General features: G+C 39.1%; 26 protein-coding genes, 2 long non-coding RNA genes and 1 pseudogene across 68 annotated transcripts; 15 read left to right on the top strand and 14 right to left on the bottom strand.

The window, feature by feature from the left end:
• Window positions 1-3,335: 3,335 nt before the first annotated feature.
• LOC108952266 (uncharacterized) lies at window positions 3,336-9,300 on the bottom strand. The gene is made up of 3 exons (XR_001976963.2): window positions 9,007-9,300; window positions 3,840-4,639; window positions 3,336-3,709 (listed from the first exon to the last, which is right to left on the bottom strand). It is a non-coding gene; the product is annotated as an uncharacterized LOC108952266 (long non-coding RNA).
• Window positions 3,971-17,961, top strand: LOC135633025 (ABC transporter G family member 41-like). Its single transcript, XM_065142054.1, has 24 exons — window positions 3,971-4,398; window positions 4,536-4,659; window positions 4,911-4,995; window positions 5,241-5,323; window positions 8,986-9,145; window positions 9,230-9,306; window positions 9,515-9,568; window positions 9,685-9,775; window positions 9,938-10,239; window positions 10,327-10,608; window positions 10,685-10,998; window positions 11,086-11,246; window positions 11,323-11,426; window positions 11,514-11,667; window positions 11,752-11,892; window positions 11,999-12,072; window positions 12,164-12,496; window positions 12,648-12,938; window positions 13,314-13,397; window positions 14,882-15,015; window positions 15,210-15,437; window positions 16,568-16,739; window positions 16,826-17,080; window positions 17,530-17,961. The coding sequence occupies exons 1-24, from the start codon at window positions 3,971-3,973 to the stop codon at window positions 17,794-17,796; spliced, it is 4,398 nt and encodes a 1,465-aa protein (XP_064998126.1). The 3' UTR covers window positions 17,797-17,961.
• Window positions 17,962-23,276: 5,315 nt separating this feature from the next.
• On the top strand, window positions 23,277-29,111 carry LOC135633011 (EH domain-containing protein 1-like). 3 transcript variants are annotated; one of them, XM_065142007.1, is made up of 16 exons: window positions 23,277-23,361; window positions 23,466-23,545; window positions 25,485-25,553; window positions 25,625-25,682; window positions 25,773-25,825; window positions 25,908-25,950; window positions 26,032-26,093; window positions 26,182-26,295; window positions 26,447-26,549; window positions 26,635-26,684; window positions 27,428-27,556; window positions 27,641-27,892; window positions 28,031-28,110; window positions 28,289-28,415; window positions 28,499-28,642; window positions 28,752-29,111. In XM_065142007.1, the coding sequence occupies exons 1-16, from the start codon at window positions 23,277-23,279 to the stop codon at window positions 28,935-28,937; spliced, it is 1,635 nt and encodes a 544-aa protein (XP_064998079.1). In that variant the 3' UTR covers window positions 28,938-29,111. The 3 variants fall into 3 exon arrangements, with proteins under 3 accessions (XP_064998079.1, XP_064998078.1, XP_064998077.1); XM_065142006.1 differs by lacking the exon at window positions 25,908-25,950 and having other exon boundaries at window positions 26,004-26,093; XM_065142005.1 differs by lacking the exon at window positions 25,908-25,950 and having other exon boundaries at window positions 25,773-25,840; window positions 26,004-26,093.
• A 423-nt stretch (window positions 29,112-29,534) lies between these two features.
• LOC135632696 (short-chain dehydrogenase/reductase SDRA-like) lies at window positions 29,535-33,838 on the top strand. Of its 2 annotated transcripts, none has more exons than XM_065141379.1 (6): window positions 29,535-29,716; window positions 29,805-29,921; window positions 31,314-31,421; window positions 31,521-31,646; window positions 32,604-32,705; window positions 33,439-33,838. In XM_065141379.1, the coding sequence occupies exons 1-6, from the start codon at window positions 29,588-29,590 to the stop codon at window positions 33,586-33,588; spliced, it is 732 nt and encodes a 243-aa protein (XP_064997451.1). In that variant the 5' UTR covers window positions 29,535-29,587; the 3' UTR covers window positions 33,589-33,838. The 2 variants fall into 2 exon arrangements, with proteins under 2 accessions (XP_064997451.1, XP_064997450.1); XM_065141378.1 differs by having other exon boundaries at window positions 29,538-29,716; window positions 31,314-31,448.
• An 800-nt stretch (window positions 33,839-34,638) lies between these two features.
• LOC135582836 (upstream activation factor subunit UAF30-like) lies at window positions 34,639-37,734 on the top strand. Its single transcript, XM_065142751.1, has 2 exons — window positions 34,639-35,010; window positions 37,456-37,734. Exons 1-2 carry the CDS (start codon window positions 34,828-34,830, stop codon window positions 37,582-37,584), a joined length of 312 nt encoding a protein of 103 aa, XP_064998823.1. The 5' UTR covers window positions 34,639-34,827; the 3' UTR covers window positions 37,585-37,734.
• Window positions 37,735-39,143: 1,409 nt separating this feature from the next.
• On the bottom strand, window positions 39,144-40,971 carry LOC103977244 (cyclin-D3-2-like). The gene is made up of 3 exons (XM_009392708.3): window positions 40,090-40,971; window positions 39,899-40,014; window positions 39,144-39,826 (listed from the first exon to the last, which is right to left on the bottom strand). Exons 1-3 carry the CDS (start codon window positions 40,685-40,687, stop codon window positions 39,584-39,586), a joined length of 957 nt encoding a protein of 318 aa, XP_009390983.2. The 5' UTR covers window positions 40,688-40,971; the 3' UTR covers window positions 39,144-39,583.
• Window positions 40,972-45,815: 4,844 nt separating this feature from the next.
• Window positions 45,816-50,307, top strand: LOC135633402 (oryzain alpha chain-like). The gene is made up of 5 exons (XM_065142817.1): window positions 45,816-46,368; window positions 47,143-47,378; window positions 47,471-47,611; window positions 48,601-49,050; window positions 49,996-50,307. Exons 1-5 carry the CDS (start codon window positions 45,885-45,887, stop codon window positions 50,098-50,100), a joined length of 1,416 nt encoding a protein of 471 aa, XP_064998889.1. The 5' UTR covers window positions 45,816-45,884; the 3' UTR covers window positions 50,101-50,307.
• A 3,812-nt stretch (window positions 50,308-54,119) lies between these two features.
• Window positions 54,120-57,946, top strand: LOC135632853 (very-long-chain aldehyde decarbonylase GL1-2-like). The gene is made up of 11 exons (XM_065141685.1): window positions 54,120-54,436; window positions 54,512-54,726; window positions 54,813-55,045; window positions 55,118-55,337; window positions 56,103-56,224; window positions 56,353-56,609; window positions 56,691-56,798; window positions 56,860-57,066; window positions 57,146-57,256; window positions 57,336-57,509; window positions 57,588-57,946. The coding sequence occupies exons 1-11, from the start codon at window positions 54,386-54,388 to the stop codon at window positions 57,741-57,743; spliced, it is 1,854 nt and encodes a 617-aa protein (XP_064997757.1). The 5' UTR covers window positions 54,120-54,385; the 3' UTR covers window positions 57,744-57,946.
• Window positions 57,947-70,964: 13,018 nt separating this feature from the next.
• Window positions 70,965-74,137, bottom strand: LOC103977249 (probable LRR receptor-like serine/threonine-protein kinase At2g24230). Its single transcript, XM_009392711.3, has one exon. It carries the CDS (start codon window positions 73,796-73,798, stop codon window positions 71,234-71,236), a length of 2,565 nt encoding a protein of 854 aa, XP_009390986.2. The 5' UTR covers window positions 73,799-74,137; the 3' UTR covers window positions 70,965-71,233.
• Window positions 74,138-76,969: 2,832 nt separating this feature from the next.
• LOC135634352 (uncharacterized) lies at window positions 76,970-84,178 on the bottom strand. Of its 26 annotated transcripts, XR_010495329.1 has the most exons (8): window positions 83,645-84,178; window positions 83,132-83,498; window positions 83,014-83,052; window positions 82,840-82,919; window positions 82,698-82,756; window positions 82,304-82,363; window positions 79,371-79,447; window positions 76,970-77,288 (listed from the first exon to the last, which is right to left on the bottom strand). XR_010495329.1 is itself a non-coding variant. In XM_065144762.1 (7 exons), the coding sequence occupies exons 3-7, from the start codon at window positions 83,018-83,020 to the stop codon at window positions 77,044-77,046; spliced, it is 411 nt and encodes a 136-aa protein (XP_065000834.1). In that variant the 5' UTR covers window positions 83,021-83,052; window positions 83,132-83,498; window positions 83,645-84,178; the 3' UTR covers window positions 76,970-77,043. The 26 variants fall into 26 exon arrangements, 1 of the variants encoding a protein (XP_065000834.1); XR_010495317.1 differs by having other exon boundaries at window positions 79,371-79,685; window positions 82,703-82,919; XR_010495318.1 differs by having other exon boundaries at window positions 82,703-82,919.
• A 700-nt stretch (window positions 84,179-84,878) lies between these two features.
• On the top strand, window positions 84,879-92,202 carry LOC135633793 (uncharacterized). Its single transcript, XR_010495153.1, has 9 exons — window positions 84,879-85,373; window positions 88,673-88,997; window positions 89,134-89,183; window positions 89,268-89,468; window positions 89,557-89,913; window positions 90,002-90,344; window positions 90,494-90,622; window positions 90,732-91,361; window positions 91,836-92,202. It is a non-coding gene; the product is annotated as an uncharacterized LOC135633793 (long non-coding RNA).
• Window positions 92,203-93,695: 1,493 nt separating this feature from the next.
• On the top strand, window positions 93,696-98,111 carry LOC135633791 (uncharacterized). 2 transcript variants are annotated; one of them, XM_065143704.1, is made up of 10 exons: window positions 93,696-94,184; window positions 94,264-94,444; window positions 94,724-94,857; window positions 94,992-95,104; window positions 96,132-96,255; window positions 96,597-96,752; window positions 96,937-97,089; window positions 97,375-97,454; window positions 97,550-97,599; window positions 97,747-98,111. In XM_065143704.1, exons 1-10 carry the CDS (start codon window positions 93,783-93,785, stop codon window positions 97,872-97,874), a joined length of 1,521 nt encoding a protein of 506 aa, XP_064999776.1. In that variant the 5' UTR covers window positions 93,696-93,782; the 3' UTR covers window positions 97,875-98,111. The 2 variants fall into 2 exon arrangements, with proteins under 2 accessions (XP_064999776.1, XP_064999777.1); XM_065143705.1 differs by having other exon boundaries at window positions 93,864-94,184; window positions 94,269-94,444.
• A 908-nt stretch (window positions 98,112-99,019) lies between these two features.
• LOC135633792 (chaperone protein dnaJ A7A, chloroplastic-like) lies at window positions 99,020-108,519 on the top strand. 2 transcript variants are annotated; one of them, XM_065143706.1, is made up of 8 exons: window positions 99,020-99,824; window positions 100,903-101,087; window positions 103,212-103,350; window positions 103,497-103,554; window positions 105,784-105,826; window positions 106,956-107,004; window positions 107,120-107,200; window positions 107,307-108,519. In XM_065143706.1, the coding sequence occupies exons 2-8, from the start codon at window positions 100,957-100,959 to the stop codon at window positions 108,165-108,167; spliced, it is 1,362 nt and encodes a 453-aa protein (XP_064999778.1). In that variant the 5' UTR covers window positions 99,020-99,824; window positions 100,903-100,956; the 3' UTR covers window positions 108,168-108,519. The 2 variants fall into 2 exon arrangements, with proteins under 2 accessions (XP_064999778.1, XP_064999779.1); XM_065143707.1 differs by having other exon boundaries at window positions 99,021-99,824; window positions 100,945-101,087.
• A 5,530-nt stretch (window positions 108,520-114,049) lies between these two features.
• On the bottom strand, window positions 114,050-120,203 carry LOC135633164 (uncharacterized; annotated as a pseudogene).
• Window positions 120,204-122,430: 2,227 nt separating this feature from the next.
• On the bottom strand, window positions 122,431-123,059 carry LOC135634197 (uncharacterized). Its single transcript, XM_065144507.1, has one exon. The coding sequence runs from the start codon at window positions 122,976-122,978 to the stop codon at window positions 122,556-122,558; it is 423 nt and encodes a 140-aa protein (XP_065000579.1). The 5' UTR covers window positions 122,979-123,059; the 3' UTR covers window positions 122,431-122,555.
• Window positions 123,060-133,581: 10,522 nt separating this feature from the next.
• Window positions 133,582-135,679, bottom strand: LOC135633204 (amino acid transporter AVT6E-like). Its single transcript, XM_065142396.1, has one exon. It carries the CDS (start codon window positions 135,511-135,513, stop codon window positions 134,104-134,106), a length of 1,410 nt encoding a protein of 469 aa, XP_064998468.1. The 5' UTR covers window positions 135,514-135,679; the 3' UTR covers window positions 133,582-134,103.
• A 955-nt stretch (window positions 135,680-136,634) lies between these two features.
• LOC135632314 (protein PHOX1-like) lies at window positions 136,635-141,283 on the bottom strand. 3 transcript variants are annotated; one of them, XR_010494673.1, is made up of 3 exons: window positions 138,857-141,283; window positions 138,030-138,272; window positions 136,635-137,006 (listed from the first exon to the last, which is right to left on the bottom strand). XR_010494673.1 is itself a non-coding variant. In XM_065140780.1 (2 exons), the coding sequence occupies exons 1-2, from the start codon at window positions 140,724-140,726 to the stop codon at window positions 138,124-138,126; spliced, it is 2,019 nt and encodes a 672-aa protein (XP_064996852.1). In that variant the 5' UTR covers window positions 140,727-141,283; the 3' UTR covers window positions 136,635-138,123. The 3 variants fall into 3 exon arrangements, 1 of the variants encoding a protein (XP_064996852.1); XR_010494672.1 differs by having other exon boundaries at window positions 136,635-136,958; XM_065140780.1 differs by having other exon boundaries at window positions 136,635-138,272.
• Window positions 141,284-142,094: 811 nt separating this feature from the next.
• Window positions 142,095-155,515, bottom strand: LOC103977400 (flowering time control protein FCA). The gene is made up of 18 exons (XM_009392893.3): window positions 154,930-155,515; window positions 153,157-153,227; window positions 149,416-149,494; window positions 148,194-148,276; window positions 148,043-148,094; window positions 147,723-147,790; window positions 147,397-147,463; window positions 147,220-147,299; window positions 147,080-147,144; window positions 146,873-146,935; window positions 145,925-146,018; window positions 145,731-145,808; window positions 145,068-145,628; window positions 144,660-144,833; window positions 144,347-144,574; window positions 143,963-144,022; window positions 143,846-143,891; window positions 142,095-142,292 (listed from the first exon to the last, which is right to left on the bottom strand). Exons 1-18 carry the CDS (start codon window positions 155,309-155,311, stop codon window positions 142,285-142,287), a joined length of 2,259 nt encoding a protein of 752 aa, XP_009391168.2. The 5' UTR covers window positions 155,312-155,515; the 3' UTR covers window positions 142,095-142,284.
• A 2,333-nt stretch (window positions 155,516-157,848) lies between these two features.
• LOC103977258 (formamidopyrimidine-DNA glycosylase) lies at window positions 157,849-164,231 on the top strand. 3 transcript variants are annotated; one of them, XR_010494767.1, is made up of 10 exons: window positions 157,849-158,136; window positions 158,220-158,271; window positions 158,357-158,414; window positions 159,342-159,410; window positions 159,500-159,625; window positions 160,468-160,518; window positions 161,147-161,224; window positions 161,312-161,427; window positions 163,614-163,648; window positions 163,720-163,733. XR_010494767.1 is itself a non-coding variant. In XM_009392720.3 (10 exons), exons 1-10 carry the CDS (start codon window positions 157,908-157,910, stop codon window positions 164,023-164,025), a joined length of 1,092 nt encoding a protein of 363 aa, XP_009390995.2. In that variant the 5' UTR covers window positions 157,849-157,907; the 3' UTR covers window positions 164,026-164,231. The 3 variants fall into 3 exon arrangements, 2 of the variants coding, with proteins under 2 accessions (XP_009390995.2, XP_009390994.2); XM_009392720.3 differs by having other exon boundaries at window positions 158,357-158,402; window positions 161,328-161,427; window positions 163,720-164,231; XM_009392719.2 differs by having other exon boundaries at window positions 161,328-161,427; window positions 163,720-164,231.
• Window positions 164,232-165,298: 1,067 nt separating this feature from the next.
• On the bottom strand, window positions 165,299-174,045 carry LOC103977259 (nonsense-mediated mRNA decay factor SMG7). Of its 4 annotated transcripts, none has more exons than XM_009392722.3 (9): window positions 173,934-174,044; window positions 173,641-173,748; window positions 173,123-173,214; window positions 171,215-171,814; window positions 170,937-171,059; window positions 170,239-170,453; window positions 168,221-170,168; window positions 167,980-168,125; window positions 165,299-165,826 (listed from the first exon to the last, which is right to left on the bottom strand). In XM_009392722.3, the coding sequence occupies exons 3-7, from the start codon at window positions 173,192-173,194 to the stop codon at window positions 168,254-168,256; spliced, it is 2,925 nt and encodes a 974-aa protein (XP_009390997.2). In that variant the 5' UTR covers window positions 173,195-173,214; window positions 173,641-173,748; window positions 173,934-174,044; the 3' UTR covers window positions 165,299-165,826; window positions 167,980-168,125; window positions 168,221-168,253. The 4 variants fall into 4 exon arrangements, with proteins under 4 accessions (XP_009390997.2, XP_018679148.2, XP_009390996.2 ...); XM_018823603.2 differs by having other exon boundaries at window positions 173,646-173,748; XM_009392721.3 differs by lacking the exon at window positions 173,641-173,748 and having other exon boundaries at window positions 173,934-174,045.
• A 984-nt stretch (window positions 174,046-175,029) lies between these two features.
• Window positions 175,030-176,087, bottom strand: LOC135632458 (36.4 kDa proline-rich protein-like). Of its 2 annotated transcripts, none has more exons than XM_065141059.1 (2): window positions 175,425-176,087; window positions 175,030-175,330 (listed from the first exon to the last, which is right to left on the bottom strand). In XM_065141059.1, the coding sequence occupies exon 1, from the start codon at window positions 176,039-176,041 to the stop codon at window positions 175,451-175,453; it is 591 nt and encodes a 196-aa protein (XP_064997131.1). In that variant the 5' UTR covers window positions 176,042-176,087; the 3' UTR covers window positions 175,030-175,330; window positions 175,425-175,450. The 2 variants fall into 2 exon arrangements, with proteins under 2 accessions (XP_064997131.1, XP_064997130.1); XM_065141058.1 differs by having other exon boundaries at window positions 175,030-175,327.
• A 6,963-nt stretch (window positions 176,088-183,050) lies between these two features.
• LOC135634311 (ESCRT-related protein CHMP1) lies at window positions 183,051-187,237 on the top strand. Its single transcript, XM_065144698.1, has 2 exons — window positions 183,051-183,783; window positions 187,040-187,237. Exon 1 carries the CDS (start codon window positions 183,159-183,161, stop codon window positions 183,768-183,770), a length of 612 nt encoding a protein of 203 aa, XP_065000770.1. The 5' UTR covers window positions 183,051-183,158; the 3' UTR covers window positions 183,771-183,783; window positions 187,040-187,237.
• A 1,255-nt stretch (window positions 187,238-188,492) lies between these two features.
• LOC103977401 ((R)-mandelonitrile lyase-like) lies at window positions 188,493-190,829 on the top strand. Its single transcript, XM_065141660.1, has 2 exons — window positions 188,493-188,806; window positions 188,903-190,829. Exons 1-2 carry the CDS (start codon window positions 188,740-188,742, stop codon window positions 190,642-190,644), a joined length of 1,809 nt encoding a protein of 602 aa, XP_064997732.1. The 5' UTR covers window positions 188,493-188,739; the 3' UTR covers window positions 190,645-190,829.
• Window positions 190,830-191,686: 857 nt separating this feature from the next.
• On the top strand, window positions 191,687-192,468 carry LOC135632842 (squamosa promoter-binding-like protein 10). Its single transcript, XM_065141661.1, has one exon. The coding sequence runs from the start codon at window positions 191,687-191,689 to the stop codon at window positions 192,230-192,232; it is 546 nt and encodes a 181-aa protein (XP_064997733.1). The 3' UTR covers window positions 192,233-192,468.
• Window positions 192,469-208,038: 15,570 nt separating this feature from the next.
• On the top strand, window positions 208,039-221,472 carry LOC135634268 (putative glucose-6-phosphate 1-epimerase). Of its 2 annotated transcripts, XM_065144623.1 has the most exons (9): window positions 208,042-208,298; window positions 211,178-211,252; window positions 212,612-212,668; window positions 212,764-212,924; window positions 213,087-213,227; window positions 218,928-219,030; window positions 219,102-219,201; window positions 220,534-220,765; window positions 221,169-221,472. In XM_065144623.1, exons 1-8 carry the CDS (start codon window positions 208,206-208,208, stop codon window positions 220,743-220,745), a joined length of 942 nt encoding a protein of 313 aa, XP_065000695.1. In that variant the 5' UTR covers window positions 208,042-208,205; the 3' UTR covers window positions 220,746-220,765; window positions 221,169-221,472. The 2 variants fall into 2 exon arrangements, with proteins under 2 accessions (XP_065000696.1, XP_065000695.1); XM_065144624.1 differs by lacking the exon at window positions 213,087-213,227 and having other exon boundaries at window positions 208,039-208,298.
• Window positions 221,473-221,976: 504 nt separating this feature from the next.
• LOC135633398 (uncharacterized) lies at window positions 221,977-223,553 on the bottom strand. Its single transcript, XM_065142807.1, has 3 exons — window positions 223,427-223,553; window positions 223,164-223,332; window positions 221,977-222,461 (listed from the first exon to the last, which is right to left on the bottom strand). Exons 1-3 carry the CDS (start codon window positions 223,472-223,474, stop codon window positions 222,217-222,219), a joined length of 462 nt encoding a protein of 153 aa, XP_064998879.1. The 5' UTR covers window positions 223,475-223,553; the 3' UTR covers window positions 221,977-222,216.
• A 1,774-nt stretch (window positions 223,554-225,327) lies between these two features.
• On the bottom strand, window positions 225,328-227,149 carry LOC103977404 (uncharacterized). The gene is made up of 2 exons (XM_009392896.3): window positions 226,836-227,149; window positions 225,328-226,646 (listed from the first exon to the last, which is right to left on the bottom strand). Exon 2 carries the CDS (start codon window positions 226,632-226,634, stop codon window positions 225,510-225,512), a length of 1,125 nt encoding a protein of 374 aa, XP_009391171.3. The 5' UTR covers window positions 226,635-226,646; window positions 226,836-227,149; the 3' UTR covers window positions 225,328-225,509.
• Window positions 227,150-227,574: 425 nt separating this feature from the next.
• Window positions 227,575-230,615, bottom strand: LOC103977264 (small ribosomal subunit protein eS4x). The gene is made up of 5 exons (XM_009392727.3): window positions 230,496-230,615; window positions 229,240-229,317; window positions 228,967-229,147; window positions 228,713-228,810; window positions 227,575-228,229 (listed from the first exon to the last, which is right to left on the bottom strand). The coding sequence occupies exons 1-5, from the start codon at window positions 230,496-230,498 to the stop codon at window positions 227,792-227,794; spliced, it is 798 nt and encodes a 265-aa protein (XP_009391002.2). The 5' UTR covers window positions 230,499-230,615; the 3' UTR covers window positions 227,575-227,791.
• A 3,783-nt stretch (window positions 230,616-234,398) lies between these two features.
• Window positions 234,399-236,122, top strand: LOC103977265 (REF/SRPP-like protein OsI_017815). 2 transcript variants are annotated; one of them, XM_009392728.2, is made up of 3 exons: window positions 234,399-234,551; window positions 234,659-234,892; window positions 235,471-236,122. In XM_009392728.2, the coding sequence occupies exons 1-3, from the start codon at window positions 234,519-234,521 to the stop codon at window positions 235,888-235,890; spliced, it is 687 nt and encodes a 228-aa protein (XP_009391003.1). In that variant the 5' UTR covers window positions 234,399-234,518; the 3' UTR covers window positions 235,891-236,122. The 2 variants fall into 2 exon arrangements, with proteins under 2 accessions (XP_009391003.1, XP_009391004.1); XM_009392729.3 differs by having other exon boundaries at window positions 234,442-234,551; window positions 234,665-234,892.
• Window positions 236,123-239,459: the final 3,337 nt, after the last annotated feature.

The raw sequence follows: 239,459 nt of genomic DNA, 5'->3' as shown, positions 1-239,459 counted from the left end.
AAGAATAATTTGTGCACAAGGATTAACACAGTTGAACTTAGAAAAGGATAAAAGCATTGACGTTGACATTGGCGGTCAATCCAAGTGTGCAAGACCAATTTAAATTCAATTAAGGTGATATTAATCTGGTCGACTTGGATTAAATATCTGAATAATTAATCCAATATGAACATCCTTGCGTCGATGTGGTATCGATTAATACTTAATACGTACCTGTATCGTCGTAAATACAAATAGCAACGGGACCCACAGAAAACCCAGTAACAGAGCTGGTATGCGAGTGGGTTCCATAGCGAGGTAGAAGTAGATCATTTACCTTCTTGTCTTTGACTGTCATATTACTATAATGTGCCAAATGGAAGTTTACATGTACTAAGAAAAAGAGTTAGGAAGATAACACTATATGACCAGGACATAGTAACCATTTAATTGAGGTAGTTTCTTAATAGTGTTTTTGGATCAAAATTTTTGAAAGGAAATTTGTGGGAGAAAGGGAGAAAAGAAAGAAAGAAAGAAAAAAAAAAAAGGTTTGGTGAGTTGTGATTGAGGCAATTAATTTTTATATATTTTCATAATTTTTAATTTTTTATTCCTAATAATCTAAATCATCTAAATACATAGGATGCTAATTAAAAAAATAATCTCTCTTCTCCAAAGGTTTAGTGGCTCATTCCATGGCTTCATCTAATTTTTAGAGATGATAATAATAATAATAATAATAATAATAATAATAATAATCCATCACATCACATAGAGGGTGAAGTCATGGACTCTTATCCATATTGTAACCTTCAGCAAATCATAAAATAAAGGACCCATTCAAATTATGTAATTTAATGACATTGCTAGTTGGGTTAAAAGGGTATGTGTGTGTGTGTGTGTGAGATTGATGGGGCTAAGTTTGGGTTGGGTTGGGTTGAGATCGGCTCAATGGACCGATTCAAGAGAAACAGGTTGGGCCGGCTCGGTCCATGCTACGTTAGGCTTGGTCTATGTGCACTGGGATCCCCTTCAAGTAGACTTGTATGGTGAGACATTTAAACCGTTAAACCGACGCCTTCTTCGTGCATCAGCCGTCCAACTAGATGATATCCTTACAATAATTGAAGAAGATCCTATCTTCTTTGTGTTCTCTGTTGTTCGCTTATGATATTAATTTGATTGATGAGAGCTGAACGAAAATACATTACAAATTAAGGACATGAGACTTCGCTAATGATGTTTGATGAGAGCATATCGGAAGAACTTAAGATAGATAGAACAATAAGACTTTAGTATTGTCACATCAGAGTTACATACGATTCTAATGAAATTTTTATACTTAGAACATTGATTAAGTGGTGGTATATTAGATTCACTAATAAATAAAAAATCCTCATGTAATTTTAAAATTTAAATGATGTCTTATAGTATCAAAATATTTTCTAGAAATTGTAATAATAAAGTTATCACTAAATGCATTGCTTGGTATTTAATAAAAATTGCTTCGACCAAACAAAATGCTAATTATATTTTTATTTTCCCACCATCAATGTATAACTCATGCATAGCATAAAAATATCATATCTAACAACAACCTCTGGGCTTAATATATTAGTCATCGGTCAAAGTTCATCCAAGTCAAAATTGTCCGTATAGCCATGTGATAGCCGACCTAAATCAAGTATTATTTTGTGAATCAAATGACATTTATATATCTTATATCTCTTTCGACAATTAAAAAAGACGACCATTGTCAATTGCACCCACATATCTAATTAGGTATATGATGTGGCAATGAGTTTGTTTCTCGATGTGAAATACTAACTATTCTTCTACTTCTTCTCCTACCAATATATATATATATATATATATATATATATATATAACCTAATACTCAACATTATCTTAAGTATTTGATTGGGTTAATCCAAATATATTTGTTTATGAATTTTAACAATCATAAATCATATTACTAAAAAACTACTTGATGGATTGATTTTGAGGTAGGTGATTTTTGTATCCGTTATGTCCAAACCGTAGGTAGGGATCATTATATATCAATAGGTCAAATCATGACATTAATTATGATAATTGATTTAGTTGTTGAGCGTAAGGTCTTTCTTTCTATAAAGTTCCAGATTTTGGGTCAATTAAGAATGATACTGAGCTAATCGATTCACATATACTAATAATAATTATTATTAAATATGCTAAGATACAAGATTAGGTGCCATTCATGTGTAATCAATCAAGTCGTCATTTGAGATAAAATTGTACCACTTGTAAGCCTTGTAATTGTATGAGACGATGATATGTATTATTTGCATTGTTACAATTTCATGGAGAGCAGACTTTCATAATAATAATAATAATAATAAAGATAACATAAAAAATTATAAAATATTTTATGTGATTCGATACTCATTATATATGTTCACAGAAAAAAAAAACTAAAATTTTTACTATGTGAAAAATCTAATACAAGGAATATCCCTCCCAAGTTAATCGAACCCTAGATATAAAATTATTAAGAATTCTTCTCTAAATTGTTGGAAACATATAAGATATATATTTTTTCACCAAAATATATCTATCTATAGGAAGAAATGGCAATCCATCGAGTAGTACTCCTCCTTGTATTTGGATCCATAATATTAATCATAATTAATCTTAATCCACCGATAAATCTGGATCTAGTTAATAACCAATATTAACATAATTATTTGGTTGATGGTTAATGGATGATGTAATTATTTTGGGTGAGATGACACCTTAAAGAAGAACACAAGGCAGGTGGATAAGAATGGGATTCGTCAGCCATGACGTCGTTATTGTTAACGAAACGAACCCGTTGACTTCCGTAATTTTCTTTGATGAAGGAACGAAACCGTTGACTTTCGTAATTTTCTTTTTTATTATTTTCTTTGACGCCTTGGGATGCGACAACCCACCGATTACTAAGTTTGTGAACAGACTTGAGTTGAAGACCAAGCTGTAAATTATTAAGAAAAACACATCATAATAACATAATTATTATATTTTCTTTTCCAAAAACAAAATTAGATTGATTACTCGATGAACCAAGCTGTACAATATATATATATATATATTCTTGCAGATGAGCCACATGATTTGTTTTCCGATAGCACTTACTCCCACCTGTTTTGTTACTAATTGGAATACCTTTCATAAGAGTTGGTCTGTGGCTTTATGAAGAGCATATCTTTCATTGTTTTGGATGCATTCCAAGTTTCCTTCTCTGTTCTCAACAACAAGATGTGCAGGTGGTGAACAAGTCAGCACGGCATCAAGTCAGAAGAATTGTCAGCATCCATAGCATATACTACGAAACAAAATCATAGTATGCAATGCGAAAGAGACATCACAAGTTAAAAGCACCACATTCAAGGTCAAGGACAAGATAAGAAAATATGTTCACTTGTTTAAAAATCCCACGCAAACAAGTGATCCACACTCAAAGAATTCAAGCAGCAGTGGTGAGAAGAATTGTCCTCTCATCAATTGGACATAGTTATTCACCACCACCACCACCAACAACATGTAATGATTCGCCAAAGGGAAAATATTTTATGGTGGGATGCATACCTTTCTCAGACAAATATAAATCACAACGAAGTACAGTTTCCCAGAAACAAAATCTCGTCACTTGTTGAAAAAACTTTGGAATCCCCATCAATGAACACAATTCCACATGCCATTGGTGGATCTGCAAGTTTGCCAGCACAGCCAGGTATCTTATTAATGACACAAGCACATTAAAATAGTGAAGAAATCTAAGTCTTCCAGTGCAACCAGTGTAAATAATTGGGGACAAATAAAAAAGATTGGTTACCGACCTCATAAAAGTTATAAGATTAGGCGGATACAAAGGAAGAGAATGTGTGGAAGCTCCACGATGCACCTCCTTCAACTGAAAATTCAACCATCACATTCAGATTAGTTGAATGACAAATACCATGCACTTTAAATGACAGTAGCCACTGTCTTGCTCCCAATGACTCGAGAAGAAGAGATGGATCAGCTGGGCAGGAACGAAAGTGAGACCCTGAGTGTTGAGTTAGCAGAGATAGAAAGAAGCATCAGGTCATCATTCAGAATTGCTGCATCAAGTTTTCGAAGAAGCTCCAGTGTTGGTTCTACGAGGGCTGATGATGACGATGAGCATGAGTTGACTTGGGCTGCAATTGAGAGATTACCCACCCTTGAACGAGTGAGAACATCTGTTTTTGATCATCGAGATGATGGAAATGTTGCTAAAGAAAAATCTGAAAAGAAGATCATTGATGTTACCAAGCTGGGAGCACTAGAAAGGCGCCTTCTCATTGAAAATCTCATCAGGCATATTGAAAATGACAACCTTCGCCTTTTACAGAAACAAAGAGAAAGGATAGACAGGTAAACTGCATCATGTTGAGAACGTTTTGTTATTTTTCTTTCTCCTCTTGGGTCCATGTAAATCACCTGAGAAATCATGGTTATAGCTGATTGGATTCCAATAATCTATGGTTAACCATGGGCAACTGTTTCCACAGGGTAAATGTGAAATTGCCCACGATAGAGGTGAGATACAAGAATCTGTCTGTGGAAGCAGAATGTCTAGTGGTTGAAGGGAAGCCCCTACCAACTTTATGGAACACTGCAAAGAGCATGATATCGGTAAGAAGATTGAGTCACTCCATATTCTTGATGATATGGTTTAGATTCAGGTGCATTGCTAACAATAAGCACATTGATGGTGTTTATGCATTATCAGACTGATGTACAAACACTTGTTTCTTAGTACCAGATCCATCAGATTATATTTGTCGAACTATGTTCAGAATATAGGAAATTTTCAACAAATGAGCACCACATCAAATCCAAGAACATGCTTTTGAGCTTACAGAGTGCAAGTTTCTTTGAAACAGGGTTTCACGAAGATGCCAGGATTGAAGACTGAAGCTAAGATTCACATTCTCAAAGGCATCAGTGGGGTCATCAAGCCTTCCAGGAAAGTATTTAGAGAACTGTCAACTTAAAGGGGGAAAGGAAAAAAGAGAGATAAGATGCTTCATTTAAGACTAGTTCAAAATACACTGCCCTCTTTCTCCTCTCTGTCTGAAAGAATCAATCCTCAGTCTCCAAGTACAGCTGATATATGCATAGACAAAATGATAACCCAATTTTCCTTCATATTATATGGGACACAGTCACAATGTGTAGAAGATTAATTATTTAAATTTATCTGATTTACAGGATGACTCTGGTGCTTGGACCTCCAGGATGTGGAAAAACAACCTACTTGCTAGCTCTCTCAGGGAAACTAGACAAATCTCTCAAGGTTTCTATCTTTTAGCCTACTCAGAAAAAGAGCAAGAATAGTACAATCAACAGTTACTCATCTGGAAAGTCCAAAAATATAAGTGACACAGTGACAGTTTAATTTCTTTTATGAACAAATTGACTTTCACACATTTAAATCTACAAAGTCACAAAAAGCATATATAGCTTTACTTTGTCATAAGAATGCTTATCCATTCCAATCATTCCTTTTGTATAATACATCTATCAGTATCATACCAGGCTTTTTACTAGTGTACTCCTTAAGATCACTGTTTTTTCTTCTCTGTTTTAATTTGTAGCTGGTAAGTTGTAGTTGTTTTGTCTTTTATTTGATTCTGCCTGACAGATATTAAGCCATCATAATTTTTATTCTGCTGTCATAAATCAGTTAGATTGGAGTTGGAGCCTATTAGTTATCTAAAATGCCTAAAAAACACATATAACTGCTTCAAAGTCCTATTCTCTACCTGAAGGATCGATTAACTTGTACTACTCCGGAGATCCAGTTATCCCACTTTGGTACAAGAAGCATACATCACCAGCCAACTAGCCCATATTGCATGAGCTTATTCTGGCAATGTATGCAGATATCAGTTGCTTGAGAAGTACAGATGAAAGTTTATCCGATAGAAACAAAGTCGTTAAGTTTATCACTTTAAGATCTAATATCTATCAAAATGATTCCTTTCATCAGATAGTTATTATAATATGTGGAGAATGGAATACATATATCATATATAATAGATCAAGAAAGGAAATAATAAATCTATGATTCATATCTACTATTCAAACCTCACAATAAGACCAAAAATATCTTCAAACGAATTTTCTGCAGATCATATCGAGTCAATTTCATTAAATGATCATCAAACAGTTCCTCCTCAGAGTCCAACTCAGTTTAGGTCGAGGCTTTGCTTTATTAAATTATTGTGGTTCTAGTATGAATTGGGGTTCATAAATTTATCTTACTATACTAGCTTACACAGAAAATTTCCTTGTATTGAATTGCTAAGCTATAAAAGCTTGACCTCATTTTGTGATAATTGTTTGTCTATCTTCAATTGAACTAGAGCAAGGATGCAGAGGCTTCTACTTAAATGTCCTTCAGAAATCAAGAACATGGAATAAAGCATGTAGACAGGCCCATTTATGCAAATATTAACTCAAGTTTCAATGCACTGATCTAGCCATATTTGAAACCTTACCCATCTTTGGCATTTTTCTGGAACAACATTTACAAATAATTGAAGCAACAATTTCCTTTTTCATTGTCTTTCACCAATTCTTCTTTAAATTTTCTCAACCTCTCCTAAACTGAAAGTACTGGGCTTACAAGGATTCCTTTATCCTAATTAGAGCTGTATCTAGTAGCTACCTACCTCGAATCCTCAGCGCTGGTGCTATTGTTTTGAACAATTGTTTCATAATTGCTCCATATTATTATCCATGAATCATTGGTAGTTTTAAGACATCTTCAAGGACTTTTCTTTAAATCCAATCAGTTAATTGCACCAATTGCACAACATGACAGATACATAGCTCAACTGAATCATCCAGCTCTCAACCTTATGACATAATAAATCCAAACTATCTAAACATCAAATATACATTTCAAATACACATTCTTAATGGAATCCTCTCATCTAGAGTTTTTCCATTTTCTAACTTAAGAATTTATTTCTTGCACTATTAACATTAACTTAGCATTACTAGCAAATGGCATATATCAGAAAATTTCATCGCCAATAGGTTTAATAAGTTCATTATCACTAGTACAAAATTGATTGAAAAATTAGAAAAAAAATTGGTTGAAGATTGCTGTGATTGAAAAAAAAATCACTAGTTGCACACTAAAATGGTTACTATAATTATTGTTCAATCATACACAATGTTGGTCCCCTTTCCAAAATCAACTGCATTATCTCCCTAGTGATTTTATCATGTAATTTATCTAGATTAATTAAAAACATGATTGAAATATACTCATCTCTTGAAATATTTTCATAATATGTACATAAAACCTGTAGCAATGTTAGTGGGAAATTAAGTTTGTTTTCAAAAGATTTGCTTCAAACCTTAATCTATTTTTAATTATTAGAATCTCCGGTCTAATAATTCCAATCGTGTTATAGATTGTATGGTTTCAGATAGTATGGTTATGTTAACAGAGATAGTAGGGTTAAGAGATTAATAAAAAATTTAACTGATTTGAAAAGAAAGTAGATAGATCAGATTGAAGATGTAACAATGAAACCAACTGATAAACATTTGACTTTTATTCATCAAACAAAACCAATTACAATTGATTTTGTGGCTCTACGTTTGATTTAAATCCTAACATAACTAGATGCTTAATCAAGTAAAGCTCTATATCCTACTGGTTTCACGACATTCAAATGTAACTGAACTAGGACACCTTAGAACCAACATATTTCTAAACAAGTCTTTGGGAACACACCAAATTTAATCATGGTTAACCAACTGAACTATTTCTCATAATCTAAATGCCAGAAGGATAACCTAACAATGTGGAACCTCATCATGGTTAAATGTTTGCTAATCAGTTATTTTTAACTCTTTTTAATTAAAATAAAACAGATATAGGTTAAAACACAAAACTACAAGTTTGACTTGCTCAAGCACAACTGAACATGGTTTATGTACTTTCCACAAAAATATGAAGGAATGACAAAAAGGTCGAAACTTCAAATTTGTTTTAGACATGTTGTAAAATCATTGTAACAATTAGCCTAACAGAAACATGAAGGAAATCTACAGTTACGCACATAATTATAAATGCATGTCATATCTTTATCAAGTTATTAAAGGTTATCAAATTGCATTAACCTGCCAGCGGATAGCATGATGGAAACCAGCACCTAATCCAAGTTTAGTCTGGGCAGACAAATCAAGGCTGCGGTACTACAACCCTTTAACTAACCTAAGGCCTATCACTGCTTCCAGTAATCTTATTTGAGGACATCAAAATGTTTCAATCACTTCTTCATCTTTTTATCCATACTTAGCTTGCAAGTACACAAGCACACTCATTCCTCATGTGGTTTTTTCTGAACATGCTGAAGCAGATAACCTTCCAGCCTTCCAAAGATAACTGTCCACTGCATTACTATCCAGTGCATGCAAATCTTTCATAAAACTTCTCTACTTAATTATCATGCAAACATCTTAAAATATGTTTTTGGAATCTCAGTAATGTGGAAAGTCAAATTGATTAGTGTTTCCAATGACTAGTTTTGAGTATTTATATTTTTGAAGTCATCACTGATTTAGCACTTTAGCCTACAGAACCAAACTTCTCAACTTAAAAGGTTGTTGCTGTACAATGCATATGTGTTTTCTATCATGTGTCATATTCCTAAGCTTCCTAGACTACCACCATCTGGTGCTCTCCACTGAGTATGTAGAACATTCTATCATGGTCAGATTTCTAAGCTTCGGAGAACACTACCATTACATGGCAATATTGTTGTGTATCTTAAACTACAGCAAACAACTAAACATTATCTAGATATGAATAACCCACAAGCTTTCTATAACCACTTCAGCAAAAAATGTTTTGATTTTCAATGAAACATAGCAAGTTGTCACAGGTAAGAGATGATGTTTTGATTTTCAATGAAACATAGCAAGTTGTTCCAGGTAAGAGGTGAAGTTACTTACAACGGCCTTGGATTGGAAGAGTTCGTGCCTGAGAAGACATCAGCTTACATAAGCCAATATGACCTACATATTCCTGAGATGACAGTAAGGGAAATACTAGATTTTTCTGCACGCTTTCAAGGTGTTGGGAGTAGAGCAGGTGAGAACCTAATGGATCTTTCAAAATATTTGATTATTATCAGTATAAGTTAACAACAAAGCTTACTGAGCATGCTTTTTAAAGAGATTATGAAGGAAGTCAGTAGAAGGGAGAAGCAGGCAGGAATTATCCCTGATCCTAACATAGATACATACATGAAGGTATATCATAAAGAACTTCATATTGATTAAATTCAATTTTTTTGACCAATGTATATGGGCTTCTCACTTTGATAACATTGCAAAAAATATCTTCATTCATGAAACAAATTTCAAAAATAAGTAAACTATCATATTGTCGAAATAGATAAAGTTGGTGCAACATAGCTACATATCCCAATATCATACATATATGACATTTTTTGTACAGGCAATATCAGTGAAGGGATTAGAAAGAAGCCTCCAAACAGACTATATCTTGAAGGTAGTTTCTTTCAGGACCACAATCAAACTACTCTACAATTGTCAGATCACTATAGTGGCATTACTCAGTCCCATACATACTGAAACTAATTAGTCAAATTTGACCTGGATTATCAGATAATGGGACTGGACATATGTGCAGACACAATGATCGGGGATGCCATGAGAAGAGGCATCTCCGGTGGTGAAAAGAAAAGACTAACCACAGGTACATCACCTTTGAGGCAATATTGCTTGCTTTCTCTTGCTAAGTTAAAAACATATACATCACCTTTGAGAACTCAAATCAAGAAACACATGGTGACATACTGCAATCTACTTAATATACACTTTTAAGTAAAGTTCTCTCGTTAATCACTTCGTCTTCCAGGAGAGATGATTGTTGGACCAACAAAAGCTCTTTTTATGGATGAAATATCAACTGGCTTGGACAGCTCTACTACCTTTCAGATAGTGACATGCCTTCAACAATTTGCACATATCACAGAATCTACTGTTGTGGTTTCACTTCTTCAGCCAGCACCCGAGACTTATGAACTATTTGATGATATTATCTTAATGGCAGAGGGAAAGATTGTTTATCATGGTCCTCGCACTCAAATTCTTGACTTCTTTGCACAATGTGGATTCAAATGCCCAGAGAGAAAAGGAGTTGCTGATTTTCTCCAGGAGGTAATTACAAACTTGAATGTTGCAACAATCTTATTTTCTTTCATGTACACCAGATGCATCACACCTATATTTTTTTGTTTTTCTCAGGTGTTGTCAAGAAAAGACCAAGAGCAGTATTGGTTCCATTCAAATGAAAATCATAGTTATGTTACTGTAGACCAATTCTCTATAGCTTTCAAGGCCTACCGTATCGGACAGAGTCTAAGTGAGGAACTATCAAAGCCTTATGATAAGTCTCAATGCCATAAAAATGCACTATCATTCAACAGTTATTCATTATCTAAGTGGGAACTGCTTAAAGCTTGCATGGCAAGGGAATTTCTTCTCATGAAAAGGAATTCATTTGTCTATACATTCAAAACAACCCAGGTAGCTACTACTTAAAAATGACTTTTCCTATCATTTATATTCAGTAGCTGAGGTAGTTAAATCATTTGCACTGCAGCTTGGAATTATCGCTATCATCACGGCGACAGTATTTTTGCGAACGCATTTAGGCGTTGACATTATTCATGCTAATTACTATATGGGTTCCCTCTTTTATGCACTTCTCTTATTGATGGTAAATGGATTCCCTGAGTTGGCTATGACAGTTTCTAGACTTCCAGTCTTCTACAAGCAACGAGACTATTACTTCTACCCCGCATGGGCATATGCAATTCCATCTGCTATCCTAAAAATTCCAATATCTCTTGTAGAGTCATTAGTGTGGACGTCAATTACTTACTATGTCATCGGGTATAGTCCTGAGGCAGCAAGGTAAGCAACATGAAGATTACAGGACTGCAAATATTCTTCTTTTTATGAACACTTCTAAATCATCATTTCCTTCAAATGCTCTCACAGGTTCTTCCGCCATTTCCTTCTACTCTTTTGTGTCCACCAAATGTCACTATCACTATTTCGATTCACTGCATCCTATTTTCAGACAGCTGTAGCTTCCACAGTTGGTGGTACCATGTGCCTACTAGTAATCCTGTTGTTTGGCGGTTTCATTCTTCCAAAACGTAAGGCAGCTTCAGCTTCAGTTGATGAAACCAACACTATAATAACAGACTTAATAAAACTACTTTGTTATTGCAGCCTCTTTACCAGATTGGTTAAAATGGGGATTCTGGATTTCTCCATTATCTTACATAGAGATTGGCTTGACTGTTAACGAATTTCATGCACCAAGATGGCAAAAGGTGAAATACTATAGTCCCATAACAATTCAAGACAACATAATATCTCATTGAATCTTTACATACTTTTGTCGTTGTCATAAATCACAGATCTTATCAACAAACATGACAATCGGGCAGCAAGTCTTGACAAGCCGTGGACTCAACTATAACAGCAACTTCTACTGGATAGCAGTAGGAGCACTGTTAGTGTCAACCTTGCTACTGAATTTTGCATTCACATTGTCCTTGACTCTAAAAAGACGTGAGTTAAACTGTCCTAACTATAAATGGTTCATAAGTTCGCTCTGATCTTCCACTTAGCAGCCTAGCAAGTTTTATATTTCAGCTGTTGGGGTTTCTCGAGCGATTATCTCTCGTGAAAAGCTTTCTCAGATACAAGGTATGGAAAATGAAGACATTCCAGGTCAAAATGAAAAAGGGTCCATTACTGGATCACCTGTACCTCTTTCAGAAACAAGGAGAACTGGTAAGACTGTTTCATTGCCTTTTAGTTTCTAATAAATGTAATATAGAGATCATTTAGAGGATATAGGATGAGTAATTTAAAAGAACTTTCATGATTAATCTTACAGGAAAGATGGTTTTGCCTTTCATTCCCCTAACCATATCATTTCAGGATGTGAATTACTATGTCGAGACTCCTCCAGTAAGCATATTAACCAGTCATATTGGTAATCATAGATTTATATAGTTGATGGATATTCAAGAAAGAAAAATCTGTTTTTCTTGTGCCATAGGAAATGAGAGAGCAAGGCCCTGCAGAAAAACGACTACAGCTGCTTCACAATATTACAGGAGCTTTCCAGCCTGGAATTCTTTCAGCACTTATGGGAGTAAGTGGAGCAGGGAAGACAACTCTTTTAGATGTCCTTTCTGGAAGAAAAACTGGTGGTTTTGTTGAAGGAGACATAAGAATTGGAGGGTATCCTAAGGTACAAGAAACGTTTGCAAGGATATCAGGTTATTGTGAACAGTTCGACATACATTCTCCACAAATTACTGTCAAAGAATCTGTCATGTATTCAGCTTGGCTGCGTCTGCCACCTCAAATTGATGCAAATACAAGATCTGTAAGCTATATCCTACACATAAATCTGTTCCTTCAAGACATTATTTTGGCTTTAAATCCATCATAAATTAAGCATTCAAATCATGGGACACTAAAACTAGAACTAGCTGTCTGGTACTTGACTTATTTGGAACTTAAATATTGGTCTTCAGAAATTTGTCGATGAAGTCATTGAAACGATCGAGCTAGATGGAATCAAGGATTCTTTAGTTGGTATACAGGGGGTCAATGGTCTCTCTACTGAGCAACGGAAACGACTAACTATTGCTGTGGAGCTTGTTTCCAATCCATCAATTATATTTATGGATGAGCCAACATCAGGTCTGGATGCTAGGGCAGCTGCTGTTGTCATGCGTGCAGTGAAAAATGTTACTGAAACAGGAAGGACAGTAGTTTGCACCATCCACCAACCAAGTATTGATATATTTGAAGCATTTGATGAGGTAAGTAGGATATTTTTCCATCTTTATTATGGAAGGTTGGAAGTAAAAAAAAAACCAAAATGCCACAAATAGTTCTTTTAAAAGCTAAACCTAATTTCAGCAAACATATAATTGATGTCTATCAGTGCAAGGTTCTAGAAAATAAAATACTACAGAAGTTTACAAGGCGATCTTAGATATGTGAACAAGATGCTAGAAACAAAAAATATAAATCTTTGTTCTCATTCTAAACTTGTACTAAACTAAGAAAGTCATCTAGTTAATACCTATTCAAGTCATTAGAAGTATTAATGTAAGTTGTTTTTATGTTTTTAACTTTTTTGTAACTTCTTTTGACACTTAACATGAAACATATCTTTGTTTAATTTTCCACAGCTGATTCTAATGAAAAGAGGAGGAGAATTGATCTACACAGGACCAATAGGAAAGCATTCTAGTAAAATTATTGAATATTTTGAGGCAAGTCATTGTTAAACTCAATCTCATTGTTGGTTCTCTTCTATGTTTAAATTATACCAATGGCTGGTAATGTTGATTCTACTAATAGAATCTGCATGTTATGAGATGTCTGTTTGTTATCTTTGATGCCCCTAGTTTCTTAAAATTCTAGCAAAGATTGTTGATACTTTTTGAAGTTCTATTCTCCAAATAAATTTACTTTATTATTATGATAGCTTGAACAGAAGCAACTATATTCAACACAGTGTCTGCCATACCGAATCGTACCGTCCGGTATGGGCGGTACGTACCGGTCTGACAGGCCAGCGGTACACAGACCGCCCCGTACCGGTCCGCACTGTAGCATTGCTACAGTACTTGGTACACCTGGGTGTACCGCTCGGTACACCGTACCGTACCGATACCGAGCCCAGGTCAAAATACTGGTACGGTACGGTATTGCGAACCTTGATTCAACAAACTAAAAAATTTTGATATAAGTAAACCATAGAAATGGACATGACAATGTTCTAAATAATGTAACTCATCAAATGCAGAGACCTAAGTGCTCACTCCCTCTACCTCTCCACCACTTCCATCCTATGTCTCTTATATTTAAATTGAAAGTCTGAACCCATTAATGTTTTCCATGCTTTCTTCTTAACAGCCAAAAGATTAATCTTGATTAGTGAATTTTAATGACATTTTTAATACTAATGTAGACAACTTAGTTCTTCAGTAAAAGTGTTGCTATTTAATCCTTCAAACAAAAGGGTAGAAGACTGATTTTCATTTGGGCACCTACACATCCACAATAAATGTTTGGTTCAAGTTTGCATCAATACCCTCAACTGTAGTTCCCCCAGATCACTCAAAAGTGATCTATGGTAATTATATGCAGAATCATATGGGAATTTTAACAGGTTTGCACTTTGAGATTTGATGCTGCCTTATAAGCCATCTCAATCATGGGCTACATCAGAAGTGAGAATAGGAGAGTATCAAACGAGACCAAATTCATTCGATGTGACTCAGTATTGATTAAACAAACAATTAAGCCATCATGAAGTTTTCAGCAGGTCCAACTTGAGCTCAATTTATGCAGTATTAAGCTCAACCTTTCTTCCCATTATGCCCACATCTAGCATTGAAGAAACGATCCTCAATATCAATGGGACCAGTTCACTGATCACAATGTAAAAGTTAAAAACAACACTCGAGCATCTACAACAAGAACAACAACAACAACAACAAAGCCATAAAGTCCCAAATATTTGGCGTCGGTTACTCGATCATCTATTATGGTTTTTATTCTGTGCTCTGTAAATAAATAAATAATGACTTTGAAAATCACCTACTATCCTTGCAAAGTTAAAAGTATCTAAAATGAACATAATATTCTCATTTGAATGACACTTTTAAAGGGATATCAATTTAAAGGGATATATAAAAATACTAAACGTTTTATATTAATGCAATTTCACCTTCTTTGTTTCGTATGACAGGGAATAGCTGGAGTACCGAGGATTAGAGATAACTATAATCCAGCAACATGGATGTTGGAGGTTACCAATACATCAATGGAGATGCAATTAGAAGTAAATTTTGCAAAGATATATAAGGAATCGTCCCTTTATAAGTAAGCATCAAAGTGTCTCAAAATTAACTAAGATAGTATACAAATTTTAACTAATGAAAATATGATAATATATCAGGAAAACACTAATGACAATTATGATCTCTTGCACATTATTAGCAATAAAAAAAATGATGACATCATCCTTACATATTATATTGCTCACCATAATCTTCTATGATCATTTTTCAATATAGGGACAGCAAAGAGCTGGTTAAGCGCTTGAGCACACCAGCACCGGATTTGAAAGATCTGAGTTTTCCAACACGCTATCCACGAAACAGTTGGGTACAATTCAAAGCTTGCCTTTGGAAACAATACTTGTCCTACTGGAGAAGTCCTTCATATAATTTGGTGCGAATATCATTTACCCTTGTCTCATCCATAATCTTTGGATTAATATTCTGGCAGCATGGAAAGACATTGTAAGTACCTGTTTTCTCACATAGATGCATAATAAACTGGTAAATAAATATGTAGATATATGACATGGACAAAGGACATATATGCTAATTTGCAGTAATATATTTCAGTCTAGAGCCAGAATTCATATTGTTGTTTAGTAGATAACACATGGCTGAGAGGATTACATGTAAAGGTTTAGACAAAATCATTAAAATTACAGAATATAATTTCCATAAAGATCAATCTACAGCAACATTCTTACAAGAATATGTCATTTTGCTAATGCTGTTGAGGCAATAAATCTATAAATGGCGACCATATTTAATCAAAAAGTGCAAAAGCCATCATCAAACAATCATATTTTTTAATTTTTTAGGCAAAGCAGCAAAAGCTGGAACTGATACATTAAGAAAGAAAATAGGTACAAAGAGATAAAAAATTGAAAAGAAAACAAGAAAGAGAAAAGCAATGAGAAACTAAGCCAAAAGAGTAAATCTAAGCCATTTAAAATGGCTTCAAATAGTTGATGTTTACTCCCAAAGAACTCCAACAACTAATTGTTGGGCCTTATAGAAGGATATCAAAGAATTAAACAGAATCAAATACCAGTTCAGGTATGTGAACTTAATCCATATGATACAGTATGTTGCACCACGTCAAAAAATATTTCAATATTATTTAGAATAACAGTATTTTTGCTATGATTGGCACAATAGTATTGGCTGTACAAACTGATATGGTCAACATGAACTTCCACTTAATTTGGTGATTAATACTTCAACTTTTTCATAAAAGACAAAGGCGTAAGTTACCAAAGAAGACAAACATCGAAGCTAAGTGCAGAGGGACTTCCTGGACTTGAAACCAAAATTGCATCACAGCAGATAGAAGCAAGACAGCAATTAAAATTCTTCCCTTATTTGGTAAATCAATAATGATACTGATAAAAAGTAGAAAGAGGTGGGAAGATTTTGAACATGCATCCTGCAGTAAAATAGGGATCACTCTTAATCTAGATTTGGCATATCATTGTAGTAATACATACACAAATATCTGATGCTTAAGTTTTTAAAGTTTGCTTTGAAACATACTTTATGTTCTTAAAATAATACATGGATCTAGATACTAATACACATATTTCTCCTTGAAGAAACAACCAACAAGATCTGTTCAATATGTTGGGGTCAATGTTTGTCGCCACAGTCTTCACTGGAATAAACAACTGCTCGTCAGTTCTACCATTTGTTTCAATTGAGCGAACTGTTCTGTACCGGGAGAAGTTTGCAGGAATGTACTCCCATTGGGCCTACTCCCTTGCACAGGTTTAGCAGCTTTTTCTAATAGTGTATTGGTAAGGAAAGGAAGATCATTTACTGAATGTTGATCAAGATACACTTTTCTGTTTCAGGTGGTCATTGAGCTTCCCTATGTACTAATAGAAGTGGTATTATTTATGGTTATAGCATATCCAGCAATTGGTTACTACTGGACGGTCTATAAGTTCTTCTGGTTCTTCTATACCATGTTCTGCACATTGCTCTACTTCATTTACCTTGGGATGTTGCTGGTTTCATTGACTCCAAATGTTCAAGTGGCTACCATATTGGCATCTGTTTGCTACACCTTGTTTAATCTCTTTTCAGGCTTCATTGTGCCAAGTCCCGTAAGTCCAGCATTTACATTTCTTTTCAGTTCATAAGCATTTAGAAATACTACATTGGTTCCATATGCAAACAACAAACATACTGCAGGATAACAACCTACAAACAAACAATTACTAGTTCATCTGCATTGCATTTTGGTATCGATATCTAAAGTAGCAGAACTAAGCTATACAGATCAAATTAACAGAGTTAAGTGCATGATAACAGTTTTTTTAGTATAGGGAAAAGAACAGGTATATTTCTCACAGCTTAATACTGTGAGATCCAGAAATGAATATGACAACACAATATGTTATACTTGGATAAATATGCTTTGGAAGCTAAAGCAAGGTGTTCATTTGTATTATCCTTAGTTGCTTGATGCAATAGTTTGAGTCATCCTATAATAATAGTTCAAGTACCTATAGCTTACTGGTAAAAAAATTAAACATTATTTGTTTCCTTGCAGCAAATTCCAAAGTGGTGGATCTGGTTATATTACCTGTGTCCCATGTCCTGGTCACTGCATGGCTTCTTCAGTTCACAGTATGGGGATGTACAGAAGGAGATAATGGTGTTTGGAGAAACCAAATCAATAGCTTCTTTCCTAGAGGACTATTTTGGTTTTCACCACAATCTTTTAGGGCTCGTTGCTGTTGCTCTTCTTGCCCTTCCATTGATCTATGCTTCCCTTTTTGCTTATTTTATTGGGAAGCTAAATTTTCAGACAAGGTAAACAGATATTTAAGAATACTTGTAAACAGAATTCTGAATTTTTGCCAGCTTGGAAATTATGGTAGTCAATAGTGTAAGAAGTGTCTTTACTAGGAACATTGGATCTTTTGGTGACCCCAATGGTGTATATTGCCCACAAATAATTTTAAGCTATGCTCGAAGGTAAGTACCAGGGTCCAGTAAATTCTTGTACACTTTTGTTGTGTAAATCAGTACAATCCACATATAGATTCAGCAAAAATTCATCAAAATGCAGGTATAAACCAATATATGCATGCCTCAACACAACTAATAGAATAACTTTTACATACATGTAAATCATGTCTCGGTGATAAGTAAATACATGGCTCAACTTTCATTCATCAACTTGAATTTTCTTACATTAAACATACAAGACACACAAGGATGCCTGAACTTCTTTCCTCTGTCATGCCACATATATTATCTTAAAGTTGATTATGTTATTTAATGTAACTGGCACTGCTCATTTTAGAGCTTATTGTCTACTAACAAGATTGACTTGGTATAGAACTTACATTGAACTCATTGATAATTTTGTTCCTTGGCAAAAAAAAAATAAAGATAACTTATATAACAAGAAAAAAGTGTCACTGTATGGTAACCTAAATCACCACATGACATGTTGGTGTCATAAGGATTTCATAATTCGAAAGGAACCATCAAGGGGAATATAAAAAGTAATTATATTATGCACTAAGTCATCGCAGTGAGATCGAAACAATCAGCATCAAATGAAAGGAAATGCAATATAACTTTATCCTATCTTCAGGCAAAGATATCAAGAATATAAGTTAATCCATACCAATCTGTAGGAGAAAAAAAAGAAAAGGGCTACCGTCATTTTCTCATCAAACACCAACTATTCACTATTGTATATGCATTATGGAAATATGACCAAAATCTTGTCTTTTGGCATGGAATTTTTTTTTGTTTTATTTATTTAATAAAACTATAAATTTTATGTGAAATGACATGTAAAAATTCTCGCAATAAATATCGGGTCTTACTGCTATTCGATTTCAATGACATAAACAGCACGTGCAAGCAATCCATATAACATATGGAAGATAGGTTATCCATTCATTAGCAAGTGACCTAGTCTCCTGATGTTGGAAAGAAACTTGATCTACTCTCATAATCTAATTCTTTTTGCAACATCCGATAATAACACGACCACCAGCATTATCAATAATCCAGTTCTCAGAAAGAAAAAAAAAAAAACTGACATGCATTACGAAATATAATCAGAATGTTGTCTTTTGGCATGGGATTTTATTTTATTTTGATTTATTTAGTGGAGAAAACTATATATTTTATCTTAAATGACATGTACAAATTCTCCCAAAAAGAATCGGTTCTTAAAGCTATTCAGTTTCAGTGACACAGACAGCGTGTGCAAGCAATCACTATAATATATGTACGATACATTATCCACTGGTTTGCAAGTGAGCTAGTTCCATATGTCGGAACGAACCTTTATCGACTCTCACGACCTGATTCTTTTTGCACCATCCGTCAATGGCAAGAACAACCCTTACATTTCAAGCAAAAACACCCGATTTCCGGGAGATTTCAAGAAAACCAAGAAATCATAAACTCCAAATCAACAGAATTATATTTAAAAGGTAAAAGAATGTCGTACCCAAAGGAAGCGGAATTGGTCGGGTCTGGAGAACGATGTTAGGGTTTAAAGGGTTCCGATGTGATGAAGGGAGTGGAAGGAAAAGATGAGGGCGATCGAGACACGGTCACGTTTTTTAATAAAGCATATATATGTAGATCCTTCATCCATACTGGAATTCATCCACAAAAACAGCACATGCTATTTATTTGAAGTTACAGTTGATATTTAGATAGTTCGAATATATATATATATATATATACACACACACACACACGAAGATATCATAATATATTTTTAAAATATTTCTGATTCCATGATAATAATAATTTAGATTATATTAATATGGATCGATGTATATTAGTATACATCTAAGTGGAGAGAATATATATTATATGCTATTGGCTTGTAGCAATTGCATTGTATGACATCGCCACTGGGGCTAATACATTTGTCAGACTTATTGGAAGCACTACTACTCATATGCTTATTAGTATTGTTGGATGTCCTTAATCAAAGGCCGTCGGATGACGTGGCAGCTGCCTGTTGACCGACCAGTGGATCCCACGTCCAGTGACATGGCAGCGGTCTGTTGCGTGAGCCAGTGGAGCCCACGCTCGGTATCTCCGTTTTGAACCATGGGGATGTTAAAGGCCGTCCAGTGACACGGCAGCTGCCTGTTGACTGAGCCAATGGGGCTCACATCAGCATCTCTGGCTTGGACCACAGATTTTAGAGGCCGTCCGAGGACATGGCAGCTGCCTGTTGACTGAGCCAATGGGGCCCACATCAGCATCTCTGGCTTGGACCACAGATTTTAGAGGCCGTCCGAGGACATGGCAGCTGCCTGTTGACTGAGCCAATGGGGCCCACATCAGCATCTGTGGCTTGTACAACAGGGATGTTAAAGGCCGTCCGATGACTTGGCAGCTCCCTGTTGACTGAGCCAATGGGGCTCACAACAGCATCTCTGGCTTGGACCACAGATGTTAGAGGCCGTCCGAGGACATGGCAGCTGCCTGTTGACTGAGCCAATGGGGCCCACATCAGCATCTGTGGCTTGTACCACAGGGGATGTTAAAGGCCGTCCGATGACTTGGCAGCTGCCTGTCGACTGAGCCAATGGGGCTCACATCAGCATCTCTGGCTTGGACCACAGGGGTGTTAAAGGCCGTCCGAGGACATGGCAGCTGCCTGTTGACTGAGCCAATGGATCTTACTTTGGGCCCGCTGACACAGTTCTCGCCACGGTCAGCTTTGCTCCAACAGGCACAACGGCAACGATTCTAATATGTCGGTCACAGACAGTCACATATCTCCCTCAGTGGAAGTGGGTCATTTCGTGCACACCTTAATCCTCTCTCTCCCTCTTTCACACATAGACAGATCCATGAGAAGACATCAAGCCGAGTACATTTTCTAAGGATAACAAGCTACACGTCACAACCTAACACGCTATGATAAACGTAACAAAACACTGAGCAAACAGCAGACTACTAAACCTAGGACAAACACCACCATAATAAGCTATCGATAAGCTTACAGCACACCGGAGAACATTAACCGAGACAACCCCAGCTCATCACATCATGGCTTTGCACCTCCACGTCCTATGAGCCCTCCGCCGGGCATCCCCGGGATACTTCCAATGGTGGGGATGGAGCCGAAGGCAGGACCTCCGAACCCAAACTGAGGACCCAAGGGAAGGCCGGGAGTGCCGAAGACGCCACCGAACCCGAAGAAGTTTTGAGGCTTGTAGGGTTTAGGTTCGCTGTGGATGTTTCTTCCCTCGAGCTGCACGACAATGGTGGCGAGGAGAAGAGCAAGGAGGAGCACAGACTTGGTCGGGCTCTCCATGGCATGGGTAGTGAATCGTGGTGAGCCAAAGCCAACCCCCTCTTATAACAGGAGGGGGAAGGGTGGTCAGTTGGTGTGTCTTTAAGGCCAATAACTGGAGTGCTGCTGTGGAGCACAGAGATGCTTGAAGAGGCCTTAAGTATAGTAGCAGGTGCATGTGATCCCCATTCAATGACCTCCCATTTATAAGCAGCTGGTCGGAGGACCTACTACTGATTCTTGTTTCCCATGACCGGGCTGCTGATTAGATGGGTGCAGAAAGACACTGCATGGGTTAAGGACTTCCATCCTTCAACAGAGGAAAACTCTCGGACAAATGACTACTAATGGTGTGAAGATCAAAGATGTATCTTATAGAAATTTCTTTCTTTAAATAGTCTGTTGACATTGAAGAGTTTATAGAGGTCGATAGGATACGATAAAATAAAATATTGGTTTGTTTGACTTGACGTTTGCATGTCAATCTAGTAGGGAAAAAAAACAAAAAGCAAAACTAGTCCATGAGATCTATGACAGCATCACAAATCAAAATAAAATTTTATCCAACCTTTTCATCTGGCATGTCAAACGATCTGGTCCTCCCCTATCGCAGGAGGGTTGACCAAGGTCCCACTATTGATCAATGTTCTTTTTCTTTTGCACTTTATTCATAGGGATATATTTTTCTTCTTATGAGGGCGGGGGGGGGGGAAGAAGATTCTGAAAGGCTGTAATAAATAGTATGACTGCATTAATAACAAGTAGAGTCTTTTGTCCCTTCGTAGAGCACCACCAGACTTTATCATTCATTGCAGTCGAGAAAGAAGGGGAAGGCAAATGAAAGAAAGAGTGCATCAAAGATGCAATCAATAGCTTGCTTGCAGATTCCTGTCGTTGTGGTCTCTGGTACACAGACCTGCACGCGAAATTAAAAGCTTCATCAGGTACGATCAATTTGAAGCTACATAACCCATTCAAAATAAAAGAACATATCTTTTTGGTGCAAGAAAAAAAAAAAAGGGTTACTTACCGAAACGATTACAGATTTGATCTGTAGCTTGTAGACCATTGTGGATAGCATTGACTTCGTAGTCTTGTGAATACTCCTCTATTTCACAAACTATCTACCTCGATGCCACTCACCGTGATGATGGAATTGATGAAGAAGCCACAATTTGCTCGAAAAATAACTAAGAAAAAACACTACGAATAAGAGATTTAGGTTCCAACTCAAGTCCGATCATCTTTTTTTTTTGTCTTCTTGCTACTTGAGCCAATAAAGTTGTATTGTGATTATAATCATCCGTATGAATTAGTTTGATGGGTGCACATTGGTGATCTATAGTCTCTTGTTTGAGCGGAAATTAAAAAGCTGAGTTATATAATGGTAAAATCGTAAAGTAAGATAAAATGAGACTCTCTACGAGAATAAATAAATAGATAGGTGAGAGCTTTACGGAAAATACTGATCTTTACGTGCTTTCTTGAGGCAATAGACAAAATCGTCAATTTCAATGGACAAATTTGGACCGAAACAAATTATTTCTTAAGAGAAATCATAAATAAATTTCAAATATAAGATGGAATATATCGATCTTTCGTGATCGGGCAATCAAGATAGATGCACATTTATTAAAGCACCCACCGCATGCTCAGATCTAGTGGATCATCAATCGTCAATCTTTCCGTGACCGTGACTTGTAAAAGCGCGATCAAGATAGATACACATTTATTAAAGCACCCACCGTCTCTCCTGATAGAACGGACGGTGATGCATGTCCTTCTTTCGCGGGTTGACGCTTACAACCGTTGGCAAGCAGCTCCCGATTCGAGGGCGGTAGCGTCCGGCCCCACCGCCTTTGTCGTTTGGTCCCACCTCAACCACACGAACGCCTCTATTTTGCTTCCCGCCGCTTGGAAAGCAGAGGCAAAGGAAGGGCTCCTCCTCCCCCGGAAGTCGCCCTCCTTTCCCTCGTCCGAGACCCATCTCTGGAAACCCCGCCATGAACCTGATGGCGTCTTCGAGGGCTTCTTGCTCGAAGGAGCAGCAGAAGATCTACCAGCAGTGGTTCGCCTACGCCGACAAGGGTCGACATCTTGATCCCTTCTTCCCTGCCATTCTGTAGTTTCTTCTTCTTCTTCTTCTTCTGTTGTTCCCTGATGTCGTTTGTTGTTCTTTCTCGGAGGTTCAGATGGGGACGGGCGCATCACGGGGAACGACGCCCTCAAGTTCTTCGCCATGTCGAAGCTGTCTCGGCCCGAGCTTAAGCAGGTTTCGACCCAGTTCGAATTCACCACCCCAGTCTCTCTTTGCTATTAAATCGTTCCATTTCCCGTTGAATGTAATTTTTTGTTGCAAATTCGATCCCTTTGCAATTCGATATATCGCCCTTCCGAGTGCGTTTTCCGCAGATTTTGAACTTGCAATGATGGTTTACGATAGGATACTATGAATGTGGTGTGTTCTATATAGTGATTCTACAACATTGTTTGTTCAAGAACTGCCAAAAGATTCCATTCTGTGGCAATTGCATGATTATTGTAGGGTTAAATTCAGTGGTGATTGTCTGCCACTAGGCAACTTCCTCGAGGAACTTTCAAAAATTTCGGACATTGAATATGGTCGTTGAGAGTACACTACTATTGGATTGATGATAAAAGGGCCATGAAAATTGCGGCTATATTCCTCTGATTATATACAAGGTGATCAATTCTGTGGCTGAGGTGTGTTTAGGCACACACAGAATGTTCAGAATCAAGGTTTGTTATACCGAATCGTACTGCTCGATACGGGCGGTACATACCGGTCCGACAGGCCAGCGGTACGCGGACCACCCAGTACCGGTCCACATTGTAGTAGTGCACTGTAGCATTGCACCCAGTACACTGTAGTAGGCCAGCGGTACCGGACCACCCAGTACACCGTACCGGTACCGGTACTGAGCCTAGGTCGAAATACAGGTACGGTACGATATTGCGAACCTTACTAGGAATTATAAATGAACGTTTAACTTTTCTAAATTTATGTTGCAACTAAATAAAAAGAAAGCTTTATGATTACCTGCTCATGATCTGTGCTGTTATGGATGGTTCACTTACCTGCTAAGCCACTTATTTATCATCATCGTGACTTTTGTTCACTTACCTGTATGCTTTTGCAGAGAATTTCTGTTGCAAGCTGAGTTACATGTATGTAGTCCATGAATGGTTTGAAGGTCTTCCATAAAGCCCAGCAGTAGATCCGAAATTCTTTGTGTCTGCAAACTAAAAAAAAAAAGAGAAAAGAAATGACTTGATGTATAGATGAAAGCAAGATTGATTATCTGGTTTTAGTTTCAGGATGGCCAAAAGTTAAAACACTTGATGATATTTACTTAAATAAGAATAATTACTAACTAACTTTTAGCAATCTAGGAATCTTGTCCATGAATATACATAGTAGTTTAACTGTAAACTTTATCGTACTTATTTGCTATTACTGGTCCAATTTTTCTTGATGGTTTCTTTTTTATTAACATTATGTCTTATCCTAATCTTTCAATAAGGCTCAACCTTACTGATGAATTATTTTTATTAAATCTTCTGACTTCTTGAGTCTTTCATATTCTTCCCTACAATTTTTGGGAACCTTGTTATGAAAGCTTGTTGATTTTTTTTTTTCTGGCTTTCTAAGGCATGACGTTTTGGCATCTTGTGATCTAAATTTTAGCACCAACATGTGTCTTCAATAAATCCTTGTTTTTTGCCTATAATCATACACCATTAACCACTTTGCCTGTGTTGTAAATGTTAGTCTAAATCTAAAAGTGGCATTTGACCACAAACAGGAAAATGCTAAATAGTATGTCAGCATCCTAGATTGCTTTGAGGGCTGCTTTCATTGTTGGCTACAAATCAATTATTAGGTTGACTAGATACTGAATGAGTTGGTTCTATGTAACAGCATATTATTTATCAACATATATACCATCTGTTGACATAAACAATTGATCTTGATATTAATGTTGGATTTCATTTTATCCTTATATTGTTTAAAATGTAAACCAAATAGTAAAGTAACTCATTAGCAATTAGCGTGTGGCACTTTTCTTTTTGTTAATCAAAGCATATTTTTCTTGTATTCACATCGTAGCGTGGTATAATCATTTTCATCTGTCCCATGTAGTTAGGTTACATGTGCTTTTCATTGACATTCTAAATTTTCTCTGCAGGTTTGGGCCATTGCTGACTCTAAGCGGCAGGGTTTTCTTGATCTCCTAGATTTCATCAGTGCCATGCAGGTTTTGCCTTGGATGTCTTTATACTAGAGAACATATTAGGCAGTTCCTAATTTTCCTTTGCAAATGGACAGCTTGTTGCACTAGCTCAGGCAGGACATGAGATTACTCCAGATGTACTGAGTCATGCAGGTTAGACTGTGGACCAAAAAGCTTTTAGCGCTGTTACATTTTGTAATAGACACTGATATTGTTGTTTGTATGCATCACTTCTCACAACAGACTTGGAGAACTTAAAACTTCCAGTGATGGAAGGTTTGGATGCTCTGCTAGCTGTACGTCAGTTATTAGCCTTCTAACTTGAAATTTTGTAATGTGAATATCAGACACTAACCGATTGCAATGACCATTTTGTAGAAATCTAAGCGCTCAGCAAAGAAAAGTGATCATCGTTTAGATGGTAGGGATCTTTATTTTAGAATTCTCAAAAATTTCTGGTACGTATTACTTTAGCTATCTGAAATTTCTGATGATGTTTCAGCATCTCCACAGCACCTATTACCAGCATCAGCTGCGTGGTTTAACTCAAAAGCATCGAAGAAGGTATCTTTTAGGGTCAAACTTGTTGTACACTAGTCTGACATCTATTTTGTTCTACTGATGACAATCGTGCAATCGTATTTGTTTCTAGGTCCCTCTAAGTTCAGTTACCTCTATTATTGATGGTTTGAAGAAATTATATATCGAGAAACTGAAGCCTTTGGAAGTTGCATATCAATTCAATGAGTTTGTTTCTCCTTTGCTGGTAAGTTTAATTCCAGAATCTCTTCTGTCACAGATTTTGGCAGATATTAAACTTCGACCACATTTAGGAGATCTTCTTCACTGAATTTAGACAAAATAGTAAAAGACTTCATGCTCTAATGTTGACCTGACAAATGATTTTTCTTCTGTAGACAAATAGTGATTTTGATGCCAAGCCCATGGTTATGCTATTGGGTCAATATTCTACCGGAAAGACAACATTCATTAAACATCTACTTCAATCTAGTTATCCAGGTGCATTGAGAGATACATTCTCATTATTAATTTTATTTTAGCAACAGTGTTACGAATTCATTTCCATTGATCTTAATTCTCACAGGTGCGCATATTGGACCAGAACCTACAACTGATAGATTCGTTGTTGTTACAGTAAGTTGGTGCTTCTTTTGCTCTTTTCCTTGTGGTTTGGGACAATCACATATATACCAAAGCCAAGTTTCAAAGATTTATATTTACTTAAAAGTTGCAAGTATCTTATATACCCTCCAAAACCATAAGGCATTTAGATTTAATTCCTAAAGGAATATATGTTGACAGGGTTATCATATATATACCCCTGCAAAGAGATATTTTCTTTCAATAGTTCCAGGGGCATATATGGCTAGATATTAAATTTGCAGTTTTTGTAAAGGGATGAATATGCAATTTCATCTTTGTTCTGCAAGTTAAATTCCATACTAGCTAGGTATGAGGCTTGCTTGTGATTGTTTTCCTCTTATTTTATGTCTTATTTTATCATTTATTTGGTTCTTTTTGGTTGTTGTTAAAGGGCATCCTGTTCTTTTCTTCTGCTGAATTGGATCTTTACACTTGTTAGCATGTACTAAGAAGTAAATGCTTCAATCCCCAGCAATACAGACATCTAATGCTGAATGGATTGGTGATCATGAGATCATGATCATTCAGCCATGATCTTAGGACAGTCTCATAAAGCATTTAGCAAGTCCTGCAGAATATAAGGTTGTGCTGATCAGATATGGATATGTCTTCTGGTTTCCTTATCGACAGCTCTCACATTCTGCTGTCCCGAAATCTTTGTATTATATGGTGACAATGGCACTTTAGATCTTTTAGAACATGGTTTTATTTGCTAGTTTTATGCTATTATGCAGTCAGGGCCAGATGAGAGGAGTATTCCTGGAAATACTATTGCTGTTCAAGCACATATGCCTTACCACGGCCTGACTGCATATGGAACCGGCTTTCTATCAAAGTTTGAGTGTTCTCAGATGCCACATCCAGTATGATTTTATCTTTAGTCTTAATATGGAAATCTGTTCCTGCCATCGTGATTCACAAACAAACTAAACTTTTTGTTTGTGAAGCTTCTGGAGCACATTAATTTCATTGATACTCCTGGGGTCTTATCTGGAGAGAAACAACGAACGCAGCGCAGTTATGACTTCACTGGGGTGACATCTTGGTTTGCAGCAAAGTGTGACCTTATCCTTCTCCTGTTCGATCCTTATAAACTTGATATCAGCGATGAGTTTAAGCGTGTTATTGGATCTCTGCATGGCCATGATGACAAAATACGTGTAGTACTGAACAAGGCAGACCAAGTTGACACTCAACAGGTGAAAATTCTAGCTATATGATATGACCTCTGCAATCTTTCATCAGCATGTAACCTCTTAATATTTTAGCCATTTCCAAATAAATTTTTATCATGCTACCAAAGTTTGATGAACATGTTTTTTTGCCTCGCACATCAGCTTATGAGAGTCTACGGGGCATTGCTATGGTCTCTTGGAAAAGTTCTTAATACCCCTGAAGTTATGCGAGTTTATATTGGGTAATCTCTCAGTACAATGTAGTTCAGGCACAACTCTTACATTTTTGAGAATTTGATAGTCCTCCATGATATGAGGGTGCATATTTTCGCTCCAAACTGCAAGATGATTACATCAAGTTTATCAGCATTCAAGATTATTGTCTTATCATGCTGAAACTTTTCTGTTTCAAATGTACAGGTCATTCAATGACAAGCCAGTAAATGAAGCAGCAAGCGGTCCAATCGGAAAGGAGTTGTTTGTGAGAGAGCAAGATGATCTGCTTTCTGATCTTAAAGACATACCAAAGAAGGCTTGTGACCGCCGTGTAAGCAAAGTCACCGAAATGTTCAGAACATCTCTGCTGTTACCTACTCTTTCTTGTTCATTATGTACTATTTCCTGTTTTAGATCAACGAATTCGTTAAGCGTGCAAGAGCAGCCAAGATTCATGCCTACATAATTAGTCATCTGAAGAAAGAGATGCCATCAATGATGGGCAAGGCCAAGGCTCAGCAGAGGCTCGTCGACAACCTCGAAGATGAGTTTGTAAAGGTGAGCTGTCCTGTGTCATTCTCTGTAAGATCGTTCTTTTACCACCTAAGACATATCTACATCGAGCTGTTGAGATTCTTGAAGTAAAAAATGCTGGTGTATTGAGCAGGTTCAGAAGGAGTTTCATTTGCCACCAGGGGACTTCCCTGACGTCGAGCACTTCAGAGAGGTGTTGAATGGATACAACATCGACAAGTTTGAAAAGCTGAAGCACAAAATGATACAGGCTGTGGATGATATGCTGGCATACGACATCCCAGAACTCTTAAATAGGTTTAGAAATCCATATGACTGATGGTACTTCTCCTTTGACATAGAAGATCGACTCTTTGGAGCCGCAAAAGTTGGTGACAAGCATGTGCTTCTCCATGAGGAACTGGTTACGTTGGAGCTCACGATTTTTATGGTTTTTCATTCTTGGTAATATTTGTCCTCCATGGGGTGTCAATTGTACCGAAAAGAATATTTATGGATCAGGTCTTGTTGTACATGTAACATAGGACTGGACACTTGATCTCATGTTTCATTTTGGCATTCCTTGATTTCACCTATTATTTGATAAGTGGACTGGAGGTAGGCACCATCAGAGCCTGAGATATATTTGTTAGAATATTGGCCTCGAATCTCTCACAAAATTGTGTTCTCCGATGACACTTTATTTACTAATATATAAAATAGAATGATATTTTTAAGCATATATAGACACTTTTTTTTTACTTAGTATATTATATATATATATATATACATATACATATATATATATATATATATACATATATATATATATATACATATATATATATATATACATATATATATATATATATACATATATATATATATATAAAGATAAATATAAAAATTACGACTTGGTAGGGACATGCGCAACCTTGGGGTGCATTTACTACCTTCGCCTGTACCGTATCGAGGCACCACTGGAGCGACATGGATGCGAAGGGGAGATTAGAGGGCAAAGTGGCGATCGTGACGGCCTCCACCCAGGGCATCGGCTTCGCCATCGCCCAGCGCTTGGGCCTCGAAGGCGCTGCCGTCGTCGTCTCCTCCCGGAAGCAGGTCCGTCCGTCTCCCTTCCTCTCTCTATCTCTTACTAAAGTTTTGGTTCTTGATGGTTATGTGAATCTTGTCTTGGTGGGGCGAGCAGAAGAACGTCGATGAGGCCGTGGAAATGCTCCGTTCGAAGGGGATCGAAGCGATGGGGGTCGTCTGCCATGTCTCCAATCCCCAGCATCGGAAGGATCTCATCGAGAAGACCGTTCAGGTGATGCTCTTCCTCTTCCTCTTGTTCCTCCTCCTCCTTGAATGATCGGAAACCCTAAATAATTTCATTATCGTTTGATTTATCGGGAAAGAGAAAACCTATTTGATTTTACTGGGTTTCTTTTGTTCTTAATCAAGAAATCTGGCTGGAGATGGAAACTATAGTATAATTTCCTTGTTTATCACAAAATAATGCTTTTAAATACCTCCCCTGTGAAGACACCTTGTTTATCACAAAATAATGCTTTTAAATTTCCTTGTTTATCACAATATAATTACCTATTACTGCGTCCTAATGAAGACACCTTGTCAAACGTATGTTAGGTTGACTTGCTGTGTAATTTATATTTAGTCCACATGCAGGAGTCCGGAAATTACAAAAACGCATCTAGAGAAGTAGTGACTTGATATCTTGGAACTTTGTGTCAAAATTAATGATATCCCAGAGGAAAATTCTCAGATCTGATCCATTATAAACTTATAGTGAAAAAAAAAGAAAAGAAGGAATACATATAATTATGCTGTCCACATAAATGTTTATTGTCCGTCATGAATGGCTGATATAGTATCATCAGTGGTTGCTTAGACAGAAGTCTATATCCTAGTTTCTTTTGGGAATCCTTGCTAGAATGGTCTCCATTTTCAGGCAGCTGATACTAGTCCTAATAAGTCAATGATGGTCAAGTTGATGCTATTAGAAAGAGTAGTAGGTCGTAGCCGAGGGCAGACCTTGGTACAACAATAAGGTTCCTCCTTTGTGTCTTGGGAGAACAGGGTTTACGTCCTGCAAATATCCTTTCTAAATATTAGAGGTAACACTACGTATATTGACCCTCGCTAGGCCACCTGCATTTGCAAGGTTTATGTTCTTTTAGTAGGAAACAACTGAGAAAAGGGTATGAATCCACTAATTGCAACAACTCATCTAGCTCGGAAGTTCTTGTGTCAAAACTGATGATATACCAGAAGAAAAATCTCAGATCTGATCGATTATAGAACTTGTAGGGGAAAAAGAAAACAAATAATACATATAATTCTGCTGTCTTCAGAAACAAAAGTTAATAAATGCAAGAAGTGTTTGTTATCTGTCATGAATGGCTGGCACAGTATCATTAAGTGGCTGTCCATTCAGAACTGTAATTTTATTTTTTCCTTTCTTTGAGGAATGAGGAATCCTTGTTAGAGTGATCTCCAAGTAAGACAGTTGAAACCAATGTTCATAATTTCGTACCGTATCGAGCTCAGCGTGGTACAGTACGGTACGAGTATACCGAGCAGTCTGCTAAAGATTTGTTTGTTTGATCTTTCATCATTGATTCTTCTGTGTGGTAATACTTGATCTGGTTTGTCATTCTTTTTAATGATGGATCTTTTGTTTCTACTTTTGTTGCAGAAATATGGCCACATAGATATAGTTGTGTCGAATGCTGCTGCTAATCCAACAGTGGAAAACATTTTAGATACCAAAGAGCCGGTTCTTGATAAACTTTGGGAGATTAATGTGAAGTCTTCAATCCTTATTCTGCAGGTTATGCATATGCTAACAAGGTTTCACTCCTTTAGTCTGATGTTAAAATATTAACTTTTGTTTCTTTTGCAGGATGCTTCATCTTACTTGCGGAAGGGCTCGTCCATCATCCTTATATCTTCAATTGCAGGTTACCTCCCACAAGCATCCATGGCCATGTATGGTGTTACTAAGACTGCTCTTTTTGGGCTTACCAAGGTACTTCTCTATTTCTCATTGTTATTTCCTCTGAGTGACATTTTTCCTACATTATATTGCTGGGGCAGGTCAATAAGATCAACATTACCATTTTTTGACTTAATATTAGTCTACTTGATGCCTGTTGTGAAGATGCGTGAGGAATGTTTTACTATCTATGTGTAGTGTGAACAAATTCTTCTACGCACTTGATGTTGAGGAAACTCAACTGTGATATTAGGAAGTTCTTTGACATCTTTTGTGAGACAGTTTGCTGGATTACATCAATTGGAAATCTAGTTGCACTTTCTAGTCTTTCAAAGATAGTACTCCTTTTTCTGGAACCATCCATAAATTGGGAAACTGTTGTCTTTTCTCTTATCTTTTTTTATATACTTGTTTCAATGTATGTGCTTCTGGTTTACTTGCAAGTGTTGGTGACAAGTTATTCATCTTTCATCATTACCTATACTGTTGCCTTTTCATCGTTACCTATACTCTGACATCTACCTTTACAAATCATGTTGGATATGTATCCATTTGTATGATACATTCTTGTTGGCTAGATAATATAAGTAGTGTGTAGTGGGCACACAGTAGAGAATGTTTATGGTTTTAGTTGTACTTAGATGGGCATCGGAAGCAAAAAATTGCCATTCTGAGTTTTTTATGGTTTTAGTTGTACTTAGCTGAGTTTCTGCATATCTGCTGAATAACTTATGCCTGCACTCAAATAAAACATCTATTGATATGTGTAGTATTTTGGAACAAATTAATCTTGTGTGAGAATAATGATTGTGGAAAAAACTTGCATTTCACCCTTGTTATAAATGTCAGGCTACCTGTCTCTTGTGGTTGTATTAAAAACATTACACTTTTTTGTGCAGGATTGCTATAGCATTGGCTAGTAATTCATGTATTACCGCTGGCTTATCCATACCGTAGTACATGCTATAACTTTTTTCGAATTTCTTGTAGGCCCTTGCTGCTGAGATGAGTCCAGATACCCGTGTCAACTGTATAGCTCCTGGATTCGTGCCAACGCATTTTGCTGATTTTCTAACAAAAAATGCTGCCATTGTATGCATTCTCTACTTCCTTATTGAGGCTTTGAGAGTGCTTCCTCTAGCCATTTAGTTCATTCACTTCCAAGCCGATTGGATAACAAATAATGTTCCGGTTTAACTTGCATGTTGGGGGAAGGCATTTGAAGCTTATCTCATACAACATGTCTAACCTTTCTGTTAACCATAGTACAACAGTTCATTGCCTTACCTTGTGGGGGCACGGGTCTTGTCTTCCAATTTCATATTCCACCTGCTTCCTAGGGTTCATGTTAGATCATCCAAATGAAAGCATTGGTTATCTAGTAGGATCTCACTGAAACATGAATTTTCTCATGAAATTAAAAGCTACTCATTTTGTGATGACGATTTAAATAATTGTTTATGTAATAGGATCACTCTGAAACATGACTCATCTTGTCCTCATCTTGCAGTAGCTTTCTCATGCAACTAGGTGCTGCCCTTTTTGTCCTATCCATCTATTTTTGGGATCTATCTAAAAAAAACGAGTCTTGGTTTTCATCATTTAGTTCATTACTTGCAAGTAATTGACATATCAACCTCACACGTCTTCTGCATGAAAGAAAAGTAGCCCATTTTCATTCAGTTTATTAGGTGCAAGTGATTGACATATCAACCTCTCGTCTTCTGAATGAAAGAAAAGCTTCCCATTTCTTGTCATCATTCAGCATGAAGTCTTGGATGCTTTGATCTCCTTTTCCTGTTATTAGAACTCTGTTTGTGTGCAGAGGAAGACCATCGAAGATCAAACTCTGCTGAAGAGGCTTGGAACGACGGAAGACATGGCGTCTGCTGCTGCCTTTCTGGCATCTGACGACTCATCCTACATCACCGGAGAAACACTAGTGGTTGCCGGAGGCATGCCTTCCAGACTATGATCCTTCTCCAAATCCCTGCCTCAAGAGAATGATGAAGATACATCTCACGCACCTTTGTTGAGTCTCAACTATGCTAGGCAGAACAGTAGTAGTCATGCTATCGTAATTTATTCTAGCATCTGGTAGTTGGTGACTTTATTTTCACAACATTCAGAAGAATAAATAAATAAAGGGTCATCTCCATGCACGGTAATATCTATTTGTGTATTATGTTGTATACATTTAAGAGAGATAGATTATCCTTTAATCATGCATATGAATCATGATAGTTGATTTTTAAATCATTTGGTTAATTGAGGATCTCGACGTGTCAAGTCAGGAATATAAGGTTATCAATCATTTATAGTCAAATTTACTTTAATTAATAATTTTTATCAATTATAAGACTAAGTATAATTTGATCGTGTATTTATTTATTTATTTATGATTGATTTATTTTTTTTTATTTTATAGGTCGAAGAAGAAGAATAATTTTTTGCAAGCAATAATTGTAAAAGAGTATATATAGCATGACCTTATGATAAATGGCATAAGAGTGAAACATGATTGTATTGTATGGGATACACTTAGAAGATTGTATAAGGACCTAATTAAGATAATCCATATACACAACTGTTTAGGAAAAAGCTAAGGAAGAATTGTTTGAACTGTGGACTTAATTGTTTGAATTCTATAAGGACCTAATCAACAAGCTCTCCTCCTCAGAGAAACACTTGAGAACAATCAGATTATCCCTCATATAAACACTGATGATGAAGATTGATTACAAATAATATTAATTAGTTGGTGTAGAATAGATATGTAATTATTAAAATATCTGAAATATTAAATTTTAAAAGGATATTAATGTGATTTCAGTATTTACTTAGTTGACACTGATATACAACTACGAAGATTAATATACCATTGAATAAAACTTGTACTTTGTAAGGATATTATATATACGCATTTTCGTGTCTTGTGACGCCGATTATTGCACGAATCTCAAAGCTTTATGCACGCGCATTGTCGGATGGATTTACTGTGATGCGTGTTCGTATCTGATTATATTGTTCCCGTGCCCGACGCGGCCGCCGCCTCCTTTGGCTGTCTTCCTCCGCCTCTCTTCGGTCGATCTCCTTCCCACGCTCGCTTGGCTCCGACGCCGCTGGCAGTTGCCTCGGATTGGTCGCTAGGTCAATTGAATTGGAGGTCGAGAGAGGCCACTACGTGGTCGAAGCATTTAGGGATTTAGAAGCGATGGTGGTGGGGCAGCAGGCGCGGAAGGCGATGCTGGGCGAGTGTCCGAAGAAGGTGGCACGGCTGATCGACCTGGTCAACCTGCCGTCCAACCTCAGGGAGTTCGCCGGTGGCCAATCCCAGATGGCTCATCTCAGCTTCTTCATCCGCGTCTGGTCACATATCAAGACCCACAACCTACAGGTATCTTCCACCACCAGCTTCCCTTCACCATTAGATAACGTGTCCTTTACTGCTTTGTTTAATCTCCAAGGTTAGTTTTGAAAGGTTATGCTGAGATTGTAATAGTCTGCATACACCTTTCTTTTTCTTTTTTTCAGTTATTTTCTAATAATTTGTTTTTTATTATAACGGACGGACTACCTAATTTAGGCTATTGGCACCCAAGAAAGAAAAAACGATTTTTTTTTTGTTTATTTTCTATGTCTTTCGGCCTCACTGTATGCAGTCTGCATGAATTAGCTACTGCTCTAATTGATTGATTCCAAATATATAAAAGATGAACGTAAATTCACATAAAAATAATAAATTCTTGCAATACCACCGGGAAAATGATGCATTTTGATCCTTAAGGAATGCATGCAGTGAATAAAATCTGTATTGATGATGATGCAAGTAAGAATTTTTTTGTGGCACTGCATAGAAGAAATGATGCGTCTTTAACATGAATGTAATGCATTTGGTGATATTAGCCTGTGTTTAACTGATTCAGTAATGAACCATTGAGCGATTCTGACTATGTGGTAGTTCAGGAAAGAAGGGTATGGAACACCAAATGCTCTCAATAAGCATGTACATGCAAAGATCTTAGTGAAACTGTCAATCTACGAACTAGAAGACTAAACAGGGTAATATAGATAATCTTATTGCATAGAAAAAAGATCACAAGCCAAAGCTCATCCTTTTTGTGCCTGAATGTAGTCTATAATAATCCAATAACAACAGATAATTGCTGAAAATAAAATGAAAAATAACTTTTAAACAGTTTGTTATTGCTGCTATTCCATACTTTCCCGAATTTGTTGCTCTTGGTGACTACTCCTTTATGGACTGTTGGCTGGTTCGAATAAGCTCGTCGCCAAATATCAAGTCCAATGCGAACTGGATCTGTTTGGCACTCCCAACGGCTAGTTGACCCAATCTTGATTGGCATAAGAGGGTGCTGCTGCCCTTGCTGGTTTCTTTTCTGTAGTTGGAATTCTTTTCCAAGATTCATCAGGCTCTAAATCTCTACCGGATAGCGATAAGACACCTATACTCTAGTTTGTAGTGCTTATAATAATTTTTGCAAATGCTGAAAATCTTCTTCAATCCCTTCCAAGCAGGACAGTGCTGTCCCATCTCTTACCAACTTGGTTGTGTGCATCTGAAGGTGCAACCTTTCATTACTGGACTGGCATAAGTTATAGCAGCACCTAGAGAACTACTGTAGTCCAAACAGGGTTGGGCAGCTCCATGTTTTAGCTGAACAGGGGCACATCTTGGTTGGCTGTTTTGGTTGAATCCCAGATATGATATGGTTTAAAGTGGCTCTGTGACAGTTATCATAAAAATTACCTTTTTTTATAACATCATTTAATTACTTTTATTTGGATCAATGAGTTCCATTATAACCTTCACAATTTTAGTCATCTAAGATCCAGCTTTAATGATGGATGCAAAGTTTTTTTTTTTAATTTAGAATGTAGTGCCACCCTTGGTAAATGCAGCTTCTTCTTTTTGAATTACATGGCATTCTCTTGTTCCAGTTTGGAACATTCAATATGCGTGCGAAAAAGTTTGAACAAAGATTTGATCCATGTGATTTTTACAGTCCGATATTTGTGTCTGACTTTTTTGCTTTTTCAATTTATTCATAATTCTTTTGTTATTTATTAAATATAAGGATAATTCAAAAACCAAAGAGAAGACATCTGGTAACATTCCTTTCTTTTTTTATCCATGTCTTATGGCATCAGTAAATGTAGATTGTTTGAATACTATTTCTGTACTTGATTTATACCAGAAATCTATGAGGAGGTGAACATTAAAATTCACATGGAGTTGAAAGAAATTTTTTATGGTATAAAAGGATGTTGTATGTTTAACTTGAGGGAATGAAATTGTAGCTATGTGATTCAGTATGAATTGTCAAGGGCTGATGATGTCATGGTTCAGCATGGATGTCTATAATATGGATTACCAAATTCTTTCCATGCTTCAGTTAGAAGAATGTGCACAAAAGAAATTTAGTGAACATCCTAAATTGATGCAGACTTTGCCAAGTTTGGATTCATGCTATTTTATTTATCATCATGATCATTGTAATGAAAATTTGTCTTAACATCATCTTGATCTCCTTTCTTTAATATAATATTTGTTATAATTTTGACAGGTTTACTCGTGTAAAATTCACTGTCAGCGTGTTAATGCACAGTTTTTTCCTTCTACTAAGAATGTAATGCTATCATTAGTTTTAGAGTTTATTATGATCATTATTACATATTATATTTTGAACACAAAATCTTTACTTTGTTGCATCAGTTTTTTCTTTGTTTATAAGAAAACTCTCTGTTGTATTTATAAGAACTCAATATGCACATGAGAAGGCTGAGCATATATTGACGGAAAATGCTTATGGTTTTGCAGGATCCAAACAATAAGAACTTAGTCAATTGCGATGACAAGTTGAAGAGCATATTGTTGGGCAAAACTCAAGTAGAGCTGTCCAAACTTCCAATGCTAATCAATCTTCATTTCCCGAAACCATCAAAATGATTGTGAGTTTCCAGATCATGTAGTTCAAATCTCTGCTTTGAGAAATATATCATGTTTTAGCCTGCCAAGCATCTCAGCTGGGTAATGAACCATCTGAAACATTTTGTTAGCATAAACACGCATTCCATTCTATTAAGATTACTTAGCAGATGTTTTTGACTAACAACCTGTCAGCCAAATGCGAATACAAACAGTGGTATGCTGCGGGAAAATAGTGGTCTGAGTTGGTACCAGTGGGGCCTTTTCTAGTGTCTTCCAACAGCCCTACCGGGAAAACTTTGAATCTCCTACTTGCTTCTCAGCTTAAGATTGAAAGCATAGTCATTGGAGAGCAATCATTATTCTCTCCATGAGTCATGCAAAGCATGCAACTGCCCCCGGACTAGGATTCGAAGACCTATATGCATACAAAGTGCTTGTGCAGAACCTCCATAGTGGTAGGGTCATCTCTGTCACCTGTCTTCCCACAATTCTTCTGCATTCATTACCCAACCCATCATGAGAGAGAGAGAGAGAGAGAGAGAGAGAGAGAGAGATAGAGAGATGGCTTAACCCTCTTAAGGCTTCATCCGGCTCTGCTGATGTTGGTTGGTACTTGCTTTTAGGAACTTGTCAAGCCATCAAAACTTAGATATGGAGTTTAGGAATGGAAGATGAGATCCTATATGTTCATATGTTTCTTTTCTTCTAATTGTATTGGTGGTGACAACTGTCATGTTCTTGTTCCTCAAGCATGGAGGACTGAGTCAAAAGATGGAGTTGGGCATCATGTTATTCGACAATAATTGTCATAGAGGTAGAGGTTGATCTTTTGATGCTGCCTCTGTGGGCAAAAAAGAACCCCACCTCGAGAAAAAGATGATTCTGAAACGTAAAGAAAAGCTGGAACAGTGCTGTGGATTCAAAGACCAGTTCACAGTTCCAAACCGCTTTGGACTTTTAGGGAACCATTTCCCTCTTTCGATTCATTTTCTTTCTCGTCTTCTTCTCAGCTTTGATCAAACTGTGTGTGCAACGACTATGTCTTCTTGTTTCCTCTGCGTACGCAGTTACTGTGTTGCAATCATGTCGTAGATCTCCACGTAAATCTCTGCGACTCTAATTTGTTTACTTGTCAGTAGTAGCACTAATAGAACCGATTGGTTTCATCAGGTCCATTTTAATCTACCTACTTTTGAGCCTCTGAGGTTGATGGTACTGTCAGGCCATGTTCATTATGATGCCTCATGACGATATCATTTAGTTCAAGTAAAGATTGCGGCCCCAAATTCACCATTTAATCTTGACAATCTAATGATGATTTGCTCCGGTTCCAAGGAGGCATTTGTGTGTTGACTGCTGCAAAGCTCCGCTCAGACCACCTGATCCAGTGTCCATTGCAGACTCTTCTTCTACTACGGAGGAAAAGATGGTTTCAGTTGGTGGGCTTTGCCCATCCCACTCCTCTTCACGGCAAGTGCCAAAGTGCCAAAGAGAAGAAAACAAACGTAAAAAGGAGCACAGTAGTCTCTCTCTCTCTCTCTCTCTCTCTCTTCGTTTGAGTCCTTTGGCCTTTTTATTATTTGCTCGAGGAATGACCTGTAATGGAATAAAGGAAGCTTTTCTGCTTAAACCAGGTCTCTTAGATTGAGAGGAAAAGTTGGAGAAAAGCACTGTCGTTAAGAGGGAGGACTAAGGTGCTTTAGTTGTATTAGGTGGTGTGGATTCAATAGTCTTTGGAGTGCTGAGACGGGCTTTGACGTTGGGTTTCTTCGTGGAGAGGGAGAGAGAGAGAGAGCAAAGCATTGATGAGAACTGGGCCAAGAGAACTAGTAGCTATCCGAACAGTAGGAAAGAGGAGCACTGCTACAGTTGGGAATTGGAAAAGAACAATGCCACCCATCTCTTCTTCTTCTTCTTCTCCATAGCTACCACCTCAAAAGCCAACTAAAATTGCTCCCAGGAACTCAGAGCAATGGCAGAGATGGAAGGCACAGATGATACTTGTACTCCAACAGAATCAACACCTTCCTCTCTCACTGCCATTGATCTGCTTCTGGAGAGGATGTGCCGCGGGTGATGGCGGCCGCATCGCCTGGGAGTCGCTTGAGCTCTCGCTGCCGAAGCAGGAGCCGACCACCCCAATGGGGCTCGGTGGCGATGAACAGTAGTGGAAAGCGGAAGACGAATGCTTGCGCTTGTGTCCAGTAATGGCGGCGCTCGCTGATTCCAGCATTAGCTGATGGCATTCTTCCACTTTTGCCTGTAGAGCAGTTGAGTCTACCCTTAAACAGAGTGCAGGCGGTAATAAGACATAGTGGCAAAAAGGACCAACCATTGGGACGTTGAGGAGGGAGATGAGGCAGTGACTTTCTTGAGCCGCCACCGCGGACGCTTGGAGTAGTGCCGCCGCTGCCCAGACCGATGAAGGAAACTGAACCCATCTCCAATCTTCGCCAAATAAACAGAGAATTCAGGAAATGGTGCGAAAGGGAATGAAAAGGACGCATTTTGAGGTTAACTCACCAGCTATTGCCGACAGGAGAGCCGCTTCACACCTCCGAGCCATGGCAATGCCGGTGGCGGCGGAGGGATCGGTGTTGGCGTTCTTTTCCTTAGAACGGAGGCGGGGGAGTAGGTGGTGGATGAATGAGAGGGGGGTGACGGGATTCATCCTCCAGCGGAGGGTGGCGAGAACCAGAAGCTCCATCCGCCTTATGGTCCTCGGCTCGAACACGTACTTCCCCTCCTCTGCTTGGAGATCGAGCAGGAGAGGGACGCGCGTCTCCTCCACCTTTGCCGCCAGGGAGAGGCAAGCGACGGCCGCAAGACGCCCCATCCATGGCTTGTCGTCTTGGAGCCGGAGCCCGCCGCCCGCGGCGCGGGAGAGGAAGCAGCGGTCGAGGTAGTTCACGGCGAGGACCGCCGTGAGGGGGGAGAAGGCGTGGCGCGCCGCAGCGCGCGACACCCACTCCACCGCATCCTTCCTCGCCGACCGGAGGTAGCAGCCGCCGCCATCGTCACTGGCGAGCTCGAGCTCGAGCGAGGACTCCCCTTCCTTGGCCGCGAGAGAACGAAGCACCTCCACCCAATCGTCCTCGGTAAGCGGCAGCAGTGCTTCCATTTGCTCCTCTTCTTCTTCTGCTAACACCAAGCTTTCTTCTGGGCTATCTTCTATAGCTAGTCGTAGGAGGAGGGGGAGACGGTGCTCCTCTTCTCCATTCCACTCAGGTTTTCTCCCTCTTCTCCTCCATGGAGAGGTTGAGGTTTCATTACACCATCCGCTGCCGTTTTATTCATTCATTCCATGTTTGCCATCGCTTGCCTGCCTTCTTTCTTTAGTCTCTTCGTTTTCTTTTATTTATAGGGGCTCGTTTTTGGCAACATGTGTTTGCTTTCAAGTGTTATTGCCAAAAACAAAACACGAACTTTTGTTTGTTCTGCTCGTAACGCTTAGAAGAAGAATCTGATTGATCTTATGGGATTAGCCAAATCTAGCTTAGTAGAACCCGATTAATCCATCAAAATCTATTGCTCCAACTGCACCTTAGATTCACTATGGCATGGAATCAGAGCTGATACAGGAGTGAAATCTAAGGGACAATCGAGCGCAAATCTTTTGATCTTTTCGTCCGAGAGCAGAGCAATTACATGGAATGGAATGGATCATCAATAGCAAATCGTCGAAGCGGAAAAACAACTTCACCGAGGTGATCGGACACAACCATGTCCCTTAATACTTCGGCAGAAGAGGTTACTGTGAGCACCTCAACCAATGGGAACTTCGGCTGTCCCAAGAAAAATATTAGAGTACTTTCAATCTCATTAACGCCATGACTGCTTAGATTTAAAGCAACAAATGGAGTTAATTAGGCAGGGTCAACTTGCCGATCTTAAGAGATGACGATATAATAACACAGTAAGAGAAGCAACTGTCGACTCACGTATTACCTTTGATAGTGTCGTTGTTAGTTGTAAGTTAATATGTGAGCTATATTAAATGTGACATATTATGTACTCTTTTTGTTTATTATTTATTTAATATTTTTTATTTTATATTATTTGTTACGTATATTGTGATGTCAATAGATTTGTCCAATGTGAATTGGATCGTGATGAGATTATGATAATGAGATTGATTTATCTTTAAACATAAATTCTAAATAATTTCGGTCATAGGTTCGAGAGGGACATCGAGATAACGGGACATACTTTTGTACTGTATACTTATCCATATGATAAAAATGACTGATCTCATAGTTGCTTATGTGAGGACATTATGTATACAGTGCAAGTGCTCATTGGAGAATAGTTCACTGACTGATTCGCTCATGGAATACTGAATGATTGAAGATACCTCATTATCAAATAGCGATTCTATCATCCTAGTGGTGTATCTGGTCTTAAACTTGAGACATCAAAGATGTTATATATGAGTACTACACTATTTGATATCCGACTTATAGGTTTGAAAGTTTCAGATCTGACACAACCGATCATCGAGAGTGACAACCAATCTTACGAGAGCAATTGAGTGTCGATAAATGATCATCTACTCTTAGTAACATGAGAGGAATATCTCATGTATTCTTGCTCAAGTAAATCCCTAGTCAGGGTCATTTGGATTGAGAGAAAGAGTTCTCCGAGAGAATCCGATTAGAACGAGACTCGAGTAGATTCTGTATGAGTCTGATAGTACCATACCCGATATATAATTTTTGGGATATTAGATGGATGAGGGACTATAGATATATAATAACTAAGGAAGACATGTCTAATGGATTGGATTCCCCTATATTGTTTGGAGACTACGACGTAGTAGCCTAGTACGTCTGTAGTCAATTAGTCGAATGAATTATTATGAAGATAATAATTCATTGAACCAGAAGGAGTTCTGATAGGTATGACTTATGACCAGCTCGATATTGAGCCTAAAAGGTCACACATATATGGTAGGTGCTACAACGAATAGAGGTTCAGATATGAGATATTCGTTGGAGCTCTTATCTTATTGAATATCTAATAAGCCATTGAATTATTGGATTCAAGATCCAATAAGAACCAATAAGAGATTATTGGGTAGAGACCTACTATTTATAAGAGGTCTCTATAAATAGGAGAGAACCAAAGGGCCATAGGCTAGATCTTTTTTGGCTACCACCTCCTATACTCATCTCTTCCTCTTCTTCTCAATCGATAGCCCTAGATTAGGACGTGTGAACAACAAAAAGGGTCAACCCCTTCTTGATCGTGTAGTGCGCATGGAAAGGTAGTTCCTGTAGCAATTTGAGAAGCGTCTTCACCGCATCTTCTGTGTGGATCACTACTAAAGAGGAGGATAATTTACCTTCTTCATCTTCTCGTATAGATTTATAGGTTTTCAGGGATATATAATCTCCCTAGGTTATATATATATATATATATATGTGTGTGTAGTTTTCGATTTTACGATTTTTCGGGCACCTATCTTCGCACGACAACAAGAAACTATTTTCTATAGGAAATTTAGGATTTTTATTTTTTGTTGTTCCACTACACATGTGATACTGCCTTAGGTTTTCTAATAAGGAGGAGAAGAACCAAGCCTCTAAGCAGGAGAGGAGGGTAATGGCCTCCTACAAGGAATCTGAGGGGTCCCAATGTAGCCTCTGGTACTCTAGCTAAGCTCCATACGAGTTCGAGTAACAAATCACTATTAATCACTTCAAGGTGAGGTATCCTTAGACCCTTATACGGAGCTTCCCTCGGATGTCGAAGTGCTTACTCCCACAAAGGTCCCATTCGATGATCACCTGGCATCTCCTCTAGCTCTGCCTTCTTCGGCTTGATGTAGTTGGGTCCTGGTGACCCTTCTATTTTGTTTTTGTTAACTCCTGTTTTATGGCATCCCCTTTGGGATGGCATTTGCTTTTGTAACTTGTTTTGTCCAATTTAATGAAAATCTCTTTGGGATGTATTATTGGCCTTTGGAATGATTCTTAAGTAGGGAATGTTCAGAGCCTTTCCATCTTGCTATTTCATAGGGTAGGAGCCCCTAAGTCTCGACTATCATCGGAGCGTCCCCTGAGAAGTTGTCAAGGGTCTAACTCTGTTACTCCCACAGGCGAGGGGGGGCTGAGCGCTAGTTTGAAAGCATCACGGGGCGGTGTTACCAAGGGTGGAGAGCCACATATGCATGCCCCCCTAGCATTGAAGCTTGAGGGGCGCTTTTGACGAGGTAAGCATGGGGCTCGCCTCCGCCCCTCGGGAAAGGGAGGAGGGGTCCTCCTTATCTAAAATGTTCACTAAGAAGAGCAATGGAAGGGTGCGCCTATGACATTCGACCCTCCTTCTAGTACCAGAATGATGGTGTTATGAGTACCTGCAATTGATAAGTCAGCCCGGTTGGTTCACTGTCAAAGGTACAAGCTCATCCAAGTGTCTCTTCTTGGCTAACATGGGAGACTCGGTAAGGTGAGACCGCATAGGTTGCTCGGTCGGAAGCCGTTCTACTGGTGAGGACCCAGTTTGGGATGATCGAGTAGGCGAACTAGGATCTTTCTGGCTATAAGGTTTTTTCCTAGGGGCTAGGTCATCTAGGTGTCTTGGACGATTGACAATCCTGCATGATAGGTTGGCGTCAAGGGTTGCTCAGTTAGCGAAGGGGAGAAGACAACATTAAAAGCTATATGACTAAGTACGTAGAGAGCCCCCTTCAAGCATATGGGTTCCTTTTTATATTTGATTCCTATGTCTTCTTACTAGTTGGTCTAAGATAAGATAAAGTAAATCACCTGATCATTCTAGTATATGATATTGATAAGAGAGGGTGATTATTGTCAGTTATTGATGCAATACATATTGAGATGTACTGTGACGCCATTTCGAGGCTGATGACTCGAAGTCCTGCTTAGATGTGAGCTTCCGTGACATATAAGCTGGCATGAGATAAAATCGTTCCTATCAACCTCGGAGAAAAAAAAAAGAAGCTATCATACCTTAGTAATCTCGATATGAATATTGAATGAATGATGAGGAAGAATCGTCGATAATATTGATCGAATCACCACTCATCCTTTGCTACACGACTACCCAGTGATTGCATTACGAAGTGTGGTGTGGAAGATTTAACATTAGAAAAATGATATTGACCTATTAGAAATCAAATCAGATAAGACCTACGAACTACTGTAATCAAAGCATATCCCATCTACCGAAAGCACTTATATAATAGTCGACGGTAAGAAAATCACAAAAGTCATGACATGATCGATTTGGAGCTTTCATTTGTTTGACATATCCATTCTATTTCCTCGACACGATCAAATTGGGTAACAAAGCATCTCATTTCTTTAATACGATCGAATCAGACCATAAAACATCTCTTATTTCTTTGAGATAATCAACATCTCTAAGTTATGAAACATTTTATTTTTTTGACGTCCACAAATCTAACGTTGAAGCATCTCGACTTTACAATATGACATAAATTATGATCATGAAATATCTCAACTCTATAACATGATCGAAATGCTATAAAGCATTTCGACTCCGTGATGCAGCTAAATGTGATTATAACTCGTCTCAAATATGTGATGCAGTCAAATCTAGCTGAAAAATATTTCATCTCTATAACACAATCACAATCATGAGATATTCATTCGATATCGTTGAATTTGTATCATAATTTTTTATGTCACATTGAAAGGTAGATGATACGGGAAAAAGGATAATTGCCAAATCAATATTAATCTAATACGAATTTGAATATTGCCAAAGGTCGTGTGCATCAATGATGCTTGATTTTTTGAATTACTCTTCATATATGATGATTTATTTGGATTTTTTTGAATTACTCTTCATTTATTTGATGGTCAAAGACAAGCATCAAAGGCGATACTAAAGCATTCATTTCATTTCATTTCGTTTCCTCTTTTGTCCTCCTCTCTTAATCAATAATAGTTTTCCTCTTCCTTTTACTATGCTCCGTATCAGTCCTTTCTTCCCCAATAAACTATCTTACTCCACAATAATAATAATTAATTAATTAATTATTATTATTATTATTAGACAACAATAAATAACGTGACGATTCAAAACAATATTACCCTTTACTCCACCTTTCTTCCCCAATAAACTATCTTACTCCACAATAATAATAATTATTTATTTATTTATTTATTATTATTATTATTAGGCAACAATAAATAACGTGACGATTCAAAACAATATTACCCTTTACCCCACCTACTTGAAACCCAATTCATCACCGTCTCTCCCCTCCTCTATAAAAGGCTTCCCGGCCATCAAAATCCCCACCTTTTCGACCCACCCACGACACGATGGCTTCGACAGCCTGCCTCGCCGCCCTCCTTCTCGTCCTCTTCGGGCTCGCGTCCGCTGCGTCGGACATGTCCATCATCTCCTACGACGAGGAGCACGGCGTCAAGGGTCTAGAGCGCAGCAAGGAGGAGATGCGGCGGATGTACGAGGGCTGGCTGATCAAGCACGGCCGGACGTACAACGCGCTTGGCGAGATGGAGAGGCGGTTCGAGATCTTCAAGGACAACCTCCGCTTCATCGACGCCCACAACGCCGAAGCCGACGCCGGCCTGCACCGGTACCGCCTCGGCCTCAACCGCTTCGCCGACCTCACCAACGAGGAGTACCGGACCGGTTTCCTCGGTACCAGACCCCGCGGCGCCGCCCGCAGAAACCGCGTGCCAAGCGACCGGTACCGTCTCGGCGACGGTGAGGAGCTGCCAGAATCCGTTGACTGGAGAGCGAAGGGCGCCGTCGCCGCCGTCAAGGACCAAGGCTACTGCGGTTAGAGCCCCCGCTTCTTTCTCCCCCGTCTTGTTCTCTTTCTCCCGCCTCCCGCCGTTGCTTTCGCCCTAAGCAAAGCGTCGCACTATTAAATTACAACCGTACCCTTGTTATATTGCACATTGACTCATGCTTGTCTGTTCACTCGCACCAGAATAACTGTTCGCACCATGTTTATGTGATACTGTTTTATCCGATAAAATATTGCCATGGCTCGTTTCTTGAAGTTGTCAGGCTTTGATTTAAATGAAATACTTATCATATGTTGGTACATTATATTTTTAACAACCTATTACTAGCTGCTGTCATGATTAGTTTTGCTGTTTTAATCTAAAAGTTTGAGGAAATGATGCATTCTAATGACTTCTTATATGTGTAAAGGAGACATGTGGGTATTGATGAGAAGGTACATTGAGGTAAAGGAAATTTATTTGAAACAATAAAAAGAAATTCAGATGTTACATGTTGTTACATAAAGATTTGGAAAAGAATTCATGCTATGACTTTAACTAATGTTCCTAATTTTGTTTGTACCAATACGAAGCTTATGGTGTTTATTGGGACACATACGATGGAGTGTCTCTTTTCATCCATTCAGATATGTACCAGTGTACCATGTGTTGATATATATTGATTCTTATCGGATTTGATATCCAAGATTTTAAATCATGATTTTAATGATTTATTATTAGTTGCTGCCATGATCGATTTTCTTACTGTAATTGGGAAGCTCAAGCGAGTGATGTTCATGATGATTATTGATGGCTGGTGAAGGGAGTTGCTGGGCGTTCTCGACAGTTGGTGCAGTGGAAGGGATCAATCAGATCGTGACAGGGGAGCTGATAACACTGTCAGAGCAGGAGCTGGTGGATTGTGACAACTCCTACAATATGGGCTGCAACGGTGGCCTCATGGACTATGCCTTTGAGTTCATCATCAACAATGGCGGCATCGACACTGAAGACGACTACCCCTACAAGGCCCGTAACGGCATGTGTGACCAAAACAAGGTACATACCCTTCGTTGATTGCACTCCCTACGTCTTTCTTCATGAGGAAGTGATCTCCTGATTGTATTTGTCTTGCTAATTTGTGACTGCAGAAGAATGCCAAGGTCGTCTCCATCGATGGGTATGAAGATGTCCCACAGAACGATGAGAAGGCCCTGCAGAAGGCTGTTGTGAACCAGCCTGTTAGTGTTGCTATTGAAGCGGGTGGCAGGGCATTCCAACTCTACCAATCGGTATGTGTTTTGTTGTTCGAACAATCATTTTCTTGTGAACTAACTAAATCTTGAATCTTGCATTTATGTTGGCAAGCATTGCTACCTTTTCTTCATCGAATCAATCTTACTTGTCATGTTTATGGTATACCTGTGAATAGTAAAGCTTATCAGATTCTACTCTAATTCTAGCATAAATAGCCATTTACTGGTATTCAAGATGAAATATGTTGGATATTGGTGATTCTTGTACTATTTAATTGACTTGGCACTGTAGAATTCATTTATTGAGGAATGAGTGTACTATTGGCTCTTGCAATTTCATTTGTTGTTATGTTAGATTGGAGAATTTATTGTAATATGACTTTAAGGTGTTAAAAGTTTTGAGTCATGTTATTGCTTTCATCCTTTATCTGATCAACCATCTGAGGTCTGATTGGTTGGAACTTGGATTTAACTTACATGATGATTTACACCATTTTTGTAGAACAATCATTATAAGATATTTGCATTTAATCAATGGATTCACATGTTCATGGTTCCTGTAACTAACAAGCTTATCATGAATGAGAATCCAATGAATTAGCATCATTGCACAAGAGAGCCCTTGTGATTATTTATTTTTCCTTTTGTTCTAGGATTCCTTGAGCTTTGCATCATTGACTTGTGGCATTTGGCTAGCGTTGCAGATCCTGTTAGCCATTTGCATATTGCAATGGGTACATTGAAGCTAACATCCAAATAACGAAATTGCTATTATCCCAATCAGTACCAGACCAGATAAGATGTCGCGTGTTATTTATATGTTGTCATTATTTTTTTATTTTTTTTTATGATATCAAACAATATGGCTCAAATATTATCATCCATTATATTAGTATCATACTGGTTTGATTGATTATCTTTATTGGTGTCGAATTGATATTTAAATGTTTCTTGACATAAACAATTCTAGCATTAGAGATTGTGTTTATCGGGTCATGCCATTTTAACTGACCCTCCTTTTGTAGGGTATATTTACTGGAAGATGCGGGACTAGGCTGGACCATGGTGTTGTAGTTGTAGGCTATGGCAGCGATAATGGCAAGGACTACTGGATTGTGAGGAACTCATGGGGAGGAGACTGGGGAGAGGCTGGCTACATCAGGATGGAGCGTAACATAAAGGCATCCACTGGCAAATGCGGTGTCGCTATGGAACCATCTTACCCGATAAAGAAGGGCAAGAACCCACCCCACCCTGGTCCATCCCCTCCCTCTCCGGTGAGCCCACCAACTGTCTGTGACGAGTACTACTCCTGCCCACCAGCCACCACCTGCTGTTGTCTCTATGAGTATGGCAGCTACTGCTTTGCGTGGGGGTGCTGCCCTCTGGAGGCGGCGATCTGCTGCGATGATCACTTCAGCTGCTGCCCTCATGACTACCCTGCTTGCAATGTTGGAGCTGGAACCTGTCAAATAGTAATTTCCTACTCTTTGAAAAGCTTGTCGTGATTAGCTATAATTATACTGATATAACCTTGGCCTTCTTTTGAGTGTCTTCTTAGACTTTCTGCAACTGGTGATTTATCTGCGGAATAGATTTCATTTGGTTTTGCTTGTTGCTTTAAGGACCATAGAGGAACAAAGCTTTTATTTAGTTGATTATTTTATCTTAAGCCAGAACCAAACTGAGCGAAGCAAAACCTATTAATTGGGATTTAAAATTTGGGATCAGTCAATGTAACTTACTGAGAGTTGTTTAATATTTTTAATAGAAATATGATATAAATGGAGTTTGGGAGGTATAGCTTCTCCTTGGAAAGGAAGAGCATTGTATTTCCTGTGAAGTATTGAATTAGGGCTAACAGCTAACATTTTCAGACTTAATCTTTCTTTTGTTCGAGAAATTAAAACATAACTAAATATGATCTTTTTTTATGTGCCAATAAATTGAGAGTTTTTTTTTCTAGTTCTTTTGATAAGATGTATAATATAAATTGAGAGGGAAGGGAGAGCATCATATTTCTTGTTAATGATATACTTAGGATTAACATATTCAGACTGATCCTTTCATCTTTTGTTTGGGAAATTAAACCCAACTAAATTATGTCCTTTCTTTATGTGCCAATAAAATGAGAGTTTTTATTTTATTTTATGTGCCAACAGTATATTCTTGTACCTTTTGTTTGAGAAATCACAAAAACCTAATTATATATGTTGTCTTTCTATGTGCTAACTAGGCTAAGTTAAGCTAGAAAGAGAAAATTAACCTTTGGATTGAACCAAATGTTGGGTTTTGCTTTTGGTTCCATACCCTCCACTTTTTTTTGTTAAAATCTATGTCTTGATTGTCTCTTCATGTTCAGCATCTTCTCGACCTAGTTTTCATAGTTATGATTCCTTATTGTCATGTCAAATATGCAGAGCAAAGACAATCCACTAGGAGTGAAGGCTCTTGTGCGCACACCTGCGAAACCCCTCTGGGCTTTCTCGGAGAAGAATAATGTTACACTAACATTACGACTTTGATTTGTTGAGCTGGAGAAGGAAGGAAGAAAGAAAGAAAAATATCTGCATTGCAAACTCATTTTTGTAAGTTCGGAACAAAAACTGGTTCTGATATATTTGACGCTTGGGCGGAGCTCATGTACGAAGTCACAGATTTCAAACATTAGACAAAACTTAAAGATAGTTGACTTGTTTTCTTCTTATATAGTGAACTTTTTATCTCTTCAATCTACTACCTGCTTGTAGTGTAAAATTGCTTGATGATTGCAGTACCTCTTTGGTGATGACATATTGCTCTTTTCTGGATTGCATAACCTACTTGTTTTTAGCATCAACGCTGCTTGAGTCATTCTTATCGTGTCATCAATTTATCGTGAATGATAAGGGTAAAAAAATAATTTCATAAGCGGTAGGCCACTAGCGATGTCAATGGCGCGCAAGATCGACGGCACACGAGGGGAAAGGGGAACTATACCTACGTAGAGCGGTCTCAAACTTGTCGATCGTGTCGTGCATGTTGGAGACGGATGTGATGGTAGGATGTGCCTCTGCATGACTCCCTCATGGAGTCTTATGTGACACATAAGGGAGTAATAGAATTCCACCACCTCGGGCACCCATCTCACGTTTGTTCAACTTGGACCCATTTGTGACACATATAATCCAACTTGGACCCATTTGTGACACATATAATCCATTAGCCTTAGACTCTAATGGCTCTCCTTCCTTTGCTTGATCTGGCCCAATTGTTGAATGAATATGGTCGGTTGATTAGTTTAGATCGTTTCAGGATGATTTTGAACCGTATGAGTAGTTCAAACTTATTTAATCTAAATTTAACTCAATCAAGTCCAAATTACATTAGTCTAGGATGATTAAAAAATGATTAAGGAGTAGAGGTTGGTTTAATTAGGTTTTAATTAAATCGAGTTTGATTCAAGTTAATTGGATTGATTATGCTTGGGTTCAAGTCAGTTAAAAACTAATTAATATTTTTTGACAGTGGTGATGTTATCCCGAGATAACATGACTTATTATAAGATGATTATATTTTTCTGTCAATGATTGGTAGGGCAATTCCCTTTCAACATAAGTGAGCTATTAGACATGACAAGTAAACGTTTTCTCTATTCGTTATTAGAAGAAATGTGATCTTATTTTAGTGAGATGACTTATTAATTTTATTTATAGATATGTATTTATTTATATATATTTCAAAGTTGAATAATAGGGATTTCTACCCTATGCAAAATTATTTTATATTATTTTTTTTAATTTTGATCATAGCCTTCTAATAGTAGTATACTAGAAACACTATTAGATAATAAAACGTATAACTACTTGTTTGACTTTTATTTTGATGGATAAATTAATTATAATAAAATTTTATAATTTATGTCTCTCAATAAAATGATATTAATATTTTGCTTTTAATGTAACATGTGAAAATATATTATAATCTTGTGTAAAAAAAAATTTAGGATATGATATATATATATTTTTTATAGCATTAGAGTTATTGAGCGAGCTTAAGGATGTGGAGTTATTATTAGACTAATTTTTTTTATGGACTATACTAAGATTTGATTTGAACTATGCTAAATGTTGATGAGGACGTCAAATTCTAATATCTAAATTAGTTTAGTTTTACATCGAAAGCGAGCTAAAACAAATATTAATTTATAAAAAAATTGATGAGTATATTATTATCGATTACAAGTTGGTAATTTTGATTGACAGTTCTCATCTTATTTCAAGTCAACCTAACTTCTCTTTCCCTATGTTCTCTTATCTAAGAAAGAGTTATATATGTCTTCTCATCGTAAAAATACGAGAGGATAGTTCTATCGGAGAAAACATGTCAGGCGTGACTTTCTTATTCCATAGCACGCCGCTTTACCATTCATTCTTAGCGGACACACACATCACTCAAGCAGGAGCTACATAGGTTTATACGTGGATACATACCCCATTAACGTGGATACATACCCCATAGGAGCTACATTGGTTTTATTATGCTAATCCTCCTGTCAGTTGTACCATTGAGCTGATCCTTCAATTTAGCCTAAGATTCAATCTCATTAACATTATTGACAAATATATTTTTCTCTTAATAATAATAAGTTTCATCTTTATCTTTCCCAATCGAAAGCAGCTAAGTTCCTTCTCTCACTTCCATAGATAATAAATAGAATGCACTTAATATTCGATAGAGAGTTCAAAAGAGGAAAAGAACAATGTCTACCTAAAACGCACCCCCAAATAGTTGGGATAAGTAGTTGATTTCATGAGTAGAATTCATCTCATTCATAAATGTACCACATGTCATTCATAAACACCACCGACCGACGGTCAACCGAAGGAACATGCAATTATCCAGATTATGGGTTAATATTGCCGGTTGAAAGATACGTGACACACGTATTTGGCACATTAATTAGTTAGTTGTACGTATCGCATCGCATCATTGGCCATAACTAAGACACGTATGATCCCACTTAAATTAGAGGATGGCCACACCTATGTACCTATGCCATGGTTTGGTTTGCTTTCTTTTTCTTTGTACATCTAATTATGACTTGTCTTATCGTAATTATTATGTATCATAATATCAATTTAGATAGTGTCTTCCGCTTTGTCCCTACCAATACAAGAGTTTTGAATTTAGTATAGGCTAACATAACATTAGTTCGATGCTAATACATTAGGGGATGACCATACCTATGTACCTATGTCATGTTTTTCTTTCGCTTTCCCTTTTCTTGTACGTCTAATTATGACTTGTCTTATCATAATTATGTATCATAATAATATCAATTTAGATAGTGTCTTTCCCTTGTCTGTCCCTACCAAGTAGAAGACAGACTTTTGAATTTCGTATAGGCTAACATGAGGATCCGATTCATCCTACCTAAACATTAGTTTGATAATAATATATTAGATCCACTCGTCAAAGGTTTATAATCTCATTTGATAATGGTAACACACAGAGCTTACTCTATAAAAAAAATTGTTAGCGGTTCAACCGATGACATAAGTGATCTAAGATTTAATTAGGTTGATGTGAAGTCGTAAGTATCATATGTAGTGTAAGGTGTTATAGACATGTGTGGAGAGTTGACCGTGTGTTCTTATTATTCGTGGAGATCAAGTACGTCCTCTTTCTTTCTTTTATACTAGTGATATAATCCTAAAATGAAAAGATTATATATATATATATATATATATATAATTGATATCTTCAAATTTTTTTTTAATGACCAGAAAAAGTTTGAACCCAAATACTTTTGGGGAAATTCCTCAAAAAAAAAAAAGAAAAAAAACTTGTTTTCATTTATTACATAACATATTCATTATTTCTTAAAAGATGAAATTGTCACTGGTCGAGGTGGGTGGCCTCTTTGGGAGAGTGATTGATGATAGGTAGCCTCCGGTTGTACCAGCCAGTCATGGTGAAATTGGCGAAGTCACAACTTGGGCTTGTACGAGCCGGTCTTGAAGTCGTTGTCGTCCCCGACCTCTACTCTTCGATGCTTCCCCCATCTTTTACTTACCTTTCTCGAGACCCAGTTGTAGGTGCTCCACCATCACTCGTCGTAATGCTATCGTCACCGACGAAATGAAATTAGAGATGTTTGTGCCTCCACACTTCTCTAGAACCCTTTATTCCTTGCAGTGAACAAGGGGTGGAGGTGGCAGGGTGCGAAGAAATCTCTCTATTTTATTAAGAATAAATTCTTTTTCTGTTGAGGAAATTTTTTTTTAATATAAATTTTTTCACTTCTTCGATAAAACTGTGTAAGCCCACTCGGTTTACTTCAACCTCAAGCCTCGCAAGGACACGTGCATCTGCTACCTGAACCCATGCTTCGTGCATTAATGGCAGCGACCGATGGGTTTGTAGGACTAGTTGGAGCCATTAAGGATCGCTACAGTTGGACGCATGGGAGAGTCCTGCTATGCGTCCGGACCACGCCGGCTGCTTCCCCTCGTGACATGTTGAGAGATCGCACGCAGTTAGGCATAGATTGGACGGCGCAATCGCCACTGGTTGTGGCCATGGCTTCGAGGTTAGACTTCACAGCAGGGCAACATTTAAAAGGCCAAGTAATGGAATGTTAGGGAGATGATAGTCTCCCACTTCATCTTCTCTGATCTTATCTCATCCTATATAAAGAGAGAGTGAGTGCAACTGCCTCATCATCACACGTCGCATGTGAGAGAGAGAAGGACGAAAATTTCAATATCTCTCCAGGGCCATCCATCCATCTCTCTCTCTCTCTCTCTCTCCTTTGCTGCAGAGGAAATGGCTGCTCCTTTGTCTTCCTGGCCCTGGGCGAGCTTGGGAATCTACAAGGCATGGAATCCTTCCATGTGCGATCCTTCTCTCCAATGAATACTGATGTCTGAGACTTGGTGTACGTTATTGCAGTATGTGTTATGTGGACCTCTTGTCGCCATGGCTGCCCGAGAATGGAGGGATGGGAGAGCAGGCGGGTGGTGGCTGCATCTTCTGCTACTCTTCGTCCTCAGAAGCCTCACGTACCAGCTATGGTACTCCTTCGCCAACATGCTCTTCCTCACCCGGACGCGTCGGGTGATCAAAGACGGCGTCGAGTTCAAGCAGATCGACAGTGAGTGGGACTGGTACGTCTCCACCCTCCATCTTCATGCTTCGTGGGAACAAGATGGATCCTTTGGTTCTTGATCCCGTCTTAGTTTTCCTTCTCCAGGGATAACTTCCTCATCCTCCAAGCTCTCCTCGGATCCGTCGTCTTGTGTCGTGCTCCATCCTTGGAAGAGCTCCCTCTTCTGCGGCTCAAGGGGTGCGTCATCGCGCTGGTCCTCCATGTGGGGGTCTCCGAGCCTTTGTTCTACATGGCGCACAGGTGCTTCCACGGAGGCTACCTCTTCACCCACTACCACTCCATCCACCACTCCTCGCCGGTGCCACAGCCCATTACAGGTACGTACACGAAACATCCGCTTCTTTCCTCCCACGTGCATCTGATGAACCGACTGTTGATCGCTGGACCAGCCGGGTTTGGCACGCTATTGGAGAACCTCGTCCTGAGTGCGGCGATGGCGGCGCCGCTGCTTGGGCCGTTCGCCACGGGGCATGGCTCCGCGAGCTTGGCGTATGGCTACGTCCTCGTCTTCGACTTCCTGCGGTGCATGGGATACAGCAACGTGGAGGTGTTGCCTTCCAGGCTCTTCGAGGCCCTACCCGCCCTCAGATACCTTCTCTACTCCCCTACGTAAGTCATGTCATCCCCCTCGTCGAACCCATTGTTTGCGTCACGTTGCATAGCATCTCTCACAATAGTTTGGTGATTCCTAGGTCACTTGACAGAGCACCCACCCACTTGTGGCCCGAGGAACAGACGTCAAAACAAAACTAGTGTGTTTTGCTTGAAGGTTATGCTCCCTCTTCTCTACATTAGGGACACATGAAACGGTGACACGCTCCATAGAGTCAACGAGGCAGACATCCTGTTAGTTGTAGTGACAATTATGCATTAAATATGTATTAGTTTCGAATTAATGGGGTTGTTTTGAATCAATAGTGAAAGCAATTATCTAACAAAGCTGGCTAGTGTCGTAGGAAAATTATATATACTATGTCATCCGATTTAGATGTTAGAATAGATGAGGTTACAATCTCACACCCAGAAGTGAGGTGTAGAACTTCTAGGATGAGATTTCAAATCATTAAAGATGAAGCAGTAATATACTTACCAGAACTTACACATTTGAAATCTCGGACCCTCAAACTTAAGGATGATTAAGTCAGATACACCATCCCCAGATAAATATTTTAGGTTTGATTATGTATATTATTTGCTAGCTTAAAACTTTTAGATGGAATGTTTGCTGGGGAAGTTTGCTGCATTAGCAAATGTGGTTCTGCTAAAATTTGAGATGAACACAGCTATGCTAGTGCATGCTAGATCAGGTTCAGAGCTGAGAATTGTTGGAGGATAACAGCAACTGATGATGCACACTTCTGAGTTTGTGAGCAGGTATCTGAGCCTCCACCACAAGGAGAAGAACTGCAACTTCTGCCTTTTCATGCCTCTGTTTGATATCCTGGGGAAGACAGCAAACAACAAGTCATGGGACTTGCAGAAGGAGATCAGCTCAGGTGTGTTTGTACACAATCTTCACAATAAGATCTGCACATAGGCATGGTCTTGACAGAATTGTCTGATATGAGATGTTGATGCTGTATGCTTGTTCATCATGATGTGTTTGCTTCATGTCTTGATGCAGGGAAGAAGATCCGAGCACCTGACTTTGTCTTCCTCGCGCACGTCATCGATGTCTTCTCTTCCATGCACGTACCCTTCGTGTTCCGATCCCTCTCCTCGATGCCCTTCATCAACTACATCTTTTTGCCGGTGTTTTGGCCAATCGCGTTCCTGTTTATGCTCTTCCTGTGGGCGTTCTCCAAGACCTTCTTGCTCTCATTCTACACCCTAAGAGGTCATCTGCACCAGACATGGATAGTCCCCAGATACGGGTTTCAGGTACTGCTCGGTTCTTCCTCGTCTCCTTCAGATTGCCACAGAAAACCTCTGTAATTGGTTGCACTCCGTGGCTTGTTGCAGTACTTCTTGCCATTCGCCAGAGAGGGCATCAATGATCAGATCGAGCTCGCAATACTGAGAGCTGACAAGCTGGGCGTAAAGGTCCTCAGTCTTGCAGCATTGAACAAGGTTGGTTGCTGCCATGATTTCATGTCCATCATCAACCACACTGACGCATTCTTGCCTGCAGAACGAATCACTTAATGGTGGTGGCACGTTGTTCATTAGCAAGCATCCTGATCTGAGAGTTCGAGTTGTCCATGGCAACACCCTGACGGCAGCCATCATCCTCAACGAGATCCCCATGGATGTGAAAGAGGTGTTCTTGACAGGGGCTACATCGAAGCTGGGAAGAGCCATTGCGCTCTATCTCTGCAGGAAGAACATCCGAGTCCTGGTAAGTTCACCATTCCCTCATGCTTGATCTAGGAGAAGATATCATTTGGGACTATTTCTGAATCGGATCACATCAACAGATGCTGACTCTATCAACCGAGAGGTTTGTCAAGATCCAGAAGGAGGTCCCAGCAGACTACCAGCACTATCTGGTTCAAGTCACCAAGTATCAAGCGGCACAAAATTGCAAGGTAGGATCTTGTACCTGTGAGTTTTTGTTGTTGATGATGATTCCTGGAAAGCAGAGGATGAGAGCATGTGTTGCTGCAGACATGGATCATTGGGAAGTGGCTGTTGCTGAGGGAGCAGCGGTGGGCACCGCCCGGCACACACTTCCACCAGTTCGTGGTGCCTCCGGTCATCGGCTTCAGGCGGGACTGCACCTATGGGAATCTGGCCGCCATGAGGCTTCCCAAGGATGTCCAGGGACTTGGATCCTGTGAGGTATGATCTGCTACTGCAAGCTCAAGTTGTAGAATGAAGCAGGAAGTGGTGCTCACCATTGTTTTCTTCTCTTCACAGTACACTATGGAGCGGGGCATCGTGCACGCCTGCCATGCCGGAGGCATCGTCCATTGCCTGGAAGGTTGGACGCATCATGAGGTCGGAGCCATTGACGTTGACCGCATCGATGTGGTGTGGAACGCCGCATTGAAGCATGGCCTGCAACCAGTTTGACACATGGAACTCATCATACATTTTACAGTATTCCTTGCTCAAGATACAACAAGTCTATATATGTATGCATATATCTATGGCTTTCACATAGAAAAATCTGAAACAACATAGTGTAATTTTTTTTCATGTTGGTGTGAGACTAATCATAATAATAGCAAGAAGACACTGCCTGGTCATTAAGTTAAAAGTGGATTATTTTAGCAGATGAACATGTTTTCTGCTTTCCTGGCTTTAGGTTTTGCTTACAGGAAGTAAAGGTTTCTTCATGGGCAGTGCATCCCAACGAAATCATCAGTTGATCGATCCAGCTGAGTGTGTTCAAGAAATAATAACAGAGAAGTGGAAGGATTCAACTTTGAGGAAAATGAATCTAAAAGAGAATTGACACAAGATAACACTGATAAGACTGAGAAAGGTTGACACTGATAACATCTAGATTGAAAGCTGTCAAATCTGAGAAGAAATCAGGGAGTTATGATTTCAATCATATCCTTCTTTAGGAAATCCAATTTCACGATTAATTAAGGCCAAAAAGTCGAATAGAACACAAGAAAAAAACCCTACAACTGATCTAAGAAAAAGAACAGGTCATTCTCATAACCCGGCTTAATGAGATAACTGGTCTATTAACTTCGTTGAGCTTGAACTACTGTCCTAAAATATTTAAGCTGAAGTTAATAATAATACACCCATCAGACATTTATAAGTCAATCTTAATCTTAGCCCACTTCTAATGTGAAACTGATGTGGTGTTACATTCATTGAGTCTAATTCTTTCATCTAGAATCAATAATGAAAATTCATGTCAATTCATAGAGATATACACCTCATAAGCTTCATTGCTCCTCACAGATGCTCCATAGAAATCATTATATTAACTTAGGCAAAGCATGGAAAGATGAGCATAAGGAAAGTTGAATAAGATGGCCAAAAAACAAGGGACTAAGTGACCTCACCTGGAAATAGATTGCCTTAGCAGCTTTCATCTCAGCATCGAATAGAAGGATTGCAACCTGGAATCAGCAATTCCTCAATCACCTTGAAATCTATGCCACCAGCAAGAACCATTACCAGCCACTTCGCTAAAATAGAAAGGTGCTTTCAGCAGATCAATACCAATGTCCTAAAAAATCACAGAATAAAGCACACAACCTATTCCCACATCTCTAGGGGTAAAAGTTTTCTTAACCAAAAAATACTTCAAAATCTTGACATCTGGCTGCTCACTTCATCCTGCCTATTTAATGGGTTCATTTCATGAGATCTTGAACTCAAAAATATTTGATTCTTTGTTGGCATGACTCTCATCTCTAATTGAAGGCTATTGTCCTGATCAGTCACGATTTCTGATTCATAATAATGAGTATATGACTCACTTGGTAACTGGAGAACATCAATGATTATTAGATACAACATGCAAAAATTTAAGAAGCTTACGAAGATAATCACATAAAACTGCACCAGTAGTTACCAACATTCTAAATTCTCTAGAGGTTACAAGCAAGAAATATCTAGATGACATGCATGTCCTCCTAAAAGGTAAAGAGAGAAGAGATGAAGATCAAAATGTCTAAAATCCAGATTTAAGAGCTCTGTTGTACTCTCTAAATGTATACATATTCCAGAATGTATGCACCGTCACACCTAAACTAATATAATGTACATTAACATCACTATGACCCCAAGATTGGTCTTCGGTGAACATCTTCAAGAGTCTCAATGACAGGGAGGGAATAAGTCGATGCAAACATATACTAAGAACATGAGTGTATTTATTCGATTAAAATAGAATTATACATAGCTTAGCTTTGTTTATTAAGTAGATACAAAGCACTGGTACTAGAAGTTGTGATATTAACTATTTTAAGCACCATAGGGAAATCCGTTAAAACAACCATATCTGTCACAAAGGTTTCACCTTGTTTGATGCAGGAGAAGTGTTTGTAGGATGAATTAAAATTGTTGATGAAAGGATTGTTTAGATAAATTAATTTCAGTATTCTTCCAAAACAGAAAAAAAATATTTGATGAATTATTTTATGCAAATTATAGACAAGGCATTATGTGTATCAATAACAAATATACAAGCATCCAAAATTGGATGAAATAAAACCACAATTATCTAAGGGATATATTTGTATTCTCTTCAATTTACCTCAAGTTAAAATTTAGATTTATCAACTAGAGAAAAGCTGATACAAGTTAACTCTTCTTCTAAAAGCTAAACCGCTATATATATAACACCAGATGCGCATTTGCGATTCTAATGTTCCTGGCAAATTGAACCCTTCAAGTAGACTAAATGCTGGAAAAAAATCTGTAGTATCTGAAAGTTCAGCAAATTCACTGCAGGCGGATAAATCAAATCATATAAACTATAAATAAATCCCATTGTTCAATCACTAAATCCACCCCAAGGAAGTAGAAAACCCTAGCTACGATACAAAATCAAAACCATGCAAAAATATGAACTTTAACCAAACAAGCAAAACCCTCGACCGACAAAGGGCTCCTCAGCAATGTTGACCGACAGGGCCACGCCGACACCGCCATCGTGCCGGAGGACGGCGAAATCGGAGGGCTCGAGGAAGGCAACTCCTAAGGCAGCGGAATCGGTGCAGGAGGCGACGAGTCTGCTGCCTCGATTATCGCGGCCAACGTCATGCTGATAACTGTCGGATCCGACTGCATACCTCGACGGATCGCTCTAAGCGGGCGGGTAGTCTTACGATGCTGAAGGACGCCACCAAGGCGAACAAGGAGAGAAACAGAAGCTAACCGAAGCGGCTAAAGGTGCAGGACGACCTCGTGGCGGAAAGAAGGAAGAACGAGGGGTTGAAACCCTTCAAAAGCCCGTTTTGGGTTGGTAATATCGTAACTAACTGAATGTCGAGTGGTAGAGATCAAGCAATTACGGCGATTGGACTCCGAGATTACTGAGGTTAATTAGATATTAAAGATACTAATATTTAGCATCCGATCGCTATGCTTAAAAAAAATTATATTGAAAACTATATACTTACTAACATATTTAATTTTGTTTCTCCTCGAGTTAACGGACAGAAGATATCGCATGCGCTGACAGATAAAATAAAAGACACTAATTAAGGGATAAAAAAATAATTTCATAATCACTATTCTCTCCGTCCAAAGATATTAATTTCATAGTGAAAGCTTTTCTATCCTTCTCCGGCTTTGTCCTCCTCTCTCTGGCTTTGCTATCCTTTTGAACAACCTATTACGAGAAAAAAACTTTAATTAAATCTCGAAAGCTTCTTCATGAGCAACCTCATTGAGGGTGGCAGCCATCTTGCCGATGCTGCTTGAAAGGCAACCATGGATCTTGTTGTTAGTGACGACAAAGACTTTGAACTTACCAAAGTTGTCAGATATCTGAGGGCTAAAACGGTCATCGTTCGAGAATATGGTGTCAAGCTCCTTATCGAAGAGTATCAGCGACTGCACTCCCTCGAAGTCATTAAACCAAAGGATGAGGTACTTAACCGATAGAAGGTGAAGGACAATGTTTGGGAATGGGCCGACGAAGCGATTGTTGTTAGCGTCGAGCTCGTGGAGGAGTTTGAGACGAGATATTTTGGGGGATGATGTCGTAGAAGCAATTAGAGTTGATGAGGAGGATGACGACGTCAATCAAGAGGTCGAGTTCTGCGGGAAGGTACCCGACAATATTGACTTCATTAAGGTCGATGTTGGTGATGACTTTGACTAAGGGGTCGTTAGGCATCACAGTCCATAAGACACCATGATAGCCGCACACGATGGGGTCGACCTAGTTGCTAGTGAAGTTATGGGGGTTGTAGTACATTGCCTTCTTTCATACCTTTAGAGTGACATAGGCACGATGAAGGTGGGGATTGATGATGGCGACACCGATCTCAACATCAAACACGAAGTCATTAGGGAGGCTTCCCTTCTTCAAGAGGGCCATGAGTTGATGGTGCACGATAGAGGCATTCTTGACATTGGAGAGAGCCGAGGAAAGAAACGAGAGAGAAGAGAAGCAAAGTAGGATAGCAAAGCTTTCACAAAAGTTACGCTTATGTGAAATTAATTTCTTTTGATGATGAGAATAGCGAATGCCGAATTACCTTGTTATCTATTTTTTAACGTCATTTTCTATACATATACATAGTAGGGAGAAATAAGATTAAATGTTTCACTTTATAATGATTACAATATAAATTTTTAAAATATAGGGATTGAGATACTAAACATAACTAACTACGTGGGATAACCTATAATTAGCCTAGATTATTACTCGAGCTTATTAGAGTCATTGGAATAGAGATAATTATATATTTCTCTCATAGTTAACTATGATTAGTATCTCAATCATTATACTTTGAAAAATAATATTGGATTCCCATACTGTAAAATATTTAATCATAATTCTCTTTACGTCCTTCGATAAAAAAAAAACCACATGCAAAAAGATGTCAATGAAAAGTATAAAAACATAATTTTATTATCTTTTAAATTATTAATTATATAAAAACTTCACCATTCCTCTTCCCCTCCGCCCGCCGCACTTGTACGCCCGCCGCTCACCCGCCGCACCTTATTACAAAAGGATATCTCCGATACTCTCTACTCTCGGCCCTCGCTCGTTGCTGAGGTCTCGAAGACCACTGTCAATGAGCTCCGCAAGCTCAAGCTTGGTTTCTACAGCTTCTGCCCGCGTCCGGTCCTCCAAGGCAACTGCCACCACCTTCACCACTATGTTGGGCTGATGGCCCATATTCAGCCCATGTGGGCTTTATCAGCCCACAGCCCACACCCCCTCTTAACCTAACCCTAATTAAGATTAGGGGGGTGTGGTGGCTACGTTTTAGAGGCAGATTAAAGCTATAAAAAGGCAGCAACGAGGCAGATCTTAGGAGCCACGAAATTCCAAAGAGAAGAAGGAGAACAAGGCAGAAAAGGAAGAGAAAGAAAGGGAAGAAGACAAGGACAACGCAGAGAGACTGTTCACAATCATCTAGCAGTTTTCTCATCTCAGGTTAGATCAAATCTATAGTAGACTCTTGCTGTGATTACTTGGGGAGGTTTTAGATATTGTGGGCAGTGACGTGATCCTTGTATCCCAGTTATTCTCTTGTGGTTGTTGCTAGGGTTTTGGGCAAGAGATTGAGATTTGTATATTCATTATTCTCATAGTGGATTATCTCTAGTTTGCCCCGTGGTTTTTACCCTTCACATTGAAGGGGTTTTCCACGTATATCTTGGTGTTCTGTTTGATTGTGTTTCCATTTTATTCCGCTGCGTATTTTGGTCTTCTAGTATTTGTTCATATACAAAGGTTATTCCTGTTTATATCCCCATCAACTAGTATCAGAGCGGGGGTTTTGGTGATTTAATTTTTGTATTTGAACATGGAGGCCAGTAATATTTCTCGTATGATTAGTTTGAATGGAAATAATTGGATGATATGAAAACCAAGAATGGAAGATCTCTTGTATTGCAAAGATTTGTATGGACCTTTGCAAGGGGATAGTGCAAAACCTACAACTATGACAGATGATGAGTGGAAGAGGTTAGATCGAAAAACAATTGGGTTTATTAGACAGTGGCTTGATGATAGTGTCTTTCACCATGTTTCTACTGAAATTTCTACATATTCTCTTTGGAAAAAATTGGAAAGTCTCTATGAAAGAAAAACAACTGGCAACAAAGCTTTTTTGATCAGAAAACTTGTGAACATAAAATATAGAGAGGGTGCTTCTATTGTTGAGTATTTGAATGAAATGCAGAGTATTACTAACCAGTTATCCTCTATGAAAATGTCTCTTGATGATGAGTTGCAGGCATTGTTACTTCTCAGTTCATTACTAGAAAGTTGGGAGACACTGGTGGTTTCCCTTAGTAATTCTGCGCCAGATGGTATTGTCACTATGAGTCAAGTAACAAGCAGTTTGTTGAATGAGGAGTTGAGAAGAAAGAGTTTGGCAAAATCTCAGAATGATTCACAGGCACTTATCTCAGATAATAGAGAAAGGTCAAAGTCTAGAAGCAGTTCACGTATGGGTAGGAGCAAGTTGAGATCAAGAAAAGATATTGTTTGTTATAACTGTGGTGAGAAAGGACATTACAAGAACCAATGTAAGCAACCTAAGAAGAACAAGAAAAAGGGAAAAGAAGTGGAGTCTACAAAGTCAAAAGATAATACTACAGCTACAATGCAGGGTGGTGATTATTTGATTTTGTCTCCTTCTGATGATATTTTTTCTTGTGTGTGTCAAGATCTTGAGTGGGTGATTGACACAGGTGCTTCTTATCATGCTACACCTCGGAGAGAGTTTTTTGCTACATACAGGTCTGGAAACTTTGGTGTTGTCAAGATGGGCAACTATGGCACAGCAGACATCATTGGCATGAGTGATATCCATTTAAAGACCAACCTTGACTGCAAGTTGGTACTTAAGGATGTGAGGCATGTGGTTGACTTGAGGCTGAATTTAATTTCAGTTGGAAGACTAGATGATAAAGAGTATGAAAGCAGATTTCACAGAGGGCGATGAAAGCTCAGTAAGGGTTCTCTTGTTATAGCTAGTGGAAAGAAATGTCATACTTTGTACAGGTTGCAGGCTAAAGCTTATGGTGAACAGTTAAATGCTACAGAGAAAGACTTCAGTATGGAGTTGTGGCATAGGCGATTGGGACACATGAGCGAGAAGGGGCTGCAAGCTCTTTCCAAGAGAGAGGTATTACCAGATCTCAGAGGTATACATCTGAACCCTTGTATTGATTGTTTGGCTGGTAAACAACATAGAGTTTCATTTGCTAATGCTGCTTTGTCTAGAAAAATGCATGCCTTAGACCATGTTTATACAGATGTATGTGGTCCTTTGAGGAAAAAAACTCCTGGTGGATCTGTTGATGTTCTTGGTATAAGTGGTGCACTTTATTTTGTCACTTTTATAGATGATTTTTCCAGGAAAGTTTGGGCTTATGCTTTGAAGACCAAAGATCAGGTTATTAATGTCTTCAAAGAGTTTCATGCCAGGGTTGAAAGGGGGACAGAAAGGAAATTGAAATACATAAGATCAGATAATGGTGGTGAGTATACGGGATTGTTTAATGACTATTGCAGGTCACATGGGATCCAACATGAGATGACAGTTCCGGGTACACCTCAGCATAATGCAATTGCAGAGAGGATGAACCGCACCTTCATGGAAAAGATCAGATGTATGCTTTCACAGGCCAAGCTACTCAAAAGGTTTTGGGATGAGGCTTTGAGGACTGCAGTTGATGTGATCAACTTATCACCATGTACAGCCCTAGATGGTGATGTTGCAGAGCATGTATGGTCAGAGAAAGATGTTTCCTACAGGCATTTGAGAGTATTTGGTTGTCGTGCATTTGCACATGTTCTAGATAATGAGAGGTCCAAGCTGGATGGTAAGTCTAAAGAATGTATTTTTCTTGGTTACTCACATGATCAATTTGGTTACAGGCTTTGGGATCCAGAAAAGCAGAAGGTGTTCAGGAGCAGAGATGTGGTCTTCTTTAAGGATCAAACCTTTGAGGATTTGAAGAAGAAGGCACCAGCCAAGACTTCTGTAGAAGGATTAGCAGATTGTGACCCAGTTATTCCTCCAGTATATCAGGGTGATGGGGGAGATGTGCAGGAAAATAGTGTAGAGCCTGATGTTGATTTACCTGCAGGACATGTTGAGCAAGAAGAAGTAGGAGAGCAAGTTCCCGCAGAACCTTAATTGAGAAGATCTTCTAGACAACGTCAACCTTCTAGAAGATACTCTACAGATGAGTATGTGATGCTTACTGATGCAGGTGAACCAGAGAGTTACCAGGAAGCAATTGAGAGTGAGCAGAAAGAGAAATGGTTAGTTGCTATGCAGGAAGAGATGGATGCTCTTCAGAAGAACCACACTTATGATTTGGTGCTGCTACCAAATGAAATGAAGGCCTTGAAGAACAAGTGGGTTTTTAAGTTAAAGACTCAAGAATATTGTTCTCAACCAAAGTACAAAGCTAGATTGGTTGTGAAAGGCTTTGGTCAAAAGAAAGGTATTGACTTTGAAGAGATATTTTCTCCTGTTGTTAAAATGTCTTCTATTCGTGTTGCTCTTGGTATTGTTGCTAGCCAGGACTTAGAGGTTGAGCAGTTAGATGTGAAGACAGCTTTCCTTCATGGTGATTTGGAGGAGGAAATTTATATGGAGCAACCAGAAGGCTTCAAAGTCAAAGATAAAGATAATTTTGTCTGCAAGTTGAAGAAGAGCTTGTATGGGCTAAAGCAAGCTCCGAGACAGTGGTACAGAAAGTTTGATTCATTTATGACAGAAAATGGATACAAAAGAATGGCTTCAGATCATTGTGTGTACATCAAATGGTTTGGTGAGGATTTTATTATTCTCTTACTTTATGTTGATGATATGCTTATTCTTGGGAAAGATATGTCTAAAATTGATAGGTTGAAGAAGGAACTGAGTGAGTCTTTTGCAATGAAGGACATGGGGCCAACAAAGCAAATACTAGGCATGCAGATTTCTCGTGACAGGAAAAACAAGAAGATTTGGTTGTCACAGAAGAAATACATCGAGAAGGTATTGGAAAGATTCAGTATGAGCAATGCTATGCCAGTTGGTTCTCCTCTTGCATGTCACTTCAAGTTGTGCTCAGAACAGAGTCCGTCAAGTGATGAGGAGAAGGAGAAAATGCAAAAGGTTCCTTATGTTTCAGCAGTTGGAAGTTTAATGTATACAATGGTATGTACGAGGCCAGACATTACATATGCAGTGGGTGTTACTAGTAGATTTCTTGCAAATCCAGGCAAAGAGCACTGGGCAGTAGTGAAGTGGATTTTTAGATATCTCAGAGGGAGCTCTAAGGTTTGTTTAAGCTTTGGAGGTGGACCACCCGTGTTAACAGGTTACACAGATGCAGATATGGCAAGAGATATAGATACGAGGAAGTCTACTTCAGGTTATGTACTTACTTTTGCAGGGGGAGCTGTGTCATGGCAATCCAGGTTACAAAGGTGTATTGCTCTCTCCACCACAGAAGCAGAATATATTGCTGCTACAGAGGTATGCAAAGAAATGTTATGAATGAAAGAATTCTTACAAGAATTAGGGCTGAAACAGAAAAATTATGTGGTGCATTGTGACAGCCAGAGTGCCATCCATTTGTGTAAGAACCCAATGTTTCATTCTAAGTCAAAGCATATAGATGTCAGATACCACTGGATTCGAAATGTATTTGAAGAGAAGCAGTTGCAGCTTCAGAAAATTCATACAGATGACAACGGAGCAGACATGTTGACGAAGACCTTACCAAAAGAAAGACAGGAGATATGCCGACAGTTGGTCGGTATGGCTTCACATTGAGGAGTCATGGGACAGCCTCCCTTATGGGCTGAAGGGGGAGGTTGTTGGGCTGATGGCCCATATTCAGCCCATGTGGGCTTTATCAGCCCACAGCCCACACCCCCTCTTAACCTAATCCTAATTAAGATTAGGGGGGTGTGGTGGCTGCGTTTTAGAGGCAGATTAAAGCTATAAAAAGGCAGCAACGAGGCAGATCTTAGGAGCCACGAGATTCCAAAGAGAAGAAGGAGAACAAGGCAGAAAAGGAAGAGAAAGAAAGGGAAGAAGACAAGGACAACGCAGAGAGACTGTTCACAATCATCTAGCAGTGTTCTCATCTCAGGTTAGATCAAATCTACAGTAGACTCTTGCTGTGATTACTTGGGGAGGTTTTAGATATTGTGGGTAGTGACGTGATCCATGTATCCCAGTTATTCTCTTGTGGTTGTTGCTAGGGTTTTGGGCAAAAGATTGAGATTTGTATATTCATTATTCTCATAGTGGATTATCTCTAGTTTGCCCCGTGGTTTTTACCCTTCACATTGAAGGGGTTTTCCACGTATATCTTAGTGTTCTGTTTGATTGTGTTTCCATTTTATTCCGCTGCGTATTTTGGTCTTCTAGTATTTGTTCATATACAAAGGTTATTCATGTTTATATCCCCATCACACTACACCATCATTCATATGCCCCAGGGCAAGATTGGCGGCCACAAGTCGCACGCCGACCAGAGCTGGATCGACTGTGGCTGTGAAAGTTGCACTCGTTGGAGCTTCCCTTCCGGGTCGCGCGACACCCTCTTCGTCCATGCCGAAGGTCGACAAGATGGTATTACCGAATCATAGGAATCACTAAGTGCAGTTCTGTAACCATGTAAACCCTTAAACGATGATCTCATTTGGTTGATGCTGGACAGACGGGAAGATGGCGGAGGAGGATGTGCTGTTCATTCACGGATTCATATCGTGAATCCTCTTCCTTTCCTTCTCTGCTTTGTCCCTTCTCTTCCCCTCTTTTGTTTCTTCTCCTTTCTTCTTCTCTCCACTGGACAACACCGGTGGTGACGAACTAGTGATTTAATGGATCGTCCTTCCAACTTAATTTTCTTACCCACTGGTTCATGTAGGTGCCACCAGCCATATCTAAAGATTACATTGGGATAGCTTATAACTACGGTTAGTCCAACCACAGGAAAAAAGGTTGATCTAATAATAAAATCGCAGTAATTGCAGCAATAGATTTCTTTACCTGCGGTTAATAATCGCTTTATCCTACGAATAGACTATTTTATCTTGTGATCTAATATTGCATACAATATTATTATATGTTGTTGACCTACATTCAAGAACATGCACAATGTTTTAGCTTTGCAGTCAGCAACCATAGTAATGGATTGAACCGAGTAGAGATAAAGATCAATGTTCATTCATCAGATACATCAATTAAGCATGTCCAACTTCAAAAGTTTATTGTGGTGTAATATGGTCAAAAGTGACCCAAAAACAATTCTTCATTTGCTCCTCTCAATGGGTAGGTAGGGAAGCTGAATAGAGCAAATTACCATAAGTTAGATAACTTTAAAGGCTTAGTACTATAGGATGTTAGGAATGTTAATAAGAAAATACATTACTAATCACGCAAAATTTACATTTGTATAGATAATAAGAAACATCCAAATATGTATCCAAAATATTAAGAAAAAACATGTAACACGGTTTAAAGGATAAAAGAACAAGTGTATTGTCTATCTGATCCTAATTAATACCTGAGAAATAATGTCTTGGAATAAGTTTGAGGGGGATGTTTTGCTTTTAAAATCTTCATTTCTTCCTACAAAATTAAACAACAAATTAGTAATTAAGAGTTCATGCATGCACATGAACTCTTAATTACTGAATGTAAAATATTTATGAAGATTGTATTATCTAAGAAGGGGAATGACAAGTATAGGAAATATAATCAAGTAGATAAAAGCAACAACTATATAATATAAAACTCAGCACGGTAGAATTTATGATACCTCACCATGTCACTTGGCACTGTTTCACGTCTTTGTATTCTTCGCAGGTGCACAACCCAACACCAGTAGAATTTATGATGATCGCCTGATACCAACCTCTTCACTTTTGCTATTACTGCACACCTCCCCCACTAAATGCCTGACTGAACACGCTCGAGGATGCTGCTGCTGCTGCCTCTGACTGATATGTTTGGGACATCAAACCTTCCTAAGAAGAGAGAGAGGGAAAAGGATACAAAATCGAATGAGAGATTCGAAGTTATGACGAGGACAAGATGAAGAGTGCATCAGCTGTTCCCACTTCTTAAATGTAACCTCCTCCTTGAAATGCTCATGGAAGTCAAAGACATCAAACATGCACACCAACCAAGCCATTAAGTAAACAACGGTGTGTTTGGTTTGCCACCATGAGTGCTCATACCTAATGTTTTTTAATGCAGGCGACAGGGATTTTATTATACTGCACATCACACTACAAGGCATTTCTGCATTAACTCTGATGTGTGGCTACACAAGGTTTAATGAGTAAGAAGGAGTATGATTTGCAAGTCTGATATAAAAGAATAAATAAGCTGAACACAGGTCTCATCTAATGATTTGAAACTACTACTTGACACATGCTTGCATGAGAGTCCAAGAATAAGTGTTCATAGTGGACCAATGTAAGATAAGATCATTCATTGGGGGGGAAGAATTTTAGTGCCTTCCTGTGGCCAAAATTAATATTGCTGCACTTCAAACATAATAATAAAAAGAAAATCTTAAGTTTGCTTCATCAAAGCTTTCATGAGATTATTGATTGTGTTAACAGGACACTGAAACTAACACACTTAAATATAAGAGATTTTATCTTTGAACTTTAAATATTACTTACTTAAATCTTTGTCGGTTAATCTAGTTAGCACCTTTGAAAGTATATCCGATGAAACTTTAAACTTTTGACCTTTGATAAGTGAGTATGGTTTGATTGATCAAGGCTATTCGATTGTTTATCCCAGTTACCATGACACTGAAACTAACAACCTTGAATAACATAGGCTTTAAGTTCAGATTTGATTTCCTTAGTCCTATTCAGTTGATTAATTATCATATATGCTGGATACTTAATCCTCTATCTTAGAAGTCAATAATTATGAGAAATGGTAAGACATGAGAAGATGATTCAAAAAAATTTGCTCTTCTGTATGCTTGGTGGAATATGGCATACATATTATTGGGCCAGTAGGTTGATTGATTCTTTCAACTTGGGAATACTACTTATCCTGAACTCCTAGTTGTCAAACTTTGGTTAGCATTTGAAATCATTCACCAGCACAAAGAGAAAAAAAAGAACATGCAAATTCACAACCTTAAATAAAACAGGCTTTATCTTTTTATGTTTAACCACTACTGCTCTGATTTGGTGGACCTAATACTATTTCAATTGAGTAGTTATTCTATCTTAGGAATTCATACATACGAGGCAAAAAGGCATTAAGATAAGAGAAGGTGATTCAAAATAATCTGCTCAGTTGTTTGCTTTTTGGAATATGTGGCATATTAAGAGGCCAGTAGGTTGATTGATTTTTTTCAACTTGGAAATATTGCTTATCCTAGTTGTCAAACTTTTGGTTTTGCTTAGCATTTTAAATCATTAATCGATACAAAGATGGCAGATTAATTATGTCAAACATGTTCAGATTCAATTTTCGCTAATACTACATGACAAGGATTAACATCTGGTGAGCTGATAAAGGATTTTCCTCGAACAAAAACAGTTGCAATCTACCAAAATCAAACACAAAAGCCAGTAGCTGACACTCGCAAGTGGAAGAAGAAGGTTTGATGGACAAAAAGACATAATACTAGTTTGATGGCAAGTAATTTGTCATAGAAGAAAAGAATGCAAGGACAAACCAAGGAGGTTATAACAAGTTCTGTGAGAATGTAACCTGAGGGTTCCATCTTTCTATTTCATGGTGGCATACTGAGACCACAATGATAGCCCAATAAAAAAGAAGACGAAAGAAAAACTGAGCTTCAGTTTCAGAGGTAGCTCATACAGTTGATTTGGAGAGAGCTGCAGAGTAGTAGGGAAATGCAAACACCTGAATGGAAGCTCTGCAATTCAATTCAATTCAATGCCAAACAGAAACAGGCTCAATGTCCTTGAGAAGACCCACAATCTGCTGCATGGATGGCCTCTTCGACGGCAAGTCAGCCGTACACAGATAAGCAATCCTCAGCCCTTCCTCCATTTGTTTCTCTGCTCCTGTTTCCCGCATCTTTGGATCGATTAATCTTGCGAGCTCCTTTCTCCTCACCGATGCCCTTGCCCAACTGACCAAAGTAGTCTCCTTGTCTTCGGCATATTCATCTCCGATCGGTTTCTTCCCCGTGAGGAGTTCAAACAGAACTACCCCGAACCCGTAGACATCCGATTTTGTTGTTGCCAATGTGTTTTCAGACTCCGAGAACTCTGGAGGAGCATAGCCTGGTGAAAAACGAGCCATGCCGCCTTCCATGCTTGTCCCGACCAGGTTCGATAGTCCGAAATCAGCTAACCTGGGCTCCATTGCCGAATCAAGATAAATGCTACTTGCTTTCACATCTCTGTGAACCATCTGGGGGAAGCATCCGTGATGGAGAAATGCCAGCGCCCTTGCAGCACCTAATGCAATCTTCTGCCGGAATCTCCAAGTTGTCATTCCTTCGGTCGTGATGCTTTGCGTGCCAGGATTCTCTTGCTCCCATGTATCACTGGTCCAGTCTTCGGTTGATTGCACACCCAGTGGTAGATCATGGAGCAGATTCTGTAGGTTCCCGTTCTCCATGTAATCATAGATGGCGATCCTTTGATCCCCGGCCAAGCAGTAGCCGGTTAATGGCACTAAATTGGGGTGCTTGATCTGGCCAAGCCGCTCGAGCTCCTTTGCAGCTTCCTGGTCCGTCACTGTTAATCCGTGGACCAAAACCTTCACGGCCACATGAATGCCTCCTGGTAGAAATCCTCGGTACACCGGTCCAAGCCTTCCTTCTGCGAGTAAGGTTCCTCTGTCGAAATTGGAGGTCGCATTCAAGAGATCAGCGAAGGTGAAGCTCAGCAATGGCTTCTCGAAGATGACGACAGGGACTGAGGTAGGAAGCTTGACATCTGCAACCCAAGTTGAGAAATCTGCCTGGAAGTAGAAGGGGCCTGAGGCATTTAGCTCCTCCTCGAACGATGGTTGCTTCACCGCCCAGGGTCTCCTCCTCTTTCGGCAAGCAAGGGCGAGGCAGATCAGCCCTGCAAACAGGAAGAACACCGAAAAAGCTATGGCCAAGCCTAGCTTGAAATTCTCGTGTCTGCTTCCCTTGGATCCAATACCATCTGGATTTACTGCAATGGGGCAGTCACTCTGCGAGCCGATAAACGATGAACGGAGAGTTTCCGGTGAGAATTTCTCGCCGCAATAGGTGAGATTGTTGTAGGAAAGATTGAACCTTTCCATACCGGACAACTTCTGTTGTAAGGACTGTGGGATTTCACCTGTGAGATTGTTCACCGAGAGGTCTATCACTTGCAGGTTTCGGGTGATCAGCTCGGGAATGTTGCCGGTGATATGATTCTGAGAAAGATCTAACACCTTGAGGTCAAGCAATTGAGAGATGTCAGGTGGAATTCGGCCGGCGAGATCGGTTCCCGACAAGTTCAGGTATTCTAGAGCAGAAGGCAGTTGGATGTGAAGCAATTCTTGGGAGGAAAACTCGTTGAACGCAAGATTGAGATGCTTCAGTGACCTCAGATCTCCCAGACCGGGGAAGAACTCTCCGCGGAGTTGGTTCATGGACATGTCGAGATACACCAGAGAAGTCCAGTTGGAGGTGGTGCTGCGATTTACCTGAGAGATGAGGCCGTGGAACTGGTTCTTGCTCAGGTCCACGACCTGCAATGGCTCCCGGAATCCACCAAGAACCAAGTCTCGGAAACGATTGCGGGAGAGATTGAGGTAGGAGATGGAGTCCAACCCCGACAAGTCTGGCATCTTCCCGCTGATCTCATTCTGCGCGAGATCCAAAGCGCTCAGGTTCTTGAAGGCAGCACCGAACCCATCAGGAACGCTCTCATTCAACCTGTTGTGGGAAAGATCGAGCGAGACAAGGGAGACGCATCCGAGAACCGTGTCCGGGATGCTCATCTCCAGCGAGTTCCTGCTGAGGTCGAGGACCCGCAGGCTCGACAGCGAGCCTACCTCCCTGGGGATCTCGCCGGAGAAGCTGTTGCGCGAAAGGTCGAGGCTTTCCATGAGCTTGAAGTTGCCGATGATGCCGGGGATCGCTCCGGCGATGTTGTTCGAGGAGAGGTTGAGGTGCCTGAGAGAACCACTCAATTCCGCGAAATCTGAAGGGAGCGCGGTGATGTCGTTGCCGCTGAGATCCAAAGCTCGGAGCACGCCGAGCTTCCCGATGGTGGTTTCGGGGATCGGACCGGAGAAGCCGAAGCCGGGAGCCACCAAGCTGATGACTCTCTCGGTTGGGCCGTCGCAGGACACTCCTCTCCACGAACAAACCTCAGAGGAGTTGCCACTGGTGGAGGAAGGAGCCACCCCCATCCTCCGGAAGAAGTCGGAGACGAAGGCGGCGTCCGTGTTCGGCTGCTGCGAGGCCGAGCACCTCAGCAGCAGGGAAACCGAGAGGTACAAGGAGAAGAAGCCGATCCCCATCTGGTGGGAAGGATTAGGAATCCAAGAGAGGGAAGCAAACAAGAGATTGCTGTGTTTGGGTCATGGAAAGATGTGATCTTTCACCTCCTTCCTTGCTCCTCGCCTGCATCCGTCATCTCCGCAACGCTTATAATGGTCAGGAGGCACACCTCAGGGAGATGACTAGGCTGGATGGGCACCTTTAGGCGTCCAAAAGTTCCATTTTTGAATCACCTTTGGGGCGTCCTTTGCGCTTGCAAAGAAAGAAGAAGAAGAAGCAGAAGTAGAAGAGTTATTTTATTCTTTTGGGCAGAGTGATGGCTCGAGGTTGTATTGTTATGGAGGCTAAACACAGACAAGGAGGACAACACGCAAGTTAGCTACTCTCATCATAAGAGAGAGAGAGAGAGAGATGGTGACTGGCTGTAGAATGAGCAGTAATGAGAGAGAGAGAGAGAGAGGTGGTGACAGGAGGTTATAGAAAGGTAAGTAAATGGTGGTAATGGCAGAATTTAATGGAGAAAAGCTGAACCGACAAGCAATCCAACACGGAGATTGGTTGTATTCGAAGGAGGATCCAAGACAAAAACCAACTTATGATGGGTCCTATTTTTCTAGCGTGATGTAAATTTGTGGAGGCCATATTTTATTTACCGAGACGATGGATATCCCACACAGAAAAAAGCTTTGAGCCTCCTTCCAACATTCCTAATATTACATAAGACGACTTTTAGATCTCTCATATCATATATCTTTTATGTGCAAAAACCTTGTGTTGCGTTGACTGATTGATTCGATCGTTCATATTAAAATGTTAAATTGAAATATATAATTAGATAAGATACGATTTTATTTAAGATAAAAATTATTATCATTGTTCAAAGTTAAAAGTGTAAGATTGATCATAAATATCTAAGGTTTTAAATATTATAAGTTGTTATAATTGATACGAGTCTTTGATTTTAAAATAGCGCTATTATTTTCATATCCAACAAAAGACTTTTGAGAATTTGTAGTAATCTTTATAGTTCTATTGAGAAAAATATATATATATATTTCATTAATATATATTGAAGTAATGCATTAGAGGATCATTTCTTTTGGATCCGTATAATAAGAAATCATATAGCGAAAAAAGAATAATTATTCATCGAACATATTATACTTTCATCAAATAGGAGGTATCAGAAAACTATGAAAAAATGTTATCTAGCTACAAGTTAGAACATAGGTCTAAGCTACCTGAATCAAAATCAAATGGATAGTCTTGATAATATTAAATATATAAATTCTAAAGAAGAAAAATATTCATAGTTGGAATCATAGTGCTAGTTATAATATAGTTTCACTAATATTGATCGATTAGAGATACATGAGTTTGATCTCTAATCAACCACTAATGCTTATATATTAACACGTGTGATATTAAAAGAAATAAGAAATTAAAATAATATTTATTTTGTTCATCTATGTAGATTTATTAAGAATATGAATGTTGCTAAAGCAAATAATAATCTTAAAGAACTTATAAAGGTCTATCTGTCATTAATTTAAAACGATATATTTTGAAAGCTAAAAGTTTTGATAAGGAACAGTATGGCAGAGTGTGTTCTATATGGTGGAGCATTGATCCAGTGACAGTGTATCTATTTGGCATTATAGTCTTGAGGTGTGAGAGAAGACTGTCATCATGCGGGCGGGAGAAGTGAACTCCTCCTCCTACCTTTGAAGAAGCTTTCATCATGAGCTTACCTGAAAGAAAAAAAGGATAAAAAGGAGAAGAAGTTATGAATGAAGTCTACTTTCTGCAATGCCTGAAAACCCACCACCATCTGCAGTTGGAAGAAATACATGATGTATCTGCCATGATTTGGGGTGCACTTTGAGGGCTGGCTAGCATGCAAGAAGAAGAGCAAGTGGTGGTGTCATCTTCCTTCTCACAACATGTATGAAAGTTGTGGGGTTGTCTAATAGGTAATGGGCAAAGGATTATTTCTGATTGATATCTATACCGATGTGACCGACAAATGTTAACGCCAAGTACTTATTTAGTTTTATAAAAAAAATTAAGATATAGTGCAAAACCGGAAATATCGGTCTTATATCGAATGATACAATTTATTTTGATAAACTAATTTACTGTATTTCTAGTGGTTAATATATCTAATCATATTGTAAAAGAATAATCTAATAGTGAATTTTTAGATGAAGACATGTAAAAGATTATAAATATAGCTTCAGAGAGAGAGAGAGAGAGAGAGAGAGAGAGAGATGAATACATGAAAAAGATAAGACAGCTCGGTTAGATGTTGAGTTCCACTGAGTGCGTTCCTCCCAAGTAACACTGAACTGGCAAGCAGCACCGGTCGGTCCAACTTTGCTTAATGTTTAAGCTCCTCAGCCTAATCACAAGCGCAGGTGGCCCCCCGACACTTTGATGGCTCGTGGCTTTCGTAGGACAACCAACAACGAAAGCCAATGCTTTATTTACACCAAATCATGCAAAAGGTTCCCCCTCCATGACCGTCCATCACACTCCAACTTTTGATCTCAACCGTTCATTTACTATGAGTATAACAATATTTAAACAAGTTTTAATAATTTTCTCTGATGGAAAGTATTGATATCCAAAGCATGCAATCCTTTTTCTTTTTCCCGTGAATCAGATGGTTTGGATGATTCATGCGAGGGTGTTGATGATGATGATGATGGCCCACCGTTCCAATCCAATCTATTTCATAAGCAGGCCCAGAAGGCCCATAGGGCAGCCCATAAAATAGTCCCACCCAGCGTTGGCTTTGGGGCTAAAATTATTATTCCAATCAACCCCGTTAATTACAAGCCACGTGTGAAAGAAACTTTCTTTTTTTCTTTCTCTCGATCGCATACCTCTCTTAATTATAAGCAATATAGTTTTGAAATTAATATATTTACCCTAGCAAAATTCATATAGCACATACATCCCTCTAATTAACATCCATCCCTAAAATTCAGATTAATCATGACTAACTAAAATTTGACACTAGATAAGTTCAATTAGAAAGTAGAAACTATAGTTTGATATCTAAAATACTCTTAATGTTCTAACAACTAAATTTCTAATAGATGTTAATGATGTTTAATATTTCGACCAACCACAATGGACATATGAAGATTTTTAAATTTTACAAAGAGATATATGCTAAACTGAAATTAATTGTTTTGAAGCGATATGTAATTTTGCCTCACAGAATAAACGGCAGTAACAATTGATGCTAATACCAAATTTACAAGTGGAAAAAGTTTCCGCGTGGAAGGAAGGAGCAATGCGTCCTCCTTTCTCTTCTTACTCTTCCTTCCTCCTCTCCATCCCCTGAAGTAAGTAATGGCAGTCCGTTGAAGCAAAATCTTACACATCCATTTAAGGCCACATGCAGTTGACAAGCATTTTGGCTCTGTATAAACAGTATAGCTGGCTGCAGCCTTATTGTTTGTCTGTAAGATTGTGTCCATATGAGATGTAATCTAAAACCTGAAAGGAGAATGAAAGAACAACACTTTAAATTTTGCCTGAAAAAAATAGAAAAAGCAACACGACTGTCGTTTAAGAAGAATCTAAAATGCTACTAAACCATATGGAAAGATCGCATGTTTCATTGTGTGCAGATTTGCCCCAAGAATAGAAAAGCAACAGAACTGTGGTGTAAGAAGAGTCTAAAATGCTACTAAACCATACGGAAACATAGCGTGCTTCATTGTGCATATTTGCCTAAAGAATAGAAAAGCAACAGAAATGTGGCTTAAGAAGAATTTAAAATGCTACTACACCATACGGAAACGTTGCATGTTTCATTGTGCAGATTTGCCTGATGAATAGGAAAGCAATACAACTGTGGTTTAAGAAGAATCTAAAATGCCACTAAAAGATGAGGAGAAAGTATCTGAGGATCAAAGCTTCCAAAAAGCAGTACAGTGATATTTTGGCAAATAAAAAGAGAGGCATTTGATGATTAGGTCCTCACATAAGTTTTGAGAAAAACAATTATTTGAAAGAACCTAGTTCATAAATTTTCAGAATTTAGTTAAGCGGACAACACATCCCCAACAACATAATCTATAAATAAATGTTAATTCTTGACATACATACTAATTCTCGAAACTATGACAATTTCAACTTACGATTTACCACACAACCTGAGAAATTGTGAGTGCAACTGCCATTGAAGTTACCACAAATGTAGGCTACTGTTGAGTTAATCAGATCCTTTTCTTGTTCCTGCTTTAACTTTGCATATTCATTATATATGGTAGATGAGAAGTTGAGTGTTATATACCAGATATACAGAAATCACCCAGCATATACAGAAATCTCCTCTTAAATTGCTTCATTCCTAAATATGACTATAAGGAATTTCAGACTCCATAAAATAAGACGAGACAACTTAAAAAGACTCTCAAACAATAAACATGATATATCATCAAAGGGAATTCAGTGAATCGATGACAACTATAATTGCAGTAACTACGATAATCATCCGTAGTTGACCGCAAACCAATTGTCAGTTCATTGTATGAATCAGAGAAAAAATAATTAAACATTTTGCAAATCTGTAAGTCTCATGACTTAAAGGCTAACTCCAAATTAACTATTTGAGAAGATGATTAAAAAACCACTATCCTAAACAAAGGGTGGCCTAGCACATGAGGCATATCACTGAGGTTTGGAAAGGATCAACGTATACAACCTTATCCTACACACACAAAAAGATCATTATCATGATTTGAAAATAGATCATAACAGAACTATCTTATCGTAGCAGACTTGTCCACCAAAAGAAAGATTCAATATCCACAAACTCTTACACAACCTGTTGATAGAATTAGCTGGTCAGATCAATCTATTAACATATACATGTACACAACATAGCAGATTACATAATCCACAGGAATAACCCATAATGTTCGACTAGACCTTTATTACAGTTCGTGGAAAAAAAAAAAAGATGTACATCTCAGAAACTCTTAAGTTGAAATTTTTGATATTAACATTACTTTCCAATTGATCTAAAAAAGGTAGTGTCTTAATTTGGTATTTGTGAATTCTCAGACCAATAAAAAATACAATTCAGGACCAATTTTAGGTTGCGATGCTATTGACACTTTATGAAACATGCTGCTCACCATACAAAGTCTAAATTCTGCTGGTGGTTTAATCATCTAAATGCCTGAACAAGAACAAGTATTTATGCATCATGACATAGGACTGATGTACATGCAGAGAACTAGAATATGTAGTGGATATTCTATATAGTTTGTTATGTTTTCTGTTTCATGCTTTAGAGTTTAGACTTCTGCTTAGCTTCTGTTTCCACATTTCCACACATGTGCTATTTCCAATTGATTTCCTATACATGCAATTTAATTTGAGATAGATGTATATTAATTTCTTCAAGTAATACTAAAGAATGGGAGATTATAAATTTTAAACCCAAAACAATTCTAATATTTAGGGAAAGAATTTTTCAGAAGTTTTTTGCATGACTATAAAAAGTTCTGTTCCTCACTATAGAGTCAACTATGTCCTATGAAAATATTTAATAAAAAAAATACTGACAATTAAGGATTGCATGTGTCGAGTATGCCAAAGTCCATGCCAAGACAATAATGCTGGCTAGCCTAAACTGTGCTGATCTGTTCCAATCAACAATTGCATGTCAATATCAGCTTAAGTTGTATTTATCAATTCTCAAGTATTTACAACAATATTGTTTAGAAATAAGGATCTTCATTGAAATATTAGTATGCTTCCTCGTCAGATTGTTATGGTCGTACTTTTACCATCATTTAACCAAGATCAATGGGCTTTATATGTTCTGGCCGATAAAACTTGTTCTGCATAGATTCATGCCTCCAACCTGGATGGACAGCCCTGTGAAGGTCAGATATCCCAAGAAGTCAATCCCTATTTGTATATATTCATTGTGGTAATTTTATGGTGCTTTGAGTCCAGCATGAACTTGTATATGCTACGAGGTTATATTTTGGAAAAAAATTCAAGTTAGAAAAATTATTTAGTCATCTAGGTTCGAGTTTAAGAAGTTCCAAATAGGCTGCGGATAGAATTGCGCACATCGAATCTTCTATTAAGTTCGGAAAAAAGAAAACTGATGTAAATTTAGCTTATGATCAAGTGACTTGATTGTGACTTTATTCATGATCTAGTTCACATAAAAATCAGGCTACTAGTGCGGATGGAATGAATCAATTAACGCTACTAGTGCTAGTAGAGATAGAAAGGACCTAAAACACTTTGTTAAAATTAATTAAAACAACCCTGATCGCTCTTAGTTTGACTAGTGATATTTGCCTAAATTGAGCTAAATAGAGAGATAAGATCCATGTAGCTTACTCTAAATAGTTGGAACTTTATGACATATTGTTGTTGGGATGTCCTATAAAGTCTTTCTTTATCTATCTCTTTCATTGAAGTTTCCATTACATAGTGAAACAGTCCAGAGTCAATGTATTTAGGTTGTAAAATCTGACTATGCGCATAAAAGGTCAGTCTGAATTTCATGTCCCTGTAATTTGTAGATAAATATGTTCACCTTGCTATCATAATAACTCAACTCTGTAATTTTAAAGATAATCATGTTCCCCTTGATATCATAATATTTCAGCTAGGTGTTCGAATATTCAGAAAAAAAGATATATGCCTCTTACACATTTGACCCAAGCTTACGCTTGGTCCTTGTATTCCTTAAAGTATTCCAGTGCTTGCAAACTCATTTAAGCCTAGGATGCCTGGTTGTACTACTACTATTACGAATGTATAGGGAAATTTATGAAGAGTTGAAGTCGAAGGATTCAGAGCAGCAGAAGGATAAAGGCTTCGGAAGCAAGACCAGTCAAGTCTGACTCTTCTCAAGAGCCAACTTAACCATCTGCAAGACAAGGCCTTCAGCCACTGAATAAAACCGATGTAGAAAAGAAAGGATAATTAACGTTTGACTGGGGAAATGACAAAACAAGAAGCAATCAACTGAATATGACTTCGAAATTTGGAACTATCACAAGAGGATGATATCATTAGAATATAAATAAGATAAATCTTATTGATGTTTAATTAGCACTTTGCATGTAGCCTTCATTTTCCAAGTTCTATGATAATGAATTTTTATCTACTTCAAATATGTAGTACAACCACGGATAATATGCATAATGTAATACTTTATTAGCTTGATTATAAACATTGTTCAACTGTAAAATGGTTATGGCAGATAGAATGTGGTGGACTAAGTGATTCCTCATAAGTCATTCAGCTTAAAGACAACAAGAACAGCTACTTTTGATAGTACTGATGGTGTCAAAGACAAGGTAAATATTATTTGTTCCAGATCCACCACTAAGTGGGATATACAGTCCTCGTGGTAGGGTGACTAATGGATGATATGCATCATGGTTGCCAATAGCAAAATAGCAGGATCTTAAACTCAAAATAATCTAGATATCTAAAAGTTTAACAGAACTCCAGAAGTTAGAAGAGATGCATGTTTCTACCTTAATACCTAAATAATTTCAGCTAATATAAATGTCTTCTCCTATATTTATGAACATAAAGAAGGGATCATACTAGCGTATTTAATATGCATTAATAGCACTAATTACAGGATTCAAATTAGAACTCTGTTTCTCAAGTTAGAAGGAATTAATAAAAAGGAAAATTGGGAGAACTAACATTGTTCTCCTAATTCATCATGAATAACTCAAAATGCCAGGACAATTCATAGGACTACTTTATAGTTGGGCACTCCATGACCTAATCATGGACTTACTAGGTATCAGTTGGTATATCTTTTCATTGTGGCGACAATTCAGAAGATCCTTGCAACCAAAAATTTTAAAAGCTCTACTATCTAAGTTATTACTTCAATTTTCCTACCATATAGTTATCATCCAAAAGTTCCTAAATGAATTTGCTGGTAGATTGCTCAATGGTCTAAGAACAACCTCATCTTGAAAATAATTTGATGAAAGTGACATAACCCTAATTGCTTACTGTTACTAAAAGTATCTTAGCAAGAAAATCCAAGTGCATAATCTGATAAGCCAGTAAAAATCTAGTTCCTACAACTAACATGGACTTTGGGCTCCTATATGAAGCTTCTTTTTTGTGTAAATGCAGAAGGTCCAAAAATTTGAAATACAGTATGATGAATCCTTTACCAAATAATATCCTGAGCTGATGAACAATGCAGACAAACCTAAGATCCTTCAGATTCCTTGGAAGGAAGTCAATCATGCTCTTTCATATCAAAAACGAAGTCAACCTAGTCCAAAAGTTGTCCATCTTAATGAGAGGTCGATTCTGCCAGACAATCTATGGACTGTTCCACCTAAAAAATTAAAATTATTGTCTAAACTAATACAAGACACTCCTCACGTTGTCAAATCCTTATTCATTAAATTAAATCGATTAAAAAAAAGCAATGTAACAAATTTAAGGAATTATAGAAGATGAGCAATACACCAAAAGTGTCAGCCTACCTCAGTGGGTAAAGAAAATAATAAAAATGTCGTCTTCCATGGTCAGACACCGAACCATTCCTTCAACCACAAACGACAGAGAAACAAATGAGTGGCTGGACCACCTAAGGTGGACTGCAATAAAACGAAAAATATCATCTTCCAAAACAACTTGTGGGGTTTTTTTTGCAACAGTCTGTTTCTCGGTGTCATACCAGATAAAGGAAAGAGAGACAACCAGGAGGAACCAACTATAAACTAGTAAAGTTATGAGTTCCACAAAGTCAAGCAACAAGATTTTGAGCCATAAGGATAGTAAACCCAGGAGGGATCGTCATGGAATAAGCTACTGCAGCCATGGTACCACCTCCAAGTGGAGGCAAGAAACGAACACTTCGGTGAAGATTAAAAGAACCTGACATCTTGATATGGAAAGGTCATGAAAGATCGCTCCCTTTCGCTCAATTAGTTCATCTAGTCAACCAAGGCACGTGGAATGAAAAATATGAAGATAGTGAATGTGGCCGATAATTACCAAACCCTGAATGAAGAAGTACCTGAACCATTCAGGAGTTGTCATCATCATCAAAACCGAAAAGGAAGGTACTTCATTATCCAAAACAAGAAACATTTATGGCTGTAAAACGAAGCAAAAAAATAGAATCTTTGAGTGCAAAGATGGTCGAATGAAAGAAATAAGGGGCAAAAACACAAAAGCGAGTGATGCTTACGGTTCATGGAGTATCATCAAAACTAATACTTTCTCCAACCTGGCAAAGAAACATCCGAGGCAAATGAGACATGATCACAACAAAGGGGAAAACATGCTTAGAAGAAAGAGAACCTTACAATTCATAATGTGTAACCAAAACTGAACTTTTCTGCAACCTGGCGAAGCTACTGCAGAGATGAATATTCGAGAGCACCTATTCTCCATACCCATTAGCTTACCACCAAACCCCAGTCAAGACCAGCAAAAAACAAAGGAGGAACAAAGAAAAACTAAACAAAGACGATAAAATAGAAGAGGGGAACAAGAAGGAAGGTAAAACTGGCAGACAAATGGCTTCCGTAATGGCCGAACAGTCGATCTGCTGAGCGAAAGGCCTAGCGCATGTACTCTTTCTGGTTCCTTGCTCTCTCGCTCATCCACTTCAACGCGATCCGAATAGGGGCAGGCTGTACTCTCTCGCCTTCTCAAAAGTCACGCTCTTTCCTAAAATTCCCCCAAGTATTAGAAAACTGTAGCATTAGAAATCGATTACTATCACTTGCAGTTCCTTGGAGCAAACGAAAGAACACATGAAAGAAACAAAGAGGCATAGGCAGATTAAAAAAAGAACAACTTGCGTCAATCTCTACCTCGAAAACCATCAACCATCCACCAGTCTTCGTCAAACATATCCGACGAGCCAACATTAAGATCAATGGATGGAAACTCCGACAAGAGACCAGTCATGGACAAAGGGCGGAGGGGAAAGGCACGGGTCTCCAAGCCTCGCTCTCGCCGGAAGAAAAGTACAACAAACGCTGACTGACAGGAAGAGAAGTAAGCACGCAGCGGAAACAGCACCGTCTTGTGCCATTTCAACCCGATGCGTGCTCACTCTCTTCTGTCAACCGCCCTTCGCCACACATGAAATCTCAACCCTCCTCCCTTCCCGCTGCAGACAACGCAAAGAAACTAACACCAAATCCAATCCAATCCTATCCTCCAGCTCCTCTTCGAGGTTCGTCTCACCTCTTCTCTCGCTCTCCCAGTCCCTGCGATCGAGAAATCGAAGGGGATTCACTTGGAGCTGGTGTTCTCCAGATCAAGAGACTAGGGATTGAAGACGGCGACCGTACTCGCTTCCCTCGCTCTCTCTCTCGTGGCAATTATTATTAGGAACAGAACGATGCACAACAGCATGAACCACGTGATTAGGCATGTAAGAAACGGGACACCTGGATTCGCGGGACCACTTGATTGGACAATAAAGGTGGGGTCTAGGTAGTTGGGGCGGGGGACGATGGAGAATGGGGAGTTCGTCGAGTGCGGGGGACAGGTACGATTCCAGAGTCCGCATTATTTCCAGTACGCGGACGTTTGCGGATACTTGGAAGCTTCAATTACCCAAGAAAACACCAAATCCATGAGCGTACCTGAGATGTGGGGTCCAACTTCCTTGTCGGCTGTTGAATTGATTTGACTGGGGGTTGGTGTAGCATTCATATTCATATGGTGGAGAATTATTTTATTTCGTAACTCATCGTCTATTTGTTGTTTGACTTGATCAGCTAATGTCGTGCCGTGGCAATGTTATAATTGCATTCGGAATTGATATTTGAAAGCACACGACTCGTATTTAATTGGATCGGGATCCGGATACGGATCCCGTAAAATTATCGGGTTTGGATTGAGAATCGATCCAATAACATCTGCGTAAACTTATCGGGTTTGAATTTAGATTTGATCCAATAACATCTGCCTGCACTGTTATTTGAAACTCGGGACGTAAAAAAATTACCAACAAATCATTTCAAGCCACATCATCATTTATGTGCCACGTTTCGCTATGTGATTTGCCAGAATCACACGAAGGACCGCTGCAACTTTTTTACGCTTTCAGTCTGCAAAGGAGATTGCGAGTCGCCGACCTCTCTGGAGGGCCGCGTGAAGCGAGTCGCCGTCGCTCCGACGGGGCCCCTTCGGCTACAAGATTCCGTCCTCTGACTCCTCCGCCTATGGCTGCCGGCCGGCTCTTCCCTCGATCTCCAATGCTTCCCGTTTAGGCAGCAGAATTGATCCTGGACCTCCTCCTCCTGATGGTCTTCTTCTTCTTAGCCCTCACCCTCTTCCTTTACCTGGGTGTCGAGTTCCCCAGGGCTTCCCCTCTCCTGTCGCCGCCGCCCAACAGGGCGTCAATTTTCGTGGGTCTCATCCGCCATCACAGATCGCTTCATCGATTAACTTTATTTCTTTTGGCGGAATACTTATGGTAGTGCGATTAAGCTGATCCCCGGAGAGGACGAAGTTTGGGGTTGCACTCGCGGGATCTGCCGTAGAGCTCCAGGAGCGGCAGCAGTCTGTTCGATTAGCTGGCTACTGGTACTCTCTAGAATCTTCATTGCATCTTTCTTCATCTTCTTATTATTGTCATCATATACCTTTGAATCAACATCATGGATTTCTGCGAACGATATGTGATTGTTTTTAGATCTATATTAATTTCTGGTTTGAATATTGATACGATACCATTCGACATTTTAGTTGTTTATTTGAAAATTGATGATTACCTTCTTCATAGTATCTTTAAGGCAAAGGTTCATTTTGAGTATCTAACGTTAAAGAGTAATTGAGTCATTCTTTAATCACTTTGGTACATTTTTCTGAGCTGGATGATCAATATTACTAGTAAAGGTAGTTTACTAGATGATTAACATAATGGAAGATGAAACAGTGGCAACCATCTTGTCTGATTGAGAGATTAGAATGAATTAGCAAAGATTGGACAAATCAAGATGGTTGTCCTGCAAACAGGAGATGAAGATGAAAATAACATTTGCGCAGAAGTAAAGACAATAACTCGATGCCTCTTATATCGGTATCTGATTTGGAGCTGTGCAACGAATAAGGATTCTTGTAACCAACTTCCATTAATCTTTTTCTAAGGATGTCTTGTTGTTATTAGATGTCTACGAAGTTTAGTACTTTAATTGATTTTTTTTTTCATTCCACTTAATTTAATTGTAATGTTTGCTAATGTAATTAACCATGTAGTTTGTGAAGTCTCCACCTGATTCATCTACAAAACAAGATGATGTTATACTTAATGAACTCTCATAATCTACAACTTATGAAAACACAAAAATGGCCACACAACCTCCTGCATGCTTCAACCAGGAATGGGTAATTTGGCAGTTTAGTGTTCTTTATTATGTTCCTTATTAACTTATAGCATTGAACTTGCTGTCTACCTTGTCAGTTTAGGGGCTACTGGGATTCCTGCATATGGCTTGCATATCTACTTATATACATTCATTGGCCTTGATTCTTTGTATCCTGCATTTGCCCCGAACACAAGTGGTTGTTAATGACATAAGCTATTTTTTCGCCTACACCTAATTGAGCAGCTAATTTGGTTTTGGTGCAATATTCACAAATTCATTGATACAAAAGTTACATTTGGTTCACGTCTTTGTAATATGCCCATTTGATGCAGACTCTAAAAGTGAGCAACCAAATAAGGGACTTATGATTGCTGCATTTGCAAAAAAGCCAAGAACCACCAGCCTGTTTTGGGTGTTTCATAAGTAGATGCATGAATCATCATGTTGCATCATCCATGGATGTAAGAATTCAAACAATCCCTAAAATCATCGTATCTGAATTGTCTTTAGTTTGATGGAGATGGAGTATCTTCGTTAATTGTCAATTGTCTCTTTTTTTGGGTCTACCTCCCAGAATATGGTCTACTTAAGATCATAAGTAGTCCTTAGATCTTCTATAATCTTGTATAATATATATTCTGCAAATCTGGATTTATTTTACATAGCATATCTATGCTGGCTAACCTTTTCAGTGCCATGATTATGCTCACTATTCTTTTGAGATTTTCACTTATTTCTCTTCATTGCGCTGATGCCACAGCCAGGTGGATGCTTTGATTTACACTGTAGTATATGTGGTTTGGATTTGTGTACATATTAATTTGACCAAATTTTAAAGTTGTCAGTTACTCGTGTCACATATCCTCCCTCCTTTCTCAATCTTGGGACCTGCTTGAAGGATTCAGATTAAACTTGGGTTAATGGCATGAGAATTGTGTATAAGAACATGGCAGAGAAAAAGAAGAGTAAAAGGGAATTTGAGAACTAAATGGTAAAACATGATACATTATAAGAACATGGCAGAGAAAAAGAAGAGCAAAATGGAATTTGCGAACTAAATGGCAAAACATGACATGGAAGTTATTGCTACTAAGGATGCTGTGTAGCTAGAAATCAGCATATGAGAAAAAGAGTATCGCCTAATGAGGTTAATAAGATAGATGATGGTGTAACTAAGTAATATAGAATGAGAATGATTGCACATATAGTATGCAAGAATGGATATGGCCTCAGTGGTGACACTTCAGTTCTATGGCAAGGGACATTTGACCACTTCAAGCTTTTTACAAGCAGTCATGGAAGATTAAAATGGATGCAGAGGAAAATAATGAGAAATAACATTATCGTTATTGAATTATTTGAGGATGTTGCATTCAATAACCTAACCGACAACAAAATAAAGATCCATATAACTGACATAAAATAGTTGGAATGAAGATTTGTAGTTTGCCTGGGTGTCAATATACGTGAAAGCGATAGTATATAAAGTGGCAATCATTGAGACACTTTGAAGTAGGATGAGCTTAAGATGAGTAGACGAAGTTCTTTTTTTAGAATAAAGAAAGATAAAATAAGAATAAAAGACAATAATAAAAAGAGAATATGAAAAAAAAATTAAATAACTATCAGACTCATGCGCTCTGGCTGAAGGAGAGAATTCTTCGGATGAAGACGAAGCACTTATACATGCTCATGATGATGTAAATGGCCTCGTACCACACGTACATAATATAGTAATAAGCTTAAACTCATTTTACTTATTCATTGTACAATGTTCACTACATTTCATTTTCCTCTTAAGCCTCGAGTCCAAGAAAAAAATAAAAAAATTTATTTTTCTTCTTTACGAAGAGAAGTCATTTGTCCTGAGTACAAGAAAAATTTTATTTTTCTTCTTTATGAAAAAAAAGTCATTTGTCCTACAGTTCACTACATTTCATTTGCCTACAAGAAAAAAATGAAAATATAAAAATAAAAAAAATATATCAAGTCAAATAAATCATTTGTCCCTCCCTTCCACGAAGAAGATAACACTCTGGATTTGTCTTAGAAATAAATCATCATCAAATTTTTTCATCTTTTTCTTCTTTATGAAAGTTGAATTCAAAGAAGTTAACACTCCGAATTTGTCTTAGAAATAAATCATCATTAAAATTTTTCCTCTTTTTCCTTATAAAAATTGAATTTTTCCTTTTGATGACATTTTTTATTGATAAACTTCTATTTTTGTAGAGATGAATAAAATCTTTTATCAAGATTTATAATGTTCAATCAAGATAAAATTTTAATTTTTTAATCTTTTTTCTTCTCCTTGGATAATTTAACACTATAAAATTAAAAAAATTCCAGACTTTATCATGTGGCAGGTTAAGATATATGCGAAATAGCTCATAAACTAATCGGGTTTATTCAAATAAGAGATGTTCTAAATTGGTCCCACATCATATATTTTTCAAGCTTGATCCATGCAAAATCATACCTGAAAATTTGAGATCCTTACCTATTTTGTTGATAAAGGTTGGCCTTGTTGTGGTGGGTCAAATCCCAGCATTGAAGCTAGCACCAGCTTCCTGATCTTTTCAGGTTGCATGAAGTCTTGCAATTGCAATCTACTTTTCGTCATATACAGGCATGGTTTACCTTGGTGTCGAGTAACTGGAACAAAAGGAATTTTTGCTGGCTCTTGAAGTCGCGGAGAAAGGTCTTTGATTTCTAGAAGATGGATTGTGGACTGGAGCTGCTTCCAACAGATATAGGTGTTCTTATGACCAACACCAGTATAAAAGACAATCATCATCCAAGTTGCTGCAATGATTGAATGTCACTCAATGAAAAACCAATGGTAACTGCACTGCTGAAAATGGTGCTTTTGTTTTTCTTTGTGACTTATTATTATCTCTATTTTGTTTTACTGGTCAAGACCTCGATATATTTCCCAACTTTTCACTGCTCTGATTTGTCTCTTGGTGTATCCACAGGTGAGCTCCTTTGGAGGAGAGGGAGAGTTTAATACTGGAGACCTTTGGCGGTTAGAACTGCTTCAAAGCAAAAAATCTTGTCTTGATATGCATCTTACTGGTCTATATCACTTGTCATTGTCCACCCCTTTCAGGTTGGAGATCGAGAGAAGTGGGAAAACATGTAGACTAGACCAAAGGGTAAGACTGCATCACGTTGATACTGGTGGTTATCGACACAAGCATGACGAGATATACGCGAAAATGGACCACACAAATCTCGGTTTCCAAGTGTCTTACTTCAAAAAAAAAAAAGAATAAATAAAACAACATCACAAGAAAACTCCAGTGGATGAGTTAGTACACAAGATACTGGTGGTTATCTTGAGTTTGTCTAATTTGATAGCTTTTAGCTGACTTTCTGTAGTTTTGACATGCGTGCAGGTCTCTTGAATTTGTCAGAAGCAATCTATTAATGTCCGGTTAGCGGAGCTGAGACTTTATCTTTCGATCAATGCAACCAAGTGATGTGCTACCGAAATATTTTCTGCATTACTTGCTGCTGGAGTGACTTCCAAATGTAACTGACCTGAAAGCTTCAATAAGATGGCCTATTGAGCTTGTGCACATTCACCAGCATGTCGATCGTGATATTTCTCACATGCAGCAACATGACAGCAGCTATTGAAGCGATGATTCGGAGTTAGCATGAAGAAACTCTGTTATTGGCAGTTTGTTCAATCTCGAAGGATCAGCATAAATCGCATTGACTTGTGGACTGCCCTTCTCGGTAGATCTCAGGTCAGTGGTAGCTGCTTATTCTGGGCCATAGTTGTCATTTTTATATGCATACATATATATTGGGCTGGATTGGTGATTCAAATTGCAGGCCCAAACTGCCAAGTTTGAGTCTTCTGCAAGTGAACGTCGTCAATCTTTGGGCTCGACCTATCGTTGATGAAGTCCTCAGAAACGAAACCATAATTTCCCTCCTCTATGTAAGTGTCATTTTTTTTTTTTTTTTAAATACTGTTTGAAACTTTACCTCTTGTCCCATTCTCCAAAAGAATCAAAGCTTTCAGCTCACGGGCTGTTCGGCAAAGGACTGCGAGGCTGCAGGGTTGGTCGGCTTAATTTCCTGGCGCTCTCCAACCCTCTTCTCGCTGCTGTCAGAGGGTTATCAAATCATAGCTGCCCATCTCTAATGCAGCAGGAAAACGAAGACTGATAAGGTAGATGGCTCTCCTCCACCCTCCTCCTTATTCCTATCAACAGTTCACGTCGCAGTACCGGAACAGCCAGATCAGTACACCAAGGGAATCTTATCATTTTCTCTTTTACTCGGTCGCCACACACTGAGAAAGCCCAGTGCATGTGGCAGGCAGCTCGTGAGGCGATGGTGAATCCCACACACAAGCCGGGCCACCAACTTTTCGCTGATCGATGCTTTTATGACTGCTGCTGCTACTGCCACCGTTATTACTGTTACCGCTACTATTTTTATACAAAGGTAAGTGTTGAGAGTAAAATTATACTTATTTTTCACTTCATCATTCAGAAATTGATGAGCCTCTTCTGATATCACTAGAAAACCTAATTCATGTTCCTTGATTCGTCAGCGAATGTATGATAGAGGTGCTTCATGTGATGATACTAAGAGGAGAGATATCAAAATTTTCCTTGGATGGTCCTCATCTGATGAGCCAGGTTTGTTGAGAGTTTATAACTAGAGTAATAAGTGAATATTTTTGTTATGATAATTATCATAGTAATAACATTTACAATTCATGATTTCATGATTGTAGAGGGATCTTTGTTAGAATATGTGGTCCTTTTATAATTGAATAAGATATATAATAGAATAACTAATTGGGTTCCGTTCAGATATTTAGTCAAGACTAAGTCCACTACGGAACGATTCCTCGGAAATATTCTTGATGGGAGGAAATCTATCTCGTTGTAGACCCTCTGTTCTCGCCTATAAAAGCATATAAAAAGACAGGATCTCTAGGGGTTGAGGGTGTGTTAGTGTGTTAGAGCGTGATAACGTTGACACGTATAGACGTACATCTCTGTTGATGGATTCAGTTATTCTCTTCGAGTCTCTCCCTGAAAGGAAGAGAGGAGAAATGGTCTACTCTCCGTACTCCCTGCAGATTCCGCAGCGCGATCGGATTAAAGACGGAGCCTGCAGATTAAAGATGGTGCTTAGCAGATCTACAGGATCTCTGAACATATGACATCAAAAGGTATGTATCGTATAATTAGATCTATGTATTGATTTCAATCCTGACATTTAGGTCATTTTCGCATTAATGACATAGCATAATTATAAATCTTCATGCTTACAATCTTATGTTCTCTTTCATGATGACTACCATATTGTTCTTATCATATCATAGTCATGACTCTCTGGTGCTTGATAGGAAATGATACGAGATATTTGATAGGGTGTGGGTTAAAGATGACTCTCGGAATGACTCCTTAGGACCAATTAACCTTTTTATCTGTGTTTTTTTAACTCAAGGGACCAGACCGTATGGTGTGATAGATCACTTCCTTTTATCATGTCAGAATGGACCGTCCTTCTTCCTGTACTGAGATGGCGGCTGTGTAGACATATGTTTAGTACTATAAATTCTCCTTATGAATTGTTAACGATGAAAAGTTAATGCTGATATTTTCTTTCGTTTCCAAACTCATCGTCTCTTATCATTTGTCAGAAGGAAACCACAAGACCCATCCCATTTGCAATTATGTTGATATCTGAACGAAGAGGAGACTAAAGTGACTTCAACGTTTCTCCACGGAAATAAAGGCGATGGTACCGGTCCTTGACTTTCATTTCCCATGAACTGGTCCAAGGTGCGTGTACGTCTTCATCAATGGTGGAAAACTTATCGATTCCCAGTGATCTGGTTGCCCTACATGACTACGACAGGTAAGGAAACAACAGGCACTCTCGTGTGTATATATGTGTGGCGTCCTATTGATTTCCCCACTGTCGATGCTGCCAAAATCATTTTTAGATATTCAAAGGACAACAACGCATGGCATTTTCTCTCACGACAAGATTTACATTATTGCTCACCGGTTATTCATATAATTTACTGCATAATCTAACAAAATAAACAGATATGAGATAAATCAATCCCCTTGAAACAATGGGATTTGATCCTTTACTATGTATACTTGCTCGGGGAAAAGTTGATTCCCTGCATCAATCCAATTTACATGGAATTGATGGATGTTTGTTAACACCGATCAGCTTTGCTCGTGACGGATGGATGCATCTTTTTAACATATCCTGCTCACCCCAGACAAGATGGCTGATTCTTCTGTCGTTGTCTGAATCCAAATCTCTTTTTGGTGCAATCCGTTCGTCCATAACCTCTTGTTGTTCACCCATTTCATTGCTTCCTTTTGTTTTCATTTTTGGTCTCGTGTTTCATCTCCATCTCCTGATATGATCTCATCATCCTCGATCAACATTGGGATTTGGATTCGATCGCTTATATAAACATAGCTTATGAGCTTCTTACTAATGTGCACAAACAAAGTCACCATGGCTTTTGATATTTTTTTTTTTATGAAAACTTTAAAGAATAATCACAATTTCCCTTATTTCTCTATTTAATTTTCTGTTATATTTACGCATTATCATTTGCTTTTGTACGTGGATCGTATTCAATTATGCATAGATATAATATGCACAAATTTACATCAGCATTAAGCAATTATATATATAATAAAGCTAAGAATAGATTAAGATGTCCATCTTCCTTTTTTATATATGGTGAAGGACACAAGAAAGTTATACCGATGTGGATATGAAAGTTATATGATAAGATTTGTCATTTACTCTTAAAAAATAATATAAAATAAAAAATTTAACAACTCCTAAAATTTGCCCAAATGTCTTGTAAAAAAATAGATAAAAGAAAAAAAAAAGAATAAGTTGATTAGGTCAAAGAATTTATTCTTATATGATCCAACCGCATTGGATCTCTCTTCCAACAACACAAAGCTGTCTTTACATATATAGCCTTTTAGATTTCAAATTATTAAGTTTATCCTTTTTTTTTATATTACACACACACACACACACACATTTATTATCCTCACTTTACAATTCATTCAAGAAAAAAAAAAACTTAACATAAGCATGACTAACTATATAAAAAAATATTAGTTAGTTTGAGTTAAGAAAATATTTAAACTACTCCTATATTTCTTTTAAAAAATATTATCTAGAATTATTTAATTGACAGAAATTAATATATGCAAGTTCCAAAAAATTTTAGAATATTAAATATATGCTAAATTCCCTTGGATTTAGCATACCTCAATATTATTAATATTTCTTAATTTAAGAATGATTTTCCAGGTTCTTTTTCCTTAAATTTTTTTTTGAATATTTGAAGGTTTTAAATTTTATAAAATGTGTATGCTAAAGTCACATTCTAATTTTTGAGGGATAAATATATTATCATATATATAATTATAATTCAGCTAATTTTCCACGGCATATCCACTAACGTCATTTGCTCGCGACTTACATTCAAAAGTGAGAGAATAAGGCAAGTCATCAAAAAGACCTCGACTCCACTTTCTGCTGTTACTACTCCCTTCTTCCTCTCAGAGGAGCTCCTTCTCCTCGAGGAGACAACATGGCCCCGGCTTCATGTCTTCCTCCCCTCATCCTCCTCTTCCTCCTCTTCCTCTTCCTGACCTTGGGCATCTCAGGAGTCCATTCCTCGACCACCTTGTCCCCAAGCGCAGCCATGCAATCCCTGGCACAGAAAAGGAAGCCCGCCATGGACTCCGAGCTCCCATTCGCCGCCCACTTCTTCCCCCAGCAGCTGGACCACTTCACCTTCCGGCCCAAGGCTTACCATGTCTTCTACCAGAAGTACCTCATCAACTCCACCTACTGGGACCAAGGCCCCGTCCACACCGCCCCCATCTTCGTCTACACCGGCAACGAAGGCAACATCGAGTGGTTCGCCGCCAACACCGGGTTCATGCTCGACATCGCGCCCAAGTTCAAGGCCCTCCTCGTCTTCATCGAGGTACATGAATTCTTCTCTTCTTCCGTTGGTGGGAGTATACGAATCGAAGTAATTATGTAGCCTTTTGCTTCGGTTTTAGCATAGATTCTATGGCGAGTCGATGCCATTCGGGAATGATTCATACGAATCGGCTGAGGAATTGGGATATCTGACATCGACGCAAGCATTGGCAGATTACGCAATTCTCATAAGAAGCCTAAAGAAGAACTTGTCGGCAGAGGCATCTCCGGTTGTAGTCTTTGGTGGATCCTATGGGGGAAGTATGTTTCTCCCTCTTGTGTATAGATGTTATCCTCAAATTCTAACAGTAATCTTTTTGGTGGGGTTAATTAGGATCCTACAGTCAAATAACAAATCCAAATCGATCAACAATCTCCAGACGAATCCGAACAACATACGATAATTGTTAACTTGACGATGAACAAAAAGTTTTGTCTTGTGTCAATGATATGGTGCAGAGTTAATCGGCATCCATCTTTCCTTGTGTATAAGAATGAAAATATTCCAACTTTATACCTCCTAAACTTTTTGGTTCTCAGTGTTGGCAGCTTGGTTCAGACTAAAGTATCCACATATAACCATCGGGGCTCTGGCTTCATCAGCACCCATCCTGCAGTTTGATCATATTGTCCCATGGAGTAGCTTCTATGATGGTGTGTCGCAGGATTTCAAGGTGTAGACCCAAATTTATATTCCAATTTATAAATTTCGAGTTGGATTGTTGTCTGTGTTGAGCACGGATTAGAGTAAAACCATTTGATATGCAAGTTCTCATTTTTGATCTTTTGGTTGATTGGCATCTTGCAGGATGAGAGCATTAACTGCTTTGAGGTGATCAAGGACAGCTGGGATGAGTTGATGGTAGTGGGAGCTAAGAAGGGAGGGATGTTGGAACTTACCAAAACTTTTAGAGCTTGCAAGTAAGTTAATTCTTCTTGGCAAGCACAAGTATGGATTGATCACCTCAAACTACCATAATAATTATCGAAATTATTGAGCAATTTGGTTGATGAGATGGCATTAGTAATTACTTGTCTTGTTAAGGGTTCATCTAGGTGGGTGCAATGTGCCTTTCAAGACAGGCTCTTGTCGGACGTGTAGGACATTTAAATAACATTCAATATGACACTGGGAAAAAAACGACCTAGGCTGCATGCCTGACGACTTTAATTGCATGAGACCAAATCTGTTCGTGTTGATTTGGCTTATGAGTCAATTTTCTGATTGTTATCCACATATGTTACTCTACTATGGTGATGGAACAAGCACCTACTTCATTGAGAGGGACACTGGGACCTCCATTTACATCCAAGTTTGATGTAGATTAATTAATCAATAAGGAGATACTTCTTGTCTTTATTCTTGCGGAATTTGAAGTTTTTTTCTACAAGACCTCATCTGGGATGAGCATAAGTTTAGAAACCTATAAGCACATGGGCCATCCAATTTAGCTCCATGTTTGGCATTGTGACCTTTAACCACATATAGAGAATGGTTTGAGCTCCACCAACAATTTTATCATCAATGGAAGTGGGGGATATTTGGATTTTCTTATATTTTTGTGTGCCAGTCAGTGTTCAAATACTTGTAGAAAGCATGCAGCATTGGTTGATCCAAAATGTCACACTCAAATGAAAAAAAATTATCCAGTTTTTAAGAGTTATGTTATGACAACAACTAGAGACATGTCAGAGTACAATTCCTTGATACTCCAGAAGTTTACGGTAGCTCATGGTCGTAGACCATTTTTTAGCACTCACAGTGTAACTCTCACACAAACTTACAGTTCTGAGTAACTGAAAGCAGTCCTTTATGATGGCCAAATCCTGTGTTATTTTGGCACTATCAATTGTTCCTTTTTTTCCTTCGAGGAAAATACTCTTTATATCTTTACATACACTTCTCATTTTGACCTGTCTTGGGTAAGATGTGGTTCACACATTGCAGAAAACTTCAGTCTGTATATTCTGTGAGAGATTGGTTGTGGACAGCATTTGTATACACAGCAATGATTGATTACCCAACTCCAGCCAATTTTCTGATGCCTTTGCCTGCATATCCTGTTAAAGAGGTAATGCTTCCATACTGTTCTCTTGAGACTGATGTATATTATCTTGCGTAATTGTGTCAATCTTGGACAAGCTATTCATCTTCTTATGAACGACAGTCCAGTGTCTGGTGCCCCTTCTTGAAAAGAACAAAAACTGGCACATGCAGATTATCTACAATCCTATTTATCTTGATATGTGAATGTTAATGATCATAGGATTGGAGGCAGCTGAAGTTATCATTGATTAGATTATGTACATTTCTTGATGTCCTTGCTGCTATTTATTCTCACAACAGATTATGATCTTGCTTTTATGGCTCTCTTTTTTTTTTCATTTCACTAATCAGAACTATTTCTTATAGATGTGTAGGATTATTGATGGATTCCCAGCAGGAGAGGACATACTCATTAAAGTGTTTTCAGCTGCAAGTTTATATTACAACTACTCAAGTACTAATTCTTGCTTTGACATAGAAAATGGAAGTGATCCTCATGGCCTCCATGGTTGGGACTGGCAGGTAGAAACCTGCCGTAATCTACTGTCCTTTACACATTTTTTAAACTTCACCTCAGGCTTACATATATAATTGTACAATTCAATTTTGGAACACCATAAAATTTGCATGACGGGAAATTTCAGTGCCATAGTTCTGGACATCCCTAGTGGAAATTTGTCGATCATCTAATTTTTTCGTCTCTCAGGCATGCACAGAGATGGTCATGCCAATGACTTCCTCTAATGAAAGCATGTTTCCCCCATCCACATATGACTATAAAGAATTTGGTGACCAGTGCGTGACAAAGTATGAAGTTCGACCAAGGCCCCACTGGATAACCACAGAATATGGTGGCAATGTGAGTCAATTCTTTCTGGGATGCAATTCATGTTGCTCTTTGTTTGAACATAGAGGTCACACATTAGTCTTTCACTTAAAAGAATTTGATAAATTGAAGATGCAACACAGCTGGATGTATAAATGCATTACATGTCATAGATCATAAAAACTAGAAGTTTATGCTTTGGATTTTGCGAACTAGAAGATATTATTTTGCTTAATAGGCCCATGTTTTGAACAGATTTTGCATAAAACTTTGCATTTCTTTTGCTAAATTGTTTCCTGGAATGATTGTTGTAACCAGAAAATTGAGCTAGTGCTAAAGAGATTCGGAAGCAACATTATTTTCTCTAATGGAATGAGAGACCCTTGGAGTAGAGGCGGGTAATTATTAATCATTACCAAGGTTCATGGTGTATCCTTCTATACTTGTTTTGATTGTTTGATTTTTATGCTTTTGCCATTGAATACATTTGTAGGGTGCTGAAGAACATATCATCCAGCATCATTGCCCTCGTCACACCATTAGGTGAGCGGATTGGCTTGCCAAGAAAGTTTTTCCAGTAAACCAAATCTTACCCAAAAAGAAAGAAATCCTTTGTTGTACTAACTATTCTTAATTGTTACATTATTGATCAATCAACCTTCTGATTCAACCACTGTTGCATCTCTTCAGGGGCTCATCACTTGGATTTTCGAGCAGCCACAAAAGATGATCCCAAGTGGCTCAAAGAGCAAAGAGAAACAGAGGTTAAGATAATTCAAGGTTGGATCGATCAATACTATGAAGATTTAAGGAAGTGATCAAAGGCCTGAGCAGTTGATGCTCATTCCTTTAGCGCATAGATCCGATTGATGAAATAAGTTGACATCGACGAGTTTAACTCCATTCAGAAAAGTGTTATTTATAAGGGAGCTTAAGAAATAAGCACACTGTCTGAGGTGCTATATTGTGGTAACATTTTACATTTAATATGTATTTTGTTTCATCTCTGCACAGTTATGTTCCATAATTAACTGTGCCATATACCTTGAGATCCATTTCAGTATGTCTTCCTCTTTGATATATATATATATATATATATATATATATATATATATATATATATATATATAACCACAGAACACAGACAGTTTCCATTCTCATCACCAGCAAAACAAATTGTTAACATGAACACCAATTCAGCAGACAGCATAGAGGGGAAACTAAGGGAGAAAGGTGGAAGAGGAACACGAGAACTGAAGCCATTGTACCATTTTTGTGCTCTCCAATCTATATGAATCCTTATAATTCTGCTGACACTCCATGGTTTCCCCTGCCAATCACTCAGCCATATTCATCAGCATCATCTTTTTTGTTGTGAAGGCCACTATCCACTAATTTTGATGGATTAAACTTAGTACTTAGTTAATACTGTGGCAAAAATTTTGATTAGGCATCCATTAATTCCAAAAGCTTTACGCTATTCTAACAGTAACCAAGATATTCATGTACTTGTATACATGATAAAAGCCAAGAAGAACAAAAGAAGTTGCACCTTTTCCCACATAGGTTTTTCGATTTTGAGTTGTTCATCCGCTATGTTTAGAAAGGATAATAATGAGGCTTATAGAATTGATGTGATCTTAATTTAATTGAATAAAAAGTACTCAACCTTTGTATAATAAGACAAATTAATAGCTATTCATAACATTATGAAAAATAAAAGATGTTTGGATGATTTCCCTCATTTTTTTATCTTTTTAAAAAAGTGCTACTGAATAATTTTTCAAATGAGCTCCCTAATTTAAACAATATTCAAACTACCCCTTAAAAAGATTGAATGTCATGTTCCCATCTATATCCAAGCCACCCTATGGACTGCGGCCCATAGAGTGTGCAACAGTCCAAATGGATGGACTAGTAGCATGGTTCGGTCTATTAGCCCGTAGGGTTTGCGTCGGATTGGATTACCTTGGGGCAAACAGCCAGGGCAGACTCGATGCGCGGAGAGGGAGGATGAGATGATCTCGGAGATCGCTTTCGCCGAGGCGGAGCTCGATCGAGCATGCACCGAAGGAAAACTCGATGCGAGGAGAGGGAGGACGATCTGATCTAGGAGATCAATTTCGCTGAGGCTGAGCTCGATCGAGCAAGCACCGAAGGCAGAGTCGATGCGAGGAGAGGGAGGATGAGATGATCTCGGAGATCGCTTTCGCCGTGGCGGAGCTCGATCGAGCAAGCACCGAAGGCAAAGTCGATGCGAGGAGAGGGAGGATGATCTGATCTAGGAGATCAATTTCGCTGAGGCTGAGCTCGATCGAAGGCCTCTCCGTCGCCGCCCCAAAGAACTGACGCAGTGAGCGCTCGCGCCGCTTACCATGCGGTGTGCCCCCGTGAATTGAACCTGATTATGACCGTCGTTATTTGACTCAGCAAGGGCTGAATTCGGTTCGGTGAACACAGTGAACCTGATAGGTTCGGTCCGGCTCAAACCAACCCGTCGGCAGCGGTACTGACCCTGGACGGTTCTAGATGATTCTTTGAGATAGAGTGACGGAGAGCCCTCCGATCAAATCCGATCCGACGACTGACGTTTGCCTTGGTGCACCAATTGGACGAGATCCGAGTCCCTGACACATAAGGCTCGTGTTCCCGTTCCCATACCCTCTACCTCCGTCTCTTATCCCATTCCTCGGAACCAGACCGAGAGGTTCCCAGAGGAAGGGAGAGGCGAATCACCGGTGCGGCCGCTTCTGCCTCCGCCGCTTCAGGTCAGAAACCCTCCATCTCGTTGTGAGACTACCTTCCTCGAACGGGCTTGATGGCGTTTGGTGGATTCTTAGCTCCGAGATATCCTCCCTACAATGTCCATGTTCTTGAGGTCTATGCTTGATACTTCTCGTGGCGGCGACGGAAGATTCTGGTAGTTGTTGTTTTGAGCGTGATAGGTTTGTTGTGGGATGAGGTGTTGTTCTGTATGATAATCGTTTCCTTACTTTGTCGGAGATGTAGAGGCATCTCCTAATAATCTGGGGGAAGTGGATTGTGTATGTAGTTTCTGGGTGGTAGGGGTGAGATCTTTGAAGGAATGAAGAGACGAGAGACACGGATGCTTCTGTGGTGGGCAAGAATCTGATCTATTGAATCTCTACTATCTAGGAGTTCATTTGTTGGTTGGTAGAGTTGTGTTTGTGCACAATGAATTGTTCTGAATACTAAAGTGGCTAAGGTAGTATTGAGAAAAATGAAGGGTGCGAAACCATTGTGAATTTCTGCAAATACTTTTACTTGATACAAACCTGTAAATAACTGGCAATATCATAGCTAGTAAGAGCTTGAGAGGATCTCAGTAGAATATTATTGTTCACGACATAAATTGGCCAATTGTATAAGAAAATTGGTAAGGTCACATCTAGTCTCATGTTGGTTGGAGAGTTGAAGAACCAACGTCTAATGAAGAGCCAAAGAGTTGAAAAACATTGGTCGGAGTGTTTCAGTGTACATCCCATTTTCACAGCTCAGGGAGCTCGCACCTTTGAGGGCTGGTGTGGACATTATCATAAATTGATATGTTCGGAAATTTTACATGGGCTACGTATATAGGTTTTTTGGCTAAAATGTTGGATCACTTTTCATGTTCATAGACTAAGCAAGAGTTGCCGGAGAGCATTGGTAGTGCTTGACATTGACTATAATGTTATGAAATATATTTAATTATTCATGTTTTCCCCCTATTACAGATAAAATGAGCACAATTATAAGCAGTAACAGGATCATGACCATGTGATCTTCATGACTTTTGTACTCTTAATGCTTCAACAAAGTTGATCTTCCTTTTTGTTACTGCAGAGGGAACACAGGAGGTTTAATTTGCAATTATTTTCTCCTTAGCTGCACAGGTCCATGGCAATTGTACCATGTAGAGGTACTTATGTACCTCAGTTGGGGGTACAGCCTCAAGCAACACTTAGAAATGCATCTCCAGGATCTTGGCCTTGTTGTATTACTAAATTGGTGCTGATGCCTCAAATTAGGTAAGCATTGGTTTTATCTTTTTGTATTATGTCTGAACATGCAATACTGTGCTTATTTGTAATGCATTTGTTGTTTTTTTTCTTCCCCGACTCTTCTACCAATTAGGTGGGATACATTACATTCGGCTATGATTCTTTTCTAGTGTTCAACTGGTCGTGAGGCCTTGAATATTATATGTACATATGATCTATCCAGTAACCCTGTTTACTGGAACTCACTGAGTAGAGGCCTTGGTTTTCATAAAAACTAATCGATCATGTTTAATAACTAAAATGTTAAAGTTTGTCATTACATCTTTAATAGAACATGAAGTAGTGCCTCAATCTTTAAAAAAATTCAGCAGCACTTTCTTTGGGCGTGAACATTTTACTTCTGGAGTGTAACCTGAAAAGTTTGGTATTTTGGTATTTTGGGTGAGTTCGCATTTTAATGTAAAGTAGGTCATCTAGATATGTGTTTCTTTTAAGAGGGAAATGGATCTTAAGTGCATTGAAATCTCAAATAACCTAAGCGACTTTGGGTTGATAATCATATACTAATGCCCATATTGTCACGAAGCAATGAAATCAAGATGTTTGATACATGTTTGTGACCCTTTTCGGTCCTTTTTTTCAGGTGTTTTGAGTATTTTCTCATGTGCAACTTGTATGGGGTGTGCAGTACCATTGCCAAACCCAATTTCGCTTTTAGCGGCTTTTTTGTTTTTTGTTTTCGTTTTGTAAACCTTGGAAACCTATGTAGTTGTGTGGCGGCATGTGGAGGGAAAACTAGGCAAAATAATCTTGTTCTCGTGTGCCATGCTCTGATTTTTGGCTGACTGCCTTGTGACACAAAACATCCACCCTTCCAGCATATTGGAATCCCTGGGTGGTACCAGGGTGGATGAGATTTTGGTTATACATCTGAGGAGTGGTGCAGCGTTGTTAGTGTCTCCGCTTTTTGTTTAATGAATGTGCTAGGTAAACATTGGATCTTCACTTGCCTTGGGAATCCCCTTTGTGTGTGACTGCTCAACGCATTTGCGGGAATATTTTGTGCCTGATAAAAGTTACTTTCTGTTGCTTATGATCTCGAGTCTTTTACCCTTTTTGTGTGTGATTGCGGCATATTACTCATGCATTCACTTTGTAACCTTATCTTCTCTATACAGATCCTTAGTAGATTGTCTTAGCGAATTGCACAAGGTTAAGATCTAGATTGCAATTGCGAGCATGCGAGCAGGTGTCACTTTGGTGTCGTACACCTTAGACAAAACCATCTAAAGATGTGACAACATGGTAGCTTAGGCCCCAAGGTTTATATCGAGACGACAACCTTAACGTAAATATATCTCATTGATTTTCAAATAAACTTATACATATATGTTGAGGTGCCAATCTTGGTCCAACCCATATAGTTGACACAACCCATCAGTTACATAGATCAGGTCTAGGCCAAGAAATCATTGGGTGGTTTGGTCAAGCACATGTTTTCTTGATAGTGAGATGAAATGGAGTTAATGTGATCCTGATTTTTTCTTAAAGAACTTCTCTCAAATGCAACTTGACCTGTTACCTACATGGATTAAGCTCTAAGTGAGAAATCTTTAACGATTTGGTGGAAGGTCAAGTTTATGCCTACGTTATTTGGATTAGTAGATGTATGACTTACATGTGTAGTTATATTTAATTTATTCGTACATAAATATATTACCCATATCATATGTGTGGTTATATATGATTCTTTATATGCATATATGATGGTTCAAGCAAGCATAGTCTAGGTGATAACCCAAGTGCCCGGATGATTGCCGAGACAATAATACATGAGGGAACTATCTACATGGCCATTTACCTTTAGTAATTAGGATATTTCAACTTAGTTATCAACTGAACCAGCTGAAACCATTGATTTCTAATAGAAAACACTGTAACTGTATAGAAGTAATTCAGATTCACTGATTCAGTCAAAATTGATCCAAAACAAATGTGTATTTGACAAATACTTATAGAAAATATGAGAAATTATGTTAAAAATTTGATATCAAGCAAATTAATGAAAAACATTTTCGTGTGTATGTTAAGTTTAAGTTTCTGAATTTGATCTGTAGCCTTTCATCTCACTAGTTTCTTGTATATCTGCAGTACTTCAACAAGTAAGTATCTGGCATCATCACATGCAAGTTTCCTTGCCCCAGTGTCTTCATCTGCTTTGTTTTATAATGGGCCACATTTAAATTCTAGGCGCAATAGGGGAGCACGATTCATCGTTAGAGCTGATCTAGTGAGTGTGATTCTGTTTCTGTTCTAACATTCTTTTTTTCAACCTATGATGAAGTTGAAATACTTGATCATGGACTAGGCAAGTTTTATTTTAATATAATTGTATGTCTATCTGATCATATTTCCTTCTGGTATCATCTTTTGCAGGATTACTATTCTGTCCTTGGTGTATCAAGAAATGCTAGTAAATCTGAAATAAAAAGTGGCAAGTATACTATACAGGACTTAGCTTTTCTTTTCTATTTGCTGCTATTGTAGTTCTTGTCCTGTTGCCTTTGCATTTATAGGCATATGATGCAAGTTGTTTTTAGTTTACTGTAAGGATACAGTAAACTGCCTCCTAGTTACAAACAAGTCTTTATCATCCTGCCCTTTTCCTCGTACCCACAATTTACATCCCTTTTCACCTTTCTACTGTCAAAATAGTGGGATTTAATAGTCAGTGGGTTGCTTTAGAAACTATGACATTTTAGACTTTATGTTAGTCTGATGAACTTGTATTCTATGTTTAGCATCAAAGATTTACAAATTATAATCATCTTTCAAAAGCATGCAATCTTAGAGATTCTGCAACTGTACCAAACTGGCATGAGCAAGTGTAAACAAAACAAAGAAATATATCAGAAGCCAAAGAAGTCTATCAACTAATTTTGACTGGCTATAAAGATGACTGCCTGATATTTGGATGGAGTGTGAAGCCATGTTCCTATGATCAACCTCAGAGTTAAATGGCCGACAAGAGCCTATGTAGAATATTTGATAACACCATGGTCTCTATTTAATATTTTCTTTGGCTAATATTTCCCCTGGTCTAGCTTAGGATTCAAGACTTGTGGCCATTGTTGATAATAGTCAGCAATATCTCACTATCATGGTTTCTTTGTAAGTTTTAGTAGTAATAGGAGGCTAAATTTACCTTTCTTCTGCTCTCAAACCAATTGACTATTTAAACAAGCTAGACCTTATATATCCTGACTTGAGATAAACAAGCTCAAATTGCAATTTTTTAAAGTATGATATAATAGAGATTGGATATGATGTAAGAAAATAGTGCACTTCTCTGCTGCTGGTGATGGAGAAGGAAAACAAGAGTGGCTGGTGATGTAAGAAAATAGTGCACTTCTCAGCAGCCTGAAACATCATTCATGGATAAAATTTTAAATATCATAAAATAGATGGTGATAAGTTTACGTGTTCTATAACTTTCTAAACAATACTGCTCATGATGTAGATCCTTGAATTTAGGTGAAAAATCCTTAAAATGTATTGATTGTGATTCTTATAGCATTTAATGATGTTATATAGGATGTAAACACCACTTTGTGCGGATGCTATTTTAATCTCTATGAAACTTACAAGTTATGTACAAAAGTTCATCAGAGATGGGCATTTATTTATGTCATTATTAGGTAGGTGATACTACTCTATTTGGACCAGCATTCTACTCTTCTGTAGTCTAGTCATCATGTTTTGCGTTTGCCTTGCACCATCACATGATATTAGAATCTTCTCTAGGCAGTACTGTCATGCTTGAATCAGAAGTTGAGCCACTATAGTAAAGCCAACATTCCCTTTTTTACTGTGGCATCTTACTGACCATGTGCCCACTTTTGAGTTTGTCTAGTTGCATGTAATGACCCTTTGTCAGAAATAACTACTATTCGCTACTTCTAGCTAAGTATGATTTGCAGTGGCATCAATTATTTACATTCAATAGCATTAAAACATTTCTTATAATCTTTCAATCAAATGTTTGGTGTTAACTGCCTATGCATGAACAAGGAATAGTCATTCTGTCTGAGGCAAAGATCTCAATCTCAAATCAACATTTGATGTTTCAGAAAAAAAACTTGATGAGTTTGTATTAACATGAATTAATGTGGGAATAAAAGATATTTAATTTAGATCAATCACTTTTTCCATATATAGCAAATAATGGAAGAACAAAGCAGGGTGGGAGCAGTTAACCAATAGCATCATCAATTTAGTGATTTGCGAATATTGTGGAAAAAGTACAGAATTAATGAGTAGTCAATCAGATTTGCGAATATCGTGGAACAAGTGAATTAATGAGTAGTCAATCTGTTCTTGACTAATCGCCTGTTAATTCTAACAATCATTTAATGAAGCAAAAGAAAGAAAGAAAATGAAGTGTTAATAATTTCAGAGTTTTCTTGCTAAATAGTTGAACGTTCAGACTGAGATTATCAGCACAAACTGTTTGCATGAGATGTGACTCATGAAACATGGAACCTTTTAGCTGAATAGGAGAATGTGGCAATGCAACTGCTTATGCATATTGCCATCTATGTGCTTATCTTAATAACAATGATATATGCTGAATTCTGTAGTCATACACTAGCTGTCAACAAACACTTGCTTATCTATATTTTAGGTAGACATGATAATGTATGTTGGCATCTTTTTGTTGCAGCTTACAGGAAGCTTGCAAGGAGTTATCATCCTGATGTGAACAAGTGAGTAGAAAAATGTTGTCCATCTTTTGTTTATAATATTTTGATCACTAAACATATAATTAAATAATAAAAGCTCCAAATTCAACCCCTCACAACCCCAACAAACGGGCAGTAAAGAAATAAGAAGGAAGAAGGGTTTTCACCTTCACAAACAATTTCTGAACATTTCATTTGGGTAGAAAGGAGGGCAAATTCTCTGCAGCAAATTTTAAATTGATTAATTTGTTTAAAATATTGTTCATGAAAGATGGATCAAAACTTTTGGAATGTGTTCTTTTTAGTGGCATTGTGTGCTTGAAATCAAAGCATGCTTTTGGTATGACGAGAGATCTGGTTTAGTTGAGCCTTCAAGATTTAGGTGTAGCATGTAAGAACATCTCTGTGCCTTGGAAGATTAATGAATGTAAACCTAAAGTTTATGTTCTTACTATGAGAATGAAGGAAGGAGTGGGAAAACAAGGAGAGGAAGGAAGAAATAAGTGGAAGAGCATGGAGAAGGAATAAACCTTAAAAAAATCAAAAAATAAAGAAAAATAAATAGTTATAAATAACAGCGAAATAATAGCAGATGAATTAGGTTTATGATGAATGGGACAATTGGACGAGTATGCATAGTTTCTTACAATTTTCTTCTTTGTTTCATAATTACTGAGCAAACTGGTAGAAAGGATGAAGTTCTTGAGTGCTAAGGGATGAAGTTTTGCTTAGGAAGAAGAGAATAAGGAATTAGAGGAGAAAGAGAAGGCATACCAGAACAAGCGTCGGGTGTGAGTAGTGGTGGGCCAACAAGCAGCGGGCATGGGAGTGGTGACGGTGGGTGAAGATGTGATGGTTGAGTTGGGCAAGCTAAGCCTTGGCATAGGGTTAAATATAAAAAGATTAATATTATATATAATTATACTGAACCAGATCGGATTGCTTGTCTTGGGCTGGTCCACATACTAGTTGGTGGTCCGACTGGTAAAAACCAACCGAACAGTACCAGACCAATCGGTTTTGCAATAGATGATTCAAACAGTAGTTCATCTTGTAATAGGTTTTATTATTGATCTTTTGATTTTTTCAGCTATGAGCAATCTTGCTAAAACTTGAGGCAGGGTTAAGTTTTACTGCTTGTTATTTGTTTTAGAGAACCTGGAGCAGAACAGAAATTCAAGGAGATCAGCAATGTATATGAGGTTATTCCTCTTCTTATGGACATGTTTATACAAACCGGTAGATTTAGCAGCAATCCTAGTAAACTTAATTCTGATGTCATTAATTTTGATGTCTTTATAAGTTGCTTTCTTACAGGTCCTGTCAGATGATGAAAAGAGGTCAATATATGATAAGTACGGAGAAGCTGGCCTCAAAGGTGCTGGCATGGGCACGGGGGTGAGTATCAGCTAGGGGTTGACTTTATCCTGTTCCTGTAAAAGAACATCTTTCCATAATTTTCTGCTGCTTTTCTTCTAATGTTCTATTAATGTTTTCACCACAGGATTATGGCAACCCATTTGATATCTTTGAGTCATTATTTGAAGGCATGGGAGGGATGGGAGGAATGGGTGGGATGGGAGGAGCAAGAGCTGCTCGCAACAGGCCTATGCAAGGTGATGATGAGAGCTACAATCTTGTTCTAAATTTCAAAGATGCGATTTTCGGTGTGGAGAAGGAGATAGAGATTACACGGCTAGAAAGGTGTGGAACTTGTGATGGTTCTGGCGCCAAACCTGGCACGACGCCAAGCAAGTGCAACACCTGTGGAGGTCAAGGTCAGGTCATCTCTTCGGCAAGGACCCCTCTGGGTGTATTCCAGCAAGTTATGACTTGCTCAACTTGTGGTGGTACTGGTGAGTCCTCTACCCCATGCAGCACCTGTGGAGGGGATGGGTGTGTGAGGAAGACAAAGAGGATAAGCCTGAAAGTTCCAGCCGGAGTCGACTCTGGTAGTCGGCTGAGGGTTCGGTCGGAAGGGAATGCTGGAAGGCGGGGTGGTCCACCTGGCGACCTGTATGTGTTCATCGAAGTTCTATCAGACCCTGTGCTCAAGAGGGATGGAACCAACATTCTCTACACATGCAAGGTATCATATATCGATGCAATCTTAGGGACTACCATGAAGGTTCCGACGGTGGATGGAAAGGTGGACCTGAAGATTCCTGCTGGGACGCAGCCAGGTACGACCCTAGTTATGGCTAAGAAGGGGGTTCCATATCTTGGAAAGCCAAACATGAGGGGAGACCAGCTGGTTCGTGTGCAGGTAGAGATCCCAAAGAGGTTAAGTAGTGAAGAAAAGAAGCTGATCGAGGAGCTTTCCAACCTCAGCAAGTTTAAGACGGCAAACAGCAGGAGACAGTAAAAAAAAAGAAAAACTAACTTCCCCATTCATTGGTGGCTGAAATATTCCAGCGTCCTAAAGAAGTGGAACATTCATGCAAGTCTTCAGGTGATGGGGAGTGGTCCTTTTAATACTAATGCATACGAATTTGGTTAATCTAGAAATGATAAACTCAAGAATTGATGAGTGTGAGCAATATTGCCTGACGTAGGATGAGATATTAACCAATTTCATATGTTTGAGGATGATATTTCATACATCAATTTTGCAAGGATTTCATGGTAAAAGCAAGGAAACACTTTTTAACGGCAAAAATTGTGCTGCACTGCAATTTTTCTTATTGAAGTTGAATGAATTTGTTAACTTATCACAATTTGTCGTCAATCCTACCTCTGCCTCTTTCTCTCGACTGTTGAATTTTGAGTCCCTTGGAGTATCATTGGCTTCGGTTTGGTTTGGTTTGGTTTGGTTCGGTTAAGTTTGAATTATAACTAAAGCGGGATATTAGTTATACAGTTCAAAATCATTCTGGTTCCTGCAAATTGAAATCAGTGATTTCAGTTCGGTTTTGAGCTGGTCTGAAAATTTTTAAAAAGCTAAGTATCCTTAAAAATGATTCATATATTTTTTTAATTTAATTTTAAATTCGATTGAAATAGAATCATAGCTCTCAAAATTAGGATCTTTCGAATTAGAACTAGAATCAATTAAAAATAAAAAAATAAGATATTCGATTTAATGCTCATGTTCATGTCTTTCGATTTTGTTTATACTTTGCATAGCATATAGAGAGCTTAAAGTAGGCTTGATAGTCCTATTTTCGTTGGTTTTTATGATTGTTTCAATGCAAATTGTTACGAAACAAACCATCTAAGTAGTCATTTCGAGGATTTTCTATATCTATAAAGTAGTGCGAAGTGTCAACCAATACGGAGTACCTAAGTTGCATATGGTTGGATAAGCCTTTGGGGCAGTGTATAGTATAGACTAGTTCATTGCCTTGTTTTGCAAGTGTCATATGGGCACTTATAGAGACTTTTGACTATAGTGGATTACCTTGAACCATTTGTCGTATAACCATTCAATGCTTGCAAAGTCTATATTTGTAATTTACATTGTCTATCAAGTATTTGTTGAAATGATTGATTGTGGATCCTGAGTTAAATGTTTTCTCTAATTTGTCTTCGCTTTTATAGGTCTTTAAGGGATCATAAGAAGTTTCGGGGAGGTTAACTCTTTATGGATGGATACACAAGGGTGCCACACAACCTAGGCAAAACCAACTAAGTTTATGATAGATGGTGTCAGAGCGGGACAAGCATACTTAGAAATACTTGGTATACAAACATGAGAAATATAGCGAGGCTGCATGGAGGATAGCCAGTACATGCGAATGTTTGGGGGAAACGAGCGTTGATATATAGGGAAAGAAGTCGCTCGAAAGAGTGAGCATCCGAGATTGACATTAAGAGGAATGACCAACCCTTCGTGTAAGAGGCATCATGAGGACAAATAAGCTAGGAAGAATATATAATGCACAAAGGTTGGGATTATTGAGTTTAAGCTACAGCTCGACATTGGCAACCAAACTTGACGGTGCTCAAGGCAAGTGTGACACTTGCAAAGGACGAGACCTTGCAAGGTGTGATGAATTATTGAATAACCAAAATAGTTATGCAAAGCTCATAAAGGTGACATGAATTACTAAATCGAAAAATTCGATACTTATGCAAGGGCTTATATGTGGACGATTCTATTCATGGTCACCCCAAAGCAATCAAAACACGATGTCATGAAGTATTGAAACTTTCTCTTCAACGTGGAAAGAATACGTCTATAGGAGGCTGAAGTATATAGCAAGTTTAGTATGTTATTAGGCCTTAAGAGGAGCTGTGAGGACTATATTGGTTAAGAGTTACAATCTAGCAAGTGCATTCGTGGGGATGAAATAGTGCATAATTTATTCAACAAGCGGAGTAGTCCAAGGAGATAGTGGTTTCCGAAACTTTCAAAGAGAATGATATAGAACGAACAGTAACTTCAACAAGACAGATATCTAAGAGGGATAAATCGAGGTTCTCCAAATGGAGAATCATGTGTAACGAACTATACATATTGAGAAAGGACACCTCAAGACAATGACTCCATAAAGCTTGATGGACTGAAAGAGCAACGAAGAGCTGTTGCATGATCTCATATAAGGTAATGTATTGGTGGACATATTGCAAGATCAAGTGGGGGAGCAACCTAAGATAATACTAAACTAAGGTAAACTTAGAGTCAATACATAGATCAAACTGAATAGAGAGCCAACCTATGGAATGGTGAGCGTGAGGGCCACCATCTACTCAATGTAAACCGAAGAGTAAAGTAACATGGGTGGAACTTAGTGAAGTGTCACGTCACATAAAGGAAGTCGACATAAAAGATGGAACATGGAAAGAAAGCATAAAGTTTTCCTTAGATAGAGATAAAGGACATGAACTCTTGTAGAGATAAAAGTGAGATCATATCATTCAATGAGTCCATCATTCTGATAGAGAAAACTCAACTTATATTGTGCTAAAGTCAAAGGGAGTTTCGAGGCTCATGCATTTTATTTCAACGAAGCATTTGATAGAGAAACTAAAGTAACTCAACTTACAAAGGTAAATTTGAGGCCAGAAGACCTTAGCATAGGGCAAGAGGACACAAAGATGGGTACTCTTAAGAAATATGTCATAGTGTTATCATTCAAGTTGTGGTGAAGCAAAGGGTGCATAGCAAAGATTATACTAGATAGCAAAGGCCTAAGATCTAGATAATGGTGCATTAATTTTAGTAAAGTTGGTGGACTTTCTAAGCTATTGAGTAATGGATTGTCCTAACATTGTGCTTCATCTAAGTGTGACCTGAGAGCGGGTGGACGAAAGTTAATTATCAAATGATTGAATACAATCAGAGGTGATAGAGGCCCTACGATATGTTGATAGAGGTCACATATAGAGAGATCATAGCCTAAGTTTATCCCACAAAAGTCAATGCAATAGAGATATTACTAAGAGGCGATATAATGTAGCGAATAATGGTGAAATAATTAGAGATAATATGACACACATGGGAGAAGTCCCACAAGGGACTAGATCATACGGAGGTATGATCAGGAGTTATTGGGAACTCCATTTTGATGAACAATATGATGACAAAAAGTGCTATAAATTCAAGGAGTGCATGTCATAGTATCGTAAAGATAGGTCTTCCATGCGTGCATCGAATTTTACATCAGATGAAAGCTTTGGTCATCAGATATAGGGGTAGTGTACCATCGAGAGAGAATTCTAAGTATAAGTACTAATGAGTCATATGAGAGGACTTGATCAAATAGAGGTATAATCAAAACGATTAGAGAATTGAACTACCCTAGAGCTCATATTCACTTAAGAGAGCCCGGTAAATCAGAGGACAAAGTCAAGTAAGTGAACGTTACTACCAAGGAAGCAAAGGAGAACAAAAATAGCACGAGCCCTGTAACATGATAGTGGAGGCCATGCATGAGAGTTGTAGTCTATTTTTTCATCAATCATGGGGAATTGCTCATAGAATACAAAGGTACTAAAGTAGGTGGTTAAAAAGAGCGAGGAAGGGTAAAGACTCAATTACCCAAAACCAAACCTCGATTAGAATAGAGATAGACTCAAAGGAGTATCAAAATGCCGTAGAGGCATATCTACCAATTGCAAAAAAAAAAAAAAATACAGATGCGAGGTGACGGATAGAAGGGCCATGGGCATGACAATACTATGGTATTATAAAGGCGAGACTTTCATAAAGTCATTGATCTTTTGCTCTCATGAAGGGAGAGCACTTGGTCATGAAAGGGATAGATGAGGTAGAAAATATAGAGACAAACTCCAAGTACCAAGATAAGATTGAAAGATAGAGGTCAAGAAACTTCGTAAGACTGGTGTTAACGGGCTTATTATTAAAATAGCTAAAAGTAAAAAACTTTAAGTTGATGCAAAAATGATCGATCAAGGAATGAAGTAGGTCATACCTATTGTTGTACATTTTTTACTTAGAGGAGTATGTGACAAAGATGATTGAGAAGACGGTACAAACTCAAATATGACCAAAATTATTGGAGACTTACTTTAATTTGGAGCAAAATTTAGCCCTCTTCAGGTAAAACCTTTTGCATTCCAAAAATTTAATGGTAATGAGAAGGTGAATCTCAATAGTTAACTCAATACAAGAAGTGCAAACACTTTGGGTGATTCAAAAGTGTGAGCAAAGAATAGGTAAAGGCTAGTAACTAACTCAATACATAGAGTATGACCCCAAGGAGGCAAGTGAAGTCAAGTAACATTTGTTTTCTCAACTCTTAAGAGAATATGTGAAATCAAGTACTCTGATTCTCTTATTTATCCATTAAAAGAGCTTTGCACAAGTTCAAAGACCCTTTGAAAAAACTTAGTGAAAAACAATAGTTATCAAATCCTCAACAATGTTGATCGATGCTATTGAGAATAGATTGTCTGCTTCATTTTCTAATAGAATGTTAATCAAAAGTGAAAGTAATACAAATATACTTGGAGGCGACAAATAAGTAAAAAAGGAATTAATGAGCAAATTTTACGAAGGAAAGACTCCCAAAACTTCAAAGTCTCTGAGATGATACTCGTTAAAACTCTAATAAGCATCCACCCAGTTCAAGTGGCATGAGACTTTTAAAAGATTGGTGCATAACAAGAAAGGTTTTTTTCTTTCATCTGAAGGATCCGTAGGAACTAATAAGGATCAACACAACTCGATCAAACCCACACTAAAGTCAGAGCCATTGACGAGTTAAAGTATTATAATGGATCAAAATTTAATTATTCAATAGTAACGGTAGAGTGCAGTTGGGAGCCAAGAGATATATTACAATTGGAGCAGAAGATTAAATATTCAACAAAGGTAAAAAGATACAGCGTCTACAAAGGCTTCAACGAGGGCGTCCAAGGAATATGCAGGAGAGCATGTCATGGATAAAGCTATAAATAGGATGTTCAATGTAATCCTCATATATGTTCATGTCTTTTGATTTTGTTCATACTTTGCACAATATGTAGAGGGCTTGCAGTGAACTTACCAACCCTATTTTGGTTGGCTTTTGTGGTTGTTTTAAGTTTGTAAATATAGATTATGTAATGACAAAACTACCTTGAAACAAGTCATCCAGGTAATCATTTTGAAATTTTCTATCTCGATAGAGTAACGTGGAGTGTCAACTAACACAACACCCAAAAACTACCTAGGTGGCACATGCTAGATGGGTCTTTCGGGTAGCGTATAGGACTGATTCGCTATGTTATTCCGTAGTAGTGTCATGTGGATGCTTATGAAAATTTTTTTATCACGGTTGATGACCTTGGACCGAAATCTATATAATTTACATGCATATCAGGTATTTGCTAAAATGATTATTTATAAATTTCGAGTTTTCTGACTTATCTTTCTCTAAGGCATTGACAACTGATGAACTTCTCCAGCAGATTGAAGTAGATGTTAGTGCTTTGTGATCATGCATCGTTTAAATTCTGCAAATGCAAGCACAAAGTGTCTCCAACAAAGTGAGACATTCTCTCCTCTCTTTCTCTATTTCTATCTATCTCGACATCAACGTCACCAGCAGATTAAAGAGTTGTGCTTTTCACGTGTGGAAGGTTGACACGTGCAGTGATAGACGATGCAACGTAAAAATTCTAACACGGTAGATATGCTCTCTCTCTCTCTCTCTCTCTCTCTCTCTCTCGTGTAGTGGGTGCATGATGAGATTATCGTCAAACTCAAGTTCCAAAGGTCACATGGATCGATGCACATTACAATTCTTGACAAAAATATGATACTAAAATCTGGTACGAAACATTTAATGACGAGCAAGATTACCTGTCCATTCCGGTGTGATTCCGGAGGAGGCTACGATTCAGAACCAGCGGAATAGAACAATATACAAACAAAAAATGTGATACGTCTCAGTTCCGATATTAATGTGTTAACTACAGCCACTGCAATACTCTTTAATCTTTATATGAATATGCAAAAACAGCAGGCCAGAAGCTATCTTCTCAAGAGATTTATAAGGCTTTTCCATTCACATGCCCAGCCAGTCGTGAGTAAAAAAGAATGAACAAATTGGAAAACCAAGCATGCGTTGATCTTGTTGTGAAACACGAGAGAGGATTCTCTTCACAGGTCATATGGGTACTGCCTTCAGCAGAACCACGTCGCAAAGAGCTGTGCTGCACAAAAAAAAAAAGGGTCACAAACATGTCAGTCAATGGCATCGATGAGTAGGAGCACCATATTTTGGTCGGACTGCTGCTGCAGCTCATCCTTTCTGAGGAAGTCCGGCTGCCATAGCCCGTAACCTGCTAGCGATATCTGTAAAGCTTGGTCTCTGCGAAGGTTCGGTGGACCAGCATTGCTCCATCAGTGATCCCCATTCGGTGTCACACGATTCAGGCACAGGAGGCCGCAGTGTGTCTTTCAGAATCCCACCTATTGAAATAAATAATGAATAGGCATGAAAGTTTTTATGCCAAAAGAAATACATATTACTGGTGCGTGCTGGTTTGCACACCATCAGTGAAAATTCTGCAATAGGAGAGGCACCGAGGCAGATAAGACTAACTCCCGGTGTGGTTCTCCCAGAGACAATTCTTACTTGTTAAATCACAAGTTCCAGTCGTGCTCATCACATATGGAAAAAGAACATTACAACGCATATCTATGATAAAGAGGCTCAACGGAACCTCTCTTGGGTTATCATCGCATTGTCAGTCAAATCATGAATAATATATTATAACGATATGAAAAGAAAAGTCACCTATAATTGCTCCATAATGCATGTCTCCATATGGTTCCTCTCCGGTAATGAGCTCCCACATCACAATCCCAAAAGAAAATACATCGACCTAGCCATAAAGTCATCACATTAACAGTACATGGTTAAATCATTCACAGAGCTCCTGTAGCATGAAAAGTAACATATCAACTAGATATTAAGATATAAAATACAAAAATTATGAGATTAAGCATTACCTTCTCAGTGTACCTGTTATCTTTGCCAGAAAGAAGTTCTGGAGCCATCCACGGCAGGGTTCCTTGCATGCCGCCAGACATTAATGTCTCATATTTTACTTTTGAGAGACCAAGATCACCAACCTGCACGAGGTGCTTGGAGAAAAGGTACTTATAAGTTTCCGGTGACACCCTGACTTTGACGTAGCAAAACCCACAAATGATGTTACACCAGACAAGCAAGTATTTAAGCGCCTGCTTTGTGTTACAATTTCTTTTTGTTTTAATAAAGAAAACAAAAATTGATCAAGAGAAAACATTACTAATACTTAATTCTGTTTTCTTATTTCTTAGAACTCAGAAGCATTTCTTTTTGTTACTGGTACTTTTTAAAGCAGGCAATTCTTTTACTTCCATATATTTCAGAACAAATTTGCAATCTTCATAATACTCTTTCTGACAGACCCTTGCAACACCTGTTATCATCCTATTCTCCTCTCCCTCCTGCATTTCTGCCTCTTTTCAGCATACCATCCAAGTTAAAATGTGAAGGCCAAACATGTGTTGTCTACTCTCTATAACAGTAGGCTTCGATGATTTCAGTCTTGTGAAAAATCAGTGCATAACGGACACCCAAAACCAGGAAGAATAGATTCCATCAACTAAGGATGGTTCTGACAAGACAATGACCAAATGCATGACATGGCACCCCCAATGCTGCCAGAACTTCAATCCTCGACCTCATTTTTGATAAAATATTTGCTACATAAAAATGGACAGTATTAGCTAGTTATAAGCAGTTAGTTCACTCAAGGAAGTTATTAGATCAGTAAAACAGTAAAATAGTAATTTGAACACCAGAGGGTTGCTCTTTATCATAAAAACCTCCAGCATTGCTGATAATATTAAAATTCCAAACAGCATTCAAAAGAATTCTATGGCGTCAGTAGAAAGCATAAAGTTCACCTTGCATATTGGGCGCTGAGGATCCCTCAAGTTGACAAGCAAATTATCACTTTTCAGGTCAAAGTGTATAATATTTTTATTGTGCAGGTATTCCATGCCAAATGCCACATCCATCGCAATAAGAAGACATCTACGCCTATCGAGGATCCTGTTGAAAGATAGGAATGAGTTAAACTGTTCCAAAATACTAACACCATACAATTATGAAAAAAGTTGCATGCATTTTTCAATGGAAAAAGATAAACAGATAAACATGAAATTAAAAATGAACAAATACTTCTGATTTTTCTGTGAAGCACGCCGAAGGGAACCATTAACCATAAACTCTGTTACTGTTGCAATGGATCCTCCAGGGCCATCCAGAACAATACCATAGAATGCCACAACATTAGGGTGATGCAAACTGGCAAGTTTGCAAGCTTCGTTCCAAAAGTCAGCCCTCTGAGCTTATGCATAGACACATATGTAAGCATGGATTCTACAGGAAAAGGAAACATAGGAAGCAAATAATCTATGGAGACACATACTGCATGTTCCTGCTCTGATGGCTTCCCAGCAAAAACCCTGTCATTGATTCTTTTAATTGCAACATCTGAACCTCTCCATTTGCCATGATACACAGTCCCAAATGTTCCCTATCCAAGTTCTTGCAACTCTTCCAGATCACTATTTTTTATTACCTGGATTAAACAGCAACCAACAATCTCAGCATTTACCAAGAGACTATGTCAACTTGACCTTACAATTGCACAAGTTTAACACATGAAGAACATACTGAACTTATCTTCTAACCTGAAGGTGTCCAATGTCATCTGTACTTGGAAAACCATTCTTTGAATTCTCTGACTGTTTGGTATTGATGGCCTGTGTTACAATATTTTTAGCATCTAATAAGAGTAGATGTAGAAAACATGAAAAAGGATGTGCCCATCACCTCACTCTGGTCATCATCTTTCTCTAAGGTATTCTCTATGGAGCCACTTTCTCTGTTAGAACTAGGACTGACCTCTTCTGTTTCATGAGAAATGAGAACAGGTACTGGTACTTCAGATGACTGCAGTGCTGCTGCTGATGCTTTCCCTTCAAAAGTCTGGATATCTTGCTTAATATGGACATCTTCTGAGTTTAACAGCCAAAGAGATGATGATTTTAAGAATGTGGTAATCAGTGATTTTAAATCAGCAATAAGACATTTCATACTGCAAAACAGGGGGCAAGACCTTTGAGTGGACACACGAGCTCTTTGGGCGAGTCCATTCTTGGAGACTCAGGTAAGTGGCTAGAAACACCTGCAGGAACGGTTACCTCAGAGCCCATGCTATTCACAGAATTCTTGTTGTACAATTCCTTCATAGCTATTGATTCTCTGTTGGAAACTTCACTAGGTATCGGAGGCAGAGCAGTAAGGGTTTTCTGAGGATCTTTGCTGCTCGCAAGTGGGTCTAATGAAATGGCTCGCTGGATTTGGTTCATGTTACTAGCGTGGTGAATAGTGTAAATCTGAGCATTGTCACTTTGAGGAATAGTTATGTCACAAAATACTTTAACCGGATGAAGGCTGGGAACCTCATCTTTCTGTTCACCAATAACGTTCTTCTTGATGGCATTGTTATTGCAAGTGGGATCTACATACTTGAACATCCCTCTTGGTCCAACACCTGCTTCAAGATGGTATGAGTAGGGTCCATGTTTACACGTCATATTTGGAATGTGGCTGGTGTTGGAAGGTTGAACACTCTGTTCATAAGCAACATCACTTATCACAGATAGCTGTTTATCAATTTGTGGACCAGCATTTCCTTCTGGAACAACTACAGAACTAATTAGGGGATCACCATGAGACAACTCATTTTCCTTATGCTGCGGTCCAGCATTCTGAGTGTTCACTACAACCAATGGTGGATTTTCAGGCTTTATATTCTTGGAGGTACCAATATCAGGAATCACAACTGGTCTTGGCTGGTTGCTGAAACCCGGATCCCCAGGGGGAATTGTGCAAATTGCTCGATGTGTCCCATTGATAGGTCTAACATAGTCAAACAAGTATGCAGGCACAGTTCCATTGACTGATTGTCCAACTTCTCGATAATTTGAATTTCTAACTGAACTGGTGCTGGCAACAATGAAATTATGATCAACAGGATAGTTAGGTAACCCAATATGCTGAGGCAATTGGGTCTGCTGTTGCAAGTAATCCTCTCCATGAAACTGAGGAATGACGAGCATTCCATAAAGGCCACATGGCAGGGTCGATGAAGCCGGTGCAAGTGAAATGTTTGGATAATCAAGATTTTCCATGTTGAGACCCAAAGACAGTGGCACTTCTTGCTGCTCTTGCCCTGACTCCACTTTTTGAGCTTTCTGAGGATTGGTTACAGTTCCATGTGATGCTTGTGAGGTGCCTGGAAAACCCACAGAAACTGGTGGGACAAAAACCTTAGCATAATATGGATTGGCTGCATTCGCAACAACTGGCCTCCCACTGTCCCATGGAATCCCAGGGATAGTCTCACTGAACTCATAGGTCTTAGATGGAGCTGTAGCTACCAAATTCTCGGCTTGAGTTTCCACCACACCGTCAACCAGCATTCCGACATCTATCATTTGCTGTCCTCGCATGCTTGTTAAATCCTCAGAATGGTGACTCTGCAATACCACATTCACCTCAGGAACAACATTTCTGAGACCATTACCCTGTTCCTTTATTAGAGTATCTGAATGGGCATGAGGTATGGCATTTTGACACATATTACAATCCTCAAATCTTCTCATATGACCTTGAGACGATGAAGACACTTGGCGCAGCCCACTACGTTCCACATTTGGTGCAAGCAAGTACGGAGAAGGCAAAGGAGGAAGCTGAGACAAAGACTGAAGTTTCACATTACTAGGAAACTTGGCGGTCTTGTCAACATTAGAATTTTGCGAGTGCGGATTCACCTTTGTCTGAACCGAAGTCCCATTACTGACTTGGGACATTGGATCGGCAATGTGGGATGGCGGCATATATGCTGGTGCTGGCACACGAACCACATTAATTGGCAGAGGCAATCCCATCACTGGTAAATATTGGGGGTTTAAGATTTGAGCATGTTGTGGATCAATGTAGGACTGTGGAACATATGATGCAACGGAAGGCAAGTCAGTTTGAGTTGAATTCAACACTCTGTTTTGATCTGGCACCAGAGGACGCCATTCGGATTGAGTTGAACTCAATAATTCGGTTTGTTCACTAGAACTAGTAGTAGGCGGCAGCAGATCAAGAACATCTTGGCCAGAAAAAACCAACTTCAACGTGTCTTGAGCAGATGCAGTAGTGGGAGACACATGAGCCGGTGATGTACCTTCATTGTTCACCTCGTCGGCGGCGGCGGCAGTCGTTCCATCCGAATTCTGCGTCGATGAGAAGCTCGTCGCGCTATCCTTTCTCCTGATGCTCGAATCTAATCCGTTTACAGCATCGAGATACCTAGTGCCAGTTTCCTGAAGGTCAATGTGGACCGCAAAGGAAGCGGCACCGGCGACCGTGACTTCAGAGGGTGAGAAGAGGAAGACTCGAAGCTTCGCAGAGGGGCTATCGGCGGCGAGCCTGTCGTACTCTTCCATCATGTTATCGAGGTCTTCGGTGGTGGAGACGGAGATGAGTGCGTCAAGGTCTTCATCGGGGAGCTGGTAGCGGAGGACAACCGGCCCGCCACAGGCCTCGGCCATCTTGCGGAGGATCTCCGGGAGGAGGGAGTCGCGGCGGACAGTGATGAGGCGGGTCTCCCCGCCGGCATAGCGGAGGGCACCGTCGCCGTGGCGGGGAAGGATCTTGCCGCCGTAACTGCAAATGAGCTTGACCTTCCGGTGGTCGGCAACGTCGGAGGGGGGAAGGGGGCGGGGATCCTTGGGGTCGGAGGCCATGCGAAGGGATGGGAAGGGCAGGGTTTTGGGGTGGAATTGGATGAACTTAAAACCCTAAGAGCAGGAGGGAGTCGGCGAGCAGGGAATCCGGAAAACGGGTACGAGAAGTAACGGAATTGATCCGGTCGCTGTTATAATAATAATAATAATAATATAATATATATAATATAGAATAATGATAAAATTTAGGACGAATTAAAAAAACTCGAAATTTGAATAATTTATAGATAATCTATTTTTTAATGATAACTCTATATCTGTCAAATCACTATTCTATACCCGTCAATCATCCTCCGGAGAGCTAACCATATAGTATTTTTGTGTTCGAGTATAACTAAAATTAAATTTTATTAAAAAATTTAGTATTTTTTTTAATTTTAAAATAATTAAAAATTTTAAATATGATATTAGGGCCTAAGGTAGTCCTACTATAAGTTTAAGTGAGACCACCACTCTTAGATAGTATACTACGAGACGAGCAATAACATCACTTGCTGAGCGATATCATCATTCGTTTGAGAAATTTTTTTATCAAATCTGTGATTGAGTATAACTTGAGTTAATTTTGTTCAAACTAATCTAAAATTATTTGGAATTACTATAACATGTTTTCAATTTATGATGGATTAAAAATAATTTTATATAAAATTAATATAATTTTTACTATATTTTGTGAATAAGTGTAACTTGAGTTACAAAATGAGTGTAACGATGGTTTTCTGAGTAATTTAGGATAATTTTATATATAAATTAATATATTTTTTAAAGATAACTTTAGTTATTTAGTTTTATTATAAATTTAAAATACTTTTATATATAATAATATTTTTTTTAATATATTCTGTGAACGAGTGTAATCTATGTAAATTCAGAAGAGGGGAGGAAGAGAGAGCAGTGGAGGAGTAGAATGAAAAAAAAAGAAAGAAGACGAGGACGAGAAGGTCAAGGAAAGGGTGAGAGCGGTGAACGAGGGAAAGAGAGAAAGAAGGTGGAGACCAACGAGAAGGAGGAAGCCAAGGAAGAGGGAGAAGAGATGGTGATGGAGGTGGAGGAAGCCATGGAGGATAGTGAGGTGGTGGTGGAGACCCACGAGGAGGGGAGGAGGTGACAGAGTACGAGGATACGTGAGAAATTACATATATAAACATGACTAAACACACCATGAAACGAACATAAACCGTGGATATATGAGAGATTATGATTTCTTTCTCATCCTCCATTGTCTCTAATCCATTAATCATAACTATGGGATAAAAATCAATCCTTTAAGATGACATCGCGGTGATCAGTAGCTGATCCGCCCGAGGAGGGGCTTGCTAGTTGGTGAGGTAATAGCTTACCAAAGCGATGATCAGTAGCTGATCCGAGAGGATGATCAGCCACCCTGAGACTGAGACACGGCCCAGAATCCTACAGGCGGCAGCAGTGGGGAATTTTCCGATTTGTATGCTTACACTCGCAGCCCCGGAAGGCGGTGCTGCTGGGTCGACGACGACGATGACGAGGTCGATGATAGCAGCTCCCGTGGTTTGGATTACCCACGCCAACGACGAAAGGTGCCTGCTGTCCAAGGGACAAGTTGAAGAGGGGGAGCGGGCGGCAAATAGGAGGAAGTTGCTGGGGCTTTCGCCCGTCTCTGTCCAGGGAGGAGATAATGAATGGTTGATTTTGGAGGCGATCGCAGGAAAGAAGCTGCCATCCCAGAACCGTCCAGGAAAACCTCTACATAAGCTTCAATTCCTCCCCTTCCTGCACAGAGTTAGGGTTCTCTTCGGTCCCGTCTTTGCTTCCCGTGGATTTAGGGTACTTCGGATTTGAAAGAAAAATATTTATGTGTGTGGAGAAATTATATATATATATATATATATATATATATATATATATATATATATATATAATTGTATTAGATATATACTGTCTTTAATTAATAAAATATAATTTTATTTTGTGATTTGATTGGGTTCAAGTAATTGGATTGAACCGGTTGATTTGGACAAGATGAAAATTAGAAAAACGTATTATCAATTTTTTCATTTTATCAAAACAAAAAAAAAAAAGACGCTACCTGAGAAAACATGAAAATTTTATGAAGCTTTGATAGAAAAATCGCCCAATTTTTAACATAAATAGGGAAATAAAGAACGATTCAACTCCAAAATCATTGCACCACTCAAATTCTCATGTCACGGGACCCACATCTTTTGTGATGGCATAGTCGGGATGAGTCGCTCTCAGGAATTGCCATCAATCAGATGCCAACGCAGTGCAGTCCACACTCTTTCGTTTGCATGGGCCCCATCCTCGTCCTCATTACGAATCATTACACTACCCATCAAATGAGCGGGGAAGAAACCAACAGCAAGCCCCAAGGTAGCGTCCTTCTCCTTGACGAGGAGGAAGAAATGCTTTGAGATGGTAAAAAACACAAGCATCGAACGGCAGAGAACGTCACACGTGTATGTACAAGAAAAGGATGTGGATCGATCGAGACGGGACTTAGCACGCGATCCCGACGGCCGGCCGCAGCGGCGGGGGAGGCGGGGAGGGCGGAAGGCGGGAGGAGAAGCCGCGGTACCTGGGAGGCTGATCGGCCGCGGCGGGGTCGTCGCCGTCGTCGTCGGTGGGTCCCTCGTCAAAGTTGAGGGAGTAGCTGAGTGCGTCGTAGTGGAAGTCGCCGGTGTGGGGGCGGCCGCGGTGCCTCCCGATCCTCGCCACCAGGCCGCGACACCTGCCCCCGATCTCCGGCAGGTCCTGCGCCTTGGATCGGAGCCAGACCGTGGAGGACCGGATCAGCGACGCCGGCCGCTCTTCGCGGGCGGCGGCGCCGCGGAAGCAGCAGGAGAAGCAGATCGAGGACCGGAGGCGCTGCTTCAGCGAGGACGGGGAGGATGGCGGCGTGGAATCCGCGTCGAATCCCATCGAAGAAGAAGCAATCGAGCAAGCGCAGAGAGAGAGAGAGAGAGACGGGGGGAGTGAGTGTGAAGTGAGTGAGGGTGAGGGGGATGTCTGCTCGTATATAGTGGGGGCGAAAAGACGGATAAGGACAACTTGGGATAACGGATCGGAAGGAAAGCAGGGGTCTCAAGAGACGGCGTTACGGAATCCGTTCAGGGTATTTTGGGTATTTCAAGGATCGTAATACAGTAACTCCCGTGAGATGAGCTGACGCTTTGGAGGCCGGAAAGCGGATAAGATTAGCACGACCGCCCCTTGTTTTCTTTTGTCCGTTCTTTCGTTGTTTTAAATCATTTTTTAGGCAATTTTCTTTCAACTATCACAGAAAAATATCTGTTATAATGTTTTGATCACTATAACACAAATATTATAAAGCTTACTTAAAAAATATAAATAAATCAGATAAATTAAAAAAAACTTGAGACCATTTGATACATCACAAATAAAAAAAATTAACGAAATTTTTTTTTAGAGATATTTTAGATATTTTTTAATTAGAGACATTTTTGAAAAAAAAAATAAAAAAGTATATCGATTGAAAAACATCCAAAATATATGTATTTTACAGGAAAATCATCCTTTTTCTTTTACTTTTTAAATGCTTTCTTTTCTTTCTATTCAATTTCATAGTAAATAAATGAGCTTAAAATATTAGAATTAGTATTTAAATTTATCTATATAAGATTATAAATAAAATAATAAAATTTTATTATTAACTAAAAATATAAATAAAATTTAGAAAATTTTAATTTAATAAAAATAAAAGATTCATATAATCGATACCAAATAATCAAAATACTATGATTTTTTGTTGAATAAATTTTCACTCATTTATTTCTTTAAAGATTTTTAGGTACGTACATCCCGCAAAGTTTGGGAATAATACAGAACATGTTCCTAGATTCTCGGCATATTAACTCAAATCGATAATCGCTAACCATTATTATCAATCAACTAACTTCAAATAAAAATATTAGAATTTGAATATCTCTGTTTTAACCATCCAGTGATAGTAAATTAAATGGGATTAATTAATTAATTAATTAATTAATTTAAGAAAGATTAATATAAAATCCATTATACTTTTACAATGTCAAACATTCATCTTGTTCAATGAAGTAAAAAGGGCAGCCTAGACAAATGTAAATAATGCAGAACTAGGAGAATCAAGACACAAGAATAATAGTACTATCAAAGCGAAGTTTGTAAGGAACAACAAGCACTCACAGACAAATTGCTACAGAACATTCTTACAACTTGGACCAGACATGGCGTTATTGAACATGGTTTGGCTCAATACAATACAATACAATACAAAGTTCACATGCATCACGTGATAATGTTTCTGATTCGATGGGTTCGATTGTGATTTTGACTAACTGGTACGTTAATTTGATTATCATTACAAAGTTCTAACTATTTAGCATCACTACATAAAATTTTTTATTATCATTACATATTTAATTAAGTTCATAATATTTAAATCTTTATTTATAATTTCTATTAAGATCTTTTTAGATATGGATATCTCTTAAGCACATGTTCATATCATCGTAAATGATTTTCTTTTATAGTATCTTCTATCGAAGACGTACCTAGTTATTCACAGAAAAAAATATTTTTTTTTTTATCTTTTTTAGTAACTCCATATCCATCTCAACATTCTTATCTCGATAATCCAGATTTTTTGTATATATTATTTTTTAATTACCTAATACTCAGATCCATAAAATATTGTTGGTCTTACAATTATTTTATAATTTTTTTTATCTCAAAAATATCTAATGATCATATAAGACTCATGAAGCTCTCATCATTTTAATCAACTTGTTTTACTCATTGCATAATATCTTCATCCATCTTTTTATCTGGTTAAATAATTGATTCAACATACCTAAGGCTTTTATTTAAAAGAACTTTTTTTCATCCAACTTAACTATATTATCTTTTTTTTTTTAGAATCACTAAAATTATATTTTATATATTCGATCTTAGTCCTACTTAATCTAAATGGTTAATGTTTATTTTAACCTTTGTGGTTTTGGCCATGAATCTCTTAAACCTTTATGGTTTACTCGTGTTTAAAATAACTCATACATTTTAAAAAACGTAACATATAAGCATCTCCCGTTAAGTCTGAGTTAACAGACGTCAGAGTCTACTTACGTGAAATGCTGACTCATAATAAACTATTAATATAATGACACATGTAATTTAATGTTAAGGTCTAATTTAGCTCATATGGTTTTGATCATGGACCTCTTAAGCCTTTACGGTTTACTCGTATCTAAAATAACCCTTACATTTAAAAAAACGTGGTATATAAGCATTTTCCATCAACTCTGAGTTAACAAACGTTAGAGTATGCTTACAAAATATATTGACTCATAATAAACCATTAATATAATTATATGTATAATTTAAGATAAAAAAAACTAAGATCTCGATCAATAATGAGAAGAGGGTCGTGGAAGCGACCACCAACAGCACCGAGCCGCTACTGCCTAGTAGGGCATCGTATGCACGCAACCTCTCTCACGCTAACAATGAGCTAAGGAGCTTCCGATCCTGTCTCGGGTGAATATGTGTCGACCAATTCGACACTAGGCACGTAATGATCTCGTGATTTCTCTTCCTCCTGGGCATCTTACTCCCCATCGCCTCCCAATTCTTCCTCTCTTGCAACCCGACCCGTCACGCCTACGACGTGGTGGTCCAACTCTCCCTCACCTCCGCCTCCGACCTCTCCTACCTATGCCTCTCCGCCTTCGTCCGCTGCTTCCTCTTCCTCGACAAGCTAATCAAGGAGAACGAACGGGTGCGGGAGGGCTACATAGACCAGCTCAACCGCTCCTTCTACTCTCTCTCTGTCTTCGTGATGTCGTTCTCTGTGAGGAGATGACTTACAAGGTATGGTGATACTCGTTGAGATCAGAGCAGATGTTGTTCGTGATGATGGGTAACGTTGTGGTGGGCAACGTGGTGACATGCGCCTATGAGTTGGCAAGTTGGATCTATCGGGTGTCATTATATTAATGGTTTATTCTAAATCAACATGTCACATAAGCATACTCTAATGTTTATTATGAAAATATGAGTTATTTTAAACACGAGTAAACCATAAGTGCTTAAGAGGTCCATGGCCAAAATCATAGGAACTAAAATGGACATTAACTCTAGGTTATATATATCATTATATTAATGATTTATTGTGAATCGGTATACCACGTAAGTGTTGGAACCCTTGCAGATTCTAAACTTGGGGTTGATCTCTTTAGGGGATCGGCCTCCTTGGAACTCTATAGGGGTTCCTCCCTCCAAGTTGCTGCTCAAAGGCTGCAGAAAAGATTCATCTATTGCTTATAAAAAGAGAAGGAATACATGGCTATTTATAGGGCTTCTAAACCCTAACTCCTAATATGACTCCTACTTAAGACTCTTACTTCTAACCAACTCCTAATATGACTCCTACCCAAGACTCCTATTCCCTTACAACTCCTAATTCTTCTCTTAAGAAAAAACCTCCTAACAAAATGTCTCTTTCAATTAGGACTCTCCTAGTTAGAGTCCTAACAGAGTGTCCCTCTCAATTAGGACTCTCCTAGCTAGAGTCCTAACAGACCCGCCCGCCCTCTTCAAATCAACCTTGTCCTCAAGGCTGAGATTCCATGAACTAAGGGAACCGGGTCTTCAACTCCTCATATGGTTCCCATGTGGCATCTTCAAGTGATAGATTATTCCAATGCACTAGTACTTCAGTAGAGGGATGTCGGCGACGCATCACGATCCTGCGATCGAGGATGGCCTGTGGTTGGGCTTGAATAACTCCATCCTCAGTTGTGTTGGGCAGTTGGATCTGGGGTGACTCGTGTTCTCCCAACTTGGGCTTTAGGCACGATACGTGGAAGACAAGGTGAATTTTGGCATCCTCAGTTAATTTAAGTCTGTACGCCATGGCTCCAATACGCTCTGTGATCTGATAGGGCCCATAAAAACGTAGGGATAGCTTCATGGAGGCTCGAGTGTTGATAGAGAGTTGCTTGTATGGTTGTAGGCGAAGATAAACCCAATCTCCCACGGAAAATTCTCTTTCACTTCGTCGTGTGTCGGCTTGCTGCTTCATTCTGGCTTGAGCGATAGAGAGATTATCTTTTAACAGTTGTAAGAGTTTGTCCCTATCAATCAATTCTTGATCAACCTGATCTACCTTGGCCGAGCCAATTATATACTTTGGAATCACATGTGCTGGTCGACCATACAATGCTTCATAAGGGGCACATTTTGTAGATGAATGATATGTAGTATTATACCACCATTCGGCCAAGGGAAGCCATTTCGCCCACTCTTTTGGTAGATTGCTAGCGAAACACCGGAGGTACGTCTCTAAGCACCTATTTACCACCTCTGTTTGGCCGTCAGTTTGTAGATGATACGCTGTGCCCATCTTGAGTTTGGTGCCTTGTAACTGAAATAACTCGGTCCAAAATTTACTAGTGAAGATCCTGTCACGATCACTTATGATGGACCTTGGCATCCCATGCAGTTTAACAATATTTTCTATGAAAATCTGGGCAATACTAGCAGTAGTGTAGGGATTTCTCACAGCACAAAAATGAGCATATTTCGTAAGTCGATCAACCACCACGAGAATCGTGCTTTTACCTTTGGAAGATGGTAGCCCTTCAATGAAGTCCATGGAGATGTCAGTCCACACTGAGTCTGGTATGGGTAGTGGTTGTAGCTTCCCTGGATTTGCCACAGTTTCACCCTTGTGCTGTTGACATATATCACATTGTGCCACATATTCAGCAATAATTTTTTTCATCCCTTTCCAATAAAAATTTTGCTTCACTCTTTTGTAGGTTCTTAGGAATCCAGAGTGCCCTGCTGAAGGTATAGAGTGCATTTCATGCAAGATGATTGCGATGCAAGGGGAGTCAGATATAAGAACAATGCGACCTTTGTAGCGTAAATCTCTCGAATCCCAGGTGTAGTGGGCTATTACACTTGGATCCTCCTCCAATTTTTTTATGATCTTGCTGATCTCTGGATCCTTCCTCCATTCTTCCCTAATGTCCTCGAGGAGACCAATGGTAGGAAGGGAGATGGCTGAAACCTTAGCTTGTTCAGGTAGCCGTGAGAGTGCATCTGCAACAACGTTTTCTTTCCCCTTTTTGTAAATAATTTCATAATCAAATCCAAGAAGTTTGGTTACCCATTTTTGCTGCTCAGGGGATGATATCTTTTGCTCCAAAAAGTACTTAAGGCTTTTATGGTCAGTTTTAATTTGAAATCGTCGGCCGATCAGGTAGGGTCTCCACCTCGTTACTGCGTGTACAATGGCAAGCATCTCCTTATCATATACTGACATATTTTGATGGGAGGGAGATAATGCCTTGCTAATGTATGTGAGTGGTCGACCATTTTGCATGAGAACGACTCCAATTCCGACTCCAGATGCGTCGGCCTCAATGATGAAGGGTCTATTGAAATCTGGTAGCGCAAGCACCGGCGTCGTTGTCATGGCTGCTTTAAGTTTGTCGAAGGCAGCAGAGGCTTTGTCCGACCATTGGAAAGCATCTTTTTTCAGTAAAGAAGTGAGTGGTGCACTGATCTTCCCATAGTCCTTAACAAATTTTCGGTAGTAGCCCGTTAGTCCAAGGAACCCCCGCAGTAATTTCACGTTTGTAGGTTTCGGCCAGCCTTGCATTGCCTCAATTTTTGTTGGGTCTACCGTCACTCCTTCTGATATTATATGCCCAAGGTACTCTACGTTTTGCTGGAGAAAGCTGCACTTTGGTTGTTTAACAAAAAAGAGTATTCTCCCGAAGGATCGTTAAAACAATCCGTAAATGCTGAAAGTGAGTCTCAAGAGAAGGGCTGTAAACGAGAATATCATCAAAAAATACCAACACAAATTTACGAAGAAAGCTCCGAAATATATCATTCATGAGACTTTGAAAGGTTGAAGGAGCATTAGTGAGTCCAAAAGGCATTACCAAGAATTCATAATGGCCATCATGTGTGCGAAATGCAGTTTTTGGAATGTCATCGTCACATACCCGAATTTGGTGGTAACCGGATCGAAGGTCCAACTTCGTGAAGACTCGAGCTCCTTTCAATTCATCAAGAAGTTCATCCACCACTGGTATTGGGTATTTGTCCTTGACGATGATGTCATTTAAAGCTCGGTAGTCGATGCACATCCGCCAAGTTCCGTCCTTCTTGCGTACAAGTAGCACCGGTGAGGAATAGGGGCTGCAACTTGGTCGAATCACCCCTGTTTCAAGCATCTCCTTTACGATCTTTTCAATTTCATCTTTCTGGAGGTGAGGATATCGGTATGGTCGAGTGTTCGCTGGTGGCTTGCCCGGAAGGATTGGAATTCGATGGTCATGTTGCCGAGAAGGAGGAAGACCACGCGGTTCAGCAAATATGTCAGCAAATTCAGTAAGCAATTGGGCAAGATTTTGATCTTCAAATTCTATTTTCTTCCCCTCTGGTTGCTGCTGGAGGTGCATCAAAAAGGCACCATTTACCTTATGTAAAACTTTCTCCATTCGTTGGGTCGAAACAGTGGTAACGTTGCTTCCGCGCTTCCCGCGTAGGATGATCTGTTTGCCCTTACAGTAGAATTTCATAATTAATTTAGAAAAGTTCCAAGATACATCACCTAGTGTAGTCAGCCATTCTATACCAAGCACTGCCTCATAGTCATCGATTGGTAGGAGAAAGAAATCGATGATAATTTCTTGGTCTTGCAGTAATAGTTTCACCTGCGGGCATCTTTGGTCGCACTTTAGGATTCTGCCGTCGGCAACCTTTACATCGAACTTGCTGCAACCTTCAATATGCAGTGCCATCCGAGCAGCAACCTTACTATTCAGGAAGTTATTAGTGCTACCCATGTCGATGAGAACAGTGATCGGCTGTTGTTTGAGAAGGCCTTCAACTTTCATCGTTTGCGGATTTGAGTAGCCGGCTAGTGCGTGTACCGTAATGTCGATCGGCTGTGGCTCTTCTTCCATATCTTCTTCTTCATGTTCAAGGCTCTCTTCTAGATGTTCAATGACCTCTTCTTCTACTAGTTCAATCATAAGAAGTCTACCTTTTTTACAACGATGCTCGCGGCTCCACGGCTCGTCGCAATGCCAACATAACCCCTTCGCAGATCGCTCCCGAAGTTCTTCTCTTGTTAACCTTTTCGGTGCAGGGACTCGGTTGATAGTAGGGGGGGCTGAGGGCTTTAGTATTGTAGGTCGTGGAGTGATCCTAGTCCTCCGGGCTTCATGGTTCAATCGCTCCTCTTGAAGTCGTGCGAAAGAGATGGCTGCCATAAGCGTGTATGGTTGTCGCGCCTTAACTTCTCCCCGGATCTCCGGCTTTAGGCCCTCAATAAAAGTCCTCAATAACTGTTTTTCAGACCAATCACGAGTTTGATTAGATAACCTTTCAAACCTAGTTTGGTACTCCTGAATGGTGGAGGTTTATCGGATCTTTGCTAGTTGTCCGTCAATGTTCTCGTAATAAGTTGGTCCGAAGCGGATCAGTAGTCCTTCTTTGAATTGTCGCCATGAAAGGGCTTCATAAGTGTGTTCAAACCAGTCAAACCATTGTATGACATCCCCTTCAAGATGTATAGCTGCAATTTTCACCATGGATGCATCCGCAGTTTTATGGTACCGAAAATATCGCTCCGCGCGCGAGATCCAACCAATTGGGTCTCCTTCTTCACATCTAGGGAAGTCCACTCTCATGCGCGAATAGTTGGGGTCGGTCATAGAGCCTCCCCTCTCTTGGAAGTCATCTCTTTGGGCATGATGTGATTGGTTAGAGCTCTCTCCTTGATGTGATTTCTTCGGGCTTGGTGGTCGGCCCAAACTGAATTCGGTAAGGAGAGTCCGAATCTTATCCTCCACTCGTGCCTCAAAGGCTTCAAATGTAGCATTGATTGCCTCCTCAGATGCCATAGTATATGACTCCAAATCTGTGATGTTAAGATCTCTCTTTTGTTGACGGGTTAAAGGCATGTATAGGTTTGATAGAAATCAGTGAAAGTTTGCTGCAGAATTGTGTTGTCTTATAAGAGCAGAATTATCGTCGAAGAAACAGCGGTTTCTCGATGAAATCTCCACAAAATATTTGAGAGATTTGAGGAGAGAGTTGACAGCAATATCTCAATTTATATAATAGCAAGGATGTCCATCAAGAAAATTTCGACAGTAACAGCAAGAAAATTGGTGTAAGTTGTGATAGCAGAATTCTCGTCGAAAAATTTCAGCAACTTACGATGAAAATTTGCAGCAATATAGGAACGAATTTTTTTTTTTGAATTTTCGGATAGGGATAAATAAATTGCAGTAGCAGTAAGGTAGGAAACCAGAACCTGTTGCAATTCATAGGGAGATCAAAAGATGATCTGCGGTGGTGGAGATGATGGTGGAATTCGGCGAGGATCTTTTAAGCAATTGTGGGAATTGCTTTGGATGGTTGTGGAGGGTTGATGGATGGTTGTGGAAGGGCAGCGAGACGCCAAAAACGCTGCTCTGATACCAGGTGTTAGAACCCTTGCAGATTCTAAACTTGGGGTTGATCTCTTTAGGGGATCGGCCTCCCTGGAACTCTATAAGGGTTCCTCCCTCCAAGTTGCTGCTCAAAGGCTGCAGAAAAGATTCATCTATTGCTTATGAAAAAAGAAGGAATACATAGCTATTTATAGGGCTTCTAAACCCTAACTCCTAATAGGACTCCTACTTAAGACTCTTACTTCTGACCAACTCCTAATATGACTCTTACTCAAGACTCATATTCCCTTACAACTCCTAATTCTTCTCTTAAGAAAAAACCTCCTAGCAGAATGTCCCTTTCAATTAGGACTCTCCTAGTTAGAGTCCTAACAGAGTGTCCCTCTCAATTAGGACTCTCCTAGCTAGAGTCCTAACAGAATGTCCCTCTCAATTAGGACTCTCCTAGCTAGAGTCCTAACAGTAAGCAGACTCTAACGTTTATTAACAGACTTGACGGAAGGAATTTATATGTTACGTTTTTTAAAATATAAAAGTTATTTTAGACACGAACAAATCATAAGGACTTAAGAGGCCTATGACCAAAATCACATGGACTAAAATGGACGTTAACCCTAATCTAAAACATTTAATTTCTAAGACTTACTCTAGAAATTTTTACTAAATTTTTAAGGCTTATCCTACTAAATCTAAAAATTTTACAATAACCCTTAGTTTTAAGATTTGCCCTACTTAATGTAAAATTTTTACTATAACATTTAAAAAGAAAGAAAAAAAAGTCTCTTGCTCTTTGTGCACGTCTATCATCCATAGCTACAACTTAATAACTAGCCCTAGAAATATTAAGATGACTTAAAACACGAAGATATCCATTTTCATGTTCTGGTTAGTCTCTTTTTGGTCCTGCTGATGCTTATGACTTGCTAATGACAACAGGAGTTGTAGTATTTATCTTGATGCCATGGCTGCTTCATCCTGGTAGCTCACCACTCTAGAATAGATTGGCCTGCCAGGAATTTCCATGGTTGGCTACATGCAGCTTACAGTGATCATGAAGGACTAATAAACCAAAAGAGTAATCCTCCCAGGACCTGCTTCCCTTTTTTAATTAGTGCTAATGAAACCATTTACTGTTGTCACAGTAAAATATTTTAGCAAAATATCATGAAAATGATCGTATTTTGCTTCTAAAGATTTTAGGCACATTAAATCATGTTAAACCATATTTTCTAAGCAATAATTTATATCTATGATTAATGCTATCTATCATCTTTGAATGTTATCTATCATTTATATTGCCAAATGCAAAAAAGCACCAAAAGATCAATCATGGACAAATCCTCGAACTATGAGCTTTGCCACTGCTTTCAAGATGCCATCGCTGGTTGGTAAGCAAAGAAATCAAGCAGCGAGAAACAATTTAGAATGGTTGGATGACAGACATAATGCCATATCCTAAAGGCTTGAAGATATGTGGATAAAGTTCTAAATTAAGATGTCATGATTGTTGCACAGATGGGGATATTAGAATAGTGCATACCATATCATTTGACCTAGAATGCCTTTTGTTTAGTTGAATATTACATATAAGCAACTAGGAAAATAAGAGATTGTAATGAGGATACATAAGGCAATGAGATTATAGTAATATCACCTATGGATTATCCCTCCTTGTAGCTTCGTCTCTATCATATACCATAATGCTTGAATTTGATATAAACATATACCAAAACAACATAAAATTATATTACCATCCAATTTAGTTACTTCTATCAAATAAGTTATCAACCCGACTAAATGCCCCACATAAATCCTAGTCAAGTTCCATTTGTGATCTTTCCTGCAACAGATTTTCAGTAACAAAAGACAAACTACAAGCGAAATGCATAAAGAAATATGATGGCTAAACTAAACATTCATGTTCACAAAGAGTTAAAAGTTAAAATTTAAGCATGATCTTGCAGAGCAGTAACAACACGGTATGGAGTAAACTCTAGTAAACACTATGACAAGCGGATACTGAGAAATTAACACAGCTGCGATAAAGAAAGGAATGCAATCGCATATTTATTCCTGAATGCAAATAAAGTTACAGAAGTGTGGACTTACAGTGAGGATCGAGGTAATACAAGAATTTAATGCTCGAACAATGTAAAAGTATGGTCACTGTGTCAGTAGATACACCAATTTGCATCTCGAAAGCATACCTCTGTCTATCAATTCCAACGTTCAACAATTTTCATAGAATGGTCAAAACTGAGAACAGGAGTAGCAAGGATGTCTCAGATCTGCGTAAGTACTTCTAAAAGCTCTCAAGGCATTAATCTGGCACTACATATCTCAACCGAAGTATGCTATAAACAAAACTAGAACTCATTATGTTCCTGCTTGGCAAGCCAGTATGTGGCAGAAGGCCCAGAACAACCAAGATTTTCTGCCGCAAAGGTCAATTTTCTTGTCTCAATCTTCATCAACCATATAAATCGGTCGTCATCATGGCATGACCAAAAAAATTTGCATAACTTCAACTTCACATACCTAATTGGGAACTAACGCAATATAAATCACTCAGACCTATTTTTAAGAGTAAAGATATTCCCAACAACTCCCAAAATACTAGCAACCACTGCCAATACAAACATCAGCCATGACATGTACCTCTCTCTAAGATTTAAAACCTTTTCTTTCTTATCCAATCTCAATGCAATAAGAGCTGGAAATATAAACCCCAGCGACATGCCAGTTGTAGCACCAGTAAACTTGAAAGCCACCCAGATGTTTGGTATCATAGTAGAACCAAGATAAATAATAGCAAGTAGCACAGCCGTCAAAGTCAACATCCTTTTCCTACTTCCAGGAGCTGATTCTGCAAACACTAGCGAATCTACCGTCTGCCTGAGCGAAAAATGAATGACAGGGAAAACAAGAATCAGATGAAGAATATATCCAATCCTCACCACATAATTCAGGATCAAACTGAACCGAATTCCAAGATCCTTATCAAAATTTGTCAGCACATCCGACTCGGTGTCATCCCCAAACAACAGGTATCCTGATATAGCAGTTGAGGCATAGATGGCCACACACAACACTGTGGTGATCCTACTGACAAGGTACATCTTCTTTGGCGTTCTCCCCTCGAGCTCATTGTAGATGGGCTGAACATTGAAATGGCAAACATAGGCATTAGTCATTATCGGAACGACCACCAGCAGATCCAAGAAGGCAGCTTTCGATCCAAAATCAGGCCCCAATCTTGGCGTCCCTATCCTGCCTTCAACAAGCTTAACCAACGCAATGATGGACGACACGATCACGAAGACAACGGCAAGAGCCACGGAGGCAGCTGAAGTGAGGCTAAGTGAATCGATCTTTTCCAGAGAACAAAGAGGGGCCAAGAAGATGACCAATACCACAAGGATCACCAATTTCCTGTGATCCCACTCGCCGCCACTCCCGAGCAATTGATCGAAGACGCCGACGTGCTTCGAGGATCCTGACATCACATCCCCGATGATTATCAAGTAGACGACGAGGACACCGGCGTTGTTGATGATGACGCAGATCTCGGAGACGATCTTGAAGGGGCGGCCGAGGGCGGTCTGGACGACGTCCCCGTAGGAGGACGACTTGCATAGGACGGAGAACCGGACGAGGAGCTCGATGCTGATCTCGGACAGGATTCCCATGAGGACGATGGAGACGAAACCGACGAGGAGGCCGAGGACCTTCAGGGTGGCGGGAAGGGCCATGATCCCGGCGCCGATGATCGAGGTGGCGAGGTTGAAGACGGCGCCGGGCACGCCGGATCCCGCGGCGGCAGGGCCGTACCCGGCACCGGCAGCGTCGAGGATGAGGGGTAGCTCAACGCCGAATTCTTCCTGCTTCTTGGGAGGGTCTTGAGGTAGGGTTGGGGAGTTGGCTTGGAGCTCGACGGAGGAAGATAAAGGGAGGGCAGTGTAGGTGCTGTTCATCCTTGGGGAGGAATTTGAGATTGTGATATACAAGAAGAAGAAGATGATGAGGGTTGGGATCGGGGAGGGGATGCGAAGGAGGGAGAGAGACGAGCCGAATACCGAAAAGTTCGGAGCCGTTCTTTGCCTTGTAATCTGGCGACGGAGATGTCGTCGTGGATTGGGGTAAATTGCTTGCAGATCCAATAGGGCAGAAGAAAGAGACAGAAAGGGTTGATGAACCGGTCAACGCTGACAAACCCTGGGAAAGGCTGTTCTTCTAAACCGAACCGGTAAATAAACCGGGTCGAACCGGCCTGATTTTGAATAATTCGGTTGATAATGACAGTTTTGGGGGGAAAGGAGTGTATAATTAGATAAAGAATTTACATCTGCTTTAATTTTTTTTCCCTAAAAAAAAGGCTTCAATCATCCCTTAGAAGCAAATGGCTAAATGATTTAGAGGCAAGGAAAAATATCAAATTTATAATTAAGACAGGTAGAATATACAGCAAGGTAAATTACAAATGTGATGCATATCCCCAAAAAATAACATGTTGTTCCACTACCTACATAGGATGAGCAAATCAGTGCTGATAGTAAGTGCACAAAGTCTTTGATCCAAACAACTTGAACCTGAAATTTTTGTGATCTTTCACATCGTTCAGGTGCATTAACTTCTTCTGTATGGAAGAATTAAGGGTAGTTTTGAACTAACGAAACTACTTTATATTGCTGACTTTGTTCATGTATATAACATAACGACCAATTAGATGACAAGATATATTAGGGCTTTTGGATTTGGGATTTTTTTTTTTGTGTGTGTTTGGGTTTTGGTGATAGAGAGTGATACCTACGCCTCTTTGTAATTTCAATTTTGAATTAATCAAGTTTTGACGATTCAAAAGGAGAAAAAATATCTGAACACATTTTTTTCTTGTCATTTCTAAATCTGCTTTAAGTTAATTCACCTAAGAAGAATCACCGACAGATGGGAAAAGTTCATAACCTTCCTTCCAAAAGCACTTCATGTAGAAAGATTACAGCACTTGCAGCATCAGCAAGAACAAGAACAATGACACTATTAAAAGAAGCCTTGAAATCCATGATACCCAGCAAGAGAGGAAATAAAAAGACAATAATTACAAGAGTAATTTGATCTGTTTCAAACTTCTGATAATAATATAACTTGTCTGTTTAATACATACCCAAAAGCATTATGGAAACAAACAAAACAAATCATCTTGTATATGAGAAACAACGAGCACTGCCGTATATTATGTTTTCTCTCTCAAAAAAATAACAAAAAACTTCTGCCACCAATACGAAGAGGGCACGATGACGGAAATGTCAGACTGCACGACCACCATTTATCAAATTGTCGTATGCATGACTAGGCTCCCGAGAGCCCAGCACATGGAAGGAAAAAGAATTCTGCTATATGATTGTAGAAAACAAACTCTTCTCTGCAAGAAGTAAACAATCGAATATTACAGTGCATCAAGCAAGATAACCTGAAAGGGCAGCAACCAAGTTTGTTGGAGGGGAGAGGCACTCTTAAAGCGACATAAACATTCGTTGTTCATGCAAAGTTATGGATACAATATCATGGTTTCTAGAAATAAAGATCGATACATAAATAGAGAGAATAGGCAACCCAAGTTGGTGACCATGCAAAGCTATGAATACAATATCATGGTTTCTAGAAATAAAGATAGAAACATAAATAGAGAGACTAGGCAACCCAAGTTGGTGCTGAAGCACCAGTAATCAAATACATATGCAGATATCATAGTGGTAGATTACCGGCAAGGCTGGCATGTACCGATGTCCCATTCATCAGTCTGCAAGCATATCAGTGCATATTATACCGTGATGCAACAATACAAACCATTTGTTTTAAAATTCATCTTTATTATATAAGCATGCAGAATTTTTTTTTTCCACACTACCAATTGTGGTAAGATTTTCCAATTTTTCCAATTTTCCAACAGGCAAATTGGATGTGAGCACGAACAAAGCAACCACACAAAAAAAGGCATTTATATGAAAGCAAAGATTTAGAAAAACAAGATCCTAGTAATGCATGTTCCTTAAATTCCTCGGATCTGATTCTGTATGAGCTCAGTTGTTACATCAATGTAGGTATATGTGTTGAATATATATATTGTCTACCTTTGCACATGAACTGCACAGAGTATACGTTTTGGACATCTGGATATGAACAAGTGTAAAAGAAAAATAGCACTAACAATAAGAGGAAATTCTATAAACTAGTGGCCGATATTGCAAACTAGACAGGAACCAAAATGTAGCAACCCCAGAGACAACAACGATAAGATAGTTTATAAGAAATTCAACAATAAAATGCAAAATCTAGTGAAGCAGATAAAATGAACAATATACGAAGAACATGTCCTATAATAAGTATGTAAAAGAATGCGTATAAGGTGTATAGCTAACTTATGCTAACAACACCTTAGCAAAGAATGTAATTCTAGAGATGAAAAATTAACTGAATTAGAGTGGGAGGCTACCTATGTGCAAAGCAGAAAATAGGCAGGAATACAAGTTATACTGTTCTCAACAATGGCCATTGAATCTGAATTGATGCAGGAAGTCATTTATAAATCATGCATGCTCCAACATATGGTGCAGCTTCGGAGCTCGTCGACGTAATAAAGGCTCAAGTCTGAAAGATGAAACACCATTTATCCACCTTCTTGCATCATGCATCTCATCCCATGCCTGAACAATCTCATCAATCTTGAAACCAAATCCTGCAATTAAAAGTTGATCACAGAATTGTTTATACACCTACCGGAGTCTAGAAAGATGCTCAAAGTATAATGGAATATACTATACTATTGAGGTACATATATAAAAATATTAACAGATAAAATGGATGCCATGAAATTATTGGATCGCTTATGAAGTTGTTATTAAGGCCTTCACATACTTGGATATCACATAACATTTAGACAGATATTATTGCCTAAAATCACATAAACCCAGCAATCTTATGGAAATATGCTCAATCAGCAGTGATACAAAGAATACTATGTCACATCATAGCACAATCAAACATTTGCCAGTGCTTAATCAAGGTTTCTAATAACATTCAGCAGTGGATAAGATCTTTTGATACCCAACAGTATTAAGCAGGAGACATTACATAAGGATGAATTAATTCACACAAGGAGTACTATCAATGTGTAAAGTACAGAATATAAAAGAATTGAAAAAAAATAACATATTGAAAATCAGTAGTACCACAATATTAAGTGCAAAGAAATTCTAGTCATAACCAACCAGATGAAGTCGCTGTGGTCTCGGACACAGCCACAATATCAAATATTTTTACCTTCTTGGGCAGTTTCATTGGCACAATGGCTTTTTATCATAACAGCAACGTCAGTTGGAGAAGCTCCTGCCAGATTAAATTTTTCCACTGCTGCCATCAGGCACTCTTCCCACATTGGAATGCCTAATTTGAATTCCACAACAGACCGCTCATAAAGCATGGTTCCCCATAGTAAATTTATCTGAGCTCTCATGTTGTAAGCCTGTTCTGCAGCTTCATTATTCGAAAGCTCTATGAAGTAGTCTTCCAAGCCCATCTTTTGCAATAAGATTCTTTCCTCATTGGCTTTATTAAGTTCCTTCAATCGCTGCTCTTCTATCTCCTCCCACATCTCTGTTCCCTTTTCAATGTTATCCTCAGCATGGTTGAATAGCTCTAGGACTTCTGATGAAGGCCACTTCTCCAGATCTGCCTTGCTTCCAATTGCATAACACCATGAAAGCTTTGCTTGCTCAAAATGTTGCAGTCCAAGTGCAAGAAGAGCTTCACAGAAGTCAGGCTTAATTTTCAAAGCTTCATCATAACGCTGTCCTGCTTTGATGTACTCGCCCTGAGCCCAGTCATATGAAGCTTTGACTTGTGCCAGCATTGATTCCTTTGAAGCATTTTCTGACAAGAACAACCTCTTCCTTGCTCGAGACATATGAACATTTCCCCAGTTAAACAAGGCCAGAGCTGCCATTTCCTGAAATTTCTCCTCAGCAAGTTCAAAAATTTCTTGCGCCTCTTCACTCGTGACAGTCTCTTCCATTGCCCCTGAATATAGTTTCATTCCTAACTCATGAAGATTCAGATACGCATCAGAATTGAAACCAACATGGTTCTTGAATAGCTGAGCGAATTGCACAATCCAGTCATCAACACAGACTGAAGAAACCTTGATGTCATCACATTTGATGCTCCGATTTCTAGAGATGCTTCTGTCCAGCTTCCTCGAAGATTCTTTCTTTGCCTCTACAAGTAAAGGATCATGCTCAGGATCAACTTCTATTATATGAAGTCTGACCGACCCCTGTGGTTCCGAAGATTCTTCCGCCCACCTCAACTCGTCAGATGTAGTTATTGTCACCAAGTCACCCTCTTTATCCTTATATTTGATAAGGACAGCCTTCAAGCTCGGAAATTTGTTAACGACAATCTCTCTCAACTGCAACATTGTACAATTAGCTGGTATCTGAGCACATCTTATGTCTTCCCCGAAAACTAACTTGATGCTCTTCATAGGTTCTTCTTTAACTTTAGCATGTTTCTCCTCCACAACTACTACTTTCTCCTCTGATTTATGGCACTTCTTCTTTTTTGGCTTCTCTTTCACCGTCAGAGGTTCCGGGAGCGGAAAAAGTGTCTTATCATCCAATGTGATGCCCTTTCTCTCCATCTCCTCCTTCACTCGTTTAGAAATCTCCGTTGCCGTGAGATTGTTTGGCTCCAAACTCAAAACTAGATCAATGTCTTTACAGGCCAATTCCAACCTGTTCAATGCTTCAAAACACTTGGCCCTCTTCAGGAGAGCTTTGCTGTACTTGGGTGAGACCTCGAGGGCGAGATTACATTCGCTGATTGCTTGGTGGTACTCCTCAGGGCTCATCTGCATATAACAAGCCGCCATGTTGCTGTGGAGGTACGCAACATCAATGTGGTTCTTTGGAAGCAGTTTGATGGCTTTCTCATATTTCATTAGCGCTCTGTCGTACTCCCGCTTTTGGAACAACTTGTTGCCCTCCTCTTTCATATCACGAGCCATGTCCATGAAGATTGTGGTGTCCTCATCGAAGACCTTCGAGCTATAATCACAGGATTTGCAGTGCTTCAAGGTTGCATCATTCAGTTTACCCCCCGAACTCTTCTTCTTAGCAGGTGGCTTACCCATTTCTATTTCACAAGAATAACCAATTCCTAAATCTTTTTCCAATCAGTTATTTTCTTTTGATTGCTATTGTTTTAAGAAAACGTATATCAACAAAAGGGAAAAAAAATACAGATTAAAATGTTCGACGACGCGCCAAGGCAGCGAATGGGATCCTATTGAAACGAACGGTTTTCATCAATCACCCAAAGAACGAGGTAAAAGACCTATAGCCCCAGGATAAAAGTTAAATCTCTCTGTCTAACCCACCAGAACCATCAGAAAGATCCTCTCAACTCAAATCTTGCATCCAAAGATCCAATCTTTCCCACGAGAATCAACGAAAGGGACAGCAAATCATTCGGAGAAGAGAGCGAGAAACTTATCTGAACCACGGCTGTTCCTTGGTTCACCCAATCAAGCTTACCCAATAAGAAATCTCGTCTCCCGCCTCCGGAGCTCAGAATTGTCGGAACCCTTCAGCCCGGAGGAGGTTCGTATCTTCCTCTTCCTCGAAGGAAAGGGTATCAAAATGCCCTCCAAATACGGCAGAATCCAACGTCCCAGGGCTCGAGCGCTCTCGACCTTTCGCTCATCCGACAACAGCACCTACGCGTCAAGATCCGAGTTGTCGATATCCCCTCGCCATCGCACAAATCCGAACCGTTCCTTCCACTTGGACTTCATCTACGGGATGACGCCGGGGGACCACAGCAAACAGAGAAACCCACGAAAAATCGAAATTAATGAATAAATTTGCAGCACCAAATCGGAGGCGGAGGGGCCCAAATAGGCGGCGACGCGACTTGGTGAGTTGCGTCGTCTTCCGAGTAGCAAACCACCTACATGGGGCCCGCCTCTAAGGCCCATAGGAACTCGTCTGGAAATCGACAAGGTAGGACGAGTATGAGTTCCTTTTTCCATTCTTTCTTATCTTATGCTTTTTTATTTTTATTTTCTTATTATTTTTTTATCTTCCAATTACTAATATGCTATTGCGACAAAATAAAGGTTGGTCATTGAGAGAGTATTTATTGGCACAAAATTTTGACTTAGAACACTTTAATTTGTATAATATATAATTTAATATTTTTTATTTTGTGATTAAAAAAATTATATATTAAAAAATTGATGATCAAGGTGGGAAGCTATTTGTATGTGTAGTTTTTAAATGGTGGGTGAGATGGAATTAGCAGCTTCAACATCCCATTTACATAGTAAAAATGCTTCACTATCTGAAAGATTGATATTACTATTTCTAATCTTTTTTATATTATTTATAACCCATATATATATATATATATATATATATATATATATATATATATATATATATATCACCACAAGGACCACTTTCCTACTCGAATTCACATCTCAAGTCCACGTTTCAACTTAGGGTTGATAAATAAATGAAACTTATATTTATACTAATGCTTTGACAGTTTACACATCCTGATGCATTTCTCAAAACCTTCGCTCGGTGACAACAAAACCAGGAAGTCGAGTTTCTGGCACTGCGTCAAAACATCCACTGGGCCTGCCTGAAGAAGTCTTTTCATGCAGCTCCCAGATGACGGCACCATCAAGAACCTAAACAGAGAACAGCAATGGACAGAGTCAAATCTTATTCCGAAGCTATAAAGTTGTGATGCAAGATAATGTTGCTGTCATGCATTCTCAGTGCAGTATTAGATCTTTCAAAGAGCCCAAAATCACAAAACCGCGACCTAAATGAATGAAGTGACCACGGCAATAATGAACAAAACAAAGCAGTACCAAGAGACCTTTATCCCAAGAGAAAGCTTCATCAATTGATGTTTCAAAATGGGCTACATGAGATCTCTTGGTACTGCAGGGAAAGGAGTCAGGGGATATAGGAACATAAACAGGGAAAAAAGTTTGTCAGAGGAAAATACATCAATTGATGTTTCAAAAGTCCACATAAGATACCAGTAGAAAACATAAACAGGGAAAATAGTCTGATGAAGGAACAAAAACAAGTGCAGTTGAGAGATTGCATCACAATGTAGAATGTAGTGACCCAAAAGAACCACTGAATAGCCAAAACATGGTCCAGAAAGATATTAGGAATTAACAGACTAGTTAATTGAACCACTGAATAGCCAAAACATGGTGCAGAAAGATATTAGGAATTAACAGACTAGTTAATTGGATATCGGATAGAGACTCCAACAGCGTCAGAAACATGCTGATCGGTCGATCCATGCATAATTAGTTTGTCAGGGGATATAGGAACATGTTTTATCGGATAATGCATTTATATATCAAGTTCATGAGCACATAATAGTCAACTATATGTCCTTCAGCTCTCACAAGCACACCAGCTCACAAGGATGGAAATAAAAGAGCAAGGGTGATAATGCACATGGAAAATAGAAGTTTTTGAAGGACATAGGTCAGTTGACATATCAGAAAGGTTAAACTTGCACAAAACTCGAGAAATTTATGGGGAAAAACAGAGAAAGAAGAATCTTTCAGAAAATAGGCAATTAGAATGACAGACATGTTAGGGTCAATAATCCATTTACTAACAATAAAATATGACTCTTCTAAAAGAAAATTCTTATACATGTTTATGAGAATCCTTAATTAGAAATGGTGACAATTTCTAATGACTTAATTTCATAAAATTATACAAATAGAACTAGAAGCGTCGAGATAATCTCAACACAAACAAGGGCTAGAAGAAGTGACTAGACACACAAGTTCTTAGAATGATCGAAATGATCAACTTAGGCAAAAAGGTGGAGTTACATCCACTTTTTTCCAGGATCAAATGCTAAAACTATTGAAAATAGGCATTCAGTTTCAACCTGATGATGGAAAAAAAAATACAAGGGTAAGTTTAGTTGCATATAAAACTACATGGTAAGTTGCTTTTCCTACAAGCACATTTTCTAACATTTGTTAATTAGGAAAATAAAAAATCCTAGAAAAAAGTTCTTCAGATTTCCGTATAATTATCTTTTCATTTTCCATTTTCTCCAGAAAACATGAGAAAATTTTCCAACATTTCTTCCTTCTTATATTCCACATAAGGAAAAAGTTCTCCAGTGCCTTTTTTATGCAATTCATATTTATTCTTTTTGAAAAAAAATTCACTGCCAGTGAAAAATCAATACCTGCAGATTTGTTTTTCAAAGCCCACTCCTGCGCAACTCGGATGCCCTGCATGAAATGATAGAGATGGTGAATAGCAAGTAGAAACAAGGATTAATGGCAAGGACTCAAGTTGGTACCTGTTGGACTCGGGAATGATCAACAGAACCAGTTGCTTGTGGTTGAGCATAGTTAAAGTCCTGAGAAATTGGAAGAATATGAGGTTAGATAAGAAATCTACAACAAAACAGGACACCAACATAGCGGATGATGATGGAAAAAGTCAGAAACAAATGACTAAGGTAACTCCTATCATCCACCAATAAAAACCACTGAGTTTATTGAGCAATTGCCAAACAGAACTGACAGAATTATGTGGCTCTTTTAGACTCAGAAAAAGTTTCTCCGGTTTCTCATCTTTTAAATTTACCAATTAACAACATTGCCACAAAATAACTACTTCAGTAAACACAATCAAAAGCTTGGAAATAAAATATTTCTAGAATCATGCTGATGTTACTAACCATACTCAAAGGTTGAAGCTGCAACTGTGTTGGTTGGTTCCTCATTTGAGATTGAACCTGCTGTGTTTGAGAAACTTGCTGGGCAGGCTGAACCTGTGTGTGTGATTGGGTATCAGACTGTGATGGAAGTTGCGGGAGAGCAGGTTTCTGTTGCTGCTGCAACAAAAGCAATTTCTGCTGCTGCTGCTGCTGTAGCTCAAATAATGCGAACTCTTGAGGTTTCTCCCACTAAATAGTAAATCAATAATTATTTACCAAGTTCATAGTGACATAATGCATAGATAACAAGCAAAAGAAAATAAAACATACTCACCCTACTCTCACGTGTTATGCTATTATAGTAGTATTTAAATCCTTCAGGAGAGGTGTGCTCTGTCCAATTGCAAGTCAAAGGAACTGCAGGTGAAGCATTAACAGCAGAAGAGGGCTTTGCAGACTGCGTGCTAGATGCAATGCTGGATGTTGGTGGTGATCCGCTCCATGCAGACTGCAGAATGCAATCCATATTGGAAAAGGAAAACAGTTAAACAATATTGCAGTACCAGAATAACTAAGTTAAGAACCAGATTCTAGGATATGCATGAACAAGGCCATGATATGTAAAAACAAGTTAAATATTTTCTTAAAATTCACATTAGAAACATCCATAAGTTGAGCATAAAAAAATACATCCTGTAAAAAAATAAAATTCAATGACAGTAACCAATCTGGTTTTTCTTACTTGTGCTTTAGCAGCATGAGAAAGTTGCTGTTGTTGCATTAGTTGAAGCTGCTGTTGCAGCTGGATAATTGCTTGCTGTGATGATTGAAAGCTTGATTGCAAAGTTTGTGATTGCTGCTGCAGCAGCATCTGTGGTAGTTGTGACGGAAACTGTTGAACAGACTGCTGAAGCAGTTGCTGTGCAGCATTTGGTGCAGGAAACTGCTGTTGAGCAATAGCAGGCATAGCCTGCTGTTGTACACTTAAGGGAGCCTGCAGAGCAACAGAAGAGGCATTCTGCTGGATTAACGACTGTGATGTGGATGGCTGGCCACCAATACCAGGTAACTGTTGTGATGGTAAAGTTTGGTTAAAGGAGGTTAAGCCAGCAGACTGAAGTTGGCCCAGCTGCTGCATTGGTGCCTGTAAATTTAATGTCCGTGTGTTGGAAGCCAGAGTTTGTTGGCTCTGATTCAGTTTTAGAGAAGTTGGTAGGCTTTGGGAGGGCATGAGTGGCTTCTGCAGCAGTGATATTTCTTGACCAGCAGCAGGATTGATTGAAACCATTGCAGGGTTGAAGCTCTGTATCAAAGGAATTTGCAACATTTCTGACTACTTTCAGTAATATAACAACATTTGTGAAACAAGTTTAGTGACAAATCAAGGACAACCATGTCCCGGTACCTGTTCTGTCAAAAGTGGTGCTGAAAGACTCAAAGTAGATCCATTAGTAGGCCCACCAGTGGGTCCCAAGACGCAAAGCTAAACAACCACAAAGGTCACAAGGATTAGGAAACAAGGACCATCTTGTATGTCAAGCACGGTGATAGTATCACCTTTTGTGGTTTGCTAATGCTACCAATTACTTTTGTACAAACCTGAGGAGGTGGTCCAAGTGACTGTGTATTCATTGAATGCCAGGCATCAGGAGGCATCTGACCATTCCTTGGCTCTTCAAGATTAGCTGTTGGTCTACAACCAAAAGACAAAAAGTCATTTAACTTCAATAGGCACGGTACAAATAACAAGCAGTTAAATTTCAAAGTATTTGTCTCAACCTTCGATTTAAGACATTGGAAGAATCTAAAACCAAGAATGAATTGAAAAAACAAATAGGTTCTATTAATTGGTTAGGAGGATAGCTCTCAGAATTTTCAACATCAAACATCAAGCAATTAGTAAAATTGCCAAACTTGAAACCTTGATATTAACTCAATAGAAAACTATAACATAGTATAATTTTCTTATTATAATTAAATCTACCAATATGCAACAGCAAACACATAGAAATATTGAGCTGCAATTAGAAAAGTTTCTAACACAAGCCTTGAGGGAAAATTGATTCTAAATGAGTGAAGCCTGTAGGACCTGTACAGTGCAAGGTTATGATTTATGTTATATAACCTGCACAGCCTGCACCAAAGGTTCAAGTTCTTCCCAAGCTTCATACAAATCATGTTTGAAGAAAAAAAGCAGGGAAAGAAAAAAGAAGGCAGTGATATACATGGTTTATTAAGCAGGCCTAAATAAGATAAGAAAGTATAGTACAATCATCCGTTATATCAATTTGGGAAGTGAACAATCTAATCCTGGTATTTTAAAGTGCTATAGGAATAAAAATGAGTCTAGATATCAACCTTCAAAACTCATATATAAAACCAAATATGCCTTTGTAATAATATCTTCATATTACATATTTCTATCACTTCTGGAGAAAACTCTTCAAAGTTATATAAATAATAAACTCCTGGAGATAGTGTCATTACTCTTTCAAGTTTCAACACTCTCATCTAATACTTCCACTTCAGAATTGGTTTTCAATATACCTGATCACTAATGCTGCCTCAGATCGAGGACTGACTCCAGGACCACCAAATGCTGGACCACCCCTGCAGTGCAAATCATTGAAGAAGTATCTGTTAGGAGGTAAAATTTTCAGATTCTACTCTCTTAAAGGGGCCAACCATCAAATTATCATTAACCAAATTATTATAAAATGTAAAACTATATATGTTTCTGAAACTTATTTAGACCTTGGTTCTGAAGGCCTTGGCCTCTTTGGATCAGCAAATCGAACAACTAATGGCTGATCACATCCCTGACAGCAGAAGGAGAAGTATATCATATAAAAGTTAAGAAATGCAGTATAAGAAACCCAATAAAGATTATTTACCCTCATAATGTAAACTCCATTAAGAGCTTTTAGAGCTGCCAATGCCATCTCTCTGCTTGCAAACTTTACAAAGCCACATCCTTCGCATATTGTATCAAATATACATATCTTAATATATTAAAGATGATAGCAAAATGAAATTATGAGTGAAAATTTTGCACAAAGTACAAGACATACCTCGACTTTGTCTAGATGAATCTCTCATAATATAGACATCCTCAACAAGCCCGTATGGAGAAAATATCTGCCATAGACTTTTCACACTCAACAAGGTTCTAAGTAATGAATTACTAAAATAACTCGAGAATAAAAAAATAATGATTGAAATGTTGTCTTTCAATCACATATCACCGTTCAAAGCCTCTTTATTTACCTTCGGTAGTACATTGTTTCATAATATGTTTGAAAGTTCGACTAAAAAATTACTATTGGCATTATCAGATCCAAATGATATTATGAAAAACGGTTCAAAATATTTCTTAATAGATAATAGAAAAACCCACTTCTTCAATCTCCTTTGCAGTGGCTTGCTTATTCAGTGATGCAACAAACAGTTTGTCTTCAACTGCACCTGAAATACAGGTTGACATCAGGTTCAAATATCAATAAAAAAAAAAGAATTTATTGAATTTATGCAGGATTTAAGTTCCTACTTCCAAAGAATTGACATTAAAATGTTCAACCTAATGAAAAATTATTTCATATGTGAAAAACCTAAATTTAGAGACGAAGCAAGATGTAATTGCTAAAAAGAGTCAGTCCAAACATGATCTACCATCAGTATGTTACAGTCTTAAAATTGCATAAGTGTAGAAGATAATACCATGGTGTTCCCTTTCCCCATCTGCATATCTTACTTGAATAGGACCCAAACCCTGATATAAAGGAAATATTCAGTTTGCTGAGTAATATGACTTAAAAAAGTTCAAAGAAAAAGGAAGAAACTTCAGCATAGGGAATTGCTATACACTCACACCAGGCAAAGTATACTGATTGTGCAGAGCCCTGATGGCTCTGTCTGCCTCTTCTGAATTTGTGTACTTCACAAAACAACAGCCTGCAAATCGAGGTATATGTTTATTGATCCAATTGAATAATTAATTTCCTATATTTTAGAATGCATGTGAATCTGCAGACATGTTCTATTAACATAATCAACACATCAACCATCTCAACACCTTGGGACAGCACTGGGTGGCCTGTGGCCAAAGGTTGGATGAGGGTCCCTTAATGGTTGCTCATAGCACATATTTATTTTGGAAAGAAGGTATCAGGATCTTAGGTTCTCAGTAAGACGTCCCTCAAGATTCAAATTGATATAATCCACAAAAAATAACTATAAAGTTTAAAGAAGCATGATAGGAGTATACCTAACAAAAATTAAAGTGGAAATACATAAAATAGAAGTATGCCAGAATTCAGTTTCAAATTGATTAAAAGCTTCAATAAGAGCAAAATTTTCAGATGGTGGCACCAAAAATACAGTTGGCCAGTGCATGAACACAAATATACTCGAGCAAGCTTTGACCTTTCATCACCTATGATAGCTCCTACTTGGTAGAGCTTAAAGCAATGGTTCTCAAGCATAATGCTGTTAGCAACACAAAACATTCAAGTGCAACAACAGGAAGAATGGCCTAATAATTCACACAAGCAATCCACCTTTGGCAGAGCTCAATTACGATACCAGATTACAATGTTGATCAACAAGTGTAAGAAGGCCATACCAGATCAATAAATATTATGGATTTAAAGGATGCAATTCAGAACCAATTAAGGCACAAAACTTAATCTCGTGATTGAGATACAGAAATATGGCTTGTTATTATGCTGGTAATCACCTTTTGCAAAGCATACATAAGTGCTTTGCTGTTCCTGAAAATGGCATCAAACCATCTAACCAACCTATATACCCCAGTGATTTGCTCAACACCTGCTCATGAAAAGCACTGCCACACTGAATGATACTAGAATAGAACTTATTTGACTACTAAAACAACCAATTAGTAGTTGTCTTGAAACTTTTACATTTTTCTGGATGTAGAAAGAGAATAGCAGGGCAATTTTCCAACTAAAACAATAGGCATTGACAACTATTCCAAAACCTAACTAAGAGTAGAGATGAATTTCTTGTTCATCTAAAAATAGACGGACACAAATAACAATAAATAGCAAAAAAACAGGAACTAAGCTCACCTTGCTGCTCACCAGTTTTTCTATCCTTGATGAAGGCCACTTCAACTACATCCCCATGTTCCTCAAATAAGGGCCGAATCTAAGGGAAAAAATGCAGCACCAAAATTGTACCAAAGCGCAGAATTAGATGTAAAAAAATAAGGAAAAGAAACTACAAAGAAAGACAAAGTTACCAATATCTACTTTACTATCAGAAGAACATATATGTTCAAGAAATGACACAAAGGATAAACAAGTAGATCATGACACCTGTACTTAATCAAAGCATAAGACAACTTATTGCAGCAAAAAAAAACTTCTATTCAGTACTTTAGGCATGCTAATACAAGTTAAATTGCATGTCTGTACTTCTGGAGTCTTATAACCAATCAAGGTAGGTAGAAAGGAAAAAATGCAACTGAAATATTACATTTCTCTGACTGAAAAAGCACTGGAATGTAGTAACAAGAAATCAGTTTTTGAGACATAAAGGCCACTCTTGCCAATACAATCATAACATGACGCATTATACAAGATTATTTTAGTATTATGTTCAATTAAAACAAGTCCATCAGTGACATTATCATATAAAATATTCCAATACTATTAATGCTTTCAGTTGGTTCCTTTTAAAGAGGAATAACTAGTTAACTACATAATGCACCTACCACTGAGGGTTTTAACTTTAAGGAGAATAAGATATAGGCAGTCTTACTACCATAAGACCAACTCAGAGTATAACTAGAAAAATAAATAATAAAAAACTGTCAGAAGCACTACTGCTAATTGACACTTATTCATGATCTTCGTTATAAAAATTATAGAATGAGCATAATGAAGGCATCCATTACAGATAAATTACCATCAGCATCACTTCAGTTAATGAGGATTGTAGGGTTTTAACTTTAAGGAGAATAAGATATAGGCAGTCTTACTACCATAAGACCAACTCAGAGTATAACTAGAAAAACAAATAATAAAAATCCGTCAGAAGCACTACTGCTAATTGACACTTATTCATGATCTTCGTTATAAAAATTATAGAATGAGCATAATGAAGGCATCCATTACAGATAAATGACCACCAGCATCACTTCAGTTAATGAGGATTGTATATTATAAGCAGTCCCACTAGGTTACTGACTTGTTGCCATGATATAAGGAAACCATATTAAGTCCATGATGAAGAACCATCTAGCTTTATAAACGATTTTAGAAGAGTTTATTCTAGGGAAAGAAATCAGCAAAAAGTCATTAATTAGTTAGGCTAGAAACTATAAGAGTTGGGTGAAAAATTGAAGTCTTTTAGTCTTTCTAGGTGCTAACATTGAAACTCTACTTTTGTATTAAATGCACTTTTTTTCTTCTTAGTTGTAATAAGTTGCCTTAAAGCTGTTTAAGTCTCCTAGAAGTCACATTTTGGCTTTCTAGAAGGCATATAAGGAGGCTACTCTTGGGAGTCCTTGCCTACATTTGTACTAAGGCTCATAAAACCCTACAAATAGTGGAGCTTCTCAATGGATGAGATACTTCAAATTTAAATGAAAAATACTTGCATCTCCTCTCTTCTAGCCTCCTCTCCTCTCTAATCTCATTCCTCTCTTCCTCTCCTCTCTAATCTTTAACCTCAGTCCTCTCTTTCTCGCCTCTCTAATCTCACTCCTCTCTTCCTCTCCTTCTATTTCTCGATCATGTTCTACATCAATTGGTCTCAAAGCTTATCAAGAAACCTACCATGTACTTCAATGGGTTCCAATTAGCAACAAAAGTTTCAATCAACACTCACAAATCCTTGCATCTCCAACGTCAACCGCTTACGTGTGGAGTTGGACTTTTGAGTGACTATCCCTACGAAATTGGTGGACCACTTAGCTCTCGATACTTGTATTCGAGCAAGTGACAATCCTCCCGAAGGCTGCTTGCAGCCTTGGCCGAGAGCACACCTTGCTGCTCTCAGCCTTGTCAAAAGCAGGGAGGCCGAGAGCTGCAAGAGAGCTCTTGGCCTGCAGGTTGGCAGCCCCTGCAGCTAGGTTTCCTGGCTGCAAGGGGCACCACAGGTGGCTAGGGTTTCCTAGCCGCCCAAGTGCCCTGGCGGCCAGGACTCTTGGCCGCATGGGCCAAGGTGGTGGCTAGGGTTTCCTAGCCGCCCATGCTCACCCTGCAGCCAGGGAACCCTGGCTGCAGAGGTAACCTTGGGGGCTAGGGAACCCTGGCCGCCCAAGGCAAACCATGGCCGCATGGGGTACCCTAGGGTAAGGTACCCCAAAAGGCTGCAAAATAATTAATTAAATAGTTTTATTATTATTATGATGTGAACAGATGATCATAGACCGTGTGATGTGTGTACATGTGATGTGATTATCATTATTATTGAGGCCTACGAACCTCCAATTTTTTCTCGTTTATTATCGGACTTGTGTGCATGTAATTAAATTGTAATTATATAAGAAGACACAGCAGGAGCGTGGAGGCAATAGTGGGACCCACGAGACCGAGACGGATGATCATGACGCATGGAGATGTGCTGAAATACTGACAGAACCGACAAGGGCTTCGTTATCTAAACATTTCTCCATGAAAGTCTTAGGGGAAGCATCGTACATATTGGGGATTCGGATCTACAGAGATAGATCCAAGAGGATGCTCGGCTTGTCTCAGTTTAGGTATATAGACACCAATGTCAAAAGGTTTGGCATGAAAAATTTCAAGAGATGTCTCGTACCGTTGAGACATGGGATATCGCTTTCTACGAGTACATCTCCAAAGACTCCTAAAGAAAAGGCAAACATGGATAAGATATCATATGCCTCATAGGGTCTATCAAGTATGCTATGCTATATACCAGGCTTGATATAGTGTATGCTCTGAGTGTTACGAGCAGGTATCAGGCGAATCCAGCCTTGGAGCACTGGAAAGCAGTAAAATGTATCCTTAAGTACTTGAGAATGACTAAGGATCTTTTACTGGTATATGAAGGAAGTAGCCTCAGGATTGAGGGCTACACGGATCGAGCTTCTAGTCCGATGTCGATAATAGCAAGTCTAATTAAGGGTATGTGTTCACCCTGAATGGAAGAGCAGTATGCTGAAAAAGTTCCAAGCAAGATACTACTGTTGATTCGATTGTGAGTCAGTATACCACGTAAGCAGAATCTAAAGTCTATTAACTCAAACTTAACAGGAGGGGCTTATATACTACGTTTTTTAAAATATAGGGATTATTTTAGACACAAGTAAATAATAAGGGCTTAAGTGGTCCATGACTAAAACCACAAAGGCTAAAATAGGCCTTAACTCTTTTTTAAACTTAAATTACACGTGTCATTATACTAATAGTTTTTTGTGAGTCAACATGTCGCGTAAGCATACTCTAACGTCTGTTAACTTATACTTAACGGAAGGAGCTTATATGCTACGTTTTTTTTAAATGTAAAGGTTATTTTAAACACGACTAAACCATAAGGACTTAAGTGATCCATCACCAAAACCACAACGGCTAAAATGGACCTTAACCCTAGTTTATTCTTTATAACCTTACTATTACTACAAATATAATGAATTTGACTCACACAATACTAGAAAATAAATGAATTTGTAGTTGTACTTCAATTTATCATTTTTCACTAAAATACCGACTAAAATACTACTGAGAAATGGAAACGTTTACCACCTTAGAAACTTAAGTTTCCAAAGATAATCATATGCATTGGATCACATTGGAACATAAAAAATAAAGCAAGCAACATATAAAATAGAAACTCACATCTTCTTCAGTTGCTGTTCTTGGAACTGATCCAATAAATAGTTTTGCAAATTTGTGCCCATCGCCAAGATCTAGATAAGAGTTTTCCCCACAACATGACATGAATAGTATGGTTTGTAAAAAACATTTTCAAAAAAAAAAAGTAACAAAATGAAGCCTAATATATATGTAATAATAAAATATGTTGTATGAATAATATGGAATAAATATATTGAATGAGTTGTTAAATCATATAACAAACTGAATGCGTTGTTAAATTATATAACAAACAGAATGAATTTACAAACTATATCACCTTTTTTAAAAATATTAACTATTGTTTTTTCTTTTTTTTTTTGCCAAAACATTAATTCAGCAATTCAATTGGTTGATTCTGACCGATACCAATCCAAAACTCAAATAAATATCCCAATCTTCAGAAACTTGAGAGATGTTTAATGATGGAGCAGAATAACATACAAGAATGCAACAAACAACAGAATAATTATGTGTATGTGGCAATTGCATGGCTAATATGCATCAAGGACACCGATGAGAACTTAGAAAGAGAGAGAAAGAGGATATGAACATAGAAGGATATTATGAATTTTATCTTTGCTATAGCTAATTTGAAAAAGATAACTCAGTGAAGGTTCAAAGGTAATTTTAGATCACTGCTACTAAAAACAATTAACAGTCATAAGTGAGCTCAGAAACAACTAGTGGCTGACAAGCTAGGTAATTGAACTTTTTAAGTATATGTGCTGCACTAGTGGCTGACAAGCTAGGTAATTTAACTTTTAAGTTTATGTGCTGCATAGGTCAACAAAGGTCCAAAAACAATAACTGTGTTATAATCATAAATTGTCAATCTAAAAGCAACAAAAAACATGCATAATATATAGGTTTGGTTTAAATAAAATGAGATATTACAAGATAAACTGACCACACATAGCAATCACAAGCAAAGAGAATAAAATACAAGTCATTGAGTTATATGATCAAGGCAACATTTACTTATCAGGAATCCATATGATCAACTCGAATGGAGCAGACAGATGTTCAACAAAAACATATGGTGAACGAATAAGACATACAGTATTATCAGCACAAGCAAGAGACAAGGAGACAAATCCGTGGAATTTGAGGCCCAGTAAATCCCAATTTCAGATCAAGTCCTGCCAGTGAACAAATACCGTATAAAAATAGGTCCCATTCGAAAAGCGGAACTTAGTTATTCCACATGGGACACAGACAAGTTCAGAATTCACATATGTAACACATGCTGGCCAGTGGCCAGTTATGGCAATCATAAAAGCAGAAGAAGTCAGGCACGGCTGGTTGGGGTTCCAAGGAAGCCCATGGAATCAATTTTAGTTAATCAAAGTTCCAAATGGGAGAAAAGCAAAAGGTTGATTCAATGGAATAATAAATCATTAGCGAAGGAAATGAAAGCAAGCATAGCCATTGTAGGACCTATTCTTGCCCTTGATCGATTCCTCTAATTTTTCAAACGAAGCCCAAAAATTCAGATCCAGGCAACAATTCCTACAAGAAGTCAAAGTAATGCAATAGCGACAGCGCAAATTGTTATGAGGATATTGAGCCTTGGAAGTAAACTTAGGCATACGTTAAAAAAGACAAGAGCAGATATTATCCAAGAACAACCACGTAACCACGACTAGCTGCCAAGAAACCCTAGCTCGCTACCAGTGTAAATTATCATAAACTCCGATGCGCCTACAAGAACCCTAAACACGACCTAAGGAGAAAAGATCCAATGCATTAAGCTACCTGTAGGAGGACCTCCACGGCCGGAAAACCCGCCACGTCTAGGGCCACCCATCTGCATTGAAGGGTCAAAGCCACCCCCACCGGCGCCGCCGCGGCCACCACTGCGGAACCCTTCGCCACCAGAAGTAGGTGGCGGCGGTACAGGGGAGTCCTGAGGAACACGGTAGGGGTGGTAGCGTCCAGCCCCTCCGCCGCCGCTGGAGAACCCCTCGCTTCCGCCACCGCCACCGCCTCTGGGGAAACGATGGTGCTGGTGGGTGGGGCTGTCGGAGGACCACCGGGACGACGTCCGCCGCCCGCCGTCCCCGTACCGGTCGCCCTGGCGGTCTCCCGAACGGTCGCCGTGGCGATCCCCAGAGCGGTCGCCTCTGTGCCTATCCATCGACGCAGCTCTGTCACCCTTTCTCTCCCTCTTTATCTCTCGATCTAACCTAACCCTAGAAGAGTAGCAGAAGAGGAAACTAGAAACGAACTCTGTTCTCTTATTCGAGAGGCGAAGGCAGGCGACAAGGACAGCGGACTCCTGATGAAGTGAACGGAGAACTGCGTCTGGTCAGTGGCAGGGGATCGACGGAAAGAGGGAGAGCGGACAGGGCCGACCTCTTCAAACCACGAGGACCCCGCGCCTGTTTGTTAGGATGTTTCGGGTGGAACAGCCACCAGCTATCCATTGACCAATCCTCTGTGCTAATCTTCATTACGGTAAAATTACACATATAATTCATCTTAAATAACTTCTTTACGTACCCCATCCCTCTAAATTTGATATTTTTCAACAACACTAAAATCCCTTATTAAAGGATATTTTATATATATATATATATATATATATATGAGAAAGCAGTGACGTGGGCTTACTTATGCACTCTCAAATATCCTTTTTCTTTTTTTTTTAATTTCCTTATGAGTTGGCGATTACCGGAAGACATTACACATTAGTCATCAAAATCAATGTAAACTATTCTTATTTTCTTTTTAAGTAAAGTAGAGTTGAGGAGTACAGTATTGTTATTATATTCTATTATATGTCACTTATAGATGAATAATAAGCGATCGAGTTACGTATTTTACTGAAAATGTCACTCATAAAAGCAAACATGGTAAATCAAACAACTATTTGATTTAACTTTGATGTCACGATGACTGTACTGTAAATAAATAAATATAACTCTAAAATAATGTTAATAAATATAACTCTAAAATAATTTATTAACTTTGATGTTAATAAATATAACTCTAAAATAAACATCGTAAACGAATAATGTTAATAAATAAATATAACTCTAAAATAAATCTAAAATACTTTTACAATATCAAGTTTTTTATTTCAAAACATATCTCTAATATCAAATCATAATATCTACTGTCATGCAAGAAAAATTGTAATACTAAAAATTAAAATCAAATAATAATAGATCAAATATACGATATGTATTTTTTAACCAATGGACGGGGACAAAGAGGAGATAATATATATATATATATATATATATATATATATATAATCTTGAAGTTCTATTCTTTTATAAACGAGAGTAGATGAATAAGTAATTATAAGAGTCTCTCCTATCAATGTCATCTCCTAAGAAATCTCACCATAATTAAACTTTTTTTTTATTAATCGATAACCATAATCATAATCCAATTATATCTATAATATATCTTACCTAATTTAATATGGTCATATATTCTAATATCTTTCTCCTTAAACATAGTCCCAAAAAGGTATTATTGTTTCTCGACATTACTTTGAGCATATACTTTTTTTATCGAGAGGTTATTCCTTTTCGAAGTGAGACTATTATTTAAGATATTATCATTTTATAAAATTATAATAATCTTTAATATCATAGCCATAGTCTTTTATGAAGTTTCTAATACTTGCTTTTGTCTCGTCTTATTAAGGATGATCTCATCGTACAGGGATCTTTTAGAAGTCTTCCTTTCTAATATGGAGAAAACTTCCATTCAAGAAGCATTTAAGGGATTGAAAGTCCCTCTCACCCGAGAGGGTCCATATCTTTAAGGAGGCGGTTGTTAAGCTCGAGGTTGCCTTTTGTTCCTTGAATATTTTTTTCTCATAATATTTCCTTATATTTAAGATGAGAACCTCTACACCAATGTATTGATTCACTCATGCTAATGTCATAATTTTTTTTTAGTAATCGACCATACCAAATAAGATAATCTAAGGTTAATCATAAACATTTAAAGAATAATTGATGAGTGTGCATCGATCACTTAATGCCCCACACCAGTTAATACACAGAAGCCAAGAATTCCTCCTTCCCTTGATGAATCACTAGGAGATGGTCATGATTCTATTTGAACTTTAGCCAAAAACTAATTTGATAATTAGTCGAATTTAGATATATATCTAGAGGAAAGTCAGAGAACTATTCCTAATCTATTCTCTCAAGTGTAGTTGGGAATGATCAATAGATTAGGGCATCCAATATGGCAATAGAGGGTCATTTGCACATGAAACATTGCCACATGCTCTTTCGGATTGGCATTGCTATAAAGTTTCTCTAGCCTTGGTAGTCAAAACCCTTGGGAGATCAGTTCTTCTTGGATCTTCTAGATGAAGGGAAACTGTGAGATGTTGTTAACGATAGTGTAACCTAAGCTTTCTAGTGAGATGTTGTTATATGCTACGTTTAAAATGGGAAAGGGTATATATATATATATATATATATATATATATATATATATATATATATATATGTTATTTTGAAAACCTTCAAAGGATAGAATCGTTAAAAGAATCATTAAGATTATTTTAGCTTAAATAAATGCTTATTGTATTTTAGTTATTGGGTCTCGGATATGGATGCATTTACATGCGGATCCGAAATCTATCGGATCCTTAATAAATGGCTAATAGATCGTTGCGGATCCGATTCGTTTCAAGCGACGACGAGCCGAGAGGAGAGGAGACGCAGATTGAACTGAAGCCAGGAGAGAGCGGTTCGAGGATGCCGGAACTCCCGGAGGTGGAGGCGGCGCGGCGGGCGATCGAGGAGCACTGCACCGGGAAAAAGATCGCCGCCTGTTCAGTCGCAGACGACCTCAAGGTCATCGACGGCGTCTCCCGCTCCGACCTCGAGGCGGCCCTCTTCGGCAAGACCATCCTCGCCGCCCTCCGCAAGGGCAAGAATCTCTGGCTCCGCCTTGATTCTCCGCCCTTCCCCACCTTCCAGTTCGGTCGGTATTCCCTTTCCCACTTATCGTAATCCTTCCTCTTCGTTCGTCTGTTAAGCTTCTCGCTTCGTCTTCGATGGTTCTAGGAATGGCGGGTGCCGTTTACATCAAGGGCGTCGCAGTAACGAAGTACAAGAGGTTGTCTTTTTCGGTCATGTATACATCAAATCATAGAAAAATCCGAGCTTTCATCGGGTGTTTAAATTGCTTCGGTTGTTTTTAGGTCTGCGGTGAGCGATACCGATGAATGGCCTTCAAAGCACTCGAAGGTCTTCATTGAAGTAAAAGTTCTTCTTTTCCTGTGCTTATTTTTCTTATGCTCTGCTTATAATACATTGTCTCACAGTTTCAGTGTTCTGATGAGAATTTCACGGATGCAATTAGCTCCCTTTCTCTTTACAATAGAGATGTGAGCTGCTTGGCACCTAATTTTAAGTCATGCAATCATATTTGGTAAATATCTGAAGGACTAGTTGCACATTAGGTAGCTACTTCATGAGAACTCCGTTATTTGTTGTAGGGGTTCAATGAAGATTTGAGCTTGGAGATTTTCCAGTTAAGGAGGGCCTAGTTATAGTTGAAAACAGCAGTAGTCTGTACAGTAATATCAGCAAACTTGGTTTGATGCATTTATATGATAACTTAGGCAGAAAGCAATTTTACTTGTTGATGTTTCAACTCTTTGTATTCAGTTAGAATTTTTTTGAAAATGAACAAATAATTTCTGTACTGACTTTTTTATTATATATCGGTGAACTTTATTCCATTAACTAAAAAGTTTTGAGTTAAATTATAAAAAAACTAAAAGTTGCTAAAATTTAGTATCAAGAATTCTGGTAAAACAGATTTGTCCTACTTGTCAAGCCAACTGCTTGTTCTACATTACACGTTAGGGTTCTCGTCTCACTCTGTGCAGTGGAGCCCTAGATAATGATGGAAGAGAGAGGAACTGTAATAATATCATATTTGAAGCTTAGCTATGTCTGATGTTCCTCTATATTTGTCGCCTTTGAAGAATAATTCTTTTCAATCTGGTTCATTTTGTGGGTTGAGGACTTAATGTAATTACCATGTACCAGCAATCATCCTGGTGCTATGAGTTAATCTCTCTATTGAAATATACTCATGAATTTTTGTTATCTCTTCTGTTTTCAGTGACAATAACAGCCTTTTTTAACGTGGCTACGTCTTGTCTGCTGAATTTGCAGCTAGATGATGGGCTGGAGTTTTCTTTTACTGATAAGAGACGTTTTGCCCGAGTTCGGTTGCTTGAAGATGTATGCTCCAACATTCATTGTTCCACACATATTTTTAATGCAATCTTCATTAACATTGTCGCTGTTCTTACAAACTTTGTTTATTGCAGCCAGAATCTGTACCTCCAATTTCTGAGCTAGGGCCAGATGCTCTATTAGAGCTTATGCCAGTTGGTGACTTTGTGGTGTCACTTAGCAAAAAGAAGACTGCAATAAAGGCTCTTTTACTGGATCAGGTTAATTATATTATTGGAACTACCATATAGGATGTTGCATCTGTTAAAATCCAATCCTGAATGTTACTTGATCTTCTGTCATTGTATAAGAGGCATGGTATCTTATTCACCTTTTTCTAGCGTTGACAAGTTGCGAAAATTGCATATCATCTGAATGATATGTTCCGGTTCATAAGAAGTTATGCATCATCATTGATGGACTTGTCTGCTTCATCTCTCAAGAAGTTTGTTTTTCTAATGGCTGAAATTATAAGACATAAGACACATAACATTGATTATTCATCTAGCTCACCAAATTTTTTTCATAACAAAACTTCCTTTCCATGTTATAGGAATTTTGTAATGTAGATATCTTGAGTCTTGACCATATTGTGAGGACATAAAAGTTCAGGACATTGTATGAGAATCAGTCAAATCACATTCTTGTTGACCATCAGACAAATGCAGATCTATGAATGTGATGGTTAATCAAATGAGAAAAGATATTCTGGACACAAAGGTGAGTGAAGATTACTCCTATGGTATACGCAATTGATTTAAGTTGTATAGGAGAGCCAACAAAGATAGCTGTACAACCTAAGAATCGTATAGTGTACAGAAAGTTGGGTGGACTGTGATTGATAGATGCTGCAATGTTTCTTTTGAAAGTTCAAAATAATCCTTGTAAAGTGAATTTGGCTGTATTATCTGTGTTCATATTGACTTTGCTGTTTTTCACTTTTACCATGAGATTTGACTTCCTATATATTTGGATGTCTACTTTGAAAAAAAATATCATTTACTTTAACTTTGCAATATAATTTCATGACATTTTTGAAATAAGAATATTTCTTTTGATGCAGAGTTATATTTCAGGTATTGGTAACTGGATCGCTGATGAGGTGCTTTACCAGGTTATCTGTGTTGCCTTTCTGTGTTACATACATGTCTAGACATATTCAATGACCTTTTTCTTGATAAAATTTGTAACTTGTTACCACTATTATCTTTTTGGAGTATCAAACTGTTCCCAGATAAATCTAAGTACGAGATGTAGACCTTCTATGGCGGGTAGGTCCAACTTCTTTTCTTTTTCTTCTTCTATCTCCAACCATAAAAGATTGTTTCTTTGAAATCATTTGAAGGGTCCCCCTAATTAGTCTGTTTCTTGCTTCATTTGAGGAGGTTCCTTAATTAACTGTGTCCAACCACCCTGCTACTTCTGAATAGAACAAATCAAATTTAGTCAGACAGGATGTAACCATCATTAAGGCCACCTTGGGTTCTTGACCTCTCTTCCATGAATGTGACAATGCGTGTCTGTTTCTCATTGATAATGTTGCGGAAGATGTTATATGTTGTTTATTCTCGTTCCACCAGTCAGAGGCTCAGTCCAAGCCTGGTTAATTGTGCATACTCTTCCGTTCATAAGTATGTGCTGAATAATTTCTGTTAGTTCATAATATATTTTCATGTACAATAGAATTGTTGAAGTTTTCATTTGAAGATGTCTGTAACACTTTAGGTTTTGACAATGTTTAGGCAAAGATTCATCCTCTTCAAATTGCTTCAAGCTTGTCAAAAGAGTGCTGCGAGTCACTGCACAGATGCATCAGAGAGGTGAGTCATGTACACAATGTTATGTATCTTTCAATTGACAGTTTTAAGCAAGTGAAAGAAACCCGTCATTGTTACAAACAAATGCAGAAAAAAATATCTGTAGGTTATTGAATATGCTGTTGAAGTTGATGCTGACTCCAATCGTTTCCCGAAAGAATGGTTGTTTCATTTTCGATGGGGGAAAAGGCCTGGCAAGGTCAATGGTAAGATACTCTTTTTTTGATCGATCATATTGATCCTTTAGTCAAATGGATTTACAGGTAATTAATTGACAAGACTCTGGAAATCGGAGTTCATTGTAGTCAGTACCCTCAAGATTGGATTTTTTATTGTCGTGAAAAGAAACCCAGGAAAGCCTTTATGGATGGTTTGGTTCCCAACCATTGGCCAACTATCATAAACGAATGCATTTGCTTCAACTTCAAAGATTGGTTTGATGAAACATCAATATTTATTTCAAATTATTAATTTTTATGCTCGTCTAACTTATTCTAATTAGCAGTCATCCAAAATTTGATTCTTGATTTGGAAGACATTGTACCTCTTATTGAATTCATGCTCATTAAATCAAACTTCAAGGACGTAGGAGCTCCAATTCTATAATTTTACACTAAACTAACTGTTAGTTATAGATGATATCCATGACAATAAAGTAGTCCCTCTTCAGCCTTGGTTGGATTGTTTTGTTAAGGATTAGGGACGGTATTATAGTTTAAAATTCTGAAAAAAATGGTAATCAGTTGATGGCGGAGTACTCTTTTAGCATCTTACTAAACTTTTTAAAAATGTTGTAAAGTTTTGTTTGCCTGTTGGCCCAAAATAACAATATCATGGGTGTTGCTATATATATTTTTTAATTAGAATATTGTTATTGAAATGAACTGAATGATGCAATGTATCATGGTACTCATAAAAATCACCTCCATCTTTCAAATGAGAACAACACTTTCCCAACTCCATGGATTTTACATATATCATTGCTGTATTAATGTGAATAGTGGAATGAGACTCCAGGAGATGTACATACGTGTTGGTTGCTCCTGACCTTCTTCAAGGACAAGAACTTGTGGATCCATCTTTGGTTTGTCATAGAAATTAATAAGGTCGTACATGAATATGGTGAGATGGGGAACGAAATGGCATGCTTACCAAAAGAAATTGTTACAAATAAGGATTGCCATAGCAGTTGCAACTTGGCATAGCTTAGCATGCATTTTTTCAACTTTAATATTTCTGATCAACTAATTTTGAAACAACTGGACAGTCATCATTTAGTATATGCATGGTGGAGATGCAGATGTCACAAAACAATGAAAGGCCCTATTTTTGGGTAATAGGAGCATGAAGGGTTTCTCATAACAAAAGTAAGTTCTAAAATTTGCTAATGCCAGAGCAATACTGTAAGATACGGAAGTGATTACTAAAATGGTTTTAAATAACAGATATGATCTTCTGGAAACAGTTCTTCATAGCATGTTTGCTTGAGGTCCAGTATATGATGGGATTACTTTAGACACTAAAATCATTTATTTCAGCTATAATTTTCCAATGCAGCAAAATGAAAAGCAACATCTTTTAAGCTATCACAATTGTTGCATTTACAATCCAGTGATAGCAGAATGGCTATCCTCAAGTTTCATAGAAATCACTAAAGGAAATGATCAAATGAATACGTTTTGAGTCACTCTGTGCTGTCTAAAAGTAGTAATGTCTGGAGCTTCAAGATTGTGTTTAGATTATAAAGGAAAATTATATTCTTGGTGGACCAACACTATGGCATGGCCACTGGTAAGTTATGCCTGCCGATGAAAATCAGTTGACACCTTTAGCATTCGGTAAAACAGGCTGCAGCTGAAGTTACTTCCTTTATCTGCATTCAGATCTATTTCCCCTTATAATTCACCATTTCATTGTTTTTAGTTGAATATTGCATACTTTATCAGAAGGTGGTGCTTTAATATTTCATTTGGAAACCAAGGAATAAGAAACTTATTCCCAGATGTGATGATACTCATAAATGCCTCAACACAATTATATTTATTATTAGCACCTTTGCGTTCTTCAAGCTCTAAACGGCAAGCAGTGTCAGTTGCCAAAATCTTGGCAATATAATACTTCCAGGCAAAATGACTGTGTGTGTGTGTGGTTTGAATAGGAACAAATAGAACATGTATAATGATAGATAATCCATGACATTTAAGATAGATGTGCTGCATGAGTTGGAAAGTGACATTCTTTATTGCCTGATCACTGGCCACGAATCATTCAGAAAATAATATTTCCTGACCTATTGTTATGTACATGTATGAATGTGTGCAAATATGGAAGTATGCAAAACTACATATCAAAACTTATTATCAAGGACAATTGCGGTCTTCTTTTTTGACAGGAATGAAGATCGAATTTATCACAGCTGCTGGCAGAGTAAGTCCTTGCTGTGTAAAATTCTCTTTTGTATTTATATGGTTATTCAACTAAATCATATCTGTGTGCAGACTTCAGCCTATGTGCCAGAATTACAGAATTTAACTGGAAACCAGTCGGAAAAGGTTTCAAGAAAGAAATCAACAAATGTCATGTCCAAAAAAAATGTGGATGCAGAAGAATCACCAAGCGAGAAAGAGGAAACTTATGAAACTTCAAAGAAAAATGAGACTGCTGAGGATAACAAAGGACGGGAAAAGAAAACCAGTGAGACTGAGAATGACAGAATTTCAAGTAAAGGAATGGCAAAGAAACATGTTGCAGTAGCAAAAGGATCATTGCGGAAAAGATCAAAATCTAGTCAAGCCGACTTATAACAGAAAGATTAGGCACTTTCATGATGTTTTACACTGAAGAAGCATGAGACTGCGAGCTGTTTTATGCAGTATTTATGTTCCTTGTGTTCTTATTGTGTTTGACGATGTAGGTTTGCTAGTGTTGGCGCCAGGCGATTAAACTCTAGCACTTGTATGTAAGGTTAAACCTTCCATGAAGGAAGCTGGCCCCATGGGTTTTTGTTGCATGGCCATGTGTGCAGGTCGACCATTTTCCACAATATGATGATGATCATGTTTCCGTACGAGCCAGTAAAAATGCAGTCTCTTGTTATGTTCCAACAGTTGACTTTTGCGGACAGGTTCAATGGATGGCTTTACCAGCGGGTCAACATGATGGTTGCCTGTGAGGGAGCGTGGATCATTCACCACCTTGTGAGGTCATTTGGTTGAGTTACTCTAATGTGAAACCACTACGTTTTTTCTATGGGATCAAAAATATAGAAAATGTGGGCTTAGTGTAACAGTGCACTAATAATAATCAGAATATTTTAATTGACACCCACATGAGTTTTTTTTTTAATTATTTTTTTAATACAAATTTAAACAACTATATTAAATTTTATAATATTTAATATAAACAAAAAACAAAAACAAAAGAAGAAAACTATATATAATATTAAATTTTATGTATTTTTTAATAAAGAATACAATATATGAGTTTCGAAAATGAATACAACTAATGCCCATAACACTATGCAACAAAAAAAGAAGGTGAACTGTCCCTCGAACAAAAGACGAGAATGATCTCAAACGTAGTTTGTCAACCAATTAGCAACTCATAATACCCGATCAACTACATTAAGAGTGCACCAACCAATTAGCAAATCATGATATATCCTATCGACTACATAAGAGTGCACTCACTCACTATCCACCGAAATATTCACTCTATGACAACAATATTGAGGCCACAGCAGGTCTTGCTTTGAGCAATATTTTCCTTTCCCAAACACACAAATCTAAAGCTTACTTTCCAAGTGGGAAGCCAATACGATCAATGCACATAACATTGGCCTGTACGAAAAAAATAGAAGAACATAAGATAGAATTCCCCCTTTGGAAACTATCGGTTTTGTGGACTTTCAACATAGTTTGCCATCAATTAACAACTCGTAGCAGTCTTTGAGGTGGCAGCGATAGATAGGCAAAAGAATACCTGCCCTAATATGTCGAAACCAAAAGCTCATCAGCTCTTTGCATCGAACCATACAGCAAACAGATCATTAGCCACCTATCCGAACTCATTAGATGATATTATCAAACAAGCAATTGATTATTTTAAGACATCAATCGTTGACACCCATACATATTGTTTCATGAAGGTTTTTCAAACGAAACAAAGATCAAAACACATTGGGATGTCTGAGAACCCCAAATTAACAAAGAAGAAAGACAAGGTCCTAGAAAATAAGGTAGATGTCACATCAAGTCAACAAGCATAATGGTTTTTTGCACTTCAAATAGTTTCCTGATTCAAGCAATATCGATAAGCAGCCTTGGTGTGAAGTTTCTTTTGGTGCAGCGTCGAAGGGGCAACCCACAACTTTTCTACTATGGATGAAGAAGACAACATTCTGTGCGGCATCTACGAACCACTCACCGACGACCCATCATGACTACTAGAGGACAATAAGATGTAGAAGCACCTCCACAACTCTGGCTCAGGTTCCTGCCATGTAAAGCCTGTTGAAGGTCTCACGACCTTTCCTCTCTCGGCAAGCAAGGACTGGACTAGCTTCTAGCTCATGATTCACCATCCTTTTGAAGCACTCGGCACATCCTGGAAGGAGGAGATACAGGGATAAATATAACTTAATTAATCATTATTCTTTTAAAATTGAGGAACCTCTGTCCCTTTAAATTTATACACGCTATGTCAGCGTGCATCTGGCTTAAGTTTTCTATTTCTTAGGGTGGCCTAAACTATCTTTTTCACGATTCATATGGTTATGATATCAACTGCACTCCAACAAAAAAGAGCAGGCATAAAGAAATAAAAAAGAACATTCTTACTAAAGGAGTTAGAATGATTAGATATAAACAGCCAGCTCTTAAAAGTCAGACACAAGAAACGATCAGATTAAGGCTTTGTCAATTATCTTCTCTGCCTAACACATCATAAACAGATATATCATGAATGAAGCATGACTCTTAGCCATCTGAATGGGTATGGCCACCGAATGCACATTTGGTATCCATGGACCAACAAGTCCCAAAGAAAAAAAGAAGACAAACTGCTATTAATCAACCATAAGGTCTGTTGACGTATTATAGATTGGTATAGAAGGACGCTGATATTTTATTCCACAATTTTTAGTTGTCTAAATTTATAGAGCCCGAACAACTCAATGAATCCTTCCTATTTCTCTACCATAGTCTGGAAGAATTTCATGAAACATCTATGACAAGCACTCTTTGGTACATGGTACATACACCTTATTAAAGTTCTACTCGATGTTACAAAAACACTTTAAAATGCTTGCCGTGTACATGTTACAGTTATACCAGTGTCAGAAACTAACTCTGCTCAAATACATTCTGCATAGTGTAGTGTACTCCATAACATATTAGAGATCCAGTACAACCTGAACTTGTTACTATACTGAATAATGTAAATCAGCCGCTTAGATCTTATTATACAAGGAATCAAGACATACTGAATAATGGCAAAATGTATGTAGTTAGGATGTGTAGCTTCCTCATCGTGGATGGCTTTAAAGTGCTTTCTTTAACATCTACTTAAATGATTGGTATAGTTCTTGTTACTTCTACACACAATGATCATCAATTATTTAAGATAATACAGTGTACGAGATCATTATATTATAATAATGTATCATATAATGCCATGAATACCTTGTCATCTCCTACTTCTATTAAGATTTCATGTGTACAAGACTTGTATGCTCTGGCATATGCTACAGTACCAATATCACTAGAAAAGTACGGAAAATAGCAAAAACATAAGGTCGCAACAATTTGGAGCCCAGACAATTGGATATGCAGGGTACCAAACCCCATACCCTTTGCATGCAAAGAGAGCGCTATCTTGTTTGAGCTGCATCCCAATGCATCCTGGGAAACTTATATACCACATAAAATTTCGTATGTTCCATATTACCGTGGAATCAGCAAAAGTACCCCAAAGAATCACTAGTGGCCGTTGGGTCTGCAGGTGCCTTCCAATTCACGATTCATCATATATATGTGAATGCAAATACAAACACCCCCCTCTAATTCCCCCCTACTAGCCATTCTCTCTCTCTCTCCCTCTCTGACACACCCTCCCTCTCATCCTCTGGTATGTTCCCTTCTTTGCTGTCTTCCGCCTCTCTTCCATTCAACTCCTCTCCTCATCGTTTCCATTCTTCCCTCTAAATCAGTTTTAGTTGTGACCTGATGAGGGGATCCAAGACAACATGAGCCAAAAGGAGAAGATAGAGAACAAAAGACTTACAATGGAATGAACCAAATCCCTGCAGCATTAAACTATTAACTACTAGGATACGTTAATCCATCTTTAATTTGAAGAATTGAGAAACAGTAAAGTCCATCTTCGAATTCATTTGAATAAATAAAATATATCAAATAAAACCAGAAAAAATTGATTTAATATCATTCCTTGTTTTTCATGAAGTGCTCGATCAGATCACAAGGGAATTTAGTGATAAAAAGATAAATGGCTCCCAGTCGTTAGTAGTCAACAGATCCACTACATACCAATCAAATAAGGATCACAATAAGTACTAGCACAATAATAACTTGCCCATGACGAAAAAGAATTGTTATTAATAAATGATTATGTGAGCCTAGTGTAAGAGAAACAATATGTTTAAAAAAAAAAAAGAAATTTCATCAAATCTTTTTACATCTTCTGAATACCATTAAGTAACCATGACGAAAGAAAGGGGGAGCCGGAGAATTCGCACTTACCAATTCAAGGGCAACCACCTGCATTGCTCCCAAGACCAACCACTTCGATATTAACTTAACTACATCAGGAGAGCCACAGCAGTAGAGCCCAATTCGACAAGCACCAGCAGCTGCAGGCCAACGTTGTGACAGATTCTCAGCAACAACTAAAGCAGAAGGTTCATAGTTAGACAAACTCCATTACTCTTCAAATATAACATGCAAATTTCAGAAAAATACTATAATGTTGGTTCTTTATTACCAATGATAATCTTCATAAAGAGTTTCATGTGAACTACCGGCCAGACCAAAGTGACTGATACTGTTCAGGAATCATCGGGTGCTGCAAATTTGTTTGCTGAAGCTGCTTTTCAGCATATGGCTTCAGTTGCTCAAAAAGACGGAAATCTTGGGAACCTCTCTCTGCCTCCATCTGAGTCGGCGACTTAGACACTTGTTTCCCTGGAAACGGGAATATGGAATTGCTGGTCACAGAGGTACTATTTGTAGCAGTAGTGACAATCGGATATTGACGTGCAGTTTGTACGAAAGAGTTCTCCATCTCCACACCTTGCACTGAAGGAGCTTGATGACCATCTAGCCAGCTATAAGCATCTGTCTGCGGCTTCTGATTCTTTAGAACAGAATTACGAACATTTTCATTGGATGAAGCATGGCCAAAACCTGGTGGAGGCCCAAGGTGCCTAACAGGACGGCTTACGGGATTTCTTCTTGAGGCTGGCACTGCTGCTGTGAGCTTATCAGACAGACCATCAAAGGTTGCTCCTGAATGTACCATGGTGTCAAGTATCGAAGGTACCATAACTTCTGTAGCTTTAAGATGACTAGGCAAAGTAATTGCTGCACCAAGATCATAAGGTACAAATGAAAATGGAGTAGGATGAAAATCATTAGGAAACCCTTTCGACATCTGATTGCCAAAATGTCCATTTTGTATTGCGTTCATCTTCTTCAGGCCATCATGTAAGAATGCTTCATGATCAGCGGACCATTTTGAAGCATCAGGGTTGACATATTGCAAAGGCATTTGTGAGACATTAGGGCCAGTTGTTTGCAACTGTGAACTGACATTTAAAGCACTTGAAAAGTGAACACTAATGGGAGGTCCAGGGAGCTCTGGTACATAAGGTGTCCAATGACCAGATGCTGAAACTTGTATGGAATTGACATCTTGAACAGTTGACTTTGAAGCAATTACATTAGGATCTTTGTCAAAAACTGTTGGTTTAAAGACAATTTCTTCCTCTTCTTCTCCTTCTATATGTGGCTGCAGCTTACATAGTGTCATATCATGACCTGGCATGCTGGATAGTGTTGCTCCAACTTCAGCCAAACTTTGAATTTGACAGGCTTGATTTATATCGTTTGTTTCTGGCACATCAAGAAAGTCAGTATCCACATGATCTTTGGATAATGGAGGCTCTGTAGCCACTACAAATTTCTTCAGATTGGAATCAAAATAAATTCTCTGCTGATCAATACTAACAACATTCATAAGAGCCCGTAGCGCTGCAATGATCCTTTGCACACGAGAACTCTTGTCCTCCATGAAACCATCATTTCCATACACACGCTTCCTTGAAAAATCTAAAATGACTTGAGCTGGCACTAGGGGTAAGAATCCTCTCAATTCAAAATCCTCCCATAATGCAAGATGGTCACCACTTTCTCCAACATCATACTTACTCGTGTTAAAAAAGCAGGTTTCATCATCGGCATCAACAAAAGATGCAAATCCAGTTAGCATAAGCTTATTTGTTAATGACACACACCGACTCCAAAAGAATGATCTTGCAGAAGCTTGTTTTTCATCAACATTAATACCTGCTGCTGCATCTGGATGACATGCCAGCCACTCAATGAAAATCAGAATAGCTGGCAATAGAAAGCTTGATGCAGCATCATGTAACTCTGTGCATCTCTTTGTAATATAACCAGCAAACTCAAAGGCAGCTGTAAATGCATTCTGTAGCAACACTGTATGCTGTAAGATCTTGGCATATGACTGGTTTTCTGACTCCCTTTTCACATTATGTACAGAAAATATAAGAATAGCAACAAGCCTCAAAATGAACAATGCATTTTCAGCAACATCGGAACCAAAATTAACCACATCATCGGGACCAGATGAAAGAAGCACGTGAAGATCACTTATTACCGAGGACAAAATTTCTCCACAAGTTTCCAAGCTGTAAAATTGAGCAATGAGTATGCAAGTATCTTAAAAATGCATAACTGAAAAAAGTCATACTGAAGTACCTTGTCCGTGTGAAGAGAATGCCACTGAATCGGAGAAAACGTATACAAAAAGATCTAAATACTTCTGAAATGGTTAAATCTTGCTCTTTGACAATGGTTTCTATTTCAGAATCTTTTGCCAGAAACCCACCTACTGTACCTTGTCCACCTGTACCAGGTGCCCTGCCCGACGGAACTTTCAGATTTCTGGGCAATTGAGAGTAATTTTGCCGGTTCTGTAGAAAAAAATAAAGTTAGGAAAAGGTGAAAGTATTCATCAATCAGTAAAGCTGAATGAAAAAAAGCAAAAAGAAGATATTATACAAAACATGAGGTCATGCAACAACACGAGCAATGTTACTTACAAAGTTGCACCAACCAATTATAAAGTATCATGGTCATCAAAGGTTAAGATAGAGAACAGGATCAAAAACATTTACTTTGAAAGTGCACATCATCCTTCACTAGAAGGTTGTAATATATCCAGATGATTACGCAATAACTACTTGCTGAAGACAACTAACAACGCCATATAATGTTCAGCATAACATAAGACCAGAATTTCATGAAGACAGCAAAGCCATGATCTGAGATAATAGAAAGTGTCCTAGGCTGCAGACAAATCTACCTAATTGGAGAGTGTATTTTACTATTTTACTGCCCAAAAGATCTGTCAACACAATCAAAAGGCACATCGGTCAGTTGTGTAAATAGCATACCTTCTCAAAAGCTATAATCAAGTTATCTCTTGCTGTTGAAAAAGGACTTTCCACTTCCAAACTCCTGAAGTACCGGTAGATTGCCAACAATTCATCACCCGAATAAGAAGCAAGTATGGCAAGCTGGCAAAACGGAAGTTATCCGCATATAAGAAACATGACAATAACCAGAATAATACAAACACAAGAGTCTGAGAAGTAACAACCACTATTAATTGAAGCCCTGCTTTGAGAACATAAAGAACCATATATATGTTTCAGAAACTAGTTAGAAGAACCTGATGATGTGGATTGCCACTTGAAGGACAAAGAGAAGCTGCCTGCAAATAGTAACCAGAAGCTGCTGCATAATCACAACTAACTGAGTCTCCTCCATACAGTCCTTTGTAACGAGCAAGATCTCCCAGGTATATCAGACAACGGTGACAAGATAATAGTCCTTTCTTCATCTTGGCTGATCTCTTTTGGTCTTTTGTAGAAACAGTTTGGTTTTCAGGTCCCTCATCAAGATAACTAAAAGGCAGGCCATATTTTGCTCTGATTTTCAGTATTAGATCATGGTAAAATCCGGTTGCTTCTGTCAGGAAACTTTTAAAAATATTACGGATTTTCTTGATTCTATCAGGCCGAATGTGACCCTTCCCTGCAGGTGATGCATTTGAACCAGCAGATGCTGCAACATTAAGGTGTGCCCTGAACTCCTCAATTCTCCTATAATGCAATCGCCAAAGCGTATACTCTACATCATGCTTTTGAGAAAAATCATGATCTTCAAGAATGATAGCCTCATAGTTTTCACGCATTTGTAGCCATATATTGGGATCTGAGGGAACTTTCGATGAGGCTGACCTTCGCAGTCTCTCCTCTAGCTCAACATTCTGCACCCAAAGAAAACATGTATTATCCCACAACTTCATAGAGAAGATCAACCAAGTTCCAAATGATCCAGATCTTTGGAAATAAACAGGAAAAAAAAGGCAAATTCAAATATTAGTATCTTTTTGTCGTGGAGAAATATGGTGTTTTATATGTCACAACTAAAAAATGAGAAATTGCTATGGAATTGGAGAATCAAAATATAGCAAGACCATTCTTCTATATGCATGTTTGCCTAGGTGTGTGCTAATACTGTGTTTTGTCAATCTTCAACTGCACCTTGTCTTTATTGGTGATCAAATGATGCTCTTGAGCATATTAAGGATAACCATTCAAGAACCACAAATGTTAGTTAGACACATTGGTGAATATGAAGACTACAATGAGCAGTATCCCATTAATATCAACTGTTCCGGCATTGTACAACATGGATAATTTTTTGTGAATCAATACCTGGAAACTTCATAGTTCATATTAAGCTTATCAAATACAATAAACAAAACTCAGTGATTGATCACAAAAATACAATAAACAAGACTCAGTGATCGATTGCCAAAAAAAAACACATGGACATCAAGGACACTGATAAGAGCATGGAAGACAGACACTTGAGCTGGAAAAGAGTGGTGAACTAGATCTTACATGCATAGAGCCTCGACATTTTGGAGGTGCACATGAAAGAAGAAAAAGAAGAGACTAAAGAATGTGTTTTGGTCTCTGCCCTTGGCCATCCAACTTTCCCAAAGTAAATATTAATTTTTTTTCATATCTGAATAAACTAAAGTGGAAATGCAAGAAAATATCCTTCCTATTATTTATCACCATTAAATAATAAAAGACTTAGAATTAATTATGTGTGCCTAACAAATATCATAAAAATTTGCCAAATAAAGCACACTATCTCTATGAAAGCAAGATATTCCTTGAAAAAGGTGTGCAAACCTCATATATCATTATTTTTAACAAGTACAACCCTAAGCTGATGACAACAAAATGAAAAGATGAAGGAAAAAAACTACAAAAGAAAATGATGCTAAACTCAGGAACAATGTGTTAAAGAGAAGCAGCTGGCTACTCGAATAGATAATGATGGGAAAAAGCAATGAAATGATATGGATAGTTTATATGCAAGCAGTCTATACGCTTCCACCAGACTAATATCCTACGATACGGTCTAACTAAAGAAATCCTGAATATCCCGTATGTAGCCAACTCAATATAATAAACAAGAAGTTAACAACAACTTCCAACATGATAAAAATCTGAGCCTACAATTGTTCCAGCACATTAAGCAAGGAATGAATAAGTACCTTGTCATATCGTCGTTGTGCAAGATCCCAAGAAGATGGAGCTGTGCCATCCACTGAAAGATCATCACCCATAGAACAAATGCAAATGCTACCTAGAGAAAATAAAAAACAACTATACCACATCAAGGCCATTGCAAGCTTAAGAATTTACCACGATATCATACAACAAATTACCAGTATTTTTTATGGCATGATAGTTAGCAAGAAAGAAAAACCAAAACATTCAGAAAATGAACAAATAACATGTACATGTTCTCTTACTCCTCCATCTCAAGTTCACTAATCAATCCCAAGAAGCCCAAACCCCAGCAAAACATGTTCTTAACTTACCAAGCCCTTAATACTGCAACCCGCTATCAAGAAAAACCCTATAGCTATCGCACCTAACAACAGCTGAGGCAGCTTGGAATGACATACACATAAATCCATTAGTAAGAATCCACTACGAAATCATAAACAAATCCCATAGAATATCAAGATTCACGAGATCTAGAAATCTATCAAGAGAGGTTTCATACCGCACCTCCCTTTCCAATCAATAATCGCCAGGGAAATCTTTCCCCATAATCGTCAGGGAAATCCCGTTCGAACCCTAATCTGCGCTACGATAAACACCAACAGCAACCCTAATAGCAAAAATCCAAAGATCAAAACCCTCAACGACGCGCGAACTCCTCAGATTCAATCAGATTTTAACAAAATCCAGGCATAAAACCCGAAGAACATTACACAAAAGAAGGTCAACAGATCGAATTCTCGGTCGCAAGACCGCATCGATCGAACCAACAAGCGAGAGACGAGATAAAAGTACCCGATCTCGGAGATCAACGGAGAGAGAAGGCGAAAGGGCGGAGGTTTGCCTTCACATGAGAGGAATTCCAATCCTCTTTCGGAGACTCGCTTTACCGTGGAAAGAGGCCGGCGAAGGAGAATGTACCGCCCAATTTATAATTTCCTTCTTGTTATATTATTTTTAATTATTAATTGTTTTTTAATGACTGTTTACAAAAACACCCCTTAGCTTTTAGAAATTCTAATAGATGATGACTCCATTTCAATGGATCGTCCAATTTCAGATTTCTTTTTAGATAAATATATATATATATATATATATATATATATATATATATATATATATATAATAATCTTAATTGTCAAGGATATACATTTAATCAAAGTCTATAAGGAGAAAATAGCTTTTTTTTGCAGAGTAAATATGCAAAACACCTAACCTTTTGTTTATGGTACCCTTTTTAATCTCTCTTTCCTCGTTTGTGTCTAAAGTAAAATATTCTGTGATTTTGAATAAGCAAAGGGGTTTTCCGGAAAGTTGCTGCGTGTCCTAATTTTACAATAAAATAACAATATAAACAAAAAAAATCCACGCCACATCTTTCCCGGATATCGAAGGCTAACGCCAATCTGCGGCACGGCCAGATCGACGGACGAGATTTCAGGATCTTCGAGTCGGGAATCGAACGGACGTGATCGAAAGCAAGCGTCTCTATGTTCAGTAGATTTCATCTTATCGACTATTTTTGTTTGCCTACTAAAGACAGAGAATAATTTGAATTGTGAATATAACTAATAATCACGAAGTAATTTCATGAATATGGTGACCTATTAATTTGATGAGATCGAAACAACATGACATGGAGACTATCGTATATCAACATGAGATAATATTCTCAAGGATATTCTTGATAATGGAATATCGATCATTCAATATAATTAAGAGTCCCCGTACGTGATTTCAGATCTAAGTTTTCTTTCTAAGTTCATTTATATATCAAAGCTCGTGCTGACTCGAACAATAGAGTTCTGTCAAGGTTGCGAAGATATTATCATGTTTGGTCAGTAAAAACTCCTTTTTGGGGTCCATGATGAAACCCAGAAGAAATCAGTGATGAATGTGGCTGAAGAGGTCCGGTAGCTCCGACACCGAACAGTGGAGAGTGCACTTAGGATTCAGCAAGATCCAATACTTGCACTGGCAGCGTACAATCCACATCTCGACAACTCTTTATTGGATTCCATTACAACATCCTGAGGACACGAGGAAATGCATGCAATGCATGCATGCATTTCCTTCACTCCGTTGACTGATGAAACCAACCACAAACACATTGCCACAAGAAGCTGCGTTAAAATAATCACACCTGCATCCATTACTCATCTGCTAGTAAGATACGATACTCTGTCAACCTGCTACATATCGAGAAGAAAAGCATATCAGAAGAAGGAAGAAAGAAGGTTCAGATTCTCGAGTGTTTTGGAATCTAAACAAGTGTAGAGTCTTAACTCGAGGTGAGGAAGCCGGACTGGGTTCTAATTAACGGTGCACGTGAAACCAGGAGGAGGAGTAATCCCGCACGTAATCAGCAGCTGCAGTGCCAGTGGCAGGTAGATGTTGATGTTGAGAAGCCTCAGCCTAATGCTGGTGCACAAGCAAACTGCAGCCTCGAGCTCCAAGAGTCCTTGCAGCAACGGACAGCACTGATTCACCACCGGATCACCGATGACGACGCGCACGAGACCACCCAGCAGATCGACGCACGCGCCGATCCTGATGGTGTCCACGGGGCACGTCGTCGTCGACCCCGGCGCACCCGGAGAAGGAACGGAGGGAGTGTTCCCCGGTGGGTTGGTACCCGGAGGCCCACCGATGCCCGGGGGAACCGTAACAGGCGGTCCTCCGATCACTGGCGGGAAGGTGAACGGCGGGTTACCGATGACCGGCGGCACTGTGATAGGTGGTCTTCCTGTGGGAGGGCCTCCAGGAGACCTAGGCCTGTGGTGTTTGGATCTGGGTGGCTTATGCATGGGAGGGGGGCAGTAGCCGCCGGAAACAATGGGCGCAGTGGAGTAGAGCAAGAGCATGAAGGCTATGAGGACGGCTGAGGTATTGGAGGAGTCCATTGCTGAGGGATCCACTCCGAGCGTTTGGTGTGGAAGGTTTAGAGAGTGAGAAACGTGACATATATAGGGTTTGAAGGGAATGCTCGACTAGGGTTCACGTGAAGAAGCCGATTAGTCCGGAGAGTGAGGCAGCTGCACTGACAGTCTTGCAAGCTGGCCCAATCCATTAATACACTGTGGTTTTGCTTACATTCACAAGATGTCCGATCTTTTCTGCATTATGCATGCTAAGAGTGCATGGATTGGTGTCGAAGGAAACTACTTTACAGCATCCAAGGAAGCCAGAGATGGTCCTCATGGATGCAGATCTAGAGCTCGGTGTTAAAGCCACGCCCATGCATCGAGCTGCACACAGCACTGCATTCACCAACGTCTCATGTGTGGTTAGTAAGAGGCTTTTGACTCGGAAGAGAACTCGGGAGCAAAAAATGCAAGCAGCATGAGCTTTTTGGAGGTTCGGAATGGCGAGATGTCCACACGTGTAACAAGGCAATAATTATTTATCTTCTCCATGAACATACCCGAGGTTGCTCTGAGGTTTCCATGCATTAATCTAGCGTATCGCGCGGTAAAGACATGTTGGTTGTGGATCTGAAGAGAGACACGCCCTTGTCTCTATGTGAATGATTGATTCATGAAACAGCAGTTCTTGACAGCTTTGAGTGCATCACCGAACTAGCAAGTCTATGCTATCTTTGTTGTTTCACTTGTGCGGCCTTCTGTAGGGTATCACCACACCAAAGAAGTTGAGTAAACAATAAGGCATCTGCGAAGCAGCAGAAACCTGTTTGCAACTCCTGAACACAACACAGCACTGTGTGTGTGTGTGTGTGTGTGTGTGTGTGTGTGTGAGAGAGAGAGAGAGAGAGAGAGAGAGAGGTGAGGAGGAGGAGGATGGTGGGAGTTTCAGATTTGGTGCTTGCTAAGTACGTGAGCTCGTGAGTCTTCTTTTTAAAGAGAGAGAGGTGAGGAGGAGGATGGTGGGAGTTTCAGATTTGGTGCTTGGAAGTACGTGAGCTCGTGACTCTTCTTCTTTTTGCTTGTCTACGCTTCAATGGCATGCGTTGGGGCCGCTCCCCATGACTGAGCTGTTGCCAACAATGGGTTCCCAGTTCTGACCATTCCATGTGTCGTCCCCCACGACGTTCAGTCGTCGCGTTCCAATTCCTCTGTAGCTCTCATCCGATCAACCGAATCTTTGACCTAATGTGGAGAAAGAAATCGACCTACAATGCAAAATTGACATGTAAACTCCCTACCATTATTACTGGTCCACCTATTTAACTGTCACATCATCATTTTCTAGAATAATTCCTTTAAAATATGGTAATAGTACATACGAATATTATATGATAATAGCATACAAAGTAAAAAATATATAAATATAAAATATATGGTAATAGTACATAAATAAATATATAATATGATAGTGGATAGTGGATAAAATTCTAAATATATCTGATAGTGGATAAAAATCTAAGAGCATTCAAATCCTTTTTAATATTATATTTGAGATAGAAAAAAAATTTTCAGACTAACAAGGTTTAATAAACCCAAGATCTCTAAGATAGATCAAATTAAAATTGTCATACAAGCTACATATTCCATAGTGGTTCAAAAAACTTTTTTAAGAGAAATTAAGGATACTTAATTTAGTGAACCAAATTGGTTGGAGGTTTGTTTGGTGCTTTTTCCAATCCAACTAATCAAGAAATGTGTGCATAAATGTTCAAAGTTATTTGTTCATGTTGATTGTATTGGTATCAAATCAACCACCTCATAAAGTTTATTAATTGACTATGTCGCTTCTTATCATGTCACAATAGATACATAAAATATATCCCTTTTGAAAGATTAGGTTGTATTATTGTCAAGGATAATATAGCTCTAAATATAAATTATACAATATCTACATAACTCTCATCTCTCTTGAATCTTTAATCTTTCAAATATTTTTTATTTTTTCAATCTTGTTTTCAAGACAAATAGAACATTTATTGAATTTCTTTCTATTTATCTCTTTGTGAGGAATCTCTCCATAGGAAACCATCACATCCATTTAATTATATTGTCTCATCTCACTTATTACATTTATCTTACAATAACACAAATATTTACTTTTATGATTCTTATTTTTACAATAAGAATATCAAGATATCTTTTGATACTTAATAAGTATCATAGTCTACTTAATTTAATTTACATCAATATGTGAATCTTATTCCCATTACTTCAATATATGATTCTCTATTAGATATTCATTGATTTTTTTATGATATATTTTTTTTTAACACCTCAAGTTATATATTTTCTCAATGTTTTTAAATTTTTAAATTTTTATTTAAAAACTAAGCTTTATGAATAATTGAGTGACTAAGTAATTGAACCTAAATCATTAACTTAAATATTTAAAGCTAAGTTAATAATATCACACTCATTAAGTCTTATGAAACTAAACTATGGTATTAAAATTTTGACTCAGTCAAAATAGACTATAGTAAGACACATCAATTGCTCTATCCATGAATAATATTTTCATACTCGAGTCCCTTTCCATGACCATAAGTAGGTCATCTCTAATACTAATTTGTTACGATTCATTTTTATTGAATAATTGATTGTTAACTCTATTGAACATAAATTACTAGTCAAAAATACTTAAGCCTAATCTTATAAGACAACTAACTCATTAACTTATTGAGCCTAAACCATTGACTCAATAATCTTGAACCCAAGCTAACTATAACATATTTATGTAGGACTATATTTGGGTATTATAATCTTTCTCGAGAGTTTAAAATCTTCTTCAACACCTAATATAGTTTGGATCGTACAATACATCAGAAGCCAAGTTGAGTGATGACTCTATGCTATGACATATCCTCTAGCCCCACCGTCTATAGGTAATCCTTTCAAATCCCTCACAATGTCCAATAATAAATTGACTCTAATACCTATTTGTACTTAATATAATAATTGATCTATTAACTTGTTGAGCCCAAACATTAATCTAAAATACATTGATACTATTGAATATTTTGATGATGAAACCACTTGATATATGTTTATGATTTAAACTACATTTTGAGCGATGCAGGTCTACTCGATCAGGATTAGACAGTTAACGCAGGAGGAATTGACGTTGCGCCGGAGGAGATCACGTCAGGATATTGGACGGCAGAAGGCTTCGGACGTCGGGCATCGGGCCAAGGAGAGCGGAATTGCGCCAAGGATATCGGGGTTGCAGAGGTCAACCGCCGATTGGGCAACAAGCCGCAAGAGAGGACGATGCGCTGAAGAATCGGACGAAGCGCCAACCAATGACGTGCCGGGCAACGGAATGTCGATTCGCGTTGTAACAATTGTCTAGATCGGAGTAGAGCTTTAGTTTGTGTGTGCAGGAATAACTATGATAATGAGAAAGACATAAAGCAAAACAAAGTGCCGAGTCAAGCACGAAGGATTCATTGAGAGTTCAAGAGTTCGACGGATGTCCGAAGGTTCGTCGGGAATGCTGCCGGAACTAGCCGAGAATGAGTAGGGAGCTTGCCGAAGGGTTTTTTGGAAGCTCACCGAAAGGTTCGTGGGAAGTTCGCAGAGCTCGCCGAGAGAGATCGGAGCTTGCCGAAGAAGCTCGTTGGAACTCGCCAAGATCAAATCGTAAAGTTTAAGAGCTTGCCGGGAGTCCGCAGAATGGTTTCCGAGAGTTTATCGGAAGACCGCCGGAAGCTCGCCGGAAGAAGTCTTGACTTATGGACTTTGTAATAGCTTATAAAATGTCTTTAAATTCATAGTTAGCATATTAATTAAGGTTAGAATTAGGTATTAATCCTATAACCCAAGTAGGGGCTAATTGGGCCCGAGTTCGGACTAGTTTGGGGCAAGATTGAAGCCAAACTAGTGGGCTGAAAACACTGTAGGCGGTGGCACCGCCTGGGCTGGGCGGTGACACCTCCTGGGCTAGGCGGTGGCACTGCCAGCATCGGGAACCCAAAGAGAATTCAAATTTTGGAGCCCAAATTTGAATCCTCTTGAGGCCTATAAATACCCCTCAAATCTCAGCTGAGAACACAACTTTTTGAGCAGCAAGTGTTTGAGAGAAAGGCCCTAGAAAAGTCTTAGATAGTCTTGTTTTCAATTTGCTAGTGTTCACCTCCTTCTTTCTTGCTGAAAATCTGTAAGAGAGTGAACCGCTTGTAAAAGTTGTAAGAGGGGTATTCACCCTTCCCTTTCAAGAGATTTGCTAGTGGAAGGTGAGAGCCTCATCGAAGAGGGGCCTCGCAAGTGGATGTAGGTAACTTGACCGAACCACTTTAAAAATGGCGTAATCTCTGGTTTGTATTTCTTATTGTCATTTACATTACTGCAAACCTTCTTACTTGCTTTGTTTCATCATTATCTTTGCTGCTCAACTTTGCGAATACGCTTTCAAGTTAATCTCTTCCGATTCTGATTTTTATCGTACAAAAGATTTTTCTAAAACCGAAGTTTTAATCCGCTGCACTAATTCACCCCCCCCCTTCTTAGTGTCGCTCCGATCCTAACAGATACTAATCATGGTATTACATTAATCATCGTATTATACTTTGATAGTACAAATAAATTAAAAAAAATACATTTTCTTAAATCTCATGATATTAAACACCTCAAAATTGTATGGCATACTCCTATATATAATTGTTTTACTGAAAAATAACACAGTCACATTGTTGAAACTAGACTTTACCCTTTGTTACGCTACCCAATTACTGATGATTTAGTCATTTGCATTCCAAACATCTATATATCTCATAAATAGTTTTCTTACACTTATCAATCATTCTAAACAATTGTCTATCTCATAAAGAACACTTTACATTATTGATAAGGGAATCTGACAGGTGGACAATCAAATATTATATCATCACAAGCACTATGTGAACTCGGATGCATTATCAATTTGACACATAAACTAAATGATCTGTTAAATTAATATGATGTGTGATTATACTAATTATAATGCCTTATAGTTAAACCAACTCTCGAGTAATGCCTGATAATCTCACACAACTATCACATGAATTAAACACTCACTTTTTTCTAATTATCACTATAAATTATTATAAAAAGGTCTCAAGATCAATCTCCCTCTAGCTAATAATACAACTAAACTTTGAAACCTCTAAGCTTTTTGAATCCCATTATTGACTTGAGCATTAGAGGAACTTTTGTTCGGCATTCTTCCAATATAAGTTTAAGTTTGTAGAAAATTTAGTTGGACTTCATTGTATCTTCACACCTAGGTTCGATAGGTTTGGATTCATATTGAATGTGCATAATTAATAATTGATGACAGAATAATTATGCAAAAGTAATAATACATTAATAAGAAAATAAGGCAACACTTGTTTTTTTAATATATTAAAAAAAAGAATGATCAAGCGAGAGCAGATGAGGTGTGACTATGGATAAAGGGAGATGAAGCATGGCCAAGAGTCATGAAAGACAATAGGAGGTAAAGACATGATCAAAAGTTGAATAAGATTAATGTACAATAAATGATAGACTAAGATGATATATGATCGAGGGTGAAAATAAACAAGATATAATCGAGGGTAAAAGGAGATGAGGTATGATTGAGAATGATCAAAAGTGGAGACAATGCATACCCACCGATAAAAGGAGATAAGATGAGGCCGAGGGTGGGAAGAGACAAGGAGCAGTTGGTACATTGAGTTGAATTGATTGAGAAAATTATAAAAATAATAACATTAATATTCATAAAAAAGGAAGCACCCTTGATAATTTAATAGAGTATGAAGAGCTATTCTAAATACATTATCCAAATGTTTTGATAATCTTATTTCTAATGTAACATTGCACTAAATTAAGTTGATTGTTCCCTTTATATTCCATACTATTATATAGAGACATCTAAACATTAGGTATGAAAACACGACAGCAGCAAATTTGTATAATAAAGGGGTGAGGCCACCAAAAGGCTTGTTAACAGTGGTTATATCATAATTATGCTCGACTTCTCTCCCGTTCTTATTATTAGTTGATGCAATAAAATCACCATTTTCTGATTTTAAGATTACCATAGAGTTCTAATTAATGTGTAGGTTTATTATTAAATGGATATGTCGGTATTTTATTTTCGTAAGTTGGTTGGTTGTCCAATGTATCAAGTTGTTTCATGCAAGTTCATAAAGAAATGAGTGAATTTGATAGAAATCCAATAACTAAATTAAGGTATGCTCAATAAAAATCCCAAAAATGCTCATGTTAATAGAGGTGAAAAAAAAAAAATATAGAATTCAAAAGATTTATAAGCTTTAATGAGTCAATATAATCGAGGTCTTATATATATATATATAAGACTAATAATCATAAAGATTATGTGGGGAATTAAATTAGAAAGTGATATTGTGATATTATCGAGTATTTCTCGAACATAATGAGTAATTCAAATTAATATTATCACTTGCGACACTCGAGATTAATATATAAGGTTGAAGAACATTTGAGTAAGTGTCATGCTAACGGTGATCCCTTATTGTGCTCCAATACATTAGTGTTAGGATTTGTCAATTGGTTTCATGTCATCGTGTAGCTAAGATAAAGTCGAAGGCTCAACCCACCTTCACTTGATAGTCATGATGCTTAGCGGTCCATTCTCATTTTATAACATGATTCGATTGCATATGACATCAAAATTGTATGAATCGATTGAGCCATAAATGAGAATATATATATATATATATATATATATATATATATATAGTGTGTGTGTGTGTGTGCGCGCGCGCGCGCAAAGATCTCTCGATCCGAAATCGAATCGAAAGGAAGAACAGTAAATGAGTTCCTAATCAGGTGATCACGATCGAACCGGTTCAGGTTTGCATTTGACTCGTAAATGGACCCAACATTGGGCTATAAGTTTTGAGTAGGGCTCGAGCGGAAACTGGGTTGAGTCCGTCTTGTCCATTTACCGTTTTGCCCCCATAGCTTGTTACCACCTCAGCCTTCCAACTCCGGTTTCTATGATCCAGCCCTTTGCCTCCTTTTCCTTCGCCTTCAGGAAACCCTAACCCGAGGTCTTCGTCGATCGATCGATTCCCTTGAAGCATCCGCCATGGGAAACACTGAGAAGTTGATGAACCAGATCATGGAGCTCAAGTTCACATCCAAGAGCCTGCAGAGGCAGGCGCGCAAGTGCGAGAAGGACGAGAAGGCCGAGAAGCTCAAGGTCAAGAAGGCGATCGAGAAGGGCAACATGGACGGCGCCCGGATCTACGCTGAGAATGCCATCCGCAAGCGCACGGAGCAGATGAACTACCTCCGCCTAGCCTCCCGCCTCGACGCCGTCGTCGCCCGCCTCGACACCCAGGCCAAGATGCAGGCCATCGGTAAGTCCATGGGCTCCATCGTCAAATCCCTCGACTCCGCTCTCGCCTCCGGCAACCTCCAGAAGATGTCCGAGACCATGGACCAGTTCGAGCGCCAGTTCGTCAACATGGAGGTCCAGGCTGAGTTCATGGAGGGCGCCATGGCTGGATCCACCAGCCTCTCCACCCCCGAGACCGAGGTCAACAGCCTTATGCAGCAGGTTGCTGACGATTATGGCCTTGAGGTCTCCGTCGGGCTTCCGCAGGCCGCATCACATGCCATCCCTGCCAAGGAGAAGGAGAAGGTCGATGAGGATGACCTCTCGAGACGCCTCGCAGAACTCAAGGCCAGGGGTTAGTAGTTCTCGCAAGGTGACCTCTCTCTCTCTCTCTCTCTCTCTCTCTCTCTCTCGATATATATATATATATATATATATATATATATATATATATATATATATATATATATATATATATACACACGCACGCACGCACGCACGCACACACACACACACACATTGTTTTTGTTTTACTGCAACTTACCACTTCTTTTACTCGGGAATCTGAAGTGCCAGTAATCATTTTTGATGCATTGATGTTTGATACTCGCTGGACGCCAGTTGGTGCTTTTTGATTCTTCCTATTAGGTTTAGGTTGTTCCCAGTGGATTCTTGCTCTCAAATTTGAAGTTGGAAATACTTCTAATGTTATCTCGTTGGCCTATCTCTCACTCTAGTTCATGTACTTCAAATTGATTAGTAACAGCCCCTGCACAACTTGGAACTAAATTTGTCTGCAGAAGTAGATCATAACAGAAAGGTACAGCGGTCTTAGCAAACTGATATATGCAAATAGTGGATTATGGGTGTTTGGGAAAAAAATGAAGATTAAAAAGGGAAAAAAGAGTTAGCTAGGAGCACAATCGAGTTCTGCAGAACCTTGCATGTTGTCTTAAGTGACATTAATTTCGAATCTTTTGATAATCTTGTTTCTAATGTAACATTGCACTAATTTAAGTTGCTTGTTCCCTTTATATTTCTTTTAGTGTTGCATGAACACATCTAAACATCAAAGATGAAACCACCTACAGTGCATGAAAGCAAATGACACTTGGAAAGCATAATTTATTTTCTTATTCTGTATAATAAGGGGGTGAGGCCTTGTTATGGTTTGTTATCAGTGGTCTGTATCAGAATCATGCTTGACTTTTCTTTCGTTCTTATTTTTGGTTGATGAAATCTTAGATAATAGGGCATGACTACTACTGATTTGAATGGTATGGTGGGGTTCTAAGTGATGCGTGGGTCCATTATCAAGTGCATATATCAGTTTCTGTTTTGGCAACTAAAAGAAGGTCCTCACAAGACACTTAATGGATGCTTTTTAGTCATTAAGCTTTTTCTAATGGGTCACCTAGAGTTTGAATTATAAATGAACAACAATTGGAAATTAGGATTTTCACAAAGGATAATGATGATCAAAATCTGGATTTCATTTAAATTGACATACCAACATTTAGTGTGGGTCAGCACTTTCCAGACCATAGAAAAAGGAGAGAGGGGTGGGGGTGGGAGGAGGACGAAGAAGAAGAAGAGAAGAAAGTGGAGAAGTAGAAGGCAAAGGAGGGGGCATAAGAGAAGGCGTATAGGTAGGAGGAGGAAGCGACAACTCGACCAAATGGAGGTGGTCGTGGCAGTGACACTTGGGGCTGGTGGAGGTGGTGTTGATGTGGTGGAGAGAGAGAGAGAGAGAGAGAGAGAGAGAGAGAGAATAAGAAAAAGAATGACGTGAAAATGGATACCTGTGACGGCTGTCAAAAATAAATAAATGGTGTCTGTACCAGATGATATGATCGCATGGTTTTGTTTGTTATCAATTTGTATACCATGTAGTAAGTCTGGTATGGTGGTGGGTGGTATGGCCCATATTGGACCATACTGGACGTAATCGCCATTTCGCTTCCGATTGGTTGTCAAATCAGACATTCTGGTACAATAAAAGCAGTGTTTTAAACAAAGATGGTGCTGAGTTATTATATTTTGCTCAAAATTGTGATTAAGTTTGATTGTAATCAATCATGTATGACCTAATGCAAAACATATAAAGTCTGTGTTTTCATTGTCGACCCCAATTCATAGAATATTTAATGGATGATTGTGTTGAGATAGAAGATGTATATCTTAAAACTGTGGGCGCATAATTTTGTTCACTAGATAACAAGAGAGTAATTGCTTAACAATAACAATATGCATGTTGAATCAGTAAACATTAATTCGAAGAGCCACCTGTCAATCTTAGGCACTGAGTTATAAGAGGTGATTTGTCACTAGAAGCAAGAAAGGTCCCTAGCAAGTGGAGGGTTGAGGGTAAAAAATATCAAGGGGAAGATTTTTGTTAAGTGGTGGGCTCAATATTCATGATGGTATTAAGCTTATCTGTCTTCTTTTGTTTGGAATGTCTTGGGAGGGGATATTGTCTTAAAACAATTTGGTCAGACATCAACTAGACCGTGTACTTGGAAGATTATATAGGTTTTAGATATGTTGATGTAGAGCTCAAGATGGTTTCTTTCTTTAGGTTGCCTTTGCATAACATCATGATAGGTCGATTACGGGAAACAAAGTTCAGACTTGTAAAAGTGGAAACTTCTACAGTGACTATTTTTGCCAAAAGTGTTCAGACTTAAATGTCATTTTGTCAATATAGTGGGAATTTTATGGTGACTATTTCTACCAAGTATGTGAAGTCATAGTAAGAATATAAGGTAGGCACCATATCACTAATTAAGATATTCGTCTTACTGGCACTTATATTTGCTCCTGCAAAAGGTGGACTCCAAAGTTGGCACAATCATCTTTATTGTGCTAAAATGATAGTATTGCGAGTATCATGTCTCCGAGTATCACTGAGTGAGTATTGTGCCAATCACACGTTCAACCAGTTCCAAGTAGTACATTCATGTTACATAAATTTGTGTATTCAATTGGTATAATGGCAATATATTGATATGTGAGTAGTAGTCTACCATGTCAGTAATGAATTCTGATGCGACTATATGTAGCATAGGTTCTAAGCAGTTCACTTGTAATCCTCCTCACATCTGATACATCTGCCAAGTTCTTCATCAGTCAATGTGGTAATTATGTTTCATGTTAAACCCACCAGAAAAGAGGGGCTTCCTAGAATTGTGATTTAAATGAAAGGATCCTAGTGTGGTATGTTATTTCTGGAAGGTCAAAATATGCTAGAATTCCTTTTTTTTCCCCTGACTGCAAGAAAGCAACAAACAGATCAGATTAGACAGATCTCTGATTTGTTGATCCTTTTTCTTATCCATTATGTTATGATGTTTTGCTGAAGAATCATAAATTCTATGAAAAAAAAAAAAAGTCTATATGATGAATAGATGCTATGTGTGTGCATGGATTAAATACATAGACACATTTTACATGAACATGTGGCTTAATTCCTTGTTGTATAATTTCCAACTGGAATCATAATATAGCCAGCCATCTCCAGAGTAAAATCATACTTTTGTTATGACATGCATATCAGGTTGCCAAATTAGAAAGGTGAGCAGAAGTGATCATTTAGTGCATAATGATTTGTTCACCTCATTCATTTTCAGGAGTTGGACGCGTCCTGCTGAAATCTATTTACAGGCAGGCCCTTCATCTATGATATATGCTGGAGAGTTGCTAAATAATTGTTGTTGGTGGTGTTGTATATATATATATCATTGCACCTGTGACAAATGTACGTTGTTATTGTTGACTTGTAGACCTCTATGTATTTATGAAACTCTGAAAACCGTGATTGCATGTTATTATCGTGTCCTGTATTTTTTTTAGGCAGGGAGGGGGGAAGAAAGTTGATGCACAATACTCTTTCTTCTTGGGGGGATAAATAGCCTATTTAGATGAACCGGATCACACCAGAAAAATTTTAAGGGTTGATGTGGCGTCATGCGACCCTGATGCATGGGGTCTGCTAGACCACATCAGCCCTGAAAGACCGGGAAATTTTTATTCTAAAAATTCATTATGATTAAAATTGATATTTAAACAAATCATTATAATTTTATTTTTGTTCTTTTGAGAAGAAAAAAGAGACGAGAAGTTGGAATAAGACCATAAACAAGTTCAATGTAAGTAAGCCCCTTCCCCCCCTGAAAATTTTTGTGTGTTTCCGAGTACCTACCTACCACCTAAGCTAGACAAGCCTGAAACTTGAGTTGTAGAGAAAGCCCTTCTGCAGTTCAACATTCTCCCACCTCATCATCATTTAGGTCATGCTTTCTTTGAAATATACCTACCTACCTAGTCATGGAGAAGATGACCAATAAGTCTATTATTATGCCTACAAAAAAAAATTATTTTTTGGAATCCAAATTTCTTTGGTACCCATTATTCAATTTTTAAGTCTGCTTGATTAGTCACCTCAGTTAACTACTTTGTTTGTGCAATTAAACTGCACATGAACTTCAAAATTATTCACATCATGATTCATGCAATATTCCCTCCTATCCTATTGTGGTTAATGCCGAGGTGGTAAATCTCTATCTATCTATATATCAGTGTCAACAATCTATATCGATGAACAATAATTTAATCCCTAATCCGATACTAACACCAATAAATTGGCTAGGAACTCCCATGTTTCTCTTGTTTAGGAGAAACATAATAATCCAATTCATGTCCTGTAACTACGCCCAACATACCAATCCAAAAACTATCTTATGAACCGGTAGATCATATCCAAACCTAAGACTCGTTGATATACGGGTGTTTGGAACCCAATTCAGGTTTTTTTTCTCATCTCTTTTTCCACGCTATCATAGGTGGATTAGAATGTAACGTTGAAGAGACACTCAGCTCGGACATATATATATATATAAATATATATATATATATATATATAAAATATGTCAAACAATGATATAGATGTTTCATGCCATCAGAAAAAAAAAAAGGAGTTAAAATGTAAATATTTGCATAAGCATAGTAAAAGGAATAATCGTATAAGGATAAGAAATGGTTTGATGGGTTTAATTGGATCACTGAGATTTACCTTAAGTTGCTTGTTATGAGCCCCTGCAAGTTTGATTCCTGGTTACGTGGCCGATACCTGCCTCGCCACGCCTGACAGGGTTAGTTTGGTCATTTCATGCTCATTTAATTACAACCGCCTCGACCGCCATCTCTCCGTCGGCCTTCGCTCCCCACCATTTCCAAGAACGATAGGCCACTTCGACTTCGACCGAAACCTCCCTGCCTCCTCCCTCCTCCTCCTTCTCTCTTTCTCCCCTAAGCATTCCCTTTCAAGATAATGGGCAGGAAACCCTCCCTCCCCATCGCAGCCCTTCTCCTCTTCCTCTCTCTGCCTTCACTCCAAGGTAAGCCCCGGCTCCAATCTCCTTGGCTTGTGTTCCGATCCCATCGGTGGTTTCTTGGGTTCTTGATTGATCCCATTGTGGTTTCTCCGCTTGCAGGTTACGCGGGCTTCACCTGCGACGCCACCGTGTTCCCGAAGGAGGCCGAGTACGACTACATCATCGTCGGCGGCGGCACTGCTGGCTGCCCGCTCGCCGCCACCCTCTCCGAATCACACCGCGTCCTCGTCCTCGAACGTGGGGGCGCCCCGGGCGAGTTCCCTTCCCTGGCGGGCCAAGATGGATTCCTCCGGACCCTGGTGAACACGGACGCCCGGGACTCGCCCGCCCAGACCTTCATCTCCGACGAGGGCGTCCCCAACGCCCGCGGCCGGGTCCTCGGCGGCAGCAGCGCCATCAACGCCGGATTCTACAGCCGCGCCCATCCGTCCTTCTTCGACGGCGGCGACGCCGGCGGCACGGTCGCCGCATGGAACATTGGCCTGGTGAACGAGTCGTTCGAGTGGGTCGAACGGGAGGTGGCCTTCCGCCCGGTGCTCCGGAGTTGGCAGGCGGCGGTCCGCGATGGGCTGCTCGAGGCAGGCGCGACGCCCTACAACGGATTCACCGTCGAGCACGTGGTGGGCACCAAGATCGGCGCCGCCACCTTCGATTCCCACGGCCGCCGCCACAGCGCCGCCGACCTCCTCAGGTTCGCCAACCCCACCAACATAAAGGTGGCGATCCGGGCCACCGTCCACCGGATCTTGCTCAACCCAGTCTTGCCCGGTTCTCTCTCTCTCTCTCTCTCTCTCTCTCTCTCTGGAAGCTATCGATGCCTGTCTGATCTCGCTAGCATGGTTCTTGGCCGTAGATACTGGTTTGGCTCTTGTGATCAACCTTCATCACCTCCATTTCCCCTTTTAGGTTCGAGCGGACGATCGCGGCCCAAGGACCAGGTGATGGCGGCCGGAGTGGTGTACCGCGACGGCATGGGGCGCCACCACCGCGCGAAGACCCGCCCGGGAGGCGAGGTGATCCTCTCTGCCGGAGCCCTCGGCAGCCCCCAGCTGCTGCTGCTCAGCGGCATCGGGCCGCGGCCATACCTGTCGGCGTGGGGCATCCCGGTGGCCCTCCACCACCCGAGCGTGGGGCGGCACATGTACGACAATCCCCGTAACAGTATCTCCTTCATTCCCGCCGTCCCCGTCGACGACTCCCTCATCCAGGTCGTCGGCATCCCGGGCGCCGACGCCTCCTTCGTCGAGGCCGCGTCGAACATAGTCCCCTTCCACTCCCCGGCCCCCTACGTCTTCCTCCACCAGTCCGCCTCCCCTCTCTTCGTGGCCGTCGCCACCCTCATGGAGAAGGTCCCTGGCCCCGCGTCCGAGGGCTCCCTCCGGCTCGCCTCCCTCGACGCCAGGGACAACCCCCTGGTCCGATTCAACTACTTCTCCAGGCCGGAGGACCTGGCGCGGTGCGTGGCCGGGGTGCGGCGGCTCGGGGACGTCCTCTACGGTAGGTCGATGAAGGAGTTCCGGGTGGGAGCCACAGGGTTGCGGGGAGGGAGGGCGGGACGGAGGGACACACGGTTCGTGGGCCCAGCGTTGCCGGCCAACATGTCGGACGACGCCGCGGTGGCGGCGTTCTGTAGGAGGTCGGTGTCGACGCTCTGGCACTACCATGGCGGGTGCGCGTCGGGGAAGGTGGTGGACGGGGACTTCCGGGTGATGGGGGCGGCGGCTCTCCGGGTGGTGGATGGCTCCACCTTCAGGGTCTCGCCGGGGACCAATCCCCAAGCCACCGTGATGATGATGGGCAGGTACGTGGGGCTGAAGATGTTGCAGGAGAGGGAGGAATAGGTGGCCGCATCCATGAAGAGACGCAGTGAGAAATGGTACGAAGTCATCATCCATCTGCAAACTGCTTGTCCTGTGTTCTGCATGCTTTTTACCCACACAATACCTGTATAATTTGCAGGGATGTATCTCTTTCGTTTCTTCCTTCATGCATTCCTCTCGGATACCATACTGCCTGAAACCATTCACCGGCCAATAATATACTCGGGATTCATGTATATACAACTCTAATTGACTTGCCGTGCATTGTCTACTTCTTACGTACGTACAAGGAACTATCTCCCAAACTTGTCAGGTGGAAAGATTTCATTGGTTTCAGTGGTAATGAAGTACATGCGTAATGAACAACTTCCTGCGTTGATATTTGATTCATCCGAATTTTAGCTGAATTATTATGTTCATTATGTCCGATTATTTCTTGAACAATGTTCAGATCGTGCTGTGTGTGTGTGTGTCTCCAGATTATAAGCAAAACCATTTTAACTACGGTTCCAAGGGGAGGAGGAGGTAAACATACCTAAAAGAGTAGAGCTTCCGATATCCCAATAATAACATGAGAAAGCAAGGAGAAGACTTTGTCTGTCCACACGTCGTACTACCATCACCATCAAGCTTCTGACGAGATCTGCATGCAAAAGGCCAAGATAGTAGATTTAAGGGATTAACCACTAAACATATGCTTTTAAGCCGCCATTACTTCCTCGGTGGGAGAAAGCTCCGTCTCCTGCATGGCTTTCAGTTGAACTCATCACTAGAACAGAAGGCTTTTGGGATAGGCAACCAACCTCCCCTTAGCACAGCCAGAAGCGGCATCTCTCTCTCTCTCTCTCTCTTCTTTTATAACCATCCTACTTGCCGTTGCACTTTTAATCCCCACCTCCCAGAACTTACATGCAGAGAGCAAAGGAGAAAAAGGAAGGGTGAAAGCCCAGAAGCCAACTTCCACTTCGGTATTCCTCCCTCCCTCACAGTCTTATACTCTCACTCTTTTCTTTCTCTGACCCTCTCCCCCTTTCTATCTTTCGAAGGGCCGTCTGATAGGGAGATGATGAACAGATCCAGCTCTGCTGAGGCCTACTTTGCCCCTTCCATGATGTCCTTTGTTGGGCTGGAAGGCAGCAGCCTAAAGCACCAAACTTGGGATTGGGAGACCAGCTCCATCGACGCCAACACCACCACCCCAGTCACCACCAGCAACCTCCAAAGCCATCCATTCTTCCCCAACGTGCCCTTACTGGACTGCACCCCGCCTCCTTTGCTCCCCATGACGAACAGCTTCCCCTTTTACTCGGCGCCGCCCCTGCCCGAATACCCCGTGGGGCTCATCAAGAGGGAAGACGGCGTCGGTGGCCGTATCGGGCTAAATTTGGGCCGCAGGACCTACTTCTCGTCCGGCGAGTCGCTCACGACGAGAGGGGTGTATTCATTGAGCCACCGGCCACCGCGGTGCCAGGCCGAGGGGTGCAGGACCGACCTCTCCGGAGCGAAACACTACCACCGCCGCCACAGGGTATGCGAGTTCCACTCCAAGGCCACTGTCGTCGTCGTCGGCGGGTCGCAGCAGCGCTTCTGCCAGCAGTGCAGCAGGTAATGGGCCAGCTTAGGAGGCCACACGGCCACCAGTCTCCCACGGTTGCTTTCCTTCTCTCTTCTGGCTTTTGGATGCCTTCCTATGCCGTGAGAGTGTTGCTTCTTTTACGACCGCTTGGGTGGAATGCAGCAACCGAGCCTGGCATTCCTACACATATCCACAATCTCCATGAACACTCTCAACAACATTATGAGGTGTCAATGCAAACATAACTCTCACGCTTTTGAGCAAGGAGATCAGTGAGGAGCTCGTATTGTTCCTGACACATGTGCAGAACCCAATGCTTGTTGCATCTGTCTCCGTGAGCCATGGGAATGAAACCCCAGCAGTGTCGTGAGAGGTGTGACTGCCTTTGTCTTCCTTGTCCGTGTTCTCCTGTAACTTAGTACATAACTCCACATTCCTTGTTACCCCTTTCTTGTAGCTTTTCGAGGCTTTAATTGCAGCACCTACCCTAGTCCAGATCATCCATGGCACTGGCTCTCTTCTTCTCCTTATAGCTTCTGTTTCCTTGTTCGATGTTGGGTCCTTTTGCATTCTGTTGGTTCCTTTTCTTCATGTAGGGGCAGGAGAAATAGGCTCATAGACTTTTCATCTTTTGCCTCATGTTTCTCCAAATGGTGGTCAGGTTCCATGGGTTGGCAGAGTTTGATGAGGCCAAAAGAAGCTGTAGAAAGCGCCTGGCCGACCATAACCGAAGGAGGAGGAAGCCTCAGCCCCCAGCAACGATGGCGGAGCCCTCGGCCCCCAACAACGCAAACGCCAGCTCCCGAGGCCAGAAGACCACCAGAGACAGCAGTAATCTCGGTGCTCCGATCCCGCTCTTCTATCAGCAACCTCTTTAACGCTTAGAATCTCTCCTCTTCTCATGATGCATTTACCACTGTGTAATTGGACAGCCAGCACCAAGCCCACAGGTACTGTTTGTACCACAAATGCAAGTACCATGGTTGGACCGGAGGGCCAGCAATACCAGGACAAAGGGCAGCTGTTGAGGAATGGACCGGCTCTTTATCGCGGAGGAGTCGCAGCAGGAGAAGGTGACATGGGCCCTGATCCCATGTACCAAACCCAAGGACACTTTGTCGAATCCTCGTCCTCCCCATCAGCATCCAACGCTGCCAGCTTCCACCACCGCAGCAACCTCTTCCCATGAGCCCTCCCAGGCCGCGGCACTCGTGAGAGCAGCAGCCTCCACCTCAGGCAGACTGTGTTTGAGCTGGGCCACTTGTGATCGGTAGGGAAGTGTCTGTGATGGATGGATGGATGAGCGATGGGCTACGACAAGCACTCGAGTAGAATGCGAGTCAGCTTTGCTTTCCTGGGCCTTGGGTTCTTCTTACTCTTTCTACTGTAAATAATGATTCGCTCTTTAGAGATTCCGACTGCAGTAACCTTGCTCTCCGTAGTATCTATATCGTATTAGTCGAAAGCAAGTTCTTATACGTTGTAGAATGAAAGCAGGGGGAGGTACCGTCTGCATGTCGACTGCGCAACACATGAAGGAGGTCAAGGACGCAACTGAGGGAGCGTTATCGACAAATAGTCACCATCGACCGGAACGCAACAGTCGACCCCTCCCATCGTCCGTACCCTCGTTCTTCTTCTCCCTTCGGTTCCTCGCGAGCCTTACGAGCGCCGGACGCCGTAGCAATGAATGCGACGTACGGAACTCCGAGACCACGTGCGATGCGCTGATCGGTAAGACGCGGTCCTTTGGTCGAACAGGTGGCGGACAACCGAGATGCCGGATTGCGCGGTACAGCGGCATGGGAGGCGACGGCTTTCGGAGAGAGAGAGAGAGAGGACGGTTCGGGCTACGATGCTTTGGATGCTGGCCGTGCTGTACCACCGCGCATCGTGGTGGAGAATGGGAGAAAAGCTCCAAGCCGCGCGCCATCAGTTGCCACCGGAGTCGGGGAAGATGTCGTCTCACTCCACGCGTGCGATAGTTGAATCCATGCGGGGGTTTGGGTCTCATCATTTTGAAGCGTACTTGTACTTGTCGTATAGGTTTAAATACTAGAGATTCAGATGATTTACACATCTAATGTATCATATCTATTTATAGGTATAGAATAGTAAGGTCTTATCATTTCTATTATTTTAATCAACTACAGTTTTTATCTAATTTTAATAGATAGAGACTTCAAATCTTTTGAAAGATATAACCTTTAATTTTAATATTTTTAATTAAAATATAATTTTAGAGATAAGCCATAGCTTGCTTTGAAGATCTTTATATGATCCTTTGGAGAGAGATTTAGTAAGGATATTTACAACATTTTCCTTGCTCTTGACCTCCATGGTGTCGATCACTCTTTGAAGCCTTTTTTTTTTTTTTCGGATGAAATGATATTTAGTTTTAATATGATTCCTTCTTACATAATAAATTAGATTTATAACCATTTTAGGGTGTTTTGATTGTCACACTACGAAATCGTTGGTTTATTAATTTAAGACTAGTTATCCTTGATCAAACATCTTAGTTATATATACTCTATCTAAAGTAGCAAAATCATAGTGGATCTATGATTATCCAAATCATCTCTTAGATTAGTATCATCTTTACAATTTAGCTTTATATTTGCATCTAAGTGGAGTAGAAACTTTTTTTGCTTTTGTTAATTTTAAAATTTTAATAATTTTCTTTGCATAACCTCTTTGAGAGATAAAAATGTCTTATTTTATATGTATTATCTTTAGATAAAAAAAAATATATTAAGCTCTCCCAAAAGTTTCATTTCAAGTTGACAAATAAACTGTTATGATCGTATCATTCAAATATAGAAGAACAGTAACATGTTTTGACAAATAAACTAGGATCATTCAGAAAATAAATGTAGAAATATAAGTGTTAAATAATTTTTTCATACCATGCTCTACAAGCATGTTTTAATCTATAGAGGACCTTCTTAAGTTTGCTAATGATTTAGAAATAAAAATATATTTCAATGATAACTTTATATAAATGTTCTTATTAATTTTATCATATAGAAATACATTATTTATAGTAAATTACTAAAGCTTCTAACCAAGATCATTGCGCAGACGGATGTTATGTTGGCTACAAAACTAAAGATTTTCTTATAAACTTTTTTCATATTTTTAAGAAAATCTCATTGGTATAAGTAGCCATCTATATTTTCATTTATATTTCACCTTGTAGATCTATTTACAAGTAATTGATCTAAATTTGTAGACTTTGGTATAAGATCTCCCGTTTCATTTTTAAGAATAATTTATTTCTTCATCCGTGACAGCCACTATTCTAATACTTTTGGCTTCAACAAAATAAATAGGCTTAAGACCATTAATTAATTTATAAAACAAATAAAAATATATGCTTACACTATATTCATTTATGTAACGAGCTAATTTGATAGTTGTTCTTTTTTATCTTCTCAATATTAGAACTTCCTCCTCATAAACATCATTAATTTGCCATATCATTTTGCTCCACTATAGGTGAGAAAGGAATATAGGAGTAGATAAAAAAATAGTTTTGAACATATATCACTTTTACTGTATAATTGATATTTTTAAAAGTAACTATTTGTGAAAAATAACAAAAAGAAACTTCATTAAACAGAACAAACACCTACCTTCAATCTTTATTTCTTTTATCATATCTAATAAGGATATATTTCTAAGTCAAGCATCAAGCTTATTTCTCTTTAAATCTAGTATGTGAATATAGTACATAGAACTAAATATTTTAAAATATTTAATATTTTATTTCTCTTCAAACATGAGCTCATATCGAGACTTCAGATTGATTAGATTAAGAAGAGTTTGATTAATGATATAAGTTTTACGTTCCATACCTTCTGCATATAAGACTTTTGATAAATTCATTGCGTGAGACCAATAGTTCTCTTAGTGATGTAGAATCTTTTCACACTGTTTGATGTATTTGGATGAGTTTCATTTTCATGTCATGATCTTTAAAAAGAAAAAGAACGTATAAAATGTGAACTCCCACTATTATCAATATGTATTCTTTTAATTTTTCTTTGAAGAACACCTCCTTTAAAATCTTCAACGAAGAGAAGCATATATTGAGAACCTCAATAAAATGAAATTTAAGTAAGACCCATTACATTGTTGTGAATAAGCTCTAAGAAAATTTGCACCTTGAAAATGATATATCAAAAATTGTTTGTGTGATTTATTATATTGATAATATTCATAAATTTCATCACCATTAAAGATGATAAATTTGGGAAGATCATTAATTAGACTTTTCTATATTATGATCATTAATTTGAAAAAAATTATATGAATAAGCATAGCATGTCAAATTAATGTATCTTTATACTCATCTTATCAATATATAAGTTAGATGCTTACAAAATATATAAAATTTTGAGCCTTTGACCAATGTATATTATATATATATATATATATATATATATATATATATATATATATATATATATATATATATATATATATAATTTTTTTATGTTGTAAAGAAACTTTGATTTTATGAGGACGATAAGTATTCATATTTTTTAGCATCTATTATATTTAAAATAAAAAAAATTAACTTAACATATGGTATACACCTTTTCATGTAATACGATCATTATCTTTTTTTTTGAGATTATGATAATATATTCCTTCTTCTCGCTCGCTTGGTGAATGATGAATGATAATGACCGTCATGATAATTATATTGTTATCTTCATATTAACAAAAATTATAAATTTAGTACTATTACCAATGATATAATGATAGCATAATGATTGTTATCTACTAGAAACAATATTTGTTATTTATAATATTTTTATCTTTAATTTTAACAAGATATTTTTTCTTTATATGACCTAACTTGTTATATACATATATATATATATATATATATATATATATATATATATATGATCCATCAAAAATAATATCGATTTGTAGAGGGCCTCTGTGAAACATTGTTTAAATCTTTAAGCGGCCCGCCAAAGTTCCCGTAGTTGTGTTCGCTGTGGTTTCTCCAATCGAGTGAGCGAATCCACAGACCCTTGAAACCCTAACCTTAGAAGTGGGATCCCCGGAACCGGATGACGACGACGGAGGGGTTCGAGTTCCCATCGTTAGGAAAGGGAGGACAAGTGGCGGCGACTTGGATGGGACAACCGGCTTGCTGGAAGCTCTTCCCGTTCTTCGCCGTCGTCATCATCTTGCGCGCCTGCTACCCGCCACCATATGCGCCGTCTCCCTTGCCATCAACGGTAGATCATACGTTGAGTACTTCTTCCTTATCCTTTTCTGTCTTCCTCGTTTGTAGAGCTCTGCATCCGAGACAGAGAAGTCGTGAATGACTCGATGCATAATCTTTCCGCCTGCCGTCAATTAAGTCTATGAGAGGATTTTGTAGCAATATTATTTAAGAGTTAGGGCATTTACATTCATAACGAGATTGAACGCCTTGGGATTGATGTAAGATGCAACCCTGGTTAACGATGGTTGAAGGAACTGTTTTAGTGGCCTAGAAGTGAAACGGAAGTAAGCCAGAAAGAGCCTACTATCCTACAAGGAATGCCATTGCTACAGTGGTTTGAAATCATCTGATATACTTATGATATCTTTCAGCAGCATATCTGGTTTTGGGTGGATCGTAGATGGTGAATTTGAGTTTCTTGGAGGTGGAAGGGGGCGGGAGGACTGGGGTTCTGGATTATAGGTCTGGGAAGGGGGTTTTGATCTCAAATCTGGATTTGGAAGTTGGGGAATGTGTAGCCTCTCTTCGAGATATTGGGAAAGGTGGTTCTTCTGGATGTTTGATCAATCTAAGATGCAGATTCCTGATGGCTCAATTTTGTAGTATGATCTGATTCAAGGTTGCATCAACCTTTGCTTTTTCATGAGATTGACATTTAGGGTAAGATCCAAGGGTCTTTTTCACAGATCCATGTCCAGATTGGAGTTGGACGACAGGTGTTCTCTTAAGTTCTTGGAGGAATATGCTTCTCAGCAATAAATCAGAAAGCAATAGCCTTCCTTTGTGATTAATGCCTCGTTCAGTACAGAGTCCTTAAATTTGATCAACTTTAGATTTCATCAACATTCAACTCCTTAAAATGATGCCTGGTGCGAGTGATATTCACTTGATCAGTATTATCAAACGGTACACTCTTTGAGAACAACACTTGATGTTAGCAAGCATTCGCTTGATTGAGTATGGGGGAGGGAAATCCTGAAAAGCCGACCAAGTTGGGTGTGACTTTCTTTGATATAACCCAAATAGCTTTTCGATTGTATCCATTTCCAAGTACCTTCCTCTAAAGAGGTCGAGTGTCAAGTTAGTAATACAGGACCATTGCCATTTTTGGTGAATTATCTGTGCCACAAACTCCAATATCATCTATCGATCTTTCTTCTTTTCCCCCTCCACCTCCGATCTCTTCCCACCTCAGCCAAAAAAGATTGGGACCATAGCTGATGTATAATTAATATTAAGAAACTTACCTTTGCACCAAAGCATTTCTATCATGTGAATCAGTAGGATTATTTTTAGTCCTAGTTGGTTGATCTTACATCAAGATTGACCAGCAAAGGAAAGATGAATTTGTCTCCATCCAATAACCAAATTTATCCAAGTTTCCTTCGCCATAATATTTCTGTCACCCATACTTATGCCGACCAATTAGATTGGATATTGGATGAAACTAAGACACTAGATATTTGAAGGTTCCCTTAAGCCTGTATTCACAAAACTGTTGCTCAGTTTCTTTATTACGAGCATCAGATTTACTAATAAAATTTCTTAAAATTAGAATCATAGTTGCACATTATGGGAGCATGATTTGCATAGTTTGCAAGAAATCCAATAAGAATTGGAGTGGGTTCAGAAATCCTAAATTTCAAAGGAGACTCCCTAAAAATTATGAATATGACCATGAACTAGCACTCATGGCATTTAAGGACAGCTCATTGTATCCTTTGATTCTTCAATTGTCTTACATTTTATGAACATACGAAATATCCTATGATTGGTTTTGTCATATATTCTTCAGCCCATATATTTGTACAATGTTTCTATGGCAAGTTTTAGCATTATTTTAAGGAGTTTTAGCACTTAATTTGATGGTATCTATAGCCAAAGTTATCTTTATACTGGTTGCAACAATAAAAGTTAGTACTTATTATTTTGTTGCAAAAGATTTTCACGGTTTACCTGCCAATTATGCCATAATTTTTTTATAAGCAGGTAACCTGTTGAAGTTGACAAGGAGAAAGAACATCTTAGTTCTCTCATCATAACATTTGAACTAACATAATAGTTGATCCCAATCACAACTGCATATTGTTATCAATGGGCCAGGATATTGTTTAGGCAACATGTTTTGCTGTTGGTGCAATAAAGAAATGAAATTTTTTTTGCACTATACTGCTCTTAAAAGGCCCTTGGACTTTTTTTATCATTAAATTTTAGTGAGTTTGGCTTTTGTTACAATTCATTTTTTCCTTTTTTTAAAAGTGGACTAGGCCTCATTTTAGACTTGCTATACTTGTGCATGGGTTCAATAAAATTCCTCTATGACCCCATTTGACTTTTGTATCATTGGTACTAATCTTTTGGAACTTGTATGCTGATCAAAGTTTTTAAAAGTGTTAGGCACTGAGGTCCCAAAATGTTTGAGGCGTTAGGCGCTTGCCTAGGTGTACGCTTGAGAGAAGCAAGATGCTCTCAAATATTAAAATTTTAAAAAAAATGATAACAAAAATAAAAATGACACATTAAATTGAAATTATATAAAATACCAAATTACATTGTCCACCTTCTAATAATAAAATTGTCAAAACAAACTAGTGAACCCACCTCAAGCTGGTGCTTCAAAGTAATTCGATTGTTATGTTCTAAGTTTCAACTTGTAACAGTACACCGACCTCAAACTAGTACATCAAAGTAATCAACAAACGACTATTACTTATAAAATAAGAGAGGAGATGGAGAAGTAATCGGAGAAAGGTTGTGGAGGAAGGTGGACACCAGTGGTGGATTAAGCTACAAGTGGCAACGGACGAAGTTATAGACGATGACGGATGAAGTTGCTGATAATGGACGAAGCGGACGAAGTTGTCGATGGCGGTGAACGAAGCAAACAAAGTTGCAATGGCGGATAAAGCAGACGAAGACAGTGGTAGGGTTTCACTCGTTGCTTTCTCTAGGTCGAGCGCAAGGAGGGGTTGGTACGATGTATTAGTTGATTTAGTTGAACAAACTTAATCGCCTAGGCTCAAACTTGAGTAAAATAACAAACACTTTGGCTCGAGCACATGCTTCATTTACTCAATGTCTGGGCCCAAGTGTGTGTCCGAGTGGCGCTTCAATGAAATACCTTGCCCATAGGTTTCTTGAGGTACTCAGATCTCACCTCGCCTCAGCTGAGTGCCTTTTCAAAACATTGATCTTAGTGAAGTTGAACTTGACTTAGTTGTCGAATTTAGTTTGATAAGATTATAGATTATATGCTGGTGACATTTATTTATTTATTTATTTGATGATAATTAGATGGCAGTGAATTCTTAAAATATCTTTGGACCTGCAAATGTTGCATCTGGAAAGCATTCAAAATGATTACAAAAAGAGAAAAAGATAATCATGGATTAGGATGTTATGTTCTATGTCCAATGAATAATAAGGCATATCTGTGCATGAAGAGCATCTTGCATTACTATCATTATATATTTCATAAAAAGGAGGGGAAGGGGGGGGTTGTCTGGGAAGCTTTGAGAGAGAGAAGCTCGAATTGAGAGATAAAAGAGTCCTTATGCTATTCGCAAGAGGGAAGGCACCACGGAGGGCTGCCTTGCATATGGACCAATGGCCTTACATATGTTGATCACTAGTCGCCTTATTGCAATGAACAATTGGTAGAGGAGGCAAAAGAGATCGTTCTCATGATGGAGACGTTTTAACTATGGGAGAAGTTTCAGTCGATAGTCCTTTCAACGTAGGAAGTAGCGATGCTTTTCGTTGATGGCTAGGGTTTCTTCCCATCCACAAAAGCCCCATGCAAGGTGGTTTAGAGAGGGAAAGGGATTTTAGTTGGTTAAATTGGTTCAGCTGAATCATTTGGTTCGAACCCAAGTTGAACTCAAATGGTTTAACTCAAACACGTACTTGAGCCACTTAGGGCCTGGGTTGAGCCCAACCAATATGGAGGCGCTCGGGCCCCTCACCTCGCCTAGGCCCCTAGGCAAGCGCTTGAACACCCCTTGATAACCCTAGTTTAGTGCCAAGCTGTTTTATCACCAAAAGATAGATCGAACAACATGTTTTACACAGCAACAGATTCATCCACCATTTGTGGAATGGTATTGGTCTTCTTAATCTTGGTAACTGGAGAATAGCTTTATGCGTTGTGATCCAATATGCAGTATTGCTTTTCCAGTTGTAAGTTATCTATTGTGCCACAACACCAGATAAGAAGCATAATTGTATATGCTGTTTGTTCACCTCTAAGGTTCTTGTTTGAAGATCATTTGCAGTAAGATATAAGCCAATGCTTGTTTCTGTTAACAATGAATCCTTGCAAAATACTTAAACGTGTGCAAAGTGTTTTTCTGTTAGCAATTCTTGTGCCCATGTGATACGAATTTTTGGCTGTGAACTGCTGTTTCTGAGGGCTTGCTTGTTCTCCTCAAAGGGCTATGTTGACAACAATTTTAGTATCTCTAATTTTCATCTTTCTGGATGCCGATTGAAGAGAAGTGCAGCTCAAATTTATCTAGAATACATTGCTTAATCCCCAAAATTAGTAGTAATATATTTTGCCATTATAGTGAAGGACAAGAATTGGATGACTTTTAGATTCTGCGGATGGAGTCGAATATTGCCAACTAGCGTGGATGCTTTAACAACATTTTGTAGATGGTTCTGATAGCAGATAAGATTTCCCTAACTATATGAGTAAATATCTTTATTCTGACAAGATTTCCCTAATTGTATGAGGAAATCTCTCTACTCTATTGAGGGAAATTCTCCCTCTTAATCTGTATAAACAGGGAGAGAATAACTTCAATGAAAAATAGCTTCTTCAATAATTCTTCTTGTCTTCTATTCTTTCTAATATGGTATCAGAGCAAGTGAGACGAGCGAGGCTCCACGGCCATCGAAGCCTGCCATTCACCACATCTCTTACCTTTGCATAGCAGAGAAGGGGGAAACTCTTTCCCGTCAGACTCGCTTCCCTATCGGACTCCCCTCTCCGTTCGCTGTACGATCGTTCGTTGTACGGTGCGTGATGCCTTTGCTGCTACCTCAACCGCTGCCGTGACCACACCCGGCATCGCCATCAAGTGCAGCCACAATAACAAGGGCCTGTTTTGGTGCGGTCAGCTGCTCACCCTCGGCAATGGATCCCTCTCCAACCCCTGCTCGCTCCTTCCCTCTTCTCCTCCATGCCGCCATCTTCTTCATCGGTATCGTTTGCACCGACCCCAGGCTCGGGTTGTCCGTCGTCGTAGCATCGTCTTCATTAGGCTGTGATCTGCATCAATCGCAGCTCGCTGCCTCGCTGTCAACTGTCGATCCTCAGCTCCTGCTAAGAGCTAATCGCTGCAGATTTCTCCACCAAATCGCTGCATATTCCTCCTACTGCAGCTTCCTCCTCTGCTGCAGCATCGTTGCAGCTTCCTCCTCTGCTGCACCTCTGCTGTAGCTTTCTCCTCTGCTGTAGCATCGTTGCAGTTTTTTCCTTTGCTGCAGCATCGCTGCAGCTACCTCCTCTGTTGCACCTCTGCTGCAGCTACCTCATCTAATGTAGCACCGTTGCAACTACCTCCTCTACTGTAGCTTTCTCTCCTACTACAACTACCTCCTCTACTGCAGCTTCCTCCTCTGCTGTAGCATCACTGCAGCATTGCTGCAGCTTCCTCCTCTGCTGTAGTATCACTGTAGCATCGCTGCAGCTTCCTCCTCTGCTGCAGCTTTCACAGCAACCATAGCAGTCGTAGCTGTCGCCGTTACAGCTGCAGCAGCAGCAACGATCTGCTCTTGCCTTACTCACGAAGCCTCTCGCTCGTAAAATGTTTGCTTTGCATCGATCTAAGATTAGTATCCTTAATAGGAGCACCATCTTGCAGGGGCATGATAGTCGATAAGATTTCCCTAACTATATGAGTAAATCTCTATACTCTGATAAGATTTTCCTAACTTTATGAGGAAATCTTTCTACCATGTTGAGGGAAATCCTTCCTCTTAATCTGTATAAATAGGAGGAGAATAGCTTCAATAAAAAACAGCTTCTTCATTGTTCAGAACTTATACTGTTAGAACAAGAAGATTAACATAAAAGAAGCATACATGTAGTTCCAACTGAAAGCTTCAATGTAAAACAGCTTCTTTTACATGAATATAGTTAAATCTCTCTACACAATGAAAGTTGTTTTACATTGAAGCTATTCTCCCCCTATTTATACAGATTAAGAGGGAGGATTTCCCTCAATAGAGTAGAGAGATTTTCTCATACAGTGAGGGAAATCTTATCAGAGTAGAGAGATTACTCATATAGTTAGAGAAATCTTATCTGCTATCATGCCCCCGCAAGATGGTTCTCCTATCAAGGATACCAATTTTGGATCGATGCAAAGAAAACAATTTACAAGCGAGAGGCTTCGTGAGTAGGGCAAGAGTAGATCGCTGCTGCAGCGGCGGCAGCTACGGCTGCTGCGGCTGTGAAAGCTGCAGCAGAGGAGAAAGCTGCAATGATGCTACAGCAGAGGAGGAAGCTGCAGCAGAGGTGTAGTAGAAGAGGTAGCTGCAGCATAAGAGGAAGTTGTAGTAGAGGAGAAAGCTGTAGTGATGCTACAGCAGAGGAGGAAGTTGCTGCAGAGGTATAGCAAAGGAGATAGCTGCAGTAGAGGAGGAAGTTGTAACAGAGGAGAAAGCTACAACGATGCCGTAGTGATGCTACAATAGAGGAGATAGCTACAGCGATGCTATAGCAGAGGAGGTAGCTACAACAGAGGAGAAAGGTGCAGCAGGAGGAAGCTGCAACAGAGGAGGAATTTGCAGCGATTTGGTGGAGAAATCTGCAGCGATTAGCTCTTAGCAGGAGCTGAGGATCGACAGTTGACAGCGAGGCAGCGGGCTGCGATTGATGCAGATCACAGCCTGATGAAGACGATGCTACGACGACGGACAACCTGAGCCTGGGGTCGGTGCAGGCGGCGTCGGTGAACAAGGCCGCATGGAGGAGAAGAGGGATCCACTACCGAGGGTGAGTAGCCGGTCGCACCAAAACAGGCCCTCATTGTTGTGATCGCACCTGATGGCGACACCAGGTGTGGTCACGGCAATGGCTGGGGTAGCAGCGAAGGCGTCACGCGTCGTACGGCGGATGGTCGTACAACGGACAAAGAGGAGAGTCCGACAGGGAAGCGAGTTCGACGGGAAAGAATTTTCCCCTTCTCTGCTCTACAAAGACAAGGGATGTGGTGAATAGCAGGCTTCGATGGCTCTGGAGCCTCGCTCGTCTCATTTGCTCTGATACCATGTTAGAAAGAATAGAAAAAAAGAAGAATTATTGAAGAAGAATAAGAAGATCAACACAAAACTGTTTCTTCAATAATTCTTCTTGTCTTCTAATTTTTCCAACAGGTTCTGGGTTTGCTTTAACTAAGGTATCGGAGATTGTAAACTCTCACCACTTATATTTCATAATTCACGGTATTTTGCTAATCCTTTTGAATCAATCATTGACTTTGTAGGACTCTGGCCGTTAGTACAAGCAGACAAGCAACGAGGATACATCCGAAACTGGTCCTGTTTGTGGATGCATGCAAAGTGATACATCCTGAGCAATCCTATCATGTATCAACACTGAAGATTACAGCTTTTGGGTTAGGTGAAATCTGGCGTTTACTTTTTTCACTGTCAAAAGGGATCATTCATTGGTTGTTGAGCTAACCTTGAATTTACTTTGCCTTCAGATAAGGAGAACATTATTTGGTCATAGTTAAGAAGTTCGGATGGGTTACAGAATCATCTTCATAACTGGTATCAACGTTTCTTGTGGAGATTTATAACCTAGAAAAAAAGTTATTTTGATCTATATGTTTTGCGATTTTATGTTTCAAACAATTCTTTTTATCATAAATGACATTCCAAAATGGATTCTTCAAAATGACTGCATCAATCACTGAAGATTACCCTTGGCGTCAGATTGACAGGTTTATTTTATATCTTGATTGACAACATGACATCCATCTGCACAGAAAAAAATTCCCGTATCATAAATCTTTAGTCTACACCTGATGGGTGAGTTTGACGCTTATGGTTATGATTTATATATGCAATTCTTCTAATCCACCAATATATTACAGCATTCCTTTTCTTGGGTGTTTACACTTCTTCACAGGGGACCGACCGCCCACCATTGCTTTGACCGAAACAAATGCTTCCAGGCCAGAATAGCTATCAAACAACTTCCTGCTCTTAGCACCAATAGCATCTGGAATCTGACTGTTCCGAGGACGTGGATTCGAGTCATCTTGACTGGCTAATATCACGGTTTCAGGATACCCAGGTCAGCTACCAAACCCCATTCGACATGAATGCTAAGTTGCTCAAATTCAATCTACTTAGTTTTGATGACTGTTTGGCTCGTATTATAAATTCTCCTGCTCCTGCAAGTAACAATTACAGACATGTGCAGTAGCAGACAGCAACTGAACCATCCCCTAAACAATGACAATGGAGAGGCTGTTTTAGCTAGCGCTTGACCAGCTCGAGTGGTGGGGAATGCACACTAGGAAAAGATAAACAGGCTAGAGATGACAATCCCATACCCTGGTGCCTCCCTCCCAGATAGTGCCAACCGACCACGATCCCCTCATCCAATCTCGTACCACTAAATGTCCACTGTGAATTTACCTTTCGATTGTGGGCCCACCATTTAGCTAGGTCCAGACCCATCATAGAGTAGGCCCATGGCACTCGAGCACCTCATCCATGGACATAGTGCCCCAAAGCATCCTAGGCTCACCCCAGGGGACTCCTTTCTCTCACTAAACGCTACCACGCCCTCACAATTGATTGGATTGACACCCATTTCCCAACCCCCCCCCACCCCACTTTTTTTTTTTTTGGTTTTCCATCGATCCAATTCTATTCTGCCGTCAAACCCGTCCATGGTCTCTCGAGCTTCCTTGGCTTTCCAATCTTTCGAGGATAAGTATGGATGGTAGCAGAATAAGTTTTTTTAAAGTATTTTTGTTAATTTGATTTTCTTAAGCTTGAGTAAGGTATCGTTATTCTGATTTAGGGTGGATATGATAAAATCCATACTTTACTAATTATCTTGTTAGTGTTTTTTTTTTAATAACTTCAAGTCCTAGTAGAGTTAATTAAAACAAACATATATGAGGCTGAGTACCTGTACAACTCAAAAGGTTATGTTATGGGTCAGATCCATTATATGCTATCTGAGTCTTCTAATTATTAGTAATGTGTGATTATTCTTTTAGTTGGTCTCTTTTAGCTCACACATAGATATTTTAGATATGTCTTTTTTAATACTTGCGTGTATTTGATATTGTTAAGCTTCATTATGATGCTGTTATTTTAGTTTTGGATTGAATATTGATAGGAAAATAGATACTCGAATTAGTTGAATTCGCTAATATTCTTTTCAGCTACTCGTGTCTATTTGACGATAACTCGGCATCACATTGTGTTTAGAGTAGTGACCGCCGAAAAAGTAGAACATGGATGGCAAATATTACCTTACGGAAAATTGAGTAGGGAATAGTTCGAAGGGATCCTATGGACTCTGTTAGTGTCTGTTGGGGTTGACTAAAAGAAACAAGAACAAAGTGGCAACAGTTCCATTGTACCAGCAGAAGTAGGACAGTTTTGGATGGTTGAATTATTGCGATCGTCCGGCCATTAACGGGATGGCTGTAGCCATTGACCTCGATTTAAGTTGCAGAAATTGGACCCCTCACATTGTTGTTGTGGTGGTCCGAGTTCACTTTGGTAGGACACCCGTGGCCGTGTTCCCCCATAAGTTTACTACCTGACGACCTTTCTTTTTGTTAGTATGGTTTGTACACCTTGTGAGCTGCGTGGCTCGTGTAAGTCGCTCCAAAGGCTGCGTAGGTTGGTCCCAATGCATAATTTATGTGTCAGAGCACTGCACGTGCTTGGCATGTGACAGAAAACAATTATAATATGAAGAAATAGATGGCCTCATCTGCGTGCTTCGTTTGTCCCCTTCATTACTACTTCATCGTGCTCCTTACTAGTGTAACTCCCCTTGCCTTTTTCGATTCCTTTCCAAGGATCCTATTGGCTACTCCATGAAATTGGATGAGGCAAATATGCACGGAATATAATATAGTAGGTAGTTAGCCTTAAATAACGTGTATTAATTGGGGTAATGCATGTATAGACAAAAAAACAAACTCAAGTATATGCAGGGAAAATAATAAAATTATAATGCAAGATAATTAGAAAATGATTAATACTATTATCCACAGTCAATTACTAAGTTTCGCAATTCATTATTAATTGATAATACGCATGATTATTAATTGATTTTTTTAAAAAAAATTCATTTTCTTTACATGTATAAGCCGACTAATACGCTAGAGAGACTCGATCGAGAAGGGCAAAGCTAATAAAGCCAATAGAACGGTGGGTTTGCCTTGTGGGTTGGTCATATTTCGCGTCCGGTCATTTTGTGCTTGAAAAAATAAAAAAACAAAAACAAAAGCAGTCCACTTCGGATCCCATGGCCATGAGATGAACGCCTCGTAACAGCCGTCTGTCGCTTATAAATACTCCGATGCTGCACGGGGTGTCCGTTTCGTTCTGTTCCCCTTCTCCGTCCGTCGTCTTCCTTTTCCATCAGTGTGGTCGTGAGACAGTGAGAGGGAGGGACCGAAACCTGGGATAGATATAGAGATAGAGGGGGGGCGAATAGGTGAGGTTAGGGTTTTGCTGGTTATGGGATTGTGACATATGGCGGGAGAGAAGCCGTCCGTGGAGCACTGCAAGGGCATCAATGGCCTCGACAAGGTCGTGCTGAGGGAGGCTCGAGGCAGCTCGGCCGAGGTTTCGCTCTTTCTTTGCCCCTTCTGCTGATCTCCCTTTCAATTTCCTCGTATTTTCTTGATTTCCTCAATTCTTGTTAAGCGATCTAGAGTTTTGAGGTCATTTGCTTTTCGTTCTTGAATGGTTTGGTTGGATCGGTTCTCATTATGCTCGATCTAATGTTATTGCATCGTCTGGTTTGAGTGGTCTCGCACTCCCAACACGAATTAGTGGGTAAATTATGGGATCTCTCTAGTCTTTATCTATGCATGTTCTTTTAGCGGGCTGCTTAAAATGCCATGTGAAGCAACAGCACGAGGCATGTGACCACAATCAGGTGCGAACCTTCCAAAAGAACATGTAGAAATGAAAAGGGCCCGTGTGGTTATCTTCCGTAGCAATAACGCAACTCTACCCGTTTTTGTTGTGCTGACTATTCTGACCAATGAATTGTTATTACTCTGTTTTACTTGTGTGAGACCAAGTTTATGCGTTCGCTCAGTGATAATGGTAGTTTGTCTACATGTTTGCTCGTCACTAACCCATTTTCCTTCAGTGCAAGTCCTACAAGACTGCATGGAGGTCATGGGGAGATTTTTCAAGTAGGTGTAGGAATCCATATGACAATGTTTGCAATACTTGCTTGCAAATGGTTTGCCTCCCAATAACGTCCATGCAGATCGATAGGATGTGCACAGAGGGAAAGCGGGTTGGTCATGAGAGAACATATAGGCAAACCATCGCCATCACTCTGCCAAAGCATAAACTCAGGAATGCACAAACACAAACATTACAATACTTTATTGACAATCCAAAATGGACAACTTTTGTTCAAGAAAATTTCTTATTCAGTAAGTATAACATGTTTAAGGAAAATGATTGAGGGATTGTACTTTGCATGTATTATTTGAGGAACAAATTAAGGTGAAAATCTTCTATTTCCAGGTATTGTTTATGTTTCTTTAGGAATCTTTATGGATCATTTATTTTCATTTGGAATGTAGAAGTTGTATAGGTACAAAACCTTTTGTACTATTTAGTGACTCTCTTAACAGAAGCTTTGGAGTATTTCAAATAATTTATTTAGGTGGTCATGAGCAATTTTCTCTATCTAATGAAGTTCTTTCAGCTGAGGTATTAGACTTTTTCTTGGTCCTGATGCTTTATTTCTGTTATTTTTTGCAGGGTCACTTACCAGCATAAAAATCACTGTTTTTCTCTTACTGCTAAGTTAGTTTTTTAGCCTAATGTTTTGAACTTGGAGCTTTTGTTTTCATGGGATAGTATGTTATTTTTCCCATGTTCTATAATTGAATGAAAATCCCTGATAACACTTGTAATTAGAAAGAATGATTTGTTATTTCCCTTGTCTTATAATATGTTAATTTGCATCATATTTTATACTGCTATATGATTGATCATGTTAGCTCTACTGGTGAGATAATGTTCTGGAATGGCATTATAAAATGTCCATAAATAGATGTGTTTTGCAATATTCATCATAGACTCATTCTTATTGGTTTATGGTTTTTTTCCTGATGAAAATATAATCTTTTAATCTCTTTAAGTTTGAGAATGGTTGGATTATTTCCAACATTCTGTTGTTCCAAATTGTATTCAAGTTGGCATACTGTAGGATGTTCTGTTATACAAATTCCCCATAGTTCCCTAGCTGTTAAAAGGAGCTTTTGTTATTAGAACAACCTTTAAGTTGCCTTGAGCAAGTTTATATAATGTGATTTATTAAATACTTACACTTCGCTATGATACTAATATTAGTAGGTATATTTGCAATTTGCAATAGTTGCATAACTAAAAAAGATCTCAGTTCTTGCAAATGTTACCTCCTTTATTGAAATCAGTTAAATACACCAACGTATTACTAAATTGTGGAGTTTAGCTTCACAGTTCTTTTATTCCCCTGTTTTGTTCATCCTCATCCTTAGGTTATCCTCATTCCTCACTAGGTTATATAACATAACCACCCCTCTCCATGCCTCCCTTGTTTTTTCTTTTGATGCTCTTGGCCTCTTACTTTATCACTCATTTTGGCTGTGCCACTGTTGGATAAATGATCCACAATATTACGATATTAGTTAATTGTGAAATATGTAATAAATTGTATATCACGTGATCATTTACTATGGTAGTCTCATTTACCAAACCTATTCACGTCATATATTATTTGTTGATTTTGCTGAGAATTATTGATAGTGTTGATGAAATGATCTAACGCAAGGGATAATTAATCTATTAACTTGATGAACTTGAACCATTCACCCAAGATATTTAGGCCTTAATAGTAATGTTCTATAAACTGATTTTCCTTCTATATCTGACATGAGACTAAATTGGGGTGTCATAAGGCTCCAACTTCAAGGCTTGATTTCCCCATCAAAATCCAAACATAATTTAAAATTGTCTTATCGTGGTCTGTGAGATTCAACTTATTGATGGCTTTATGTCATAGTGTCCATCTATTCCCATTTATGGATGTTACTTTTGTATTTTGATATCTCATGATACCTACTATTAGGTCTGCTTTAATACATATGTTACAATTTAATCCAAAAAGTTAATCGATCCATTAACTTGATAGACCTAAATCATTGTTGCAAATGTTTAAGCGAAGGTCATTAATAGATCTAGCCTACAACCAAGTTAATTTTCCTCATGCATCTGTTCTAGAACTAAATTGGGTCGCTGTTAAGGCTTTTGTGTTTATCACGTTGGCTTCCATTCTCCCACCTCTCCTTCTTCTAGAACTTTTTCTGGATCTTTTCCTACTTGTGAGCATGCATGCATGCCTCTCTTGATTATTGTCACTTTTTGTTCATTTGCAATACTATCATAAATTATTTCTTTATGATAAATGTTGTTTAAACTGTTGTCCATCACAGGTTTACTTGTTTGGGGGTCATGTAACTTCCTGGAAAAATGAACATGGGGAGGAGTTGCTCTTTGTCAGCAGTAAGGTACTTGTATCAAGCCTATTTTTCAGTGTTTACTATTTGTAAGATGTCAAGTGTATGAGTAGTCAAAATCTTTATTGACAACAGTAATAGTATCTGAGATAGAACATTTTGTATCTATTCTCTATATATGATGACCTAGCCGGTACTGGTTGGCATTTAGAGTGTAGGCATGCTAAGATATCTGAAAACCAGTTAGAGGAAATGTTATGTATTGAATTCTCCTAGCTTGACTCCCTTAGTTCATCTGCAATGCTGACACGCTGCTTATTCTGATGTCTTGAATATCTTGCTTCTTATGAGAGACTTCATCTAAACTGAAACCATCTTATGTTGAATCAAGGATTATGGTGTCTTGTATTGTTATGATGTTGGCTCAAATTGACATAACCAATCTTGATTTTTTGGTTGTGCTTATGCGATTATGCCTTATTGTATATATTACCACAGCACACCCATTTATCGTGCTATCTCATAGGTTTAGAACAGAGTTGGCAGCACTCGCAATTTTTCTGTTGCAATGTTGATTGGATGAAATAATATAGTTAGTTGAGTGTTCTCCAGTTTCCCATCTTTATAGATTTTAAGTGCATCAATTTTTTGTGATCTCTCATTAACTAGCTATATATGTTTTTCACACCTCCAGCTGCATGGAAGCCCTTCTTTTAGTTCCTTGATCTGCTGTGCTCTTTTTCATCTCTTCTAATGATGACTCTGTCTTACATATTTTAAGTTTTTCTGCACTTCATTCCCTTTTTAAATTGATATCTTGAGAATTTCAACCCCAAAACTTCATTTTGCACTTATTTTTACATTGATACTCTTCAAATTACTATTGTGCAGCTTAACATTACGTATACAACGATCCTTTTATTCCATTCGTATTGCTTCAAGTGTTCTTAGGCATGGTCTGCCCTGCCTTTTCGTTCTTCCTTAATCACTTCTCAAATCACAACTGTGGATCATGGTATTAGATATATGAAATTTTTATTTCATTGGTACCATCTTTTGTAAGCCTGGTCAGCTTGCCTTTCATTCTTCCGAAGGCTTGTTATGTTGAACAAACTGATTGCTAAAGATGTTCAACTAAATGCAAGGTTTGAAATTATGAATTAGTTGTGACATCATCCTTTGCAAATCTACAATGGAATTTACTTGTGGGTTTACATGATGACTTGTACGATGTAAGAGTTGTGGTAGCATTCTCTCTTCAAGATGGTACAGTAACTGTCCCTACCATGGAGCAGGTTTAGTTGTGTCTCTAGTTAGATAATGGTTTGTAGCTGATCTCTGTATGCTTAGTCTTCATCAGCTCCTTGTAACTTTGCAGTCATGCGCATTTGTTCTTATGGTCTGTTGCAGGCTATTTTCAAGCCCCCCAAAGCAATACGTGGTGGCATCCCTATATGTTTCCCACAAGTAAGAACTTTTCTTATGATAATATTTTCCATCTAGCTATGTGCTTCAGCACAAAAAAATGATCTCCGCAACCTAAAGATACTCTGTAACTGCAGTTTTCAAGCCATGGAAATCTTGAACAACATGGATTTGCCAGGAATAAGTTTTGGAGTATTGACACTAATCCACCGCAACTTCCATCAAATAGCCTTATCAAGACTTTTGTTGATCTAATCCTTAAGCCAACCGATGATGATATCAAGATTTGGCCTCACAGGTTTCTTTTTTCATTTAATCAGCTTTGTTTCTTTTATTGGTTTACCACATTGTTTCAAGTTATAAGATATTGTTTGATTGTTTTTTAGTTAAGTTGGATTCGTTTATTTTGCAAGTCTCATCCATTTTTGTAAAAATAAATAGTCTAAATCTTTTATTGCAGTTATGAATTTCGTCTAAGAGTTGCCTTAACACCTGGAGGGGATCTCATGTTGACATCGCGCATAAGAAACACCAATTCTGATGGAAAACCCTTTTCATTTACATTTGCATATCACACTTATTTTTTGGTATCTGATATCAGGTTTGCAAACTATTTCCTAGTGAGTCCTTTGCATTTATTTTATCTTCTGAATATCTTTTTGCAAAGCTTCTTAGTTTCTATCACTGCATTTCACTCTCCTGTTATTTTACGGCCTGTATGATGCCCAAATACGACTTTTGTAATAGACAAAGGAAAGATCGGATTGTCACGATGGTATCAGAGCTGGACAAGCACTCATAGAAACACTTAGCATGCAAACGTGGGGGACCTAGCGGGGCTGCGTTGAGGGCAATCAGCACACCCGCGACCGTTTGGGGGAAAACGGGCATGGAGATGTAGGGAAAAGGAGTCGCTCGGAGGAGCGGGCATCTGAGATTGGCATTCAGAGGAATGGCCAACCCTTTGCGCAAGAGGCAACACGAGAACAGACAAGCTTGGAAGAATGCGGAGCGCACAAAGGTTGGGATGACTGAGTTTGAGCTACGGCTCAACGTTGACAACCATACTTGATGGTGCTCAAGGCAAGCGAGGTGCTTGGTAAAGGATGAGACCATCCAAGGTGGAATGAGTTGCTCAACGATCGAAAGAGTTATGCAAAGTTCACAAAGATGAGGGGAATTGCTAACTCAAAGAATTCGGTACTCATGCATGGGCTTATATGCGGACGATGGAATGTTCGCGGCCATCCCAAGGCGACCAAAACTCGGCGCCATGGAGCATTGAAACTTTCTCTTCAGCATGTGAAGGATACGTCCGTAGGAGGCTGAAGTGTGCAACGAGTTCAGCATGTTGCTAGGCCTTGAGTGGTGCAACGGGGGCTGTATTGACGTCGAGTCGCAATCTAGCAAGTGTGTTTGCAGGAGGCAGAACAATGCACAGTTTGTTCAGTAGATCGGAGTAGCCCAAGGGGATGCTGGTCTTCGAAACGAAAAGAGATGTTGCTCCAATGGGACAATTATCCAGGAGGGATAAGTCCCGGCTCTCCAGAGGGAGAATCATGTGGGACGGACCTCACAAGTTGAGGAGGAGTACCTCAACAAACAACAACTCCATGAAGCTCAATGGACTGAGCAAGCGGCGAGGAGTCGTCGCATGATCTCGCTTGAGAGAATGCATTGGTGGATGCATTGCGAGATCAAGTGGGGGAGCGACCCAAAGCAACACAAATGAAGGTACACTTGGAGTTGATATGGAGATCGGACTCAAGGGAGGGCTGACCCGTGGAATGGTGGGCGCGAGGGCCACCATCAACTCAATGCAAAAACGAGGAGCGGAGCAACTTGGGTGTAACTTGGCGAAGTACCCAAGCCGTATGAAGGGAGCCAGCATAGAAGATGGAACATGGAGCGGAGGCATAGTGCTTTCCTTGGACAGAGGTCAAGGACATGAACTCTTGCAGAGGCAAGAGCAGGATCATGTTGTTCCATGGGTCATTCATTTTGACGGAGCGGACTCATCTTGCATGGTGCCAAAGACGAAGGGAGCTTCTGGGCACATGCACCTTATCTCGGAGGAGCATTTGATGGAGGAACTAAGGCGACTCAATTTGCGGAGGCGAAGTTGGGTTCAGAAGGCCTTAGCATGGGGCAAGAGGACGCAGAGGCGGGTACTCTTGAAGAATATGCCACAGTGTTGCCATTCAAGTTGCTATAAAGGAAGCGGTGCGCAGCGAAGATTGTGCTGGTAGGGTTAGAGGCCCAGGATCCAGACAATGGTGCACTAATTGCAGCGAAGTCGGGGGACTTCGGGAGCTACTAGGCGACGGATTGTCCTAGAGCGGTGCTTCATCTAGGTGTGACCCAAGAGTGGGTGGATGAAGGTCGATTGCCAAAAGAGCGAACAAAATCGAAGGTGGAAGAGACCCTGCGATGTATTGGCAAAGGCCACATATGAAGGGTTCACAATTCGAGTTCATCCCACAAGGATCAAAATGCAATAGAGACGTCACCAGGGGGCGACATGGTGCAACGGATCGTGGTGGAACAGTTCGTGGCAATGCGATACACACAACCTAGTCCCGTGAGGGACTAGATCATACAGAGGTATGATTAGGAGCTACTGGAAGCTCCACTTCGGTGAACAACACACGACAAGAAGGGCTATGGATTCAAGGAGTGAAGGTCATGGTACCGCAAAGGCGGGTCTTCCGTGCGTGCATCGAATTTTGCATCGGATGAAAACCTTGGTCATCAGCATATGGGGGCTGTGTTCTACCAAGGGAAAAGTTCGAATGCAAGTACCAGTGAGTCCCATGGGAGGGACTTGATCATACAGAGGTATGATCGAAGCAGCTGGAGAGTTGGACTGCTCCAGAGCTCATATTCGCTTAAGGGAGCCCGACAAGTCAGAGGACAAGGTCGAGTAAGCGAACGTTGCTACCAAGGAAGCTAAGGAGAACAGAATCGGTGCAAACCCTACAACGTGATGACAGAGGACATGCATGGGAGTTGCAGTTTGTCTTTCCATCGACCAAAGGGAGCTGCTTGGAGAACACAGAGGTGTTGAAGCAGGGGGTCGAAAGGGGTGAGGAAGCGACGACGAGTCCAGAGGGACTTAGCTACCCAAAATCAAGCATCAGTTAGAATGGAGGTGGACTCGAAGGAGTACCACAGAGGCATATCTATTGATTGTGAAGAAAAGGGATGCAGATGCGAGGCGACGGATAGTAGTGCCATGGGCATGGCAGCGCTATGGTACCATAGAGGCGGGACTTCTGTGAAAGTCATTGATCCCTTGCTCTCATGGAGGGAGAGCGCTTGGTCATGAAAGGGGCCGAGGAGTTGGAGCATGTAGAGGCAAACTCCAAGTACCGAGACAAGGCTGAAGGGCAGAGGCCAAGGAACTTCGTAAGACCGGTGTCAATGAGTTTCTCATCAAGATAGCCGAAAGTGAAGGACTTCGGGTCATGCAAGAGTGCACGACCAAGGAACGAAGTAGGCAGTACACGATGTTGTACCTTCGCTACTCAAGGGAGTAGGCGGCAGGGTTGATGGAGAAGATGGTACAATCCCAGAGGCGACCAAATCTATTAGAGAATTACTCCAAGTTGGGGTGAAAACTTCATGCATTCTAGAAGTTCGTTGGCATTGAGAATGTGAATCACAGTAGCTAACTCAACGCAAGGAGTGCAAACACTTCAAGTGCTTCAGAAGTGTGAGCAAAGAGCAGGCGAAGGCCAGTAACCAGCTCGATGCATGGAGTACAACCTCGAGGAGGCGGGCGAAGTCAAGTAACCTTTGCCTTCTCAACTCTTAAGAGAATGGGCGAAACCGAGTACCCCAATTCTCTTATCTATCCAGCAGAGGAGCTCTGCATATGTTCAAAGACCCTTTGAAGATAATGGAGGACAATAGTTGTCAAATCCTCACCAACGGTGATCAGTGTTACTGAGAGTAGATTGTCTGCTTCATTTCCCAACGAAATGGCAATCGAAAGCGGAAGTGATGCGAACCTACTTGGATGTGACAACTAAGTGAAAGAAGAGTCAATGAGCAAATTTTGTGGAGGAAGGACCTCAAATTTCAGAAGTTTGCGAGACGATGCTCGTTAAAAACTCCAACAAGCACCCACCCAGTTCAAACAGCATGAGGCATTTGAGAGACTGGTGCAGTAACGATGGTCTTTTCCTTCATTTGGAGGATCCGCAGGAATCAACAAGGATCAACACAACTCAGCCAACCCCACACCAGAGTCAGAGTTATTGGTGAGTTGAAGCAGCATGGCGGATCAAAGGTTCGACTACTCAAAAACAGCAACGGAGAGCAGCTGGGAGCCAAGAGACGCATTGCAGCTGGAGCAGAAGATTGAAGACTCAGCAAAGGAGAAGAGTTGTAGTGTCGACAAAGGCTTCGACGAGGACGTCGAAGGAATAAGTGGGGGAGAATGTCACCGACAAACTTCTAAACAGGATGTTTGATGTAATGCTTATGTATGTCCGTGTCTTTTGGTATGTTCATGCTTTGTACAGCATGTAGAGGGATGGCCGAAGGCTTAATAGTCCCATTTTAGTTAGGTTGGTGGCCGCTTTAGGCTTGTAAATAAAGGTTGTGTCATGTGGACACGTGTGAGAGATTTTCGGTCTATAATGGACCATTTTACCCTTTGTTGTGCAACTGTTCAGAGCTTGTAAAGTCTGTTTGTAATTTGCATTGTCTATGAAGTATTTTCGGAGATGTTTGCTTGTGGATCCCGAGTGAGGCGTTTTATCTATCCCGTTCTCTCTTTTGTGGGTCCTAAGGAACTATGGGAGGCTTTGGGGAGGCTGACCTTTGCGGACGGACACGCAAGGGTGCCGCACGACTTAGGCAAAACCAGCTAAGGCCGTGACAAGATGGTGAGTGCATCCAGTGTGAAAGGAAGGAATAAGGGTGAAAGGATGATACTGAGCATATATGGAAATCAAATGTGGCCTTTTAGAATAGAAAAAACTTAAAGACTGGAATTTACTTTTCCAAAATATAGTCTTAAAGGATGCGTTCTGCCGAGCTCTCATAATCCTTGTTGAAATCCCACGGTGCTGGTTCTATCAGAATGGTGTGGCCTGTTATTAGTGGAATAGTATCAAATTCAAGTTAACGAAAGCTGACTGGAAATTTGCAGAATATCAGGCATACTCAAACTCAAATTATGAAACCTGACGTGTGCCTTCTGTGGATAATTCCTGGTATCATCTGTTGTTCCCTTTGTAATTATGCCATGCCTTAACACGGTCGGTAGGTTCTCTGTTCTGAATCATTATGGAGTTAATTGTACTAGAGGTTTTTGTTTTTTGTCTGGTATGTGGGAAAGCTAGAGTATTGAAGAGTATAATGATTTGATATTGGGCACTGATGATTTTATAATAACATGCTTTAACATAATAAAATTGATAACCAAGAATGGAGAGATTGTCATCAATTTGGTAATCAGTTCAACTGGAATTGTTCATTTTCCTAGTTGGATGATGAGATACAAGAGTGGTGAAGCTTCGGCAAAGCCCAATATCATGATTGATGTTCTTCTGGTTGCCTCTTCCAGCTTGCAAGCCTCGTCAGTTCCATCTTTAAATGCCATATAAAAGTTTGCTGTTCTTCTATATTTCTATTGACTTCTGCTGTCTATTCTGCTGACCAGATTTTGGGTATTCACTATAATGGAGGATCAGATCTCTGTAGACTCGAAATAAAAATAAAAACATCTCATATGGGACATTTAGTGATCTCATAAACTTCATTGTTCATCATTGAATGTATACTATTGCAACTCTCCTTGGTTCAAAAGAGAGAATTTTGCATCTCTCTGATGTGTGCTACGTAAAATCTATCTGCTTGCTTGGGCATTTTGCTTTGTGAACTTGCAGATGTTAACATGGACTTGATAACTATTTGAACAGAAATCATATTGCAAAGTAGCAATATGTTAAGTAGCTGATAATCACAAATTAGCCTTCCCTACTGTTAGTGCATGATACCGAGTCTTAATATGATATCAATGATCTAAATACTGATGGTCTTACGTTCCTGAATGAATCGATAGACATAACAAGCAAAAGTATTCGTCTCTTATATATGTTGATTTTTTTAGCTTGAACTGACTAGTAGTTCACATGCTTAAAAAGGTTATTTTCAATTAGCTGTTGTTACTTAAATTGTTCTAGCACATTCTAGTGAACATATTGTTTGGCCTTCGGAGAAATGTGGTGCAGTTGATTTTATTTCCCTTGCCAACTATCCTGGCTTTAATTTCAAGTTGATTTTTCAGTGAAGTGCGAGTGGAGGGTCTGGAGACATTGGACTACCTTGACAACTTGAAGGAAAGAGAGCGCTTTACGGAACAAGGAGATGCCATTACATTTGAATCTGAAGTTAGTGAATTATCATTCTGTAGTTGCCTTTCTAATTTGTTATTAAACACTAATTGTTTTTGTTCAAAAAGGTGGATAAAATATATTTGAGCACACCAACCAAGATTGCAATTATAGATCATGAAAAGAAACGAACTTTCGTTTTGCGCAAAGATGGACTTCCAGATGCTGGTGAGTTTGATATGACATACTCTTATTTCCCCTTCTTTATTTATGCAATCTATTTTATAGATAGATCTTTGTTGGAAGTTTGGAAAGGTTAATTAGATGAATAATGTTTGCACCAATAGCTAGAGAAGGATTAATGACACTATCTGGATTGTGAAGTGGTTAAAAAGGCTTCCAAGTTACTTTTCAGGTTTTAATTGATGTACGGAAGTAATTACAGGAATATAACATTTCTGATAGTCATCAAGTCCAAGTTAAATAACATACAGGGTGCAGAAGGTGAGTAATTATAAAGGTGATGAGGAATAGGTTAGGAGAAGAAAGCTTAAATGATGAAGGAAACGTAACTGAAGTGATCTTTTATTTTTTTAACATAGGAGTAGTAGGCTTTATTTATCTCACATTCAGATCCTTAAGGACTTTTAATGGATTAGTGATGTTTTTTCCTAGCTAATCATACCTAAAATAGGGTTCAGTCGACACTTCTGTTCGAAATAGTGCTTCAGTATTCGTTAATACTAATTATAAGTAATGATTTACCTAGTGTTGCTAAACGCGCTACATGCTAAAAGGCATCGTGATTCCAAAACGCACAAAACCCTGGGTGCTTGCTTAGGCGGCCGCCCGAGCACTCACCAATATAAAAATTATAAAAGTATAATTATGTATAAAGAATCATTATGCAAATAGACAATACAGAAGTCTTATATCATTTCATATTAAAAAAATACCACTAAAATATCAAACAATCCGTCAATAAGATCATCAATGTCCACTTCATCATCAACATAAGGAGTCTGGGCATGAGAGATGGATATGAGCAGTGGGAGGGGAGGGGCGTAGAATGTTACTTATTCCTTGTTTGGTTTGTACCGAACCACTTCATTCAATTTCTAATTGAGCTTGGTCCGATCAAATCAATTAACATTTCTATTGTAACTTGGGTTTGCTTGCCGTTCAGGCTCGAGTGCTTGCCTAGGCTGCGTCTGAGTGAAGTTGGTTGCCTGAATCATGGTTGAGGCGCCTAGGGCTTGCCTCATGTCACTCGAGTGGCAAGGCATGTGCCCAAGCTCCTGGTGACAATATTGGATGTACCAAAGTCACTTTAAGGTGTATATTATTATTCAACCTGGATGGCACATTGATGAACTCCAAACTCAAACCGATGCCTAGGACCATGAATGTATCTTTTTTATAAACAAACTTATGGCCATCTTCCTAAGTATCTATTGAACAACCAACTCTTATATGATCGTGCTGGTCTTTTGAAGCTGAAGCTCATATAGTATATTCTGTGCTTATTGACTACTTTCTTACCATTTTTAACAACTGCAGTGGTGTGGAATCCTTGGGACAGGAAGGCTAAAGCCATGCCAGATTTTGGAGATGATGATTACAAGCATATGCTATCCGTAGAAGCTGCAGCCATTGAGAAGCCCATCATTCTGAAGCCTGGTGAGGAATGGAAGGGAAGGATAGAGCTTTCTGCTGTTCCTTCCAGTTACTGCAGTGGGCAACTAGATCCTCAAAAGGTGCTTCAAGGATGATGTCTATCGCTGATGTACAGGTACTATTCTTGTGAGGAGGATATACTATCTTTAAGCCATTTATCAAACCAGGACATGTGTTCATTGGCACAGTTCATTCCAGCTTCGAATACTGAATCTTGTTTCTCAAGAGGACTGGTACTTAGTTATTTGTGGATTGTTGCACATGCAGAAAACTATACCGGTGAATCAAGATTTTGGTAATCAGACAACCTGACATTTGTATTTAACTATTTACTTATTATCTATTTGTTCAGGCAAGTACAAGTTATCATTATACATATGTTAGCTAGATGTAGCAGGTGGTTTACATGCTCTAGATCGGACTTTCTGAAATTGCATCCTTGATTATATAACCAGTTGTGATAGTGGATGTAAAAATGTACACTTTAACATCAACTTGTTTTGTGGTTATTTCTGCAGGCACTAATTTGTTGCATTATGGTGTTTGAAGTTGGCGTTCAGCTGGTCTTGTCCTTCATTTTCCTTTGTGATCTTTTGTCTGCAGAAGTGAAGTTCCACCGGAATAATAGTGTCCTGTATCTTAATGTGGCTCCCTTTTAAGCAGGAGTTTCAACCTAAATCAGAGGGTACACTACTACTACTGTTGGATGCTTCACCCTTGCTTTCTTTTTTTCTTTTTGTTGTTGTTGTAGTCATGAAACTGAGAAGTTCATGGATGGAAAAGGCACATTAATGTCTATAATATGGTGTTGTTCCTTCTATAGATCTCATGCTGATAGATGAAATCCATGGATTTAGGTTTCCTTCAAAATTTGCATTCTGGTGCTGGTTTACCTGGTGATAAAAAGAAAGCACTCTGTCGGTCATCTATGTGTGAGGCCAAAGGGGTGATGTGGCTGAAGTGTTTTTTTAGTTATGACTAACCCTACTAACCATCATTTTTGAGTCAATTGTTAAGTTGGAAAGAGAACCATTAAAAATATTGGTGTGTTCTCCAGAAAGCCAGGCAATACGGTTTAAAGAGATTTGGAGATTCATCAAAGTATGGTTTCTGTTTTTTTTGTTGTTGTTGTTGTTGGTGGTATACGGAGAATTCAAAAAGGCATTTTAGATCATGTCGTTGTCAATAAATTGGTACCTACCTAATCGTTGTTGAAATTTCCGTCCATTTCGTTCTCTGCACAGTCAATGCTTCTCTAAATGATCAGATTCTTACCATAAAATAATTTGAATGAAGAACATCTCCATAGATTTCATGATCCAGAGGTCCCACAAGCATACGAAATCGTTTGGAAAAACTTGTTCCATACAAGAATAGATCTCATGATATGTGGAGATCCCACAGGCATAGTATAATAGTATACGGTGACAAAGAGAAAGTTCTCCGAACGCTTCTTCCTCCACCTTCAACCGGGGAAGAGGTTCTTGAATATGATAATGAATGTACATCAGATAAGCAAGCTTAGCTATATGTCCATGTATCCATCATGTGTCAAACAGCTAGCTCCTACTGATGAAGCCTTGTTCCACCGGTCCTTGCACATTCACATTCACATTCACTATCGCGGTGATGATGCCGCTCCATCGAATCACACGATGTCGTTCGTCGCGATGAGGCTGACGGCCGCCAGAACCGCCGCTTCCGCTGCTTGGGAAGCTCCGTCTCCGATCTCCTCAGCATCTCCCACATCACCTGCACATCTTGGTATCCACACGTTTGGACGTCGTCGTGGAGTTTACTGATCCCATCACCTGTTCAAACCCAACATTTCAGAGTTGTGACCAAATCACACTAGTACGAATTTTGAAATGATTATCAAGGATTTTTTTTTTTGTTTCTTTCCATCATGCATGCTCGATCGCAACCCTCTTATGAGAAAACCATCGTGGTTTCCTTTCGATTCGTTGTGCGAAACATTGAATCTCAATCTACTTCCGAGCAGTCGCCACGAACAACGGCGGATGACATCCCGGTCACAGTCGAGGGAAGCGCAATTGTTTAAAGCAAAAGATGAGCAAGAAACCACAATCGAGTAAAAGGGCATGTTAATTACAGGACCAAAATCTACGCACGACTGGCATGGCGCACAGAGTTTAGAAAGAGAACAATAAGAAGCGAGGCACCATGAGGAATCAAGAAGCATGGCGGCTATAACACCATCGATCCTAGAACGACATCGTCTACAGAAAAACAAACGGTGGATTGACATCCAGGTCTCTGCTGACAACAGAAATCTCTCGTCCAAAGTCCACAACTTAACAGCATGAGCACAGGAAACCACGATTCGTGTCAAAGATATGTAAATTACAGTGCCAAGATTAAGCTTTTAGTTTAGAAAGAGAATGGCAAGAACCGAGGCTGATGCTTCGCTGCCAGCACTGAAGCATCGCTATAACAGAGGAGCCATACCAAGTGATGGAATCATGGAGATATTGAGGCAAGAGTGAGGTTACCGTGCTTCCGAACCTTGACCCTTGCGGCGACTGCTACCAGCGCGCGCTTCACCGGGAACACCACCTTCTCGTTCCACCAAGCCATCTCTCTCTCTCTCTCTTTCTCCCGTGGGAGCTGTGTTACCCTTTGCCTCGGTGGCTTGGTTCCACCTGGATTGAGACCGGTGCCCTGTGAAGGTATTATAGAGGGTGAGAAGAAGGTCAATCCCGATCGCATCCGTTCACACCAAATGCCCACGTTTTCTCGACTGCTCATGGCGTACCAGCGGTCGTCCTCTCGCCCGCGCCCACCATCTCACGGCTCCATACATGTCACAGTGCACACCTTCATTCCTTAGAATAATTGGCAGTGGTACCACTCGCGAGATCTCGTTGTGTGTTTATATATATATATATATATATAGAGAGAGAGAGAGAGAGAGAGCCGGTAAGCACGCGGTCATCCGCCTCGCCGGTCGCCGCCGCGCTTCTGACCGTACGCGGTGGAGCACGCCCCTTCCTCTCCTCTGACGCCGTGGACGTGGGTCCCACGTGGAAGCCCATGCAGGCGCTGCCACTTCATCTCCTTGTGACGATCGGTGTCGGCAGGCCGGCCATCGCGAGGGGCGACGTGGCGCGATGCCAGTGGCTGCGACCGCTGTTGCCTGCATCCGAGGAAGATGGAGATGGGAGAAGACAAGATCGAGTGATGAGATCGAGGTGTCGTCGGGAGCGTGGAGGCCCCACTTCCTTACCCCTTTGGACGATCTAACCCCACCTCGCCGATTCATCGTCAAAGCAACCAGCCATCACGCGAACACTGTTTTTATTTGCCACTTTAATCGACGGCAGAAAAAGTAAAATAATACCAATGTTTTATGCGAAGCATATCACAAAATTAGACAGTCTTAATAACATATGGGATTTGCCGACTGCCCAAGGCAACTCAACTCGCCGGGGGGGGGGGGGGGAATCCCAGGCGGCGGCCGTCGTTTTCAGCGAGCGGCCCGCGTGGCCGTGGTCAAAAGATCCATTTGGTCGCCCGCCGCGCACCGACAGGGTGCAATCCGCCGCACGCTCTGACACGTGTACAAGAGTTGGACCAGGAGCGCATGCCGAAGCCGTCTTGATTTGACGAGTTGGGGAGGGGAGGAAGGGGCAAGGCGCCGTCTTAATCGACGTCAAACTCTTCCCACTGACTCCCACGTGCCCCGACGCGTAAAGCCCGAAGGCCATGGCGGATGTCGATGTTCACTATTTCTTCCACCGGTTGAAAGTCACATTATATCGATGGAAAAAGAAAATAAAATTTTAAGAGATTAGTAATATTCTGAGCACATGTAATGTTGATCAGATCAAATTTGATTATCAACGCATGGTATTAAGTTTGATCCAACTTGATTTACTTAAAACACTTCCGTGACAACATTCGTCGTTGATCAGATCAAATGTGTTGTCTTGTCTCAGATAAAACTTTGTCCAGCCAACAACATCACGCGAGATGATGGAATGTTCGCTCAAATAGTCAACATCACAAAACATAGCAGCTTTAAATGCAAAGAGCCACCACAAAACACATATTAAAAAAAATACAAGCAAAACTCCCATTAACAATAAATCTAGAGAATCCATCCATAACCCCTCCCTTAGCTCTAAGACAGTGGAGCGTTGACCGATAGGTTGGTGGCATGTTCTTGTCAGGTGCTGTGCCATGATTCATAGGATCCCTATATCGTAATTATTAATCCCATTATTTCATGCAAATTATAGTGATAATAGTAAATCTTTGTGAATAGATATGATTTTTTATTTAAAAATCTTAGCTAAGATGATACTGTATACATCATGTGTTAGTTAAAGTCAAAGACTTGGATTGACTCTCTCTATATATATAGAGAGATGGAGAGGAGAGATGAGGTAGAACTGAGATCCAAAGTTTCAGAGATGATAAATTATTATGTTTAATAAAAAATTTAAAAGTGTATGCATTATATATATATATATATATATTTTATGTCCATCACTTTTTTGAGAGATTTTCCAATACAAAATAATAGATATGAAAACTTACTGTTAAACGATACCCAATATATATATATATATATATATACGTGTTCATCGAAAGCACAGGAACGCAGTGCAGGCATGAAACAAAGAGGAGAGAATGTGATTTGCAGCATATAACTCCACGCTTACACAAACTTAGATCGGAAGAAGCAAAGCACGAAGCAGACGAGACAAACAAGTATATACGGGTCATCGACCAATCTTCATCGCTCTCACAAGTGGGAAGATTGTGATCGATACAATAGGAGGAGGCAATCCATAACCCACTTTGGTTGACTCTCGATCGCCTCTTTTCTCCTGCTAGTGTCGGGTTTCCAATGAGTCAACCCCTTCCCTCCTGTTATCCTCCTCTTCTTCCTCTTCCGATGGCCCATTCTTTGACTCCTCTCCCACCTCGCGTTGACCTCCTGCTGTGTCCTCCTCCTCCTCCTCCTCCTCCTCTTGGTTTTGACCTTTTTCCTCGGGCGTCACCTTCGTTTCCTGCAGCCCTCGACCGTCATCGGCGGCCGCGCTTCTGCTCTTCACCGGCTCTGCCACCTCCTCGTGCTGTTGAGTACTTGGTTGCTTCTCCGTCTCGTGCAGCGACATGGCGGTCTCGAACGCCCCCACCAGCGCTTTCACCTTGTTCCTCCGCGCCGCCAACTTGCTCGCCGCCTCCTCTTTTACGGCGTTCTTGGCGGGCGGCGACTCCTTCCCCATCTTCGCCTCCTGCCTCTTCGACACCGCACCTTCGGCCGCCGTCGCCTTCGATTCGTTGCCGGCTGTCTTCTTCCCTCCTTGAAGGTTCAGCTTTCTCGGACCTGCAGCCAAATCGATGGAGCTCATGGACATCGACCTCGCTCGTGTCCTCGGCTTCTTGGAAGCGTCAACCACATCCGCGGGCTCCGCGCTCGCCTCCGAGCCCTTGATCGGTCCGTCTTCTACCTTTCTGTTCTTCGGCAACGTCGACCGAAGAGCTCCAGCTTCCGCGACCTTCGCATGATCTTGTACGTCCACAGGCTTGGCTTTCGTTGTCGCCTTAGGGAGGCTTCTGGGCTTCGACGCCTTCTCCGAGCCCGGGTCCTTACATATGGCCGGTTTATGGTCAGATGACAGTGGAGGAGTTCTTGCTGCTCTCGGCGCGGGACAAGCTTTCTGCATGGGTGGTTTAGAAAGAAGGCGTTTGCCGGAGGAAGCGGCGGCGGCGGTGGTCGGCACCGTGGAAGGCTGGGAGCATTGTTGCTGGTTCTTGGGATAGTGGCAGCTGGTGCAATGGCTGGAGCATATTGTTGGCTTGAGGTAGTTCGGAATCGTCTTCTCCAGCGGCCTGGGGACGTCGCCGTGAGGCGTGTCTCCTATCGATGCACCCCCATGCGGAGGAGTAGGCAATGCGACGCACCGGTCTCTGCGGAGGACGCCTTCCATGTCTTTGGCAGCCATCGCCATGCAAGAATATGCCTGCAGTCAACGTGCATCCCTTCAAGACGACATGGATGGATACAGATCCAAATCTTACCAAAAAGAAGGGTCTAAACTCTTGCAGATCCATCAGCAAGAGAGTCAAGCACCAAGATTCATTCATCTAACGGGTGACGGTCGATGGCAATTCACATAGGGCATCAAAGAGAAACACCAAGGAATGATTACCTCGTTATCGGAGATTTCAGGACGTTGCTTCCATGTCGCCTCCCGTGGACGCGAACGCGGCTGCGGAGCCGGTGGTTTCCTCGCGAGGGCAGGGCATTGTGGACGCGAGGAGGGAGGACGGCGAATGGTGGTGGGAAGAGGGATGGTTATAGGGAGGGTCAACACAGCTCTGCGCTCTATTCCGGGGATGGGGATTGGACCAGGTCACAGGTCCATTGTTTTTCTAAGACGTCGATGCCTCCCTCATCCACTCTCCTAACTTTGGTAATAAAGTTGATAAACAACTCCTTCACAATAGTAACTTGTAAAATAGTCCAAAATAACATTATATAATATATATATATATATATATAGGAAATATTATAATTATTAAATGTAAATGCTATGAACATCTTATTTTATTTTGCATTAAATATAGTTATTAATATGAAAATAACATGCACTTGAAGTCAATAAAAAAAAAATCATAAGTAGATCAAAAGAATCTATGATTAATCTTGATACAAAACCAAGTGAATCATTGATTGATGAGGTTTTCACTCAAGTCACTTTAATATTAAATAAATTAGTGAGCAAAAGTAACTGTTTGCATGGCAGGAGCTTTTGTTGTCGGGACGTAGCAGCAGTGATCATGCAATTTTTGTGATACAAAATTGACTACAGAAGAAAAAGACAAAAAAAAAGAGTGATTGATCGTACCCTCAAGATAAGAAAAAATAAAATAAAATTACTTCAAAAATTGTCCAAAATTTAAAAATCTATTACTTAACAAATGAATTGCCTTTTAAAACTCAATCTCTGATTGTCTGGAACACAAACAATTAAATGAACATTTCGCTTCTTAATTTCAAGAAATTAAGTACCAAATTCCAAAACTAAAAGCTAAAGAACACAGCGTTCAGTACCACCTACCTCCATGGACTACAATGACCATGATAACAGAGTTTGGGCTATCACTAAGTTGTGGCAGCTGCACCAGCAGCAGCTAAGCGTTTCCTTGCCTCCTCGATTATGCTGAGCTTGATACCCCTGCCTTTGGGGAGAGAGACCCAGGGCTTGGTCCCTTTGCCGATGGTGAAGACATTCCCAAGGCGAGTTGCAAACTCATGGCCGGTCGAGTCCTGGATGTGAATGGTCTCGAAGCTCCCCTTGTGCTTCTCCCTGTTCTTGATCACCCCAACACGACCAGTGTTTCTTCCCCCTGTAACCATGACAACATTCCCAACATCGAACTTGATGAAGTCCACAATTTTGTTGGTCTCCAGATCAAGCTTGATGGTATCATTTGCCTTGATAAGAGGGTCCGGGTAGCGAATGGTACGACCATCATATGTGTTCAGATAAGGAATTCCCTTTTGCCCAAATTGAACTGAACGTACTTTGCAGAGCTTGAACTGCAGCAAAGAGACACAAATGAGGCTTCCACATACAGCAAAGAAAAGCAACTTAATAATGCAAGACAACTTCATACTCCTTGATGTTAATTTTAAATTAAAAAAGAAGAGAGGAATGCTAGCTGCATCACCATTTCAGATGTTGCAATGATAGCTTAATTAAAATTTATCTTCATGCCACAATAAACAGTTGCATGACTGCAAAATCAATGAATCTTATCAAGAATCACCGGATGGGGAACTGACTTATTATTGTGACCTATCAAACCATTAATTGATTTGGACCCCAGAGAATAATGCAGCATATCCAACAGCTGAAAGGCTAGTAAAATCAAGTCACATTAGGCAATTTTCTTGTCCACTGGATTGAAATATGAACCGATTCACAAATAAGCTAGCTATGCTTGTCCAGGTGTCATCAATATTCACCATTCAGTCAGATATAAACATCAAATGAAAGAAAATTAAATATAGTTTTTGCACCTTAGCCTCTTCATCCTTGACTGAATGGAGACGAAACCGTCCTTTAGTGTCGTAAAGGAGTCGGAAATTCTCGTTTGTCTTAGGAATCGAAACAACATCTGAATAAATCATCAAAGAAACTAATTAAGACGTCAGTTAATAAAGTAGAAAAATGAAAATAAATTCTTTTAGATAGGTCTGATAATACACATTGTCATATGCTCAAACATAGAAAAGTAAAACATCCCATCAAAAGACTGAAGTAGGTCACATACCCATAAATCCAGCAGGGTAGGTCTTGTCAGTCCTGACCTTTCCATCAACCATAACATGACGTTGCATCAAAATTGCAATCACTTCCCGATATGTAAGAGCATATTTCAGTTTGTTTCTCAAAATAAGAATTAAAGGCAAACATTCTCTTGCTTTGTGAGGACCAGATGATGGCTTGGGGGCCTAACGATAATGAGGTTCTTCAGTTAGAATAACAGGAAATATTATTAGTCAGACTGGAGGCAGAATTCTAATAGAAGACACAATGAACTTACAAAGGCACCACCAAGCTTGTCTAACATCCAGTGTTTTGGGGCATTGAGCCTCTTCAGATGTTTCTTCAATCCTCTAGCCTGAAAAGCAACAAGGTACATTAGTTAAACAAGCAACATTTATTAGTTCTGAGAAACTCAATAAAAGTTGCTGCTTAAATCAAGGTTTAAACAACAGAGAGAATTAGGGTTTTCACAGCCTAGTTCTAAAGAAGCAGCCACGAATAAAGATCTCCATCTAAGAATGGATTCCTTGTTAGAATGAAATATGCACCCCCATAATCAGATCGAACTGAGATATTCCGGTCCCCCGGGACTTTCAGAGGGTGAGCAAAACATGTGAACAAAATATAGGAAATGACAAAAACTAAATAGTATTTTACTCATCTAGCACAATATAATGGCCACAGCATCAAGTAACTTTTTACAAAAATGAAACACCAAAACCCTAATGATAACAGCTCTAAGGGCAACGAGTACAAGAAACTGCTGGCTTATGATTCAATCAAATGCTATCAGGGCATAGGTCATAATCAGGGAAGCATTTGAATGCAAAATCTTCCATATCATGCTCTTAACTCGAGGCCATATATATAGTTAAGGGAATAATTCTCAACAACTTAATCACGAATTTGTATGAAGCTATCATATTGGACAACAACAACAATAACAAAGATTCATAAAGATCCAAGACAACTGCAGCTTTGAAAGACAACAATTTCTGACTAGAAGAAACTTTCTAACATGGATATTGACCTCCGAAAACATGCTAGAACCAATGAGGAAAAAGATTCAGAAAGATTAAATTTGAGCCCATAGCACAGTAGATAATATTTTTCTTAAATTATGTGAGCCAAAATGGCTGGCTATAACACCCCAACAAACCGTGCTGAAAGGTCCACCAAACAGCGCTACGAAATCATTTAGGTTTGTACCAAAAAGTTCAAGATGATGGAAGAGGTTGAACATGTCCTGAAACAGGCGAAGTGACACAAATGCTTAATCGACTCCTTACCAAGACTGAAATACTAATGTCCTATACAAGAACGAAGTCACATATTTTGGCATCCCAGAAGTTCGGAAATGGATTACAAGAACGAATCTAGATAATCTAATGATCGCATCGGCGAATAGACGATGGTGTGCGTTCGGGGTGATCCCCTGGCAAATCCTAGCACCGAAAAGGCAACGGAGAAGGAGCTCCACATGAGACCAGAGAAATCAAGAAATTGGGAACGAATGTCACTCGAGGAACAAACCATTTTCTTTGTTCTGTTTCCGAGTCTCCGACTTCTCCTTCCCGCGAGGACGCCGCCTTCCTTCCCTTCCGAATAAAACAGCGGGAGGCATAAACCCTAGTAAGGGACGGGACGTCTCACAAACCTGTATCAGGTTAAATGTTCAATTACCATAATACCCATCTTATTTTGTGACATTTTGCAGAAAAGCTAATAAATTATTGGCAGATTTATGGGAAAACCCCATCTTGGCTTTTCCCTTATGGCGCCTCCTATTTTTCATATTTCCTATGGAGAATTTTTACCTTTTGTTAATACTCAAAATATCTTTATGGTATTTTTGAATGGAGTTAAAATATTTTGTTTCACTATAATATTTACAGTAGTAATAATAATAATAATAATAATATATCGAAGTTATAGCGTTTTCGGAAGGACTTAATTTTTTTTCCTTATATCAAAGGACATAATTTTTTTAATGGATTTAAATACATTGTTAATAAATTAAAATATTATAATATATTTAAGAACATTATTATAAGTGAGCATTAATTATTTTAAATATAATAAATCTTAAATATTAACCTAATTATAAGTTTTAAGATTTTATAAAGTAATTTATATGAGAATCTTAGTATTTTTATAAAAATAAAGAATTTTTATATATTTCACAAATAAATAATAAGAAAATTATTATTATTTCTCATTTAGCCTTAAACTTATGTTTATAAATTTTGAAGAACCTTTTTTTTTTATTAACTGTCGAAGGTTGACGATAAAAAAAAGCTGAATTGCAGTGTTTTTGGCTATTGAATAAAAATAATATAACTCCATTTAAAAATACAAGTTTTGATTGTATTTGGTGGAAAATAATTATTTTTTAGAAGGGTATTTTTATATTTGAAAAGATATCAGTTGTATGTGAAAACTATGAAAACATGAGTATCATATGAGAAAAACTCAAAATGTGAGATTTTTTCAGAAAATTATTAAATTCCTTACATTTTACTTATTTTCTTTGCTACCATCGAATTCTACATGAAGTCATATATTTAGTTAAATAAAAAATATTTTTAATTTTTATTTATATGTATTTTTTATTTTCTATCATCTTTTCTCATATTGCTAATAGTCAAACAACATGCAATGAAAGGGGGCAAAACAACCATCATCCTCATCCTCCTCCTTCTTTCCCTTTATCTTATATCTCGTCGTCACTTTCCTTTCTCTTCCTCCTCCACCTTGACAAGAAGCCACAAATGTCCCTTGACTCCACCTTTAAGACTCCACTCGGCATATCTCCAAGGATATCCCTACATCATTTGCATCGACCACAACAACCACATGTAGCCCCCCAATGACATTATCATCTACCACCATCATAATAGTCGAGTGACATTTTAACTATAATATTAAAATTATATTTGTGCACATTGTTTGTGTTGTATCTTCTATCGATAAAATCGATATTGTTAAGGTAAATAGAATTAGATATTTTTCACTTTTATAACTATAAAGATTTTAATATAATTTTTTTTATCTTCTTATCCTTTATGTTTACGAATAAAAGCTCACATTTAACACAGAGAAATAATACTATTTGCACCCACATTCGTACATCTCAAGTTATTAACTTAGACATCGAATGGATCAAACGAGAAACCTTTCATGACCTCGATCTTCATGCAGGTGGTATCTTAGGAGCTCATCGTTTTTACATCAGAGGCGCGTCTCAAGTAATCCTACACATACGGATTCAGACTACATCGTATTAATCAAGATGTTAATAATATTTTTCCTTGATATTTAGTTGGATCAAGAGTCAAACAACATGCACATGATAGCATTCGGGTTTATACTACATCGTATTAATCAAGACGTTAATAATATTTTTTCTTAACATTTAGTTGGATCAAGAGTCAAACACCATGCACAACATTTTGATTCGGGTACCTTATTCTGCATCTCGTCGCACTCATTTAGCAAAGCGAACATGGTGACTGAAGCATCCCTATTGCGGTCTAGGATCATGTTCATTAGGTGATGACCGTTAAACGAGGAAACACACAAATTAAAATAGGGATTAAAGAAGCAAGTAAACAAGTGAAGGGGGCTTCAGGTGCTGGTCGTGCTTGTTGCCTCGGTTAACTTAGTCAAACTTGTCACCTTGGGTGTTGACCGACTTGGCCATCTTCGACGGTTGTTTGGTCAAGCTAGTTGCCTCGGCCATTTGGTCAAACTGGTTGCCTCGAGCACTTGACCAAACTAGTCGCCTCAAGCATTGGACTAACTCGGTTGCCTTGGGCACTTGGCTAAGCTGATCACCTCGGGCATTTGATTGGATTGGATTGGTTGCCTTAGTCATTTGGCCAAGTTAGTTTCCTCAAGAACTTGGCCAAGGTGATCTCCTTAGCCACTTGGCTGAGTGGTCACCTCTACCATTTGATTGAGCTAGTCACCTCGGGCACTTGATCGAGTTGATTGCCTTAGGCATTTGATCGAGTTAGTCACCTCGAGCACTTTGACCAATGTGATCTCCTTCGCTATTAAATTTAACGTTTTAATAGTGAAGGAGAGGGTCGAAGATCGAAAAAATAAAAAATATTTAAAAGGGAAGAAAGAATAAAACAAAGAGAAAAAAAAATAAAGAAATAGATCATTCGACTGGAATTAATAGATTTGAGTTTTACCTTCAATTTAGATAGATTCTTACTCAAAAACCATCAACTATGTAATAGAACTTAAGACAAAGGGCATACATATCTTGACTAAGGGATTACTATTTATAATCTTTATTTTTCTATTTATAATCTCATTTTTAATTTGTTTAATATTTTTAAACTATCATTTTATAAATATACATAAATACCCTTTTATTCCTTATCCTCCTCTTCTTTTTCCTTCTTCCTCTTTCTTTCTTCCTCCACCACCTCCTTCTTTTCTTCTTCCTTCTAGTAGGTTGAGATGACAATGCAGGAACAATAAATGATGTCAAACAGTGTCAAGCTGTTGACAGTGAGGGTCAACAACGACCGTGACTAATACGAGGTTGTAGAGAAGAAAAATAAAATAAAATCAATACTATTAGGTTTATAAATAATAAAATAATATTTTTATTATATTTTAAGAGATTGTCAACAACAAAAAATTGTCAATAATAGAAAGGATTATGAATAGTAATATTCAAAATAAATAGCGGAAGCTTTTTTTTAAATGTAAATTGCCCTTAGTTATTTTTTTGTATATATATATATATAATATCGATGATAATTTTTTAGGAAAGAGACAAGGTTATATTAAGTACCATTTAATCTAATAAGGTATATATATATTAGATTATTCTTTTTTTTATGAAGGGAATCGTATTTTGAAGTAGTATATCACGTCAGCATCTCTTACAAGCTTGAAGCGACGGATTTGTTCCCACGCATAATATACCGTATTACTACGTATATTATATATCGTCGACCATAATATCTTTCCATAAAAATAAAATTTAAAATTATATTGATGACGATGTTTTGTAGTTCTATTATATGTCCAATGATTGAGAAAAATACAGGGTTGTATTATCTAGCATTTAATCTAATAAGGTACATATATTAGGACAATTTACCCAAAAAGTCCCACTTGATATATTACCTCATATATATTTTTTTTCCACGTGGGAAATTGTTTTGAATTAGTAGTTGATGTCAGAAGTCTCTAGATGCTTCGGGTGGCCCGCAAGATGAAGCCGCGGACCGACGGATTCGTTTCCGCATACAACTTTCCGTGCGTTCCGTCCGCAGCACTCGACAGGAGGGGACGCCTCTGCCTTCTCCGCGAAGTAGCCAACGGCCCGACGAAACGAAACGCCGTACGACACGGTGCGACGCGACGCGTCATCGAGCGCCCTCCCCACCGTCCGATCCGCGCTCCGCACAATTCCTCTCCCTATATTAACGAACCACGGAAGCGACCCTCTCCATCCCCAATTACTTCGGTCAGAACTCGTCTCTTTCTTCTCGCGGCGTTCTTCTTTTAGATTCGATCGTTCCAAGGATGGCCGATCCCGTCACCGAATCTCCTCAGATCGTAAGGGCCCTTTCCGATTTCTTTCTCGGTGTCGATTTCGATTTTTCTTGTGGATTTGCTTTTTGTCTTCGATTGAGAAAGTTTGCGGCGTTTTGTGTTTGGGGAAGGCTCAGGAGGAAGCGATAGAGCAGGAGAGGCTAAGGTACCTTGAGTTCGTGCACGCGGCGGCGATCCACGCGGTGCTGTGCGCGGCGCGGCTGTACGTATACGCGAAGGAGAGCGCCGGGCCCCTGAGGCCCGGCGTGCAGACCGTTGAGGGAACCGTGAAGACCGTCGTCGGACCCGTCTACGATAAGATCCACGGCGTCCCCTTCGAGCTCCTCAAGTTCGTCGACCGAAAGGTTCGTTCCACCGGCCACGCCCTCTCTCTCTCTTCTTTTGCGGCTTCCAGGTCCCTCTTCTTCTCCTTTGTCCCCTCGACGACGTTGCCATAGGTTGTATCGATTTCCTTTCTCTCCATCGGCCTACGTTAGCCCAGTATCGGGATGACCCCTCCGGTCTCTGTTGTCCGCTTCGGTGGCGCAGGATAGCACGGGCGACCTGCGCATCGTAGGATTGGACCCTCTCTCTCTCTCTCTCTCTCTCCTCCTCCTCCTTTCTTGCGGCTTCCAGGAGCCTCTTCTTCTCCTTTGTGTCGTTCACGTTGCCATGGATTGGACCCGTTTCCTTCTTCCCGCTGGCTTCCATGGCGCTGGTTGTGCCCAGGATGGTACCGGCCCCTCCAGGCTCCGTCGGCCGCTTCGTTCATCCATGGTGGAGCAGAATAGCACTGGCATCCGGCGCATCGTAGCCGGGACCGGTGGCGTACGTTAGCCTCGCTCGGGGTCTCCTACGAAAGTTTCCTTCGCATCTATTTCTTGCGTAAAATCAAAGCAACTAGCCGTTCTCTCTAATCATCGGCGGTGGTCACGTGAAACAGGTGGAAGTTACCGTGCAGGAGCTGGATCGTCGCGTCCCATCGGTAGTGAAGGAGGCCTCGTCGGCGGCCCGGTCCGCGGCGGGCGAGGTCCAGCGGGCCGGACTGGTCGGATCTGCCGCCGGCCTGGTCCGCTCCGTCTACGCCAAGTACGAGCCGGCGGCCAAGGAGCTGTATGCCAAGTACGAGCCGGCAGCGGAGCAGGCCGCGGCCTCGGCCTGGCGCTCTCTGAACCGCCTCCCACTCGTCCCCCAGGTGGCCCAGGTCGTCGTCCCCACCGCTGCCCACCTCTCCGAGAAGTACAACCAAGCCGTCTCCTCCTCCGCCGAGAAGGGCTACGCCGTCTCCGCCTACCTCCCCCTCGTCCCCACGGAGAGGATGGCACGCGTCTTCGGCGACAATGTCGCTACTGCCGCACACTGATCTATCATCTATGCTTGGAGAAGGTACTTTTGTTTCTGGGCTCTCTGGTCGGTGGCTTGGTGTCGTGATGGAGACTACGTATGAACTTATGGCTTTGGCACGCTTGAGACTATCTGGTTTTTGTTTGGCATTGAATAAAGTGTCTTCTCTGTTTGTTTAGTTATCAAAGCGTCTCTGTTTATGCATATAAATTGTGGAAATGGTGAGTAATATAGTTTATTTCTTTGATAAATTTGTAAATGTGGTATGATTTAATTTACAGTTTTATTTCTTTGATAAATTTGTAAATGTGGTATGATTTGTAAATGTGGCATGGATAGCAGTGAACTATTGTAAGCACTATGGATTTGTAGGATATTAGGAGTCAACATGTTTTGAAAATTGGGTTATTAGTATGGGTTTATTAGATTGGATCGGTTTGGGTGAATTGAATCCGGCCCAAGTTGTGACAGCACAAACTAAGGACTATGGGTTTATTAGTAAGATATTTTCCAAGACTTTTTTATAAATCTCATAACAACCCTAAAATGATACGACAGTCTAATTTTTCAGTTATAGCCTTTTTTTTAAATAAAGGCTTACAGTGCTTTACAAAACAATATAAGCTATTCAAAATATACTTACTATAATCGACATAAAAATCTCTTTATTTGTTTGTTTTTTTTTTAAATTTCCAAACCTGTTTTTATATAATTGATATAATAAAAAGCTATTCAAATTTGTTTATAGTGTGTTTTTTATTTCGAAATCAAACCTTATATTTGAAACCAATATTTTTATTAGTTATAATATTTTTGAATAAGCTCAAAGTAATTTGATGAAGTAGGTGTCACACTATAACCATGAAAAAAGATGTTTATAATTTTCTAAATATAAATCCTCACCTTTTCCACTCAAACACCCTATTTAATATCTAAATATAAATCCAGTCTTTTTTAAGACCTCCATCAGAACACTATAAGAAGAACATTCAAAACTTTCGTAAATGATATAAATTGACTCAAAACCTAATGAAAAATTAATTTATATATATATGACTTTAAATAATTAAGAAAAAAATTAATTGTTTTTTAAACGTCTACTCATGGATTTATTACCTGCTGATGAGAGAACCCCCACAACTTGGCACAGTAAGTAATTAATTACCTATCAGTCTGCGGCAAATCACAGTAAGTGTTGGAACACCATGGATGCACCAATGGCTCATCATCAGTTGGTCATCGACAGGTGTGATGTAGGCCATCATCCTGAGCTCATCAAGTTAATAGTTGGAACACCACCATGGAAGCAGCAATGACTCTCGTAATTGATCCGAGAAAATATGTCATATTTGGAAGAGTGAAATATTGCATAATATATATATATATATATATATATATATATATATATATATATATATATATATATATATATATATATATTCTTATAGTATTTAACATCGTGAATGCCGGTCTCAAGCCCATATGAAAAAAGGTGAAATATTATATTAGGTCATTGGTAATTAACATAAAACTATAATATCTCATGAATATAAATCATATCGATTTCAAGCCAGGCCATCACTCGAAAATAATGCAAGACATCTTTATCATCTAAGTATCTTGAATTACAAATGATGGATTAAAAGTAGCTCGGAAGCCGCCCATCACATTGGCATCTAGATGTGATGTCAGTAGGGATTCTCTCATTATTTGGAATAATGAGAGTAAAAAAGTTAGTCTAAGAATAAGAGTTTGGTTAGCAACTTAATACTTATGGTAAAGAGATTAAAATCAGTAAACACTATCATCAAAAATAAAATAAAATTTAGTATACTTAAAAAGTTAAACATAAAAAAGGTATAAGAATTGTTGTCAATAAGAATCTTAAGAATAATACCGTAGATGTAAAAAAAAATGGAGCTAGAAATATAATTATAAAATTTATGAAACAATAAGATATTTTAAATATAATTAGTGCTTATGGCCATTAAGTTAGATTGAATGATCAAACAAAATAGAATTTTGGGAATGCTTAGATAATATCATTTAAAAAATATCTATAATTATAAAATTTATAATTATAGGAGATTTGAATCATCATATCTAAAAAAAATACGGTGAATATAAAGAGATGCCTAGAGAGAAAAATGAAGATGATAGTGTGATTTTAGATTTTACAACTTTGTATATTCTTATAATTATAAATATACATTTTAAGAAGATATATGAACATTTGATTATTTATAAGAGTTGGCACATCCGTAGTCAAATATGTTTTTTTCTCGCTAAAAAGGTAGATAAAGTTATTTATAAAAATTGTAAAGTTATACAAAGTTTAATGAATCAATATAGGTTGATAATATTATATATTTAATATAGAAAATGGAAGAGGAAAAAATAGTAGAAAAAAATTACTAAGGCTAGATGATGAAAGTTTAAAAATAATAATGTAAATATTTTTAAAAGTTAGATGAAATGTGAGAAGATTTAGAACCTACTGAGAATAATATGAATATTATTTGGATTACTATGGATATTATTTGGATTACTATGGCTAATAAGATTATGAGTCTAATAAGGAGATTCTTGGTAAGACTAAAGATATAAGTATAACATCAACATAATCGATGATAGTGCGAGGAAGTTCAAAAAGTAATTTTTTTTCCTAAAAGATGATGTTTTAAAGTTTGATAAAATTATAAAAAATAAGAAATATATATATAAAATATAAAAAATCTAAAAAAGAGTCTAAAAAGAGCGGTCATAAGTTATAAAACTTATGATAATTTTTATAATACATTATGTATTAAAGATGATGAAAAAGATATATATCATATTGCTAAAGGTAGGGAAAAAAATAGTGTAAATTGCATTAAAGATGAAGAACAAATAATACTTGTTAATGATAATGAGATTAACGAAAGATGAATTTTTTTTATAAAATTTTAATAAATATTTTACATAAAACTTAGATTTAATGATAAATAATAGTGATATATTTAATAATTATATATTTATTCATAAATTAAAGCTAATAAAGTAAAATACATATTAATGAAATAAAATATAGCTAAGAGTGTGGGGCTGATGATATCTCTATTGAGATCTAAAAAAAATTGGTATTTGTACATGTAAATGACATGCAGGTGAGTTATTCACTTACAACATAAGACTAGTGATCTTCTTCGGTGATGATCGCTTAGAAATATTTATTTTTTATAATCAAATTATTATTTTTATTTGAATTCGAATCCAGAGACTATAAACTAGGTATCGTTTAGCCATCCTATTATAAAGGTAATTACTATACGCATATTAGTTCCCTTATATGCATAGTTGGAGGATTCATCGTAAGGAATTTAGAAAGATAATATGAAAATTTATGACAAGCGGTAAAGCAAATAGAAGAAATATTTTCATAGGAAATAATATAAAAAAATATATTCTTTTAAGTTTTCGAATCCTGATATCCTATTTTAAGGATTTAAAAAGATCGATTTCAATACATAGTAGAATAAAATGACCCATCTCAAAAGTTAAGGATTTGTTAAGACACAAAGGTTGATCGATTAATGATCCTATTATAAA

The sequence above is a fragment of the Musa acuminata genome, chromosome BXJ3-3 (assembly GCF_036884655.1).
Source record: "Musa acuminata AAA Group cultivar baxijiao chromosome BXJ3-3, Cavendish_Baxijiao_AAA, whole genome shotgun sequence".
Lineage (NCBI taxonomy): Eukaryota > Viridiplantae > Streptophyta > Magnoliopsida > Zingiberales > Musaceae > Musa > Musa acuminata.
Note: the sequence above shows the minus strand (reverse complement) of the source record. Positions and strands in the feature narration are given on the sequence as shown.

Excerpts from the sequence above, each read along its gene's own strand:
- LOC135633025 (XM_065142054.1), top strand. The coding sequence starts at position 3,971 with ATGACAGTAGCCACTGTCTTGCTCCCAATGACTCGAGAAGAAGAGATG. Across the intron at positions 10,240-10,326 it reads TTGCTGATTTTCTCCAGGAG|GTGTTGTCAAGAAAAGACCA; the intron begins GTAATTACAAAC and ends TGTTTTTCTCAG. Across the intron at positions 16,740-16,825 it reads GGGCCTACTCCCTTGCACAG|GTGGTCATTGAGCTTCCCTA; the intron begins GTTTAGCAGCTT and ends TTTCTGTTTCAG.
- LOC135633011 (XM_065142007.1), top strand. The coding sequence starts at position 23,277 with ATGAACCTGATGGCGTCTTCGAGGGCTTCTTGCTCGAAGGAGCAGCAG. Across the intron at positions 25,826-25,907 it reads GTTTGGATGCTCTGCTAGCT|AAATCTAAGCGCTCAGCAAA; the intron begins GTACGTCAGTTA and ends ACCATTTTGTAG. Across the intron at positions 26,685-27,427 it reads ATAGATTCGTTGTTGTTACA|TCAGGGCCAGATGAGAGGAG; the intron begins GTAAGTTGGTGC and ends GCTATTATGCAG.
- LOC135632696 (XM_065141378.1), top strand. The coding sequence starts at position 29,588 with ATGGATGCGAAGGGGAGATTAGAGGGCAAAGTGGCGATCGTGACGGCC. Across the intron at positions 31,449-31,520 it reads CTTCAATCCTTATTCTGCAG|GATGCTTCATCTTACTTGCG; the intron begins GTTATGCATATG and ends TTTCTTTTGCAG. Across the intron at positions 32,706-33,438 it reads TAACAAAAAATGCTGCCATT|AGGAAGACCATCGAAGATCA; the intron begins GTATGCATTCTC and ends GTTTGTGTGCAG.
- LOC135582836 (XM_065142751.1), top strand. The coding sequence starts at position 34,828 with ATGGTGGTGGGGCAGCAGGCGCGGAAGGCGATGCTGGGCGAGTGTCCG. Across the intron at positions 35,011-37,455 it reads TCAAGACCCACAACCTACAG|GATCCAAACAATAAGAACTT; the intron begins GTATCTTCCACC and ends ATGGTTTTGCAG.
- LOC103977244 (XM_009392708.3), bottom strand. The coding sequence starts at position 40,687 with ATGGAAGCACTGCTGCCGCTTACCGAGGACGATTGGGTGGAGGTGCTT. Across the intron at positions 40,015-40,089 it reads TCTCCTGTCGGCAATAGCTG|ATTGGAGATGGGTTCAGTTT; the intron begins GTGAGTTAACCT and ends TATTTGGCGAAG. Across the intron at positions 39,827-39,898 it reads CCCTCCTCAACGTCCCAATG|GCAAAAGTGGAAGAATGCCA; the intron begins GTTGGTCCTTTT and ends ACTGCTCTACAG.
- LOC135633402 (XM_065142817.1), top strand. The coding sequence starts at position 45,885 with ATGGCTTCGACAGCCTGCCTCGCCGCCCTCCTTCTCGTCCTCTTCGGG. Across the intron at positions 46,369-47,142 it reads CAAGGACCAAGGCTACTGCG|GGAGTTGCTGGGCGTTCTCG; the intron begins GTTAGAGCCCCC and ends TGGCTGGTGAAG. Across the intron at positions 47,612-48,600 it reads CATTCCAACTCTACCAATCG|GGTATATTTACTGGAAGATG; the intron begins GTATGTGTTTTG and ends CTCCTTTTGTAG.
- LOC135632853 (XM_065141685.1), top strand. The coding sequence starts at position 54,386 with ATGGCTGCTCCTTTGTCTTCCTGGCCCTGGGCGAGCTTGGGAATCTAC. Across the intron at positions 54,727-54,812 it reads ATCGACAGTGAGTGGGACTG|GGATAACTTCCTCATCCTCC; the intron begins GTACGTCTCCAC and ends TTCCTTCTCCAG. Across the intron at positions 56,799-56,859 it reads GTCTTGCAGCATTGAACAAG|AACGAATCACTTAATGGTGG; the intron begins GTTGGTTGCTGC and ends TCTTGCCTGCAG.
- LOC103977249 (XM_009392711.3), bottom strand. The coding sequence starts at position 73,798 with ATGGGGATCGGCTTCTTCTCCTTGTACCTCTCGGTTTCCCTGCTGCTG.
- LOC135634352 (XM_065144762.1), bottom strand. Across the intron at positions 82,364-82,817 it reads ACTTCTTCATTCAGGGTTTG|GAATGGTTCGGTGTCTGACC; the intron begins GTAATTATCGGC and ends TTGTGGTTGAAG. Across the intron at positions 77,289-79,370 it reads GACACATGCAATCCTTAATT|GTTTTAGATTACATCTCATA; the intron begins GTCAGTATTTTT and ends TTCTCCTTTCAG.
- LOC135633791 (XM_065143704.1), top strand. The coding sequence starts at position 93,783 with ATGGCCCCGGCTTCATGTCTTCCTCCCCTCATCCTCCTCTTCCTCCTC. Across the intron at positions 95,105-96,131 it reads AAAACTTTTAGAGCTTGCAA|AAAACTTCAGTCTGTATATT; the intron begins GTAAGTTAATTC and ends CACACATTGCAG. Across the intron at positions 97,090-97,374 it reads CCACAGAATATGGTGGCAAT|AAAATTGAGCTAGTGCTAAA; the intron begins GTGAGTCAATTC and ends TGTTGTAACCAG.
- LOC135633792 (XM_065143706.1), top strand. The coding sequence starts at position 100,957 with ATGGCAATTGTACCATGTAGAGGTACTTATGTACCTCAGTTGGGGGTA. Across the intron at positions 103,555-105,783 it reads TAAATCTGAAATAAAAAGTG|CTTACAGGAAGCTTGCAAGG; the intron begins GCAAGTATACTA and ends TTTTTGTTGCAG. Across the intron at positions 107,201-107,306 it reads GTGCTGGCATGGGCACGGGG|GATTATGGCAACCCATTTGA; the intron begins GTGAGTATCAGC and ends TTTTCACCACAG.
- LOC135634197 (XM_065144507.1), bottom strand. The coding sequence starts at position 122,978 with ATGGGATTCGACGCGGATTCCACGCCGCCATCCTCCCCGTCCTCGCTG.
- LOC135633204 (XM_065142396.1), bottom strand. The coding sequence starts at position 135,513 with ATGAACAGCACCTACACTGCCCTCCCTTTATCTTCCTCCGTCGAGCTC.
- LOC135632314 (XM_065140780.1), bottom strand. The coding sequence starts at position 140,726 with ATGGGTAAGCCACCTGCTAAGAAGAAGAGTTCGGGGGGTAAACTGAAT. Across the intron at positions 138,273-138,856 it reads CAATGAAACTGCCCAAGAAG|GATTTGGTTTCAAGATTGAT; the intron begins GTAAAAATATTT and ends TTTTAATTGCAG.
- LOC103977400 (XM_009392893.3), bottom strand. The coding sequence starts at position 155,311 with ATGGATAGGCACAGAGGCGACCGCTCTGGGGATCGCCACGGCGACCGT. Across the intron at positions 147,464-147,722 it reads CTGCAAAGGAGATTGAAGAA|ATATTTTCTCCATACGGGCT; the intron begins GTGGGTTTTTCT and ends AGTCTATGGCAG. Across the intron at positions 146,019-146,872 it reads GAGGCAGCATTAGTGATCAG|ACCAACAGCTAATCTTGAAG; the intron begins GTATATTGAAAA and ends TTTTGGTTGTAG.
- LOC103977258 (XM_009392719.2), top strand. The coding sequence starts at position 157,908 with ATGCCGGAACTCCCGGAGGTGGAGGCGGCGCGGCGGGCGATCGAGGAG. Across the intron at positions 158,272-158,356 it reads GCAGTAACGAAGTACAAGAG|GTCTGCGGTGAGCGATACCG; the intron begins GTTGTCTTTTTC and ends GGTTGTTTTTAG. Across the intron at positions 161,225-161,327 it reads TGCACAGATGCATCAGAGAG|GTTATTGAATATGCTGTTGA; the intron begins GTGAGTCATGTA and ends AAATATCTGTAG.
- LOC103977259 (XM_009392721.3), bottom strand. The coding sequence starts at position 173,194 with ATGGGTGATGATCTTTCAGTGGATGGCACAGCTCCATCTTCTTGGGAT. Across the intron at positions 171,815-173,122 it reads CACAACGACGATATGACAAG|AATGTTGAGCTAGAGGAGAG; the intron begins GTACTTATTCAT and ends CTTTGGGTGCAG. Across the intron at positions 170,169-170,238 it reads ATTCTCTTCACACGGACAAG|CTTGGAAACTTGTGGAGAAA; the intron begins GTACTTCAGTAT and ends TCAATTTTACAG.
- LOC135632458 (XM_065141059.1), bottom strand. The coding sequence starts at position 176,041 with ATGGACTCCTCCAATACCTCAGCCGTCCTCATAGCCTTCATGCTCTTG.
- LOC135634311 (XM_065144698.1), top strand. The coding sequence starts at position 183,159 with ATGGGAAACACTGAGAAGTTGATGAACCAGATCATGGAGCTCAAGTTC.
- LOC103977401 (XM_065141660.1), top strand. The coding sequence starts at position 188,740 with ATGGGCAGGAAACCCTCCCTCCCCATCGCAGCCCTTCTCCTCTTCCTC. Across the intron at positions 188,807-188,902 it reads CTCTCTGCCTTCACTCCAAG|GTTACGCGGGCTTCACCTGC; the intron begins GTAAGCCCCGGC and ends CTCCGCTTGCAG.
- LOC135632842 (XM_065141661.1), top strand. The coding sequence starts at position 191,687 with ATGATGAACAGATCCAGCTCTGCTGAGGCCTACTTTGCCCCTTCCATG.
- LOC135634268 (XM_065144623.1), top strand. The coding sequence starts at position 208,206 with ATGGCGGGAGAGAAGCCGTCCGTGGAGCACTGCAAGGGCATCAATGGC. Across the intron at positions 211,253-212,611 it reads TGCTCTTTGTCAGCAGTAAG|GCTATTTTCAAGCCCCCCAA; the intron begins GTACTTGTATCA and ends GGTCTGTTGCAG. Across the intron at positions 212,925-213,086 it reads ATCAAGATTTGGCCTCACAG|TTATGAATTTCGTCTAAGAG; the intron begins GTTTCTTTTTTC and ends CTTTTATTGCAG.
- LOC135633398 (XM_065142807.1), bottom strand. The coding sequence starts at position 223,474 with ATGTATGGAGCCGTGAGATGGTGGGCGCGGGCGAGAGGACGACCGCTG. Across the intron at positions 223,333-223,426 it reads GGGCGAGAGGACGACCGCTG|GGCACCGGTCTCAATCCAGG; the intron begins GTACGCCATGAG and ends ATACCTTCACAG. Across the intron at positions 222,462-223,163 it reads GGTCAAGGTTCGGAAGCACG|GTGATGGGATCAGTAAACTC; the intron begins GTAACCTCACTC and ends GGGTTTGAACAG.
- LOC103977404 (XM_009392896.3), bottom strand. The coding sequence starts at position 226,634 with ATGGCGATGGCTGCCAAAGACATGGAAGGCGTCCTCCGCAGAGACCGG.
- LOC103977264 (XM_009392727.3), bottom strand. Across the intron at positions 228,811-228,966 it reads CTACCCTGCTGGATTTATGG|ATGTTGTTTCGATTCCTAAG; the intron begins GTATGTGACCTA and ends TGATTTATTCAG. Across the intron at positions 228,230-228,712 it reads TCAAGGATGAAGAGGCTAAG|TTCAAGCTCTGCAAAGTACG; the intron begins GTGCAAAAACTA and ends TCTTTGCTGCAG.
- LOC103977265 (XM_009392728.2), top strand. The coding sequence starts at position 234,519 with ATGGCCGATCCCGTCACCGAATCTCCTCAGATC. Across the intron at positions 234,552-234,658 it reads TCACCGAATCTCCTCAGATC|GCTCAGGAGGAAGCGATAGA; the intron begins GTAAGGGCCCTT and ends TGTTTGGGGAAG. Across the intron at positions 234,893-235,470 it reads TCAAGTTCGTCGACCGAAAG|GTGGAAGTTACCGTGCAGGA; the intron begins GTTCGTTCCACC and ends CACGTGAAACAG.